Below are 243,793 nucleotides of genomic sequence, written 5' to 3' on the forward strand. Positions count from 1 at the left end.
GCGTGTCGCGCTCATCGAGCATCTCAATGGTTGCTTGTCAGTGGATGAACGCTTACCAGCAACAAGTGACTTGAAGTAGTGGATGTACAAAAGATATCTATATTTCAGACAGACGTTTCGAATTTGTATGAAAAGGGCTCAGATTGGCGGAATGTGCATGTTTGATGTCTCAAGATTAGACGGACAATTAATTAAATGGATTCAATTTTACTTTAGACTTTACCTATCATTATTAATTGGTGACACAGCTGTGATTGGTGATACACCATGACAAAATTGAAATTTACTTTTTAATAATATCAGAGCTAACGACTATTAATATAACATTTCTCAATAATAACTTCATGATCTTTGATACTACGTTTGTTAGGCTATTTAACTGAAATATATTGCTTCTACTTTGATTGTTCAAATCCCGCGTTAAATTCTGGATTTTATTGGGTCCAGTTCCTGTTTTGAGACTCACCGAGTAGTTCAGCAAGGCGCGCGATAAACCGCGGCGAGTCGTGGAGGTCGAGGGAGCTACCTAAGGTGAGTCTAGGGCCGCAGCCATTTTTCCACAGCCTCGCGCGGAGCGGTCCAGTCGGAGACCGGTGCTCCCTTCTCTCTCTACCCTCTTCCTCCTTCCAACTCTGCTCGGCAGATATCCTGGACCCCGACGTGCTCGTGGTGCCTTCCACCTAACTACCTAAAGACAGGTAAGCTTCGCGGCTCTGGTTTGCTGGAGTTACAGTGAAGGCACTTTAGAAGAAATAAGGCCCAGGTACGGAGGTGGGTCCCGGCCAACAATGACGCCCAGTTGAACGCGACGGCTCGGCACTCCTCGCGTGTTCAAAAGTGCATATCTGTTTAACGAAGTTCGCGCTCGTTGAAAATCGCGTCAATGCGAGTACGTTGATCCGAATCGATTACGGAACTTCATCTGTACGTCTTGGATATCGTATTGTTGCTTGCTCGAGCATTCCGCAGCGTTAAAAATTCAGTTTGTAGCGCGCCTTGTTCGAGATTTCTCGACAAAATCGGTGGTCGAAACAGTTGTTTCAATTCTTTAGCTCTAGTGTGCAAACCCAGCTCATCGAATGGTCAACGTTTTGTGGTACAATGTGATGCAAACTTGAGTGTTCTCAACTTTTGCGAGAATTGCAAGTGGAGAATGTGCGAGTGCAGTGACGAATGCGCCGACGACACGAAGACGCGGGAACCCAGAGATGTCATGTGAACGTCTCGCTGGGCCCGCTAAAACGTTCGATTGATCGAATTCATAGAAGGAAGTTCCAGTGAGGAAAATTCTGGACGAGTTCGAGTCCCGTACATCTGAGATGGCTACCCTCGGCCTCTCCAAAGTCTTCATATTGGACAAATATTTTACGGAACTGCAAAAGTTCTGGGAGACCGAAAAAAAGCTGCAAGGTATAAAGCTGCAAAACTGTCAATTCTTCGATCGATCTTTGCAATTCAGGATGAATCTTCTCTGGTCTAAAAGAAAAATTTAGTTTTCAAATTGTGAAATTAATTTTATTGTATTCTTAGAGTACATAAACAACTGTTGCTTTTGGATTCTCAAATTTAATTATTTCTGAAATATATTAAAGTTTATAATATATCAATCCGTGAAACTTTCAACTTTTAATTTTTCATATTTTTGTTTCTTGATCCATGATCTTTAAATGTATATATTTAGAGCTTCGCTAAAACTGTAGAATTTAAATATGTTAAGTTTTGAATTAATAAAACATTTCTTTTTTTCAAATTTATAATGTTTTTATCACATCTGTTTCTTTAGCATCTTTATTGAAAATTGTTAGTTCCGTCGAATATTTCAGTTTTAAAAAACTTATAATTTATTAAGTTTATAAATATTAACTTATTTGTAATTATTTATAAATATTAATATTCAAATTTTCGATATTATAAAACCAGTAAAGTTCAAAATCGAAAAATTATTTTTATGAATATAAATATATTGTTATACTCATTATAATAACTTATTAATTCTGTTTTATTCATAAACAAATGTAGAAAAGCCATTCTTATAAAGTGTAGGTAAACCGTTAGATTTTAACGATACTAACGATAGATTTCCGCGGAATTCTTATTACGGTCCTGCCACACTGAAAATGAAAAGATGCGATTGTTATAAAAGTTGCTTACTTTACAGTTAAAGTAATATAGTTTCTTCATATCTTCGCGGCTCTTCCTCCTTGATTACCTCTCAGCATTCTTAACTGTACCCAAGAGATTAAAGTCCTTCGTAAAAAATTTACGTTGAAATCCGAAATTTGCAATGTTTACGTTAAGTGACCATAAACATTCATATTTACGTAACCTCGCTTATGGATACTTTCTTAAAATTAATTTGTTGTTAATTTTTCATAATTGATATTCACCTTTTTATAGCTTTTGATTTTAAATCTAAAATAAAGGTTGTAGAATCAAGCTTCGATATAAAACAAATGCAAAATGCAAAATTTATTTAAATAATGTCACAAATTTTCGTAAATCTCGGTGCAAGAAAATTTTAATTTAAAGTCTGACTTAACATAACGTTTAATATACATATTGATAAATATAATTTATCAGGAGCTCTTTATAATATTTAATCATTTATATTGTGCAAAAATTATCAATCAATAACAACAAATAAATTATTTCTGGAGACCTTCGTACATTCTTAAGTACCTTAAATAAGTTTTAATTTTTCTTGAATGTTCAATCTAGCTTGAGTTGTCTCTCTTAAAAACTGTTTCTCACAAACGTGAACATCATCCACGCGCAAATACGAAGTCCGCTGAACTTTTAGACTCTGAAAGTGCACTAAACACATCAGCAAGGGTTTTAAAGAAATGGGACGCGCCGCGAATCAAGATAACTTTTTCACTTGCTTGTTTCCCAACTCGGAAGCGTCATTATTCCACCGTCTAGGACATCCTTACAGCTATTGTTTCATTATAGTACGTCCTTTACAATTACGGTCTTTCCGAGTCGTAGTAATTAGGTGAAGGGGGTGAGGGAGCGAAATATAATTAAAATACCTTCTACTTCTTCACCATCATTAATCGCGTTGCGTAAGGAAAATAACAAGAAAATAATAAACAATTTAATTAACTGTGTATAATATAATTATGATTAATTACGTGCGCGCTCACAATATTGTAAAAAATAATTAAAAACTAACTAAAAAAAGCATTCAAGAATACATTTATAGCTTCCTGAAAATTTAGTTTTATTGTACGAATTTAGAAATTCCAAAATCTTAATTAAAATTAAAAAAAATAATGGCCTTGACGTTGTACTTATAAATCAAGCGCGCTTTTACTTATTGCATTATTATCTTATTTATCTCTTATCGAGGTTTCAGAGGAAAGTTGTCACGTTTCCACGTCAGAGAAATCGAACATTAGCACTCAAGTATACCAATCTTAAAAACTATCCCCGCATAAGGATGATGCCTTAAGGTTATAAGAACACATGCGGTAGACCGGTTACCAGAAGCAATCGTTAACGATCTCAAGGTTGTACGAGGTGCTAGGGACCCCGACCAGATAAGAGGAAGAGCGGAGGATTCGTATGCGTTCTGGAAATTAAATGAACAGAAACTGAAAAATTATACAGCAACTTGCTTGTAATTTCAGGATCTTATTTCGATGAAAAGAAGCAATATTATTTTTGCTGTTACAACACGTGAGAGAGAATCCCAACATTCTTCGCAATCATTTAAAAATTATTTTTAACAAACGTGATTATTTTCATCGTCTCGAAGTAGCTTGGATTTGAGATAGCGAGAGTTTAATTATAACACTTGGCCTCTTGAAAACTTCATAATCTTGAAAAACAAGAACTTCTTGCGATCCGCACGACGAGAAAAAGATCTTTTCTTGCTGAGGTTTGTGCGGAGCAACGGCCTAAACTGATGCATCTCGCTGTAACTGCTCGGTCCCACATGCTGTGAGCGCTCGTGTGCGTGAATAGCACGGTAGTAAATGATACCCACGTACACATCTCATACTCGTAAACCGCGCACGTGCGCGCCTTTGCCACAGGCTTAAAAACCACACGAATGCGGTTCGATGCCGTAAGGAACGAAGAAAATTTCGAATATTCCGAATATTTCCGGTTTTTATCCTCTGGACGCGCATGCACACGCGCGAACACGCACACGCACGGAAATGACAAAATTGCGAAATTACGTGATGGCGATTGGCCGATTAATTAAATGACACTTAACTGAAGCTCATCAGTACAGAGATTAGATGCGAACTCGTAGTTATCCTAGTTGGGGCTTCCTGTTTTGATAATGTGCGGGGTTGCTACGCTTATTGCCGCTTCGTTAGTGACGTTACACTTGCAAAGTTCTGCGTCAAATTGGCACCGTGGGAAATTAGCATTTTATTAAGACCCAACGTGTGGATCCAACAGTCGCTTATTTATCCCATATATCTTGTCCTCCCCGTCCATCCCGCGGAGACACCATACGCGAGACTTGTAAACCCTTCACCCTGTTTCCTTCCAACCTTTGCCTGTTTTCCAATTGATGTTTCATAGAGCACTGCACGAAAATGTAATTTACTTCAATACGCGTACAGGAATCTCAAATTATTTATGCATCCTCGCTCATTTTGTAGGATATTTCAATATAGAGATATATATCAATTAAACGTAAAACATTTAAACTCTCTGGACAACTTAGTATATATTTCTTATTTAATATATAAATCGAACTGTGAAGTCAAAACTCTCGAAGTTAATTGCAAAGTTAGCTTTTTGAAATGAGGTTTGTATCGTTTTATGGATTAGAAAACTATATTAATTTTTATTTAAATATTAAACTATAACATTATATTAAATTATAAAATATTTCATTTTAAAAAATTAGAAAAAATTAGAGAAATTAGAAAATCAATTAATTTTTTCCTTATTGTATTATATATATAACTTATAAAAAGTATAATTTAACAATATGAAAAGTTATATTTCGATATTTATAATAAATCTACAACAAAAATAATAAATAAAGAGTAGGAAAGATCATGATTTATGGAATGATTGCTACACATTGAACAACCTTCAACGTGTTGGCAAAAAAGCAAACTAGGCGAGATTAACTGTACTTTCATGCTTCACGTGACTAAAGTTCCATCGCAGAAACAACGATGAGCGATTGTGAATTTTCCGGCGAAGTATTCGCGGACCAAATTCGTAAATGGATCACGCGTTAAGATAAGCCCGCGCGCCTAATTACGAATTAAGTTTCGACATACGTGCGGGCGTCGCCATTAATTTCGCCACGATTTGGTAATCTGCGCGCACAAGGGAGGAATGCAGAATACCTGCCGCGATTAATTTGCCTCTTTCGTTATCTGGATACCTGTGCCGAAGCATAACGGTGCACTTAAAGTAATCTCTGCTCCGTTTTTTCGCCCCTTTATCCTATTCTCGTTCTTTCGAGATTTCTCGCTTCCCTTCTTCAGGTTCTTTCAAAACCTCTATCTTTGTTTCGTTTAATTAAATTTTTTAAAAGAAGAATGAAAATCTAAATGGAAAGTGCACGGAAGAAACGAATCTGAGAATTTATGTTAATTGCCAAACGAGAAATTGAAACCTAAAAATTGTTTCACCATTTAAAATCGGAGTTAAATTTATGTTTTAATCAAGGATCTTCTTTGGATTAGCAGCAGAATTAATAATAAATTTTTGAAATAGCAAACAGCATAGAAATTAAATGTTTCGTTTCATCCATGGAACAATTTATACATTTCAGAATAACTAATAGGTGGAATAAATAACATTAGACGTGTGTATAATTTATATAATAATAGCGTAATAATTTATATGAATTATGGAAGTAATAATTTATGCGAGCAATCGCAACCGAAATTTACATAATTTATATAACATGCGTAATTCATGCACAAAATAGTTGCATAGCGTTCTGATGATTCGACTTTTGGAACATTCAAATGCACGCTATTTCAGGGGTTCAAAGAATTGTAGATTGGTAAGGGGAGGCGGCGGAAACTCGGGGAATTTCGCGCGTTTCGGCCATTTATAGATTCAAGGAGAGCCGCGAGTCCGCAGAATTAGAAAGAATAAAGCAGAGATTAATATCTGAGGGAAGGTCAACGACGACATATAAACCGAAGAACATTAGTCGGGAAGGAGTTATGACGAACGGGATGTAGACGCGCGGTGCCGTGAGAAGAACAAGACGAAAAAGAACCTGTTTTCTTCGAAGGAGCGTTCAGCCCCCGAGAAGGTACCTGCGCAGTTTAATTCCTGCACAGTAGGACCTGCCCGCTATATTATAGGGGGTCTGGAAAATCATGAAAGTAAGATTCGAAGGCACTCATCGTTTATGCCCTTCGTCGATCGGCATTTATTTATTTATCGTTGTTATTCCGCGGTTAGTGCATTTGCCATTCTTGCCATCGTATTACAATTCCTTCTTACAATCGCTGGCTTTATTGTTCTTTACTGTGACTTTTTAGTTATTATTGCTACATTTATCGCATGGCTTGTCGCTTAGATTTATCAGAACCACTTTATCAATATCATCGAGATGCTAGTAGCATCGTCAGCTGTAACTTCTATTCCGTTATTGTGTTTAAAAAATTTCCTCTTACGTTTATTTATGATTTATTTTTCTCAGAAAATAATTTTGGGTATTATAATTATTAGAATCACGTGTTCATAGTCGAACTCTTTGACTCACATTTGATTACATGGCGCGCATGTTCTTACGGACTGAATATTCTTAAAGTCCTTCGGATGCACATCGATGTGCGTCTTCGTCCGGTTCAACATCGGCGAGCATTATCGTAACGTACAAAGTTGCTGAATGTTGAAACGATCCCACATCGAATCGGCTCGCTCGCGAGAACAGGGCGGTAAATAAGGCGCCGTGCGCGTTAAACAACTTACTCTGTCCGAGAACCGGTTATGTAACTAATCTCGTATCCGGAAGTCGGCTGTGTCGAGCAACGAGACCAGTTCCCGGCGCGAATCAAACGCCGGGTATCGCATTATTATCCGGCCGCGGGAGTTTAGCGTCTTCGTCCGGAAAAAGAAAGCGGGGAAACGTGTCCCGGACGCGCGACGAGCGCGACGCTGCGAGAGAAACACTTTCGATCGCGCTCAGAATCTGGCCGATCGGCCAGAAGGAAACGCTGACGGAAATGTCGCTTCACGTCGCTGATAATCGGCGTCGTCCGACATGTCGATCTGCATAATCTGTCCGTGCGCGATTGATCGATAGAGAAGGCGAGATTTGCGATCATGATGGATGATCGGGGAGAGGGGGGCAATTTTAACTGGCAAATTTAACTTGGTTAATCAGAAGCACCTCGGAGTGTCGACGTTGCGATTAACTGGGAATTTTAATTGGCCGACGTAAAATGAAATTTAATAAAGTCGCAAGAAGATGCAATCTGACTCTTGTTAACTCGAACTCGAAAGAAGAACAATACATAATAACCTTTCTGTCTGTCTCTTATTTTTAAATAAACTTAAATGACTTTAAATAATTAAAAAATGTATGTTATTAATTTATTTCATTTTTTATGATAATTAACAGCATACTAATGGTGAGTTAATAGCGAGTGGAATAAATGATGCAAATAATAATTATATTTGCTATTAAAGTGCTCACGTAATACGCCATAATTTACTTTGTATACATAGCTAATACATTTATGCACTGCACGTTAGTAGATCCGCGCATCGATAAGCTACTAAGATCCATAGATAACTAAATCGTTACATTGTTGATTCTCTGAATTGATGAAAAGATTGCCAGAACTAGTCGCCCGCAGCTCTGTAAATAGTTGATTGCATTATTCCGTTGAGTGAAGCGGTGGAAAATGACGGTACTTTCCGTCTTTACATTTCCACATATCTGTGTTTGGCTGAAGCAGAAAGTCACAAAATTATTCAAGTTAGGTTTCTAACACAAAGCGATCCAAGTAAACGTGTTGTTTAATTTAGCGCCCAAGATGTCTCTCCGAAATCCGTTAAGGCGGAATGGCAGCTTCTCTTTTAGCTTTATCGCAACTCTTCTTGGATATTTTCCCATTTAGCTTAAGCCGGCGGACTCGCGCCCTTTAAAGTCTCCTCATCTTCCCGAGAAGTTAATATCTGAAGGCACTCATCGACAATACCTCGGCGGGGTCATACTCAGCGACCATAACGCACTTGGTCGGTTGCGTGGTACGTGATTACAATCCAGCGCGGCAGCTTCCCTCAGGTGACGGAGAGAAATCTCGAAGTCCATTGAGAGCGCGGTCTCCTCCATTTCGACTTATCCGCTATTGTATCTTAGATTAACGGTACTCGAGAAGCTGCGCACGGTCAGCTCGAAAGGCGCGCACACGCGCGACGGATAAAGAGGATAATGAGAGATGAAGTCGAGAGCACGTTGAAGCGAGACCCGAAACAATCATAAGTGCGAGGACGTGTCCGGTCTTTATCTTTGTAACTGCACGTGTATTTTCTCGCTTGTACCAGGGGGAATGGGTATTCTTTTTGTATGAGCGAGAAATCCCTTTTCAGACAGTTCGCACGTGATTATCACGTCGAATGGGATTATAAATGAGAATATCGCAAACCAGCGAGTAGAAATGCATTACTGTTATTAATCTAAAGATTTTTAATTCAATATGGATTATCCAACACAAAAATGATATCGTGATTTCTTTATTTTCAAAAACAGACGATTTGCAGAAGCATTTGCTGTCAAGTTCATTTATTTCATTACGATAATTCGATTCACTAAACTTTGTATTAAATTATTTCAGTTTAGTTTTACATTAAATTATTTTTACATCAAATTGGATACTTAACATAAAGTCCACGTATTTAATCATGACAATTTTCTATCTATTTTACACGAAATCATGAATTACAGTTATAATGTACATTCCTCTAAAGTGTAATCACCATTGCGTGCAATCACATTGGCAATTGCGTGCAGTTACACCAACAATGTCTCAAAGAGACCTCCTGTCCGGTTCTTGCAGATGCTTCCTCATCGAACGAAGCGGTGCACCTACAGCAGCGCCTGCGGAGTCTGAGCACGGAATTGGTGACCCTGAGGAACCGGCTGCACGTAAGCCAACCGGCGAACGCGTCAGGGCCGGCGAGCGCCACTTCCGGGCCCCTATCGAAGAGTTCGGAAAAAGGTGGTGCGCCCGCATCACCCGCACCGGCGGTACCGCCAAGAACAACCCTGCCCCCCGGTGGTGCGGTATCTCATGGGATCGGTCACCCTGCAGGTCACACATTGACAGCTTCCGCGATTGTCCATCCACATGTCAATCACGCAGGCGCAAACGCGCTCAACCATAACTCAACTGCAACGAATAATTTAATATCTGGTTAGTGTGTAGATATTTGAACCCCACATCAGTATCAATCTCATAGGCAATAAACAAAATTTGGTTACACGAAATGCACAATTTTCTAAATCAACATTTTTTATTAAATTCTGATATTAAGGAAAAATATTTCCATTTATTAAAAAATGATTGTATATAATTATGATAGTCGACAAAACATTGCTTTCTACATTAAAGTGGTAGAGGCAATTTTCATCAATATTTAGAGGTGTTAAATAAATAGAAAAGTTTGTGGAACCCACATGTATATGAAAAATATGGCAATGTGTCGCACATGAGACAGTGAACACTATTCTTGAAATTTTTCGACGTGTTCAGAGCTGGATCCATCAAAGCAGCGGCACAACGGGGTGTCCGATGACGGGATAGTATCTTGCGTGACAGCGTTAGGGTGCCTTCGGTCGCCACCCATCTCCAGCATCATCGCCGACGTGAAGAATGCGAGGAGTAACCAGAGCCAGCATCGATGCCTCCCAAAAGTCACCGCGCCTTCAGCCGGCCCTGCAACCTCCACGGCCTTCGACGACCTCATTCATCTACCCGGACCTCTCACAGAAGACGCAGTGCTTAAGTGCCTTCAAGCTCGCTTCTGCGCCAAGCAGTATCATGTAAGATCAATGCTCTCGTGTAAAATGCATAAGCGATAGTTCTCAGAAACTCACAAGAATTCGGTAATCCATGCAACCAGTATATCAAAGTGCCAGATTCTAAAGATCTCCCAAGTTTGGCAGCCAAGTATCGCGTTTTAAAGACTGCGTAGACTCCATAAGAGAAATCCAAAAATAAAAGACGGAGAAGGACTTACAAATTTAAAAGACGCTAAACGGTACGAGGATATACGTGTGAGACGGCGTTAAGGGGGGAGCCTGCTTTAGAACGTTGAAAATAAGGTATAATTTTACGAATGTTTTTGGAGAAACTATACAGCGGATCATTATAAAACTTTGATGCATTTATTAGTACATGTTTAAAGATAAAAAAATTATTTTTTGATTTGAATATATCGCCTGTAGAGGTCGTCCTGGAGGCATTGTAAATTGGTGAGCATTCTCCTGCCTCCAAATTTCATCCAAACTGAAAAATTGAAATATTTTCTCGTTATTTATGAATTCCCATCGTCGATGAACCTTTAATATTCATAAAAACATTAAGTTAAACAATTACTTTTGCATGAAAAAGTTCAACAACTTTGCCTAAAAATCGTACTTTTGTGTTCTAAGCTCCACCATTTTGGCACTTTTCAACTTTTTTCTTCTCTCTTTGGTTCATCGACGATGGGAATTCATAAATAACGAGAACATATTTCAATTTTTCAGTTTAGACGAAATTTGGAGGCAGGAGAATGCTCACCAATTTGCAATGCCGGCGACGCGGCTGCACTAAGATTTCTCCAGGACGACCTCTACAAGCGATATATTCAAATCAAAAAATAATTTTTTTTATCTTAACATGTACTAATAAATGCATAAAAGTTTTATAATGATCCGCTGTATAGTTTCTCCAAAAACAATTCGTAAAATATACCTTATTTTCAGCGTTCTAAAGCAGGCTCCCCCCTTAAACTTGATTGCAAAGGCCGCAGCTTTCTACTTCGCGATCTGGAGACCCAAGAATTCCAGAAATCTAACGTTCGTGAAAAGTGTGCGTGCGCAACACACGCGCACATCCATGTGCGAATAACGCGACCGTGCCGAAGCGGAATGCAAAGAGGCGGTCTCAAGTTGTATTCATAAGTACACGGCAGCGATGTTGTCGGTGCTGGTGCCCGCAATAACGCAAACACTGCACAGCGCAGCCGATCCGCCGCCATTAAGAATTCACCCTGTCTCTCGACTGGTCCGCACATACCACCCTGCCGCGGGAAACCCACGCACAGGTGGCATGCATGCACGCATTCCGACGCGTGTGATCGGTCAAGCCGGTTTTAATATGCATTTGTTAATATGTTGCGCACATGATTGATTAGGATCTTCAGGACCACCTCCTGACCAATCATACTTGATAACAATTACTGTCATAAGCTTGGTTAAGTTTTATCTATGTAGTTGTTATAATGACAATTAACGATTGGAAGAAAGTTCAAAGAATTATTAATATTAAACAGGATTATAATAAAATGAGGCAAATACATTTTCAACAAAATTCTCTAATCAATAAATTTGAATTTAAATATCACTTTATTAACAATGTATCTATTGATTTAAATTTTATTAAAGCTTTCTAAACACGTTCAAATCACCTAATTACGACTGAATTGTCGCATTTATTACGGTAATTTGTCTTATGTCCCTTTCATGATGATGACTGACTCTTCGCAGCAGGCTATTGACTTTTTATACGAGTCGTTCTTCGAGTTGGTTCGCCGTTTAAGCGGTCTATTGAGAAACCCCTGATTTCTCCGCGATCTCGAGTTCCCCAGGCAAGCGAGGACCTTTTTCCTTACCGATTGCGGTTGATTGGATACCTTCTCTCGACCACAAGAAGCAAGCTGATCATATCTGCTTACGCATTTTCATTACGCAATGCGCGTTCGATATAAATTTGACATTTTTAAATGGGACTGGAGAAATCTATCGCAATTGATCCTCAAACAGATTAGATTCAGATTAGATTCAGATCCAGTTTGTAAATCACAAATTGTTCGAAAACTACGCATCTCCCTAAGTTAGAAACGTAAATCGAAGAGCAATTGTATGCTGAGATATTTGGAATTCATTGAGTAATGATCACAATTACAATGAGAGAATTCCAACATATTATGAGTCTCGAACGCGTATTATCTGAGAATTTCAATTAGCTGGGGCCGCTAATTTATGCGCAATTTCCTCGTGTTAAACGACAGTTTGCACTTCAGAAGTTAATAGCTGGGACGGCAATAGTTTTCTTCGCCATTGATGACGCTCCCACGTATTATCGGTATGCACGCAGGTGCGCGATCTGTTTACAGCTTGCACACGCAGATTCCGACACCGCCTACTTTCCTCCACCTGTAGGTCCTATGGCACCCGACGAGAGACTGGTTCTACCCCCTTTCTCCCGCCGAGCTTCACCATATTTTGGACAACCTTTTGTGCCCTTCTTCATTCATTCTTAATTTTTTAATGATATTCTAACGATAATAAACATATAATGTAAATTAAGTTACTGACTTGTATATTAGAAAATTAGATGGGTTTTAATGATGGTTTGTGGAAATGATTTGTTATAAATTTTTTAAAGTTTTCTGTGATATTATTTACAGAATATACAAAAATTATCGTAAAAAGAGTAGATTAGGAACCAATTCAAAATTAATTGTTGTCTAATAAAAATAATTCAATGTTTTGGGGATACAAAGAGAGAGACATCTCAAGAATTAGAAATATTTAGATATCTTAAAGTTATTTTACAATAGAATATATGCTAAAGATAATAATTATTATAATAATAATATGATAATATTAACGACATAGTGAAAAATTCGATTTAATAAAAAGTAAATCTCTGTTTAAGAGAAAATGGAAATACTGTTTCAGACAAACGTAGGTCCGATATTGGTCTGCGTGAACCCTTATACGGATGTCGGGAATCCGTTAACCTTAACGAGCACCAGGTCGGTACCATTAGCACCTCAGCTAAACAAGGTCGTGCAGGAAGCCGTGCGACAGCAATCGGAGACCGGCTATCCTCAGGCAATTATCCTTTCCGGTAAGATCTGCGCGACGCGAATCTCTCTTCTCCTTTCACCTCCCTTTTCTCTTCAGGAATAAAAATTTCCGGAACTTTTTCCACAGGGACAAGCGGTTCTGGAAAAACGTACGCCTCAATGCTGTTACTCAGGCAACTCTTCGACGTGGCCGGCGGCGGACCGGAAACGGACGCTTTCAAACACCTAGCGGCAGCTTTCACGGTCCTTAGATCCTTGGGCTCAGCGAAAACCGCCACAAACTCGGAGAGCTCAAGGATAGTAAGTACTTCACTTCAAAATGCATGAAATAGAAGCGGATAGATAGATAGAGAGAGATGAGGGAGTGAGGAAGAGAGAAAGAGGGAAGGGGAGGAAAAAAGAAGAAATGAAAAGAGAGATTACGGAAAAGGTAACATCATTAAAACTAGAAGAATTGCAACGTAGTACAAAAGCAAACTTTGCAACGATAATTACACGCTACTTTAATTAATTAACATATTAACGTTAAAGTAACTTATACACGCTGCACTTTCAGGGTCATTTCATTGAGGTTCAGGTGACGGATGGTGCTTTGTACAGGACAAAAATTCATTGTTACTTCTTAGACCAAACGAGGGTGATTAGACCGTTGTCAGACGAAAAGAACTATCACATCTTTTATCAGATGCTAGCTGGGCTGTCTCACGATGAGAGAGGTAATGAAATTAATCACACGATTATTAACATGATTATTGACAAATCAATAACGATTTATTTCTTGAGAAATCAATTATCTCAATAATTTTTACAGTCAAGCTAAGTTTGGAGGGATACAATCTCAAAAATTTGAGGTATCTTCAACATGGAGACACGCGGCAGGACGAAGCTGAGGACGCCGTTCGATTTCAAGCGTGGAAAGCTTGTTTAGGTATGTTCCACTGTATAAAAAAATATAGAACTTAGTTCTCCCGAAAATAAAATTTAGCAAAACAGTAAATGATAACAAACTCTTTTCTAAAATAATTATATACATAGATCAGTGTGGAATCTGCCAGCCTTTTTTACATTTTAATATTTAACTAAATTCTTTGCAAAAAGACATTACATGTTAATTCTTTTCATATTTTAAAACTAATTTACTAATTTATAATAAATAATTTTCTATGTTTATTTTTCTCTAGGTGTCCTGGGTATTCCGTTTCTGGATGTCGTAAGGGTGCTAGCAGCGGTGCTCATCCTCGGAAACGTTGGTTTCACAGACGGTCCAGGCGTAGAAGTGGGCGTGCTCGGTGAGAACGAGTTATCCTCCGTAGCTACACTCTTGGGAGTTCCGCCGCCAGCCTTGTTACGTGGACTCACCTCGAGGACTCACAACGCGCGCGGCCAGCTCGTTAAATCCGTCTGCGACGCCAACATGGTATTACCATCAGACTTTGTTGATGAGACGAAGCAGTGACGAGCAACTTCCTATCTTGTTGCGCTGGGATTCGCGAATTAAGGAACTCTTTGATGCAGGAATCCCTAAAGCATTACGAATTTTGACGTCTGAGACCGTAAATGCTTGAATTCTTTGCATGCTAAAGAATCTGGTTTACCTAGATTCGTAGATATGGTATTTCCGCTCAAGTTATTAATTGCATACTCTTTCAACATTGATGATACCAACGAGATTTTAGATTTATTTTATTTTATTCAGTTTCTTTCTTTCTTTTATTACAATTTTCTCTTATTATAAATTTAAAACTTAAAAAATTAAGAATAAGATTATTAGGAATTGTTTTGCATTTTTATCGTTTCATATTTTCTCAAATACATGTAATTTCTTCTGTAATAATTTATTCGTGAAAAGTGTTTTTAGATGATAAATCTTTAATTTATTATTATTTCAATATCGATATTCTTTTGTGAATTAAAATAAATAGATAAGAATGTATATCATATCATGGTTTCTGTTATTCTAAGGCTTGTATGAAATATATAAAAATTGCTCGTCACTGCAATCAAGTAGGATCTTATAACATTGAAACTATTGAAGAATGTCTGTCTATACAGTCTAACATGACCAGGGATTCACTGGCAAAAGCACTCTATTGCCGCACTGTAGCCACGATAGTAAGACGCGCTAACAGCTTAAAGAGACTCGGTTCGACTCTCGGCACTCTCTCATCGGATTCCAACGAGTCCGTTCATAATCAAGCAGAAGTTACTAGCCAACATGCTTCTACTATTGGCAGTTCAGCAGGTAAATTTTCATTACGCTAATTGTAATTTATTACTGTAGCAAGCAATATTAATTTATCGCTACGTTGCTAGCTAAATAATTGTTGTTGCGTAAAGTTAAAGTTAAAAGTTAACTTATTATTTTAATCAAAGATAAAGCAGTTAATTCAAGAGATATAACAGTAGTACAGTACTTTTCATATAAAATTCTCTAAAAACATTAAATTTAAGTACATGTATTTTTCTCAAAGCAAATAACACTTTCGAAAGAAAGCACTTTATAATTATTTTCGTAAGGATTTTTATTTTCCAACGCAACAGAGGGAGAAAGTAAAGAGAAAATTTTTTCCTGAAAACTGTTTCAGGAGGAACAGGATCCCGAAGCATGACTGCCCTGAATAACGCTGTGCGACACGCCACAGACGGTTTCATCGGCATCCTGGACATGTTCGGGTTCGAGGACCCTAAGCCGAGTCAGCTGGAGCACCTCTGCATCAACCTTTGCGCAGAGACCATGCAACACTTCTACAACACTCACATATTCAAAAGCTCCATCGAGAGTTGCCGCGACGAAGGTATTCGATGCGATGTCGAAGTTGACTACGTTGACAACGTGCCATGCATTGATCTCATTTCTTCTCTGGTAAGTTCTCTCGCGTGTCACAAACGCAACAATTCAAAAGTTACGAACTAATTAGTTAAGTTTCTTGTTTATACTCGCGCGTCGATCCTTAATAATAAAATTATTATGATAATCGTACAATAATATTTAAGCAATCACTCTTTTTAATACTTTTTTAAATTCTTTTTGTAAAAACACTCTTGATTGCATCTTCAAGAGAAATAATTATGCTAATCACTTTTAAAGAATTCCAGACGTTTTAAAACTTATCTTAATAATTTAATATGAATCAAAATTATTTTTGTTATTTAATTAGTAAATTATTTTATGGATGAATGTGTGTGCGTGTTTGAATGTATAGTGCTTATAAAGTTAATATGCATGTTGATTTCAATTTACAGCGTACCGGATTGTTGAGTATGTTAGATGTAGAAGGTTCTATACACGGAACCGCAGAAAGTTACGTTTCAAAAGTGAAGGTACAGCATAAGCAGAATCCTCGACTATTCGAGCCAAGGACCGTTGATTGCAGATCCTTCGGTATTCAACACTTCGCAGGAAGAGTCACTTATGATGCTTCAGACTTCTTAGGTACGTAGGGTTTCTTTTATTATATTATATTGTATTAAGAATATAACGAAATCTATGTAAATTACTATGCAATTTACTAATTATATGGTGAATTAATATTAACGAAATATATTTTGTCAAGAGTATTACGAACTTTATTAGTAAATTACTGTGTAACTTACTAATTACGGTATAATAAATTAATATTTATAAAATATAAATATTAATTTATACAGACGCAACAAATTATATGTACATATTTAAACACACTGTGTATTTAGATCTCTATATATCAATTATCGCAATAATTAATATGTATGTCAGTGAATATTAATTACTGCGTTAACTGATACACAGAGATCTATTACACTAAGATCTACTACACATTCGCATTTGTCACAATTCGATAATTCCGTCTTTCAAGACACAAACAAGGATGTTGTTCCCGACGACTTGGTGGCGGTCTTCTACAAGCATACGTGCAGTTTCGGCTTCGCCACGCATCTGTTCGGTAGCGAGCTGAAAGCGTTATACGCGAGTGATACCGTGCCGAGGGGCGTCAGTTTCCGGATTTCGCCCACGTCTCACACCGATCTGTAAGTGATCAACAATTCGATATTATGAAGAACATTAAGAATATTGGCATATATTAAATATTCGTAAAAATTATTAAAGTTTTACTTCAACACGTTTGTTAAAAAGAAATCTTTTATTTCATAATAAACGTACAAACGATGCCAACACTTTGATTAATAATTGATCGCTTGTGACGATAAGCTGATCTTTGAGCGAAACTTGAAGAGGACCGAGACGAAAGTAAAAGTTGTTCCTTGCAGTTTGAACGGAGACGAGCCGATCTCGACGTTGACGCAGGACTTTCATACAAGATTAGATAATCTCCTGAGGACCTTGGTCCACGCTAGACCGCACTTCGTTAGATGCATCCGAAGCAACAGCACCGAGACGCCGATGCACCTCGACAGGGGAGTTACGATGCGCCAGATACGCTCGCTACAAGTCCTGGAGACAGTGAATCTTATGGCGGGAGGTAAAACGACGAAATTTGGCTTTAATTGATTAATCCTTTTGCGCTAAAACAGTGTCGGCTGAACAGCAATTATAAAATACGGCAATATAGATTATTAGTGTTACGCATCCAAGCAATAGAATCATGTTCTTTACTGATACGCCTTCGTTATAACTCATTCATTAAAGATATTTCCAGATATCATTATCATACATTAAAATATCATTAAAGACATTTAGACATAAAAACAAAACAGAATTTACATAAAAATAAGAGCGAATGGGTTAAAGGATTAGAAATTTATTAATAGAATCTTCAATCAGTGAGCCTGAGTTGATGAGGAAGAATTTATACGATAATTTTCATGATGTATAGACGAAACATTGCCACTTAATTTTACGATTGTTTTTTTAAGATCAGGGAACTTACATTTAATGGTGGTTTTCTGCAGGATACCCGCACAGGATGAGATTTAAAGCGTTCAACGCGAGGTACAGGCTGATCGCGCCGTTTAAGCAACTGCGTCGCGCCGAGGAGCAAGCTGTCGAGGACACGAAATTGATTTTGCAGAACGCGCAGCAGCTGAAGAGTAAATTCGGCGCCAGCACTAGCTGGGCTCTCGGAAAGCGGCACATTTTTCTCAGTGAAGGTATCAGGCAGCAGCTCGAAAATCTACGAGCGGAAACACGGAGAAGAGCCGCCACCGTAATACAGGTGGGCATTTTCTTTCTGCTTAATAATCCCGTTTACATTTAAAAACAGTTTATCACAAAATCTATTCAAAAAATCTTCTCAAAAGTTTTCTTTTGGCTATATAAATTACTCTTTTATATACGTAAAATAAGAAAAGAATGGTTTAGATAAAGAAAACTTTATTTAACCTGTATTCAAAATTTTGTGCTATTTATTATAACCATTTTTACATTTCTGGGCTAAATAAACAAATGAAAATGGAGAACCAAGAATTTAAAACTTATATTATTTATTTAATTTATCTCCAGGCTAGATGGAGAGGATGGCGAGTGCGGAAAAGGTGGTCCCTGAGAAGAACAACCTTAGGAGTGACATCCGGCATTGGTCAGAAGAAATCTCAACAACCACCTACTAGAGCCAATACCGGAACTGTTCAGAGGAATGTCACTGCTGGCACAGGAACTGGAACTGGCACGCGTCCAAGACCGCAACCAATCGCCGGCACGCCACCTCCCGATCCTTCCGAAAAATGCGCCGATCAGAAGATGATCCAACAAACTTGCACGCTTTTTGGACTAGATCTGGTGAGCATCTGAACGCTACTTTTCCTTAAAGGAAAAGATTCATGGCCCCAAATAATAGAAAAAGATGTAAAAAGTCAATGGGGAATCAAGCTCTTACAAGAAAGCATGTAGATTCTTACTTTTCCTGCTTGCTACTTTTCCTTTTTATATTTCCAGATTTAGAAAATCGGATAAAATGTCATAATGTTTAGCATTTTACTATTTTAACTTGCAAAGGATGACTTTTTACTTTAATGTAAATCTTTTTATCATACAGGAGCGACCGCCACCTGTCCCTCCCAGCAGATCATACACCGTGACCGGAAACACGAAACTTGGTTATCCGCAAACCAGGATTATGAAAATGCCTTTCCCAGGTAAGAGATGTAATTTAAAACAATTGTTTGCAAGTATAATATAAAACAGAAGCGGCACAAATATAAATACGTAATTAAAATAACACATGAAGGAATAATTATGAAAATTTATTTCTTCTTAATTAAAAAACTTGTTCTTAAAGTATTCAATACAAATCTATTTTCGATATAAAATACTTTTTAAATTTCTAAGATATGTAATAAATGTAGAACTCTTGAAAGATTTCCTCTTCTTCCCAAATTTTAGAGATTTTATCTTAAATTAATTAATGCCTCAAATCAATTATTATTAACGTTACCAGAAATCATTTAATGAATATCTTTCTAAATATGATTTGATATATATTTTTTAGAAGAGGGCGAAGGCGAAGTGGTGCTATTAAAAGGAGAGACAGTTTTAGTCGTAGGTGCGTCACCTAGACGAGGCCATCTTCTCGTAGAACATAACAATACTACGTTACATGTGCCGTATCAGTTCATGGAGTTGAAACCTTGTAATATTAATGTCTAACGATATATATAATGAGACTATTTATTCACTATCATTCTTATAAGATTATGATGTTGTCTTCCCCATTCAACTTTGGGGAAAATTTACATTTGAAAGTAAATTTCCCCATAAGAAGAAGATATTTGTACAAAACCATTACAGAAAGATATTAAGAAGTAGAATTGTAACATTGCTATTTCTGATATGGATTGTAGTACTTTTAGATTTATTCTTTAGCGTTTCAAAATTTATTAACTCTCTATGGACTAACATGACATTGAACATAACATTATCAGCAAAACAACTTACAAAATGGCTGTACATATCCGCTTACGTATCAATTAATTTGTTCTTTGAAAAAGAAATAAAAATCAAAGAATCAAACAGCAAAACAAATTCTCGTAGTCTATTTTCCACAAGTGAATCTACTTTTGCCTTCAAAAAGATAAAATTTCGCCACGGAGGGTTGATAAAGCAACAGGGTTGCTGAGCTCTTGCAGAAGTTCCACATTGGAACTCAACGTTATACTCTTTACGCGCGCGAGGTTGTCTTACAAGTCTCGATCATCTCCGTGTCGTCTCCCGTCTGCCAATTAATTGCCATAAGACCGTCCTCAAGTACGCCGGGCAAAAGTTAGGGTAGGTGATTAGTATTAAGAGAGCGCCGGCGGCGTTACTCGCGGTAGAGTCAGCTCTAAAGGACAGTGAACTTCGTCCTCTAATTAATTACACCTGCCGTTAAACGAGCTTAACGCGGAAGTCACCGCGGCCGTGCTTATCGCTCATTTCAGACACGGTGCATCCTAAACCACGTTCGTCTTCCATATAGATAAAATACCCGCGAAGAAGTCGGAGATGCCTGATAGCAGGAGCGTAAGCCAAAAATGCAACGCTAATTGGTTCAAGTGAAGTAAAAATGTTTCGAGTTGACTGCGATGTAAATCGAGTGTGTACGATTGATAGGAGATAATTGATCTTAATAGGGATAAATCGATATTTGTGGTCAGCCGAGATATTTTTACGTGAACTAATAAGAATTTTCCAAAGTCCGTCAGACAGATCAATACTGAATTGGTCTCCCCAGCGATATTTCTAGCACGAATTGTAATAACGCGAGTTTAAGTTTAAGAAGTTTAAGTGGAACTTTTTTCACATTCTTAATTATTCGAAGCTATTATTCTATCTATGATATTCACAAATGACCTCAAAATAAATGAGTTATTACTCAAAAGATATTATATAAGCGTTGCTGAAGATGACAAATATATCGCGCACTTGAAAAATGTTACGAAAGATTGCGCATTTAACTCATAGTAGAATACGCACACCATGGGAGAGAACATGATTCTCTGACTGTAATACTTCTCTTACCAACAGTATTTGCTTGTTTATCACGAACTCTTAGTAGTGATTAGAGAACACTGCCACAATAATATATCTGTATTATAAGATGTATAAGATTTATATATATTTTATAATTTCTGAATTATATATATTGTAATCATATATATAGAGAGAGAGAAGCGAGCACTGGACGTTATCTACCATAAGAGATCCGCTTTGTAGATATACACGATACCCGTTTTGCTGATCGATTCTGGAAGTCCGAGGGAATGAAACAAATCCACGTCAGATATTAATTTTAACTTGTCATATTTCAGATTTAGATTTGATCCCTGTTGCTCGGAAAAATGCACGAAACTGTGTATGTATGTATGTGTGTAGTCTGTGCATGTGTAAGGAATTTTAACGGAAATGTAGTCTTAGATAATAGAAAGCAACGTAATGCATATGTACATATATATATATGTACGGATAATTGTCAGCGCTATGAAATATAAAGCGCGCACCTTTGAGAAAAGGGGCAATCATAGAAGCCGTTATTGGATTTTTTTTTTCTCCAATTTCTCTCTGCCATTATCTTCTCGATCCAATTAAAATAGGAACATTTCCATTTCAATATTCCTCATTTTTCCCACATACCTCTCCGATACATGTGCAATACGATGGCATTCAATCTATGATAAAATGAAGCTTCGTTCAGCCAATTTCAGCAGGAAAAAGATGCAACAAGGATGTGCGTTTAATGAAATTCAGAGATTAAAAAAATTATTAATTCCGGAAAGATAAGTTACACAAGGAAGTTTCTCCCTCTTTTGCTTACATAAAGGATTTAAATGCGTAAATTTCAGGCAAGTTGCCTCCGCATAACGGTAAAGAGATTTTTAGGTAATTACTTAAGTTTGCAAACATGCATAAAGAAAAATAGCGTTTCTGTTAGTGCAAAAGAGTTGGGAGTACGCGGAAAAGTGGAAATTCAAGAAAATGGAAATGCCAGAATCTCGTGTGCGTTTCGAGCTTACCTGCATGTCGGAATGCACCCGGCTTTGATGCACAACACTAAACGCGCACCGCGGAATTCATCTCACGAGAGCTTTATGGGGAGACGCGAGATAGAGAAGAAGCGTCGCGTTTCTCTTCTGCGAGCAGCGTTCTTACGTAAACAGATCTTTAAGCTGGCCTTGCGGCGCCGACGTTGACGTGCGCCAACCATTTACAGAAACTGGTAAAATCTCAGCTCGCGACAATCGTGCCCGCATACCTACAGCACACATTTGTTAGAGTTTCGAGACGTGCAAAAAGAAAAAGAACTCTGTGACAAAAATGCAGAATTACCTAAGTGCATAAAGTGTACTTCTTCAAAATACTCTGGCTATGAATTACAAAATTAAAAACTTTTTATATATTCCCAATTCTTTAACGGATTTTTTATATATTACTAATTCTTTAACGGCGAACGTGTTTGTGTCGAAATATTATAGAACTTTATTTCAATTTTTTAAATGATCGTATTTCTAACTTGTTTTACAGAAATACTTAAAGAAGCGATTGTGATGTATTAATATTATATAAAAATGACATTCTCATAATAGAGATAACACAAACAACGCAAAACTATATTTTATATTCTACTCAAATATTTCTCGATTTCAAATTTCGGTGAAATTCAAAGTAACAATTTCAATAAAATACCAATAGCTATAAATAAAGAAAATAAAATGTATCTTGGATTAATTATACATGCATAAAGATTTGCAATTTCAGAGTTTAGCGTTGCAATTTAATTACTTTTTTCGATTTCACACAAATGGAAACCGCAAGGAATTTTCTTTAAAAGGTATTGTAGATCAACGAAACGTGACATTTTCCCGGGTGAGAAAGAAAGACGGAAATCTCGCGGAAAGCGGGCAGAGGCGAGCAATATTACGAGGATGAGGAACGACATCGTGTATTCTACGTCGGGGACGGCTAAGCGCCGAACACGTACGCGGATATGTGTTCCTCGCTCTGTGAAAGCTATGGAGATAACGATATTGAATCGCAATGCCTTGGACGTCGTCGTTCGACCGTCGCAATCCACTCGAATGCGCCCGACTGACCCGTTTCCAGCATCGCCAAGGGAATCCCGAAGAATCTTGCCAGACGGAGAGAACTGCCGTGATCTACCTTGACACTCTTTAGACGTGCTGTAGAACGGGAAATCAATCGAAGACAAAGTGGCGCAAGGAAACGAAAGTGAATAAAATTAATAAAGAATGTTATTGTTTCTATCGAGTGGAGTGAAGTTGTGGAAGGGCCCTTTTTGATATGCGACGATGTAGCGCGCGAAATTTTAACAAACTGATTGATGAACTTTAAACATTTCCCTTTTTAAAAACTATAGCAGCCTCGACATTTTGGTATTAGGAGTTTTATCTACAAATAAACTCCAAAGGAATCATTAACGGATTACACGGTCTGGGACACCCTGTATATGTACATATGTGTATTTGTGTATATGCATTAATTTATAGTAAAATAATATAATAAAATTAATTAACTTTTAAATTACGAAGTTAAAATTCCTGATCTGCATGCAGATTAAATTAACAGCACAATTTAATAAACATTAAATTACGTAAATTTGATGAAGCATCCTGATCCTGATGTATTCTTGCGTCTCTCGCAGACCCAGATGTGATGAATAAAAAATAACGTTTCTCCGCTTTAATCTATTTCACCAACTCCCGCATACCTCGCATTCCGATTGTCTTTTTTTGGCTTGTTACAACTATTATTGCAACTGTAACGGATAGTTTAAATTGCACAGCGAATGCTGCAGCCACAGGTGCGTCATCGTTCGCCTTTAATAATAACCAATCCGTGCAGCTGTCAGAGCTTTAGAACTTGCCATAAAAGCTCGATTGTTCTGCAGAACGTAAGAGCAACGTAAGAACGAATTCGGAGATCGATAACCGACCGCGATTCTCTCATGAGATGCCGCCAATCGAGAACCATGATGCATAATATCGTGAATATTAAATTTGTCTTCTATTCCCATATCTCTCTTCATCCTCTTCTTCAGCCCGCTGATGTTTTCGTCTGAGAGAACTGCTTTTTTAATATAGAACATTGCAAAGCGTGTGAATCATACACGCGCTATTTGTTCCATTACATAGTAATTTAATATATTATTATGTCTCTCGGACATCCTGCGCTTCAACAATCGGCATCCTATTTTATCTCGCGTAATACAAGCTGCATTGAGAAATTAAATAAATTAGTAAACAGTTAAGAATCAATCGACCATTTCAAGCAGATCAAAAATCCATTGTGTAAAAAGCTAGTAAATAAACAAAACGTGGTCTTCAAGACAAAAGCAACATCTCATTTTCTACGATAATTGGAAATTTTCTTTCTTACTCTTTAAATTAGCGATTAAACACTCTAATTTAATTGAAATTGCTGAGCCGTGCAGTACGACGCTTTTTATATGTACATAAAAGCTGGCTGAGAAAAGAGATTAATTTCTCGTGCAACAAACAGCTGGTGAATGCAACGAATGCGTCGAGACCCCGAGTGTCCTGCAAAGCGATTGCGTCGGGATGCCAGAGGACGATAGACGGCCGATTGAAATGCAAATGGTGGCGGTCGATGTTATTTCGGTCCCGGCCACGTGTACGTGCCCCGGCACGAGCACGCTTATTTCAAATTCGATCGCGTCCTTTCCCCCGGGTATCGCAACACGCAAACAAGCAGTGTCGTTACAAAAATCTCACCATCAAGTCGCGACCAACACCAACGTCCTCGTTCAACGTCGTTGTCGCGCTTGGATAAGCGGTAATCTCAATTCTGTCGAAATCGCGTAAAAAAGCGCGCGGGCGCCGTCATTTTCGCGCTCGCGACAACTCGATCTCGCACAGCGAAAGCTAATGGCGAGCGGAATTAAAAATCTTGCCTCGGAAAGTATGCGTGAAAGAGGGAAACTATATTATATATACTAGCCGGCTAGATTGGGTGATTCTGCTTTTTTATTCCGCGGTGAACGAAATTCGCAGATGGCCAGATAAAGCTTTGTAACACAAGGTGCACTGCCAATATTGCAACCCCCATAACGCGAGCAATTGATAAAGCTATTGTTCGAAAATTCGCCGCCATATTTAACGTTAAGTCTCCGATCGATTTTATCGGCTCCGATTTTTTTTTGTGAGGGCAGAACGTGTGCACAATTGTTGGAGCACAATGACGATTTACGTTACTCGGTGATGTACAGTGATGGCGGAAGATCAACAGCTGGTGTGAAGTACGATTTTGTAATAGTGCATTGGTCACTAATCGCAAAAAGTGCTTTTTGAAAATCCTTTTCAAAGCCGCGTCTATAAAATCGTATTATTCAGATCAATTCGTTTTACAGGCTTATATATGAAATAAATCTATAAATAAGAAGTCTTTTTGTACGTGAACATAGAAATATTTATTCCTGTGAATTGTCATTATTCCTTATATGTTTAATTATTTCTTTATTTATTATCTTCTGTTATAACTAACATTTTCTATGTCAATTATTATGCATATATTATTATCGTACATATATTTTGATAAATATTATTTCCGCGTGTTTTGGAGACACATTCTTCCGACTAAAAATTCTATCTTGAATTAAACGCATAAAACAGTAAAAAGCGCTATTCCAATACCGATTTTGTTGACAATAGGTACGATTTTAAGGCATTTTCTTTTCCGTGTGTTTCGGTACATAATTTATAACGGTGCGATTGGAGTTCGAGAGAAATTCAAAAGAATCGCGTGTAGCTTCGTGACTGGAAACGACAAAAATAAGTTTTTCACAAAGGGGGGGAAAAGAGAGAGACAGAAAGAGCGTAGGGCGAACCAAAAAGTTTCGAGACTTTGTCATTTTTATCGGCAGTCCCAATATCCACGCCTCTTGTGATTGCCTCGCGAAACTTTTCTGATCTGTCTTCCGGTCGAGAATCTCCCCCGTTTCACTCGCTGGGCTCACCACACGTAAATCACGAGCAACGCTCTGGACGCCGATTATACGGAATACGTTCAGATTAATGATCCAAACTTCGAACGCGCACGATATAATATTCATCAAACAAGCACCTCGATATTTTTATTCTCATCTGCGAAATAATGAAAAGCCTTAATGATAATTGCATGATGAAGCAGCCTTGGGAAATGGATTAATAAATAACAATCCGTTCGTTGTTCTAACCATTCTTGTTTATTTGGTAACTCATTGATATACAAATTGTCGTAAACTTAGAGAAAATAAGCGGCAGGACTTCGTCACATCCTGGCGACGAATCGCTCTAAATCATTAGAAAAATACGCATTCCACGCGCGAACAAATCCATCAAGAAAGTTCTCGATGTTCAACTTAGTTCGTTAATTAATAATCGTGTTAATGACTCGTTAATAGCCGCTTACGCGTACTTATGCGAGTCACACTCCGTCGAGTCGAAGCGAAATCATTCATCATCCTCGCCGCCACATTCCGTCTGATACCAAAGATTAAATCGCATTCTACATAATATACAAAAAATATTTATTAATATATTTATATAAACTATTTAATGTCGTGCAAATAAGTTAATATTGGATTCTGTTAATTTTTAATCATTCTCAAGTCAATCATAATCTACTCCTAACTTTCCCAAATAGAGTCAATAATACTATTGAAATAATAATTTGTAATAAATGCAACGAGTAAAAGAAAAACGATTATTAACCGCAGCTATGACGACAATATCGCCAGATAATTTATACGATTTGCGGAACACAATTGCAAGATGATGAAAGAAACGGTTCGATGCGAGGAGCGCAGGAAACGCTCGAAATGACAAACGGATACAATCAATAGTACATAACATTTTCGTTGATATGTCTACTTAATCTTGAAATCTTATTATTGTACGTCCACCCTATACAACACTCAACAATCTCGATGGGAGACACTCGTATTTATACAGAAAAAGAAAATCACAGGCTTTTACAACATACCAGTACCACCGTGCGACAGCGAAATGTGCAGCGATACAAAAGTTTATTAATAGTCAAAGTATCATTATTATCGTCATTATTGTTATTTGAAGGTTCGTCCATTAGCGCGTCCTATAACGGCTGAAACTACAGGGCGAACAAGTGGGCGTTACCCTATAACAAGAATCCTCAACACGACGGTTACCCGTTACAGAGATCATCATCTGGCATAGACGTTTTATTATCATTGCTATTATTATCATTATTATTAACATTATTACTATTATTAGTATTATTATCATTATCGATAGAATGACAAAAATGGAATTAAAAAATATTAGGATCAAAGAATTCTGGTACTTTTAGTCGTGCAAATATTTCAAAATGCAGATACCAGAAACAAATATCTGTGTGTTAAGAAAGCATTTATCGTTTCGTAATACAAGTGATCCATTCTCTAATTAATGGATGAGAGTTCGTGCGGCTGGAAGTTACTTACACAGACAGGTAAAGTATAATTAGTACGCTCGTTAATGTACTTCGATATGCCATAAAAGCCTGTAAAGCCTCCATTCTTACACTCTTCCACAACTCTGTGTCAGGATAACTTCTTACACCGCCTGATTTCCTCGTTTCGACATAATTGAAGGACTCCGAACGTTGCTACCTGCCGATAAATCTTTGATCGCGATGCACTGGAATTTTAATGAGCTTCGAAACCGCCTTCTTGAGAGATTAGAGATTCTCAGCTAGAAACAATCAGAAATTCTAGATCCCTATACCTTTTTTAAACTAGAGACGGAGAATAGGAGATTCTCGGGTTAGGCATCAAGAATTACGGATGTTGTGAGGAGTCTCCATGTGTCTTCAAAAAGAAATTAAATTTATGAATCCCTGCATATGCCCTTAATTCCAGGACTTATACTTTATCTCGACGTATAAATTGCTGAGTCCTTACATTTCTCAAAGTTCGGATCGCTAACGTCAGAGATTCCCGTGAATTATATTAAAATTCACTCAAGAAGATAAACAACAATTTATTCAAACTGATCGTGAAATTTACACGTGAGTTCCGAGATTCTGGAAGATCGTGGCTATAGATTCTTTGATTATTAGATCATCTAATAGTTCTCACTCTACTTTCTTTCTTTGTGTAAACCTAGATTCTTGAGAGCAAGAATCTCGCAAGATTATCGTCTCTCCTTTTCCTCGCACATGGCTCTTTAAAATTTTTACATTCCTCTACACTCAGCAATGACAACAAATGATCGTTCACATATATTGCTTTCGAGAAACAAAAAAATCAGGCTTCACATCGACGCTTCTTGCTACCTTAAGTTTATTTGCGTTAAAGGATACGAATCGTACAAAACAGCTAGAATGGCCGCCCATTGATTCATCAAGGAACCTGCATCTACTTCACGCGTTCTTCTTCTCTGACAGTTTTGTCACAAGCAACGCCGAAGTGGTTCATAATGATATTTCTGGCGATCCATGTACCACCTCAAAGTTCATCCAGCATTTGTGCGAATCTATCGAGAACGTGTGAAGTATAGCTTGATACACTTTGTATTTGCGCGTGTATCAAGTCTAGAAATCACATGCAAAATCAAACTCTTCGAGAAATTTGGTACAACAGTTTACGCGATTTTTCGGACTGTGCGCACAATGGATCGCCTATTCGCTTCTTCTAATTTAACATACTCGGTTCCCTCGACCCTGCGCGACGAATTTATCCCTTTTATGTGTTCCCGAAAGAAAGACAAACGCCTATTTACTTTTCACATAGATTAATTCTTGCCAACGCTGTACATGTCCTCATGTAGGATCAATTTTCGCTTTCAAGGAGAAACGCACGTAATTGCATTACCAGGCGAGAGAGCTTTGCAAATCTTGACACCGTCGAATTTTGAAATTCAGGAGCGCCGAAATCCTCTTTTAACAAGAGGATGTGAAGATGGAGGATCCCGGACGTAAGTCAGCCTCGATTCTCGCCTCGCCTCGCTTCGCCAACGGAACAGCCACCGGGAGGATATTTCCATTTTGTCTGGCTGAGATCGATGGCGATCGCCTCGCGGCTCTCGAGTACAATTTCGAGAAGGCATTTTGGCCGAGAAACGCGCAGGATATTCCAACTTCCGCGAACTCACTCGAGGCGCTTTGACTGTTGGCAGGAAAGGGAAAGGGGAGTGACATAAATATCGCCTTACCGAAACGAAACACGTTATCTCGCAGAAAGTTCCCGTCGGAAGATCAAGGGAGTAAACTCCTTAAGTCTTTTCCAGGTGTCTCGCGGACTTTGGTGCGACAGTGTGACGCGCGTGAATTTCTTTTTTAGCAAAAAAATGAGAAGAGGCGAAACTGAACGGAGCTGACCAGAAACCTCCGAGTGGAATTCAAGTACGCGATATTTCATCCCGATCGCAGTTGGAATCGCGTGTCCTCCTTGTCACGGAACCTCTCTCGCCAATTTGCTTGCACGATCGCGGCACTTTAAGATTGCAATTTGCACTTGGAAATGTTGTATTGAAACATGAAACAAATGACACGCGCCGGCTCTTTTTATTCACGTTTGTAGTATATTACATTTCGATAAAACTTTTTTATTCAAGATAACAACTCATAAAGATTCATTATCCTTATTATTATCTTTTGCTACGTGATTCTTCAGACGAAGCTAAAACAGATGAGATGTTCTGCGAAGCTTCGAGGGAACTGGATGAGTGAGTATCAATGGGCGGTACACTGTCGGATAATAATTCCCGTGTTTTCACCGCGCATTTAACGCTTCGCGTCTCGTTTTTGCGTTACATTGACGGAAGTGCGGCGTCACAATGTTGTAGCGAGACGTAGTTACTTTTAAATATAGGTATTACGACATTGTGACATCTACAGTAAATTCTATCGTAAGTATGGTCGCTTAATTCTGTCGTAATACAACGCCACATTTAATCTTAGATGTGATTACACAATTGATGATCTATATTAACGTCGAATGCGTACCAGTAAGCCGGAACTCACCACTAGCCGCATTAGTTTCACGTTAGACGCACGGTGAAAACATTAGAACTTATTATAATTAGCGTCTACCTTCGTAACGAGTACGTTACACGCTTCGCCTCGACTTCGACTCGGCTATGCGTAATGCGATCAGATGTCATCGCAATATTTAAACGACGAAGAGAAATCCTGGGACTTTGCGAGTAGTGTCGTAGACCACATAGTTTACTTAATTAAGAGATTTTGAGAAAACAATGGGCAAAAACAGTGTCTGTAGAAATGCTGAAAATGGATTCTAACTAATTGACCGGCACGACAGACAATTAACTCGAATATTGATCAAATGTAACGTGTCGATATTTGACGAGTCTGTCAAATTATAAAAGATTTCTGGCACATTCGCTACGTCAATTTGCAATTAATGAAGGTAATAAAACGGGAATTGATAAAATTAAAAGTGACATTTTAATCACTTGTGCTGAAATGTCGTAATTTAATTGCAGCACTTTAATTAAATTAATTAAATTAAAATTAAATCAAAATGTTTATGCAATCAATGAAATTGGAGGATTAATTCGGGTCGTTATCGTTCGCCATAAAATATTTGTTTCACAAATTCTATTATAGTAAAGAAATTATTTTAAATGGAAGTCTATTGAGATAAAATTTAATTTGGTAAAATGTTCCCCCTATAAATTAGAAATCCCTTTTATCGAATTATCAATAAAACATGCTTGCACTATCGTGCCATTATAATTTCCAAACAATATTCTCTTTGTGGATACAATAGCCGAAATAAATCATCGTCATATCGTTTAAACATTCATGCACGTCTGATTCGCTCGTTACAACAATCGCAACTCGATCAACTGGATCAGTAAATATTTATTGATAATCTGCCGAGTCGGCATTTTTGCGATTAGTCTTACGGTTAGGTAAATAGTTTAGTAATTAGTTATTTATTAGGCGCGTTGATTAGCGGCGTGGGTGTCCTTCACCTCCCCGCCTCTCCGTTCTTGCCGTATGTCGTACTTTCTTCGATATATCGTCTCGTGGATGGCTTCGTATCGATTATCGTTGGAGTAAAAAGGAGAAAAGGGGTCGCCGCTCGATTCTTAACGTTCACCTCGAGTCGACGGATACGATTTGTCGCAATCGAGCTGCTCTTGAAGATCCCACACGTATTATCAAACTTATACGCGTACAGTCTTCTTTTCACCCTGCTGTACTTCTGTGACGAGGTATTAAGACCCTTGGACTGTGTCCGAGAATTCGAAAATGCCATTTGGATTTTCGCATCATCGATAAGAAAAAGCAAAGTTTTAAGACGCGAAATTTTTAAAGATGATATGGATTCCTGGATTTCATTTTGATCGTTTAAAATCCTTGATATGTTAAATAGCGAAACGCGCAAGCCAGGAAAATTTGAAACTGTACTGAATTCTTGGGGATTCTAAAATCTCAATTTTTCGTATTTTTAAAGCTGGCTCTGAGAATCTTATATTGTAAGGTTTCCTCGAGTTTCGAAATTTGAAAGGATTGAAAATAGTACACACTAGAACACACTAAAAGAAAGACTCAAATGGAGTTTTGTTAAATTTCGAGTATCTGCTAATCATAGAATTCTCGGACTCTTATTATTGGATTCTTCATTCTACCCTTCATTATTCCCACACTGTTTCATTATTATCCTCTCACTCCAAATAGTTCTTCTTTTCTACATTTCAGCGCCTCAGAATCGGAACGGAATGCACGCGACATGGAAACTTTTACAAGAGTAGTGCTTGTATTTCTTATCCGTCAGAATGTTCCGTGCCTTATCAAGTCTCGTTACTGTCGAATCTTCGAAGAGGGAAGAGCCCTTTTCTCTTTTGCGCCTTGATTCTTTCCGGCTCAATGAAGAAAGACGCTGGTAATAGACCTGGTGGTATGAGGGGGCAGATCGGGGGCCTCCATGAGGGCCCCCTCGTGTCCCTATGCGCTCAGACCGAGTCGATGTATCTTCGCCGAAAGAAAGTTGTGCAGGACGAACACGATCGGTTTTGGACAGCTCTCCAAGTCGAGCTCCTACAATAGGACCAATCGATACGTTTTATTTGCTGATAACGAAACTGGTGGCATACATAAGTTTCCGGATTTCTAAATGTCTACAATTTCAGAAAACAAGAAAACCAGTTTCTGAAGAAATTTTTGAGAATTGGAATCAACCAACTGTATATCAAACCATTAATGAAAAAGCTAATTATACGCGGTGGAATTTTATTTTTCAAACGATCCTGTTGAACGTTGGAGAATTTAATTTAATAGAAATTTTATTAATTATAATAAACGTTGTTCATTGCGCGCAGATGTATTCATGAATTTATATAAAATTAGCATCCATTTCTCAGGATATTAAATTCTTCGACTTCTTTGAGCGCGTGTCGTTCTGAAAACCGTGTGTCTATCAAGTTACTCACAATTTCACCATCTTCGCCCCCGAAATCGAGCCAGAGGAGACGGGCGCCATCGTCCGCGGACATTTTCAATTTGTCGAAGGATCTTCTCCAGAGCGGCGTGGGCGGCGATCCAGGACTCACGCCGTTTCCGGCGCTACCCCGTGTTCCTGCGGAGTAAAGCGCGAATCCTTCTTCGTGGTTGACAACCAACTGACAGGCTTTGCCTTGCCATGTGCAACCTACAACCGCGGAATATTTATTGTTAAGTTAAATAACAGTTGTAACTCAATCAAATCTCTTATTCAGTCTAATGAATTTTATCCAAATTATTATATCCAATATCTTTTTATACCATTTTTATTTATTATATTTAATTATTTTCTCGTTTTTTAAATATATTTTGCATTATTGGAAATTTTATTTCTCTTCATAAGTGATAAATTATAAAATAATTCATATTTATAAAACTGCATGTATATTTATTTTATAAATCTATCAATCTTTCGATGAGTTTCTTCTTGCTTAATAAAAACTTGGCTGAACAGTATATATAAAATGGTAGACTTTATAACTACATAAGTTCCGTTAAATTTAATATAAACAAAGATCGTAAAGAGTCAATATTTTATTGAAATTATCATGGACGTAATATCATAATTTCCATATTTATTAATTTTCCCTTTATTAGCTCATAAATTTGCTTCTTTAATTCGCACGTAGTACTTTTTATGAAGCAACCTGTATGTATATATACACATATTTTTTGTCTCTCCTCGTGCATTTCTGTCGCATCGATATCTACGGTTCTTTACCATTGATGAGTTCGATGAGAGATGCGAGCAAAAAGATGCGTATGAAACGAGCGAGGCATTCATCTCGATTTATTATTGTCGTTCGTCGTCGTTGAAAAGAAATTAAAATTCATCGAACCGAACACAAAGAACGACGAGAGTGTAGATGTCGACTATCATTCGCTGCTATGCGATTCACATAAAAAGAACTCGAGCTCACTATTTCTTGGAATATTTTATATCATGCGTTTCTCCCTCTCTCTCTCTCTCTTTATCTCTTTCTCTCTATTTTTAACTGCACAATTTAGATGTCCAATTTTGAAAAAGTATCAAGGGAAATAACGGTAAAAGTCCGAATGACGTAAGAGCTTCGCAATGAAATAATTTCAGAAAATAAACCGTTAAAATGGAATTCACTCAAATATCACTGTCTCTTATACTGCTCTTTTTTTGTTTTGCCAATATTACACAATTATTCCTGCACAAATAACAATCGCGCACGATGAAAAAAATAATATAATCCAAAAAATAACGTAACATGTCAAAATCCTATTTCCGGCGGCAGTCGCACCACCATTTCGCCCAGCGATCCATTTATAACGACCTCCTTCCGGTTAATTTGCCGTCGAGCGTTCCGTCGCGTGTATCCGATCCTTCATCCCCCATATTAGAATGAGAAAGGGATTAGCTTTTTCCGACCATTCGGCTTTCCTTCTTCGTTCGAAAACCGAACGGTCAATCATAGTTAACGTGTCAGATTACTTACGGACAGTATACTCCCGCAAGGAGTGAGCGACCGCGTGACATCCCTGAACGATCGCCCGTGCCCAGGCCGCCAGATCTCTTCGTGTTTCAGCTCGCAAATGATGCGTGACCACCCCGTCCATCGTGCCGACCCGGACCGCGAATGTCGCCCCGTGTTGAGTCGAGCCGCTGCTGCTGCTCGCCGCCTCGTTCTGTCGCGTCGGCGAGGATACCAGTCTGAAAGCATTCAATTCGAGTCGCATTTGAGCCACCCGGATCTCTTCGCGGGAAATTGATCGAGCTCCATGAGCCCGCGGATTCTTCTTATTATCGTACTGCGACCGCGCTGAGCGCGCGCGGATCGTCGCATTGTACATCGATCGACGCCAAAGGTTTGCTAGATCTTCGCCTGGAGGATCGAGAGATTTTGTGAGAAATTTTTCCGGGAGAGAGAGAGAGAAAGAGAGAGGCGCGAAAATCACGGGACACCGTTGTCGGGCTCTCGACCTGGTAAAAAGCGACGACCTTTGTCGAAAACGATCGAAGCGCCTTGTAGCGAGTCACGGCATGGATTCATTCCCATCGTCTCTTCATCCCTCTCCCAGCGGGTAGGTAAATTACCTCGTCATCCGGCTCGCCTCGCTCGTAAAATCGTCGCGGCTTTATTGCATGTGGGACGAAGCTGCAGCGTTCACCTGACACGGGTTCGGCCGCGTATCCACCCCCGCCCTGGCCACCTCGAATCCATTCCCTCCCACCAATCTGCCCGCTGACGAATGGTCCTGACGTTCGCGAGCCCGCACGCTAGATTTATAGATTTTTCCGAGGGACACTGGCGAGCCAAAAAAAGGGAAAGAAACGTGGGGAAAAAGGAGAAAAACAAAGAATGATAGAAAGAACACCCTGTGCAATAGAGGACGACCCGAACGCAAAAACAGCGCACTTGGACTCAAAAAAATGCCTGTCCCCGGCATCATTCGACGTGTCTAATCGCTCTCGCCCCCGGTCTTTTTCGCACCGATGCTAATGGCTCTGCTGTCGTACCGTGAAATGCAGTTGAGTTCTGCGGGATATATATTGACCGAGAGAGAATGATATCCGCAATGCTAAATTAGCTGTTCAAAGCGGCCAAAAGGTTTAGAGAGAAAGATGTATATTTCTCAGCGAATAAATATATATTATATTATATTTAACATATTGTTTTATAGGTCAAAGAAACTATTTTCTAAATTTTTAATTTATTATCGAGTTTCCAGTCGACTTACAGTGTCAGTCTGCTCTTTAAGTAAGTTTCTTCGCTGTAAGTTACTTGAATATAATTAATCGTTCAGTAATTTATGGATCATGCGACCATCAACGAATTCTTCGTTATTCGCACCGTTAAAGTCCGAAACAATTCAGACATAGACTCAGCGAGATAGATATTCATTGGTGATTATCGTGGCCGCTTCGCGGGGACAGTGGAAGAATAGAGCAATGGCAAAAAACAACCGGAGAAAATTCCGATAAGCGAGAGGAAGCTGAGGAGATAGCCGCAAACGGTAAATAAAAGCGTTAAACGAGAATGGATGTTCGTCGGCGGCCGTAATCCGACGAAAAAGCCCGCAGGAAGGAAAGAAAGTTTCCCTAGGGATAGCCGAATCACTTCCGGTTTGTCTCGCAGTAAAACTTCCTTAAGTCGGCCATTTCGCGTTCTCGCGTCGGGCCCGATACGGACCCCTTCGACCGGAAATAGAGCTGCCTGACGCGTTCCGCTCTCCTCACGTGTCTTCGTCGTTTGCTTTCGGTTTCCGCGTCTTTTGCCTTTCGAGAGAAAATCTCGAGGAAACGATGTCTAAAACCGGCTAACAGCGACAATGCGGAACTCGAAGGAGGATATCTTCTTGTTAAAATGTTAGCATTTCCGGCTTTCCGGCTTATAAAAGCGACTTGTATAAATATTTATATAAATAAATATAAAATGATACAACACTTATATAAATAAATGTAATTAATGATAGTCATTTTAGATTAAAAATTATCGATTAATTATAACTAAAGTTTCCACAATGTAGAGAAGCTAATGGTTAAACTTTCAAACAAGTCTCGTGATTAGATCGAGCAAGAACTCTGAGACATGGATGAATAAACGATCAGATCATATTGAATAAGAATCGTAGGTTTGCTTGGTAACGTGAATATTGACCTGCACCATCGCCAGCATCGCGAGCAAGTTTGTTTCTATTGTGAACAACTTAGTACCATCTGTATTGCTTTGGCTATTGACCAGATCTAGTAGCCAAGTTTAGCTAGTGACTGACATTCGATTCACTAGCTATTGGCCAAGCGAATGTAGGAACAAGCAAATTTGCCTTAAATTGGGTAAACAAGACAATAATACGATTTGGCATAATCTAACACTTTATATAGTGAAAATAAAGATTTTTTACTGTCTTATTTTACTTGCGACGCTGTAATCAATAAAATTGATTACTTCCAAGAACTTCTTTAGCAGATTTTATCAAATCTATTTATTATATTTATTCAAATCTTCGTATAAAGAATGCGTCGCAACAATGACGAAAACATTTTCAGTCCTCTTTTATCTTCTTCCAGAAGAAAATAATACCCGGAGAGATGTCGTATATATCCGCTCTATATATCGGACACGATAAAAACAGAGGCGCGGGCTCGTAAGCTGCCACGAACGATCGATGCCCGTTCCGTCCAGCCTTTTTCACTTAAAATTTAAACGAGGCTTACCTGGATCACCGATCATTCAAACGGCGTGACTGCCTGACACCGCATTTAAGCCGCTCGAAAACGCCAGGCTTATAGTTAAAAATGAACCCGACGTTAATTCGCAACAACGACGCGCGCGGGGCAAGTTTAACGCGATATAAAACAATGCAACGAGACATTTTCGGCGTGTATGCAATACACATAACATTCGCTTTGTGTATTTTATTTTTTTTATGGACTTACAAAAGGATACTTTTGTGACGTGTATTAAAGAGTAATAGTTTTTACGCATGTACACGTTACGATAAATTTCACGTGATTTCGAACGCACGTAAATTTAAAAAAGGAATATAATATTTTGTTTATTACTCGACAAGTTTAAAGATAATTTTTCTTTACTGTCAAATATTTTATTAAACGTACAGCAGATGGTACAGAATACAGAGAAAATATTATATTTGAAAGACAAAAAAGAATAAATGTGTATATAAAAATATGGAATTAATCGAATACACATATTCGATTAATTTCACCTTTTTTATATTTATATCAAGATTAGCTTAACGTTTATAACTGAATGTCATTCACCTCGATTTCGATCTCGAAACGATGTAATCAGCAATAGAAATAGAACAGGATATTTCGTCAAATCGTTGAAATTCCACGATAAAATAGGATTAAGAATCAAGATCTCGCCACGACAACGAGTATTGACTTTCGATGCGATCCATTAAGTTACACCAACTATATTTGTCGAGCATCGACGTTCAAAATTCACTGTGAATTATCAATGATTCAATTTGCACCATCGACGTCGTTCACGTGCACGCGCATAACCCCCATATTTAACCCCAACATTGAATTATATTTGCAATTTATCCACGTGACTGCAAATCGAAGTTGATTGACGTAAGACGACGCGAAATCCGATAGCTATATATATACACACACCAGTGAAATGTCATGCAGCTAATTATTTGACTGTTGCATTCTTCTTTTATTTTTAGGACGTTATAATCTAGTCTTAAATCTTTTTATTGAGTCAGTACTGTTATACAACGTAATCCTGATATGTAAAAAATTTTTAAATGTTGATTTCTCTTCATTGATATTTTTCTGGTGTTACATTACATTTTTGGAACGACTTGCATTGACAATTAATTCATAACGGAAGTAGAAGTTGTAAGAAGCTGCCTTACAAGTGGTCAAATGAAAGATTATATCGGAGAATAAGAATGAGGAGGTAAAGAAACGATATAATATAGAATAGATAGAATATAGATAGAACTTGACGGAGATACGAAGGTGGCGGGGGATGCGCTGCGGGCAAAATCCTGAACTCGTTCCGAATATCGTACTTTGATTGCATGCGCGATCGGAAACTGTCGACGACACCTTTGATAATTAATGCCTACCCCGAAGGATTTAATTGATCCAGTTCGCCGTTCGATTATCGGGACGCTATCTTTCATGTCCCGCGTTCTGCCCTTTCTTCCGTGCCCCATCCCTATCCCTCTTTCCGCTCGTACCTAGGCCCTTATCCACTTAGTCGACTCTATCTCTATGACCTTTAATCTACCGTGACAGACAATTATGAATCTTATTAAGCCGACGCGAAAAGCAGGGCAAAATGTTACGTTCCACGGTATAAAGGATCTGAGAGACGCCTTAGAAAAGGAGAGAGATTTAAATATAATAACTTATTTAATATCATAATTTAATTAATTGTGATATAAGATCATGTATAATATAAAATCATGTATAATCTAAGACACATGAATAATATAATTCAAGATAATCTAAATCTTGTCATGGAAAGATTTATATGCTTTTGAAGTTTTAATATTTGAATAACAAATTAAATCAGTTAAATTTTCTTTGAAATTGAATTAGTTAAGTTATATCCTTTATCAGAGTTATATCCTTTAAAAATTCATCTTTTTAATTACTGAAACCAAAAAATAAAGATTTTTCTAAGAGTTTTCAAGTATCACAAAAGCTAAACTTGGAAACCGAAATAATACAACAGTTTGTTTACTTAAATGCTGATTTGAAAAAGATCACTTTCGATGGTGATCAAAATGCAAATGATCATTTTAGTTATTAATAAATTTTGTAGGCTACAAGAAAAACTGAAAGCTTATTATAAGTTAGATGTTATTTAAAATATTCAAGGTAAGTTTTGTAATAGATATATATATGTAATTGTGACTTTGTGATATTTAAATAATATTAAAGTAACATAAAAATTACTCGAATCTTTTATGAGAAGAAATAAATGGTGAGATAAGCGAAATAGAAGCGAGTGGTAAGTGATAAATGCTTAAATAAATTAAAAGTCAATTCGCCGCTAGTGGATTTTCCTTGCAGTGAGAGTCCTGTGACGCGGAAGATTCGATGAGTTACGAACGCTAGAAAATATTTCTCCCTGCGGAATGTCCGCTGCTTTTTTTCCAACGTTCGTTTTCCCTGCTCTTTGAACCGGCTTTTCTTCCGGCTGCCGTGGAAAGGCGACCGTTTGTCACCGGACATCGTGAAGAAGAGAAACGGATGGGGGGAATGTTGGGGAAAAACAGAATTTGTGTGCCACCGAGAAAGTTGAATGAGGGAAGCAGAGAGGAAGACGTAAAATAGAAGTTGAACGGAGAAATAGACAGAAAAATTAGATTATATTATATTACAGCAGATTTTTCAAGTTTTTCGAAAGAAATAAGAAGTCTTGTAACAAAGATAAGAGACATTATAAATAACAAATTTGTGAAAATGCAGTACACAAAACACATAGAAGCTATATATATATATATATATATATATATATATAAAATATTTTATTACAATATAAAAAGGAAATAATAAAATATTCAAAGTTACAAGAATTGAGAATTTACGAGCTCTGAAAATTCGAAAGATTCGGAGATCTAGGATTTCAAAGTTCCAGGTTGACGAAACGGTCTGAGAACGAAAAAGAATGAACAAAAGAGTACGATGCGAATCCGCAAATGGAACAGACCGCTTTTCGCTCCACGGCTTTCTTTCTTTATTGGAAAAAGGAAAAACAATTGAAGTCTGCCAACGTCCTATCCCGATCGACATATGCTCAAGTTTTCTTTGCACCAACCTCAGTATTCATTTCCTTCGGTAGATCCTGTGCTTATAAATAAAAATGCGAATCAGCATTTTTCCCAATAGTTATCAGTTCCGAGAACATTTATTTCTACAATTATAATGAAAGAAAGTTTATTTATTGCATTGATTTTATGACTTCGCCTAAAACTTATTTCCAATAATCATCTAAAACTCATCCTTCATCTAAAAATTATCTCCAATTTTTACAGGTGCTTGTGACACTATTCTTTCTCTAAATTTTTCAGAAGAATTCTCGCAGTGACTCCTACATTCTTGAGTAAATACACGTTTGTGATTTAATAAGTAATGCAACACTCCATTTCCAACCCCGATCAGATATTCTGTTTACCTACAATCTCCATAATTGTGCCGGAAACTGGGATGAAAAAACACCGCGGCGAGTCCTTGCTCAGTTAATTGAAGAATTAAAAATGAGAATGGCTGGCTGTCATTCTTTGTAGCGACTAATTAGATCTGAATTACTTGGTGATGAGACAAGGTGGACGGGAGGAAGGAAATTAAAAATTATCTAGGTAGTTTAAGAGATGAATGCACAGCGCTCCTTGCATCGTCAGGTATTCCTTTAGTCGTCGCTCATCAAACTCACCGACGGAAAACTTTCAGAGCTAATTGATTTCCCCGCTGAAACGCCTGCATGTTGAATCACCTCGCAACAATCGAGCACTTAGCGGCAAATGGCGCTGTCGATCCGCCTCGCTGGTCTTCTTAACTGTTCACAAGGAACGTTAGAATAAGGACGTTGTACAGCAAAATTGCTTAGCTCATTGCCATGAAAAACCTGCCTGTCTAGAAAATGTCATCGTCGATGACGCACTATACCATTTTCGGGAGAGCTTGGAGAGATTGACGGTCATGATCATACTGTTAAACGGAGAAGGAAACGGGCTTTTCATTTGCATATATTGCACATATCATCGATTCCCAACGATATTAATATCACGGTGTGTGTTTCAGCTTTATCGCATTCGCGGTATTCGCGGATCATAAATGCGACACAAAATACTTGCACTCGCGATCTACATGCATGATACGTTGCATTCATGAATCATAGAAGCAGACTAAAACACTTACACTGACGGATAACATACAGTTACACTCGCGGATCATAGGTGCAATACAAAATACTTGCACTTGTGAATAATATACATGGTACACGTACGCGGCGCAAACGTCTTGTACTCACTAGTAAATGAAACATGTACCATTTTTCTCAATATTTTTATCGCTTTAAAAACGTTCAATAACCGATAACTAATAATAATAAGAATAATAAATAATAATAATAGGAATAATAAAGGAGAATAAACACAAAAGACGAACATACGACTCACAAATCTAATTCCGTCTTCGTTTATCGATAATTCGTTATCCCCAAGAATAATGTTTAATGTCATCCTTACGCAATTTTGTATCGATTTTGTGCTGCAGTAAACTGTTTACTGAAGTATTGAAGTCATTGATACATCGAAGCGCAGATGCAACGGCATGCATACGTACGGCTGAGTACCGTAGAGGTATCATAAATCTGCAACGGTGCGCAGAAAAAAGTGACAGTGGTTCGAAAACTCCTGTTGAGCTGCAAGCTAATCCGGATTGATGGCCACGCACCACGCCAATAATAAATGAACGCATGCGTTATAAAGGAAAAAAGTCTTGCCATACACACAGCAGCACATATCTACTTTGCATAGCGAATGTAGAATCCATTAACTTGTGAACCCTTCGAGTGCATCATGTCGCCGAATATTATATAATATACTATATGAGAATACTTAGTGTTCTCTTGATGCTAACAAACGTAAATTGTACGAAATCAATTTGAAAATAATAAAACATGCATTCGAGTAAATTAATAAATAAATTTCATTGATCTTTCAAGTTTATAAATTTTTAATTAGAGCAATCCTGCAAAATTTCTACTACACACAATTAAATTTTGCACGAGTTTCCATTTTTTCAATTACTAGTACAAGACAGGCGCGCGCTATTTTATTTTTCAATGTTAATAATGTTTTCGAATAATAATATTCATCTATTATTTATTATGTGCACAATTATCACACTCTACCAAATTGTTAACCTCCACGCGAAGACATTTAACACGGCTTTTTAAAGAGTGGATTTGGCATATTGCGAAGAGTTTTCGACGATTGAAAATCCTTTAGATTAGAAATGAAAAAGTTCTAGCCATTAAAATTTTTTTCTTTTTCCGAGGAATTCTGAGATGTTTATATTGTTAATTGGCATATTGCCTAGAGTTCTCTGCTATTAAAAATACCGTAAACTCAGAAATGAAAAAGTTCTACCCTTAGAAATTTTTTCTTTTTCCGAGCAGTTCTGAGTTGTTGATATCATTATTTTTTATATTGCCTAGAGTTCTCTGCTATTGAAAATACCGTAAACTCGGAAATGAAAAAGTTCTAGCCCGTAGAAATTTTTTCTTTTCCGAGAAGTTCTGAGTTGTTGAAATCGTTATTTTTTATATTGCCTAGAGTTCTTTGCTATTGAAAATACCGTAAATTCAGAAATGAAAAAGTTCTAGCCCTTAGAAATTTTTTCTTTTCCGAGAAATTCTGAGTTGTTGAAATCATTATTTTTTATATTGCCTAGAGTTCTCTGCTATTGAAAATACCGTAAACTCGGAAATGAAAAAGTTCTAGCCCGTAGAAATTTTTTCTTTTCCGAGAAGTTCTGAGTTGTTGAAATCATTATTTTTTATATTGCCTAGAGTTCTCTGCTATTGAAAATACCGTAACGTTCTAGCGCTATGCGCGCGCTATTTTATTTTTCAATTTTCTTTATTATTTCTTAGGAACGTGACACGATGAAATAAATAACACAAATTTATCAATATAACTGCACTGACAGCCACTATGACATTCTGACATTCGCAACACGAAGTTCAAGTCACACGAAGTTCGAGCCAAGCGAGAGAACCAATCAGCATCGCGAAAAGGAGGCCTCAACTATTCGATAAAAAAGAACTTCACGAACACGCCTCTTTTAGAATAGGATTCACACGGACTTAGCATTTTATTATCTCCAGAAAATGTTTATAATTTCCGCGACTGCGATAAAAACAATATTCGCAAGACAATTTTTTTGACAATCATTCTTTTTCAATCATTCTAAACGTATTACGAAATGAATATTGCAAAGTTTAGAATCGCGCAATCAAATTATTGAAGAGACGCGCAACAGTTTGCTTTTAACCGATAAAGAGGTCCCAGCAAATATTCTTAGCCAGAGTGCTGAATGGAAGATTAGACGAAGTCTCGTTCTCGACATAATGTATCGATTACAAGATCACTCTTCCACAGGAAAAATTTCAAATCGAATCTCGCTGCTCCGTGTATCGATCGCTCGCATGTATTACCCTGTAGACATTTATTTCGCGGAGCTTTTCGGATTTGACGGATTAGAGCTGAGCTTCTTCTAGAAGATATTAATGCAGGCAACGGTGAGGAGGGAAGGGATAGAGGAAAAAAAAGCAGCGAGGATGAAACGGAAGGAAGGGGAGGAGAGGCTAAGCGTAAAAATTGCAGATAGATAAGGGTGCTAAGGGCGCCATTCGTCTACCTCGTGGCTGACAGGAACGATAAAGTTTCTTTTACACTGAACTAACACTGGCTTAACGCACTTCTTCCAGGACGAGCAGTCTCGGTGAGAATATCGCGAAAAAGCACCCTCAGCTGGTTCTAAACGCGACTTACAATTAGTCTCACCGCTTACACCTTATCAATAAAATATTCAGTCGAATTGATTAAAAATCTATAATAGATAAACAAACATGAATAAAAGAATTTGAAATATAATCAACATGTAAAGTATTGTATGTGCGATAAGGCTTTTCTATGAAATGTCATAAAAAAGAATGATTTCACAGATTTGGCATGTTTTGCACTCCATTTTTAAATAGTTAAAATATCGTATAGAAAAATATTCTTTTATAAATCTCTGTAAACGAACGGATGGGCACGAACGAATGTACAACACAAATCCTATACACCTGAATTTTCCCAATGTTTTTTCTGGATTTTTATTCTTTTCATTACAGCTATTGTCTAACTGCTTCCTATATCGATTGTTCGATTGCACTGTATGCTTAATATCACATTTATCGGAACTTACACCGGTAATCATCTTAAATGAAACGTATCAACTGCGGAAAGAGCTTTAGAGAGTACGTATGATGGTCGTAAGAGGATTGAATAAGCGGTAACGATGGCACGAGAGGAAATAGGGCGACCCGATTCCCGGTTAATTAATAGCGAGTGATTAATCATCGGAACCTGGCAACCCTTGTCAAAGAAACCGTCCAGCCGGGCACATATGTTATCTACAAATACGAGCGCGCAGTGAAAAATGTAGAGTATACAGAGATGAGGAGGGTGCCAGATGAATGAGATATGTATGAAAGAAGAAAGAGATATGCTATATGATTTTATATTGTCTTTCCTACCAGGGTAAGAGAAGCATTTTAATATCAGAAAATTAAAAAAAAAGAAGATTAATGTTTCTTATTTGTCTACGTGTTGCGATCATCATTAGCCACCCCTCCTGCGTTTGCTGTGTTCCTGCGTTTGTGACGTCAAAATCAGGAGCGATCTAAAGCAATCTTTCCAAGATCGAAAAGCAGATCTAAGGAAAATCAAATTTTGATGGAAAACCAAAGATCAAAGAAAATACATGCCTACTTTTTTCCTTTTCATCGCTATGATTAAAAAGCCGATTAATCAACGAGGGACTGGATGTGAATGCGGATAAGCACTTAGTACATTCTCGAAATAAGCCCCGGCGGTCGCTTGTGGTGCGCTTCGTGATCCGAGAAGATTGCACGGTCACGGTCCTTAAGTTTCGTAGGCGCCGTGCCGGGCCGTTAATTACGATCACCCGCTCGGTTAATCACCGCGTTGGACGCGGCGACAGTTTAAATGGCGGGCGACGGCGCGCACCGTGTAAGCAAGACCGCGAAGCGAAGTTCTGTGGATGTAAATAATGAAGCGCCGCGTTTCCTCGCGGATTAATGGACGCGGCTTTTGAGCGGCGCTCTTGAGAAAACGTCGCTATGAAAATTTTCATGTTGTCCCGCGATAATAGATGCTCACGTGACTGTTTATTTTTTATCAGCCTCAGGCTAAAAGCGATCTAGCGACGTTTTATGCAAAAACGGGCCATTTTTCGATATTTTTTATTAACACTGCGACACGACAACATTAATATATCACTCCACGAATGGAAAGTATGAGTAATATATTTAGTTGCTTGTGTATGAGTGCTGAAAGAGGTAAATGAATATTGCTGATGGTACGAAGAATTTTCCTCATTTCCGTTCTTGATATTCTTGATATAAATAGGGATAATTAAATAATTATGAGCAACGTGCAACAATATTTTTCGTTTATTTTCTCTTTTATTAAGTTTACTTCCATATTTTTCAAAGCGCGGGAAATGTATGTAGCGACATTATATGGGTTGTTTACTAAAATCAATAATTATTTTTCGAGCATTGTTTCGGACGACGTAAAAATATCGTGGAATGAGGAGTCATTAGTGGATCCATTAATTATTCCATACGATTAATTATTCTATCGCAACACGGCGACGGTTTAAAGAAGCAAGAGATAATTCCCGAACGGCGACGCGGAAACGGTTTTGCTCGAGGAATTTCAAGTTAGTCGAGATTTAAAGTGGACTTTAACGTGTAGTTCGCGACACAAATTATCTCGAAGTCAGCTTTAAAACTAAAGCTCCTTTAAATTTTTTGTAAGCCGCTTTCCGCGATGCTGAGTCCCGTAAATGAGATTCACGATTGAGGCAGTAAATTGAAGCGGCGTTTCTGCAGAAAAGCAGTAACAGCGAAATATCCGGCTCGCGCGAAACATTTTGACGAAGGTAGCAAATACTTGACGACCCTATTTTCGAGAAATACATTTTTCATTATGGCCGCGGTTGCGCGCTAACTAACATTCGTACCACGCGACACTCACGTGCGAGTAAGTTACTAATTTTTAACATCGTGTAAGCGACATCACGTCGTTCAAGTCGACGCTTCAATTATGAATGTTACAAGCCAGGTTTTTCAGTTTTATACGCGTCATTCCGTTGATGATACCCGAGAGCATCTCGGAATGATTGCAGCTGAAATTGATCATAGTATAACAACACTGATCTCGACCACTTGCGTATATCGCAACGCGAAGTTGACTGAATAAACATCCGCACGCGAATAAATAAACAAGGTCTAAATAAATCGATCGCTCCAACGTATATTAATACGACTACGTAGCAGTGATCGCAATCCGTTCCAATGTGCAAATAAACAAATAAAGAGGACAGGCAGGTGAATGAACGGCTAGACAGCGAGACATTGAAATCGATTGTGCGTCCTGATACAGAGATAGGGGAAGAACGGAAATGAGTCGCGGAACGTCGTTGCAATAAATACATCGGCAAAAATATGACGGAAGTGACGCCATCGCTCCCATCCGGATAATATAATATTGTGCCGCATCAAGCGGCACTGCTGATGGGTTCGAGAATCGCTCCTCCAGATAAACAAACAGACGTTTAATTAAATTTATGCTTATCGCCTTTAGGCTACGACGCGACCGAGTACCGAGTTTTGCCCTGATATTTTTTGAACGTAAACCGTAACGTAAATGTAGTGGTAGAAATGAAAGATTTTGCGTCTGCGTTTCGTACGTTACGATTGAAGTATGGAATGAAGTAAGATCGAGACATCTCGATTCAACGTGTCTCTCTTATCAGTCTTATCATTTCGTCGCAAAGATGTCATATCTTAAAACTTTGCAGTTCTTTCCAAAATCCTCGCGAAGCGTTCCCGTGGACTCGGAACTTTTCGAGGCTCCTGAGGACACTTTGAAGCGACTTCTCTTGCTGCGGGAATCCCATTGAAAAAATAATTTATATTTGATACTACACATTCCGGCGATATATTAATATCTCTAATAGGATCTAAAATCTACATCGCCGTTCTATTAATTTCAACCCGTTATTGACATATGCTCTGTTGCGATATTTGTTCGCTCGGTTATTTACCAACCCGGCAATCCGCCATGAAAACCGAAACCAATCGTAATTAGTGCGTGTAGCACGGCCACAATGATTGCGAAAGGACGTTACGTGGAATTAATAAACGTTCAATCGATGTATTTGTTTAAACACCGGTTTATTCATCCGTACGAAATCTCGTTATCTGCATTCCGATAGAATTCTTGCACATATTGCGTATTGACATTACCAACATGTGAATGTAACTATCGATCTTCCCTAAAAACTGATCTCCAAATTTTATAACTATTTACAATAATCCCGAAATATGTACACCCATAACAGCTTTTAAATTAGACCTTCAGTCTATTTATAAATCTCAAAAAAGGGAGAGAATCTTTACTTAAAAATATAAATCTTTATAAGTAAATGAAGATATAACAATATTTATTTTGCCTAAATCAGAATTAATTTTATATTTCAAGTTTCAAACACGAAAACAACGTACATATAAATTTCGATTCCAGAGATTGACTATCTGAAAGTAGCGCTCCCTAATCCACCAAACGTTTCAGTTTACAGAACAATCCAGCATATAAATGTATCTTGAGACATCTTCTATGCAATCTCGAAGAAATGCAAGAAAATTCTCAAAGTGTATTCAGTACTGCTTCCGATCGCGCATGCATGTCGCATCTTCCTCTACGCTGCGTCACTTTCGGCGAAGTTGGCAAGTACTTTCATTGTTCCATGGATTTCCCTATGGTTCCGTTCACCGCACACCGAACCATTTAGAGTGACGCAATAAATAATTAGATGCGTCTGTCGAAAGCTCGGGTTCGCGTGGTTAAACGATACCGTCGTGATTAGTATCGGTATAATGTCGCATCATACGATGATTACAAAACGAATCGCCAGCCGGGCGGACCGGGCTGAAAACGATTTCGCGAGCGGTGCACGTAACGAGCATCACAATGGCATCATGCGAGCAGTCGACCGCACGTATAATAGTCTTAATTAAAATGGCGGTCTAACGAACATCGCTAACTGCTGTAATCCGACGTGCCTCATTGATAATCCCCCAACCGTATCCGCCAAACACGACTGCGTAGCGATAGAGGCGATCTGCATACTGCGCTAGAATACGCGCCGTTGTGTCTCGTCCTGCGCCATCTTTCCCGCGTATGTCCAAATTACGCAGGATTCGTCGGGATTAAGTCCAGAAATAACGAGCAAAAATCACCCGTTATTTCATTGCATGTAGCTTTTTATAAAATCCCAGTTAAGATCCAAAGTTCATCCGTGACTCCTTGACAAAAGGACGATTGGACGTTGTATTTTTCAGAACTCTTGGATATTCACACAATTCTGCTTTTATAAAAATATATTAAATTAAAATTAATAGTGTAGTAGAGATTTCTTGAATAACTAATATTATGTAAATATTATAAGTAGGTTAATTATACGTTCGTTACATATTATTTCTTTGTTATATAACTTCTACACTCTATGTTAATTAATGCAATCGACTTTAGTGCATAAAGAAATTTGCTGTCGCAAATGAACTGCTTCTCTGCCATTCTTCGGATGCAGATATGACGCGTTTAAGCCGAACACACTAAATCGAAATAGGCATTAATGGCGTCATGCGACGAAGTGTCGGGAATTCTGTATTAAGTAGCCGTAGCATCGCGCCTTTCATGGGGAGGCGCTCGTCATGCGATGTCATGCACTTCCTCGCATGTGACCTGGTGAATTTTTTACACTTAATTTCCCAGCAACCTGTACGTTAGTAGTCTTGCCCCACGGCGGCGTGAAATCGACGAGACGTACGTGCCACACAACATGACGCGGTCGTAGCGCTCGTTGCCGGCGCGATACGTGGCTCGTTTCCTTCGCAAGCACGTTCGTGTTCTGTATCTCCCCCTTTCTCTCTTCCTTTCTCTCTCTCTCTCTCTCTCTCTCTCTCTCTCTTTCTCTGTCTCTCTCCCGATTGCAGTCGAAGAGAATTCGCGCGAAACGTGAATCGTCGCGTTAATAACACCGATGGCGGATTGTTACGCGACTTTGGCTCATAAATGGGCGAGCGTCGATCTGAATTAAAGTCATGTCGTTACGGCGTGTGAGCGGCACTTATGTGCAGTGAACATGCAAATGCTGAGAAAGATATTCAGAATAACGTCACGCTTATCGAGAACAACAAACGCGTTAAGATATTCCGAGCTTTGTCTCCGATGAAGGCGTGAAAGGCGAAAAGGAAAATTAACTTATTAATTTAAACAAATTTTTAAAGAAGGCGGTCATTCTAAGTCCTGAAACGCCTTTATCAAGAAAGCTAGTATAATCTGAAATTTAATAAAAGTATACTTTAAAAAAGTTTCCTCCATCTTTAAATGTACTTTAACTTTCGAACTTTAGAACTCTGTTCTGTTTTACAATAGAAAAAGAAAAAAGTAAAATAATATAATGTACAAAATACTTAAAAAAGTGCAAGTTTCTTTTTCTCTCTGTTGATTTCTGTAATTATCATAAATAAAATATTTGTTGCGAGAGGAAGATGTGTTTTATGCAGAATTGTAAATATGATATTATAAAATATTTACCGTGTTGCGATAAGGGGGCAGGTAATACTGGGCGAAGCCCAGGCTTCCGGGCTCCAGGGCGCACATTCGTAGAGTCTGAGTTCCCGGCCTGAAACTGCGCCAAAGACACTGCGCCATCCGCCGGTGCATCCACCGGCAAGACCGAATCCGCTCCCGGCTCCTCGCGAAGTACTTGCGCTGCTTCCGGCGCCGTCTTCGCTGCTTTCGCTACTAGCTCGTCCATTCTGCAAATATACGCGACGTATCTATGATATCAATATTCAATTTTCAATCTCTAACAGAAAACTTGAAGGAAACTTCCGCAAGGACATAAATATGCTGCAGATTTTTATTGTTTTCACGAAAATATTTAAAGTTAAGAATTTGAGATTTGGAAAACCTACAACTCAATATTCGTTGAAACTCGAAAAGCTTCAAGCTCAATGCAATTGCAAGAAGATGAAAGAAAGATCGAACAAGAAAGATGATTAAGAAATAATTAAATTGAAGAAAAAAGGTAATTAAAAAGAAATAATTTAATTGAATGGTGAGAAAGAAAATGATAAAGGAAATAAAGGAAATGCTTAATATTTACTTCATCGTTTCTATGGACGGCATTTATGAGGACACTTTGATAAGCGATGAAAAAAAGCTGGAGGTAACTAGAAGAGGAAAATCAATATTATATAGAAAAGACGTCGTGCTCGACCGTTTCTCCGTTCTATATCTATATACAGCACAATATATATCTGTATATAGCACAACGTCAAGCGAAACGTGACGTGGCCGCAATTATGTTATTGTACAATGTCTTGACGTTGATCCTGTTTATGACGTATATTAGAAAAGCGCAATGTCTTTACGTCCTGGATGATAGCATGTAAAAATGGAAAAAAAAGAGAGATTCACGGTTTCAGCAAAATTTCTCAAATATCACGCTAATGATAACAGAATTAAGGAAGAAGAGAGACGTCGTTGCTTCAAGTAAACCGCAACGAAAATTATTGCGATATCATGAACGACGGAATGGGATTTAAATGTGTCATGATGTCGTGACTTGGCATTGTCACTTTCTTTTTCTACTAACAAGCTACATATTTCCAAAGTTTCATTAAAATCGAAAACTTCGTGGTTTGTTCTCTTGTTAGTAGGATCGTAATCGCGTTCAAGTCATAAAGGAGCAACCTAAGAAGAGCACATTAATCTTAAACGACTTCCTGTGCCCCTTTCTCTTGGTGAAGGCAGGATCAAACTTCGTCCTCGGCCTTCCTAAAGCTCCGCGGAAAAGTTCGTGTAAGTAGCGGCGTAAGGAGATACATCCCATGTACAAGCAGAGACCGGAAGTTCTGACGAAGTCGCTCTCGGCCGACGAACGACGTCAGATCGGAAAGTTTATCCGGCAGATTAAAAAACTCCACGCGGCCACCCCCGTCGAGCTAGTTCAACGTATTTTATATAAAAACGGAAATGTCGTCTCCCCGAAGCTCACAATTCTTTTTATCAGATCAGAGAGAGTTCCATGGATTGCAGCGTCTTTTAATATTTGAATTATCGGAAGGAAAGCAAGGAGCTGTAGCTTTTGCTTTTGATAGCTAAACGCTTTTATACCGTAAGTATTCCTGGATCATATGATGAAGTTATCTCGGAGTTATCGGAGAGATAATTCCAACACTTAAAACTATGAACTGTGAAAAGCATCTAAGAAGAATCGACAATCTTTCGAATTAAAGGATTCGAAAAAAACGCACATTAATCTTAATTCTCGAGACTCGAAGAATTCAATGTCCCAGTATCTCGAAATCGGAGAATCGTTGTTTGCTTCTTTTTCGTTCGGTCCATCTCAGTGCACCGCAGACATCACAATCGTCGTTGGCGTCTTATCGGCGCGCGCCGCAACGCCGATTTTCTTCCGTGTCGCGGCAACCGTGAAATCGAGCGAAAAGAGCGGAACAGGGCGAGACGTCGCGCAATCTACGACGAGGGTACCAATGTGGAATCAGGCGAAAAGGGAGAAATATTAAACGACCGAGAGCAAATGTCTAACTGCGTGGGAGAAGGGAAAGGTCGATCGACCAGGTCGGAAAAGTTCGGAAACCACGAGAACGAACCGAGGGAAGGGTTATCAGGTGAGAAGGAATGGCGACACCACGTGTCTCTTCTTATTGTGTATCCGCAAGAGGAGCATCCTCGATTCGCATCGGCGACAACTTTAAAATAATAAAGAAGCGTGCGAGGAGAGGGAAATTATTGGCAAGCAGAAATGGATGTCCCGTCTTCTGAACAAAGACAGGTATTTAAATGTTTACTGATGATTTTTAATTTTAATTTTTAAATTTAGTTAAATGATACTTGACTCTTTAGGTATTTAAATTCCAGGATTTTGCTGCTCTTTTTAGTTAATTTCAAGTTTTTGCCTGCACTTATACTTAATAAAACGCTTAAATTCAATTTTTTACATAAACATGCACTTGCTCGTACATGCATGCCCATGTGTAGATGGAAATATACGTCCAAATTAGAAGTCCGTTTTTTAAAAACGTTTTTCCAAACCCACAACAAAATAGCGTAATCCAATAAGTCACTAGTATCGGGTTGGCCGCTTTTCGGAGCTCCACAGTACGGTGTAGACTCCAGGTTTACGTAAATCTCGTAAAAAAGTGCATATAATATAGTACAATCCGATAGTACCGAAATATAATAAACCGAATGTATAGTAAAATTTTTGGAAATGGCTGGATGGAACAGGTGCCAGAAGTGAAAGCAGCTAAAGAGGATAAACTTATCCTATAAGCGTGTCCAGCGCCGCGTCGGCGTATAAATCGAACCTAACGGTTTTGATTTGCGTCTGGCTTCGGGCTTCTAAAGCAAACCGATAACGCATGATGTACGAGTTTTTACATCCTGCCGTGCGTGCATTCTCGCACGTGGATATCTCACGTACATTAGTCCGTATCTTGCCGCGTGTCTTTGTTCTGTGTTCCGGCGAACCTACGCGCGGCATCTATCTCGGCCTCAAACTACCCAACCCCCATCGCCCTCCCTTATCGCGCGCGCTGATCGTTCCCCTTTTGTTCCCCGTTTTATTGTCGCCCCTCTTTTTTAATCTCTGCACCCTCACCCCGACGAATAACTGTCTCTGTCGGTTTATCGCGACGTCGTTTTCCTCCGCGAATCGTGGAGGAGCAACACGATTTCGCTTCCTCTCCTCTCCTCGCCCCCGGCGATCTTCGAGTTCGAATGTCCTAAACTCCGCGGGTATCGAGCGCCATACCTCTGTTTACGAGGCACCCGTAATACGAACGTAATCACGGCGATATTTTCGCAGGCATTAATCCCAACTGTACATTCATCGGAAAGCCAAGGATTAAAAGAAGATTAAACGCAGGATATCTCTATCTACTCGCAGCTGTTGCGGGAAAGAGCTCAGTGCGAGATGGAAGAGATCTCGCGATCGCATCCTAAATCATCTCGGCTAATTTCGTCTAATCTTTATGCCGGCAGTAAAATAACAATTCCCGGTAAGCGCGCGCGAGCAAGTAAGCGAGCGTACGCGGCAAATTAATAACGAACTGCAAAAGGCATCGGGGCGGAGAGAAGCCACCGCGGCAGAGAGTACTCCGCAAACGCCGTTCTTGTATTTTGCTTGAGATAACGAGCTTGAAATACGGGAAAACCTTAATCAGCCATATTTGCTTTTCGCTGAGACATTCTCGATACAAGTAAGACAGCTTCGTCAATATTGTCCCAGCAGAAATTTCATGGGAGGGGGTGGGTATAATAATCCCTAGACAGCCGACAAAAATCCTCTAATAGTACTAAAGCGGGATTAATGTCAAAAGCCCGTCCCTTCCTCTCCCGATGCTATTACTGCGGGCACCATTCGAGAATATGTAGCCGTATTAAGCACGTGCATTCGTGCCTGCAATGAAGCGCTCTTGTAATACAAGGTGGATCTGCACTCCTAGTGATATATCCTTGTTAGAACCTATCCTCGATAGCGTAACATCGTGGTTTTAACTACCGGATGGACGCAGCCGTGTACATTTTCGTATATACGCGCAAGAATCCTCGAATCGCTGATAATTTTGCAAACAAGTTAATCCTCCCTCATCACGCCTGCATAATTCCTTGTCTACCCTCCGATAATAATTTAAGTCGCTTGCAAATTTCATCATATTTTAAGGTCTTCCTATGTTTTATAAAATTAATTTCTCCTGTTTAGTCGAATTCAAATATTAAAACGAGGCTCTGTGATTTAATCGTACTTACTAACATTAAATTATATACATCCTGCGAAAACTTCAGAATCTTCCATTCCAATTTCATGTATGTAAAATATATTTACAACGCGCGAGACTTTCAGAAGAAAGATCTCTTTCTCATTTAGTTTGTCGTTTTTGAAATATGCGTAGAAATGTTTCTCTTCCTCCCATTTCATACTCGAAACGTCTACACACGCGTATTTCAAAGGGATTATAAGTTCAACATAAAAAACGACATGTAAAATATCTGCAACAATTGATATTGCGTAACGCCCGTAATAACGCATTTTCCTCCGTTTCCATCCGGGGAGACGCGCGAAACGTGGCCTATCCCGCATCACGGAAAATAACGGAATCATAAACACGCTTAAATGAGCGCAGACAGCGAAACTCAAGCGCGTGTTTAAGCTCAAATTGCACGCCAACTGTAAGCGGGAAAAGGCGGAGTGCGGAGATGCGGAGGAACGGCAAAGTACACGGTTGTCGGGGTTTACGCATTTCTAAATGTTGCGATCCCCTGAAATCGACTTAAAACACGTTACCCAGACGGTTACGATTTTCTTGCGGAGTTACTCGCAGCTGTTACATGAACTGGATCCGCTCTTCTACAGAAAAACACTCATTAGACAAACATTTATTTTCGCGTTTCAGCGCCAGCGTTAAACCAACCTGCGTGCATGTGTTTTGACTATTATTTTTATTGTTATGTAATATATATTCTCTGTTTTATAACATTTTACACAAATGTGCGGGATTGTGTGACAAGCAATTACGGATTTCCCAATAAATTTTTCAAATCATAGCATTAACTCGAGAAATAGTGAACTGAAAATATCAAATAAAACCGTTGCATTGCATTTCGAAACTTGGTTACGTAAACCAGCCTCACTCCTTTGAAAAATCCGTGATTATTATTTAACCCAATATTTTGCTATTATACATAATACATTATATTTTTATATTATGCCGTATATTCAGTATTGTCATATACCTACTATCCCTTCGTGAAATATTAACAATTATAACCGCGTTTGCTCCCTTCGCGAGAATCCCTCGTGAAGCATACGTGTGTTTCTTCATAAAACAGTACAGTGAATGAAATCAAAACGCGAGGAAAGATAAAGCGAGCGCGCTCGCAGTTTTATCCCGACGTAACTGCGAAGAATACCGGCCTTTACTGTAGTGCTGCTCGTAGTTATAACCATTATCCTGCGATGATGCGATCATCCTGTGTATCCGCCGTTACATCCTTGTGTCGCCGACCCTAATGGAAAGCACATTAGGAGGTATATCTCTCACCTCGTACGAGGGGTGGCGAACGCGAGGGCGGGGGAGAAGCCAGTGTTAGCCGGCTCGGCAAGCACTTCCGTGCAAGCGAGTGGAAACGTTACGATATCGTTCTTAAAGTCGCCTGTCCGCGTATTTACGGCGCCACCGGAATAGACCGGAGGTATCTTTAAAGGGGAACCCGCACGCTTGAAATAACAGAAACGAGTTCCCGTTCACGTTCGACGTGGAATTATAAGGCTCGCAATATTCACTTATTAACCTCCTCCCCCCTTCGCGGAGCCAATTTACCTTGCCTTTGTGACTGAAATTTCGCTGTCATAAAGAAGCTTGAATCAGAAGTTATTTTAAGAAGGCATTGCATTTCTTTAAACCCGTCGTTCGTTACAATTCTCAAAAGTATGCAGTAACTTATTCACGGTTTGAGTATTTACGTTGTAGTTTAGATTGAGTCAGGAAGAGAGGATTGAGAGTTAGAAGGCGGAAATCCTCGGGATCGGGGGCCTCGCGCTGCTCACAACGAGGACGCTTAACGGAATAAATTATAGGGGAGGATAAAAATGAATCGATTTCATCGGAACTTGGCGTCGCATCATCCGGAAGGAAATCGCTCACAATTGATAACTACTTGATAACATGGCTGCAATTATTCACGCATAATTGCTCAAAGGAGGTACGACGTTAAGACCAGTAACCCGGCGGACTCCATCGCCCGGACATAACCGGCGAATTAATTAATTAATTTTCCTTGGCAATTCAATTACGCCTTAATTGGGTACGACGGAAACGAGACCGTATTAAAATTGCAGGCACCCAGACGGAGCCTGGAGATTTTCCTGGGAATTTGCCCCGTTCACATTTCCGACTCGACCGACGAATTTGATTTCCGAATGCCTCGTCGGCGTGTTTTCCGTCAAATTTGCGAGCACGAATGCTCTGGGAAAAATCTTTAATTCATTTTGTTTCTTCCTTTTCTTTTTCGTCCGCGGTCCAGTCAGTCTCGGGCCAATTTATGATCGATTGGATCGCATTCCGCATCTGCTGTATATCCTTATCGACAACGTAAAGTAAGGTAAAGAGGGACACAGCGCCGATTCCCGCCGAATCATCTGGACTGTCTTTATCCTGACGTATCATCTTGAAACTTGGCGGGCCATGGCGGCAGGTATCCATCCGTCCGTCCGTCCGTCCGTCCGCAGTTCCGCACAAGTGCAAGAGTGCCAATCCCCGCATCCCCTATCCACCTACGCCGTCGATGTGGATACATCTGCGCGGATATTGACACACATGTGCACGTGCACACGTCGGCGAGCGCACACGTACACGATCGTCTCTTGATCCGTCGTTCCAGCCGCAGTTTGCTTAGCATTGCTGATGTACTATCCACTTCCGCGCGGGGAGTGAGACGGATATCACTGCAGAAGAGTGAATACGGAGGGAAAGAGAGAGAGAGAGAGAGAGAAGGAGGATGAGAGGAAGGTCCGAGGGAAGATTATAGATGGAGAACGTCGGTGTCTGTGTTTGAAGACTGATAGTGGATCGCGTTCTAATTAATAACGAGCTCCTCGATGCAATCCGCAGGTTTGCAGGGTGCGCCGTGTGTGAAAGAGCTTTCGAACCGAGTAATCGAAGGGCGAAGAGTCATTACTACGGTGGAAGTAGCGCCTGCGTTAAAACGCGAAAGAATCTCGAGCGGGGAATCTGCCTGTCGCTTCGCTACTCACTGGGGTTTATTGGAGTACCTAATTTATATCCAGCTGCCGATAAGGGTTGAAAGACGTTGCGGTAATAGCGCGATAATTTGGAACGTATTGTTTTCCCAAATAGATCTCTGGAATTCATTAACGTTTAATCTTTAATAGGATCATCTTGTGGCGACGATTTACATCAATGCATTAATGAAACACCGCGCGAATCGCAGTCTACGTTAGAGATTTTACATTCTAAGATATCTTGATTATAAGATAATTTGTTTTTACGTATTAATTCTTCAAACACATTTTTCATTACACGTTGGCATTGTGATACCAATAACTTGTACGTTGATTATGAATTAATTATAAACCGCGCACTATAAAATAAATCACATTTATACATTTTACGGTTTTTTTATACTTTCCAACCGAGTTTAATCGATGCCAGATCCTCATTCCGAATCGTTTTCAGAATCGGACAAATATGTCCCGTTTGTATGCGTGCGCATACAAGATGTGGATATTTGAACACGTAGACGATTCAGCCGTGCCTCTTTCAATCGTGAGAAACACGAGGATTATGGGTGAGGGTAGGGATTGTGGGGGTTGAGAGGGTTAAAATAGCGGTTACCGGTGAGCTCCCCCGAGAAAGGCACGCCGAATAAATACCGGCGGACGGACCGAACCGCCGATTGGCGGGCTTGAGCGATCGGAAAAGCCTGGGCCACTCAAAGTACCCTTACTCTACTATCTCTTCGCCGATGCTGATTCTGCATTCCTCCCTAAGTCCTATTCTTCTTGACCCCTGAAACTGTTTCCGGTTAGTCGGGACGAGGGACTGTCGGTGGTAAAACGGAGAGAGCCAGAAGGGTGCGAAGAAAGATGACAGGAAAAGGCGGCGACAGAAGCGAGATTATTGTCGCTCTTTACAATGCTATTATCAAGCGCGTTTAGACACGGAAAATAAACTTAAATGGACATTGCAAAAATTCCCTTAGTTTTGCTTCAAATGATTACGTGGTAGTCATGCGAATTTGAGATTAAAGAGGAAGGAGGAGATAACATACCACGTGTACGGCGATACCGTCGTTCTGAATTATCGTCGCGTATCACGATTAAAGTTTCAAAGTTGCGCACATCCGTCGTCGTAAAACGGACGGTGTAAAACTGTAAATATGGCGAATCGCGCACCTCCGGGGATTTATCGCGAATTTTCTCGTGGATTTCCGCGGGATCGCCGTGATTTCCGGGATAACGAATGGCGGCTTCGATATCTCTCGCTGCTCTACACGTGCCGGTAAAGCTTTTATTTATCCCCAGGCGCTTAATTTCACATCTGACTAGGAATGGAAAGGCATTGCAACAAAGCGACGCTTTATTGTCCGGCGGGTTAATTGAGAGACGCTTTAAGTTTTGTCCAATTACATTAACTCCGGGTTAGTGAAAAAATATGCGATGCTCTGCGCGGGCGAGTCTGTACTATGCTCGGATTAATTAAAATATACTTAAATAGCGTACCGTTCATTTTCAACGGCTAATTTAATGCCCGCCCGGCCTCAGATTTAATCCAACGGCAACGTACTCGCCGGGAATGCGAAAACAAATTATTATACATACTTCCATGCTCATCGGCATGATCACATTCTACATTCGACAAAGATCTGGCAATGACAAAAGCAATGACAATAACAGTACGAAACAACAGAACGAAAACGGTAGAAACGTTAGTAACACTAAAACAGAAGAAACATAACGTAGAAAAAATGAAAGTTAACAATTTCTTTTTTTTAATTAAAATGGTCTTTAGACGCCAGGCCTAGCACAGATCATAAGCCTAATCACCAGAATCTTTTTAAACGTATCTAAATTGAAATCTCTATCGATTTTTAATAACATTGTCAAAAAATATCAATTATAATGAGAGAGGAGATTAATGTAGTAAATTTGCCAACTATGTATGAACGAATTTAATGTCTCTTCTGAGAAAGATGGAGATCAGTTTCTCATACACAAATCTCGGTACATGAAGTGTGCAACTTAGAATAAAATTTCTGTGATCAAGTGGAATTTAATTTCTCGTCGTTATGAGTCTATTAGTAAACCACGCTGCCACACCAGAAAATTAACAATAATATTGTCATGGCCTGTTTTGGAGAAAAATCCGACGAACAATATAATAACAGCAACAATGAATGATGTAGAAGAGACAGAAGTTAACAATCACAGACACATAAGAGTTTCATTTAGTTTTTTTACGCGTAAGAGATGGCCATTCGCCATCTTGAATTATGATTTTATTGCTTATCGTAATAATAACTCCACAAACAGTTATCTTTGTCTTTGTGACAAAATTACTGCGTGAAATTTCCTGCAACGTCTAGCATCAATATTTGTTTTAAATTCATCATCGTTATCATTATTTGTGTCTGTGCGGGCCATTGAGAGCCGTTGAATTTCAATAAAAACGCGACAGTTAAATACCTACGTTTCTGTCAATGTGGCGGACACGGAACAGTGTAAGACTGGGTAAACAGAAATTGCAGTATGACTGGGGACGAATTATATCCGGGCTAGAGTTGTGTGCGCGAAATAAAGCGATCGACCCCGCGTCTGTTCGATTTTCATGGAAATTATAATGGCTCGTCGCCCTTCTTCCGAAAGTACCGTACACCGAAATTCCATGAAAATTCGTTTATCGCGAGCGGACAGACACAGCATGACAAAATTAATCGATGCCATCGGCGCACTTTGATGTGGAATTTTAACGCTTTTTGCGCTCGATGTATTCCCGCTATTTGTTCCTCACCGATTGACCTTTTTTTCCGCCTGAACGACTGTTAAACTGTAAAGAGGAAGTCAATACGAGTGACAAGCTAATTACGTAGTTCAACGAGGATTTTGTTTGTCGCGCATAAATCGATTCTCCAGACGTCTGTTCATTTTATTCCTATAATAAGCTTGTTCTCTATCTAACGCATACATATCGTTCGCAGAATATAAACGAAAGGATGACGAGACGCGATGATTTATTCTGTGATACACATAGACTGAACATAATAGAGAGAGGATCGATTAACTAATTGCGAAACTAAATCAGCTAGATCACAGCTGAGTTTCATGCTGAAGAAGTTGGCGAGTCTCATATCTTCTTGTTGCGATTTCAATCTCGTTTAATCTTCATTGGTTTCGGTTCAGTGTCCGCCATGAATCACGATTCGGGAAAAAACACGTCGGTCAAGATCGTGGTCCCAAACGTATCTCTCGCGGGATTGACACTTTATTGCGGTCCTATATACGAGATTAGGGGAGACGACATTCCGCCATCCACCTATGCTCGGACTTCCGGGCGTTACTTCGGGTAGCGTCGCCGTTTCAATATGTGAACTTGTTGGATTTATCGGCTTGCCCTTACCCTCCAACCTCCGTCGCCGTGACTCGTATTTGCGTCACGCCTCTTCTACAAATCGCCGACCCGGGCAGGATGTCGCATTTCGTTTCCCTCCCGTACCGGGAACCACTTGCGACAATGTGTTTACACGCGCGCCAATCGCCAAACAATCGATTCCGGACAATGTTCTCAAATTGTAAAACATGGGAAAACGCGCTAAAATGAGGAGCCTTCGCTCCGATATCGGGAACCAGTAATTAAAGAGAATGCACGCGTGTTAGATATGTAAATGCACTTTGCGGAATTGCGGAATTGCAGAAAGCGTAAAAAAGTGTCTAACACACATCGCCGAATATGGCAGCGTTATTGTAAGTTGATATAATGAATTAATAAAGAAATGATATAAAAAGCTCTCTATTAATCAAGACAGTAATGTGTAAATTTGTAATAATTAAAATACAATAAAAACGACATAATAATAAATTTGCACGTTATACAAAATTAAATTAATCAGTGACGTGAGTAGACTATTATTTGGTACTCGCATATGATTTCCAAAGCATTATTAAAAAAGGAATAATTTACGAATTACGCTTATTCTTGTTTTTTATTCGTTACAAGAGACATGTGCAGTGGCTACTAAAAACAAAGACCGCTAGCAAAAATTCTGTTGGTACATGTATGCGCAAGCGAACAATTATTAAGTTAATATCAAAGTCCAAGTAACTTTCGGGTGAAAAAAAGAACTGTTGAAACGATTGAATCGTCGTAGCGCAACTACGCAGTCCAACAGGTAGGGATAACTACTATAATCGGCTAACATGGCGGACTAGCACGAAAATCGAAACTGTCGACGGTGGAACTGGCCGGAAATCGATTACATCCAGCGGCAAATAAAATAAATCGACGATTTAAGCGTGCGTAACGGTGTAACTGCGGACGACATTAAACAGGATGACAGGACGTACAGTGCAGGCACTAAATACATACGCGGGACACACAGCACGCGCGCGCGCTCACGATGGCAGCGCGCGACTCGTATGGGTGGTATTTTTCACGGCGGTTTCAAGTATTTTTCACAGCGTTTGTGCCCCAGTTATGAAAACGCCGCGCGCGCATTTCCCGCGTTCGTTTTCAGGCTAGTATCGCGACGTTATTCATAAAACGCAATATCTGGCTTTACGAGGTGCTCGACGCGCGAACCAATGCACTTCTAAATAATGATACAACTCGTTCGGCCTCGTTCGTCCGGTTGATCATTGCCCTCCTCCCTTCCGCCCCCCGTTTGAAATCCATAAATGTTGCCTCGCACCGCTCTCGATCGCCGACAGCGGCGCTTATCCCATCGAATCGTTAATTAAATGACACGCGCCGATCATCAGGTCATGGATCACCGGTCAATAAATTATGGCCGATCGCCGCCGCGCGCGAGCGGAGGCCCGAGCGGGCAAGCGAGCATTCCGTTTCGCAGACAGATTTCGATAGCGCGCGATTTATGTGAATGTAAATATCGGGGATACAATGGGGAGCCAATATTTGTCCAGGCTGCGATATGAAACACACGCGGTAACATCGATATGTTATGATTTCGCGCGGATGTAAATAAAATGCCAATTAGAGGGAATAAATATTTCTCCAAGGTACGAGTAGGATATTTACGCTGATAGTTACCGCCCTCGCATTGTACTCCTCATACTCTCCCGGCCTCCCTCGTCGCCATCATTTTATTTCACATCTCTAAGAATTATTTAACTTTTCTATTTCCGATTGTCCGATTAAAAATTAGCTCTCTCGTCACACTTTCGCGCTGCATCGGGTGAAAATTCATTCCGCCCGCAATTTCCAGTTTGCAACAAATAACTCGCATTCACTCGGTATAAACTCGAACACAATGAAAACGCCTGATAACGAACAGCTGTTAACAATAATTAGATAAATAACTGATTTCACTGAATTCTACTACATCCATTATCAACTGCGCATTCTCCTCATGATTACCCTCGTCTTGTGAATAGCGGAGACAGAGTGCACTTGTGCAATCTGAAATTTAGTACGCAAGAAACACGCGAGAATCATGATTGATTCCTCACATCTAGCATCTCAAGAACACAGATCAGTCATATTTATCGCACACGCTTAGTCAAACCAAACAATTAGTCGCGATGAAATTGCAATTTCCATAGTCTCGTCGGCAGTTGTTTACCGCCGAAAGCACGGCTCCGTCGCGCGGAAATCCGTTCTGCCCACGGTTTCCAATTAAATATCGCCACTAGGGATATCCGAGGTGCGACAGTTGATCTTTCCATCTGCGCGTCGTCCGTTCGGCTCCGTGGACGTGTCACTTGCAGGGATCGCAGCGGGTAAACGTGGCAGTGGTAAGACCGGGCGTCGTACGCGGCATCGACGTGGGACCGGCGATGCTATCGATCTACCGATCGTATAACCGGTGGGAATCGATAACTAATATGCGAGGCCCCGCCGCCGGATGTTGCCTTGTTGATAAAGGACCGTCCTACCGAGCACCGACGGCATCAAGGACGCCACAGGAGGGCCGTAGGGCGCGCGGGCTACCGGCACATAATTGATTGGCATTAGCGCGCCTGATTGCCGGTCGCCCTCCTCCGAAATCGTCCCATGGGCTGCTTAAATACTGGCCGACATCTCTGTGAACCGACCGAACGGTACCTGTTTGAGCGGTTGCGACAGTAATCAGGCAATATGGTGCCGCGCGACCAAGGAAGGTCGATCGACAGGGTGGGATCGACGGGCCGAGATCCGGGCTCGTCCTGCCGCTTTCCTACAACGTTGACGTGGAATAATCCCACATCTGCGGGCGCGTCTATCGTCACAAGGCGTCTCACCCAACGTTGGCACGTGCGTGCGCGCGTGTGTCGCGTATCCCCATTTTCCCACAAACACAGATCTGATCATAAAGTTTAACGACCGTGAAATCCCCCGTTTCGCCGGCGTCGCGACGGTATAAAAATCGGCACCGCGACCGTGCAAACGGCACAGAGACCGACGAGGAATTCCCCTCCCGCCCCGCGTAGAGACGCCTTTCGACGGTAAATTGCAATTGCGCTCATGCGGGTGCTCCTTATCGAGGCTCGTGTCAACCCTTTGTCAGACTGTCGAAACGATCAAACTCTACGCCTACGCCAATGCCAATGCCAGTGAGAACAAGAACCGGGGATCAGTCGGGAGCGAAACGTGAAATAGGAAGACCGAAGAACGATACGAATACTGATTCTCTTTTTTTTTTAATACGTAATTTTTCAGCGAGAAAAAACCGCAACGCCGATGGTCGATTGTGTTTGTGGCTGACTCGCAAATCATGCGTCTGGCATGAGAGTGACACTCGTGCTCGCCGGTGAATGGAGCCGATACTTATTTATCTATTTATTTAGTAACGAACTGAATGCTCAATTGTAAATTCCTTGCAATCGTAAAATGGAAGCCGTTAATTATTGCATATTCGTATCTGGATATTGTGGCGGAATTGTTCATGATGCACGAGTCTGCCCGAGAATCGTATCGGATTTTTTTTCTTCATTCATTGTCCAACCGTTGTCTCGGAGATGTCATTCCACTTGTTTGATGTCATCGTCATGCAGCTGGATATTGATTTTGTACAGTAAACTCTTTACAAAGAGAATAGCACTACCGACACATCTATCTGGAGTATCAAGCGAACGCAACAGTATTAAACAAATGGGTCGGAGCGAAATGCACGTATCGCGGGACACAAGTTGAAGTAAAATAGCCACTAAACGGGAAAGCTTTAATCTAAAACTTTATTTCATACGCTTCATTAGGTATCTACAGGTCGGGAATCTATTATCCTATTCGAAGTAGTTTGAGACGTTCAGCTTTCGTCAGCAGTGTAAGCTGCTTAAACTCAAATTTGCCACTCAGGTTGCTTCTATTCAAAAATACCTACGGATATTTTAGTCACAACGATGTTGTAAGAAAATTGAAACCGGAAAAGTGTCACTGTTATAATTCTTTTGCAATTAACAAAAATTTATGTCGCTTCGATGTCGAAGATCATAATTGCGAATTATCAATGCAAATAGGATTATTACGTTGAATGTCATTTACGGAATATTTTCGACTGAATTATCGCAAGTCATTATATGGGGAAGTTGCCCCATGTTAGGCACGCTTCCTCCAGTAGATGTTGGGGAACTTCCTTTACCTGAAGGCAGTGTCTCCTCGCAAGCCAACCAATGTGCTGAAGCTGCTGCGGATCCGGAAGTGCTGAGGCCAGTCGTAATGCTTTCAAGGTGAGGGCTGCCAGCGCCGAGTGCAAAGCATTGAACCAGACGTTCGCCTCCGTATTATCAGTGGCTCTCAACCAACACTCGTGGACACCATCGGGCGAGTGTAGCTCTAAAATGCGACCTTCTGCAACAAGATAAGAAAAGAAAACGATAAATGCAATGTTCAATCTAAAGAATACTGTTAAAGATACCGAGAAACTATTATTTTCAATATTTTACAGAGAAAACGCAAGTTATTATATATAATTCGTGCATAATATATTCTCATTTCTCTATTTCTCTCTCTCTCTTGATAAATTAAAAATCGTAATATGAAATAATCACGACAATAATGATAGTTGCTTTCCTGATACAATCCATGCTATCCATTAGACATTTTTTATTTGTTATAAAAAGTGCAAATTTTATTTACAACGTATTCAATCTTCATAATTATAGAACATCATGATGTTAAATATTAAATTCTATCGTAGAGAAGGTACCATATAATTCCATTCGCAGTCTATTTTTGAGGCACAAGCCTTATTACGAGAACTAGCGAAATATATTTTCTCATAATCAGGGATTAGCCTCTGCTAATCACGTAGTAGACGCGGAACGAGCGACGGCGCCAGAGAATTGAACTTGCCCGACGTCGTTCTCGAGTAGCTTATAAACCTTCTTCTACGTTAACACGAAAAGTTTAATGCATCTGACATAAATCGCGCGAGATCGGTCACGGAAAGGCCTGGAATAAGTTTATAATCGGACTATTGCCGGTTCTCGAGATTGTCTCGCCCGTCGACGATCCCGCAAAATCGTCTACGTGCGCCGGAGAGCCTGGTAGAACCGCGCAATTTCCTGTTTACTTGGATTTAGATTTATTATGCTAATACCAGACTCGCTTTTTCAGATAATTACGCCACTGCTACTGCAGCCCGTTATTGATCTGCGGAATCGCGATACATCGCGATACGTCGCACGATTTTTCATATTTTATTTCCATCAGTTTATAAAACAAGAACTTTCTGTAGTTTATTCACATTTCGTGATAATGCACACATCATTTATAATATATATATTTTTTTACGATGGCTATTTTAAACTGTAATAATCCCATAATTGCCTAGCGTGATGATAATCTCGATCACGTAAGCAAGATATAAATTATAACCATTGTTATTTTTACATTTCATATCTCTCTCTTTCTTTCTCTCTTTCGTTTGTAATAAAATTTTATCGTATTCCGTAACGGAAAGTTCGATGAGCACGATGCACTCGCAAGCCTGGAAACTACAGCCGTATCTTTCCGCCCAGCAAGTTTAGATTCACGTCAAACTCATCGGCATTTTGTACGGAAGCGTACGCGCGCGCACCATCCGACGTGCTCTTTTTTTCGATTCCGTGTACGCATTCTAATCGCTCTCTCTATCGAGAAACGGCGCGGAAAGTTCCGGAAGCGGCAAACTCGCGCTACGTGTGCGGAAAGGCGCGGCAACCGTAAGAAAATATTGAATTTCCGATCAAAAGGAAATTACGCTCGAGTTAAAAGCCCCTTTATGTCACTCCCGTCTGTACCCAGCCTTTTCTGCCTAAAAAGAGGCAAACGAGACGAACGTCGCTTCTGCTGCGAAAGGGGCAGAAACATCGGGAAATGTAGCGTGATGTCGAAATGATAGGATCACGTGATCGATACTTTCTCCTCGTCTATTTTATTGTTAGGGGAAATTTAATCGATCCGATAAACCCGGCTTGATTCTGTATCCATATGACGACTTTATTCGCACGCGGTATTTTTCTATTGGCCTATCAAACCTATCAGATTGAATCATTCAAATTTGACGCGAACCGCGTTTTCAACAATCGAGAAGTATCAACAGCATAATGCTGTCAATAATAATGTCATACGATGATTTTATATCGAATATCGTTTTTTTACACGAAGATACGTTTAATAGTTCAATTTTCAATTTCATTTTACTTTTTACATATTAGATTTCTTTCGCGGATTATACTATTATATTTTTATGGGTCTAATATCGCAAAAATAAAAGTAATGTTTCCGCAAAATTCTATTGCGATTTTTCTGTTGTAAGTAGAACAAAAAACATAGTTGGAGCTTTCTATCTAGACTATCACTAGATATGACATTTTCACTCATTTTCCACGCATAAGAAGACATCGTTCTGTTCTCCTTAAAACGCGTCCAAATGTTCTCTTGCAAACTGTATTCCCGGAAGTCGATGCTTCAGTCTCCAGCTCAATTTTCTGCGCTGCGATGCACGAGTATTCGCAGTAGCATTTTGAGCGGCCTCCAAAATTGCGCTCACAGGATATTCGTCGTTACGTGAAGTGTCGTAGCTCCATCAAATGGATTCTCACAATTTTAACAATTTTCCAATCCCGTTATAATGTTGGTTTTCGTCTTCAACGACTTCAAAGATAATATTTTACTCATCTTTCTTCACATTCTTTTATCGACGAAACAACCGTTTACTGGCGGTGTCCGGTTTTTCAGAATTTTTACAAAAATATTCTCTCGTGAATTCAATTCAATACGAAATTTAAAAAATTAATGCCGACTTACTCAAGGAGGAACGTGCCTTCGTGCTTTTTTGCTACCGCAAGATGAAATTTTCTCACCGTCTCCCGCATTTGCGTGCTTCCTTGCTAGACTGCACACTCTCATGAGATATACGGAAAATCGCATGATTTGCGTCAACCGCGAAGAACCCGTATGCTGGTTAGAAACCCAAAAGGGACGACGCAAAACGTAGAAAAAACACAATCGCAATTGTAGCGAAATGTGAAAGACCTTCCCTCGCGTGCTGCGCTTCCAACTAACGCTGATTCCGACGATGTCTCACGATATTATTTCAAATCTTATTGAAGCAAAAAAGGGATAATGAAATTTATAAAAAAGACCGAAAAATTTACATTTTTATGTTTGCCGATCTCTTCGGATTCTCCGCTTTTTAAAATTATTTTTAGCATCGTCTCTGGCTCAAACCGCCGGTAGAAACGCCGGCGTTATAGAAACGCATTTTCGCCCGTACATACACTTGCAGGGCTTGCTCGCCGGAAAGGCCCTTTTCTCGCGACGAACTGCTTCCTGTCGGCGAACAAGATTGCCAGGATCCGCGAAAAATCTGTGAGAATCTGATTCGCTCTAAAGAGCGGAAAAGGGAGGGTGGCGTTTGGGCAATAAAATGCCGAAGCGACAAAGGCAGCGAAAGGACGAAGAGCAGGAGCTGAGAAGGACGAGGATGCGCGCACAGTTCCGCACGACGGTGGCTCAAAGGAAATCGAAATGCGCTCGCGTCATTTCGTTACCTCGCTTTCCATCCCTTTCTTCCCTGCCCTTCCCCCGCTGTCTCGCATCGCGTTTCTCCCCTTAAGAGTGCGATTTCCCTTGAACGTAATTTTCCGGACATCCGATCGACCAGATTTCGCTTTCGTTTCTTGTTTTGCGCTCCGCCTGCTCCCGCGAGTCCTCCGGTTTGCTTATCAAGTCCTGAACGTACGAGCGTTACGTTACGAAAATGGCGAGCAATCCTGCGGGAGGACTCCCGTTTTATCATCCGCGTTCAAATATATAAAGAACAAATTTGCGTTCTTATGATCTCCTAAAATTAATTTTTCCGCCGCGAGCTGCTTCAGCATAAATAAATAAAATGACTAATCAAATAGTTTGGCGGAAATTTGCGGAAATAAAAACAATGCGCTACGACCGTGAAATGTAATATCGCGGTATTTTTCAGTTAGCGTGTTAACTATTTTTACGTAGTCTGCGGTGTACGAGATCGTATGAAAAGATAATGCGAGCGATAATGTACTTTGACGCGAATGGTTTATTACTGTTCATTTGATTTTATGCGGCGTTAATAACCATGCCGCTTATAACCTCGTAACGTCATCACGTGATACGAAGTAATATGCGCGACCATGCCTAGTTACATTCTATAACATTCAATCAACGAAATCCTACGTACTTATTAACGGCATTATTGCGGAATGGCACGTTCCTATTAATTATATTACGGCAGCAAATAATTATCAATGTAATCGCCGGGTGCGCGCCATAACACCCATAATATTACAAACCCCTATCGCGCCGCTGCTAATCATTCTATTTAACTATCTATTTATCCATCTACACACACACGTGATATTCATCTCACTCAGTGAGTTCCAACGGTGCTCGTTATCTTACGTTCTAAAAGCTGCGTGCGTTAAATGAAATTTAATTCGCTGGTGATGCGATTACCACGGACAAACGTAAATCTCAAGATAAGATAATCGTGGTAACATTATTACCACAAAAATTTATGCCGCGGTACAACTTACGATGTAATTATATAATTTATAACGTAACTCACATAATCTGAAAGATAACGTAGCAATTTCTCATAGTAATTTTCTCCATAATTGGTGGCAGCACGGAATTCAAACACGATCCCATGTTTGTACCCTCCTTGCTCCTCGCAATCAATTCGTCCAAAGTTTTTCCTCGTTTTAATAGAGATCGGAGTTCGAGAAGATTTAATTCATCAACCGTATTCCCAACATCATGATATTCTTTACTTCCGCGCGCACCCGTTATCAAAAATTTACTCCTCCGCGTCTAGAGAGACACAATTTTGCTCGGTACGACCAGAGCAGCAGCAGCTTCGATTCTTCATGAAAGAAAAAAAGAACATCCACCGCTTTAAAGTTTGATGGGCCATCCGAGAGCAGCAGGGGACCACCGACACCGAAGCAACAACAACGAAGACGAAGATGACGTACCTCTACGCAGGCTGTTCCGAGTCGTTTTAAGCGCGCTTAATGCATTTTTGAACATCGGAATATCATAAAGACGATCCCGTAATAAACTGTGACGGTGGCGCAAACTCATTCCCCCCCTTCTCTCCCCCTATCACCCCACCCCCCGATAAATAGCCCGTTCCGTCCAGCGTGTGGCTCTTCAGCGTCGCATGTTCAGTGTCTACGTGCCGAGGAGGGCTTCGAAGACAAAGGGGGTTGACTGTAGAGGGTGGCTGAGTTATAAAGGAGAGCGAACCCAGAAGGGGATTTTTTAAGAGGGTGAGCGAGATGTTAACAGCCAGACAGTATTGTCGCCAAACCATACCCGCGTTTTCTAATCAGAGGTACTCGTTTCCTCGCGAGTCTTTCTGCTGATCCCCTCACGACGCCAACGAATAAGTAATTAAAAATATTAAAGTGCTCCGCGGTACCTGCTGGATTTTTTGAGAGGACCGAAAAGTGCGACTACAAGTATTTTGATACAAGTTTGTGGTGACAACGTACATTCGTATACACGCTGGGCGCATATTGTGATACTTGCACCGTTTTTATTCTCAAGAATCGAGAATCTTGTAATAATTAATATATTGGGTTGGCCAAAAAGTAATTGCGTTTTTTTTATATAAATAAAAGGCGAATTTTTCATGGGAAACAAAAACTTTATTAAACAATATATTGTTCATTTTGTTTGATTATCTTTTGCCATTTTTCAGGCAACTTCATGATTCCGCGCTCAAAAAAGTTCTTATCTTTTTCAGCAAAAAACAATTCCAACAACGATTTGATATCCTTATCAGCAGTAAAGGTTTTACCATTCAAGGCGTTTCGCAAAGAACGAAACAAATGGTAATTTGATGGTGCCAGGTCTGGCGAATATGGTGGATGTGGTAACACATCCCATCCAAGCTGCAACAATTTTTGACGAGTGACCAAACTTGTACGTGGTCTAGCGTTATCATGGTGAAACACAACACCTTTGCGATTCACCAATTCTCGACGTTTCTGTTGATGGCATCATTTACTTTATCCAGTTGACGACAGTATACGTCTGAATTAATGGTTTGATTCCTTGCAAGCAGCTCAAAATACACAGTCCCACCAGACTGACAGCATAATCTTTCTTTGGTGAATATCTGCTTTTCAAGTGCTTTGAGCAGGTTCATCACGCTTGCTCCACGATCTTTTTCGTTTGACGTTGTTGTAGACGATTCATTTTTCGTTGCCTGTTATCATACGTTTCAAAAATGGATCATTTTCCTCACGTTTCAAAAGAGAATCGCAGATGTCAATACGCTTAGTGAGATGAATTTCTTTGAGCCCATGTGGTACCCAAATATCGAGCTTACTAATGTATCCAAGTCGTTTTAAATGGTTTTCAACACTCGATTTCGATACGTTAAGATTCTCAGCAATCTCTCGTGTCGTTAAACGCCGATTGGAATCGATCAGTGCCTTTATTTTGTCATCATCAATTTCGATTGGCCTTCCTGAGCGTGGTGCATCTTTCACATTAAAATCTCCAAATCGAAATTTAGTAAACCAATTTTGACACTGCCGCAGTTTTAAAGCATCTTCGCCATATACATCAGATAACTTTTTATGAGCTTGCACAGCGTTTTTCCCTTTTCGGAAGTAATAAAACAAAATATGAGGAAAATGTTCTTTTTGATTTTCCATTTTGAAATCGACGGCAAACAAACAATTGTTAACGTAATCGTGTACTTTCTTTTTGTAAAACAAGCTTGAACTGTGAGTTGTTAACCTACATAATGAATTTGCGGTTTAGAATGAAGTTAGTTACATTTCAAGACATGTATGTCCATCTATTGGAAAAAACGCAATTACTTTTTGGCCAACCCAATAGTAATTAATTATTACTGTTAATAAAACTGGTTTATAATTACTTTTATTTTAGCAGATATAAAAATTCGCATATTATTAGATTACATACTTAAGCGTTAACATACATTGAGGTATTCCCAAAGATCACCTTCTCCCTCTCGAATTAATTCGCTCCCCGTGTTTGCAATGAAACACATTCAGAATATTTCATCAGGGCATCATGTTTGCGGTGCGAACGGAATAGGATCCTATAACGTGAATCAAGTCTAAGATCCTTACATCTTAACGCCCTCGCGTCGCGAACTATTTTCCTGGGGCGATTATTCATTAAGAGAGACAACGGCGGCGTATTACACGCTCGTGTAATGCCGGAACGACACAACGTGAGCGAGTTACAGCGCGAACCCAGCCACGACGTCGGCACCGGCTGGCATTTCCTTCCCTCACGGTTGAAGTGCCGCGCCGCGCCGCGCCGGTGCAATGGCGGCTTCTTCAGGGTGAAACTGCGTCAGACAAGCTACACACGATTCTTCATGCCGTTTGCATTTAGGGCGACACAAACGATCCCTGAAAGGCGGAATGACGACGTCGACGACGACGACGACCATGATGATTCGCTTCCGAAGTTCCCGCTGCGGGAACAATCGGCCTGAACGACGGAACTTAGATTGCGAGAGTAAGCTGATGTCACGGAAATTGAACTCTTGAAGAAGGACGCGTATCGTGAGAGCGCCGCGACCATGTAATCGGCATCACGGCGCTGATTCCTCGTTAATTAGAAAAGAGCTGATAGTGTTTTGCAACAAACGGGGAATTAATTATGAAAGAGAGTTGGCGCGTGCAATAACATCAGAAGCGATTACTTTTAGAGGCATAAGTATATCGGAAAAACTGTAATTAACATTACGTAATTCGAATACGTGTGATATAAGGAATCATGAGAATATAAAAAGATGAATCGCATTTAGCTGTCGAAGCTGATAACTATATAATTTTTAAAAACAAATATTGTGTATAGGAAATTAATAATTTCTGAGGAAAGAATCATTCCTTTTCAAATTCTGATAATAATATTAAAATTATTTGAAAAATACTGTGGCTCTAATGCTTTGCAAAGATGACTAAGCTCCTTTGCCAATCTGCTATTGGAGCATCGGGATAGCGCTATTGAATAGTCTGAAAGGATTAAGACAGCTCTTCCCCAATAAGTCTCCGCGAGGTTTGTTTAATCCTCGAGCGGGGGTCGTTCCTGGTAAACCTTCTCACCTTTCTGGCGATGATGACGTCGTTTAATTAGAATAGTCTGGAGTAATTAAGAGGATTACCAACGTCCGACGGAAAAGGACCGGAATACGCCGCGAGCGGCACTCTCCACTTCCGGTTTCGGATCACGACTTTCCTCCCTTCTCTTGCAAGCGTCCTAGAACTCTCTGCGCAAACATTTCAGTCCTTCTTTCTTTCAACGGAATTAAGAAAGGATCTGAGAAACTAAAGCCTCTTTAATTTACCATTTACGTTAACTATTTTTGGAAAATATATGCAGAGAAAAAGGCAGGAAAAGTGTTGTTAATTTTTCTCTGCAATGCAGATTACACGTTGCACTGGAAGGAATATAAACTTGACATATCTGAATTTCTACGGGATTAAAATAGAATTATTCGCCCGGAAATATGTTGAAACGAAATAACAAGAATATATTATAATATAACAATTGTGTGAGCATAACAAAATTTTTGAAACGCGTCCGTTATTTTTTCATAGTCTCAACCTTTCCTGTTGATCGTACCAAGAGTGTACTTCGAAACAAACATCAAAATGTTGCAAAACTCATCTTCGCGCATTACGCGATGCTAAACTTGACAAGACTTGACTTTTTCCAGTGGATTAATTTTGGGTAATGCCGGCATTCACAACTTCCCAGACGAAAATGCGCATTAACATAACTCCGCGAATCTCCGCTGCACCGTGAAGTGTGTTCGCAGTCCGGTAAACCAACCGGAGGATAGCGGTCTTTGTCTTGCCTCCGCAATCTCCTTAATTCTCGCAGCGATCTACTCGTAAACTTCTAATTAACTTAAGTTGATAAAATAATGGAGTTGTATATCGATGCGCGATGCTGATCGTCAGAGGTGCCTGGAGATGCCTTTGATGACACGCGGGATAATGATGAGGCCGACCGCGGTGGTAATTAATTTTCCGCTGTTTCCTGCCAACGCAGACTGCTTTTATGGACCATGCAGTATCCGGAATTAACTGCAACATGCCCGAAGAGAGGATGAAGCCATTGCAGGGAGACTCAGATTAGACAATCGCGAAAATTGCCGGTCTATGGGAAATCCGTTATAAGGAATCCGTGCAAGCTTTACACGCAGAGATCTATCTTACTTGCACTGAAATTTACGTGTAGTATAATTGTCAATTTGTCTACTGGGATGTGCGCCAGAGGTTTCGTTTCATGTTAATTATAATTTATTCGCCGGGCACTCTCGTACTAATTAATTTACTTCCGTACCTCTAAATCCCCCTGCTTCAGTGATATCACAGAAAACTAGACACAAAAATATTACTGTGCAACGACGCAAAAACACGAAATAAAATACGATGCGTCCCAGGACGCGAGGAGTAAGAACGAACAACTGCGGAAAAGGGACAAAACGCGCGAGGAGGCAAGAAGAGAAGGAGAGAGGATTGAGGGTTGGGAGTCCGCGGAACGGGAAACAGTAAAAATTTGCATCACAATCGTGGATAGAAATAATTACGCGAGAAGCGGACCCGCGCGCGCGCGTGCTCGCGCGCAAATGGAAGGGATGGCGCAGATGCGAATGCAGATGCAAGAAGGGCCGGGAGGGCAGGGAAAGATAGAGAAACGACTAGCTGGGAACACGACTAGAAATTCAGATACGAGGTGTGCATCAAGGAGGGAAAAAAGGACGAGCAAGAAGGATTCAAAAGGGGGAGAAGCTGAATCTCCTGTTTGCACAAGAGGGATGCGTTCAAACCGCACCGAAAGTGGACACCCTGAGGCTACTACGGCAGGATAAATAGCCGCTGCCCGACAAGGATAATAAATCAAACAAAAAATGGATGCCGCCGAACGTACGTAAGTTAAATTACAGCTTTGGCGCGGAACGGGAACAGTTGTAATCTACTACATTAAACGGTTGTTTTAGCGATGTGTAATTCTTCTTGGAAAACAGCGAGCCACCCCCGTATACACATTTGAAGTCGTACGTGTGTACACGGGAGGGATTTAAGCGCGAGTGCGACATGTTTGTTCCATTGCTAGGCAAAGTAGAAAAGCGAACGCCTTTGTAGCTACTTGGCTTGCGGGACTTAGGATGAGTTCCGGGATTGAAGACATTGCTTAAACCAAGGCGGGCCGAGCGGTTTGGCAGACGGTTGCTTGCTATTGACGTTCGGCTGTGTGCTTTTATGAGAGCCTTCGAATTCTACTAACGTGACCTGCGTTCCGAAGGTAGCGCCCAGACGCTTTCTTGCGATCCACCTGGGAGTGTTCTCGGAATTTCGTGTCTTTAAGTACGGTCAAAGGTCGATATTAAAAGAGATACTTTTCGCGCCTAGTGTTTTATTATACGTGAAGTATTTTATTATATATGTGTGATAATAAATGATGAATATACAAATATGAAAATAGTGCATTCGAAAATAACTGGTAATTATTTGGCTAATCTAATAATATACAGGGTGAGGCACCTAAAACAGACCACCTGAATATCTCGGCTGTTATTGGTATAGAAAAAAATGTGCCAGACCAAACTTGCATGGTTTCGAGGGACACATAATTTGTTCTAAATAGTTTTTTATTAGGTGCACGCGTAGAGGTCATAGGAAGGTCAACTTCGTTTTTTTAAATGGTATGATATGTTTTTTTACGTACCATCTAGTAGAGCGTTTGAAGATGCGCACATCGATCTACGGGTCAAAATCATTCACGGTCACTGAAAGCCAACTGCAAGGGAAAATAATTTACTTTATATTGCCTAGAGTTCTCTGCTATTAAAAATACTGTAAACTCAGAAATAAAAAAGTTCTAGCACTTAGAAATTTTAGCCTTCAGTGACCTTGAATGATTTTGACCCGTAGATCAATGTGCGCATCTTCAAACGCTCTACTAGATGGTACGTAAAAAAACATATCATACCATTTAAAAAAACGAAGTTGACCTTCCTATGACCTCTACGCGTGCACCTAATAAAAAATTATTTAGAACAAATTATGTGTCCCTCGAAACCATGCAAGTTTGTTCTGACACATTTTTTTCTATCACCAATAACAGCCGAGATATTCAGGTGGCCTGTTTTAGGTGCCTCACCCTGTATAATGATTTCTGATTACCATAAAGATTTCATTATTTTATTAACTTTATTAAATTTTTATTAATATTATTAATTTTATTAATTCAGAAGAGATTTTTGAAGCTTCGAGATAAATCAATTTATATAGCGACTTAAATCATTTTCTTATTTTCTATTTTCCTTGTATTAGTATGTGATTATCAGTTCACGAATAATATTAATCTTATTGTATATTCAAAATTAATTCCACAAACATAATGTAGTAATGTATTCTATTAATATTTCATAGCAGAATACGTTTATGCAGTTAAATCTGAACTTATGTGTCTCCATTCGAGAGCTATTATCCCCGAGATCTGCAGTGTGCTGCGAGATAATGGCGACAGAACGGGACAATTTAAGCCAACCAAATTCATTTTGTCGTAGAATTATAATATGATTTTAGGGTGACAAGAAATTAATTCCGCTTTATTTTTATGTTCATCGGTGAAAATTATAAGAAATTGCATCGCATGTGCATACGAATGCACATGAACCAATAAGAGTAAATCTTTATAATAATAATTTAAAATAATTTAAAATAATTTGAAATAATTTTACATACTTTTATATAATAATGTCCATTGAAATCAACCAGGAACAAAATACATTTATTCTTACCTACTAATTCAACTTTTTACTTATAAAAATGCTAAAAATTCCTTTTTATTCTTAATTCACATCTTTGCTTTTCGTGAACCCTTTTTTAATTAAAGATACCTAATACCTGCTGAAGTTTTGATAGCTTCTTCCGGACTACATTCTAGTGTTCATTCCAATATCCGGCCGTGCGAAAATTCGAACCACCCGCCAACAGTATGGCAACGATAACGTGCAAAAGCCGATATCGCTCTGCGGCGGACCGTTCGCAGACCAGGCCGATATTATCATTGGTGCATCACGGTGCACATGAAGTTTGTTTGATTTGTTTCGCGTGGGTGAAATTATCGGAATGCGTATGACTCTGCGAACTGGTCCGAACGTATCGATAAAGCGACTGCGGAACGTGACCGGTTTTGTTTTGCCAGAATGGAAAATTGATCAAAAAATTCCAATACTCCCGATATCTCACAAAAACAAAAAAATTATACTTATCACCATTCAAAAAACACTTTGTGTCAGTCTCTAGATTATGAGTAAAGAAATTAATGACTATTCGGAATTGTTAGAATATTTCTCATATTCTTAGCAGAGAAAACATGTTAACAAATTGTAAATTTTATTGAACTTTTAGAAACTTTAAAAACTACATTTTGTCGTATTAAGCGAGACAATCGCACATCCAAATTTTGAGTAATGCAAGAAATTCGAGACTTTCATTTATAAGTGACATGACAAAATGTATCTCGCATATGAGCATCATTTATGTTATACAAAGCAATAATATATAAAGAATTATGAAGAGACATAATTTACTTTCATGTGCTGTATGAACAGTTTAAAACACTTTTTCCAATACTAGTTTTACAGATATCCTCTGCGCGATCCAATTTGCCCAGTTGACAGAATAGCAATTTGCTGTGATATATCTATTTCATAATATTCACGACATGGTTTTTTCGCGGCTGCGATAATTTAGTTTTGCACCGTCGGACTACAAAAAAGCCATTTCCGGCCGGCAAATAAAGCGCGCGAGCGTAGAATACAACAATGGCTACGCTTCACACAATGAAAACTGCGCTTCCCTTTCCCTTCGTTTCCAAAACGTGCGACTTACAAGAAACTCAGATCACAATTGCTTTCTGCAAATCTTTTGCATATTCGTTAAGCAACCAACGCTACTTAGGACCATTGTTTTTCAAGTATAATGCAGTAACATAATCCTTCTTATATTAAAATATGAGAAATTAAAATATTGAATGAAATTTGACATTAGATAAGTAATAAGAAGTTATATACGATTAAATAAACTATATATAGTAAAATTATCACATACGGCGATTATAGACACGTCGGTTTATTTAGATCGAGAATGCCGATATGTATCATCGTGATAAAACGACGCAACAGCGTGAGATACATTTCTTCATATTGTAAACTAGCGTGCAATTCGCCTTTATAGTTACGTTACAAGCAGAATGCACTTTACAGGCACTTACGGCACCGCTTTATTCACACGCGAGGACATCGCGTGGAATTAACTGCACGGAGAAATCTTATTAAAATCTATATAGGAAGCGCGAGCTCTCGCCGGCACTTTCGGCGTCACCAGAAAATGGCGGGTGTGGATGACCATAGGTGTTTTAATCGAATTACAGTAAGTGGGACGGTACGGCATTACGCAGTCATGTGCGACTCGTCGCGCTAATGGAGACCAAGCTTAGGATGGCCCTAGAGAATAACGATGGCCGAGAGCCATCGGATGAGCTTGGTGATTATTAGAATATATGACGCATTTCTTCTACTTTAAATCGCAAAATTAAATTACTCGTTACCAATGTTAGCCGGCAGTCGCCGCAATCGGAAAAAGTATTTCCCATGCGAAATTTTCGATCTCATAACTTCAGACCCGAGCGAATAACCGATGACGAGTATAATTGCGGATCGCCATGATTGAATTTTGACCTGACAATCGCATTAACAATATTTAAAGAATTTTATTTCGAAACCCGACTCATCCTAAAATGTCTCTAATATCTACACCAATCTCTTTATTTAAATGCGCTTTTATGTCACCTGAACATCTAAGTTCAAGATCAGGAAACGCATAGTTCCTGAGCGTCTCTCTTTCTTCAGTTCGTTGACTTAATTCGTGAATATTTTCAAGTGGCGAAATTAAAGACGCGCATTTGAGAAACTACATACAAGTTAGTTCTCAAAGAGGACAGCGAGATACTTTGAGCTTCGCTCGTCGCAAGTAGACGCTGGTAGACGCGACCTGATCCGAGCAGACAGGAGCGGGTAACGAGTGCATTGGCAAAATATTTACCCTCGCCCTAGTGACGGGGGAGCGAACGAAGGTGCGCGAAAAAAAGCATCGCGATGCTCCGCTCGTATTTCAACGTAAACCGCCAGCGCGTTTGATACGCAAATTCGCGTACTTTCAAATGCTCAGCGTATCGATCGGCGCCCTATCGAACTCCTTTGAGGGCGAACGGGGGTAAACGTCGGAAACTTTACGGGAATACGTTACTCCCCTTTTCCTCGCGCGAGCTTCCGCCGATAAAACCGGCTTACGCTAAACATTTCCGTCGAGGAATCATTTCGTTCTTCCGCCCTTTTTACGATCACAGGAGAAAGAGGGGGGAGGGGAGGCGGAGGAGGAGAAACGAAGGGAGGAAGAAATTGAAATCGCGGACAATAAGGAATGCAAGCCTTCTACGAGAATATTAATATTAGGAGAAAATTCAAATACAACTTTTAAACAAAGAGATTTAATCGTATAATAAATAAATACATTTAACGCGTCTCTCGTTGCACGAAATTACATATTATGTAGGCAGAATATTCTAACTTTGAGTCAATCTATTAAACTCCGAGTCTTTGCGACCTCGTTACTGGATAATATCAAATTCTTAAACGTGTTTGACAATGTATCAGCTTGTCAAATTGAACCGCCAACTTACCGAAATAATCCATTAAAACTGACCGTGAAAGACACATTATTAAAATCGCGTCAAAAAATACTGTTTGGAACATCGAGTTATCATTCGATTTTAACTAAATTAAATCGATGGAGCCTCGCTTAAAGACTTTCGGGCCTCTTTATTCCATTATTGCTGTCTCTCTCCTTTTCTGATCGATGCACTCGATCCCTTTTCCTTTTTCAACCTCGGTAGCAGTATGATGGTCAAAAAAATCCGATCAATCTCTGTTGAAACCCCATTCCACCGATCGCACAAGCCACATGGTCGTCAGAACATCGATTACATTTCCTCGCAAACAATTCTCGCTGCAATAACGTCGTCTTTCGAAAACTCGCGTTAGCATTTCCGATCGAGTTTCCACACCAGATGTCAAAGGAAGGCTGGAAACCACCGTTCAGCCCCCGTTTTCCCTCTCTCCCAATCCCGGAGGAAGTCAATTGGAATCGGCCCCGGGGGTGCACGTGGCGTCGGGGGTTGGCATTTCGAAGATAATTAGGCGCGCCAGCTAATAACGGGACGCGAGCGAGCGCGGAAAACAATACCGGATGTCGTCGTGTTTATGGAAATTCATGTTAGGTCGGATGGCGCGTTAGGGTCGAGATAACGCTTGCAAATCGCATTACATCGAACCCTACACCAGCCATCCCCGTGCCTGCCCTCGTGTGTATGTACGCGCGCGGTGTCTGCATGGTCGTGACCCCGCGAATGCCAGAGCGTCGTAACTAAGCTATAACATGTCATCGGCAATGCGCGTTTACACACGTACAGATTTCTCGATACGCCGAAGAGATAGATGAATGCGCAAATAGATGCGGGAATTTAATGACATTGGATAATTCGACGAAATTCGAAAATGTGAGAGGAACTTGTGAATTTATAATTTATGTAATCTAACGAAATTCAACAATTTAAGGAGCTCGTGAATCTTTAAATTTACATTTAAATTTGTCTAGCAAACTTTTAATTTGTGGATTTATATGTATCTAATAATTAATGACTTGCATAGTTTTAGCAATAATGATGATATGAGAACTTATGAAACGTACAGCTGTGGTAATAATCCACAAATACTATAAAAATTTATTGCAATCACTTAATGTTAACAATAGGATCGCTTACAGGAGAGAGAAATAGAATTTCTCATTCTTAAAAATATTGAATGAAGCTAATAGAGAGTAACATCTCCAGCATGATTTTACGATCTCTTTTCTGTCTGACTTCTTTCCTATTTTCTGCGCATTCATATTTAACTTGAAATAGCAAAGTGGGTCTGCTTCCGCATCTCCGTATTATGTTAATGCTTAAACCAACACGGTTCTGTCACACCGCTAGGTACATATCATTGTGCAGCTAAACAAGTAATGGAGAGCAATGTAACGTGACCGAAGTGCGAACAATCCGGAAGAACAGACTGCTCGCTCTCGAAACGTGATCTGATGTTCAAATTCAAAAACGGCGAACACGAAATGCAATCCTGACGGTCTCCTCCCTCTTCCCTCCTCTCTCTCTTTCTCTTCCTCCACACAGGATCCACAAGGATGTCTCCTTGAATAATAATCATAGGTGACGATCGGTGCGACGGCTCCGTATACACGGACAGTCTCGACGGAGTTCTATGGGACCTGGCGACGACTAACCACCATCGCGCATCCGAGGAAGGTTTACTGTGTAAACAGCACGCCGAGGCCGACATGGTGCGTCATTAGTGGTCGCGTACAAACGCGATCCTCTCACTGGACTCCTTCCAGTCTTGTTCCCCTGAGAAAGATCCTATTCCCTGGCGCAAACGTGGGCGAGCTTATCTTTATTCGTCAATTCGAGCGAGAATGCGAGACAAAGGATGCAAATCTACTTGTTCTTGAATATCGGGTAGAAGAAAAGAAAGAGAAATAGATAAATAAAAAAAGGAGAGAAAGAGAGAGAAAATATTCTCTAATCTATTTTTAGCGAAACAAGATTATATATACATATATACATATATACATATATATACATATATATATATATATGCAATGATGTGCTAGTTAATTAGTATTAATATTAGAGAACATTTTCACCAATATGGTCAAGCCAACGTACCAATATAGTCAAGCCAATGTACATGAATTTGTAACATCATTTGTAATAATGTGTAATAATGCGTAATATTGTTGAAATTGATCGTGGGTGTATAGAATATTCTCGGTGTGCAACCATGCAACCTTTCGATCACACATAATAGATTGCGAATTGAGAAAACTGAGTTTTGATTTGAATGATATAGTTTTGAAGTATCGACTAAAAAAGAAAAAATAGATTAGGCTGTTCGAATGTATGTAAGCTTCGTTACATTTGCCATACATTGGGTTGATCGAAAAGTCCGTGACGATTTTTTTTAATAAAATTCAAATGCAAATTCATGTATATAGCCCACACACGCCCGTGCGCGCATACGCACGCACACTAAAGCTTGTACTAGAATGCACTTTTGAGAAGGTATTTAAAATCGAAGCAAATTGTTTATTATTTCTTGTAATTTTTGTATAATAACTTTAGATTGTCAAAGCAAAAGTTATTTTATTGAAAAATACTAGAAATACTCGGCATTTTTGGTAGGAATAACTAAATATAATATAATATAATAAATATAATATAGTATTCAGCCTCTTGATACTTCTCTGATGTCATTGTATGACGTACGTAATCCAGTACGCGCAACGTACAGCACGCTATTGTTTGTAACAATATGTTATCATTTGCGTGTGGTGACAATGGGTGGTGACCAGCGAATAGACAATAGCTCTCGAGCTTCTCAATGTTTTGTTGCATTATCTCTTGGAAAACATTGACAAACATTTTAAAAAATGCCACATGCTATCACAGCTTATAATTAATACATTTAACGATTTATAATTTTCATAATTTATTAACTCCCGCAGTTAATCCGAAAATAGTCATGATAATTTTTACAACTTTATTATTAAAAATAATTGTTACTAATGCACGCATATTATTAATAATATAAATTATTGTGCGATTGGTTAAGGATATTAATATTCAAATTTATTTATCACTTTTTTGAAAAGAAAAAAAGAGCTAATAATACAAAAGAAAACATTAAATAAGAATATTAAAAACTTTATAATATTTCGATATTTTTAGAAAAATAAGATATAAAGTAAACGAAACGCTTTTCTATCATGTTTCATCAATTGAATCGCATATTACAGGTTTATAAAGAATTATTAATATACTAAAAAAGAAAATAAATCAATCTTTTATGTGAAAAAAACCACATAACTACAACTTAATAATTCACATCGGATATTTATCGAAATACATATTGTGCACGATATTTGTTCATTAAAAATAGAAGAGCGAGAGATTCGGTTCATTCAGAGATAGAATTTATCAATTATCGTTTCATAACATCATATTATATAATATATTTATAATATAATTATTTCTTCGATAATTTTCGATGATCTTGAATATACTGGATCAGTCAAAAAGTTCGATTCGATTTATACATATATATACATATATATAACTCGCTTTATAACAGACACTGAAGTTTTTTCCGATCAGCAACCTCCACGTGGTGCACACTGGGTAACGCTAATGCTGACGGTAAACAGTAAAAAAACTTCAGTGTCTGTTATAAAGCGAGTTATTATCATTGGTCCACCAAAGGTTGAACCTGAGTTTTCGGGATGAGTAGGGCATTTAAAAAAAAATGTTTCCAACAAAAGTTACTTACTTTTCGACGTAGAATCAGAATCTGCAATACAAAGTATGGGTTTCTGTTTAAAAAATTGGACTTGACCTTTAAATGACCTTGAAAATGACCATGAATGACCAATCTGTTACCTCCACTGAGTGGCCCCCTTCCAACCCTGCAACTTTTGTCTGAAACATTTTTCTCTAAAATGCTTCGTTTCTGAGATATAAGTCTGTAACACTTTAACTGCCCCACCCTGTATATATATTCATACATATATATTTACAATTTTATACATATACATAAAATGCTTTATCCTTTCACGATTTATAAGCCATTAATAAATTATAATACAAGCAAAAGTCTAGTATAAAAAGGAATGCTGAAAATTATTATTTTATCGTAAATATCATTAAAGCAATTAAATAAATTTTATTCCGGTATAAACATTCGTTATATTTATCGTTGAGAAAGAGCTGTAATATCCAGTGCAGCTGTGAGTATTCGTGTGAAGTGTGATCGAAGAGAGAACTATAACGATGAATCGAAGCTTCTGTGGTTCCGAGTATGAAAGGCTGTCAATTCTGTCGGTGGACTGTGATGGACTCCGATTGACTCTAAAGGATCCATCGCGCACTGGGGAATGCTCAATTTCAATGGTTGTAAAGAAAAGTAGCAATATTACGTGTACAGTTTATGAATCGCACTGATCCTTTCTATAACACGAGCGCATACATATTGCACATTTATGCGCGTGTTTTCCAGGGATGTCATTTTTAAAAATAAGCTGCGCGAAAGAATAACTGCCGCCATCATAGAATATTGATCGGTTCTCGGGACCAGGGGATTAATTTTAATTAATATTAATCAAGGGTTTCTTTATATAGCAAACCTTAAGAAACATCTCGTCTTATTTTCTCTTTTTAGCAACTTTCTACAAATAATCCCCATTCAAAGTGTCCAGAAACTTTTTCCGACGTACGTAACATCAGCTCCGGTGAACAGATCGATCGAGGTGAGCGTGAAAGAGAGAGAGAAAGAAAGGGAAAGAAGCAAAGAGAAAGAGAGAAACGGAGAGGGGAGAGAAAGAGGAAGAAGAGGAGGTACGGGAGGGTCGCAGGGGGTTTATATTGGAATAATTTATCGTTCGACAGCCTTTATCGGGAACGGCCGAATTGACGTGAAAAGCAGCAGCGATTTGCGGCGGTGGTTCGCCAAAGCGACCGCCTCTCTTCGCCCGCGAAATTTCAACGCGGGGGGATGGTTAGTAACCCCCGCGCGTGTGTCCGCGCTACTGGCCCCCTCCCTCCCCTGTCCCGTGCGATGTGTACCGACGTTTCGACGAATTTTCGAATTTTCCAACGAAATTCGAGCAAATTCGGCCGAACGAGCACAACGTTGGTCGGCCAAAATTTATGCGTGGTATAAATAGTTTACGGTGCGCTCTCTCCGGCGCGGTTTGAGGGCGCATTTACGTACGTCGGTCGGGGTGCCGGGTAAGCCGGGGATGAAGAGGGGAACGAGCGGGGGGAAGAGGGGACGGGGGTGATTGGGCGCCGTTGCTAGCGCGTGCGTTTGTGTACTGGACCCGGGCGGTGAGAGTTAGGTGGATCCAATCGTCAGTTAATTGCTTAGCCGCGCGGCCCGCAATATTGTCGGAATTGGATTATAAAGTTTTCCATTCGGAATTAATTGCGCCGCGACACCTGCGCGCCGTGGGAGGAGTCGCCGCAACCTCAGGCTTCGTGAGTGGCGAAAGAGGAAGGAGAGAAAGAGGGGGAGGAGAGGGTGGTATCCGCCCGTACCGCTCGCAATCTTCCCGGATAAGCTTCCGGCAGCTTCCTCGTTTCTTATGGTGCGGTATTGAAACGCTCTTCGCCTCGAAGATGGGCCGGGAAAAAAGCGCAACGCCCGCAACGTTAAATTAAACCGCCGGTTTTCGAGAAAGCGCGGCAGAATGCGGATACCTGTTTTTACGCACTTAGCATTTGGATTCCCCGTCTCGCTGTCTCTTCTTCGTTGTCTGCCAAGTTTACGGTGTGCCCCAGGATTTGCATTCATGCTTAATGTAGCGAAATTCGTTAATCAATTTGAAACATCTTTTTCCACCTTCCTTTTCTTCCCTAGCAGACGTAATGAAGCTGCCATAGAGTCCTTCTACTGAAACATCAAGCGATTTTCATTGACCTTGTATGCTCCACTTTCGCACGAACCTGTTACCAAATTAATATCGAAGTCAATGCTTCAGAACATGAAAATGAAAATTAATAAAAAGTCTGCCGCGGTAAATGTGGCAAACCTCGATTAAATTTTTTCCCATGAAAAGTCTACCCAGAAAACGTCGAAAAAACTTCGTCAGTTAACACTATTCATAACCGTATTCATGGACGCGCTGCACCCTCTGCACGGGCATTATGAAGCAGGCCGTACGAGTTTTATTTCTACGGCGATTCCTAACTTCCTTTGAGCGAAGAGTAAACGCGATGATGAAATGGCCGTGCATTCACCGCGCTTACGTTTCCGTTGATTTTACCGTAAGAAAATTCCGGGGGCGCAAACAGCAAGCGGCACGTATACACATTTTTTGATCCCGCTCACACTCGCAACAAGCGTCTCCGCGCTCGGCAAACGAGCGTTTTTAAACGTCCTTTTGCTTCATCCCACGCCGCTCGTATGCAGCCTATCGTGAAATAGATTGAAGTCACCGGAGCGTGAGGTACGTACGCGGGCGTATACGCTTCTCCACGCATTTGCGTGTGCATATGTTGGATACGCGGGATACGCGAGTATTCGTATCATGGTGGGGTTGGCGAGAAAATTGCGCTTGTTCGTTTCGCCCCAGACTGTCTCACCCCTTCGCCCTGCCTTCGCTCGTTCTCCCTCTCGCCAACTAATCTTTTTCTACCTCTTTCCATCTTCCTTTCAACTTGCCGACACCCTCTCTACACGATTTTATCCCACTTTCTCAACTTCTCTTACGTGAGCACTCCCTCGTTGTTTATTTCGCGCAAAAAATAGATGAAGAAGCAAATAAGGAATCTTTTACGAGAATGAGAAAGGGTGGATAAGAGCCACACGTCCGACGAGGACTCGGAGCAGTGGACACCGCTCCGAGGATCATGAGGAAACGAAAATTCAATTTAAAATTTATTCTAGAAACATCGTTTGATGATGAACAGATAGCTCAGCGAAAACTCAAGTAAGGCGACTGGCTTAACGTTGAATGTGTCCCAATGTTATCCTGCAGATTTTCGAACCGCAGATAATGCAGCTACTGTTCGGAAAAGGCCACAACATCCGCCTGTTCACCCCTCGTTTAACGAATCACGCGGCTGTACGAGTACAACGACGAATCGTTAATCATTGCGCGTGAATTTCGAGTTTCCATTTGTCACCGGCAAACATCCGTTTTTCCTTTTTCGATCGTCGCACTCGCCTCTCGCTCCGCCCGTCAGCTGGCGATTATTAACTCGTTATTCGTACTGCAGTGTCGCCCGGTACATTCATACCGGCGCGATGCCGCGTCGTGTGCACGAAGAATCGCCAAAATGTTGCGCCATAGATTCCGATAAATCCTATTCTCGCCTCGCTACACGCGCGATCCCCATTGTGACGATGGAAAATGAATCAGCGGCGTAATACATTGCCATCTCTCTCTTTGTTTCGCGGATATAGTGTCGGAATCGCGCCGCGAGGCTTCATTCGCTCTCGATAGTTCGCGATCCGGAAGTATCGCCGAGAACTTCAGAAGCGCGAGGGAGCGCGGGCGTAAATAAAAATTGTCGGCTTCAGTCGATTCGGTGAATCCGCACTGAATTCGAGGACCCTAAATCACTCCGAGAATCGTCAAACGTTTTCAGATCGCGTCAACGATCTCGATTTATTGGAGACATTGACACGTGTATTGAAACGCTGTAGAGTCTTGCTTCTTCCCTCCTCAAAAAGAAAACGGATGGAATAAAACAGAAAGAAGAAACTCTATGTGTAATTAGCCTGAATTAAGCCCGATCAATTAAGATCACGATCGCGGGTTCATTATTCTTCGCGGACAAGCGAAAAACAACATCGTGCTCTGCCGGAACCGGTATTACGTGAGAATTAATCGAGATACCGCTTACAGTTCTCTAGCCCTCAACCCATCTCCCTTCCTCTGCCCCCTCGCCCAGTTAGAAAACTATCCCCGTCATTTTTCTGACAACTCCAGACGAATTAGCGCGTCAGATTCTTATTCGCTCGTTCTACTTTCTCGTCTTGAAGCACCGTAGAGGCGATCCATCATTCTTCAGCTTTGCAGGACGTGAGCGCAGGTGTGCAGGTACGGGCTGGATTCCGTGGAAGCAGGCCACACGTGTCCAGGAAGCGGAAGAGTTTCTCGAGGATCCTCAGGAATCCGTCTCGAAAGTCTCGAAAGTACTCGTTCCGTTCCCGCTATATCCAATATCGCACGGTCCACAGACGTATCCGGCTACCGTATGCGGTTATGCTCGGCATAATGGAAACGTCGATACTCTTGTGCGCAATATTGAATGCTTAAAGTTAGATTTATAAATGCCAAAGAGCAGCGGCTTTTCGGTAAATGTACGAAAAAAAAAAGGTTAACGGCCCAAGTACACGCCGTGCGTTAGCGGCGTTATTGCATACACACGCGCGTGCGATTCTATCTTTTCAGATCTGAATACCCCGGAATCCTCTCGCGACGGTTCACGATTATGGCTCGTGTACGCCGGAAATCTCATAACGCGGTACATCCCGCTTTCCGTGCTTCGGACACGCTTGACTTCTTATTTCCGCTTGTCAAAAGAAATAAAGGGAGGAAAAGGAGGAAGAAACCGAGGGAAGAAGCGCGGAGGCGATGGTCGTTTCCTGCCGTTCGTGGAGCCGGTCGTGCATCCTTAAACCGCGCAACAAATGCTTCAGCTTCGCCGATACGTCGTTAGCAAGAAGTCGAACGTAGTTTCCTGTCGCTCTTCCGAGTCCGCGCGCATCATTAATCTTCCTTCCCCTTTTCGTGCTTCACGCGTGCTAAAGGGACATGCGAATCGATCCACATGTTCGACACACTGACTGGCACATAGTTGATTGACACAGTTAATTCACGATATGGGGATGGGTGCCGGCAACAGCACGGGCAACGTCAAGCAAGATCAAAATGTCCGCGACAGAACTGTGCGCGACGCAATAACGATGAAAGTACGACGACGGTGACGTAGCTATTAATAAATGCTTCACCGCATCCGGGCGCACGATTCTAAAGTGAAGTCTGTCTTATTGGAGACCAGAGTGCTGCGTGACAGAAAAATCATATCTTGGAGCGATTGCATAATTATCGCGCCTATTGTATTTATATATACACACCGGTCACGCAATTGGATTATTACGTGGCGGCGATTGAAGGAGCTGGTGGATTCCGGCAGGAGAGAAGGAAAGCGGAGCTCTAAGACAAGTTGCAGGAAGAAATAGTGAAATGGCCTTTTTATTGCGACGCAAACGAGAGAGATTTTAACCCGCGCAAGAAACATCGCGAGCTCGATAATTTTTACACTTCAAGAGATTCCGTCTTCGCCTCTCGAGAATCTCGGGAGAGAATAATTACGTCTTTCCTAATTCGCACTTCAAACATGTGTGAAATGTGCCGACTAAGCGAATTTAGAATAATGCTAGAAGAATTTGCTAGAGAATTTTGTCGAGTTTTCAAATTTTTTAGTCCAATCTACATTAAGATGAGAAGCAATATATTAAATGAATAATAATTGAAATTACAAGTATCTTCAGAATTTATTCATTTATTCACTACAACGTTATCGATGACCGGCACTGAGCTTCCCGCCATAATGGTCACCGGTGACCGATATGTAATAAGTGTTAAAACATTTGAATAATATTATAATGCAATTACATTTGCAAGATGACATAATAGTAGAAAAGTATAACAAACAACTTGTGCTTGAGAAAATACCTAAAAACATTAATTATTAAAATTATAGAAAATGTTATGAACATATCACGGTAAATTGAAATAATCCATTAGCATGAACGGAAAGTTAGCTAAATTATGCGTCGCGGTGAATGTGTAAATAGCGATAGATGCTTGAACAATTTCAGTTTCAAGAAGTCGAGACTATCAATCCAATATAAACTGATCGAAACAATAACAGCAAATTATCTTGCGATATCTCGTAGGATTCATTCTGATCCCTTATGATCACACGAACCAAAGGGAATCTCCTCGCTACTCCTCCCTTCGTCGCCGGATTCGGCAAAACTGCTTGCGGCTGCTGTCAAATGTAGAATATCGCGCTAGGAATTGGCGGTGCACGAACTTTTTACGGTTGCGGGCGAAGCATCCCTCGCGTGCACACACACGAGCATACACGTGGATACACACAGACAGACCCACACGCATGCACTGTGATATCCTCTCATTCTTACGCGCCCTAGCGCGGAGCTACCGACGGACCTGTCGACGATACATGAACGCTCGAAAACTTTTCCACGATGTGCAACGTCCGTCGAATTCGCACGAACTTTGTTGTCCCTATTGTCATCTATTTCTGTCTGCGAAACTGCACTATCCAGCACGCCCTATCACCCGTCTCCCATTTCTCCGCTGCGCGTTTCGTTCACCCTATTTCGTAGCCTTTTCTCGCTTTCCCGCACATAGAACCAACCGAGTTTCTGCAGAGTACATACACTCTAATCAGCCACAAATTAACATTTATTCCGTTGATTACAATTCCACTCTCCTGTTTATAGCTTTGGCTTAACGTATAGCTTGATGAAACTGTGGAAAAAAGTTCCAAATAAGCGAGAAGTTTGAACATCCTGCGAAGGAATTTGAAAGATACTTGAATAATACTTCGTCTGTGACGTCAGAAGCAACCCCGTATAAACAAAATCATATCTCCGTGAATCAACAATGAAACAGTTTAACAAAATAGTAATGTAGGAACAAAGAGCAAGGAAAGCCATAATTTATTAATTTACAAAACGATAAGAACTGAAGATCCAGGACATGATCTTCTAAGGATCTATGAATCAAGCAATTTACGACAGTACGAACTGGCAAAAGCAACTGTGTGCGTAATGAACGATTACACGAACTGATCGATTAACGATTACTACGGGTCACCAAAAAAGTTGATTTGAATTTCAGCACACGGCAGAATTACGATACTAGGAATATCGATCCCATCACTACGCGCACCGGGGTGCTTTCCTTACTCCTCTCTCCGACAGAGAAAAGCGCAGCCGAATAAAATACGATTGGGCTTTTCGCGCGTAACTCGGCGCGAGTGAGCGCGAGCGGAGGGCCGACATTAATGGGGCGAACGCGAAATGGGAAAACTCGGTGCAGTGAAATTTTCGCGCGGGCTGTTCGCCACTGACTAGCATCCGACCCCGTCTTTCTCCGCCTCCTCGTTCACCGTCATCGCTTGTCACTCTCCTTTTTTTCTCATCCACTGTTTTCATTGCTCTTGCCTATGTGTGATGCGATCTGGCCCCTCGTAATTTCTTTTAGTGCGAGCGAAATCAATTTGTGATATCCTTTCGAGATGTGTTCACGCATACCCCCCAAGTTTCTTTTTTTTTTTAAATAAAATCTATATAATATTAAATAAAAATATTATATAAATATATTATACATAATATTTTATATTTGCTATCGAAAAATATATTTATATGAAGTAAAAACACTAATTATAAAATAATGAAAATGACGAATAATTGTGAAATATAGAAGTAAATAAAATATAGCGTACCGGTTGTTTGAGAAACCGTGTACTAATTAGCCTCGCTTATCAAAGAATCAGTGGAAAACAAAAATGTCCGTTTCACGTGCCTTGAGACGTTTCGTTACATTTTTCTCGCAACACTCTTCGCCTCGAGAGACTTCCTTTGTAATGGTCATCAAACTAAGCAGATACAGCATAAAGTGGCGTGTACAGGTGTGCCGGATACGAAATGTAATAACGCTGACATTAACGCCCGCGCATGTACGCAAACGAGAACGCCTGCGTGATCCTAAGTGGCTGATACAGGCGACTTTAATATACGTAGAAAGTAATAAACGGGCCAAGTCGAGCAAACGAAAAAGCGCCGGAGAACGGTGTGGCATAAAACGACCCCTCGCACCGTGACAAATGGTCGTTTTAATTTCACGGGTGAATCTGTTACGAGTTTTATCCTTTTGTGACTGCGCCATCGGATCAGATTCCTCAAATGTCTCATCCTTCTGCGAGATTAAGGAAAAGCTTTACAAGACCGATGTCGATCACTGTACCGAAAAATCGCGAGTAACGTGTTGATAATAATGATCGGTAATAACGGATGCAAAGCATTCCGGAAGAAAACATTTTGAGTTCTCGAATATTGAGATATCGGAGTTTTCGAATTTTTGGATCGAAGAGTGAAAAGAGGACTCAATTCAAATAACGCGAAAGGTAGAGATTGTACTCTGTGCCCAGCGTTAATTTTCTTTGACAAGCCCGGCGATTCTCTGCACCGGCTGCCGGCTCCACGAACTAGTTAGTAGTTGGACAAACAATTCCGTATTAGACGCGGGCCGTTCGCTATGCAAGATACGCAGAAAAACAAGTAAAAAGGAACAAAACGATAAAGAAGTAAGAAAATGAAAAGACCAAGTTTTCAAAGATTAAACAGATGCGAGAACTTAGTTCTAACGATCTAAGACTCAAGCCTACGCGAATATAAATTGTTAGATATCAGAGGCATTCGCTTCGTGAATAAAGAAAATCTGAGACATTAACATTTCCAGAAATGCAAAACTTCAAGGCGAGGAAAATAAGGAAAATCCTTAAAAATGCAAGGTTGATCCGAGACAAAAGAATTCAAAATTCAAAACGTGAATATGAGACAACTCTGAAATTAAAAACTTAAAAGTATTATCATTGTGAAAAATGCCAATATTTCGATACATCCTGCTGTATTGCAATCGGATTACTGTTTGAAAGGATCAAGGATTAAATCCACCACGGAAAAAAAAAAAGACAGATTGTATGGATTGCGAGGCGGATGATGCGTAAAAATAGGACAAGGCGGGAGCCAACAACGGCGAATGCAATATTGCGACTAGCGAACGAGACGGGCCGTAATACCTCGTTTATAAGCGACATTTAGTTCGCATATGCGTATAAAGCGAATTCGGCAACAAGTATTCGGCATTTTCAACAGTATTCATTGGTAGGGCTCAAAACATTATCTCCGCTAGGCTCACCCTCTCGTACGCCCCAATTCCCTCTCAAAAGTCAAAAATCCTGCAACGTATTCGCACAGTCAATAGTTCACAGTTTTTTTTTAATGTATAAAGAAACGGCGACAAAAATATCGTAAAATTAAACTGTCAGGAAACAAAAACCGATCATTTTTATTAAAGCCGATGTAAAATAATAAATACCGATTTAAAAGTATAATTTTCAGTCGATGGAAAATGCATGTGCAAAACAGGAAATCATTTGCACACATAAATTAGATAATATTTTTCACAAAACCGGAACATCAATCATTACTCTTTCAACGAATCCGACGCGAGGATTCACGCAGGCGAAACGTGTCCCGGCGAAATTCATTGAGCAGAATTGGCTTACACAGATTGATCCCGTGGATGAACCGCGAACTTTTCGTGGTCAATAACGATCATAGGAAAAATTCCGATAGTTCAGACTCAACGACGTGAAATAACATCAACCGGGGGATAATTTATGGAAGTTTTCGCGTGGAAACCAAAATGAAACATCGCGGCGAACGCGCAAAGTGGGAAGCGTGATTCTGTGTTATCCGTAAGAAACGGATATTCATAAAAAAGAAGAGAAGGAGAAGAAAAAGGAGGAAGAGGAGAAGGAGGAAAAGGAAGAAAAAGAAGACGTTCGCGCGCCGGAACTCGTCGCGAGAACGTCGGGGCTCGTAATACGCTTAAAATATACATCGCGTGCTGAAAGGTCAGGCCGGGTCGCGAGCCACGCGACTGCAAACGTGTATATAGCAGCCGCAGATTGAAATCTAGTCACACCCGGCGTCCACCCTTCGCGCCAGCCCTTCGATTCCGTCCCCGCGGCGGGTGGCATACAGGATGTACGCCGTGTATACACTTCGTACGATATTACGATCCGATCAGATCACCGATTGGCCCACCGCTGCGATTCAATTGTCCGCCAGAAGCTGATACGAGGAGCCAGCCGAGCGTGAGTTCCTCCACGTCATTACACCTGATTCACTCTGACGTGTACACAACGGTATCTCACAATACATTTGGACAAGAACCTTTCAGACGAGACATTCCCGCCCCCTCTACCTCGCGATTGCAAGGAAAAATTGAAAAGAATCAATCAGAGAGCTTGATGCAACGATGAAGAATTGATGAATTGAAAGTTTTCCATTTCAATTCAAGATGGACTTTCGTGATATATTCCGAATAAAGAGAGAAAGAAAATGAAGAGAGAAAATTGTGAGTTTTATTATCATCATAAGAGTCACGAGGTTTATTTTATATTAAAATGTTTGCAACAATTGCTATGTGATGTTCGTTTAAATAATCGCAATCCAAACCTAAATGTGAATAGAATTTGTTATCTTGGGCACTTATTGTTAGCATGGAAAATGCCTCAACAAACACAGTTGCATCAAGTTTAATCGAAACATTTCATTGTGCCTCACTTTCCTCCTTGTCCAAACTCGACGCGATTCCGCGATCATGAAGTTGCAGACTATTTACTAAGCGTAAACATCATCGCGAGATTGCACGGTTTTTTAAAGTCGAGTCGATGTCACGCTCGTTCTGATCGACTTTGCAATACAACTTTCCAGCTATTCGTTTCCACATTGACGGTCGCAGTACGAAGTGCCGAGCTTTATTCTGCGGCAGCAGCGCGCGATTTATTCGGCTAGGCGGATCTTCGTTTGTATGTACCAGCCGACCAGCGCTGAACCATTTGTACGAAGCGATGTAGGTCCGTGGCATCCGTGATTCGGGTCGGATTGGTCGGAAGGCGAATGGTAAAGTAGACTACGGTTGTCGAACGTGCCGCTGTTAACAGTTTCCGGGGAGTTAACAAGGTTCCGGATCCGCGACGCCGCACAGGACAATAGGGCGGCATTACGGCCAGCCTTCTCTGGACACCTAAAACCCTGTCCCCATTCGACATCGAATTCCTACTGTCCTTCCAGACACGGAGACAACTCTTCTCTTCCCTTTATAGCCAATACCCACGTTGTACCTCATTCAACGTAGCCTGACTGTGATAGACCCAATTGCAGCGGTAGTGGTGTAAATAAATTGTGAATTCTTGCAACATTCGTACGAGAAAGTGCAAAAGAAAAAATTGCAAGTACAATGTGCCTGCGCGTGTAAGGAGCAAGATATAATAGGAAGTATAATATGATACTCGCCTGCAATCAGCTTGGTGTTTGATAATCGAGAATATATTTAATATACTTAAAAATAGAATAATATATTAAATATATTTAAAAATAGAAAGCGGCGCGCGATGAACTGAAACATTTGCGCTTAAAATATTCTCGCAAGTTTTAGTTATGCGATAATAGTTTGTCTAAATTTATCAATTCTTTGCAAACTGGATTATGTCACGATCACGTAGGTAAGAAATTACATAGCGCTAAATACGTGTAGGCCCTTGAGGAATAAGGACTATTAAGGGCTGAAGTTTAGCTACTGGTCTTCTTTAGCTACCCTGAGGCATCTCTCACGTCATGGCAAACCGCATCATCTTCCTTCCCGCTACCTAATTGTCGGTAAACCCGTGTGACTCGACTGCCAGTGAGCCAACTTCATTTTCAACGTCTTTCCTGAACGTCCTCTTCCGACACACGTCCGCTAATACATCGTGGAGATAGACGCCAGAAAAGTGCGAATCCTCGCGGCAAAATTCGACGAAAACATACTGCGCTCCGCGTGCAAGTGTACGATATCTCTCAAAGGACTGCGTTTTCACTGGAGAAGCATTCTCCGCCAGAGAATAAGGATACCACAATGCATAAAGATGATACATGCTACGATACATCGATTTTCGATTCAATTTTATATTTTACAGATATTGCCTTTGATAAAAAGAAATTTGTTTGCTTGTGTTCGGCACAACCAAACTGAGAAAAATAGCTTCGCGAATAGTGTCTTGTTATTGAATTATTGCTACTGTCTTTAGTAACCCGCTGTAAAGTACACAATCATGTGCATCAACAAACACATGCTTTTAGCTCAAATGTTGTCTCAACTCCTTCGTTGAATCTCAAAATTGTCAATCATACTTTACATGAAAAAGTTTTTATCTTAAAATAACATTTTTCTCAACAATAAACGCGTATTAATAAAAATTCTAAACAATTAAAGCCAAAGTTAGATAAGAAAGTAACTTAATTACATTTATTTGATTCCAATATTCGCTTTATTTAATTCCTGTTAACAGTTTTATAGCATTATGTATTAAAGTAACATTTTTCAAGTTTCTCCAAGTATTTCTAGGCATTTTTGATAAAAATACTATTCCATCCATGTAGCAGGTCAAAGCCTTGATAACGTCATACAATAGCCCTACGCTAAAAAAGCATCTACAACGTTTGAGATTTAGAAATACGAACTTGTTCGTTTCCACAAAATGTCAACAAAATGACGTTGATTGTGTCTTTAAAGGGACAATGAATTATCATGGCAGCCGCATCGTTATTAACTTACGCTCTTTATCGATTTATTCGATTATTCGAGATATCGAATTCCTCTTTTACGGCCCCAACTCGTTACTCATAAATTGAACTAAACGAATGTATGTGAACATCGCTTACCGCACGCTCGGCCACGTTGCTCATGTATAGAATATACGAAAACCGCGTAACAATGGGGCGTGTCTTACAGCGCGCCGCAAACTTTAACGATTATTAAACGTGCCACCGTACCTTGCAGGACACGGCGCTTCAACTATTTGTTGCACCGAAACAGACTGTGCACCTATACCACAAGGTCTTTCGGCATGCAAGCAATATCTTTCTCTACTTGCAAACGTGCGGCCAACGTCAAAATAGAGCTCACCTAATGTGCAATTGCAAGAACGTTTTGCTAGAAATATACCGGTTTGCCGGATTTGTCGATTGCCGGAAATTGGGGTGAATCGAGGAGAACGTGGGACAGGCCGATATCGATCGGTGTGCTTTAGCGAGAAAACGATGCTGCGATGAGAAACTTTTTTCTTCGTTCAAGTAGACGCGATATGATCCTGGGGATGGTACCGAATTGCCGTTGACTATACGGGATTGCGATACAATGTCTTGTTACCCCATGTGGAAACTGTTACCTTGCTTTACGTCGCGTTAGGTAAGACGAGACACTGATGGAAAATTATTTCCCATAAAGCTGCAATTCTCTTTGACACATATTAAGGTTTATGTTGTCCGTTGGCTGCATTTACGCCCCGCCGTGGCTCGTGACGTCGGAATAATTCCGGTCGTGTCCCGTGAGAAATTTTTGCGGCGACACGACGACTGAAAACAAGTCTCGGCGGTTGGTGCACGTCGTCCATAATTACGTGGCGTACGTATCGCGTATCCTTCTTCTTCTTTTATCAAAAAGACCGGGTGCCGCTACCCCGGGTGCAGCCGCGTAATCAACGTCTCGGGGTATCTAAATTAACGCAGACCCGTTTTATCCCGCGCGGTGGTATCCCGCACGGATATTCACGAGCGAAACCAAAATTACATCTTGTTCCGCGGAAGAGGGATAAGTTTCCGGGCGGTCCATTTGTTCTCTCATCCTTCTTCACCCTCGTGCGCGCGCCCCTCGCGCAGAAGCCGGGCGGGCCCGGGGTGGCGAATGCCGCAGGTCAGCACCTTAAAGACTCATCCTCATCGACAGCTTTTAGGCGGTGAGAGCACGAACTAGCTAGCGAGAGGAAGCAAGGAGAGAGGAAGAACTGTGCCCTGGCAGAAAGAGGGAGGAAGGGGTAACTCGGTAATTGTGTTTTCTCACACTGAAACACGAAGGCGCGGACGAGCCCTGTTGGCGTGCCGTGGCGCCCCATCGAGCGAGATAAAACGTTTATAGTCTCGTGCCTTGTCTCCTTTTATTTCGCGGAATCACGCCTCCTTCTTCTTCCAAATTACCTCCCCTCGCACGTCTGTCTCTTAAATATCCTTTCTCTCTCTCTCTCTCTCTTTCTCTTTCTTTCTCTTCTCGCCGACATCAGCCACCACCAACCTGTCCGTGGAGCATCCGAACTTTACATTGTAAAAGCTGCAGAGTTGCACGTTCGCGAATAACTGCACCGTAATAAAATTCTCCGTTACGTTCGAAAACGAACGTCGAGTCCATTCCTCGTGATGATTCTGATCCAAGTTGCAAAACGACTATGAGAATAAACCATTTCATCTTTTATGATCGTCGTTGAAATCCGGCAGATTTCTTCGTATGCCTCACGATTGATTTATTATGATTTATTAAAATTATATGAACGATTACGTACTGTGAACATCGTTCGGAAGGCCTTTTCAGAACATTGCTTTTAATAACATTGTTGTTTTTCATGATTTCTCGCTTGAACTGCAAGCATTATTTAGCAAAGATCATGAGTACAGTTAATCGAGAACGCATCTGATTTAATTAATAGCCCGGCAGGCGTTAATCCTGTAGATTAAAATCTTGTACCGTGACAGGAAACCGCGTAATTAATGACTTGGATAGACCATAAAATACTAGAAGGCGCTTGGCATTTATCATCTCGCAAAACTACGCTGAAACGAAAGAAAAATATTTTTAAGTCATGTCCAGATATATGTAATTGATAGAAATAGTTAAGAAATCCGTTTTACTGACACTGTCAGTTCTACTGACACTGGTAACTACACTTTATGAACTTTAATTTGACGTAAATGTGATGCACCGCTTCGAGTGCATTTATTCACATCTCCAATATTCATATGACTAAATATAACTTATAAATGTTACATGATGTCAGAGATGACAGTCCATCGACTTAATAGAAGGCACAGTGATAGACGTTGCATCTATTTAACGTCTACTTTAATACAGTAAATATGGCAAATAATGGGATTCGAGAGAGCAACTCCTGATGGCAGAAATATGGAGAAACGTATTTTTACTTTCGCGCATTTTTTCGTTTCCCTCTTTAACTGACTATGTCTCTTATATCTTTACACCTCTTGCTTGGCAGAACTAAAAAAAAACGCTTATATCGATAGTGCCTGTGATTTGATTCAGAATATATCATTTTCTTTCTGCTCTGCCAATATAGAGATAGTGATTAATATGGAAGAGGATTAAATTAAGATCGGAAGGGATCGGGGAGCGAAGGAAAGGGCAAAGGTGCACCAGAAAAAACGCAGCCCGTTTGCGCCCGTTATCGGGCTGAATTGCGGATCATTCGTATGTTAATCCGCACTGGTCGCATCGATCGAAAGTCCACGCGGGAATACCGAGGAACGAGTAACGACGATCGTAGAAGCCAAGCATATCGGGCCCGCAATTTTATTAATTCATCGCACGTATTCGCCCGATATGAATTCGGCCCGAATCAAGGTAGATTCGCGACGCATGATAGGAGAATAGATGATAGATGAAGTACGGATCGCGACGAGACATTTGACACGCACGTCAACGCGGCAAGATCGAATTCACCACTACATTCGGTATTCATAGAAAAATATTTCGCTGGCGCGAGCGCATCCTGCGAGGCGAAGAGGCGAGAGCGACATGAAGGCCGATTTACGCAAAATCGGTAGAGAGACCTGTTCAGCTCGTTGCTCGTTTCGACGTTCTTGATAATTGTGAGCAAAGTTGGGAAACGTTAGCCATGCAACTTGCTTATAGGTACTTATTAGGGGCGAAAGTTCACCGGGTCGCATAACTTTATTGGCGCAAAAAGATGAGTCGTTTCACGCGGAATCAAATAATTATCTGAAAGATGACGGAAAGTAGGTAACGAAGATGAATACTTTAACGTATCTATTAATATAAGTTATTTAATGTTTTAATAATAACCAAATATATAATGAGGAACTATGAGGACTTAAGATGTTCCAAATTTAAATAATTAAAAACATTTAACATTCGTGTTATATGTGCTATTTAAAATTGACATTAATCACAAGCGGCAGAAATATCTAAATATTCATGCATAATGTCCTATTAGTCATAGTCAAAGTTATGTAAATCATATTCAAAGACATCCAAAACCAATTCAGGTGCGGCATCCTAGTCATGCGAGTCCACATCGAGCCTGCAGTTGCCGGAAATACGGACGTAAATCTCTATGTGCAAACCGCGGTTGTCTGATATTTGCTTAAAAAAAAGAAAAAAGGAAAAAAGCTGTGGCAAGGATCCCGCGTTTGCTGGCTTGTTTCGCCGACGGTGGCCAGCGTATAAACCGGCCTTAACTTGCGAAAACAAGTGTGGTATCATGATCCCGACGTCGATGCTGAAGTTCGGACAACACTCGACCTCAATGGCGAAGCACTCGCCGGGGCAAGTTTTCTATGGACGGATAAACTCCGATCTCCTGAGAACGAGCATTGCGAAATGGGTTCCCGTCGGAGATACTCTTCGCTTCTCGACATTATCCGCTCGTGCAGAATTCAGGAGGAATAATGCATCGCGTTCAATCGCGGGGGCGGGGGAGGGGGCTCGGACGACGGACGGTATTGTACGATTGCGTACGTAGTAGGTACAATTTGTGAAAAGATAACGGGGCGAATCCTTAAACATGGAGTGGGTAAGGAGGAGAGAGCAAACAGCAGCTTGGAGACCCGAAGAACAGTTCGGAGACCGAGTGGTTCTTAATAATCGAACAGGAAAGACTCCCCGTTGTCGTGGATGCTCGATAAATAATACAAAATGAGAAAGGGAAAAGAATCGGAGCGCAATAATCTCCAGATATTCAAATTCCAGGCATCACGATCGATTGGAGCACGAGCTGTACGTAAGTAGATTCCGACCGAGATCGACTGTTTCGAAACTTTCCCCCTCTCCTCGAGTTTCTGCTTAACCCAGGAAATTTCATTTCCTCGAGACTAGTAAATTCGCGCGTTGAGCGGCAGTAAACTAAAGAGCCCAATTGTAAAATCCTAGGGGGTGAATCGGAAACACGAAGCGCCAGCAGCATGGGTAATACATACACGCCACTCCGCGCAGTTAATACAGCTCGCGCCGATCGTTATCGAAGTTGAATGCAAATCCTACCATAACGGGCACTCGTATACCAGCTAGAATATTCCCGACCGACTTTAATGGCACGCGCTCTTCGCTCTTTTCCAGCGGCACGGCGGGGGTGGTAGAGCGGAGAGGGATGCACTAAGCAGAAGGAGTGCAGAGGGGCTCTGCGTTATATTCGCAACGGTCCGATATTGTATATTTCTCTTCCTTTATCCTCTCGTCGGCGACGTCGCAGCCGCAAAGTTTTCCGACTCGAAAACCCCCGCCGAATAAAGTGAATCGCGCTAAATGAAAACACATTTTATTCCCAATGGCGAGGAGGCGAGGAGCGGAAAACTTAACGAAACATTAAAGGGGAGGAGGAAGGACGGCGGCCGCGTTTCGTGGTCATTTTTCATTCTTATCCATCCGTCACCCCGTTAACGGTACTAACTAGGAGGAGAATTTAAACGTTGGGAAAATTTCAACGGGATACTATAAATTATTAATCGACGACCAGCGACCGCTTTTACACTCGTTCTTCCTTCGTCTTTTCTCATCTTCAGCGTGGAACGAAGAACTGCGGCAGAGAAAAGAGATGCTGACGTCACGCTATGTCGTGATTGATTTTTTTTCTCAGTAAACAACATCGCATATTTATACAAAATTACAAACAGCTAAAAATAAAATCAAATAAAAAGCAATTCAATTATTTGGTACCAATAATAGCTTTAATTCCTGTTAACAAATTTGAAAACACCATTAGTTGGATTTTCGCCGATCGATATTTTTTTTTAATTAAAGTGGTTCTTTAGACGACAAGCCTGACACAGTCCATAAGCTTAATCACCCCAACTTTTCAAACATCGGACTGAAATCTCTATGGATTTTTTAGTAACGTTGTCAGGAAATACCATCTAATGGAGAAGGGGTTGACACAGCGGTTTACCGGCTGTGTGTGGACCAACGGCTTAACGTCTCTTCCGAAAGACGGAGCCCAGTTTTCCATACACGAGTCCCCCATTTTACTCAGTATATGAAGTGTGCAGCTTGGAATAAAATTCCTGTGATGAAGTGGACTCGAATCCGGTTTTCCGTGGTTACGAGTCTGGCGTTCCACTAGACCACGCTCCCATCAATATTTATACTCACACCGATCTTTGTAATTAAATAAAACGTGTATAACGATATGTAACGATAACAAAATAATGATACACATTGAAGAGCGTGTTTCATATGTTCTTCAAATTAAATCTTTCGATTTATCGCGCTGGTATCAGGCTTGATCACGCTGTAATTGAATCGATGGTTAAAACTCCTCATTGCACCATTATTAGTGCTACAAAGCACCTGCTTAAATCTGCAACAAACACGTGTATCCGACCGTCTCAATCTCCGCGGGATAGCGAAGAAACTAAAGGTAACAAACGTCCGCCGTCTCTTATATAAAGTATCCACTTCCACGCTCGTTCTTCTTCCACACTTTTAAGCGATAACGAACATTACTAGACCTGAGGGATCGGATCGGCAGTGGAAGCGGTGATGAACAGCGCTAAGAAGGATACCGCGATGTATCGTCGGCTAGGATAGCTACGTGTTAAGCGTGAAAAATATTTCCCGTTAACGAATAGCGGCGATATTGAATCGTTGCGGATGAGAGAAGCCAAATTATCCTCTGGCAATATGCGTTTCTGTGATAATCAAACGCGCATCTATATATCTATACATTAGCTGTTATATTTATTAACACGTTCATGTGCCCGTATATTAATTACATTAATAATACAAATTAATTGCATTAATTAAAAGTGAAATTATATACCAAATGCTCGTTGATTCACTCTAGATTCCATTTGAACGGAATATTCAAAACTTCGACAAGGAAAATAAAATAAAATGAAACTCCGTTGTCCTTCTTTTGAAAAACAGAACTTTTTAAAAAACAACTTTGGTAGAAAGAGAACGCGTGGTCTAGTTTGCGAACGGAGAAAGAGCGTTTTCGAGCTCAGGCTCGAAGGGTTAATCTCCCCCTTCCTGACAGGGCTACCTAGCTTCGGACCTAATAGTTTCCGCGTTACAGTCGCCGGGAACATTATAAAGGCACCGTACAACTTCGCGAGTGGATGACAACTCAATTTCAAGTTGCGCGCCGACGTTGCTCGCGTGCACTTCAAACTCTGGCTGTAGAGGCGTGCCATCTCAACGCTGGACGGGCCCCCCAAGTGCATTCGGACGCGATAGTGTGGACGCACACGATGGTGATATGGGTCGGCAACGACGGGGCTAGGCTTTCTGTTTCGTCACTGAAATCTGGAAACGTCCGTGGTAAACGGAAGCGATGCCGGGAATTGGAAATGCAGCGAGCACAAAGCTTGGAAGAATGAAAAATATTTTCGGAAATCATATTGTTCCCCGTTCCTTCAGAGGAATTCCATTCAGCGCGAAGAAGGGTGTAGACGCGACGGTTTAGAGAAGCGGACGCTTGAAGAATAGAACTGCTCGGACATCAAGAATCTCGAGACGGGATTTCGGATTTTTATGCTGCCTCTATATCGCTACATGCATCTAGGCCGGTTATGATTCTTGAAGTTTTAATTGTGACAAATTACCGTAACGTGTTCTACTTTAGAAGCACTTTTCGAAAAAGTCTCCTGCATGTGTTATTCAATTGCGATATTTTCCGGTGGGTATTAGTGTTAGCAGACAATCCTATAAAGCGTATAATAATACATCAGGCACGTTTTGTCCATTAGAGGGTGAGAATTTGCATATAAAATGTTGCATCTTCTGGTAAAATCCGCATTGAATGTAACGTAATAACAATCACGCGCGAAGGCACCAGATCGGAACAATATTTTAATTACGTGGTCGTAAAAGAATCGATATGTTCATTCCATAAAGCGCCATTTTCCAGTCCATCGGATTTCATTCAATTATCCTAGTCGGAACTGGCATGATGATATTTAAAATCGAATCCTGTCGCAAGTTAATAAGCTATGTTTAACGACGCTATCACGTTTCCGCGTCGCAAAGTTCTTTGATGTGTTTTCGACTCGCTGGCTTGGTTTATATAAAACTCGCACGCGCGCGCGAAACGAGGTGTGTGCAGTAACAGCGTTCAACTGTAAATGGATTAGCGAAGTAATGATGTTGTTGAAGAAACCGAATTAATTCAATTCTTAAGTCAGAATCCAGAATCTTGCAATTACGCAGAAAAACATTTGAAGCAACTTTCAAAGTAATCAATTAGCAGAATACTGTGCTCCAATTTAGGATCGGAAAGCTCTTTGATGTGCGATGGTTTTGACTCGCTGGTATTTGCTTTATTTGAAACTCGCACGCGCACACGAAACGAGGTGTGATGCAGTGATAGTGTTCAACTGTAAATGAATTAACGAAGTAATGATGTTGTCGAAGAAACCGAATTAATTCAACTCTTAAGTCCAGAATCTTGCATAAACACATTTTAAAGTGATAAATTCGCAGAATACTACGATTCATTTAGGATTGTGTCATTTTGGATAAGACTCTGAATACATGTAATATCCCTTAAAATTAAGGGAGTTAACTAATTTCGATTTTAATTTCTTGCTTTTTGGAATTTATTAATTCAGAATTTAGAATCCTCTTATAACATATTATTAATTCAGAATTCCTTGTAATGCTTAAGAATGAAATTAATTCAAAATTTTAGTAAATTTACCTAACAATCTGTTTGTTGTAAACTAAATAAATCAATTAGGTAGGATGTACCGTCGACGAATAACTATTGTTGAAAATTCACGATTTATTCGTGGTCCAAAAAAGATCTACCATTTATTAATCAAGTTAATCTGCACCTTATTTACAATTATGTTCTTATGTTCGCGTAAAAAAATGAACAAACAATTAAAGTCAATTAATTATAAAGTTAAGAATTCAAGTTACTGCCAACACTATAAGCAGAGTCTGAGATAGCAACGGAGCTGATGAGGGACGGTAATAAAGTTAACGTTTAGTTCGCGCGCGCGAGGACGTTTAATTCCCGTCGGCGAATTTAAATTCAGCAGCGGCCCGCCGATTTACCGTCGTCTTTCACAGTTTAAAGCCAGGCGAAATGATGGCCAATAAAATCGGTGACAGGGAACGTCTCGTATCGACCCCATCCCTGCACGTCGTCCGGCCCTCGCGACCTCGAAAGACGATGCAGCCGGCTATTATCCAGCGACCGCCATCGCTGTTGGTCCGGCGGGAAATTTGAAAACGCCAGCAAAAATACCGTAACTGTCCGAGCGGACGTGCTTACGTGCCCTCGTGCGCGGAATTCGATATCGATCCCGCGGTAAGCACCACCGTCGGTATTTTCCATCATCTCGAATATCTCGAATCAAGAAGGTATGGTGCGGGAAAAAAGAAAACAGTGAGATAGCGATAAAAATACAGGCGTTAGAATGTCAGATGATCGATATATCCTTGGCTTTTAACCGATTATTGAAACGCGTGGATAATATCGTTGCGTGTATACATAGAATAGAAACTTGAAAAAGGCAAAGAGGCAAAAGAAAAGAAGCAGAGGGGAATAAAGAAATGATTATTCCGCGATCCCTTCCTTTCCCAAACCGTACTTTGTGGTCTATGCAGCAAGTACCGTAAACGCACAATCGTACAATCGAATATATTCTGCGAGGTGAAAATCTTATTGAGGATAAAACTCGAAATATTCTACATGGATATTATGCTTCAGCATAAATGTGGCATATGAAATTCTTGCATCCTAAAATTATTAGAAGTTTACAGCGGCATCTAGAGGCACTGAATTTCTCAAATTTTATCGCACTTCCCGTGTCGCTTTCCATTTTATCTTCCGCTTTCAAGAATTCGCTGCTGAGGGGATGTTTACGAACGGGGTAGTGTCCCTTCTGAAGTCGTTTCAGATACAATGAGCCAATCCGGCAGAACAAACACGACCACTCTTATTTCGCTTCAATTCTCGTCGCAGGCTGGTAAACACAGCTACACACCATCGGGAAGTGCAATGTCCATGTGTGTACAATGTTAAAGTGTGTCCAAATAAAGATATGTTATGCGTGCATACAGGCGTGAATGCAGAAATTAGGTGTAAAACTTTCCGAGTACGTTTTTGTTGAACGTTACACATTATAAATTATTATATATATGTATATAATCAACACGAGTACTCAGAATGGCCAAGAAATCATGACAAATTAGCCGTAAATAAATTATCAGACAGAAAAGTCTTTGACATTAATACCGAGACACGTTACGACAATTAAATCACTTAATCGACAATTAAGAAGAATTTGTGCGCGGCGCAATTTACACGAGATTCTTGAACCCGAAAAGTCCGGCATCGAAAGCTGCCGGAGTCCGTAGATTCCAATCAGAGAGGCCACTGAACTCGAGTTACAAGCACGTTTCAAATCCCGGCGTGTAGACAAAGTCTAAAGGTTGTAAGGATCGATCGTCGCTAGACTTGAAATAATTCCGCTCTACTACCGCACGCGCGCATTTATCGCCTTCCCCTTTTTCCTCGGGAGCAGAGGGATGCACCTTATTCTTGTACAACCCGTGTACATCCACCGGCGCGATCCGATGTAGGTTCGATTTATCGCTATACGCGTTCTAATGCAGCCGAGAAGTTCGCCCGTAAATCGCCAACTTTTCAATAAGTACTTCCATTCCCATCACTAGCCGGGGTGGGTCCAAAGATTGCGAGGTTCGCGGAGGCGAACAACGGATACGATTACACGAGTATCCACGTCCGTGCGAATCCATATTTCAACTTTATACACCCGAGATTCCCGCGTGTTCCGCCCTTGTTTTTAGCGCGACCGGGCAATCGAGATAACAGCTCGGCAAAAGTTGCCGAGCTTGTTTTATTGACTTGTTAAGGAACTTTCATCATCGTGTATATACGCGAGCTCGGATAAAAATCCATGCGAAGATCTATGCATTCAAATGAATGCATTCGTGCAAGCGGAGTCTCGTGTCCTCGTCAAAGAGCGAAGGGTACAGAATTGAAAATCAGGAACCAATCAGACGATCGACAGATTGGAAGAAAAAGAACGTTCATGGGATTTACGGGGAACAAAGGATTGTGAGCACCAAGAATCCACGAGAGCAAGCACGAATTTCTTTTTCCACTTTCCTTTAGGAGCGCGTAAAACAAAGAAGGACGTACGCTACCGTACGAGTGCAGGATCGAGGGGGCTTATAAAACACTTTAAAATAAGGAAGTTAAAAATCCGTGCAGGCTTGCGCGTTCTTTTTGATGGCCAGAGAAGAAACCCCCATAAAATATTCACAAACGCGTGGCCGCGAGCCTTTGAAGACGCGTCCTGGTATCAAAATAGAGAGCCCAGCAGCAATGGACGAAACTGCCGCATGCTCGTCCTCACCTCCCGCAAGCCCCCTTAAGCTACTTACCGACTCCCTCTTAAGCTGTCTATACTCTCTGACGTCGGTCAGACCCAAGGGGTAAACTTGCCATCTCCAATTCAAATAAGATTTGCAGCCGGTGGCTGATGTCTTCGTGAGGGGCTCAGGATGACCAATGGTGTGCAAGAACGTCACGTAATCTAGCCAACCGAATGATGTAATCGATCGCCTCCGAGCGAGCTTGTATTCTTTGATAACATCTCGCCGCGCCTCCGTCTACCATCTTTGTAATCGACTAAGTATCGAGTTCGCGCTTATAAGAGGATTATATCGGCGAGTCCTGCCACGCCACTTCTCTGAGAGTCCTGTCCTGCAGTATCTAGCAGGGTGATTCAAAATACCTCGGAACGTAGTGAACGATATTAAGTTTAGGTAGATTCTGACGGAATAGGATTCCGTTAAGGATATTGTAGGAATCATATCAAAAGAGGAGCTTTGAGGGGAGACCGCGTACAGGTAGAGACACGGACCCTTGACTTTGAGAATTATCGCTTGGGAAAATGTTTCGATTCGCGGACTCACGCATTACGATTTTGTATTTCCACAGATCGGTAAATGCGGTTACAATTTCAAAAACGTGTAATTCATTGTTTCTCTGAAATCTATTAAAATGGGAATCCAATTTGATACTCATCCAATTCCATTGATTCGATCGATTTCCACGGTTTACAGTTATATTATACATATTACGGTTACATTTATTCCTTGATATTCGGCATCGTTGTCTATGGTATTACATTTTACATCAAACTGATGCGAATTTGATTAAGTTATTCGATGAAGGATCAAGTCACATGTAAAGAAACAGATTACAATCTCTTGCGTTATTGCATGTCGCGATTTGAAAAGAGAGAACGGATTGATTGATTAAAGTCGCTAACGAAACGTATCACATGCAAGTAACGTATCTTCGGTGAATACGATATGAACTCTTGCTCGATAAATATTAACTTTATGTATATTAGTAGTACACGTGGCGCCAATTAGTGCATGCCACTTGATACGCGAACGCGGTGCGGGCGCCAACATCAAGTGCTACCAGCCAAATATTTACTTTCCTTGAGTTTCACAGCTCGTATAACTTTAACAACTAAAATTAATAGCGTTATTGTAAGCACGTCGAGTTATGTTGGTTTATCTACGCCGCACTAAATTGCCTTTAAGCAGGTTCCCGTTTGTCATCTCGCAGTGACAGGTCCACCATACTTTTCTAATGCGCCACCGGATTATCGCAGTTGCCGGAATATGCAGTGTAATCTAAAAGTCCAGTGAATTTCTAGATTACAGATTTCGCACATAGGTATTTCAAAATTTCTCGAATTTTAAACTCAAAAAAATTTAATCACAGAATTCTTCAGTACCGACAATTACACAAGCCACGTGCGCTTCATTCTCATTCAAAGGTATTCATGGAAGAATGGTGTAACAATATTAAGAAAAATATAGAAGTACTGCTGATGATAAAATTATGAGTGCAATTAAATTAAAACCGTTAAGTAAAACCATTTTAACCAATAAATCTTGTATCAAATCCCTTTGTGCACGATGTACCTCGCTGCTCTGTGCCGCATATAAATTACGGAGTTCTCCGAGACAGCAGTCTCTCGAATGAACGCGCGACGGCATTTGTCGGAATCTCTGTCGCAGATATCGCGCTCCGGCAAACATCCCGAAGAAAGCTTTCAGCCAATATAATTTTCTCCGGTGCCACCTTACGGTTAGAACAATGGTGGCGCGTCTACGCGGAGGTGTTACACGATTCTCTAATGCGACTCCGCAGTGTCGTTTAATATCGCGACAACCCGACGCCGTTCGCGTTGGCGGAATTTCCTCGATGACGACACATATTCTCGGACGTGGATCACGCTGGCAATCTATATCGCGGAAGCGGGCGCGGAAATTAGATTCGCACGAAACGGAATGAAAATGCGGAATAATTTATCAATACTCGAGATCTCGGGCTTCTCGGATGCACCTAGAACTCCGGCCCAACGCTAGAACGTCGTCCCTACTGATTCAGATTTTAATGACAGGCACTCTCTGTTATTAATCGAGCTTCATAAAGTTTGATTCGCCGAGACTCCTTTACTTTCGATTACGTTTTATCAGAAAATATTGCTGCTTCGACGTTGTTGCGTCGAAGGAAGTTCGAAATTTTCAAATCTTCCCTGATTGCTCGATTTTCCTCAATTTTCCTCAAATTACATAAAAGATACATAAATGAAGCAAGCGCTACTCCGCTGGATACACCTATCTAAAACAATCTTTAATGAATAGCCCGTACATAACAATATTGCGTCAAACTGCGCACATATTCCACGATGAACCTGCAAACCACCTTCGTTCTGGGAAATTAATTGTACGCTGTTTTTTAATTAATTAAGGTCAGGTATTACAGTAGAATCCACTTAATACTAATTGCAGAATATTTCATCCGCGATGCACTACGCTGAAGATAAGATCGTCGAAATCCTCTAATTTGATTATGTTCAGCTACATTAAGCGACTCTCTTAACGATAAGCAGCTCATCCGATAACATTTAAGCTCCATGCGTTGCACTGGATTTGCTAGAGGAACAAGCAACAACGTGAAGAGAAAATAAAAAGAATTCCCTTGAACAAGGAGAAGGGAAGAAAGGGGATGGATAATCTGGAGTTTTGACATCACGATAACGATTATGATCGCGACGTACACGACGCGTTACGACACCGCAAAATGGTCGCGCTGCTTTGCTTAACGTTCCGCGCGTTTATTTCACGAAGTTACAAAATTTTTACGCGGATATTCGTGCGTGGTCTCGGGGGGCGTAACAGCCCCCGCTCGCGCAAAATGATAAGGTCAAGTCGTAAAAACGTTATTTCCGGAATGCGTGGAGAATGGCTCCGCCGAACGACTGGCTGAGACATCAGAGATACACTGCCGGTTACACCGGGGCGAACACACCTCCTCCAGATCTGGGAAACTGTAATGCGACGTGATAGCTTGTCGCGTATGATCCTACGAGGGCCACTTTCTCCGCGAAAATGATCGTTTTTCGAAGCGGGAGAGCGAACGCCCAGGAATCGCAGTCAAGTAACGCCGTAAAAACTTCCGGGCTACGAAGTGAAGAGGTTTGCGCAATTCTGCGCAATATTTCACGAAAACGCGAATACTGATGAATATTGATATTGAATATCGATTTTTCGCCATTCTCCGCGAAACAGTTACTCTTCCTTGTTCAAAAGACGATTATTGGAGACCTTTTTTTTATCTTAGTTGCATTTCCTGCACCTTGCTCATTTTTTATCGCTTCCCTTTGAAGCCTGGTTGTCTCATCTGAAATGCAAAACGCGAAGAAGGGATTATAACAGTGCGTTTGAGAGTGCCTGCAAAACACGTGAAGCGTGTGATACACTTCATACGTATTCTTTGCTGAAGATGAGTCAAAGGAGTCCTTGCGACGGGCACGTCGTTAAGTAGCCGTAGCACTGACGTAAAACGTTGCGCCAGTGAATTGCTCAACTGTTGAACAACAGTTGTCTCTGCTAAACAACACGGTGCTGCTAACTTAACGGCCGCGTCAAACGCAGGTCTAACGCTGGAGCATCGCGATTGGCCCGGCCGTTCATTCCCGCTCGTTCGTTTTCGCCTCACACCACCGCCATCATTCGCTTTCATCGTCGGACATTTCATTTTATGGCATTTGATGGCACATCGACGCGAAACGCTTCGTCGATCGACGGCGGCGACGGCGACGCGACGGCGGGACAGAAAGGAGGAAGGAAAATAAAAAAAAGGATAACGCAGGAAATTGGGAACTCAACCTCGACGTTAACCGCTCTTGTAGTCGCGGACAGGCTCGATCGGGCCATTAATTTTTGGAGCAGAGGCCGCCAGTGGAAATTGCGCGGTTTTCATCGGTCGCAAGGCGCGCTTTCGATTCGTCCCATCGCCGATACGACTATAGTTTTGTCAGGTCGAGCTACACGTTGTCCGGTGAGAAGCTCGTTCTTTCGGATGCCACGATAATCGGATCGATCGGATAAAACCACAATGATACAACCAAACGTTTAATTTTGCATGTAGATTAGCATTTGCATTGCACGTCACTTCAATCTGTTATTCTTGATATCTAGATATAAAAACTTGATAATAAGAGAAAGATCGAAAATTATATATGACATGAAGAATATATGAATTCGCGGTTGATTCTGAAGATTGGGTGCAACAAAAAAAACTTAATTGCTTGGAACTGAAATCAAATATACCCGTTTAATCTTATTCTGAAATTAGCTTTTGTCTCTTATCAGCAGTTTCGCTAATTGTTCTCTAACGGGACGAATTATCTTTTACTAGTCCGACGAATAATCATTCCTTTAGCTAACGGCAAAACCATTGTGTTCTCCATGCTTTTAATTTGGCTTTTAATTTAATTTGATGTTCGCTATTTCAAGTTTTCGCGCCAAGAGAAATTCTTTACGGAATCGTCGGTTGGTTGATCAAAGCGGAAGCGCGCATCTGCGATGCCGGAAGTGCACGGATGAAGACGTCTAAAAGTCGGGAATACATTTAGCTATTGCCGCGTTTGTCATGGTTTGTCATTGTATTGCATTAATTAAATGTACTTTTGTTCCGTTCGTCGCCATTCGCAACTAAAAGCAAAAAAAGCTCATTTTACCGACTTTATTCTAACGTCATTTGTAGCTCTTTTCGTGCTTTCACATTTTTGACGCCACCTTTATAGCATTGTTTCATAATATCTTCTGTCACAGCTACTTTGTTCTTCTTTCAGTTAAATATTAAAATGTAATGAAAACTTTGACACATTCTCAAAATTCATATTTTAATTTATAATCGAGACGACTATTAGCAAAAAATTAGTTTTGCGAGAAATATAAAAAGCACTTTTGGAGACGTACATATTTGTAATAAATAAAATAATAAATCTTATATCTCCATATATAAGTCTGTAAACTAAAACTATCAACTAAACAATACCTCATATATCCAAATACATAAAACTGTCTCATGACGGATACAATGCAGAATTGAGTAAAATGGTTACTCCAAAGGTTTATGAGGAGGAATGCGTCGTTGAAAAGTTGAAAAATGGATTGTCGCCGTCGGAAAGCCACATAATTTCCCGGCACGTATCCTTTTTACGGAAAGAGAGAGTACGTACAACGGAAAGCTTTCGTATAGCCTTCTGATTTCAGCAGTAAATGCGAGTAACGCCAAGCGGACGTTAAATCGGTTAAAACTTAGGATTCCCTGATTAATTCCGTGTCCCGGATTGGCTGCTGCTGCGTGTAAACAGCTTCAAGTACATTAAGCAAGATTCCTCTGCTGCAAATATATTGCGTAATTTGCTAGGCCTTTCGCCCTATTTTTGTATTTTATAACTCTCACATACTGAAAAATATCACGTCAAAGATCCAAAAACCTCAAAAAGTTTTTAACTTAAATGTTAATTAACATACTCGCCAATATATTTAATAAAATAGTTTATGAAATATATGAGATATGAAAGAATGAAATAACTTAAAATAGACAAAAGCGTGAATATTCGTTCCTATGTAAATTACAGCTGATATCAGCAGTAGGACAATAAGATAACAAAGCGGTTTATTGCACTGCTTCACGACGTAGATCGCGTAAAATGCCATTATTCTCCGTTTGAAATAATAAAAACAATAGGTTTCTCTTGCAAAGCCCGCTTTCTCGCAAAGAAGGAGTCTGCCGCGGTAAATCTCCTTCTCGCCTTAGTAATCTTTTAAAAGGATGAAAAAGAAGCGGAAGTCGATTCGCTGTGTCTCGATGAAACTTCAAGGACGTACATCAGCCTTACGCTCAACTTCATCAAAATTTGAACTAGTCGATAATAGTAATGTACAGCTTTGACAAAGGAAATAAAAAGTAAATTTTTCAGACATCGGTGTAAAAACATACATGAAAAGATTAAAACAGAAATAAAGGATGTGAAGCAAATCTGTTTTCTATCAATCAAGAAAAAATAAACATTTAATAAAATATACAATTTTACATTAATATGATTTTTCTATAATTATATAAATATTAAATATATAAAGAAAACAGTTTCTAATTCTGTATTTTTAATCTTTATATATCTCATTATTTTTTAAATTTTATAATTACTACGTTGCTCTCTTTTGTAGTAATGCTGTTACAAAAACAAAAGTAACTTTTTATTTTAAATTATACAGATTTTTGTTTATATTTCGTTGTATGGTGAAACCGACCGTCACGTTAATGTCGAACGAATCGAGGAAACGCAACATATTTAAATAATACAAAAGTTTCCATTTGAAAACGTGGAAACGCGTTATGGCAATATAATAATGTAGCATTAAACTCGCGAGAACGCATAATGAAAAAAATTAATAGAAACATTTTAAAAAGTGCGGCGGTTTCGTCATTCCACACATAACGTTTTTACGTGCATCAGATTTTATGTTTTTTTCCTTTTTGGCAAACAGCTGCCGCGTAATCCAGAACAAACGACAGGATTACACAATTTTCCTAGCAGCTCGTAGCCCGAATCTCGACCGAAAAGTGTAACAATGTTTTTTGTCATTCAAAAGTCTAATTAAACTTCACCAGAAAGGATCTCTGATTTTTATATTAACATTAAATATTGATAATACAGAAACGGAAAATGTTTCAGAAAAAAATTCGTGTTCGTCATTATTTTATTGAATCTACCATTTTTTAAACACCTGAATCCCACAGAGACAAATTTATTTTGCATATTTTATTTTTTTAAAGTCGGGCAACTCGAATTTTCGTAATTTGGGATTTTCAAAGTTTTATTGTAATTGACAGATATTTCACCAAATTTTTACGATCCAATTTTTGAAAACTTTTTATTTTTTGAAATTTAATAAATAAATTAAAAATTTGATAACTAAAAAAATTTAATAAATAAATTAAAATGTTTTCACCCGAAAAAGAATAGGTTTTCGGATTTTTTTCTCGAGTTAGTTACTCGCATTTTCGCGAGTTTAATATATTATAATAATGTCACATTATTATAATATATTGCCATAACATTTCCACGTTTACAAACGGAAATTTTTGTTTTAAACATGTTGCATCTATCGATTCGTTCAGCATTAACGTAGAGATCAATATCACAACGAAACATGAACAAAAATCTGTATAATTTTAAAAAGTTACTATTGTTTTAGTAACAGTATTACACCAAAGAGGATAACACAGTAATTATAGAATTTTTTAAATATATAAGATATATAAATATTTTAAAGATAAAGATTAAAAATTCTAAAGGATTTAAATTCCATTATTGTACAAAATTAATATTCATGATAGTCTCATTATCAGTTACACTACGAGCTACTCACATATTTATCCGATTGAGAGTTGAAAAAATTCTCAAACTTAATAACATGGAAAACACCATCATGCATATTCGGGGTATCGAATGCCCTACAATTCCATCAGAGCTGTATGCTTGAACAGAATCGGAGAATCCCTGCCATTTTCGTTCCTCTCCTTCATTCTCATTCTTAAAAAAAATTGGGGGAGGAGATTGCGAAAATAAACCGCCCGGATCTTTCAATGGGAATGAAAACCAAATTTCACTCCCCTCTGCTTTCCTTATCGCCATCGTTTCCATAATGTAATCAATGGCAAATTTTTACGTCAGTCATATTTCTCGTGCGTCACGGTTTCTCTCCACGTGTATGTAATCGGAACTAACAACTAAATAATACTAATGTAACACTAACTTTGTCAATGAATAAGTATTTTAATCAAAATTGGCAAATTAGCGTAGGAAACAATCGGAGAACCAGATTGCCAAATGAAAACTGGAAGGATGTTATTAATCGAGTCCGACTATAACAGTTAATGTTTGCTCATTTTAATGATGAGAATCTGTTCAATCACATAGTTATTTGTGCATACACGATAATGAACTTATTCTTTCATCTAAAGCAAAGAACGATCGATTGGCAAAAAATGCAGCCGATATTTGCGTATTATTACTTTCGTTACGCGAAATGAAACTAGAAAGATACAAAGACTATTATTGGAGTCGAATAGCGACTGAATCAACAAAGATACATCGATAAACCGATACTACGTGTACGTAGTTCGTATCTTTAATACTCGAGTTTGAAGATCTTTAAATACTAATGCTCTCCAATTCCATGTCGAATTTTTTAGTGTCTACTATAATATTATAAATCAAGTAAACCAGATTTATTTCATTCGAAACATGAAAAACTATAAGTGTAAAACTGTACATGAGAAACGTGATGAATAATTAGATTTTCAGCTGAACGTTAAAGTTTATTTAATCTATGAATCTTTCTTTTTGTTGATTTTATCTGATAAAGCTAAACTGATTATCTTAACATTGTTAAAAAGTTTCCGGCGATAATTATAGCGACAGATCTACATTTCTTGGATCAGTGCAAGCAAAGTGAAAGATATTTCGTGAAAACGTAGTATTGCCAGCATAATTATTTCGCGTAATGATTATTGATAAGTAAAGCATCGCGACAAATTTCGTTAATGCATCGTGGATGCTGCTGCAGAGGACACGCTATTCCGTAAACGTGAGAGTCAATTCAATCAATTGGCCGGTAGCACGCCTATTTGCATTTACCATCGGTCTCCGACAGAAACGCCGCAACAGACGAGCCGGAAATTAATGTGTGTTGGCTTGCTAATTGCTAATTAAAAACACTACCACGGCCGCGGCGACGATTGCGCAGGCGTGCGTCCTCACGACGATCGCATCAAAGGCAATGCATTCGGTCACCCAGATTCAAAAGGACAAAATTATTCTTCGAAACGAATTTGTCAATGTAGCCAGAAAAGACGCAACAAAGTAGACAAATGAAAGCTTACTGGATTTTCGATGCAAGATTTGGATCGACCGCCTTAGATGTTAAATTTGGAAACGAGAAAAATCACAATGCGTTTTTCGGTAACTAACAGCCCGCAGTCAACGGTGCTCGACTAGCCAGACAATATTATTAAATATTACGAACTGACCACTGACTGCGTTATTGGATCAATCGAGTCTCATAAACTCGCGATCCGACGTGTAACCAAACTGTGGCAGATCCTTTTTCCGAATGTGCGAACGCACGCTGGACGTTTATATTCAGAACGATATGTTCCCATTATTTGTGCACGAAGGGTCTCCCAATTTACCGCAAATAAGGATCGCGCGCTTGCCAAGTCCAAACACGTTTCACACTCGCGCACTCGCTGCCCTCATACGATTGGATTGTCAAATATTAAAGTGGCGAATTCTGAATTAGTCGGCTTGCCGTGAAATTTTTATAAATCGTTTGAACGCTCCGTACTCTGACCCACGCGAGGAGAGTTGTCAGAAAATTGTTTAAGGATGTAGGAATGGTCGACAATCGGAGATTACCCGTTAAAGCAGAATTATGCATGTGACCGTCGTAAAATACCATAGAAAGCGAAATATTTGATTTAGCTAAACTTGAGGTAATTTAATTCCATTATTTATGTGTATTGGCTCACTGATTATTAATTAAAAACACTACATGGCTGAACGCACTTTACAAATACTCTAGAATTTCTTAGACTAACTTCTTGAAGGGAGAATTGGAGGGAGAAAATAAAAGAACTATCTACAGCGTAATTTTCTGTAAAATTATAATTTAAAATACATTTAAATGGACTTGCACAGCAATTTTCGGTTGATCACATCCAGCCAGCGCGAACGGATTCACCGTTATTACCGTATTTGTAAGAAAATTTATGCGGCGTAATTTGTTATGCTAAATAAAATGCGCGATTTGTGAAATTGCCGGATGCGGACCAATGGGAGTTTGGCGTCTGGTAGTTACACGATCTTATCTAATGTACTCGGTCAGCAATTCTACAGCATGTCTGACAGTATGACGATTTAAATTTATCTTGTACACCGGTTTAAATATATTTTATAAGCGAATGCGTATGGAAATTGATCAGCAATTCGTTGAAATGAAGCAAGAGGTGATTATTATAATATTAATACATTTTGCGATATATATATATACTTATTAAGAATATTGCAATAAAATTCCCAATTTCATGATAATTTCCATTAATATACACTTGATAAACAATTCTAATTAACAGATAATTTTTCTGACTTTTCGCAATATTAATGCGTAATATCTCATATGACGTAATATCTCTATAATGACTTCATCATATCCTCAAAAAATATTTTGATCGAGTATGCGAGAATTAATTGATGAAAAGCATTGATCGAGACACCGCGTTATATTATTGTAAAGAGTAGTCTCGCAAGACCATCGAAATTATTTTCACGCGATCCAATAGAGAAAATTCTTCATCCGTTTTCCTTTTCTTTTATTTGACCTCCGTGATACGTGAATATCTCAATTATGCAGTATTATCATTTTGCCATGAATGTGAAATTAATTTCCACTGTGAAACGATGAGTACGAATTTCACGTGGCGATGTTTTAATTATTTTTGCGATAGGACGCCGTGTTTTCTCCGAAAGTTGATGATTCAGCAGTCGAGGCGCACTCCTCCTCATTGAATCCTCATTTTCTTTCCTCTCGTGAGCTCATCCCATCGCCTCTCCTCACTTCCATTCTTTATTTCTAGGTACCAGGCCAATCGTCCTCGTCGATGGGAATTTTACGGTGTATATCGAGATTTGTGCTGTTGACGAAACTGACTGTCCCCGAAAGGAGATGACGAAGCGTATCTCTGAGTTTTATTATCCTTTTCTCTCCCTTCCTCCTTCTCCCAACCCCGTTCAGATCTCTTTCAGTAATTGTCTATTTGCCGATGAAAGCAGTCGGGCTAAGAAGAAAAAGATATTTCCGAGCAGTAGATGGGAAGAAAATGCACTCATCCGTCACACACTTTTTGTCTCTCACGAGAATTGCACGCACGACACGACGCGAGGATCCAATATTAACTCGCGATATTTAATGTGATTGAACGTGCGCGCGATCTATCGCAACTAACTTATGGCGGCAAACTTGCTGCTGAACAAAGCTGAGAGTACAACAGGCCTCGGTTAGACACATGAAAAATCTAAAACGGCTGCATCGCTCGAAGGATTGGCGGACGAAATGGAAACACAATGTTACGATCCGTTTTTTCTACAAAATGCATATTTCTCATACGTGCATGTGATGCGCAACGATCAGAAAGTACACACTCTCAGAGCGAGATACAAATAAATACATTTCATTCACGGTAGACATGTGTCCGCTTGTATCTTTATATATCTTTACGTGAACAATAAAAATAATGCCTTGAGATATAAATGGAAACATTGAACGCCAGGATAACTCCAAAACAAAGTTATTTTTTAAAATAATATCTCTAGTTGCTCGAGCACTCGCTTTTGCTTCAATTTTCAATTTTCAGCGATATTGAAATGTAGATTAGATTCGTTTCATGCACGTTAGGAAAACCATCTACAAATTCTCCTAACACGAAGAAAATTATAGACATAAATATTATAAATCATTATAATTATATTATCAGATATTACAAACCGAGATTGAGGGAACATAATCAATTTGCGATTACGAATCATGAAACGAAACTTAAGTCGTAACTCTGGTATCGTTATGCTCCTCGGCGGAATTTCAATTCTTGATGCGCAGTTACGACGAAGTCACAGTCTCCGATATCGTAGTATAATACAGCTTTAACACTGTCAAAGTGACGGAATCTCGCCGCAAAACGAGAATTGCGCAAGAGACCGTATCGTTGGCGCGCGAATTAATAATTCGTGACGCGAACGTACCAGCGTCGTAACCGCTTCGCATCTATCGCGCTTTGAGAGGCGCTTGTGTGAGCAGTACACATGTATGTATATACGGTATGCGTTACGTCGCACTGGCTTTTACTTTTGCCGCCAAGTAAACTCCTTGGCGAATTGTTTGCGCCATTATTTGACGCGTAAAATCTGCTTCATGCATGTTGAACTTTGTATTTTTAGTAAAGCTGCATTATGCTAAATAAGTAATTTAAGAAAGCAAATTTGAGCTTGGAGAGATTTATATTATTCTGTAATATTTATAATATATTTGTACTGTATTTTTGTTACACGATCTCGTGTGCCTAAAATGTAAAAGAAAAAATTTAAAAAACATTCCTGGATCTTTTTTCTTTTAGATGATACAATCTTTTAAATAATTCTTAGATATCTTTTATTGATATAAATCATTGGAGCATTTCATGCAATTTATTTAAAACTACTCAAGTCGTTCAGAACAATACACTAATTTTTATCATCACGTAAGTTACATTTTACAATGTAACGTTTCTTTACTCTGACGTCATTACGCAATAAATTTCAGCTAACAAATGAAAATCTCAGTTTTAGCATGGCTACATAGTGACAAAAAGATTGCGACGCTTTTTCTTTCGATGAATTTTAGAACACGCACGGATTGCGAGAACGATCACATGATTTTTGCGCGTTCCAGAACTCATCGACGGAAAAAGCATTGCAGTCTTTTTGCGATGAATTCTTGTGTACGCAGCCTCGCAGGATCGAAAAGTGTTATTAAATTCAGACTCGAGCGCAGCGCCTGCCAGTCGAAATATATGACATGACTGTACCTTTATCTCAAGTTTATTATACCGTGTTGATTTATGTAACCGGTGTAACGAACCTGCAATACAACGACGACATCCACATTCTAGCTAGCTGTGAAGAAAGTCGGACCATGTAAACACGAAGCTACCTGAAGACATGGAAAGAAATCAAACTCGACACGATCCTGAGAAATAACTTAATAACGAGTGTTTTCGCAGTAATCAGATGTGAAACTACTACGAACGCCCAAGAAAATGATAACGAATCGCACTTTGGGTTGTGTCCACTGACGAAAATGTCATCTGATATCAAAATGAAAGAAGCTAAATAAATATCGACTCAAGAAACAAGAGATTCCATGTAATAGCATATCATGTAAATAATTGGATATCAAACCACATAAAACAGGGGCTCGAGGGAAAGTAAGAATTGAAAGATGAAAATTGTCAATGGAGAATTTTGCATTAAAAATAAGAGGCTTTAGAGGGCAAGATATATTAGAAAATGATAGGGATCTCTTTACGAATTTTTCTGACGTTAAGTCGAAAAGAGAACTGAAGATTGGAGGAAGACATAAAATTTCACGATGATGATATGATTCAGCACGTCATGAAATATGCAAGAATACATAAATTCTAGAATTCCATAAATCAAGCCTCTCCGAACCATAAATCAGGAAATATCAGTGAGGCTGAAAATAATTGGATGTGCATCGCGATGCAACTGCATATGGATTCCCGGTATTATATTTTATCGGTTTAAAGTATCCATTTCGCTTAACAGATCGCGGCTGATGTATCGTACATTGTAAGTAACAACTCGGATAATTTCCTAATTAATTTGGACATAATGCGAGGTCGATCGAATGATAAATTGTTGCACAATTGCAAACTTTGCAGCGTGGTTAGCTGGAATCGCTACGAAAAGAGAAACTTTCCCGCGCTTTAATTTAACGCTTAACGGCATACATATGTGAACATGATGTCAAATAATCTTATTATTGAAGAAGCTCTGTCACAGAGCACATAATAAACATCGTTATGTTTTATAAGTTATATTCTGAATCTCGATATGAAGTAAGTACGTAGCTCTTATCAAGAGTTCACAACAGTTTGTTGTCAAATCGCATTGGTGAAAAAAATTAATCTTTTTACCGATACGAGGACAGAGGCTTTGATCCACATGTACTGTTTCAGTACTGTCAAAACAAAAAAAGCAACTAAAAATCTAACAAATTTTGTTCAAACCCCTAATGTTAGTTAAATGATCCAGCACGGTGCTATCAATTCTTTAGGCATGCAAATCCACGTGGACTCTAAAATCATCAACTCTTCTAATTTCTGTGAACGGCGAACTGTTGCGTCGGTGCGGCTAAGGTATCCGTGCATCCTTTGTGTCTCGCGGCACCCCTGGGTCTTCAATAATTAACCCTTTCATTGTGTACTCGATCTGCGCAGGGACGATCGCCGTAACAAAATCCTTGCCGTTAATGTTACGGCATTATCGCGGGACCATCACTTATACAAACCGCTCTACACGGCTCGCGCAACGATATCAGTGTATAATGGAGCCCTTGCAGCGACGACGTGTACACAACGCGATAATACTCGTACTTACACGACGCGTTACACGCATCCATGTTCATACGACTGCTGCATGGTCGTGTATCCGTTGTACACGCGCGCATGTGCGTGCACATACACGGAGAGAAGACGCGTGTGTGCGAGGGTTCTCTCGTTTGTATCGCTCGGGATTCACATGACGATGGTAATGAGACCTTTGCCAGAGGGCTTTTCGGCGCACAATGCAATTCCGCTCGTTACTGATAACGGGTCCCCGCAATTGCTCGTTACCTGGGCCTCGCCCTTTTTGGAGCTTCCACCATTTTTTTCTGTCCATCCCTGTGATTTTCACGGGGGGTAGTGTCCCGGCCGTTTCTTGTTACGCCGGATTGGAGGCCTTTGATGGGCAGCGTTGCGCTGGTACCGTCAAGGAGACCAGACAAACCTATGGTACGGAACAACATGGTGGCGATCCAATTCAATTCAATCTGGATTAATCTAACCATTAGTAAGGATAGATTGAATCGGAGTAAATGTATGGAATCAAGCTCAAGTTCCTTCATCCATTGTTAATAAGCTTTTAATTTTAAAACAAGAATAATTTTACAAAATTTATAAAAATCTTGTAAAACAAAGATATACATATATGTATTATATTATTAATTGCAGAATCCAGGTTTATTGCTTTAGACCTATTATTAACATAGGCAATTAGTGGTTCAAACGAATAGAGTCACAATTAATTAAGTCAATTAAGATTATTATCTGCAATCAAAATCCTCGTTGCATATCTCATTGTTCTAATCGAGAAATCACATTATACGGATATAATTCTTATTAGTTTCTCGTGTTTTCTGAAGAAATTACATAAACGGGGATACGAGAGCTATCTAAGCAAAGGGTGAATTGAGCGTTCTATGCTATGTGTAATTGCAATTACGTGCTGTTACTCGATACGCGCTTTGTATTGGCGAATCATGGCTGAATTCAACAATCCTGTTAATAGCTCGTAATAATGAATGCGATCGCCGTATTAACGACCGGTTTTATCAGGATGATATCGGGAAAATTTCTCTCTACAACATACTTTCCTTTTATGCAAAATCTCTCGCGAACAATAATCACCGTTTTTTGCCGCAATGTGCATACAACTTTCTAGTTTTTTAGTCTTCGTAAATATTTGTTGATATTGAATTGATATCGCTTGGAGTTGAAAAGAAGAGGGTCGAAGAATGTTTACGTGGGGTGATCTCTTTATTTCCATATTTCCCGATAAACTTGCTACTCGTTCGATCTTGTGGAAATTTGTTTTACCTTGCCGCTCATCCAATTATCGGTATAACGAACAAACATGCTGGACTTTTATTAGAATGCCGCAAGAACATCTCAAGTGCTTTCTTTGAAACACCAAACGGGAAATCCATCGATGAATCCGTATTAAAAGACTATATTATTTTGTATGTGTATCTTCACAGTTTTTGTTTTTACTTTACTTGCGTAATTCGACATTGCGTCCAGCACGGAAATAATATATGACATAATTTATTATTAAAATTTTAATAACAAACAATATTTTTGAATAGATGATCACACGAATCGATTTCCGCTATCAAAAATTAAACTCACTTCGAAACCAAATGCCGTTCATCCCCTAAGCGAGTCACGGAAATTGATCACTCCACGGTGTGTATTACATTCAGATCCGGACGATCGCACAAGTCGAAATCAGAAGCAGAAGAGGGGGGAGGGGGAGGGGGAGCAGAGGAAAGAGGAGCGAGATGAAGAAGGATATGATTAACGGGAGGAAGAAGGAGAGAGAGAGTGGAGGGTGGAGGATGCGAGAGTTAAATTAGTTTCCGGGGCAAAAGCTGGCTGCCGGCCGGTTTTCAGGACTAACCCGTGTATAATTCCAGAACAGCTCCATCAGGCCGGAACCCACGAAGAACCTTCCATCCAGACTATCCACCGTCTCCACCGTGCACCACACGAAGCATCCCCTAACATGTGTGCACCCACCACCTTCCCGGACTTCACAGGCGCTGCAGTTTGCGAAGTTAATTACCGTCGGATAATTGCACCCTATATGTCGTCCGTCTGATTAATGAGGCGCGGCTAGGCAAGGATCATCAAGGGATACTGCTGGAACCTTCGCTCGTCCCTCTTTCTTGTCGTCGGGGGACAGTTCGCAGTTTTCGCCTTAACGATTTATTAGTCCGTCCATGCCCGGCCACCGCCGCTTCATTACACCCTTTCGCGATCACTTTTTGCGTGAATTCTTTTTGAACGCGTTTTGCTTGAAACCGCGCTGAATTGAGTGTCTCATGGAGTTAACCATGATTTTGCGGTAAATACTTAAGCGCAATTTAAACCTTTAGTTTTACTCCTTCCATCTGAAGCTTTTAGTTAAATGCGAATAAAAAAGATCCCTGGACCAAAGACCAACTTTGCTTTCAGCGGAATAAGAGGCTGGGAGTTTTTCTTCATGGAAGTTTTGCGAGTTATTCATGAAAGGAATATTGAATTTTTTTTTCGTGCAAAATTTTACTTTTTATTTGCCGTCTTATAGCTGCTGTTGCATCCGGTTCAAGACCTGGACTCCTAATTTCCTTATACCTGCGGATCCTTGTATCCAAGATCCTACTACTGAAATGTGATTGCTTGTGGAGTTAGGAGAACCTAGATTAATTAATATTTGCGCAATCACGGTATTGCTCTCGGTTATCTCTGGAGGTTGTTCCGGAAACGATTCCTTCGAGGAATCCTCGAGAGGACACACAGGGTTCCACGGGAAGTGCCTTCGCGCGGCTTGCGGTTACCTTGCGCGAGCTTGCAAAGCAGCCGTTTTCCTCGACTAGAGCCCTTCTTGCTTGAAGAGGGAAACTCAACAGGATCTCAAAAGGCCGCCTGGAACGGCAGGAAAGCCTTGATTACCAACGTCGCGTCGCGATGTCAATTCCGTCCGATATGCACATCCTTAAGAGGACACTCTGTACACGCATAGCCGATCAAAGAGCGTCGATTGTTAATTAATTAACACCAAGAGACATACTTGATATCGTGGCGGGAAGCAAACTCGAGTTCGGGCGAATTATTGCGCTTCGACTCAACGTCGCAGATTGTATGTAAAATATGTGCAACTAATGTGTATGCGATTAACGTGACGGAAACCAAGGATAAAATAGAAAATGGAAAATTCTATAAATAGGTACAATTCAAGTGAATTTAATTAAATTAAACAAATCTGATCAAGTTTACTCTCTTGAAGAAAATTTATAAAATGTTGGAAGAAAAAAGGATTGAACAGAATCAAATGCGGCTTAAACTCATATTGCGCAACCTGGATGTTCTCATTCCTCTTGAATTGCGCCTGTTTAGACGAGCCAAATATGGGCCTCTGTAAACACCATATGCACTTTCATCTCGGCGATTTACGAAACCGTTATTGACAGCCGCTACCAGCGCTGGCTTTTGTAATTCATGATCCAGAAAAGCTCCAGCGAACTTTCGAAACGGCGACGGATAGAGGCCTGACTATTTGTTTCCAACGGGCACGACGAGTGTAACTGAACGTTTTCAACCGCAAAATGATGCTCGCGGCCGGGCATCGTGTAAACACGCGCATTCAACGCGGCAAGCCCCGTCTTCCTCTATTTTTTTATAGCCCTGCTCTGACATCCACGCTTTTGTTCTTCTTTTCCCGCAGGCCGCGTTTCCACTACATAAAGGCTCATTTTCACGTGACGTTGCGTCACAGTGTGTGATGTCGTACCTCGCTGCCACTATCTCACGAATCGTCACGATCGACAACGTCAAATACGTACGTGCGGGAACTGAAACGCGTATGGGTGCAAGAACAAATAAGAGATCTCTCTCTAAATCGACAAGGGACCAGCATCGCCGATCCAACTCGAATACAATATTATTACCACCCAAGTTTTATCCGCGCTTCACAAGGCATCACGGTGTTTCGCGCGCGCAGCGCATCTCCATTCATCGTCCCGTTATCATCCACACGCATCAGCCGAACTGATATCATACAGTCATCGTCTCGGCAACGACATAAAATTTACTGCACTGGCTGCAAAATTTACTGTTGACACAAGAGCGTTCTCACCCCCAGCCGGGAGATCTGTTATCCGCGAGATCGCGGCCATTAAGAGTGACCGTCACATGAAAACTGATTCGAGTTATGCTCCGAAGCAAGCGTCCACTTCTAATCTAAAAATAACAATGTATCGCGTTTTTAAGTTTTGAGCGGTACAAAGTATGTGATTTAAAATTGTAGTTGCACACTGCAACTTTATCTGCAGACGCGGATCTAATAATATTACGATTGATATTTCACGTAAAAGTTTACGTCGCAATGCAGATACCAGCATTGTGGATCGGTTTGAGGAATATCCGCACACGGAAATATCAGTAAGCGTTACTCTATGACACGGCTTAGGCGAGATGCCGGCAAGAGATACGGCACGTCTTTGATTGCGTTCCTTGGTTCGCAGCCACCACTTATTGTCCACCCCGTCTTCCCATCTTTGCCGCCACCCCTTTCGGCGCCAACCAACCGCGGGCTTGTCTCTCTTCCCTTCTGCTTTCTCTCCTTAACAGCGCAGCTATTTCTCTCTTGCGGTTTTTCTTTTGTCGACCCAGAAGAATCGCAGGGGTGGATTTAACCTTTTAAGAACTATCTTAACTAACTTTAGTCTTAGTCTCCGCGCAATAGTTTGTTCTGTTCTAAGTTCTAACAAGTTACTATTTGCGAATTATTTCATTAAAAATGAACATGACTGTTTACGTATTTAAACTAAATGTATTTATTTAAACTAAACATGTAATGGTTGATCAAATTATTAAACAAGGAATAATTAATTAAAATCACGTTAGAATATTAATTCTCAACTGTAATTTCATTTTTCTCAAGTTTGCACATTTCTAAATTTGAATATGTATAAAAACAATAATTATTCCAATTCTATGAGTTTTCTAATATTTTAATTTCTACGTTTATAAATGCGTTTATAAATAAAATGAAAGATAAAGAATGATAGTTGGGACGAGATTACGTAGAATTAAACAACAATAGTACGACTAAAGCAGCACGGAGGCACTTAGCTAATCTGCTCAAATAATGCAACCACTGCATACCACATATGGGACGCCGCTAACAACCCCCAAGAGGTGAAAATTTGCACGAGCGGCCCTGAGCGGAGACGGCGCGCTTAGAGTAAACGGAGGAGAGAAGAACGGAGAAGCTTTACAGAATTAAGGAGCCATTCGCCTTTCATTAACTCACTGCAAGCCCAAGGGAGGAGGGATATTCCCTTCGTGCTAACTCATCCCCGGTTTATCACTGCGCAGAGGAAAGCGACTGTCCCCGATAGAAGGACTGGACTTTTATCCTGCCACGAGGCCATTTACCGCCGTCGCTGCCGCTTGGCAAATAGGTAAACGAGATCCTTTCCGATTCCCCTGAGCTCTTCGGCCGCGATCTAGATTGCACTACTTCGTTAATCAAGACGATAGAACTCTCGCGACCTGCTCGCATTTTCCATCCCTTGCCCGCGTTTATTTTCCCCTCCGAACGTCTTCGAGTTTTAGATTAAATTTGAGGTAATCGGCAGCTCCTGAATCATTTTAATACTCCTTTAGAGAGAACTCCAATGAAGTAATTATAGTTGCTTAGTTAACGAGTCCTAATTTATTTTCTCGTCGAAGGAGGATTCATTGAGTAGAGCGTTTTACTGCTAAAGTTGCGTTCAAAAATAGACAAGTTTTACATACATAATAAATTGTCTCGGAAAATAACATTGAACGTACTTTTAATGATCTATTCTTAGAGAGACATTTTAAGAAATTGTTATACAAAAATGCCAAAATACAAAATGCAATAAACTACAGACAGACATAAAATACACAAATCACAAAACTAATATTTCCGTGCATATGAATAGCTAAACAAAAACAACAAGAATAAAATGTTCCATAAATTGAATAATTCTGAATATTGAGATTATCATATAAACATCTACATATAAACGTACATAAGATTTTTTTGACAGGTCGGCCATATACAGCGAGTTAATTTTTGCCGTCTCACCTGACAAGTCGCTTAAACCGCGCATCGATTTTTTGATGTTAAACTTACCGGGATCGGAAGAGGGATGCGACCTGGTGAGTCTGCAGAGTTGTAATGGCAGATAACGAGTATCCGCCCGCGGTGGTGACTTTGGTGGCGGCGGTGTCGCGCTGAGGAAACCACGCTGAAGTTCCCAGCCCACTTCCTGGATGATCGAAGCTTTCCTGAAGTACGGCGTCACCTCTCGCAGATACTTTACTGCAACAGGAGGACGTATCATTAGCGTCTTGTCGATCGGATCAGCAGAGAATAAACGTTTGTCATTAAGAAAACCAAGACCAATAGGAAAGATGGAATGGGGACAAATAAATATTTTTAAAAATTTAATTTTAATTACATATAACTAGTATTGCAAATTGCAGTTTATGTTTAAGATTTCAAAAAGAAATTATCAACTCTCCTCTTTACTTCTTTCCGAATTAAATTTTACTCTCGTTACAAAAAGAATGACTGTAGATTTGCTAATGGAGGAACATGAATCCTCGAACAAGGAAGAATAACACATATAATTTACATTATTTTACACTATTCGTATGGAGTCAAGTGTCCGCATGTTGAAGAACCTGTGAGAATTCGAGGCTTCGGGAATATTTCTTCTTGAGAAGCGCGCGGTACTGAAACGAAAGTCGTGTCGCGGAAATCGAGTATCGACCTTTTGAATTGCGAGGGCACCCCGCTTAGTCGACATCTTGTCGGTCCTATTACGCGAAATTTAATGGAGAACGCGCCGTCACGTGGCGACAGCAGCAAGACGGAGGTGGAATTCTGATGTATCGTATCCACGATGTGATCCAATATGTCCGCCATAACGCTTTACGTGGATAGTATGTACAACCCCGCATCTCTCCACCCATATTTACTTCCCTTTCGATCTCAAACGACATTTCCAGCTTAGGCTAACCCCCTTAATTGAATATATCAGCATTCATCAGCGTAGACACCCAATGTCTGATCCTCTGTTCTGATCGGTCTCAGTTTTATGAAAATTGTGAGGAATTTATCCGCCGATCAATCTGATATACATAATCTTCAATACATTTCTACGGTGCATAATATACACACCACAGATATTTTATAAATATTGTTAAGTAATATTTCGATCTCGCCTGGAATTATATAGCAAATATATATTTCGTGGTTTCAAAGGTATTTGTATTATGAAAATTGTCGGCAAACAGAAAAGTTCAAAAAATGGAGATATTCTTCACAATTATGATATTTTTTCTGCAAAATGTTAAATCTCCTGTTGCAGACACAACTAAAGCTCACCACAGACTAACTAATAACAGCCAGTCTAGTCAGTAGCAAAATTAGAGAAATCGGTCATCTCTTCCGTGTGCCCATCTATTCAATCACTCCACTAAATTACACGATAATGAATTTACGACACTTTACATTACGCCATGCCAAACGTTTCCATCGCGTTTGAAACCGAAGCAGAAGAATTTACTATTGACAAAGTCAGAAGAGTCATTAGAGAATTCGCTCGCGTTTATGGAATGAACGAGCAATCCCCGCATGTGCTAATCGAATATCCGCATATAATGTATGGCTTCAGAGTTGCGCATCGCTCGGGCATATTCTCCGGACGCGGGCAATTTCTGTTGCGGGATATCCCGCAGAACTAATTTCGCGCTGAAGCGGTTAACCCGGAGGATAGAACCGTGTCCACGGCCGAAGATCAAGCTCTCGTCCAACTTTTCATGCGCGCACGTAGCACCCCGCGACCACTGGCCGCCACCGTATGTCGATGCGCAACGTGTTTCTATTGAATTTATTTCGGTGCCCCTGGACGGTGCACATTGCTGATTGCGGCCGGCCAGGCAGACATTGGGACGCCGAAGCCGACGCAACGCGACGCTTCGCTTGCCAGTCACGTATTCCTGCATCATTTGCTATGGGTTTCATACCAGCCATAACTCTACGGATATATCCATTCCATGCTACCCCTTTCTACCCCGTTTCCTCCACTTCGGCCTCTCCTCTCTCCTTCTCCCCCGACGACCCCTCCTGCTCCTCCACCCTGAAATCCCGCGCCATAACTGTCGCGCTGAGGTTGCGTCCTCCCGGGCTCGCAGCTCTTAATCCGCCACGCATTCATCGAGCGAGGAAATGGCGTCGGAATTAATCAAGTCTCGCCTGTCGTCGTTAATTCGAGCAAAGGCCGCTAATTTTCATTCGCCAGCGAGCTGTTAATCGCGAAGCCGGCCTTTAACGAAACAGAATTCGCTACGAGATTGAATGGCATTGTGCCATGCCTCGGAAGCCGGTAAGCACGGCGCCACGGAGTGGCGTGACGGGATCGGTAAGCTTTGATTGAGCTTTCACGCAGATTTGTTCAATGACGATTGTAGCATCTACCAGACCCCTCGTAATTGCATTTAGATTCGGTATAATATATTCGGATGCCCGAAGTTCACGAGCGTTAGGTAACAGCCTGTTCAGCGCGTTCAACAGATTGCAAACTGAAGTGGCACACGCGTGTAATGTAACGTAATGTGAAAAATCCTTTGCCCTCATTACCCATGTTATTCCGCTGTCCACGTTTGCCTCTCACCGCACAAAAGCGAACTTTTCGTTCGCATACAGATGTATCAAACCGTAAACGCAAGGAACACGAAACTTGAGAGTAATATGCCGCAAGAACCCAATGTAAACCACGCGCGTAACGGCTTAAAGATGAAGACTCAAAGCCTGAGCGTTAAGCGTTCAGGATCCATAGTTGATCAAGCCAACTTTCCAACGCTGTAAAGAGCCGAGATTCGAACAAAACAATCATTGGTCCGCGAGGACCTGTGCTATTATGCGGCTCCGTCGGCGAGCATTCTGCTCGCATTCGCTGTCGAATCGAGCCGAAACGTTGGATAGCCGGTGCAGCGTTGCGAATCAATCGACCATAATCGCACCCGTTGAATCGCGTTCTCCCGTTTCCTGCGTCTGGAAAAAGCGTTTCGATGGTGGCCGCGCGCGCCGAATATAAATGGCCCATCTCACCCTTCCCTCCCTCCCCCTCGCCCTTCCCCGCCGAAAGCTGGCCTCCGCATCCAGGAAGGATGCCGTCGCGTCATCCTTGTTGCGGCCAGATAGAAAGCTAATAAACCGGAAGCCGGCTATCGCGCCCACTCGATAAATCGGCCATGGCTCGATCCCAAGATCGTAATTCGATCTTTATATAACGCGCCCTACCGAGGCACCGTAATGAAAAATTCAAGTACCCGTGTTGTGTTTACGAGGTGAGAGCCCAATTATTCTTAATACGATGTTAATGTAATTTCGAATCTTCCGAGTCTCATTTCCGCAGCTTTTCGTTAATGAAAAATGTCTGTCAAATTCAATTTCTGATCTCCCGTACTCTTCACACGAAAATTAGTAGGTATAAAAAGGACGTCAGAGTATATTTAAGCGCTTAAAATGTAGCTATAATATTATCACTTTATATTCTTGCATAACAAGAACTTTACCCTATCCTTTTCATTATTAATTCCATTTTAAGTAAAATCTGCATCGTATTTTTATTTTATTTAGACATCTCTTTATCTCTGTCTCTCCCCCTCTTTCTCTTTCCCAAAACGAATGTTGTAACTTGCACGGATAAAAGAGAAGACAATATCGCGGAGAACATGTCTAGCCGCTCGTCCTGGGACCAATACTCGTTTCGAATTCTCCCGTTGCGATTGGCAACAGGATCCTGCGAACTCTTACGAGGCGAGAACCCATTTCTTTCTCCACGACGCGCCCACCGTAAAGCCTCCAGGAATTTCTCTCAAAGGATCCCCCATGTACCGAAGCGTTCCCGATGCGAGGCAGATTTCTCGACAGATTTCTGGGTCCCGGTAAATCCTGACAGGACCGCCACATGAGCCACTTGGGAATAAAACATTAACTCGAAAGTCCTCTTTATGTTTTTCCTTTTCCTTTTCTTTTTGGTTTCGACGATAGATAGGTAGATAAAGTTCAGGAAAACGAATCTTTCCTCTCCTCTCAGCGAAAGCGTTCGCTTCCTCGCATTAATCCTTTGAGGATCCTAACAAGATAGGATTGAACGTGATATAATAATCTGAAAAAACGCATGTTAGATAATCTTTTTCCTCCCATCCACACACGATCAACGCATGTTATATAATCTTTCTTCTCCCGTCCACGCATGATCAAATATACATCCATTCGTGTTATTATATACACTACTGATATATCCGATATATCACGTGACAAGCAAGCATAAATACGCTAGTCGACGAAGCGTGCCATTTTTGCGCTTTTTATAATCGTATACCGCTTTCATGGACTTCTACCTGATGCGCCACTTTTCAGCTGCGTGTATGTACGTGTAGAGGAGAAAGGGAAGCGCGCTGGCAGCTGTGGTGCAAACGTTTTCAGAAAGAAATTCGCACACATTCTCCCGTTTTCCTCTCTTTCGTAAATCTTGGATCCTCATGATTTATTAGCGCGATATCTAACTCCTCACGTTACCGGAATAATCGCACTCTACGAGATGCGAGAACAGTTGTCGGCAAGAATTACGAATTTTCTAAGAATATAAATAAAGTCCAATGAAATAGCGAGCCGTCTCCGGACAGAAATAATTAAACTCCATCAAACTTAATTTCGATCAGCAATGAAACTTTTGATGCCAATTGTTCTCCAAACGAAAATTTTCCTCGCAGAATTGCGTTTACTTTACTTCGTTATTCGCAATTCGACGTTAATATAATGAAGAAGGTGTTACGAAGGAGATCGATAAACGCGATTCTCCGATAATCAGGAAGAGCAAGTTTTGTCTGGAAGCGCTCTAAGAAGATGCAAGGATCAGCCTTGATGCGAAAGCGTAGATACATTCGCGCATCTAAAGGATCTTTCGAGAATCTTTCTCATCTGAGTATCATACGACTACTTGATAGCTATGGCGAAAAGAGCAGATTTCTTGGGCGGTTTTTCGAACGTAACCGCTCGCCCGAGAGCAAAAATCTGATGGAATCAGCCGTTCTCCTTCGGGAGCGTTGCCGGGAGAACGTTTAATCTAGTAAAGGCGGGTCTGACGAATAATTCACCCAACCGGCGATACGAAGGAAACGAGGGAAAAATGCACGTCGGCGAAAATCGAGCAAATAAAGCTTAAACGGTGCAAGCTTTAAACGAAAGGATTGGTATGACGTGTCGTATTGTAGATTGAAGATAAAGCGTTACAAACTAGCCATTGTATTGCACGATAACTGCTGTAGCACTGAATCAAATACGAAATCTTTAGACTAATTGTTTTCAGTGTTTCAAGTAAGAAACAAATACAATTTAAAGTAATTTGATAGCAGTCTCGAATTTGTCGATGAATCTAAAATAAGCAAAAAGTAAATCTGCAAAATGTACCTTAATAAAATTATAAACTATTTCTTAATAGAAGTAACTGAATTCTATCAAGTTTAAATGCAATTAACGAAAATTTTATCGAGGTCAGTCGTACCGAATTTCGATAGCAAAATATTTATACACCGAAATATTAATATAAAATATTATGGTAGATATAGCTAATACTAATAAATAATACGTTATATTAGATAAGCTAAAACCAAAAGTAGAACTGCGTACATTTTCTGGCAGAAAAAAGCAACGTGCCTTTTTCATCCTTGGCTTGAAATATGGATTGGCATTCGATTTTAGGGTTTATCGGCAGGAATTTACGAGAGACTCGTTATCTTCTATCACCGAGAGTCATTGAAGACGAATGCAGAAGAACGATGAAAGTATTTGCGGAGCTTCCATGGATACACGTGATCTCAAGATTTTCTGAACCGTGAATAAAAAATGTAGGCTGCTTTATTTCAACGATCCGTCTCGCTATACACGCTCGATAAAACACTTGAATTTATGTGCCTCAATATTATCGACGCTCACGCGCATCTTCTCTCTATTTCTCTCTTTTTCTCCAAAAGCTGTAAAATCGCATGTTCATTTTGATGATAAATATTCGAAATTATCTTGCAAACTTTTGACAAAAGCCTGTTTCTCGAAGAATTAGAAGATTAGATTAACAAATTTCGTTTAAAAAAAGGACATTGTTTCTGATCATTAGGTTTCATTTAAAAATTGGTCAAAAAAAGTCTCTCGTAGTTCCTTGATTTTCTAAAAGTCCTGAAAGGAGTATTTTTACAAAGAGCGCGAAAAAAGGCTCGCACGATCTTTCACCCTTGTGCTTTATTCGAAGTATTATTTCGATGCTTGTTCGCGATCGAAAAAGCGCTTTCGAAAACGATATGATTTACGTCAAAGGATTCTGTCACGACGTACACGAAATGGCACCTTCGCGTGAAAAGGGTATTTTCTCGGCACACATGGCGGCGAGCGGCGGGTGTAGGAAGGACCGCTACCACCTGTCGATCCCACTGAAACGCCCGAGGGATACCACCCTCATGTGAGCGAGCGAGCTAGCGAACGGCGAGCGATCGACTTTATTCCCTTATTCCCGTAGAGAGACCCCGGGCCCTTCGTGCCAGCCCGGGCGTCACGTTATGCTCGGACGGACGTACGAATCCCGAGTATGTCGATATCCCGAATTTGATTGTCGATCCTGTTCTGTCAACAACCGGGCATTACTCGCGCATTCGCATTATTAGATGACGCCTGGGTATAAAGGCCGCGGAATGGAATATTCTCGCGTGTGACCGACCGAAGGGTGGCGCGAAGGGTCGCGCTTTGATACAGATCGGAAATTCCACGATGCCTGGTGCTGTAACTGCGTGGCTCGTTTTCGTCCGTTCGTGCCGAGACGAGACAGTGAAATAATACATTCGTTATATCAGATATATCAGAAATTTTTTTCGGGAAATCGGAAAAGCATGAAAAAATAAAATTTTTTGTACATATTGTATTTTGTTTCTAATTTGACATCTTGTCAATTTTGTAATTTATTCACTGTTTCCGCTGTCTCCGTGTCAAGAAAGAAAATATCATGTATGAATTGTAAATGTGTATTAATTATTGTTAACTACATTGACTATCACGCAACCAATCGATTTTTCAAGATGGTCTGAATGAAACGCACGATAATCGATCTCCGTCTGTTGCAGAAAATATTTTTAATATCCGGCAAATCCTTATTGCCTTCATTTCGCGCTAGAAATATACAGCGTGACCTGAGAAAAGTATAAGTTCGTATTCTTTCACAACAAATGCAGTCTCCACTCTACTATACAATATATTATACACTACATTATATAATTAACTTACTATTATTTGTTATTACATTAATAATAAAAACTAGAATTCTTTTTAGTATCTTTCTCTCGTATTTTTTATTTTCTGAGGGAATTTCTGTTACCTCGGAGACGGAGACCACGACCAAACGATATTATTATTTATTCAATATTCTTTCCTGACCGACTAATACATTTACATTCTCCATATATATTGTAACATATATCTTCTATTATTTTCCATCGAGTCTTTGATTAGCATATTTTTTTATATATGTGAACTAGAGCGTTTTTATAACAGGAAAACAGTCAAGCATATTTAATCCTTTTGTATATTTAAAAAATTTTTCCGGAGAGGAAGTTATCTTTAAATTTTGAATGCGACTTCAGCTAAAATAAAATTACGCTGATCATAAAATAGTCTTTTGGAAACGGACAAATTCCGTCTAAAATTACTAATGTTACTCACACAATACAACACGAGCGTAGATTATTAAAATGGTCGACCTAAAATAAAATTAATAAAATAAAAAATCAGATAACTTCAATATATCGTAGTTGTATCGTGTTATGTAATGTACATTAATCATGGATGCCTTTCTGGCGGCGCTTGTATCATCATGCAGACGCGACATAATTTCAGTTTATAGCTAAAACAAGGATGATTTTTGTTTACGGGACCATCTTGCTCCTTCTCTTTCCTCCGCTCATCCGCCGAAGAGGCTCTCAAAAGCCGAGTTTTCTCTTGGCGCCTTTGGGCCATCATCAACACTAACGCCGATGCTTTAGACTGCATCTCCTCGCCATTTTCCTCTTTCATCCTCTTCTTTCCTCACCTTTACCATCTTTTCCAGAGGCTTTTTTCTCCTCCATGAAGCTTTCTTGTCCGCCAAATTGTTCCGGTTGTAAAACTTTCCTTCATACCGCGACGGAACAATGCCAAACACACACGCGAGTAGAAGAGATAGGGGCAGCATTGAAATATTCAATATGATGGCTGTGCGGAAATGTTTGTGATCATTATTCTTCCGTGTTCAAACGGTTCTCTTCAATTTATTTCGTGTCCAATCATTGCATCAGAGACATGTCATTGCAATCATTAATATTTCATCAAACTTAAGTTCGGAATATTTAAAATTTTTCCAATTTTCAACAAAGGAAAAAAAATGGACAATACGAAATATTTTAAGTCTGGGTGTCGAGCAGAAGAATTGAAGAACTCATGAAGGAAAGCGTGTTTCTTAGCACGAGTCACTCACGTTAAGGATGTCGGGCGATCCATCAAAAGTTGAAAGAAAATCTTCCTGTGGCATGTGTATCCAATCCACTCGGCTCTCCGAGAGTTCAAAAGGCAAAGTTGACGGTAATAAAATTAACAAGCAGTCAGCTAGTCTACTCTCTCTCTCTCTCTCCTCGCGTCAACCCTCCTTCATTTTCATCCCTTCGCGTTTGCTCGAGTTCTTTCACAGTCTACATCGCTCACGAGCACCCCTCTACTTAGGAAGTGAGCGCGCGCCACCCTCGCTTCGACTTCATGGCGTTGCACGGTACTTAATGATCACCGTGTACGGAACGACGGGTAAAAAGAGACAGAGAGACGATTAAAGTCTGGAATACTGTGAGCTAAACGTTAGCCAGAGGCAATGTGTAAGAAAGAAGAATAAGAGTGAGGGTAAAAAACAAGAGTGAAGGGAAGGAGAGAGAGAGGCAGAGCGGAAGACGACTGAACAGACGTGGCAGAGAGGGATGATAAAATATGGGCCAGGTCGTGGATGGTGGATGCTAATAATCATAATAAAGGCGAAATAAGAGAAAATGGGACTCGGGAGAAATTCACAGGCTTGTAATAAATTCAGGACGGAACAGGCGTTCCATTTGCGGCTAAGGACTCGACAAAGGGCAGGGAGAAATAAAGAAACACGCGGCTGGCCATGAAGGACTAAAGTGACGCTTATATAGACCTGCAAACGTACGTTATATCATTAGCTAATAACACTCGTTCAAATACTCAGAATTAATTAACTAATATCACGGTTTCACGAACATTACAGCTGATTATTTTATTGAACTAAGAACAAAATCGATCAGGAGAATCGAAAATTACGGCTTACTGTCTTTCTAATAAAATCCCCTGCGAAATCGACATCTTGTAAGAACGTAGCACAGAAGTAGGCAGCTTTTAAGAAATCCTCACAATTTGTGGCGACAGGCAGCGTAGCATCGAGGGGAATAAAGCGCCGAAGATCGGAAGTTGGCTTTGCTGTAGCTACCACGCGATAACCAGCGCGCCAGGGAACGACAAAAGTGTGCGTGATGAGACACCGGAAAGCTAGAAATAATAGAATAATACTCAATGAAAGAGTAGAGCCATCAATCACGCTATATCGTTTTTACATGTGAAATGTGTCACGTTACACTTCTCATAAAGCGCTTTGATTTGAAAGTTTGATTGCTCCTACGACGCGATTCTCACGAATATATTGAGTATATTTTATTATATGTTATATTATACAATATATATTTTATTATAGCATTATTATAATATTGTATATATAATTATCCTTATAATTATACTATTACTATTATTACTTGATAATAATGCTATTGCATCTTGTCGCTCAACAAAAGCATCTTGTTAAAAAGGAGGCATTCAAATGCATATTTCTTTTATATAATTCTGTGCCACGATTGTGCCACATTTAATAAATTGAACGTAAAGAAATAACATAACTTGGACTTGGGCTTGCCACCTCATTCTTTCTATTTCACTCCCCTTACCTCTAAACAACTTACATCCTCTCCAATTATTTCTTACCTTTGCTGGGCCCGGGCGCGCAGCGAGGCGTGGGAGGGAATCGCTCAAGCGCGCGACGAAGCGCATGCAGGGTGCAGCCGAGAGCGGTTCTCTCCCTCCCTGGAAGGCAGGGATGTTCCTGGGAGCGCTAGGAGTTTCATGAAGCGCTCCGTGACGCTTCGCGGCGGAATTTATTAGAGCAGCGCACACAGAAAATCGCTCGAGTGCTCCTCCGCGCGCGCGATGGATTTCCTTTCCGCGTCACTACGCCGCTATAGGGATATATATACGCGGAGGCACTTTTGTTCTTGCAAGGCACCTGCCGCGAAGAGATGCTCGCACTACGCCGCGTTATCCCAGGATTCGAGAGAGACTTTAGTCCCCCCCTTGAGTCGGTCGAGCCTTTACGTTCTTGAGTGGCTGCATAAATAGCGGAATATGGACCATTTATTCTCAAAATATATCGGACACCCGAGTCGGTATATACAAATTTTCTTCACGAATGGAGCTTTATGTCATGTGTAGACAGCACGGACGGATTTTGAGCATCCCTCATATCTTGGAAACGCGCTATGCAAGTTTTGAGAATAATATATCGATACTTCAATGAACGCAATAATTGAAATCAATTGAAGCAATCGCATTAATTAATTCGAAACAATTGTAATTACTGTATCGCACGTGGTGAGATTGCCGACACTCATAATGGCAAGGATCGTTATGCGCGGATCCGTCTTGCTCATTAGCGCGTAGCGGCGCGACCGCAAAATGCGCGGCATAGTTTAACATCGATTGACTCTAAACGCGCCGTGCAAATTTCTTCTCACTAATTAAATGAAATCGCTTTTATCACGACCGCAACGTCACAACGATACGCGGCACCGCCCCGCAAAATAAATCGGGACAGGTTGTACACTTTGATAGCGTCGTTCCGCGCGCATATTCAGGCTCGATAGCTGCGTGCGGAATATCGACGAATTGTTACAGGGAAATTTACGCTCTAATTTAATTTAGAAGTATCCGCGTCATGAACGTCACATGCCAGAAGCGTCGAAAATTCCTCACTTTCGGGTTAATCGAATTGTCGAAGCCGAAGCAAGAACACGCGCGGAACAACAAATTACATCTCGTATCCATCGGTGTGTCCTGGGGATCAATAGAACGTATCTGTATATCCTTTGTATCTGAGGCGTCACAATAAAGAGAAACAATATCGCCGTCCACAAAGCGGCGCCGATAGCCGTAAAATTTCGATCGTCGCTACAACGATGGCGAGCATGATAAAGAGGGCGTACAGGCGGCAATAATAGCGGCGATTTGTAATCTCGTCCCCGGCGGCGGGGAAACACAAAATTATGAATTATGAATTATAAATTAGTAGACGGGACACTGGAGCGACTGTGCAAGATATAAATTGCCCGATAATTATTCGATAGCCGCGGTTCGAATTGTACGATCCGTTCGCGTTTGATATTTTCATCAATTCACCAAATATAAAACATTTCCATGTATGCAAAGCGCAGTTAAAAAAACAGTCAATTAAGATATTACTTCTCATCATGTTGCATCGCGTAACACAAAGTTAAATGTTGAATTTTTTAAAAAAACGAAATGTCGATTGACACCGTAATAATATATTTCATTAAAATAATGTATACACATTGCACATTTACCCGGTGGGAGAAACTAATTTCATTTTTAACTGCATAGAAACATATTAATTTTCTTAAAACTGCATTATACTCACAAAAATATAGGTAATATTTCTATTTTTTATTTTCTACAAATATTCCCCGGCTTTAATTATACCTGGAGGAAGAGAGGTTGTTGAAAATATTTTAATTATTGAAAAATATTTTGTTAGTTATTATTTCAAACATAAATAAATGGCATCAAAAGCGGCATCATGATTGCAAGCGTAACGAACGTTTCAGAATTCGTGGAAATCAGTCGAAATAAATACTGGTTTGTCGAAAGTGCTGAAAACGTCGCAAATATTTTCCTTTAATTATCCGAAAACATCTCATATGGCTGGTCGTATAACTGGTACGACATAATTAAAGGAGTGGCCATACCACTGGTGGCGCGCACGTGTCGAATTACACGAGCTCTCAATCCGATTATACATGATCCCGTACAAAAGAGATATCACCAACGAGAAGCGCGAGAAGCGAGAGCAGCTCTGCTGTTGCAGCTGCTGAAATTAGAAGCTTCTGTTTCGTTGCGGCTGTTACGTTGCCTCTGGGTATACCGCTGCTCCGGTAACGATTCCGTAGTCGAATAAAGTACTTTAGTGAATCATCCCCGGGGCATTTCACGGATTAACAGGGTGGCCGTTTTAACGAATGTCGATCATCCCAAGAGATAAAAAAATATCGATTGGCAAAAATTTTTAAAAGCTCCACGTGTCCACCAATTTTTCAAATCTCAATTGGGAGTGAACGAAGTTTTTTAATAATAAATTAGAAAACCGAGCGGAATTTCCGTCCGTTTGACCTCGATAGATTTCATTTAGAAAACTCAATTGATAGTCAAATGAGTACGAACACATCAACATTGATCTTTGATTAAAAAGCGAAGAAAGAAGTGTAACCATGCGGCAAACGTAATAGCTCGGTCCCTTTAAATTGAGAAAAATCTGCTTTTGCTAACAGATTTCCTGACAGATTTTTTGTCTGCGTTGAACTCTCTTCCAACTATAGAAAGCGTCGTAGACGAGTCGTAGACATACCATTTTCTACCTCCAGTGAGAACTCAGAGAAGTCCGTTTCTTTTTAGCTACACCTTTTACTTAACTTCTCCTTTTTGTAGAACGTAATTACATTTATTTTATTCTAAGTATTAACAAAAGTATAAATTGTGGAGAGTATAAAATAAGATTAAACGACGTATTAAAATAAGATTAAACCGAGATACATAAACGCAACCAGCACCCGTTTTAACGATTTCAGATAAATGAAGAGAAAGAGAGATCGAGGTTGGAGGATAAATGTGAAACAAAATTTTTCAGTCGCGAGTACATCACTTTATATGAATTTTCTGCGATTCACATCGCGACACCCCGTGTGCGAAGCCAACGTCCAGATAGTCACGGCACGGTTTGCACTGTCGCTGCATTTCCACCCCTCAACCCGTCCACAACCCGTTCCTCTTTGCTCCGGCTGGAGTTTTCCTTTTTTTCTCGCTTCCGGCGAAATTCACGACACCCGCGGGAACGGCGGTGGCGGCTACATTCAGAGAAATGGCCGCCTTTAAAGGGTGGCTGGGAGATTTAAGGGTTTGAGGTTTCTCCGACGGGGTTGGGGGTCAGAGGAAAAAGAGGGGAGAGTCTGCGGGCAGCTCGCAGACCCTAAATCTCGACGGAAATCGAGTCACCCTGGCGTAGTGTGAGCGAGAAGATGAAGATAACCGGAAACGCCTGCGGTAAATGGATAAAGAAGAAAAAACGCCGTCGCCGACGGAAGCCGCCAGAATTGAAAAGGGAATTTGGAGAATTGAATATAAGGCTGTGCATTATGACAAGAGTATCAAGTGAGAAGAAAAACGAAGGTGGAATCCTTACACCGATTGGCTTACGCACGGCAGGAAATATTGAGGGGACTTCACTCCCCTTACTTCAGGCTTCAGAAATGTATTAATCATCGGGAATTTTAGATCCTTTATTTTTTCACCCTCATTTTCATACGATACTTAGAATATGGAACAATTTAATGTAACGCGTAATTTTTTCGCGATATTTTTTATAATTATTATTATAATTATTCAAACAACCAAATTATTCCTTATTTAAAATAATTATAAAAGATCTAAATAACATTTAAAAAGATATAATTTCGTGAAAAAATACCATTATAAATATTATATTTTGTTTTTATGTCAGCACATATTAATAATTGTAAGACTTTTGTTTCGTCAACTCTACGTAGAAATTACGTGCATCTATAATTTTTGCAAAATTCTTATTTAAAACAAATCTCTTATTAGCGTTTTGTAATTGTCCCGAGATATCAAGCATTCCTGTGGTGCTTTAATAACGCAAGCACGTATTTCATTTAAGTGCACGCGACGCACTTTAATGAAACGATATTAATTTGACTATATGTGACTTTGAATGATATGAATTAGTTAAAATTAGTTTGGTATTTATTTGATTAATATTGTAGTATTAGTATTAATACTAATTTATATAACATGACATTAATATCATTATAATTCATAAATTATCCGATCATTTTTATCACAGATATTTATATTAGAAATTGGGTCACGACGTGCAATATTTTACCTGCATTTACATGATGTACTTCTTATTTTATGTTCATCATATATTCGAAATCTGATCTTAGTAATAGAACAGAAAATATCTAAGGATTAATATCGGAAAAAGGAACATTAATATTTCGGCCAATAGTATATATATCTCAGAGAATCAGCATCATTATCTTACATAAAAAACGATAACTTTGAATTACATTGATAATTGTGTACGCCAAATTAATAGGTACAGATCATAGTGATAATTGTAATTTATATCGATGACTGTTCACTGATGAAACCAACTATGAACTAATTGAAGAATGAAGCATTGCTGTTTACGGGTTGACATAAATTGGCAGTGTGTGGCCATTCGGAAATGGTCGTATTGCGCTTTCAATCAGCCATCGTGCCTCGGTATGTCGAAAATTTCTGCTTCATTACTGTTCCATGAAGCTGTCTCGTTGCGTCACGCAGTATCAATTTCGCGAAATTCCTCGCGGGTTTATGATCGTGACCGATGATAGCCAATTCGACGACATTGTCTAAATTTCTCGAGGAACAGTCGAGTCCAAAATCCCTGCAACGCGCCGCGCGATGAGACAATTGGAATATTTACGAGCGCATTAATCAAATGCGGTGGAATTAATCAGGAGCACGACTGTACAGCGTTTGCTTGTCACTAAAAAAACGCTGAGAGGATTGCACCGCAAACTGTTTGCTTACTATTTCAACGTGCTTTTGAATGTGCGACAAGTTACGCGCGACGATAAATACAACGACGATAGAGGTTTCATCGGGGAGCGTAAATCCTGTAACGGCAATTATTCGCTTTTATGGCGCGGCCCGCGTCACATTGCCGCACACAATATGGTGCCATCAATTTTTCTTTTATTCCCGCGTGATTTCGAAGCGGAACACAAAAAAGGCCCGGTGTGCGTTCGGAAGTGCGTTCCGATAAACTGTCGGGTTTCTTTCAATCGATCGATATCGCTCGTATGATATGTTTTTGATTATCTTTTCGAGTCCGCCGTTCATTAGACTGAGAACAAATTGCCGTAATTATATTATAATTAGTGTGCGTACACCTCGTGACAAGAATCGTTCGAACCGAACGAAGACTGGGCTGTGCGACTTTTTTCAATAGCGTCACGTAAGTGACCATTGTCCGCAATGAACCGCACGTGACCTAACCGAGATATATCGAAAAAAATCGAACGAGATAGAGGAGATATATATATCAGACGTCTGGAAATTCTCATAAAAAATTGTGACAATAAACAATTTCCAACTACATTGTGCCATGGTATTTCAATAGAAGAGTCAAAATAATTGAACATTTAAACAAAAGAGAGAACTGAATCTAACTTCATGAAAACCGTTCTTTACAACTTGATATTTTCCATTTCATATAAATAAATGAGATGCTTATACTCTCTTGTTATCTTTAAATGAGCAGTTTGAATTGTATAATAATATTGTGTTTATAATGAAAAGAATATCAAAATATTAATCATGTTTACTGGAAAAGATAGAAAATAAATAATTGGAAATGCTAATTTAATTGCTTTGCCATTCTTTATGATCGTGTAAATTACGAACAATAGAGAAATAAAGAATTAAAAACGTCCAACGATCTGAAACGCATCCTCAATATAATCAAATCCCAACTGTTTGCGCGAATCAACAGCTGTATCGTTACGTTTTCTTCCATTTTTCGCCACAATCATTCGTCTCTACGGCATTACGTAGCAGCGGCAGAGCTTTTGATTAAAGGGATGGCGGAAAAAAATTTTAATTAGAGACTCGAACGCGTACCTCTTCGTTGCACCTCGGTCAGAAAAGCAGAGAGTGTGGAGATAAGGATGGAGGGAGGAGAGAAGTGGAGGATGACACGTAGAGCTTAAAAGAGTCACGGCAAAAAGAGAGAGGTAGATGTAGGAGGAAAGGGCTTCGAGTAACGCCCTCATCGTGGATCAGTTAAAAGCATGTAATCTACACGCTCGATACCTTCAGCCCTTATCGGCTAAATACCATGCAAACATACCCCAATCTGGCCAGGAAAGTCAGTTCCTATCACTACCCTATCTGCATCCTCCCAACTGCGTTGTTAGAACACGTTTGAATTAACTTCTTTGCATAATTCATCAAAAAAATATGATACGCTATAAATTAGCAAAAATATACAACAACCTCAGAAATTTAAAATGGAAATGAAATTCTGCGAAACTCAAAAAGGCTCCTTTAATTAAAAGTCCTTTCTTCTCTTGACAGCTTTGAAGATTCTTGACATAGGTAGAGTAAACCATTTACACAATTGTTGCAATTTCTTGTACGTTCCATTTCAATAATAGAAATGTACTTTCGTGCACATTGATCGCTGTTCGAGGTCTCCTAGTCGACATTAAGAAAAGTAGATTCTCCGATAGTTCTAAAGGAAAACCATCGATCACGATAGCAACACAAGTGCCTCTGGGCTTCCTTGCTAACATTCTGCTGTTAGCTGTGTTACCGTATCGGTTGATTCAACTTTATGTCATCGGAATATGTGCCATCAGTTGTTCCGCATTCATCATCTACTGATTACAGCAACTGTTCATTAACTCGAGTGTGGGTGGTCGGAATCTTTTCTGATAACCGCGTGGTTCAGCGATTAGGGCGGTGGAGCTTATTCGGAGAAACAAGAGCCGCGAGAGTTAGCTGGAAGCTGTTGTACATTCAAATGCATGATATCGCGTGTGAAACAGCAGTTAGGGGGGTCAGATCTGCATAACTCTGCTGCGAACACCCCCCGAGGGTACCTTAGCTTCAGCCGCGCGCGCTCTCCTATCGAAATTCACCTCCTATGCGTTGTATATGCAACCCCCGCGCCAACCTGCCCCCTTGTTCTTGCCCGGTCGACGTAACCGCCACTTTACATATGTGTACAACGTGCTGCTACAAGCACAACCACCGCCCATTCTCCGTCTCTGACTGTGCAATCACACGATGATAAAAGTGATTCCTCGCCGACTTCCGATCCGCGATTTGTCTGCGGCGTCCGTAACACTTCTGTAAATCAATGAGCGCTGCTATTTCAGACGTTTGCAATCACTATCCTAGCGCAGACATGTGCATTTCGCGATTGCAAAAATTGGGAAAATAGCAAACAAATGGAGCGTATGGTGATACATTATAAAAATGTTGTATTCATAATTCAATAGTTTTATTTTTAATAATCGAGAAAGATGGACATGCAAGATATATTGCAATCACACGGTGTCCAATTATGCAGCAGTTATACATATATATATTAAATCAATAGTTGAATTTTGAATTAATAGTTATATTTGAAATTATAGTAATTACGCATAAAATTAGTAATTACATGTAAAATTCACAATTAATTCGAGAAGTTAATAGTTACATATTCGATGAGTAATTTAAATCACTAATTTACTTAATTGTTAAATTAGTTCTTAAATTACATGTAAAATTAATTTTACAGACCTCTACTGATATTACAATTAGAATATCGTTTATTTAATTAGTACATTTTTTTTCAATATCGATGTCACTTTAGAAAAATTTTTTAAATTATAGTTTTAATTATTAATATATTTAACGCTAGAAAAGACACAGATAAATTTTAAGACAGATTTTATTAGATAAGGATTAATAACGAATTTCAATTACGGAGATACAAAGTAAGTACGAACAGAGATTTAAGTTCCATAAATAAAAACGTTTTTCGTGAAGGCAATACGTGCTTGTTCAGACCTTAATCATTAAAGTTACCTTAGGATGTAAAAGATATTAGAGCAAAAAGTATACTCAGAATACACTGTTTCTGTACACTGTTCTCCAACTTGGTAGTCAAACAATTAAAGAGGATAGACACGTATCAACGTCAGTGTTGAAGCATCCCCATAACATGCAAACTATTTCTCTTGCTATGAAGTTAGTGACGCGTTAGACAGATTTAGAGGTACGCAAACAAACCTGCTCTTCAAGAACAACTTGCTACGATATTTCTCCTCGAATGGACTTCACCTCAGATTATGATTGAGAAAGAATATGTACCTAAACGAATGCACGTAATGTCGCTTGGTTTGGTAAAGCAAATAGAGGAAGGTGACGCAAAGAGCTATCAACACCTGCTCTAAAACATTTCCGCATTACGTGAGTAGAATTAGTTAACGGCATGTAAATGAGTGGAGGAAGTCGTCGTTTCGCACCTCCACGGCCCGAAAATTCCCGATCTGTAACGCAATTATCGTCGCCGCGTTCGCCGGTAACCACATGTAACTCGGGCGCCCTGACAAAGTTGTCTTAATTAGTTCGCTCGGCGTTCATAGCTGAATGTCGACGTTTGCCCAGCCACGCAAAAACTTTCCAACGTGCTATCGACTCAGTATCGAAAACGATTTACATCGTCAGGTTTTCTCTCACTTGTGGAAGAAGCTTTAGAGAAACTCCAAGTGACTTCCGTTAGCTGTGAATGGTGATTCAACTAACAACTCATTATTTGTTTTTTAATTGAATAAATTCCTGTAAAACTTATCGCGATAAAAATATAATATATGCAGGTCAAAGATCTCTCCCTCTCTTGTGAAATTCCCTTGAAAAGAAAGTTTTTATTTTTACGCGTAAGTAAATTGTTGCTAAAAATATTATATTGCATACTATAATAATTGATAGTAACTTTTTTTAGGAATGCAACCTCTAATTTCTGTCTTCGATCGAACAATTCTTTGATACGACAATTTCGACATTCTAATAGCAATATTTCAACGTTTTAATTCTGATCTCGTGAGTTTTATGAGCAATTCATGTACTTATAAAAGATGCATGTATTTCTGGCTGACCAGATCGATCCGATATTCAAATTTCGCACATACGCTTCTACATTGTGATGTACATCACTTACACCACGTGTAGGCACATGTAACATTTAACGTTGCGCAAATAGAAATTGTTGTTACATTTGTTGTTACACGTATCACTTGCCGCTTTTATGATAAACGCTTTCGCAGAAATATACATGTGCATTGACCGTTGGAACCGCACGCAAATACGTGGAGCATTCACGAATGTTAAGCGAAATAGGAATTCGATTCGTTTTTATGTATGGAAACGTTTAACACAACTCAATTTTGACCTGCGATTTTGTTTTAATCTGTTACATTCATTCATTTGTCTCGCGTAATCAATTCCAATTGACTCCATTCCAAGTTGTGATCGAAAATTACAATAATCGACTAGAGAAACGCGAAGCTTGCCTGATTTGGAACGATGGGGCTCTTAGATACTTGAATAATCTCTCCTGATTTTTCCGGTTCTCGTACAATGTCACGGTAAATACTTCCGAATTTCTTCATATTCCTATAATTCTTTCTGCGCGATATACAGAGGAATTTTGACTAGGCAGCCATTTTTCAGAGATAGCTCGCGCTTTATGAAACCGGAAGTCCTACCATTTTATGGCTGTCTTCTTTGGTGCACATGCGCATTTGTACGCGTGCGGGTGTATACGTGTGCGTGTGCGTATATATATATATATATATATATATATGTGTGTGTGTGTGTCCTGCCGCTGATAGCGCATACGTAATATAAGTCGCTCGATATTTTACCGGTTCGAAGGCATTCCGGATGCATAAAATGAACGTTAGCATCGCATGCTGTGCAGACCGCGTCGAGTATATTTTGCATACTCCTCCTCTTTCCACAGCTCTACCGGCACGATCTTACCGTTTGCGCTACGTGAGAGAGGGACTACGCAATAAAAGAATACGTAAGTACTTTTGCGACTAAAGGATGTGGCACCATCGGCTTCCCACATAAGAAGAATATTTTACAGCGAGATGCAGCGGCGATTTTTGATTGAGCATTCATTAAACTCTCGAAATAATTCATGCACTCGTGCTCTCAATGTCTAATTAGAATCTAATTAGAGAAGAGTGTATTTTGTTAGAATATAATTCTAGAAAAAAATTATACTTACAATTAGTCTAGCAAGTACTAACGAATATATCTCCAATTATTTTACAATAAATAGACATAAAAATAGATAAAATATGATTACATTTAAAACTACAAATTTTTATATCGTTTCATAGATAGTCTGTTCAGATTCTAGTGCGATTTGCATCGGAAAAAATACAAGATGTCAATTATTCTCTGCTTTTATTTTCTTTTTTATTCAATATACACTCCTTCTGAATCAATACAACGCTGGAAGCGATTAAAACAGTTTTCGAAGCAGTGATTGTATTCTGTTTTCGAAATCTCCTCTCAGAGGATGCATTATCCTGCAGAAGTGACCAATATTTTTGCTCTCAGTATTCAGGCGGAACGTGAAAAATCCTGTTCCAAACGAAACACCCAAATAACAATCAGCATTTACCGTGATCTTCCGGTACGAAGTTCTTGTGGACGATTCTTTTCGAATCGAAAAAAACGATGAACAATGATTGATTCAGTTATTTTGCATGCGCACTTTCTTCGGTTTTGGCTCTTCTGAGCTCTGCCATTTCGCATTCTGCCGCATTGTGAGTGGTTCATATTGCAAACATCATATTTCGTTACCAGTTACGATGTTTTTCGTGAAATCCGTATCAACATCGGCTGCTCTTAGCATGTCTTTGCAGTATCCACTCTGGTGTCTTTTTGATTTTCCGTCAGCGTGTGCAATACGAAGCGTGCACAAACCGTCCATTCACCCAAATCCTCGGACAGAATTTGATGTACAGTGCTTTTAGGTATGCCAGTGAACTCTTCGATGAATCTTGCTGACACACAGCGGTCCGATCGAAGGATTTCAAGCACGTTTTCGGAGATACGACTTGTTTTCGGCGGTGGTGCTCGTGAAGAGTCTGCAATGTCCTCCCTGCTGCTCGCGAAATCGAGCATATCTAAAAATTGGAACGATCCAAACAAAGAATCGTTATTATATCTACTTTTCCTTATTTCATACATTTCGCTAACTTAAAACTGTCCAACTTGAAACAAAATTTAATATTAGCTTTTTGTCACATTTAATGTCAAAACTAATGCAGATATGCTAGCGCTTTGAAACTTTGAGTCATAGATGAAATGTCAAGCTTCATAATGCAATTACTTATTAAGAAATGGCACTGCAGGAAAAAGTTTTTAAAAATCTGTTGTACCAGAGATTGAATGGACCCATGTATATTCATTGGAGCTCTTGAATTTTTGAAGATTGAAAGAGGCAATAAAAATGCGAGCTGGTAAATTAAGGGTAATCAAGTAAAAACAAAAAGAGAGTGCAAAAATAAAATTGAATTAATTTGCAACAGTGATTCAATATTAGATGTGATAGTAACGGACCACTTCTCTTTTTCACAGAGAGAGAGAGAGAAAGAGAAAGACAGACATTGGCAGAGACAGAGAGGTTTCATTATTGAACAGATTTCCAGGATGACTAATAATTTCTCCGCAAACTCTGGGATGAGGAGAACCACAGGGATGAACGTACAAGGGAACGAAGTCATGACATTCACAATTAACTTAATTATAGAGGAAATTCCAGAAAACAACGTACGCTACTAAAACTATAATTCCTCAACTTGAAAGCTCAAGGATGTAACTATTTGCGGAGAATATCGCGCGTTCATTATCGCTTTTATTTGCGACAAAAAATTGAGAATCTCAATGGAAGTCGCGCGTGCACGCCTATGTATTCCTCTATATAAACCGTGGGTGAGGAGACGAGGGAGAAGAGGGAGGGTCATCATATTTATCTATCACTCTTTTGTTCCTATCGACCATCGATGCAGGATAATGGATCGCAGCGGCACGAAATGGGTGTAATAATAGGGGAGAAATTGATTTCCCACGTCCATATACAGCATTCCGTAACAGGATCGAGTAGATTAATCGTGAAAGAAAAAAAATAAACGGTTTTGTTGTGCGTGCCGGATTATTATCGATACGCGGAGATGTCGAGCGTTCGGCGATCCAATTTGGGTAGAGCGCATATTCCTCCAAAAAATACGGACGTCGTATATCTCCTTCGGAACGCTGATAGAAATAGATATCATCGAACAAGGAACTTTGCATGCATGCGCCCCGCAAATCTTTACCCTTAATCTTCGCTTGCTGAAGATTCAAGATAATCTCCAAAGAAAGCGAATTGCCGAAAAGAAGCGTTGTTTTTTAGTAGATACATAATTTTAAAAAAGCATAAAAGGTGTATGAGACTTTATATTATATATCGGTTTATGTATCGGCTGTTCTCGAAAACCAGATGCAAAAGATTGTTACAAAGTGAACAGTTTTACTCGAAAATTAAATGACGACATTCGTTTTTTCTTGTTGTGTTTTCTATCTACTTTTTCAGAATAAAAAATTTCATATAAGTCATATTCAATATAAGTCTAATTTCAAAAAGAGAAACACTCAAAAAGTCGAGAGACAAAAATTTCGCGCGAAAGTTGACACATTTCAACATGGTTTACATCCATTTGGCATCGCAACATTTTAACAGACGCGGAGATAAAAATATCTTTTACACGATATTATGTTAAGTTTAAAGGCACCCCGGGAAGTGTAGGAGTTTTCCAAAGTGCACCCCGAGGGAAGAACCGTGGCTGAAGAGTAAGCAGCTGACCCGAAAAAGGAGAGAACATCGATAAAACTCTTTTACATTACATTTACGCTCGACGCGCGCGTATCACCTCGATCTCTCATAACATTAATGCGCGTTGCATATCGCTCGTCGTCATTCTGCGCGTCTTCGTATTTTGCGATATGCACGCGGCAAAATCTACCGAATATCGAGAAAAACATTTCGCGCTCGCAAACACCGTGGCGCATTTGTATGCGATTCTAAGTTATTTCTTTTTTTCACGCGAATAAACCGTTTTGCCTCTACATGCAAGGAGCAGAGACTTAATAACGAGTGTTGCTGCATCGTAAATATAATCAAAAAAAGTTTCACTAAAGTCAGAATATTATTCCCTTAAATTATGCAAATCTTTTAGAAATTTTACAATATTTCACGAAACATTGCTTAAATCAACGCCCTTCTTTAATTTCTTGTTATTATTCGAGTAAATAATGAATAAATTCGTTCGTGTGATCATAGTTTGCACTAAATAATATTTTTCTGCAGAAGAGAGTAGAAAACAAACCGGTAGTACTCGTCCATGTCAGGCAAATCCATCTTTCTCGATCGTCATTTCCTCGATGTGACTTAACCCAATGCGAGTGAGCTGCGCTAGAGAGACTGTTCCAAAGGTTGCGTCTCAAGGGAGCGTGCGGCAGGAAATGGGGTAGACAGCGTGTGGACGGCTTTAGGAAAATTACATTTTGACTGTACTCAATCCGGCACAACATATAATTCTGCTAACGTATCTCAATCATACAAAATAGATTAAGTTGAAAAAGATCAAATAAAAGTCATTAGTCATCATGATACATTCCACCAAAAGAGAGATAAATCAACAAGAATTTTGCTACTTTGCAAAATCTTTTAATAAATCAACAATAATCTGTACCACAATATATATACATAAATAGTGAAACAAAATTATAAAAGTTCGGGATCTGTATGGAAACGGTGAAATCAAGTCGGATTTCACCGTGGATGGTTGGATGGGAGGACGTCCAACGAAAACTCAGTAGCGATCGGTGCGATTCACATCGACGGATATAATTTTCGCCCGAAGGTTCGTAGATCCTCGCGACAACTCTTATTCTCAGCTCGTTAGCGTCGCTTCGGGTTCGTGTCGTTCGAAAAATAGAAAAGCCTGTTTGATCGACGTTTAATCAGCCGGAATTGCCGGTCGAGTATCCCAGACTGCACGCATCAGTCTCGTTAGAGAGAAAGAGAGAGACAGAGAGAATGAACGAGAGGAAAAGAGGCAATGGGGAAATGGGGTTGGGGGCAGGATAGGAAAGCGACGAGCGTCGTTACGGCACGTACGAGAGCTCGCCGTAATGAAACAACGACGAGCCGCGCGACAGAATTGGCGGGAATCCAGCGGCCGGTTCTCCTCGAACTTCCTGACGCCGCGGCTCTTAAATCCGATTAAAAAATGTCCTGGCTCCCGCGCAGATCTGTGACAAAAGTTCCTTGCTCGCGCTGATCCCGAGTACGCGGCATTAAATATTTTTTTTCTTCCCTCTTTCTGCCTTGGTTTCTAACTTCTCCACTCTCCGTTGCGTCCGTTTAGATCCGTTTAGTCGGTACTGGTACTTTTACTTTTTAATGAGTGGGGTTTTACTTGGTCGCCTGTTTATTTTTATGGAGGGAATATTAAAATGCGTTATTAAAGATAAATGCGTTAAGTGTGCACATGAGTTATGCTAAAATCAGTTAAGTATTAGTCGTCCATTTTCTTTTTTACTAAGCTTTAGCTTTTTACTCGTCCTGCTTTTTCCCATGTAAATGCATAGAACTATATCTTGTTTATCTTTCTTCTCTAGGAATCCTCCTGAGTTTAATATCCTCGTTCAGTCGCATGCGCAGGTTGCACTTGCCGCGTAAAAGTGATATGTCATCGCACTGTTTCGCATAAAACACGGAAGGCATATTAAGCGTATCGGCGCCAAATGTAACCTGCAGCAAAGTAAACGAGGCACTTAGAATATTACGACGATACGGATAGTTTGTTTCCGGGAACCGACGCCACCCTCAGAGTTCGATGACTTGACACACTATCTAGCAGGGTGGCTGACTACGGGAGTCAGAAGGAAGTTAATGCGACAACATTACGGTGACACGGACTAGAGAAGGGGATAGTTGTTGGAAGGAATTACCCTTGCAGAACTGTGAGATAATTTATCCATGGCATATTGAATGATGAAACGCGACGGCAATAACTCAAAGTGGCAAACGTGGGCAGATCAACTTGAACAATCAGATTAAGCAAAATAGTTGACAAGCAAAAGAATGAGAAATTGCGGAAGTACACAAAATTCCATTAGGAAATAGGAGACTCTCCAATATGACGAATTGTGCAAACTTTACAGCAAATATAATATAAGGAGGAAATTACGAGAATGTGATATAAAAAAATGATTTATATTTTCCGTTAGCTGTAGTTTGTATCAAATATAACAGCAACTTATAATTTAAATTAATATTTGCACTTGGTACCTCAGACAAAAAAAAGAGAAATGTCATTTTCTTTCAGATTTTACTCTGGAAGAAATAAGATTTGTATCTCTATATTTATATTATTACTAAAATTATTAACATAGATTGCAAAAACTCCTTTTTAAAGCACAAATTACAAGCTACATTTAAAAACAACGTGTTTTTCTCACATGCAAGAATGAGTTGGCAATAGCCAGTCAACGAGTTCGGAATTCGTAGTCCGGAAGATACCATTTCAACTAGTGAAACGGTCATAAAAGAAGTGGTGATAGGCGGTGCGAGACAGTAAAGTGTAGAATCATGCTAAGTGGTCGAAGTTTTCGCTTACTCGGCCATTTATTCGAGAGATCTGCTCGATGTGCTAATGTACCCTCTCCGATGTGCAATCCAGTTTACACAGTGTATCGACAAGCGTGAGGGAATTCTCTGTCTTGGATTAAGCCGGCTGAAAAGTCGTTTCGTTAATTAAAACTCTGCGGGCCATTTAAACGCGACGCCCCTTCACCTAAAGAGCATCACGAACCTCGCGAAACCGATTTGTTTTTTAAAGGAGATATTCCCGAACATAACGATGAACTACGAAGGGCTCTCGATGCCGGAAATGCTAAAGTTTTTAACACATGGTAAAAGAATTAATCTCTTTAATACACGTAGAAACGGTATTTCTACATACTCGCAGTTTTAGTGGATTATTATAAATGGAATTATTATATCTATTATATCGCACATTTAAAACTTGATTGTGCAATTGCAATTAATATGGTTGAATTTGAGAAGATTAATTCAATACAATTTTGAAAAGAGAGAAGTAAAGTTCAAAAGCTGCTAAAATAAGTCACGTTTAAAAAAAGAATAATTCCTAGAAATATCAAATTTTTATAACGATTCTATCAAATTTCAAATTTTTATAACGATTCTATGGTTTCTCCTGTTGCACCGCTTTGCATTCACTGCCATAACTTTTGCATATGTGGCGAAATCTCGGGCGAAACGTAATTTCATAAGTCCCAACGCGGGAAATTTTTACGTTTACACAAAATGAGAAATCCCCGCCGCAACCACTACCTCATTTTTTAAGCTCGAAACATTCGCAAGACGAAAGAGCCATATGTATCTCGCGCATGCCTATGCATATTCATATTGCGCGCCTTGCGCAAGCGCTTTCAACTAAATAAACGTCGTAATGAAAAATAGGATTCATGAAGAATACGTTTCAAACCTCTGTACCTTTATGGAGATAATGTAATTCATTGTTCATTTTCTCTGACGTTATTTATGAAGTCTGTTCTAATTCAATCCAACTAACATCTCACAAAAAGATAAAATCTTTCCGATTCTAGATTATTTCTAAAATTCAGAAAAAGGAAAGGGGAGAATGGAGAAGAAATTTCACTATATACTAACATTAGAAAAATGATTAAAAAAAAATATTTAATTATATTATTAGCGAAACTCCGTATAAATTAGATTGGATTGTCTATTCCTTTCCTGTTGAGCTCTGAACGATTCCTTCTTTATTTAATCTTGGTGTCTATTTCATCAAGATATCAACAACCAATTTTTTTCCTCGTTATAGTCGATCGATATCTTGCAGATTCCTCCATCAATAGACTTTGCAGGAAGTCTGCGTTCACCTTCAAACCGGCAGCGAATTTAAGCTGGCATAAAGAGCGAGATGAATGGACAAGAATCTTGCGAATCTCATTAAAAGTTACGCCAAGCCGCAGTGGCAGAGGAGACCTCATCGCGCGAGTGCTGTCATCTTGAATCGCGTTCATCCGTGAAACAAGCGTCACGTGACCCGGAACGCAATAACGGATACGTGTAAAACTCAATCATTTCTGATTGTTCGCGAGAGATCGTCGCGAATCGTAACTAATCCTCTCTGCACGAAAGACCTTTTCGAGTTTGTGGATTTTACTGTAAAATCGATTTAAACTGTCTGTGCTCACGCGCGTACGTATCTACACGTATAAACTTCCGCTCTAATGAATCGCGCGCTAATAACCAGCAGTGAGCCACTTCCGCGGGCAACATTGTTAATTTCCATACGATTATAACACAGCCCAGCCTTTGTGCCGGCACATTATTAGTCCGCATTACGTTGCCTCTTTGAAGACTGACCGCTTCTCACAAAATTGAAATCGTACGTTGATTGTAGAATGATTGTAGAACAATATGGCGAATGCACGAACTCTGCGCGATTGAAGTATAACTTAACTTTTAAGTCCTTAATAAGTCTTATCCTTAATCTTAATGATCATTGAAAAATTCAAGTGCACATCTTTTGAAACTTGTTCTATGTTCCAATTGTACTTAATCTAGCTCGTGTTTTTTTTTAATTCAATCTTAGTTTAATCATGTATTAATTAATGAACAAATGGCGCGGCGCAGTGACTCAAAAACTACACCGGAAATTTTTAATTGAATTGGACTTAGAAAGAATACGTTGAAGCGATATCTCGAATAACTCGGTGCTCGTCCGTTTCGATAGCCGCGCGCCAATTAAATTCTCTTTATTCGGTCGACGACGAGTTTTATTAAAGCCGCCGATAATTACCGCGAAGTAGGTCGCGACTCCATTGAACGAATAAAGCGTATAAAAAGAGTATCGACCGATCAGAGAAACATCGAGCTACCGGGTGTTCGTTATCAAGCGCAGTAGCGATTAACTTCTTAATTGGTGAACTTTTTTAATTTCTTTTGCGTTATCTGTTTTTCCCTTTGTTTTTTTCTTCTCATATCTGCCTTTTTTGCACGCCGATTGTACTGTCGAACAAACCTCTCGTTGATCTCGTTGATTACATGAGAATGCTAATTTTCTTTGTTAAACTTTCTTCCTACAGGAATCATCTCGCGATGATCATAAAAGGATATGTAAAATTTGCGATTTGCAAATAATAGTAATGCTAAGAAAAGAGGCATATCTTACAAGATATGTTTGACATATTATTTCTTTAACAACGAAGCTTAACAATCATCTAAAAGAATTTCTCACCTAATAAAACAAACAAGTTGAAATTGATTTTCGTATAGCTTCAATTAAAATTAAGATTATAGAAATACTTGTAATATAATGCACAAATTGTGAAAAGATGTCCAACGTAATGACCAGAAGAAAACTGAATGCAAAATTTCAGATTATTGAAAAATCAAACAAAAAGTTTGTAGGTATCTTTGTCTGTATGTTCTATTGAAGGCATAAATTGCAGCAACACAGGTCAGTCCGAAAACAAAATTCCAAAATTTGAATTTTTCTTGGAAAATAAAATGGATCGATGCCGATTCTTGGAATATTTCCATTCTAACATCCGCGGATCTTCGTCCTCCGGAGAACATCCGCTTGCCGAATCTCACCCTCCTCAGGATGGATTCAAAGCACTCGAATAAAATGCAAGAATGCACGGGCTTGCATCGCAGGAACGAGAAAGGACATTTTTTTGCTCGCCGTTCAACGGCGACGATCGCTTTACGCGCTTTCAAGCGCACCGCGTATTCTCGGGCGACGCTACAATGGCGTACCAATATGCAGAACGGCATCGAAATAAGCGTGCGACAGAGACGAGGGACGGAGGGGTAAGAAAGGGTAATGCTGCTCGCGATGTACGAAGCTTTCTTCGGACTCGAAAAGTGCCGTCGCTTTCTTCCATTTTCCACCATCCTTCTTATTTCCTTTCATGAAGCCAAAGTGGCTGTTTACGTACGCACCCGACAATCGTCGTTGTCATCCCCTTCTCGGAACATCCTCCTTCTGCTCTTCCTTCTCCTCCTTCTACCTAGGAATTCCATCCTTTTGCCGTTCCAATCCAAAAAATTCAAAGATTGAATAAATTTCAACAAAGTTAAATATCATGTGTAAACATGTATTATAACTAAAGTTCTTACTTTAGACTCTCTAATCAACATATTTACTTTCGCTAAATTTGAAATCTTCCAGTTTCTTCAATTTAAATTAAATCGGAAAATCCACCATTAATCATATTCTGATGTTAATTCAATAATATATTTATTGAATTAACTTTTAATCTTTACTATTAATTCCGTTTTCGGCTTAAACAGAATGAATCAAAGATAAGAATTTTTATCTCAGAATGCTGAAACTTTCTCCGTTATTAGTACAATCTGCAGATACTTGTATGTCTTTCTGAGACGCTGTCATCTCTGCCGACAGTTCGTATTGTTAAGAAACCAAAAGAACAAGTAAACGGAACGGAAGAGAGATGTAAAACTGAGTAAGACGCATAGTAACGGCCCGTTGCATAAAGACTGCACTGGAAGGATGGCGGAAGAGTGGTACGTGATCGTAATATCGAGCCGGCACTGGCGAAATAGCTCGGTGGAGCTTTTTACGCACTTCTCGGCTCGACTTAAGAATAGCAACACAGGAAGAAACGAACGCGGTAAAAGCAGCAGGAGGCGCACTCGTCTCTTACGTGAAGTAATTTTCCCTTATCAGTCGCACGCGCGCGCGCGCGCGGAACGTGACGTGGCATGCGGAAGCGACAGCGATTAGATCGAGCGATTGAAATGTGACTTACATCTCATCGCGCACTGTCATGTATCGTGGATGGGCAAATTTGCATCGCCCAAGTCTCCATTAACATTGCAGAACGACTCTAGGAAGAAATTCTTAAAGGAAGGATTAAAAGCGAGAATTTGTTCCATCAGAAACACACGCATATATTTATAAGATTTTTATGGAGCTATACTTGATTCACTGTTTATCAGCTATGTGTTAATATTAATATACGCATTGACGATGAAATGAAATACTACATGAAATTAAAAACCCTTATAATATTATGAGAAAAATTCAAATTTGCGTGTACATGCATTTGATGGGACTCGCCATTGTGGGGCTCGAATATAGCGCCTTATTTGGAGAGCGCATATTCTTCGTAAAATACATATTAAATATCTTAGTTTTACATTAAACATCAAATTAGAAAATGAACAAATTATTATCATTAATGCATTTAATTAATGTTTAAATAATCAGTAAAAATAGAGCTTTCGGCCTAACAGAACACATAAATATTGAATCCAATAAAATATGATACATGTATCTGATTGTAATCTAAAAATATCATGGATATGAAGACATCAGGGTCTGCTGTATGTCTGAGGTGCATGTGGCATCTCGTAAAACGTGAAAGAGAGCTTTAATTTCACGGCATTGTCCACCGCCTTCCGGCCGTATCTATCTGGATATGTCGACTCGTAAAAGCGACCTGGCAAGTGTCTCTAATGCGCCGTTACTACCGAATTTAACGGCGCCATCGTAAACGTGAGAGGCCGAGGACGGATCTCGCAAGACTATCGGAACGATGCTGGAAATTTCGCACTCTCTCAGTGACATTCGTTCCTCATCTCAGCGATACGTTTTCAACCCAATTTCGTCGAGGATGACGGGAGCGAGATAAGGCTGCAACCGGGAAAGTCCAGAAATTTCAAGATGATTAATCACGAACTGCTGAGAATGCAAGGCTTTGTGCGCGAGCTTTTCAGCGCGGAAAGCAATGCTTATAAAATGAGACGAGTCTCGTTCACGTTGATTATATTGAGAGAACTCAGAGAACTGAAGTTAAAAGGAAGAACTGAGTTACACACATGAGCTCTGTGTATCGTGCAAATGCATTTTCTTTTGTGCGGCTGAAAACATCCGGCAAAAAATCAGAGGCTAATCAATTCGACCGTATATTCATTTGCAAAATGCAGTGCGGTACGCAGACAGAGGCGGCACGAACGCGGCAACGCTGATTATAACTCATCGAGCTTCTCGCATATTCATAGAAAGCTTGTCGCGTGATTTACGCGCGTGTAATACATTTGTAGGACTCCCGTTGCGCACTTCCGCTCTACGACTGGACTCGGGCAAAAAGCCGGATACATCATTCGTAGATATGGTTAAATCATCTAGATAAGGCGTGACATTACAAATCAGGGTATTTGTGCAGAGCATTAGAAAAGAAAAATAACGCGCGCTTGTTGTAAGAAGAGATCATCTCGTACACATTTTGTTATATCCGACATTTACAAACTATTACTCAAAAGTCCCCGGGCTACAATCAAAAAATGGTAGGTTTACCCAAAGTCTTAATTACCGCTGTCGCCTTCGAGATAGTCCCCACGGGAGTTAACGCATCGATCTCGCGCCGTGACTCAGAGTTCCGTGGAAATTGTTTTTTGCGTTCAGCACCCTGCGGACTGTATCTTCTCCACAATTTCAAATATTTACTCCTTTAGCTTGGAGAACGAAAAAAAACTTCTAAGGAGTTCAATCAAACGAATAACGAGATGGAGGATCTGTGTTGTTCGTCGTTTTCGACCAAAACCTACTGCACAGAGAAAGCTACGTGAACCGGCACATTATCATGATGCAAGCAGAAGTTGGTGTTTGTGCGCCATTTGTTTAGGACTTTCCGCTTCTTGTCTTTCCTGAAACGTCTCAGGACTTCGCACAATGGAACCTCTCAATGACTGTTTGACCTGACGAACTGAAACGAACTCCTTACGGACAATTCCATCTGTGTCAAAGAAGGAGATGCACTGCTGCATCGCCAACAACAAACTGCTGAACACCCTGACAAGAAATGACTTCCGTAACAACTTTAAGTTATGATAAAGGCACCGGGATCGGTTTGGGACCTTCCGCCTCTTGTCTTTCTTCATAACGCTCATGGCATACTTCAAAGGCGATTAGTACTTTCAAGCCTATCGTGATTAAAAAGTTTAACTTTGTGATACTCTTATATCGATATTTCTCATAGATATATTTACTAAAGTATGTTTGAAATTCGATTAAAACTTATAAAATTATGAAATTTTTATATATGTAGGTATTAAAATATAAAATGCATTTTTATAATATTAAACGTCATCAATAAAACTAAATAAATTCAATTTGAATATAAAACGAATGTAAAAGCCAATCGAGATACGCTGCACACGACATATACGATAAGCACAACAAAGATACAATAAATCCCAAGTATCAACATGAATTAGTTGTGCCACGAATTGTTCAAACAATCAAGAGGAGCCATACTCTCTCAGCAAACGAAGGCCACCTTAACTTCCTTTACTTGGAGCAAACACAGAACCCTTGCACCTCTTAGCAGAGGCTTCTACGCCTGTCTGCATCTATAATCATCGGTTTAGATCAGACATCGCACCCCTGCGGAGTCTCCGCGAGGGTAGGTTCTTGGGCGTGAGAGAGCGAGAAGTATGGCCGCCGACTGGAGCGGCTTTGGAAGGGCTGTTTAAGTGGCCGGCGATAAGATAACGTCCGGAAGGCGGGTAACGGGCAATTAATTCGGGAGTAGCTTGGGTAAACAGTGCCGAGAAATTAAAAGCTATTTGTCACGGCGCGTAAGAAGGGTGACGCCGAGGAGAACAGCGCGAGTCCCCACACAAGCTGAGGAATTAAGATGGCCGCGATATGCGCACACCGTGTGCATAAAGCGCGTGAATTTCGACGGTTTAGTACCGCGCAAAAATGGATGCTAACCAAGTAAGTAGGCGAGAGATATACATCACGTCGTAAAAAGTCCTTACGGGGCGGTGATGCTACTTTTGAAATAAGACTCTTGGAAGAAAAACGTACTAGCGAACAAAGCCAGTTTTATAGATTTATTGCTGACAGATTTACGAATATCGTTTAACAAGAATGTTAAATCTTGCTATTAATTTCATTAATTTCGATTTTTTAAATATTAGACTGTATGTTTGCACCCTGCTTTCAAATATATGCAGTAATTAATAAAAATTAATATTAAATATCAGTAATTATGAGACAAATAATGTAATATATAAAAAGAGAATTTTATTTCTCTTGAAATAGCTAAAGCTATAGAAACGAAATACGCAATTAATGCAACAAATGCAACAAACGATTTAATATATGTTATCAAAAGGAATGAAATATTATCAGTAACGATAATATTGAAATATAATTTAATAATTGTAATTTTAAATGTAGAATAAAATTAATCAATATAAGTTAAAAAAGCTTCAAAATTCTTACATATTTAATCCGATATTGAAGGAATTAACTAAAATGTCGGTAGGCTGTTAACAAACAGACTTGAAATTATATCTTTCAACGCTATTAACGTACGGGCTATTAACGTTCGCAGAAGCTATACAAGAATTTATAGGAATGTTTACGTGCTAATTAAGCGCGGCATAGGATGCGTTTGTTCGAAGGTACTGAGCGCATTTCGCCTGGCAGATGCCGCTTTAATGATCATTAAGTAATTCAGATAACCAAACGCGATATGTGCTAAGCTTCTTAAATGTGATTCAAGGATTTCAAGAATTATAAAAATTGTTACTACATCTCTCTCTCTCTCTCTCTCTCTCTCTCTCTCTCATGGAACTATTGATCAATGGCTACGTACAGATTTGATATAGAAATATCATATTTAAAATATGATATTTGCGTTCGTCATATTTACATAGAAAGCAAACCACAAAATGCAATTTACCGTAACGTTTATAATCCTGCAAATATTCTCATTCAGATACATGATTTATTGCTTGATATTGAACACATGCGTATACATATATGTTTGATAAGAGAGAGAGAGAGTTTTGTTATTTTTCATAATATACCTAATGAGTCAATCAGAAATTCATAGTTATCCGTTATTTCAAAAATCTCCTTTTGTCTCAGGGAATTTATATGCTTGCTTACTATAAGCAGATATATAGGATGTTCCAAAACTACTAATTATAACTTTAAGAACAGATTCTATGGAATATTCTAATACGAAAATATCGATAAACAGTTTTATATTGGTAAAATAGTTTTCAAATGGGAATCGTCTCTCTCTTTCTCTCTCGCGGACGTTTATACGTACAGTAATATATAGCAATAACCAAAATGGCAGTATCGATATCATTAAAGCGCAAACAGAATATTTAATATATTGATCCATTTATCGATATTAATTTGTGCCATAGAGAACTAAAAGTCCCAAATATGTATATATAAACAGCTATATGCGTAGAAAGCAAATCTACGGCTGGCAACGCCGTTTACTGATCGAGATTCGAGGGCATACCGTGGACTGTGTCGGGGGAGTTCGCCGGAGAATAAATTGGAACTGTCTTTGGCGACGCGTCACGCCGTTTATTGTCATTTGTTCGATACCAACCACCAGCGCGTGCCTGTCTCTCTCCGGCAGAATCGACATGACCGTTCAACGATTTATTCGGTGGGATTTATACGAGTCGTTCATTTTGGGAGTAACATCACTCATTCGCAGTACTTTCAAAATTTCGCAAAAATATATACGACCCATCAATTTGTATCTTACCCAGATTCAATGTATTGGGTCGTTCAAACAGTATAGTTTCCCCACTTATCTCCTAAGTAAGGCAAGAAATAAACATATAATAAATTTTACTTTATTGATTGTTCCTTTTTTACATGATAAAATTTTCTTAATTAATCCTCTTTTTGCTACATATAATAAATTTCATTAATTTTTGTTCTACTTGGCTATAGATAGAAGAAACTTTCTATTGAATTCTTTCCGACTTATATTTCTGTGCTTAAAGAGAATATAAAAGTTATTAACTTAAATTAGAGCAAACGTTTCTTTATTATTGTAATTCTTTCTTATTATTTCCAATTATTATTATTCATTGTTATTACTAAATTCGTATATAAAAGATTTGTCACATAAGAAGCAGTGAGTATAACTTATCACTGCATTGTAACGAGGGTGATCGCCAAATTACAATTCCAATTAAAATGTATATATTTTTGTACCCAATATACAAGAAAGTTTACCGAATAAGAGAGTGTAATGAAATATTATCAGACACAGCGAAAGAAAAAGATGGAGAGCATAGTCGGACTGTATAGAGTGTTGAATTATATGTGCGTGAATACTAGGGGAACGAGGGGCGGAAGAGGAGTGAGGAATGAAGCTCAGAAGCTGGAGGGGTAATAACTCATAGAGTACCATACACAATACCATTGTGTTCGTTGTACAGATTCTGCTGAAAACAGGACTGCCTGTATATATAGGGTGTTCCTGAAATTGTCAAATTATAGTGCAGCACATTTTATTAGATAATACGTAATATAATTTTATATATGATATAATACGTTTAAAGTCTATCAAATATTTTGGGAACTTCCTGAATAATTGGAATCATAAACTTTATTTGTCCTCACTTTATCGCTATTTAAAAAATGTCAAATTAAATAAATTTTTCATAGCATAAAAATCGCTAAATTTTTGTGAACATAATTTAAATAAATAAATAAAAATATATGTGTATATACCAATATTTACAGAATATATAAAATAATAATTAATAATATTTATGAAAAGTATTTTATAATGTGCGTTTATATTTTTGTAAAATACTGTCAATAGAATCACTGTCGAAAAATTATAAAAATAAGAGAAAACCAACTTTTAACAGTTAACATATGAACATTTAACATTTAACGTATGAAATAATATGTTCAAATAGACTTGTTTCATTACAAAATTTAAAGTTAAAAAATATTAAAATGTTAAAGAGTCAACGATCCATATAGAGAAGTCATACAAGTATTAATATATACTACTACTTGTCTGTGTGCAAGTATATAACACATATTTAAGGGTGCAAGAACCTTACAGATCGATCAACGTTTTACCTATATTTCTACTTCTATTTTAATGCATGAACACTTATCTCACTCAATGAATTACTTCAAATTGTGCTAACTTCTGTCATGAATTAGAGGTAATTTTTGAAATTCTGAACAGCATACGTTTAATAGCATTCAGTAACGGTCTGCGGTTAATATTGAATTAATTTTACGAAAGTTATATAGCGTATAGAATTCTCTATGCTTCGTCTAGATAGAGTTATCCGTTAATTCTAGCTTCTCAAAAACTAATTATACAACATTATTCTCATTATTATCCTAACGATAAAACTTCTTTTGTATCCAGTAAAATTTCAGCGAACGTAAATAATTAAATATTGGGTTGACCGGAAAGTCCATGTGAATGTTTTTGAAAAAATTCATACGCTGAACTTTTAATTCTTAACACAAAGTTTAGCGTTTAAAAATTCTGCTAAAACTTTCACACGGATTTTTTCTGGCCACAAAACTCAATAATAAATAAATTTTAAAATAATAGAGAATAGAGATAAATAAGTAAAGACATTAGAAATATATGAATGCCGACACACAAATCATTCACTCTTAAATTATATAATATAATTATATATAATTATATATAATTATATATAATACTACAGATATCCAAATTCTTTCTATCATTCCAAATTGAACTGAAATTGACCTAATGTAAGTCGGAAGATAGCAACGACGATCCTCATATTTCCCCATGAAAAAATATACACCTTAATTTTTCACTTCCAAACTCACTTTTGATTTGGAGATTGGACGATTACTTACTCCCATTAACTTTCTTACTATATTTGTCTCTATGATCTTACAAATCTCGCAAATGCTGAAAATTACTAATTAATCGCAATAACACTCATAGAAATTATCAAGATCTTTCAAACTTTTATATTTGCGTTCAGGAAATTATCTAATAAGCATTTTAAGGATTAAGGAGAATTCCCAACTCTTTTGATAAATAAAGTACAATATAAATGAAATTAAAAGAGTGTTGGTATTGATGTGAATCGCTTTAAATCGAAACTGTGAAAATTCTGATACGCAGTGTTATTTGTCAGCCGCTGAAAATTAAACGGAGGCAATCCTGACCGCCGCAATCTGATGTATTGGCCACTTCTGGGAAATTGGAGTTTCGCCGAACTCTTGTCCACATTTCGCGAGGAATCAAAGATCGCTTTGACTGCGGTCCCGTGGTCCGATGATAGCCACCTTGGCCCGGAGAGTGGTTGCGTGCAATATCCGGAAGTCATGTGGTCGCCGGAAACGGAAATTAGCTACAGTTCACAGAAACAATGGCATCTAGAAGGCTCTCGGTAGAAACTCGATTATCACTATTTCTTGTTTTACGCGGTACGTTCAATTAAATGCGGTAAGGCAATCTTATTATAAGCGCTAATATATAAATGTCGTCAATAAATAATAAAATTGCATATCAGAACGAGTAAAAGTAAAAAATATGATAAAAAATATGAAAGAAGAATTAGAAGAAATGTGAAATTGCGCTAAATATTCGCAATTAGAATAAATTAATTACAATAAATTAATAAGATGTTAACTCTTGTCGCCAACATGCAAATTAAGCAATCTTATTACTTTTTCAGTTTTCAGCTGTCAAATAAATAAACAATGACTAACTGTGATTGCCCAGAAAGTTAATTCTGTATAATTATATGTACTAAAAAAAGTGGATCGATCAGAATAATACGAGAATTTCCAACAATGTTTAAACTCGAAAATGGGACTTATTTTCAGTAATCTCAGATCACACACATATTTCTAATCACCATGGAAGAAAAAAAAAAGAGGAAAATGAAGACGATAACAAAACGATTCCTCACCCGCTTCGTTTCCGGCGAAACAAGCCGAGTCAAATTACCAAGTATGATGCTTTGCGCGCGGTGGTTACTGAAATATGTATGAAAGCATAAGCGCGCCGTGTAGGCAGAACAACGAGCGTCGTCCTTGAGGGGGGGGGGGGGGGAGGGAGACCGCTCGTACGTATATTCGTCCCTGGTCCTTTGAGTTATTATTCAAAGTGAATCATAACCAGAGGTGGGGGAGCGGTCGCACGGGATTAAGCTTCCTTTTATATGCACGAAGGCCCGGTACAAGGAGACGATACCTGATCCTGTTCTCTTCATCACACATCGTCCACCTCGCGCGTACCACCTCTTTCGTGTTTCGCAGACACCCGGTGTTGTTCCTCGGTCATTACCAGAGATAGGCCTAATCCGGAACGTTGGCATAGTGAGAGGTGTGTTCTATATAGCACAGTTAGCCAATATTACACTACCATCCCATAAAATTCAAGTAAAAGGGATTAAAACGTAAAAGGAGTAAGAGGGATTAAAAGGAGTGCACGCAATCTAGATAATCTAAATGCTCTTAAAACGCCGCGACATCCAGTTAAAGTACTAATGCAACAGTTTCGGTGTCTTTCCTCTTCGTTGATGCAAACCAGCAGAGCAAGGAAAAGGATTGAAAAGAGAGAAGGAAGGAAGAGAGAGAGAGAGATTAGGAGCTGCGCTACCGCAACGAAAAGTTAGCCCAATCGCTGAACTCTGAGAACAGATCTTTCGACTGGCAGAGTACGGAGCGCTGACAAGGCTGTGCAAGAGCGTCAGGGGTGGAAAAAGAGGGTGGGGAAAGCTCGAGTTCCTAACGAGACACCCGTGCTTAGCCATGAAACGAACTCAACCACCCTCGAAGCAAGCACGAGGTCTTCTACGATGTGCAAGTGCTATGAAATACGAGTATGAATGAACCGGAGCAGTACGCCGACGCTGACTAATTATCAGTAGTCCAAAGGAATTTCGTTTTCAGCATGAACGTCGACCAGCTTTTGTTTAAAGCCGACGGCCCGTTGTCAAAGAACTTCTGTTGCCTTTTGTTGCAGCGGTCAGTCACTGTCAGGACAACAGAGATGCGCATAGTACCTCGTTGAAGAACAAAAAGTCGTTCAGGATGCTCTTCTTAATGAGAAGATGCTATTAGTATATAAGCAACAAATGGACCAAATATAATTATATAAGTTTATTAACTGTTTATTACTCGATAATTTAATTAAAAATTGTGACATATCATAAGTTTTGTTCATAATATTTTCATAAGAGCAATATGCCACGGTTATAAATATAGTAATAAATATTAATAATATTGTATACGTAACGGTAATATATAATATATATAATTCATGATATATAATAATAAATCATGTTAATAATAATAATACATATCATTAATGAAATAATTATACATCTTTAAAGTTAACAAATGTTGGACAAATCAGGCTTTCCACTCGTCCAAAAGATAAACAGAAAGATAAACGTAAAAAGGTAGCAATCTCTTTGAATTAAATTTCGATTTCCAAATGTACGAATATCTTATTTCTAAATGTATCGTGGAAATCCTGATTCACGCGTGACATATCCTAATGTCTATTTCTGGTGTCGGACAGAAGATCTTACATGGGATTTGATGGACAGCAGGATACTTCCTGTAATTGATAATCCGCCATGGCAACTGTTGCAGCCGTGAGATCATGAGAGAGCAGCCAAAGCTTAACCGCAAACGGACTGACTGAGTTTAGCGGGTCAACACTGAACTGCTCCTAAACTGGTGATCGATCTCTTGGAGATCCTACCGATGCTCGCGCTTATCTCGTCCATTGGTTTATTATTATAGAATAAACGATCGCGCGTGCCTTCAGTTATCACTTGATTGAGTAATTGGAGAATAATTAAAGAATAATGGACATAATTAAAAGTTAGAAACGCAGTTTAGTAAACATACACGAATCTAATCTACAAGATATTTCAAAATTATCAGTTCGCTTTTATCCATGATACTTTAACAAAAATACAATAAACATTTCTTTAATGAAAATTCAGAAAAAGTAAAATTATTCTTTAATTTTTAATTAGTTTAAAATTGATTATTTAACTTAATTAGTTTAACATTATTTTCTTGATATTCTTACTTTCTAACATTAAAATATCTTTGTAATCAATTTATTGTAAAAGACTTTGCTAAACTTAACAGAAAAATTTGGCTCTGGTTCCTAATTTCGATAAATGCGAAACAGTAATAATCCTAAATTTCATCCCCAACCACCACCTCTGTCGCTATCGACAGATCCCGTTGAAATTCCACCGTGATATCAGTAGGCGTTCCTGACAAAACAGACATCGCGCCGCTTCACGTCGCGCCAGTCGCTCTGCAGTCGACGGAGTTATGCAAACTTGTCGAGATTCGTTTGCCGAACGAGACGGCACGGATGTCCTCGTTATCAATGGAGCGTAACTCTTGTTAAGCCCGACAAAACACTCGAATCAACTCGACTCGACTCGACCTGACTCGACTCGACTCGACTCGACTCGACTCGACTCGACTCGACTCGACTATGGTATGGCGTGACATAGCGCACGCGGCTCGGACTTCCTCCGAAGTCCTGAATTCCGCGGACCGTGGCAAATGCTCTCACTTGTAAAAGCACAACAGTGTACAAAGCTTATGACTGTAACTCGGCACGTTTAAGTAATCAAACGTATGCTCAAGAGCCAAAGTTTGAGCGATGAGAGCTGGAATGATCCACTATGAAACATACAAAGACCTGCGATCAATCCTCAAATGCGAATCGCATCTACTGAAGATGTTTAAGCAATCAAACGTATGTTCAAAAGCCAACGTTCGAGCGACGATAGAATGTTCCACTACGATTAGGGGATCCTGAAAAGCTGAGTCGCATGAAGACCTGCGATCAACTCTCAAATGCGAATCGCGTCTATTAAAAACGCTACAAAAATAGCCGATGTTTCTTATCTGGCCAGCGGCTGGTGCGGCTGGTTCGTTGTGTGTGCAGCGTATATCTTATGTATGTTCTTTGTGATCTCTCTCTTGAACGCGCGTAATCTCTTCTATTTCTGTATCTGTTGCAACGCTGACGACTTTTGAGAGAGTCGAGACATTCCACAACTTTCAGATTACAACCCCAATATCGCGCTCGGTTATAGGATAATTATTATATCTCGAAAACGAGAGAGAAAGAGAGGAAGGAAAGCAGAAAAAGGAAGAAAAAGATATTACTGTAGTCGCGGTTGGTATTTGCGGCGAAGTACAAGAAGGGGCGTAACGCAAGTAGATAAAGCAAGTTACTCGCAACCCGACATCGTAATGTGGCCGCGTGCAACGCCCGCACTAAAGGTGAATTTGTGCACCTTGCTCTGTATTATTATACCAGATAAATCACCTAAAAACGAAAGAAGAGCGAATTGTGCACATGATGTCTCTATAAAAGACTGTAAAATGTAAAATATACAGGAAGTGGTGAAAGAATTCTATCATTGATTACGAAGAAAATATAAATATAGCTATAGTATAGCTGTAGAAAATACAAATTCTCAAAAAAAGAGGCGATGTACTATTTAAGACTCAAGTTTCCATACATTAAAAATCTTCATACAAGAACGAGACTGAAAAGAATAGCATTTTCAAAGATTTTTATCAACTCGCCCGCGTCTCCGAAGACAAACAATCAAGGAAGTTCGTCGTATGTTCGCTTGACAAATTCACCGGGAACTATGAAGAAATCAAATGTAAGTAAGAATCTCAAATGTAATCGGCGTTCCAGTTTTCGTCGGTTTGATGTCGCAGCTGCGGGCTCAGCAAATATCTATTGATTATCTACATCTAGCTTGTCATTGCAAATCTTTTAGACACAATAACACTAAAAATTTTCAATTGAAACCGAAATATCATTTAAACGTGTGTTGTTAATTATGTTTTGTATTCTTGAAGCTTTTAATTTAATTTTAAATGCGATTTGTTTTAAGGTAACCAAACTCATCTCCGCTTTCTGTTTTTCAATTCCAAAGTACATATGCAACAAAAGTTTATAATAAATTTTATATATATATATATATAGTAAAATATATAATATCCAATAATCACACCATCGCTGAATTAAAATATTGCACACAATTAAACTAAAAATTTCAATTGTATCTTATATTGCTTCAGGACTAACATAGTTTGAAATATTTTTACAAATAATTGTCCAATAAAATTATCGTCTGTATCAGTTTACCAAACCCGGTAGTAACCATTCCCGACCTACGCAACTTTTGATTAATAAAGTTAATTTGAACAGGCATGCGACCACCTATTAAAATTCATCAAGAAGATAACAAGCAATTGTAAAGTTCAGATAGTATCACGTAGCAAGCGTTACCAACGAGGAATCTTGCAAGACTTAACCAGTTAAGATTCTACCAATAGCAGACAAAAATTTCATAAATATCTAACAATCTAAGCAAAGATTTAAAATTCTATCAAAATGTGCCAACAAAATTAATTATACATTACGCAAGATTGATAATTAGAGTGGATGTTTTTTTGCAAGTTCTGTTTTTTTTTTTAGTTATACTACCGACAACAGCACAAATTGAAGAAAATTTCAACAGTAATTTTTAATTTTCTCCATAAAATATTAATGGCAAATTAAAGGAATTAAATTAATTGTGAATTATTTCATTTGCTGACCAAAATAAAAATTCTTTATTGAGTAAAGATAAATTTAAAGGATCACGAAATATATTGTATATAGGGCGCGCCAGTACACGTTGCGATATCTGCCGACTAAAATATCCGTTTTGTGCTTCCTCTTGCGGGATTTTCCCGGGGATATTCCACCGATCCTCCTCGTCCCAGCGCGTGATACATGTATGAAACAGAAAGTGGGTGACTTTCTCGTGGAAGCCATGAAGATAAAAGTTCGCACCGACTTGATCGACTCACAAGGGTGGCGATAGTGAACGTTGGGTAGCCACGTCCGAGGAGAAGCTGACCGTACGTTAGAACTCCCCTGGGTCGACCTCTTTCTCCTTTCTCACATCCTCCTTCTCCTTGCGGATCTTCTTTCTTTTTCGTCCCCTTGGACCATCCCGTAGTAAAAGTTACATCATTACGTGATAGGGCGGTAAAGTCTCGAAACTTGGGGTGGGATAGAAATGGGCTGACTCTTCACACCGTCGCTTTCAACCTACGTATATATTTCCTCTAAATATAAGGAGAACTTTTTTCAAGCTTTGTCACTTTGAACGGAAGAGACAGGTAAGCGAATAAAATATGTGGTGGCTATTACGGAAATGTTTATTTATTTGAAATAAACTAAGTGGCTTATCTCGTGGATCGCGTGAGTTCAGTTTCGGAGGCAAAGATTAAGCGCGTCTTCCTCCTCTGCAAACTGAGATCACTGTCTCCCCTCTTTCGGTTTCTCTCTATAAAAAAACGCTGGAACTCCGTTGAAAAACGGGTATGTTCCATACGCATCGCCCTGCGGATCGTTTCAACCCAAAGCCGGCAGGATCCGATCTTGGCGATATCAAGCGGAAGAGCAATTCGTCGTGAGATCCTTTGTCGTCTTGCAGACGAATTTCCGACAAAAGAGTCCTCAGGAGGCTTCGTGACCAAGCGTCTCTCTCTCTCTCTCTCTCTCTCTCCCTCCCCCATCCTCTCTTTCCAAATGCTTTCAAAGATACTCCGGCTTCCAGTCTGCCAGGAATTCGACGACTTCTCGCCATTAATGTGCCGCCATTCCACGCTTCATTGTGCGGCCGCTCTTCTCGGTTGCGGTGCTTTTATCATCACTCGCGTCGCCACACATGCGACGCCACTGTTTCCAACTTGGAAGAACTTCTAACAGATATCCATAAGTTAGGGCCAAGGGATCGATTTTCATTCCGTCCGAGAATTCAGGAATAATTCCGTATTTTCGATAGGGAGCATCGAAGAGCTTGTACAATCAAGGTTTTCATCCCCTAAAAGATTTATATTGTTTATATACTTATAATGTTGCAACTTGTTCGATCACAATTGTCGCTAAGCATCACACCGCAATTAACAACATACACTTTAGACAGATTGGAATACATAACGTATTTTAAACAGCTTAACTGTACATCTTGTTCAATACCGCTGTGTCTTGCTCGACGATGAGGCAAATTATCGTCATAAATAAACATAAATAAACAAATTTGCTCGTGTTCGATGTCGATGAAGTTTCCTTATTCGCAGTTGTTCACCCGTAAAAGCGGTTTATCGGCAAGCACGTAGACAAGTCGTTAATTTTCGTATTGCTCGTAAAAGCGGAAATGCGCATCGTTCAGGGCATGGAAACTCCGCCATTCGCCTCATGGTATCGATCCATAACACTCATATTAGTACTACGTCGCTACTTAAATATTACGTAATGTTCACTATTCATGAGAATAATATATTACATTATTCTCTGTAATCTGTGCAAGACAAATATTCCACTTTTCATAGTTTATAATTTAATTCCTTAAATCGCAAGTAAAATTAACTGCTGCTACATTCACTTGATTTCAATGTGAATTGAAAATTGCAAAACGAGATGTCCAACGCTCCTCCTCTCCACCCCAAGATCGCACCTCAAGATCGATGAATACGAGTGGAGTATAAAGCTACTTTGCGAAATTGCCGACTAGGAAAGTTTTCCACGGCTTTCCCGGTATCCCTCGCGTGCATGTACATGCTGGCTCTCCTATCCTGCCACAGGACTGTCACGTATCTTAAAACTAGTAATTTCTCACAGATCGGGAAATCCTCGTATAGATTCCCGCTTGAGCGATCTTTCAGAGCGACGGGACCACGAACTTACGAATTCTTCGAACCTGCGACTATTAGTTTCATGAATCCCTTAATGCTTCTTTCTATACAAAGTTTCCTTTGAAAAGAAGTCAATACGATTGGGTGAACTAATAATAATCCACGTGTGTATTTTCTTGATATGTTAATTCCGTTAGTCCGATTGCATTCCAAATTGGATCCGTTAGATTTGTGCCGGATTAAATCCAAATTAATCTAAATTAATTCTATTAAACTGTCATGTGAATTAAACAATTAAGACTTGGAGTACATTAATCGAATTTATCTCCTTAACTTATGTTACTGTGCAACTTATGTTACTGTGGTAGTTCAAAAAGAAGGTATTATACATCGCTTGCACGGCTCATAACGCGTTCCACCCTTGCTCTGTCTAATTTGAATTAACCCTGTGGTTGTAGCTGATACATTTGCAAAATCACTCGTATGAGAAGTCAGCGTAATATCGTTTATCATAGCGATAATTCGCTCCCTCCCCGTTCTCTCTCCTTCACATACACACACGCACACTCTCACATTCTTGCACTCTCTCTTTCTCTTATTACTTATAACATATAGTCCCACGATGAATATGTATGCATGCACGAGCGCGAATTGCGAATGTGCCGCTAACTTTAAAGGTAAGTTTCTACGTTGGCGCGCATAAATAATAACGAACCCCATCGTCCAAACGTTACGCACATTTTCAGGCTGTTGCGTGTGCAAGTGAACAACTTATCCACGTGATCCCAACAACTGTGTATATAATGTGATCTATTACAACCCTCAACCTCACGGATTCGCGCTATAGCATTTCCATGAGCAGCGACAAGGATATAAAGATTTTGAAACATTATCTTCACAATTTCTTCATCTCTACTGGACTGTTACATGAAGTTATATACTTTTGTGTTCCTTTAAAATCATATAACAAGTGCTACGTAGTATATTTGAAGAATAAGAAAATTGACACTTTATATCAATTCAAACTAATCGTATGTATAAATCGTTCAAAGTATGTTGGACACAGCGTTGGACAGAATCGATTAATAATATGTAGAGTGTCTTCTGGATTTTTTCTTTAGAATTCTTATCAAAGTTGTACGAATGATCGAAATACGATAGTATCATAGCGACTCTTTTTCATCAAAAACTGGAATTTAAAAAATAGAAAAATAAATAATTTAGTTGGTTTGGCAATTTGTGGCTACTTTCTGTTTCCAAAACTGAAAATTATAAGGATATTCGAGACGAGTCTGACAGCAGATCTCTAAATATCTATCCACGCGTTAGTTGACTTAATGGTATATTAATGCCGCAAAAACATATTTGGAATAAAATAAACGTTTTTTACTATTATTTTTTATTATTATTCCTTTTCATCATTAAATATTAAATTTTTAAATCGCTTTTCTGTTTCTTGCCTCTACGGATGTAATATTTACATTTTGTTCTGCTATTATTTAAAAACAAAGAAATAAAAAACGCAGAGCATTTTAAGCCGGCAAAAACACACCTGAATATATAGACAATCCGCTATTTCTAGGATAGGACACGTTCGAGTATATATATATGCTTTCATACTCGTATAATCTCACGTTGCATCTTTATGATTACCAACCATATTGTGATCCAGTGCGAGACAAAACTCGTTTCTATCGAATATCTAATATCGTTAAGTCTGATGATAGATATGGTTCGTTCCGTATATAGAGGCTCTGCAGAAGCTCCAAAATGAAAGAACAAGAGATTAATGTTATATAATTATTTTGAAATTATTATTTTGGTAAATTTACATATCTCTCGCGTCCACGATAAATCCTATTAGTACATTCCTTAAAATATATTGCAACAATTATGCGCGCGCGAAAACAGCAAATGCAACAAACGTTTTCCAACACTGGCGCATATTTTTACATGATCGTGATCGCAATCAAGTCAGCAGTAATTCATTATTGCATCTATCTAAATTCGGGCGCTCAAATGAAAGCGATGGCGGACAGATTACAAGTAGCATGGCTGGTCCAATGAGGTTGCAGCCCGGCGAACACCTCGTCAGCGAGGATTGCGCTAGGCGTTTCATTTGCACTGCTAGGATGATTCGGCAAGATGGAGTGGAACAGGCCGAAGGTAGAAGCGGATAACTCAGGACGTGACGTCACTGTAGCTCGTCTTAACAAGAGTTTCTGCAGCGCTTTTCTCAGCTAATCAGATTTAACTGCTTCTCGGAGGACCTGGACGCGCAGGACCAAACTACTACACCGTCAATTATTGTTGCTTCAGATAACGTCGCTCGAATTTATATCCGGCTCTCGAATTTTGATATCGTTAAATATTATGCAAATACAAAAGCAAATTGGAAATTCGGTCTAGGACAATTTCAGCTAATGGTAAATACGAAGCCTGATGTGATGGGTCCACTAATATTTTAAATAATTTATCTGATTTTATGCTTCGTTCCCTTCAAAGTGCGAGGTATTCTATATAGAATTCTCACGGCCCATTTTATTGAAAATATAAAAATTAATAAACATCTATCATTTCATATCTCGTCCGATTATTTTAAAAATTTCTCATCTCTCGGTTTTTGGCTTTCGCATACTTCGTCGAATAAACGCGCGATTCATCAATAAAATTGACGTAATCTATATTAAAAAAAAACATTTATAACGATGAATTATAATTTAATAAAAACAGAGCTATAATTTTACGAAAATAATTATTTAAATATTTTTCTATGAATTATAATTTAATAAAACCAGAGTTATAATTTAACTAAAAGAATTATTTAAATATTGTTCTATGGATATTGGAAATAAAGCTCTATCAGATATTAAAAATAACGCTTCGCATTATTTTTTTTCAAACGATCGTTGAATACGATTAATAAGTGTGTATAATAATATATATATATATATATATATATATATATATATATAAGTGTATAATAATATGTTAAGAAGATAAGAGAGTAGTGAAAGGATTAAGATGACATTGTTCATGTTCACATTGCGCGAGGTCGATGGAAATTCGCTATCGATTCCGGGTGGATGCTATAATTTTCTCATTAGTAGGTTGCGGAGGCATTGCCGGAAAGGATAGTCAGGCGTCCAATTCTCTGTGACAAGACTTCGCAATTATGTCCCCAGTTTCGAGAAAGCATAGGTGGCGGAATCGACGAAAGGAAACCGGGGAACGTTAACGGCTCGAAATGAGCACCTAACAACGCGACAGAGAAGATGTACGTACTTGAGAGCGATAATACCCTTCGCGCAGCCATTATCGTAAACTACCCCTTGTTCTGAAAGCGCGGGAACGGTGAAAGCTTGTAAAAAAAATAACGATAACACATCGTTAAAGCTGTTGCAAAAAAGGTATAAACTTTACTACAATATTTCATCATCAATACATATGTATATATAACAAATAACTTAAATAAAATGGTTAATATTTAAGTAATTTTTGTGTTAACATTTTTAATTTCTTCATTTTTATTCAAACTTTCATTTTTAGATATCTTGCTTCATTCAATGTAATTCTCGAGATTCCATTTTTGCTGCGTTCGCTTTATACACTGCACTCTCAGAACTCCCATTTACATCGGCTAATAAGCGAGTCATTTCCAGTCAGAAAGAAAATTTGGCAATCATTTCTGGATCGTCTCACATTTGCCGAGATCACCACTGCGCGAGTCGACTGAACTTTGCACCAGTATGCGGCGAGATGTTAAAATAATAGAGACGTGCAAAGTTTCGAGCTGAGTTCGGAAAAGAGCGGTTTCCCCCAGGAATATCACTTCTACTTTAGATAAATCAAATATTAACGCGTTAGAATGACTGATATCACGAGAGATCAGATTATTAGACTCCATAAAGCAGAATGCAAAACTGGTTTATAATTTGTTAACGTTGTTAAATAATAAAACAAACGCGGACGCTGCTGCCGACATTTTATTTTTCTCATAGAGTTCTTTTTCTTTCTTGGAGAAAAGAATGCTATCTGAGGACCACGCCCGTCCGGATAATTCAGATTTAAACGTGGCAACGTTGCGGCAGCGTAGCCACCCCCATATAGGGGGTGGCAATTTAATAAACGCGTGCTCACGGCGCTCACGTGACCCCAGGAATTCCTATGAGACTACTTTGCCTCATTTCCACCTCACTTTACCCCAGATTCTAATTCGTTAGGTCCTTCGTTCAATCGTCAGTCGTCGTCGTCGTCATCGGTGTAACTTCTTCTAAAGCTTCTGCGTACAGTATCTAAATTTATATAAAGAAGCCAAAAAGTTCCAAGAAGATCAATAAGACTGAGCGTACTAAGCCGTTGATAACAATACATTCTCATTAAAATAAAACAATTATTTTATATATTTCTTCTTTTCTATGAAAATTATATTATTTTTGTAAATGCATCGCTTTTACGAATTAATATTTCCTATTCGAGTTTCTCTATGTGTATATTTAAACAATAAGTTTTATTTTCGCTTTGTGCACGAATGTAGAAAACAATCTGGTTGCGTTACAGCTCAAAAATGATCATCTTTTTTTAAAAGAGATGTATTGCTAGAAGAACTCGGGAACAACATTATTGTTGACAGATGAAACTCGAAATCATGAATCATGTGCGCATTGTATATACTTGGCGCTAAAAACACGACGGAAATGCGAGACTTTACTTTTGCCAAAAATTCTAAGAGGTTTTTCACGAGCAATGTGCACATGCACGGAGATATGGGCACTTCCGGAGCTTCCCCTTGATGTATCCGTATACTCTTCGCAATGCGCGCGTAACCGGAAACGGGAATGTAGAGGCCAATATAGTTGCGAGGAGTTGCCTGTCGAGAGACGCGAGTTAATTTCGTTGTGTACATATTTACACGAAGGATGAGAGTCCGCGGATGGATAGCGCTCGAAGTTGCATGTGGTCGTACCTCTTAGAATATTTCGTCACAGAAATATATTTCAGGGAAAGCATTGGAAGAATTGCAATTTTTCTCTTGGGGATAAACGTAACGTGGATATCTCCCATACATCGATTTATAAATAAAAGGAAAGAATATAAAATTTCAGTAAGCTTATAAAATTCCGGTATAAAGGCTAAATATTTGTGAAAAACAACATTAAAATTCTTCATTAACGAGAGAGAGAGAAAGGAAATTCATAAAAAGTATATTAATATTTTATATTAACATACAATTCAACATCACCATCATGCTACAAAATAAATTTAATATTGAATTTTTTCCGAGATTACACTACATTATTATTAATCCGTATTACTCCAAACTAGATATATATATATATATATATATATATATATATATATCCAACCAGATCGATTCGCGGTTTAAAAGAGCATTGTTGAACCAAGAATTTTCTATTGTCTTGTCCTTCGTTCCTGTTGCGGTCTTCTCGAAATTTAAAAATCGGCATCTCCTTTACCGTTTTATTTCCGTCCACCGAAGGATACTCGCCTATCAACGACATTTATACACACGTCGGCATGTCAAGTATCCTGGCAGCACGAATATTTCGCGAAATGCCAGGAACGTACTTCGCGTACCGGAACCTCTTCTCCTCTTTCCTAACCCGCTCCTCCCCTCCACCCCTTTGCCATTCGCAGTGTTGCCGTTTTCCCCCAGTGAACAATTTCGCACGTACCGTCGAGTGTACTAGCCCCTGAACGTTTTACGGCACTTGCTTTATACGTGTCCGTGCGTTTTTATCGCCGGCCATTTTTATGCTTTCATGCCCGCGCGCGCCCGAGTTCGAGATCAAAGTTTTCCTCCCGACAACGGACATAAAAAAGAAAATCAAGATACAGTCCGCAACGAGAGTAAAAGGCGCGCTCAAACGTAGCAGTTTTTGCCTCTTCTATTCGTCTTTTCATCTTTCCCGCGTTCTCCACTCTTATTTGAGCAGTAAATTAATAGATTGATAGATCAAGGAACCCTGGGTACAGAGTTTACAGACTTCTTAAATCTTAATTAATCTTCGGCAATTGCAAATATATGCATACAAACTTATCTCGAGAATTCGTTGGGCAAACGAAAAAGTGATATAATATTTATAATGGATTAAAAAGCCATGTTTATATTTAAGCCAAAGAATTAAACCAAATATTGAACTTAATCGTCTTGTAATAAATAAAAACCGATAAAGAGAAAAAATACATAATATTTTTATCATCCATGCAGAATATCAGGCGTTCTCCCTAGATGACTGGATCGCGTGAATATCACGTGAACGCCTACTGTTATTTCGCGAAAAATGATTTCTTACGTTTCCCTAGAAGCGTATTTTTTCGGTGACCTCCTCCCTTCATTATGGAAAGATCGACAAAAAGCGGAGGCGGCTTACGAAATAGAAGGAAGAAACATTCAACGGCGAGTAGTCAGGTCTCTGGCTATATTGCTGGTACACGTGCGCGACACAAAACTGCGGTGCCGGAAAACCAGCGAGCCGAAAGTGGCCATAAATTTTGAACGGTTAATATACCGAAGCTACATCGCGTCTTGGAAGTTCTTTTACGTTGTCTTTTTTCCGCGCTGCCTGCTTGGACCGATAGCGATAAGGGAGGTCAAGAGAATTACGAGGTACGAATAAGGCAGGTGATCATGATTGCGTTTTACAATATTTGCCGCTGGACCGTTATTTGGCAGCTCCGCTTGAATTTCCGCGACAATCTGGAAAATTGCATTAATCGTCGGTATACTGTTGGACTTTGAATGTTCTGGTTTTCTCCAAAGCTTCCATGTTATGAAATTTTCGTTTGAATATTCTGATTTAATAAATACCAAAAAGAATACCGAAAATTACTTTCTATGAAAGCTAATTTTACAGAAAATATACAAATTTTAGTGATATGTAGCAATATATAATATAAATCTTGTTCATCCAAAACAAAAAGAAATTGTTCTTTCACACTCACACTTCTTCCATACTACTTTTTTATACTTATTGTTACTTGAAATTACCCTTTCATTGCATCCCGCATGCTGACTCTTAACTAGGGACGCCGTAAATTTCACGAAATAGAGTTTCCACTATTCTTACGTCACGAGAACGCTGGAGATCGTACTCTCATGCTACTCTCTTCTTGCGGATCTTGGAAATCTCGCTTTACGTTTATTTCGCCGGGCGAGGCTGGCCGTTCGGTCAGCGTGGTTTTCCGCGTCGGTGAGGAAATTTCATTCCAGCATCGAAATAACACAGTGTCTCCGAATACGAGTTCACTATCAAGGGGTGCCAGGTTGAGGTTTTTGCAACGCAATCGTAACCGCTTGTCTTCTTCGCCTTGTAATCCGCTTTACCTGCGCTGATTTTTCGACCGGCGAGAAGACAGCGAGAAACCGCCTGAGACTCGTTACAAGAAATGTTGCGAAGCTCTTAATGTATAGTAATCTAGTTAGTAGTTAATGGCCGTCCGATAGCACCCCCGGATCCCTTTGAGAAATTCAAAGTCGACTTTTCCTCAATAAAAAGTTAAAGGGCTTCTGCGTAGTTTCCGCGGGAGTTAGTTAACGACGAAAAAAACGGCAGGAACAAAAAATAAATGTTATCTTTCAATTAACGCAACGTAACGGTAGGAAAACTCGAGGTCTCATTTTCCGGCCATCGATCGGACTATTTGTACCTAACAAAGAAATTTCGATTCGGGACTCGTTAACTCAAGAGTTTAATGCAACGCCATCCAAGGGTTGTTACACCACTCCCTCTCCAATACCCGCTCGCGCATTCCTCATATATAATAAATCTAGCATATAATCAAACATTAGGAGCGCTAATCCCGCGTTTTCGCGAGCTACTGCTTTGCAGCTCCTCCGGGGGAGGCTGCGGTGATTACAGCGACTGTAATTAATTTAGCGGAGCATAATGAAGCGCAAGGCGTAGGTAGTAGTAGCGAGCCGAAAACAGGCGCGTTAAGCCGGCGGGATTTAATCACGTGATTATGTAACGTGACGAAAGCATCCTCATGTTGCATCGTCGAAGTTTGCGAATTGCCGTTTGCGAGAGACTCCCATGCCTGCCACAAACGGAATCCTATTTGGATTCTGTCGATGTAGACTTATTCCCAAGACCGGGAACGTCGTTACGAGGACACCTGACGTGACACCCTTAATGACTTCTGAGGGAACTCTTCAACAATCCGTAGCCGCGTTGCGACGTGCATACGTATCTCGACTGTGTAAGTGTAAATCGCCACCGTGCTGAAACCTCCCGCCGACTGTACGACGAGAATTCTGAAGATTACGAAAATATCTGGAATGCGAAACTGCGATCTGCGAGTCCCTCGCGCTCACGTTCATGCATTTATAATCAAATGTCAATAAACGAGTTGCGATAAGAATCCTCGAGTAAAATACCGTCCACAATGTTTCATTAACGTTACTAAAGTTATAGAAGTTCATTTTGTAATAATTTCGAAGTTGGAAATTTAACTTTCTCTTAATAATGCATCGATCATATAATATAAGATTATAATTCGTAGAGCGTGGCCGTATCAAAATGTAACTTTGTTATCCTCATTGCTTTTCCGAATCTTAAGTTCCTTGAACTTTAATTTTGTTAGATTACCTTTCTCAAATCTTTAGGTATTTTTGGGCTGGAGGATTCTTTCGGAAATTATCCATCCTGAAAATTTCGAATTTGCGAAATCCTTGAAAACGCAGGATTTTCAAAATTTCTCAAATTGTCTCGCACGTCTAGGTTATTCTTGCATTCAAAACCATTTTCGCTAACTTTGGGTTATCGCATCCCCGATTCCCGTGTTCCTCGCGCGGTCCTTTCCTTATTCAAGAAGAGACACTGGATTTCCACTCCCGAAGACATTCGTCGATCTCCATTGGAAGCGACTCACTTCTTCGCATATTCCTCCGGGGATATTAGCCGATAAATTTTCAAGGGACCTCCAGATATGCCACACGGTAATTTAAAAGCAATCGGACGGCTTCATCTGTCGGGAAGGATGCCGAGACGCCGGTAGAGCCCGGTAACTGCCACAAAGATGGTGGCGGAGGCGAGAGATAGGGGTGGCTGAGAAGAAAAGGGAAAAATCGGCCGCGGGAACGACGCGCTTCCATCGCGCTAATGGAGCCGCGGCTGTCCTCACACTGCTGAAAGGAACTCCCGATTCTCGCGCGCTGGAAATCTTTACGACGAAGGCATCTCTTTAAAGGAAGATTCAATGCCGTCGCTCAAGATTTACGTGCTAGTTACGTATTAGTCTGTTGGAAAATATACAGAATTCATGCGATATAGTTGAATCAGGTCAACTGTATACGATTCAAATGACGAATTAGATCGTGCCGGATTTATTTATTCTAACTGCACACTCTACAAATCTCTTGCAGCTCTCGCAGTTATTTACAATTTCAAAACCATCGATGTTTCGTTATTCGAATAACCATAACTTTCCTCGCGCGAGATTGAATCGATATCGATTGGGAGTATGCTAAACAACATTTCTTTTAAAAAGTGATAAAGATTAGATGCTTCTATTAATAATAATAAAGCACAGATTATAGTATAAGTTATCAATTAATATATTTTTATGCACATTTATCTGATACATAAATAGCGCATTTATCGAGAACGGTTAAAACAATATCGTGAGAGAGAGAGAGAGAGAGATATCTGCAAGAAGAGTGCCAATGCTTAAATGCAACCATCGGATTTATTATTTCAAAGTGCATAAAAGCGTTTCATGTTCCAACCCCGTCGTAGGAACAATGGCGTCCTGCCGATATAAGTGAGAAGCCCCAGTGAATTTCTCCTCCGCAATGGCGGCACGTGCACTTTTCATTCCTCTTCCCACCGTCATTACTGATGTTCTCTACTTCGGGAAATACTCTTCTCGATTATTCTCGGGAGCATGCTACCGCTTTTAAAAACACCCACATTAAATCCATATTTCCCGCATATGATGACAGATACCAAGACGCTGAATTTATCAAGTTTATTATATATACAGGGTGTCCCGGGTTTTAACCGACAAACTGCGGGAGCATATTCTACTAGTGGAAATAAGAAAAAACTCTTATATCGAGTTTGCTTAGAAATGCTTTATTACAAAGTTATAAACCAATATTGAAAAGAAATATGAGATCAGTAACAACGGATTTTTTCACAAAAATAAAAATTATCTACGCAATGATTTAGTGACGCATTTCAAAATGTTGTCCTTGCACATCGATACAAGCTAGCCATCGACGTAGTACAGAATTTGTTACAGTACGACATTCCTGAAAATTTTGTTGCATCTTAGTAACTGAATTAGTAATTCGTTGCTTTAAATCTTCAAGCGAGATTACTTCTGTACTGTAAACTTTATTTTTTAAAGTTCCCCATAAATAAAAATCAAGAGACGTTAAATCGGGCGATCTTGGAGGCCAGAAAACCGGTCCTCCTCGATCAATCCACCTATGAGCATAATGTTCATCTAACCAGTTTCTAACTTGTCTAGCATAGTGCGATGGACAACCGTCTAACTGTATCCAGCTGTTTTGGCGAAACTGCAGTGGCACATTTTCCATCAAAATTGGTAAATAGTTTGATAGGAATCTTCGAAAAGATTCTTCGTTCAATCGGTCAGGTAAAAAGAACGGACCAATAAGCCGGTCATGAAGCATACCCATCCAAACATTTAATCGAAATTCGTGTTGAAAGTTTCTTTGTCTGGTAGTATGTGGATTATTATGAGCCCATACATGGCTATTATGAGAATTGAATATGCCTCGTCTTGTAAAGGTCGCTTCATCTGTCCATAATATCATTGATGAGAAAAGATTGTCCCTTTCTACTGCATTCACATACCAGTTACAAAATTCGACTCGTTTCTGATAATCGATTGGAAGTCATTCTTGTACAGGTGTGTAATGATATGCGAATCTGTCATCAGCACGCAATGTTCTCCAAATAGTGTTTCGTGATATCTGCAGTTGAGCTGAAGCACGTCGAACACTTTGTGTAGGAGTATTATCAAAAAGATTTAAGATTCTTTCCGAGCGTCGTCGGTGTCTTAGAGCTGAACGAACATCATCATATTCATTCATAGGTCGAAATGAACCCAAATTACGTAATTGCAAATGGGTATTACTAAACACAGAACTATCTGGTATTCTCCTGTTAGGAAATCTACGTTGATACTCTCGTACGGCAGCTCGTGCATTTCCGTCACAGAATCCGTACACGAAATCAATATCAGTGTATTCCTCATTTGAAAACACTTTTGGCATTCTGATAGTAATTGCTAGTTGACACGACGATTGAAATCTAACAGCTACTGTTGTGAAAGTAACAATCATACTGAATCGTTTCAACATAGTGAACATGAATACATGTGAATACACGTAACATAAACATCTTGGACCTTCCAAATTCTACACTATGTTCCGTTGTTACTTATCTGATATTTCTTTTCAATATTGGTTTATAACTTTGTAATAAAGCATTTCTAAGCAAACTCGATATAAGAATTTTTTCTTATTTCCACTAGTAGAATATGCTCCCGCAGTTTGTCGGTTAAAACCCGGGACACCCTGTATAGATGTATAGTAACATATATTATCATAATAATTAATTATTAATAAGCTATCAATATATGTGCCTCCCTATTACATATGTTTACATATTTATTTGCATTATATCACACAGTTTAGACGTTATTACTACTAAAAGAAGTTTTTATCACTTTTTAACATTTTTGACATTTTCTCGGAACATGCACTTTTCTACGTCGGCTATGTAATTCGTCCACGTGATGTCCTACAGTTGCAATAAAAAGTTAAACAAATGTTTCGAACTATTGCACTGTGCATTTTTTGTCAGCTTGTCAAAGGAACGCGGAATAATTAATAAAACGCGAGACACGATAGAGCGCAAACAAAACAACGTTATAACAGCTACGAGGATTCGAGCTACAAATTGCATTGTGCGTACAGGAAACCGGCGAGTATAACGGAAAAAAAAAAACAGAATCAGTCGGAGGAAGAAGATGAAAGGCACGCGGGTAAAACCGCGTAGAACGCCGCGTGGAGCGCGCGCGGCACATTGAAAAGTTTCGGACAGGCCGGTTAAAATTTCGGGGGTGGCAATAAATCCTCCCAACGACCATCGCGTATATCAATTTAGGTGAGTAAGTGAGTTACAACGAATACACCGTTACATATCCATTACGTCTCGTTACGTCGTTACGTGGATTAATCGTGCCATCGGCTCACTGATAGTAAAGATTTGCGATTAGTTTCCTCTGAGAATTCCAAATTCAATTCTGATATTTCGTCGACATCCTGACGTTGTGGCACAATCGACTTTCTCGATACTATCAGGAAACTTTTTGAATTTAACGGTCCTTGGATCTACATACACACACATTTTCTAACTTCTTCTTTTAATTTTAAAAAGAGCGGAAAAGGATCTCGATCAGAATTGATTGCTCGCGTGTGATTAAAAATCTAATTTTTTTAAATTTAATACGTTTACCTCTCTTTTTAGACATTGAAAAATATTTAATAACAATTATTATTTCTATTGTCACACTCTTTGGCAACAGATATAATGAACTATTTCAAAACAGGTAACTAAATAATAATTATTACTGCCATACTCTCCTCGCCAGGGACAAATATAGTTAAAAGTTTCAAGACAAATAACCAAATAATAATTATTTCTGTTGCCACACTTCTCGCCAGCGACAGATATAGTTAAATGTTTCATGACAGGTAACCAAATAATAATTATTTCTGTTGCTACACTCCTCGGCAATGACAGATTTAGTTAAATGTTTCAAGTAATTTTCATAATTTGCTTAAAATTATTTTTATTCAAGAAATTTCTTAAACTGGATCTGGAACAATGTTTTAAATACAAGATTTCACTCAAGATTTAAGTGAAAAGTGTGTCTGATAATGCCAAATATGTAGGTCGAAAATATAAAGATCGAGAGTATAAATTCGACTAAAAGATCTATAATAAACTGAGCTGAGATCAAGAGCTAATGAGCTAAATGGCTGAATAACTATCGCGACGTTCCTTCACGTTAATTTATATCCAAGTAATCAAAACACTCGCACACACACGAGTTTCTAACTTCGTACCTATTCTAGAGGAGGAAGAAGGTGAGGGAGGAGGGTTTTATCTCAGGGTATAATTCTATGCCCATCCAGCCCGCAGCTAGCAACATTTATCGCCTAGTACTATTAGAAATTGGATCAATAATCGATACAACTCTATATGATAATTGCGTTTTTTTATCTGATCAATAATCGATACAATTCTACTAATAGCTGCGTTCCTTTACTTCAATGTATTATTTAAATTACTTTAAATTTAAATTTGGTCCAGTGACAGTATATACACATATACATATGTAGCCGCAAGGATTATATAAAGGATATCAAACATTAAATCAATTGCTTGGACTGATTAGAAAGAGAAGCATACTAGTTTTGTATGTAAAAAAGCATATAAAGTTAACATTTGACATCTGCAGCTCTCTATTTTTGGTGTGTAATTTTGAAACGTATCGGATATTTTAAGATTTGACGAAAAGCCTCAACGTCTATTATTTTAAAATTCTGAAAATGAGATGGTAGAGCTTTACTGAAATCCCGAGCGCTTCAAATCCTTCCTCTTCCAATTCTTTTCCCATTACTCCCAATCAACCTTTTCTGCCGCACGCTTTCCACCAGAAAACTTCAAAGATGATCGTTATTTGTATCCAAACCTGGATCATGAAGCATTTCTACACTACATTTCTCATTGGGCTTGAAACAAGTCCTCGTTTCTGTCTACTTAATATTGTCGCAACGCCGATTTAAATTTCATAATCGCTTCAAAAAAGGTACAGCGATTTAAAAGTCCAGATTGTTGCAAGTGCCAATAAAGTACAGTAGACGTTTCGTAATTACTGCAACAGCAAGATTGCGACATCACAAGTACACGGGATATTCAAGAAAATGCGGGTAAAATCTTATGAAAATCTCAAGCTACGTGAATCTCTTTAAGCGGCTTCTTAAACCGGATTCTTTTCAAGCTAATACAATGTACACATTAATGCATTAAGATATATCTCAAGGTGTGCACAGTGTGCTATCCAAGCACTTTCCAGTTACTGCGTGTCTGAGTTCCAGCTTCATGCACCCGTCAATTATTAATTATTAATTGAACAATAACATAAACCCGTTGCTAATCGCGGAAAGAAAATTCCGAGGCGCTAACGTCGGGATACACATGGTACGGCAAGGTGTTGGTGGCCGGTGGTGAGGAAACTACTAAGTTTGCAAGATGGACTAAAGTACCTCGGTGGTTGCGCGAAAGCCGACGAGCCAAGAATACGAAGCGTGGTAATAAAAGTAAAATAAAACGGGCTTATCCGTGCTCGCGTAGCTTTAAATTATACGAGAGCGGCAAGAGCGCTGGGTAAACGTGGACGCTCTCGCCGCTCGTTTTCATATTCTCTTGAGTGCTTACAACGGTTCCCGGGATTGCTGGTTTGAATTCGCGCTTTCCATGGACCTCAAGGCATAAGATAGTATCTTGAGATCCAAGATTCCGTAAAATCAGACCTCGAATTGGATTACATATGATTACACGAGATCATCGGGTGTTTAAAACGGTTAGATTGAATTACACGTCCGTAATCGTCGATAATTATGTAATAGATCATACAACACCCTGTACATATTCACATCAACGCAAACGTTTAGAAGATTATATTGTAAAAATATGAAAAAGATGCAATTTTCTCACTGAGATTCGCCAATTAGCGCACCTATTGCATTTATTACGAATTATACAGGAAAATATTTGTTTAAAACTTTTCACGAAACTTTTCGCGCGCAAAATGTGATAAGGAAGAAAGAAGTCGAAGAAATCTGTTAAATCAAATTCGCATTATCGCATTTTACAGAATCAGCCGTTAACGCACCGCCGGCAAGAGAAAATAAGCAATCGCTCGGGCAAATGGAATTGCTTGATTATCGCAGCTGTGACTTTGTCAGCCGGACGAGAGGCGGGCGGCGAGCAGTCTCTTGAAAGGAAAGGAGCTTTCCTCGCGGAACAAAGTGCAAAAGCGCTAAATACATTTGGGTCCGTGAAAAGGAACATTCTGGAGTTTTCTCGTGCGGCGCCTGGTGCCGTGGGACGCGCGACAGGCGCCGGAGAAAAATTGAGGATTAAAATGTTTACTCGAGAAACAACGCGAGAACGTATAAAACATCGGGACAAATTTATTACGGCCACTTCCGACCCTTCCGGGTAACGAAGCGCAATCCCATCACACCGAGAATCTCCTTATTTCGTAAGCGCGAAACGATATTAAATAATGTTCTAGGACTAAACCATTTTATTCTCCGAGATTTTTTTACGAATGCCGTAATTAGAATTCTATTAATTAAACATCTCTTTTCTTCTCCAAGATCTTTGAAACAGGAACGTAAAATAAATGAATGTTTACTTTAAACTTTACATTAATTGAATCAATATTAAAGGAACGTAGTACCATTTGTTACATAAACGGTTATAAATTTCCGATAAAACAGCTCTGAGAATATAATTGACACAATAATTTGCATTGTTGTATTTATCTTCTGCTTGCGTTGCTTGAAAGCAGAAAACAATGAGTAAACCTATTTATACGTAATCTGATTACAAAGTAATAATGCATAGTAAGTATATTGTTTGTATAATCTTGCTGTGTGAGCTACGGTCCGCATTCCTATTTATCGACTATAATGCACTCATCAAGTCACTTGAGAACACCGTCATTGTCGCGTTTGCTTCGTTCAGAAGCCTTCAGGCCACCTGTCCAATTATTCGCCAGGCTCTAATGGGACTTTCTTAAAGATCGCGAGTTTCATTTCGTTCTTATCACCGTTAATGCATAAAGCCGCGGACAAGCCCTCACTAACTCGGCCGTGTGGCCACTTCTAATTGTGTAACGCGCTTAAGGCGGGATTCACCCCGGATAGTTACCAACGCCGGTAATCCCACCTCAATGGTCAAATCCCGGCGCTAGCGACAGCCTTCGCTAATCTGCTCCCAAGCTGCGAAACGCCTTCACATGAACGCCAAATGACAATGGTGCAGGTGGCTAATGAAGCAAGAATGCATCCATGCTCTGCATTCATATCTCTACACCGTGTTTCACCGTGTTTATTTAAATCTTTATTCGAAAAACTTGATCTATACCCTTGTTGAATTTCGATATGATCATAAAGAGTTTAAGAGTCTATGAAATGTTGGCTTTATCGAAAATCTTTTTCTAAATCTGTTTATAAATAATTTAAAAGAGAACATTCAATTTAAAAAAAGATACATTTTTTCTCGTTTTTTATGTTAACAATATATGCAGTTCGACATGTTATTATTTGGTTGCAATTTTTATTTGTATTTCTTATCTGAAAATCGCATTCTGACAGATATGCGTAATATTGCGAACTGGATATAGAAATGTTATTTAGTGTCACAATGAATATTCCAACTTTCTTGTACGAATATAATGTTATTATATTCCGATACATATCGTACATGAGCGCATTATTTTTGAACATTTTGGTCAATTTTATAACTATACTAATATTTTATACCTATACTAATTATAACTTTGGTACTCTTTCATAATATCATTTTTGTCTTGCATTTTCTCAAAACTTTTCAAGAATCTTTTACATATACTTTTACGTCACAGAAAATCTGTGAGACATCTAGAGATTTTAGAAATAATAATTTCTAATAATGGAGATATTAGAAATAATCAAATAATCTTATATACCTGTATCATTACTAATATCAAAACCGATTAATATCAAGAATTTATCTTCTTCTATTACTTATTTCTTTTCATAATTATTTTTATAATTGTAGAAAAAGTTTTTAAATAAAGTTGATATATTTTTATAGATAGATTTTTTAATTATAATTAAGATTGTTTATAATTGTTTATAATTATATATCAAGATATTTATAGAAGAAAGAGTCAAATCTACTATATTTTATTTTCTTCATAATTAGGGCAATATTTCAAATACAAAAAATAAAGCATAAACTCACATTGCAGGCGTTATCTGACAGGTTTAATTTAATCGATCCACTTCCTTACCTGAAAAATAAAATAGAAAGTTAGAAGAGAGAATTTCGAAAAAAATATATATATATTTATTTATTTCAAGATTAAAATGCAAACCAAATCACTAAAATTAGTATCTATAAGTTTGACGTTGCAAGATTTACATTTTTAAATAAAATAACATTCGCTATTCGCTACACATTCAACGTCAACGAACAACGTCACGTTCTTCCTTTCTTCCTCTCTTTTATGCAATTTTCTGCGCTAGATCTTCTTGTCAGAGTGTCGGACAATACTCCCCAAAACTAAACATGACTCGCGCGTGAATAGAACATGGCCGTCCTATTCTCGCCACCTTAAACTTGATTCGCGCCACGGAAAACAGTCGGCAAACTTGGGCTTATATCTCGAATGGACTAGAGAAGATCCACAAGAAGTTAATCCAGCGTCGTCGCTCAATAATAAGTGCACTTCCGCAGTACTGAATTCGTAAAGCGGGACGCGCCAACGGGGCTCCAGGACTTTCGTCCCGGGGAGAAAGGGAACAAGAAAAACAGAGGGAGGACTCGGATAAATTGTAGCTACCGGCCCCGCACCGGCGCTACTATCGAATATGCAATTAAAAAGTTCCGCAACTAATTTCAATTTAATCGTACGACTCTTGCGCCAACCATTACGCCTTCTTCCCTCTTCTATTTCTTCTATCCTCCCGCGTCTCGTTCTCCCCGTCGAGCCCGCCCCTTGTTTTCCCGATGTCTCTTTTCATCAGGAAAAATAAGAACCCATCTGGCTCAGCGATTCGTTCGTTCTTCAGAAATCTTCTGTGACACGTGAAACACCCCCGGGAGGATTGAATGGAGAAATGCCATGCTGATTCGCAGGAATAATTATCTTCGATCGCTTTCAAAACAGCACAGGTCTTTATCCTGATTATGCAAGAGAATTTCTTATCGTTACAATTATTTAAAACGTGAGGAAAGCAAGCTTACGTGAAAAAATAATTCGTTGTTCGTCGTTGCTCGTTTCATTGCCCTCCCGTAAACGGGAGCAATCTATTTCACGTAGGTTCTTCGTTCGGCCCGGGTTAACGCTGCACAGTTTAGATGCCTAAGCCTCCGACACGAACGAGGTTTCCATAACGGCTAAGATTAGGCTCGCTCATGCAGAAAGTTTCTGCGAGCAGTGAGTGCCGCGGATAAGCTGTATTAATAACGACAATAACGCTAATCGTCGTCGTAAACCGTAATCGCCCACGGTAACGCGGACTTTCCCTTTCTCTCTCCTCAAGTGCGAACTAACAAGAAGGAATATTTGCGCAAAAGTGGAAATTTGCAAGACGAGGTGTGGTAATTACTTTTTAAGAATTTCCACCGTTTAAGAGAGTCAAGATGGTTTGTTTAAGCTGATTTTTGCTAGTAGATCAGTTAAATTTAATAAAATGTGAGATGTTATAAAAGAAAGACACATGGGAAAGACTGAACGTGAAATTCTTGTAGTTTTACATTAGGTTTCCGAAGTGGGTTGTTAAAATTAATATCTTCAAATAGTTTTATTTTTATTTATTTATTTATTATATGTTTAGAATTATATTGTATCTAAAGAATTAAGGTAAATATAATTATTATTAGAATGTTTAAGACATCATATTCTAAAATTTCAAGAAACTTAATCATATTTTGAGATGCAACATTAACAATAAATCAATCTAGCTTATTTATTTTTATCTTATTTATATATCTTATTTTCGTAAGACGAATAATTCGTTTCATGCTAAATGTAGCATTAAATAGAATAATTAACGATTTGAGACAAGTGTAACTAATCGAAAGTCGGGGGAAATCCCATTTGCATGGATTACGTATACAATCATTAATCAACGATACATTACGTTTTCATAACACTTGTTCCGAACACCACTTATGGCCGTGGGATTATTATGCAAATTCGACGCATATGATAATTTTGGTGGATGACATTTTCCACGATACTTGGTGGAAGAAAGAAAAATGAGAATTTCAATTTGCAACGCGAAATTTATGCGCGACATTTCCTGATTACGTGTCGCGCTGATTTTCTGTTGTACGATTTTGATTTACAGCTGGATTGAACCGCACACCTATACACTACCACACACACACAAAATATCTCTAATAATTTAATAAACAAGGTTAATTGAATCCAATCATAATCAGTGAAATATTAATTGACCTTAGCGATTTATAATAAGTCTGTTTTAAGCTAATTTAACTTAATCCCTATTCAAGATTGCATGTGCAGTATAATGTGGAGCATTACCCTTAATACTATTCATTCAATATAATGAGATATATTGCGAACAAAGAATGCGAAAATATTTATTATTTCTTTCTAATTTATTTCGGGGAGAGAGATATTATCTAGGTGCGAATTAATAAAAAAAATAGTCCTTTCATCCTAAGAACTTTCCATGGCGAAATCGATGGATCTCGGCAACTGCCGCCTGTACCATCTCTCCTTTTAAAAGTGTTACACTTTCAAACAGGGTCCCACTACTCTAGCCAGCGTCACCTCTATAAACACAAAGTGCCAGGTGCGCGGACTTTTGTAGGGAGTATCCTTTCGCCCGGTACTCCTAAGAAAGGGTTATAAGACGCAACGGTAAGGGCAGAAAACGGGCAGAGAGGGACGGACGAAGAGAAAAAGGATACCGCGCGTCCCGCGTTGACACTCTTTAAAAACTTTCAGACCCAACTTTGTTGAAAAGCTTCTCGCCTCTCTTCCGACCTCTGTCCGTTCCTCGTCCTTTCTTCCTTGCGAGGCGACAATCAACCTCTTGCCCACCCCTCCGCCCTTCCGCTCTTCCCTTCTCGCCAGCGTCCCTTATTCCGGCGTGGCGAGTGCATACAGCGAGAATGGGCTCGCGACAATGCAGCGCTTTAAATTAGAGCACAGCGCCGGCGAGAGAGTAGAAAGAAAAGATGGTATACCGGAGCAAGAGAGCTAGGCAGAAGAGCGAGGACGAGGGAATGGAGCGAGGAAGGGGGCACGCCAGAGGTGTTGAACAAAATTGCGGGCTTTCGCAAACCGCGGAAGACAAGGTTGAGCGATCGAGAATGGTCCCGGGGGAGGGAATGGAAACGATTAAACTCACAGGCAAGCACGACGCAGCGCTGAAAGGAATTCCTGGTTTGGCCGTTCTCGTCTCACACCTCTCATTCGCTCGCCCCCTTTATCGTAGGGCTCCAGCAAATGCTCTATTCGCGAACCCTAACAAATCTCCCGCTTCTAAAAATCGGTTATGAATATTTGACTTTAACTGTATTTTTTTCTTTCAATCAAATGTCTCGGAAGTCTCTTATTTTTTGAATTGCAAGTATCAGAGGAAATTGTATAAGGGATAAACTATTAATTTCAAGATTCGAAAGTATTCTAAAAGCGAACCACAGCCAAATTGTCATTGATGAGAAAAATCTTTCTTATTAATTATATCGCGATTTGTTGAAATCTTATAAATATATGTGGAAACATTTTGACGTTATCAAAAACCTTTCTTTATGTTCTAAAATTAACAAATGTCAAATATTTTGTGAACAATAAATCTATATAATGTTTTTTGTACACTCACGATCATATTTATTTTATCTATTTTATGAACTGTGCGAGCACACCTATGTGTAGAATATATTTCACCCCTTTTAAACGCTTTCGCACATTCATGCGACACGTTGGTGCACATGAGAAAAAAAACAGAAAAATAACCAGCGTCCTTTAGAATACCTCCAATAGACCATTCAGAAAGTGGCAACACGGACGCAAAGGACCGCCCTTTCCAGACCATTTTGTCACCGGATGTTATAGGGCCTCGCAAGTGAAGTAACTTTCCATGCATAGGTTAGCAGCCGTGTTACATACAAAAAGAAGGCCAGAGGGGTGAGTGGAAAGAAAGAAAAAGAGAAGAAGAGAGCAGGAAAGTTGTTTCGTCGAAGGCAAACATGATCGTGTCGACCGGCGACAAATCGGAAGCGACCAGACCAAGAAATGTAGAAACCTTTTCCTCTAACATTATTTCTTATTGATACTTGCTTACAAAGTCTTTGTAAAATTGAATTTTTAAATAATAATATTTGAATTTCACGTTTTTGAAAAGTTATTTGCACCACGACTATTCTCTAATCTGAGGAGTTCTAATAAAAAATAATCAAAAGTTTTAATTCTATTACAAATAATAAAAATATATCTCGGTATATTTCAATACGTTTGCTTTCTGAATGATGATCAACGATTGTATACACTCAACTTCAAACTGTTAAATCTCGTCTGTATCATCGTTCAACAAGAATGCAAAAAACGTTTATGTTGCGCCAACAAAGACGTGACATGGAACTTCCTTTGATGCATGTGGATCCCGCATTCCGTATGCATCCTATTGTCGGAAGGAAGGAAGGAGCGCGCACTCCCTTTTCCTCTAACTTTTCCAATATTCTCGAGTCTTTCTACTCTCTGTAAAATTACCTTTACCTCTGCCTGCACCTCGTACCCTATGTACGAGGGGTGTGTGCACGCCGGTAATGATTTCACCCTCGCTCTCGTTCCCATCGGCAACTCTGCGCGCCCGTATAGCAACTACCAGCGACTTACACGACATAAGATCGTAAAAAAAGGGAAGGAATATGGAAGCATACCCCTCCGCTACTAAAGTGAAGGGTAGCTGCCGCTGTTGCCCCGTTTTCCGGGGGCGCCACTAAACGCTCGCTGTTTGAGCTTTTATGGGGTTCCGACGATGAAAAATTTGAGTAACAAGTTTCGCTGATGCAGTGTGTTGTGTACTGCATTATCTGCGTTCTAGGAAATAGCCAATTTGTAATGAAACATTACGTCTGCTATGTTATCCCCTGTGATTTTAGCTGCCATAAATATTACAGCTTTTTAATGGAACATTAATGCATAGATGACATTTTCCTATACTTTTCCTATATTAAATATCACAAATACGATAGCTAAGTTTTACATAAAAAGAAAATATATTATACTTTCTTTTTTGGGAATTAACCGGAATGTTCACCTCGTCCTTCACTTGGTTCGCCTAATATTGTTTACTCGTCTCCTCTATCGGTTAAGTAACGGTGCACTCGGAAAAATCCATTTATCATAATAGCGTTCCGATTCAACCCGAGGACCGTCATTATCCTCGCCAAAAGGTGTCGAACTTAGGGGAAAGATGAGAAAAAAACCCGGAAAGAACGTTACTCCGGAATAGAAAAAGAGAGAAAGAAGCTGTTAAAAAGAGGGCGACAGAGATGACGGAAAGAGCCACCCTCTTTCCGAAGCAGACTGCCCGTGGATCATGAGAGGGATTTGTCATCCGGATGTGACGTCCGCGAAAAAGCATCCCACCTAACACCGATCCCCCTTCGCCTACCGTGTATCCGCGTAAACACTTCCACACGCTATTAACTGAAGCATTTCAATTTGAAATCGCAGTAACTGCCTGAGCGCATTGAAACGCGAATGGACGGGCGAGTTTAGCTCGTTCGTTATAAACGATGTCGGAAGTTTCGCCATACGCGAGAATAAAATTCACTGTGCAAGGCAGACGAGAGAATTTCTCGCGCACTGCCCAACATTTTGGGAAACAACCAGTTCATCAGAGAAGACACGCTATCATTGTTATGTAAATTAATTCAAGAGAAATTTAATGGATGTTGGAGAAGCCGTGCTCGATTTTAATCCTCGAGTTCCAGACGCGCTTGCCCAATCTGAGATTTATACAATACACATATAATATAGATACATACAATACAAATTCTATTAAGGGGGGAGCCTGCTTTAGAACGTTGAAAATAAGGTATAATTTTACGAATTTTTTTTGGAGAAACTATACAGCGGATCATTATAAAACTTTGATGCATTTATTAGTACATGTTTAAAGATAAAAAAAATTATTTTTTTATTTGAATATATCGCCTGTAGAGGTCGTCCTGGAGGCATCTTAGTGCAGCCGGCATTGTAAATTGGTGAGCATTCTCCTGCCTCCAAATTTCATCCAAACTGAAAAATTGAAATATTTTCTTGTTATTTATGAATTCCCATCGTCGATGAACCTTTAATATTCATAAAAACATTAAGTTAAACAATTATTTTTGCATGAAAAAGTTCAAAAACTTTGCCTAAAAATCGTACTTTTGTGTTCTAAGCTCCACCATTTTGGCACTTTTCAACTTTTTTCTTCTCTCTTTGGTTCATCGACGATGGGAATTCATAAATAACGAGAACATATTTCAATTTTTCAGTTTAGACGAAATTTGGAGGCAGGAGAATGTTCACCAATTTGCAATGCCGGCGACGCGGCTGTATTAAGATTTCTCCAGGACGACCTCTACAAGCGATATATTCAAATCAAAAAATAATTTTTTTTATCTTTAAACATGTACTAATAAATGCATCAAAGTTTTATAATGATCCACTGTATAGTTTCTCCAAAAACAATTCGTAAAATATACCTTATTTTCAGCGTTCTAAAGCAGGCTCCCCCCTTAATTATTGATCAACGGAAGCTTGCACTAGTCTGCAATCGATAGCAATCAGGAATAAAAGTCGACGTATGTGCCCTTAATCTTAGAAAGCGAAAGGGCAAAAAAATATCCGCCGTAATGAGTATCAGGGAGACCTCTGTAATTTCGTTCCTTCAGCTTCTGCTTCGTAATCATCTAGCCGCCGCCTTTTTGTTCCATTGTATTTTCCGGTCTCGAACTCACCCTTACTCGGACTACTGATTGATGAATTGGGTCGAGTATCACCTGCGGGAATTCGCCGTTACATTTTCGATGAACTACCCTTCGTATCACTCTAACTGGAACACACGTTTCTGGTTCCATGATACTCGAAAATGGCAGCTTTGCCCCGGGATTAGGAAGTGAATGATATAAGAATCCTACCAGCTTAATGATCTCGAAATTCACGTGCAGAATATCTTTTAAAAAAAGAATAAAATAAAATTATTAAGCAATGATTCTCTCTTGAATTCGATCGGTAAATCAACGTAGATTTCCAGTGATTTTTAAAAGTGACGTTTAAATGTCGGCAATATAAAAGTATCCGTTAATGGATGAAAATTAAAAACTTTTTACGAGGTCGAAATATTACAATTTTTCGTGGCAAAGTCATCTCGCAGAGGACCGCGTTTTTCCTCGGTCCCTCTGCACGAAACAAACGATATGTATAAAAGCTTTTTCGAAACTTTTCAGTTTGTGTCCCCTGGAAGATAATCAGTAATTCGAAAACATCTCTTGGGTGATATTAACCCGTTCAACCCTCCTTCTTTTCTTATCCCAGCTTTTTGTTCCTTGACTTTTCGGCGTAAATGTTTCGCCCCACGAGATTTTCAGCTCGTTCAGTCGCATCGAGAAGTGGCTCGCACTTTTTGATACATATTACTCTTTCCATACTTTCGTGTCTCTAAAGAGCGAGTTAAAGTTTTGCGTGTTCCTATTAATCTTCCAGAACCGCAACTACTTTTGCACAAGCCTTGTAATTTTTTTGCACGAATCCTCTATGTTACCGCAACTTTTCAGTTTTAATTCTCCATCGCAGTCAAGAGCCATTATTTCTCGTTTTTCGATGTTTCTTGTTTCTCGATAGCTAGAATACAAAGGACATCTGGTAAAGAAGTTGGGAAAGTCCATCAAGCGACTTCTATTTAGAAGTTCATCCGTCAAACGGTCGAGGCTATACACTATGTGGCCTTAAAACGCGACCTGTCTAGGTCAACCAGTCTTTCTCGGCCAGACGTTTTCACATGGAAAAAGCAATGGCAGCAACAAATTACTCGTCATCATTTGCATTACTTTTATGCATCCTACGTACAAAAATAAAAAAATCCGTTAAAGCTTCTTGTTATAAAGACTGACATTACGCTAATATGAGGAAAGCTGTAAAACCTGACCTGCTGCGAGCGTGAGCAGTATACTTTGCTTAGAAAAATTCATTCTTTGAAAAGATGCAAGTTAATATAAAATATTATGCACTATTAAAATATTACATCTGGATAATTCATTAACGAGAGAAGGTATTGCCTAAAGCAATGCACGATGAAGATTAGACTCACACTAGATATGTCGTATAAAGTTTTTAATAAAAAATGTTAAGGAAATATACTGCGCTCAAATTATTACAAATTATTATTAACTGAATGATACAAAAAATTGAAATTCTTGTTATTATTCTTCTCTTTCTCAATTGTCGATTCTTAATTAAGTAATTACATGTCATCAAGATGTATATTATTACAGCATAAGTCAATTTAATTCCGCAGTTGATTGCAGTCGTGACAGACAGCGATTAAGACAAAGAAAGACGTAAATAAACTTCTCATAGTCATTAGTTCGTCGCCTCCGCAAATTGAGGCTTCTTTCCTCAAACTTCCATAAAATTCTAGCTACTTGCATAGAAGAAAACCGTCCTCTCTGTCTTTCTGGTGTCAGTCTCGAAAAGTGACGAGTGACGAGTGATGGATGAAAGATGGAGATTAAGAGAGGAAGCTGGGACACGAAAGGTGGCCCCGATTTGCATCGAGAAATTCTTGAGAACGTTACTTCACGGGAAGCCTCAACGAATTTCCTCTCCTCAGTCCCCCTTCTTTTCCGATGATGACTCGATTAGGTAGATACGAGATTCTTACTGTGCTTAATGATATTCTTGATATTCTCATTGAGATTTTAACATCTAGAATATTAAAATTGCAAACATCTTAATGTTTTAAACAGATTTTCAAGCTCATATTCTTTAATTGCAATTAGTATAATTGCAAAAGATATAAATTATAAAACCATTTGCAATAATAAGATAATAACTTTAACTTAATTTAAGCTTTTAATTAAATTTTAATAATAATCCGATCTATAAGAATTAAATAATGACTGATTCCTCTAATGTTCTTTTTCCAATGAAAATCTGGTAAATGCAGAAATCTTCACAAAAGCGGAAGAGAAGTTTGACAATGCGAGATACGATTCCATCGAGCGTAACGCGTTCGGAGAATCGAATAATAATTGTTTAATCGTCCATGTTCCTGCAAACTTTACTAATAATTGAAGGTATGGAATTCTGTAAATTTTGCCTTTCGGATAAGAGGATTTTCGAACAGTAAAGGCATAGTAAATTAAATTGTAGACATTAAAAAATACATCATTAGTTCCACGTATTTTCTTATACACAAATCCAAAATTACAAATATGAGTTGTTTTGCGTTGAATAACATTTCACGTTCGAAATGAGAAATTCAATATAGGGAAGATTGAATACATCGATTTTTCAAGCTTGACTCACCCTTTCTACCTTGGCCTAAACTCCGCCTTCATAACGGAGCTGCTTATCATTACGCAACCTTGAGTCCAACTCGAAATTACCGTCGCGTGAACGAAAGCTCTCCTTGCTTCGACTTTCTCGTTGACTTCCTGCGAGCGCAATCGGCTGTGCAAGAGAAGGGTAGAGACGCTAGCAGAATAAAGAGGGAAGAGAACGAAACTTCGCCGATAGTAATTCGTGACTCGACTTGGCGCAAAGTTCGCGAGTGTCCCAATTAACCGTGCATGGTCGCCCGGGGTCCTGCCAAGTACCTCCGTTCGGCGACGACCCAGCGCTTCCATTCGGCGGAATAACGAAAATTTTCCCGAATGCCGTCGGACGCGTGAGAGCGTTTAGTGTACTTTAAAGGAAGAGAAATAGCGCCGGGAAAATGGAAGAAAGCGCGGAGAGCCCATTGCTGTGCGCCGGTCTCAATTCGGCTCTTAAGGGGTCACTTCCGGTCCTCGCGGAGGGAAACAAAGGAACACCGCGTGCTTTCTTGGTCTTTTTGCGCTGTTTTGTGTATGCAAGGCATGCGAGGCTCTCTCGTAGAGAAAATTCCAACAGAAAGGCGAATGAGAACTTACGGCAAATATTGCCCGTTCCTTCAGTCAATTTCTCTCACGAGTCAATTCGTTGTCGTACGAAAACGTAAAATCGTGAATCAGAAGTTTTAAATCTCTAAATTTAATTTTTAAATATAATATATATCGTATCGTACATGTTTTAATGTCGTTGATTTTAAGATTGTTGAGACTCAATATAATACGGTGATTACGCAATATTTAAAAACAACTTTTTTCCTATAAAAACATCGATTTTTGAAAAGAATTATTACTTGATATTCCTACTAAAAAGTTAAATGTAAAAACAGTAACAATCGACTTTTCAAAACTAGAAAACATCTGAAGCTATTCATGGCAAACCGCGGAGTTGCACGCAACTCGCTTTCCTGATAAGTTAGGAATATTCCGGCGGACGGTCATTTTGTCGGATGGCGAGCCTATGTCGCACCATAAATAATCGCGAGAGGACATTATCGCGGGGCAGCGCAAAGGGAGAGTGTACGGACAGGGGTACGGATTTATCATGCGGCTCTTCTTGTAAGCTTTCGCGCGGGTCGAGGTCACTGTCATATTTTACCGAGAGAAGCCGGAATCTTTTGTCTTCATAATATTTATCCTGCCGCGCGCGAATGCCGAGAGTAATGGACCGCTGGTCCCCGGAGAAACGAACGAGATCGGAACTAAAACCACCTCTCTATCGTGAGTGAGCTTAAGGCATACAGACGATGCTGGGGATGGGTATCACGATAAATTGCAACGGAACGGGAAGATTGTCCGATTCGCGCAAACATAGGTACACCACCGGGGTGAGAAAGGAAAAAGGATAAAAAACGTACAAAAAGTGGAGGAGAATGCAAAGGGGTGTTATTTGCTCACAATAAAAAGCAACGTTTATTTTGTTGCATGGCTTGGGGGAAAGCACATGAATTCGGACAAGAATTGATTATATTAAATCATCTAAAATGTTTCTACCTTTTTTCAATTGCCCCCCCCCCCCCCTAAATATGTATGTACCGTAATATGGCTTGAAAATCTTTAACGTGCTGTAATTAATTAATTTATTATATAATTTATTATATCATATAATAATTATATCGATATACATTGTATCATACATATACATATATGTTTTACTATTTTAGATTATATATAATTAATTATAATTCATTAAATTATATGTAATTAATTAATTATAATTCATAAATTAATCTTTTATAATTAAGTTTTGGTTTCATAAATTCCACATTGAAAATTTATTTCTTCCCATAGCGTACAAATTTTAACCTCGACATTTAGAACAATTGTTTGTCCGGTAAAGTAACCTCATTCATCATGTTCACACTCGCGTGCTTCTCGCTTTCCAAAGTAATAAAAACTCCAATGTCCTGAGCGCCCAGAGACATGATTTAGCTGATGCTGCCACGATTATCAAAGACATACGCTGACGTGTGTACGATTATGACCATGATTGCTGGAAGATCGATGTAAATCTTTTTAGGTATCATTAAGCTGTTATCTGTTAACACATGGCCAAACGCATGAAGGATATTGAAGGGATCTCTTTGTCGCGAGAGGGATGGTCAGTAAATCGGTCAATAGCTTTATTCTCGCACCCTCATCTTTTTCAGAACATCCTTCGTCAGGTACAGATAACGCCAACGAGTGATTCGGGCCATTTCCCGATTAGAACCATGGCAATCATTCCTACATTTTTCATGGAACCGAGACATTAAAAACCTTCTCTGGATTAATCAGAAAACATCCTGGCTTGAATTAATTCAAGCTCAAATTAATTCGAGATTACATACATTACGCTAACTACAATTTGACTTTAAAACAATCTTTCGAAATTTTCCTTTAACATCTCCATAGAATTAGTATCCAAATTTGAACTTAGAGATTCTAATTAGGATAATATAATGTATGACAGAATGTATACGCACAGTGTGAAATCTGCGATAACGATGCAGAATAATCCGGAATCTCAGAAATCTACGGGTCTTTGAAAGGTCGCCACTTAATAGAAACCAAGAAAATAGCTTTAGAGGTTTCTTCGAGAAATCGCAGTATCTTTAATCGTGGATTCTCCCCTTCTGGTTCCAATCGACACCTCGGTGTCCGCCCCACCTATCCGATGCTGCGAATCCTGCTATTTCAATTCCCTTCATCTTGCTTTTATTCTGCTGCCACTAAATCACAAATGGTTTGATATCCACCCGCCGGCGCCGATAACCGCCGAAGATAGCAGCTGGTTGCCTCTACTTTCCACCAATTTCCTAATTTTCTTCTTTCCCCTGCTCGTCCTACCTCCATCTTGCTACAACCGGCCTTGCCCTCAGGAAAGCGTAGAATTTTTATTCCAGCGGCGAAAAGGGGCGAAAACTCATCCGCGTCATATTCGCCTACCCCCAGCGCTGCTATCTACATTGCAACTGCTCACTTCCTAGATAACGGTACCTACGCAAGGCGAAAAGACAAAAAAGCTACGAGAGACGCCGACGAAACTCATGATCGATGGGTTTTTTCTCCGCTTTCTATTTCCTCCCGCGCGTTATAGTACACTCTAGTCTAGCCCTTTTTCTCCGACGATGGCAACGTCACCTTTTCCTCTAGCCGCAGCATCCCCCTAACCACCCTTTCCCTTCGTCCCTTCCCAAGCTTCTACGTCGCGTACCGGCGTTGGGCTGACAGCGTCGCGCACGCTGGAAGTAACAGTCGCGTTGTCGTTTGTCACGCGACGTCACGACGCGCCAACGCAGCGTATCAGGGGGTGCGACGCCGCGCTCGGTTGATACGACGTACAGCGACGATAAATTCGCGGATTTCAGCACCCGCGAGATTTCATGTGCGTCCGAGCTGTCGGAAGTCTTCCCGAGTGACGAGTGGGCCACGGTCGCGACGTTTGAGAAGCGTCCCTTCATTGGTAAATCCTCTCGAGCATCTCGAAAATTCAGTTTACGTTTGTCACGTTAGCGGTAGTCGAAGGGGGAAAATCTCAAGATGGAATTACGCCGGCGGGTGTAGCCAATCGAGCGAATCATCACGCCATTTGAATTCGCCTTCACTTGCTGTTCGTCTCTCCCCTTGCCCGAAAAGGAACTCTACGACCGATTATTTTTTATCTTCCTGTCTACTTTTTATAAGAAATTCTAAAGATTAAAGGATTTTTTGATCAGCGGGATTAATGTGAGAAACTGATTATGGAGACATAAAAGAATGAATGTAATAACTGCCACAATAATGTAACATTATCATAAAGTGATCGGAGGTACCAATAGTTAATCATGATTGACATGATACTGGTTCAGCAACCATTGCAAATTTATTGCCACGTATATCAAAAACAATAACAATAGTTATTAAAACGAACCACTGTTAAATGAATCGTGCGTACATGTGTGTACCCGTATACTGCAGCTATTAAATATGTAATATTGTTACGCCCGAGGTTGTCCGTCACATTTACATTCACACATTTCCATATAGCGGCGCTCACGCATTCGCGCGATGAAATGAAGACATTCGAATAAACGGCGAACGAAACAAAACATTTAATAATTAATCCAGCGCGAAGCGCACACGGTAAACTATGACGCAAAATATGTGTATCGAAATACAATAATGCCGCCGATCTCGATACCTCGCAGGATCGAGGCCGATTGTATGTTCATCTGTTGTTGACTGATCGCGCCACAGGCATGATATTTCTCTTGTTTGATGTTACCTTCATAGAGCTGTATTGATTTTTACACGGTAAACTCTTGTCAGAGTCGAACTATCGATATGGCGGTGCAGTAATATCCGTGTTGCCTACATTTTTCCCCCATAAAAATATCGTAGTAGTTATATGTGCGCGCGCACTTACGATTCCATTCCCAAATCCGCAGTGAAAACGGTTGTAATGATTACGTATGATAACTATTGTAATTTTAATTTCGCAGGTTCGTTCTTTTACGGTTGTCAGATTAGCAGTTCGTTCATTGCGAGAGCACGGGAGCTCTGCTCATTTTCAATTCCGAAGGTGCATTACGCGCGACCTAAAAAGCAAGCCCTCTCGCCAACTCTCGCAGCGAAGTACATCGGCGCCGTTTCATTAGATATCATTATAATTGCACGAGGGAGTAATTATTGTTGTCCGCCGCGGCGGCGGCGACGGTGGCGGTAGCGGAGAACGAGTTGGGGCGAATGAAAAAAGGCCGTAATAAAAATTAATGTCCCCCCGGTGTGCAGTCGGGGATGAGGAGGCAAAGGCGGTAAAAGGAGCGAAACGGGGTTGGAAAAAAGGGAGGGAGAGAGAGAGTGCCCGGAATGCTATGTTGGCGGAACACACTCGATTCGGTCCCCCGGACTAAATAATGAGAAAAATTTTGGCGTGTACTCACACACTGAAGTGCACCGGAGTTGACCAAAACGACGCACGTGGGAGTGACTCGAAAATTTGTACAAGCATTGTAGTAAGCATCAAAAAAATTTATGCAATGTGACACGAACAATCCTTGCTATATTGAGATGCACAAAACAGGCATATTGTAGATTTATTATCTTTTTTATACAAAATTTTTATTAAGATTCGAATTAAATGCAGAGTAGAGAAAAGTTTCCAAGGGATAAAAATTATTTTCGTGAGGCTCTCTCTCCGTCGCGAAAGTTCCTCGGTTCCAGCAATGGCTTAAGTAAAAACAGATATCTCTCAAAGCACTTTGAAAATACTTTGAATTATGAAACACAAAGACAACTTTTCTTGTCCTTTCTTCTATAATTAATATACATATAAATGAAGTTTCTTCCATTGTCTTAGTTTGCATTATTAAAAGTCCTCCGACTCGAACATAACATTCGCGAGGATGTTTTCAGATCACAATGTAAATATATGAAGGTGCGCGAGCATATAAAAAAATGTCTGTGTTATTAAAGGCGTATTCATTGCGGAGTACTATTAGTAGTTAGAAAGCGCCTCGTATTTTTGCCGGTAAAACTGTTCCATGGGTGTCCGTAATTTACGATCCTCTACTTTCACTTAACTCACCCTCTCGCGAGGAACACTCTCATTGCGGTTTTACAGATGATAATATGTGGGGTGTGTCATAATACAAAAATACGAGCAGCAGCAACAGGACAATACACGCTATTTCAAATTAATGGCCGGCTGCTAATTAAACAATCACAAAAGTAACTTTATCCTTAATAATTTTATTAGAAGACCGTTATATCAAACCGACAACGTCGCATCTACTACATAATTTGCAAAAAGTGTATGTTTTTAACCTTGCTCACGGCAGCAGTAATAAAAGTATCAAGTTTGTGATTTGTAAGCCGTAAACAATATATTATCAACATATTAACAATATGTTATCCCATCCGAGATGGTAGAAGTTGCAGCGACTTTAGATTGCGCGATTTACGCGAGGAGGACGATGCAAACGCAGTTCTTGCATACTTCCTCGCACGGTCACACACAACGAGCGGCCGGCTCCAAAATAAATAGTACGGGAAACGCGGTGGGAAACCACGCGAATGGGAAAACTTTAGGGCCTTTTCCGATTGTTGGCAACGCTCGCGAGCGAACGGATAACGAGTCGGCTCTTTCCGACTTCGTTTGAGCGCGTTGCTCATTAAGCGGAAGCGATTACCGGCTCACGATTGCTGATTCCACACGAGAGCGCGAGTGGCCCTCAACTAAAGCCTGGGTTGGGGAGTCGGCCACTTACAATAATTGCCCGTGCAACTGATTGGCGCGAGCCATCCGTCAATTAGCGCCGTGTAATTTTGACCGCACGTTGAGTTTAATCAACTTCGTGCATTAGCCAGTCGACCGGCTTTCGAAATGCACGCCGTGCCACGGGGAAATTCCTGTCTGTGTACGCGCGTGTGTCCGATAATCCTCTCTTTATTATAACACACGCTGATCACGATGATCCTATTTTTCATTTTATTGCAATTTTCATGTCACGTATCGAGATAATTTGATAACCTGGAACAGCGTTTCCTGATAAAGGAATACATGACGTAAAACAATTTTAAGAATATTGAAAAAAACTATGTCAAAATTGTCTTAAAAACTGCAGCGGTTTCTCAAGCATTGTAATCAGATAACCAATGACAGTACAATATTGAATATATATTGGGTCGTCCGGAAAGTTCGTGCCGATTTTGAAGGAAAATTCAAAGGCAACATTTTTTTATGTCGATAAATATTTATTGACTTATGTATGCACCGTTTTGTTTCACAACCTTTGTCCATCTTTCACGCAACTGGAAGATTCCATTCTCCCAGAACTTCTTAGGTTTCTCGGCGAAAAACTCCTCAAGGTGGTTTTTTATGTCGATCAAAGAGTCGAAGTTCTTGCCGCTAAGAGAATTTTGCAAAGACCTAAATAAGTGAAAGTCTGAAGGTGCAATGTCTGATGAATACGGTGGGTGAGGTAGCACATCCCAGCCAAACTCCAACAATTTTTGTCGGGTAGTCAAAGAAACATGAGGTCTGGCATTGTCCTGATGGAACACGACGCCCTTCCTATTAGCTAATTCTGGACGTTTTTCCTGAATCGCTGTCTTTAATTCGTCCAGTTGCGAGCAGTACTTATCTGCATTTATCGTTTGGTTGTGTGGTAGGAGCTCATAATATAGGATTCCTTTCCAATCCCACCAGACACAGAGCATGCCTTTTTTTTTGGATGAAGGCCGGCTTTCGGAGTGGTTAATGCTGGTTTATTTCGCTTACCCCAGGATCTTTTTCGTTCTACATTGTTGTAAATGATCCATTTTTCGTCACCCGTCACTAATTGCTTCAAAAATGGTACGTTTTCGTTGCGCTTGTACAGCGAGTCGCAGATGGAAATGCGATCCATTAAATATTTTTCGGCCAAATTATGCGAAACCCATACATCATAGCGACTTACGTAACCAAGCTTCACTACATGATCGTGGACAGTGGTTTTTGATATTTTTAGTATCTCTGCTAATTCACGTGTCGTGTAGCGCGGGTTATTCTCGATCAGTGTCTTGATTTGGTCATCATCAGTAGTAGAGGGTCTGCCCGAGCGTTCTTGGTCTTTAAGGTTAAACTCACCAGCTCTAAACTTAGCGAACCACTTACGTACGGTTCTTTCAGCTAAAGCGCCTTCTCCGTAAACAGAACATATCGAATTTGTTGCTTGTGAGGCATTTTTGCCTTTCCGGTAATAGAAAAGCATCAAGTGTCTAAAATGTTCTTTGTTTTCTTCCATCTTGAAAAGAGTACAAAACTGACACGAATCAATTTATCTGAAACAACTTTTTTCCTAAAGATGCGTTGAAATGTCACCTTTAAGCATATGTATATAAATCGTATGTTTTCAATAACATTGATATATTCAGACATGTTCCAACGCCATCTATTAAAAATCGGCACGAACTTTCCGGACGACCCAATATTACAAAATATATATTCGAAAGCAAAACATAATCATTTTAAACTGTCAGCGGGACGAGTCATTTATCGATTTCAGTTGTTTTTCGGAATAAGTACGATATTGATTCAACAAAGTTATTCATACACAATTCCTTCGGTGATTAATTGTAAGATCAATTATAAGATCGATATCATACTTAGTAGAATTTATGGATTATATACATATTAATAGCATATTACATAATCTATGATTGCGAAAGATGACCATTAAAAATTTTATAACTTTGGCCAGCGAAATTTTCCGGCAAAAACGTTCCACATGCGCGCGCGCGCACTCGTGCTGCCTCGTCGATGTTGTATATGCAAAGGGTGGATCCGAAAGTTTTTCATTAATAAAAAATTCGTGCTTCCGGAACTTCAAAAGCTTTTTAATTCTTTAGAGTCGTCTTAATTCACTCCACTGGATTAAATGGCTAAAGTAGTCAGTGTATCATGAGCGAAAAAGAAAAATTGCACAGAGTATATAATGTAAAGATAACGTAACAAAAATTGTTAGAATGCTGTTGCAATATCGAGCAATATGCAATAATGTTTTGATTTCTTCGAACCAACAACTTAAAATTGGACATGTTCACAATTTCTAATATTTTTATTTCTGATCTGCAACCATATAGTCCTCTGAAGAGCTATTTAATTAACGGAAATTAAAGTAATTAATAAAATACTATCAAGAAAATTACATCCGCAGAGGAGAAAAATGGATACGTGGAATTCTATGCGATCAGTCTATCAACTTAACCGTTGATCGCATTTCTGGAGTTAACACGGGAGTTAACACGAACGCACCATACGAAGAAGCAATCAGTCAGGATAACTAGATAGGCGATAACTTTAAACAAGATATATAGGTCGCTGGCTGTTGGTGGTGAAGAAACAGGCCAGCATGAGATAGCACAGCAGAAAAGGAGGCAAAGGGGAAAGGTGGAAAAGGGAGTAGTGAAAAAGTGCAGAAAAAGTTCGCGCCGCTCCAGTCCCATTTCCTTTCCATTTGTATTTATGGCCTCGTTATTCGTAACTCTCGAGCTATGCCATGTTGAAAATTGGCAGGAAGAACGATTATCGGATGCGTAGGTATATTACTTACGCGATCATCCGCCATTTTTCTCGCTCACGCGTCTTGACTTCCGTAAATCAGTTTCGGTAAAACTGATGAAAAAAATTGACACAAGTTTCGGATATCGTAGAATTCAACGTTTTCATTAAAAAAGTTAAATAACTTTTGTTACAATCCATTAACTTATACATGTAATCTATTTTATAAAAAAAATTACAAATTTCACGTAAAATCTAATGTCATATAAATATTGTATACTGACTTAAAAGATCTTCAGGGATGAGAAGCATAAGTCGCTAGATGTCACAATTTATTTAATGACGTAATACTCACGTCAAATGTTAATGCTAATTCCAGGCCAGTCGCGCGGCGGAATTTAATCGTGTAACTTTGATCGATATAGCCATGTGCCACGTGCTGTTTTGCGGAACAATTTCCCAACTAAGCGATTACAGCGAAGTTGGAAGCCTCGACTATTCAATTATACAGATCGCTTATATGTAGAAATAGCTTTGCTACTCGTCGCGGTACAGCCTTCAAAGTGACGGTGATCAGGCTTCAAAGTGACGTTGATCAAAGGCCAGGATCAATTTGTTACACGAGCACGACGCGATTACTTACGACTTTGCGAATCCTAGCTTGGGTTATCCTTTAGCGGAGGATACAGTAGAAGATAGACATACTTCAATATTTCCTGTTGTAAAGATTAAAATATCAGCGTAACCTAAGACATTCTGATGATCCAAGCGCACATTACGAGTTTATAAAAAGATTAAGAAACTTCAGTATTCTTACTCTTTAATCCCCCTCAAGCTTAAAATGCTCTTTTAAAATTTAAATATAAAAAATTCTACATAAGAAAATCCCTCAAATTTGATTATTTTAAATACTTTAATCCAAGATATGAAATAATAAAAGTTTCATCTCCAAATATTCTTTAATTAGTAAATTTTAATTAAAAGTAGTGGAGAATAATATGATCCTATTTTGGAGAATAATATGATCCCTAATAATTTGCACGCAACACGGATTACGAATTATGTGTCTCATTTGACAAAGTGTCAACAATATTTGTTAAGTTGGAAAGGATCAGTGCGCTTCCGCGCCACAAAATTGCAGTTTGAAAATGGGGGTGATGAATCTCTCTAGTTCCCGGAAACCAGCTGGATTCCAGCACTTTCCAACTGAGCTTATGCGATTATTATGCGCTGCCTGTGCCTCCTTCTTCTCGGTTGGTAAGATAGCAGCGGTTGGGGAAGAGGAAACGCCTCACGCGCGGCGATCAGCATTGCCTCAAATTGAATCCTTCGCTCTCAGGGGCGAACGATCCGCAGGAGAGATGGTGCAATATCCACGAACTGCATATCTACATTTTGAAGGCGGCGCAAAAATTTAGTGCGCCCCATTGAGTGAAGGATCTGAAATCTAAAGACTCTAGAGCATGCAAAAACATAAACAATACGAGAATTTGGAACTCCTTACTACTCGAAATGTATGTAAAAGAAATGTAAAATCGCACCCTATCTAGAAGTTAAGAATTAAAGCACATATGTATGCGTTATAATATTTAAGCAACTTGTGGATTTAGCATGCACAACTTTTCCTTAAATGATGCAAGTCCCAATGACATCTCTTTCAATATGCTTGTTAAAGGTCAGAGACTCATTGGACGCTAATGGATTAAGACAATTACCTTTCCAGTTCTAATTATTATGTCTAATGAGATTCGCAAGTGCACTATGGCTATCAGAATATATATGTAACATTTGAGGCGGATTTCCTCACGTCTGATTTATCGGGCGTTAATGGGTTAAGAAGACAACTCCGGTTCGATGAGCCATCACGGTGACGGCACGGTGATGGCCCGGTGGGTCAATTGGATTGCAGCAACTTTGGTCTGAGGTAGCTAGAGAAGAGAGAAAGAAAGAGGAGGAGGGAGAGAGACAGGAGGAAGAGAAGGAATAGGAAGAGGGGAGAGAGAGGAGAGGAGAGACGAAAGTCTCGGATCGCGAAAACGTCGAATTAACGACATTATACTCCCTAACCCCAGTAATGGCTGTAAGAAGGTTAGCTCGTCTTTTCCTCCCTTCCCTCGTACAAGGTCTTCGTCTCCTCTTTCTCCGTCCCCTTTCAGAAAATCGCAGAAGCTCCTCGTGACGCTTCTCTCTCTTCTTTTTCTTCTCCGTCTTCGCCGTCTCTCTCCTCTTCTCTTTAGTCCTCTAACGAGAGAACTTTAAGAGCTTCAAGGGCCGGCTTTCCCCTCCCCCCTTCCTGCCACACATTCTCTGCCTTCGACACTTCCATTTCCTACAGACGAAGGACCTCCGTCGTCCGCTGATCCTGAGATCCTTATCAGCTGCCCCGAGTAATTAACTTTCTAGGATATAAAGATCACGAGATGAGATCAGATTTGTGGCCCAGTACATCGCAGTTTCGCTTGTTGCAGAGACGAGACGAGTTATCGAATCTTTTCAATTTCTTCTGTATGAACAGCTCTATAATAACACGTAACGCGTTCCATGTAACGTAAATAACATGACATCCAAGAAAAATGGATTCTTTTTTTCGACTTATTTTTTCTCTGTTACTCATACATCCATTCTATTATTCTTGATTAAATGGATCTATTTTCTATTGCTTTATTCTACCATATTCGAAAGGGTTTACACACTGACTAATTAATTGGACATTACTGTCACACTATATCGAATATGATCGAAGATATCGGAAGACCGGTAACTGCAAGGGCGTCGGTAGAGCTGTTTAATATTTTACGGCAGTCGTAATTTCCGCGGATCGATATCGCTCGGCGCTTTACGCCTGATACACATTTTCATCTCTAAATTTTCGCGCTCATTCCGGAAAGTTGACGCAAATCGTGTATAAAACGACCGGACCGATATAAAATACATATGTTTACGATCACGAATATACGAGGTAGTTTTAAAACATAGGCGATAGCAATACACGAAATTTACTAGAAATTTACTAACGGCGGAAATAATACATCATTTCATTCCTTTGTTATCTTAATGCACTTCAAATGCAGTGCACCATATTTGTGCCAAGTTGTTTACGAAGAAGAAAAAATCATTTTTTTATATAAAAAGACCGAATGCAGTTCAAGGTGGAAAAGGGGACACAAAGGTCGCTTTCATTTTACCAAGTACTAGAAGAAGAAGAAGAAGTCTGTCATGCTCTGAACCCCTTCTTATCTCCTCTTAAAAGTCCCGTGAGAATCCGCGAACATGGATCGTTCTTGAAATAGTTCGAACTTTCCGGTTGAGCCAAACTATCGAAAAACTCGTCTACGTGTTCCAGAGAGCCCTTTGGTCAATTAATCAGAGCCCTCCGGCTGATTCGTCGTCGCTAATTAGCACGTCCAACGAGCAGCTCCGATGGAATTCGCCTCCGGAGGATTCCGGGAACAGACACTTGTCATTGTGAGAGTCTCGAAATATGCGTATACACAATGTGCGTTTAATATCGCACAAAATTTATGATTATCCGTCAATTATCAGCGTTTCACCGAATTCTGCACTTTTTCGAGTGCATAAATGATAAAATATTCATAATTTATAAATGAATTTAACAAACTCATTCATAAATTAATAACGGAAATATAACGAGAACAGTGAAACGCTTAGGAGAAAACTCGTGTTCGCGACACATGCAATACTCTTCGATCCCGATCGTTCTTACGCGTTATTTAACGAATCAGCTAACCGGTGTGTCTGTGTAAACAGCAATCGGGCGCGCGCGCCCAAACGCGTCCCGCTAAATGGAAATGCAATGCTTCATAGGAAACAGCAACGAAAGATTGTAAATCCACCACTGCGCGCAATTTGTCGACCCCTCGATCGCTCGTTTTCCGTCTCTCTCGTGTTCCCCATCCCTCTTGCCCCTTCAGCGTACAACGGGGGCGTTCACTTAACCGTACTCGGACACAAACACGGGCACAAATATTTCGTTGCCGATTTAACTCCGCATGCATGACCAACCGTGAATTTTTCCGCACTCCCTTCCATTTCCCCGTCCATTTCTTTCCCATCTTTCCCCTCCTCCGTCCCGACCTCAACCCCGCTCTACTCTTTCGACCGGCATTCGAAAAAAGCTTTTACGAGTCAACCCATTCGCGAGAGCGACCGCAACCACAGTCACGATCATTCCTACCGAAAGATACTATCATATTCACTATCGAAGTATCGATACCATCCTCTTGTTCCGATACTGTCATACCGCGACATCAGTTTTATGCTTCGGAATTATCGGTGGTAAAAAGCATCGATAATATTAATATATAATCTCTGAATTAGTATATTATTTGAATTATTGCATCTATATTTATGTACAAGAGAGTACTTGTCTATGAAGAGCAATGTTAGGTTCCCCGTAATTCTGCTTAATCGATTTCCGCTCGCGTCAATGTGTATGAAATAGGTGTAAATGATAAGTGCTGTTTATCAATGCGCATGTTCAATAATACGTCCCTAATGGGAAGCATTTCATACCATCGAAATAAAAGCCGCCCCCGAGACCATCATGATTATTACAAAATGGTCCGCGAGAATCTATCCTATTTGATGATACAGCAGGCAACCATATTGATCACATCCGTTTTTCCCTTCCTTTCGTGCTTTTCTCGCATAAGAGGGAACTAATGGAGATCGACTCCTGGGATTACGATTCTGATCGGATCGAACGGCGGAAGGGTAACGAGTCGAGGGGTGAGTACCAGCATTTTCGGCTTCTTGATAGCTCCACTTCATCGGCGAAAAAACGAGAAGGCCGGAAAGACAAGAGTTGATAAATAGATAAACAGAGAGCTGCGAAATCGCTGTTTTGGCACTCGTCCAATCGGCGTGCATTAACGTCCGCGAGATCGAAGGGCTCATTTCTTATAGAGCACCCTTCTTAAGCACCGCTTACCACTTGCCCTCGATCCTCTCTCTCATGCCAGAAGTGCAGTTATTTACAACACTTCGACAGCATCGTATTATTTATCAGATATACTACGCTTGGTCAAAAGGCGAGAAATTTGTGTTCATGAAAAAATGTGCCGAAATAGATTTTAATTTTTAATCGATCAAGTCGTCTCAATAAATCCCTCCCCAACCGCCGTAATTAATTAATGGACGTAATTCACTTTTATAATATTATTCATCGTGGCGGTAAAGTCGAACTTCCGCCTATTTTGTAATTCGTTTAGGTAAGCTTATAGTCCTAACGCGTGTGTAGGAGGCAGTAGTGAATGAAAAGCTAGTGCTGCATTATAAATGGGAATGAATTATGTCGCCCCTCGGAAGGGCGAAGGGCGGGAGTAGGCAGAGGGTTGAATTATTGCCGAGCAATGCCGGGCCGCCTCTACCGGATTTAAATTGCTGCTTCATTCGTTTTGTTAATTTTTCACTTTACATTGTTACCTCTCTGAATTTTTTCTTTTGTCTCCTTCTAGCCTCTCGATGTATCCGCGTCACGCAACGTGAAACAGATTGATCATGCGATCATATGTTTCCCAAATAGCCTTGCGATTTTCCAAGTTGTTAGATTGCATCAGCAATAAAAGAAAATTTACGATATTTGCAAACTAAGAAATTTGATACACAATATTAGAAAAATGAACAACTCTGGATAAATGACAATGCACGTTTCATGAAATTGGAGCATTATTATCTCCGTTATGAATCGAAAAATTAGTTTTCAAGTGTTTCATTAATCCTTGATAAAGAATTTAATATTACTTACTTTACTGAATTACTTTAGCTTCCATATATATATATATATATATTTTTCATCGAGCCTGGTTAATGGCAACATATTGACGATCAAAGACTGCTATGTATTATAAAATATCGGAAAAAGAGAACGGCGAGACTGTTAGAACTGCTGAGATCATCTGCAGATGTTCCCGATCGCGAAATAAAAGAGAATCAAGAAGAAAACGAAGGTAGGAAGGAGAATTCAATTAAAGCGTCCTAATAGATGTGCTCTTATGACTTTATCGATTTAATTGCTGCTCTCACGCTTCGATTGCGTGGATGAGAATCGATTCATTCTAAAATAGAATCGGACGTTCGTTACTTCCGTACTTCACTTAGTCCGACGCCGAAAATACAACACGATAGCTGATCGGAAAGTCGTTATCGGAAATACTCGAGCAAAATCCAACACGGATGTACGCGTATATCGCATTGTTCACTGTTGCTCGCCCGTCTCGAGGATATGTTCGAGGTTCTTGTATCCTGTAGTCACCGCTCGGACGATGTGCACCAGTTTGACTATCTTCCTGTGATGTGCAGCAGATATAACAACCATCGATGCAGATTAGTTTGCGCAACTATCCGGCAAACCTGCTCTATTCTGTAACCAGCATATTTGTTCGCTTTCGGTAACCAAGCATGATGGTCAAGGAAAATAAGCTTTGATTTGAGCGTAGCGTTTATAATGCCGCTCGCAGGTTATTGCGAGAAAGGAAAAGCAAGAGAGAGAGAGAGAAAGATTGTATTCGCGGATCGTAATAAAGTTTACTTCGGGCGAAATCGAGCACACGATTTATTTTTCGCCGACGCACGCCCTTTAACCGATGCATCTCCCGATCCAGAAGAAGACGGTAATCGGAAATCACCGGAACAACGTGATTAGTCCATCCGACACACACCGCAAGAGCTACGGTCGGGGGAGATACGATAAAAAATCGACACACGTGACTCGAAAGGATGGTAGCGCGGTTGGTTTTAACTCCACTTGGAGAACGGTCATTTCACACCGACTTAAGTTTTATTGAAAAAAAGACGAGCGTCGCTGAAGTAATTTTCACACGGATTAGTCTCCCGTAACTTCCGAATGACCGCGTTAGTCATAGATTTTATAATGAGTTTGGAAGGCGTGGTCCGGTAAAACTTTCACGTCCGCTCGGTAGCTTCTCTTCCACGTAACAAAGACTTAACGAAAAAAAAGATTATACAATTATGTGCTGCTGAAAATTCAAAAATTTCCTGCTGCCTTCGTTGAGCGAAAAGAAATCTTCCAGGCGGTAAGAAGTTTGCCATAATGATTATTATTGAAATTGATGTACTACACGCGGACACTATTATGGTTCAATTACGAAAGTCTAACGCTATTATACAAACTCGACTGAGCGATGCTATTTTTTTGCAAATACGTGCATGTGTTCATACGTGCAGCACGTTTCCATTTGATCATATCCGTTACAACGTTATGCATTCATGGACTTGTTGACGTCGAACTCATTGACTTGTCGACTATTCAATTTTAATTCAATCCTAACACGCTGTTTGTCTTGCTTTCTGGTCGTTAACCGTGTGCACAAATTTGATCGATTCTTGTGCAAAAAAAGATATCGAATCCGAAAACGGAAGAAGGGCGTAAAATGAAAAATTTTTAAAACTGAGAGCAAAGCGTAACTATTCAATTTTGATGGCGCTCACTCAGTTTGCCAGCTTTGCGGAAACAATTCTTCGTGCTGTTTTATATACAATTCTCATTTACATCAAATCCAGATTTTTCTTTAAAAAGTTCGATAAAATGCTTAACTTTACGATGTTTAACACTTATATTTTAGTGCTCACATTTCCAAATATATCAATCTTGGAAATCTGTAAATTGTGCAATAAAAATATTCTACAAAGAAGAGAAAAAATTATTAATGTAAGTTACGATACATGTAAAATTCGAATATACAGCCAAACGAATCCACACTTTTAAGACGCCCAGTATTGTTCCAGTTATTTCGGATCTCGATTAATTTCCCGATCGAGATTAATAGCGAAAACAGCGAGGACTTCCGTAAAATTCACCTCGAGGAACTCTCGGCGGGAGCAAAGAAAGACTTATTGGCTTGAGAGAGGCGTAAAGGAAGTACAAAAACGCGACCCACAAAGAGTTACACGCTCGAGCTAAGGAAGGAAGAATGAGAAGGAAGGGGGAGTAAGAGAAACGGACTGGAAAAAGTGGCTGGGAAAGGAGAGAGCGGATTGGAAAACGGGTAAAGTCGCCGGTAAAATGTCGGTAATGCTCGAGATACGGGTATTAATTAGCGTGCACAAGTTTACAGGCTACGAAAGGCGGATTCGAGACGTGGCAGGGGAAGACTGTGGTGGAAGCAGAAAAGCTGTGCTCGCGAGGAATAATAAACCGCTGCTGAAAAGATAATGCCGGTGTGGGTGTCCACAAGAGACTGCCTTCATTAGCTAGTCTGTGCATCCTACTGTCCCACATAACGTTCGACATCACTGCTTTAACAATCCGACCTACGTTGCTATGCGTGTGTAACTGCGCTGCATTAAGCACTAGTCACTACTGATCACGTCTTTCGAATAATTCAATATCAGTTACACAGAGAGACATAGCATCTTTATCGGTTCTTCATCGAGCGAGGCAGCATGTTTACTTCACTTGCAAATTGTCATGCGAAAAACGTATCCAATTTATTAACAGCACATAGTTAATTAATTTTTCATAGCCTTAATTGGATTTTTTATTTTGACTCTTCGTATATACTTTTTTTAATGTACACATATGAAAATTATTTTTAATGTTAGAAAAATATCGAATCCTTTCGTATGTAGTTACGTCGACGAATCCGGGATTTTCCACGATGAAAATAAACACTCCGCACGCGCAGAATTATGATAGAAATAATCTAAAAATAATCTAACCGAAAAATTCCCACCGCCAGAATACAATCATGATATCCTTTTTTGCGACCGCCGCATCCTCACTAATATCATGCGACGGTTTTTACACGCGTTTCGTCGCGCGATAAAAAAGAGAAAATGCGCAGGTATCTCCGATCATTCGCGTTGCTGCTGTCGCTCTGAATCCGCGGAAAGACACGTACCATCTGAACGACAGCAAAACGCGATGCGAGTTGTTACAGAAGATAAAAGCACGCGCTCCGCGTGCGATTTCACCAACGATTTGGAAGGCGTACAGCGGCGATAAAGGGCTAGGCAAAATGCGGGAAGTAAGAGAATGGGAAAGAGAGTGGCAAAGGAGGAGGAAGGGAGCAGACCAAACAGCTGCTATCCCTCCATGGGGATGCGGACCGCATTTAAGGTCTTTTATTTCAAACGCGACGACCGCGGGTGGAAAACAAAAGGCATGGGATGGCAGATCAAAGAGTCGAGAGAAGACTCCACTCGGCATGCCAAGGATCTCTTTATCCCCCTTCATCTTTTCCTCGCTTTTCCATTTCTCTCTCCTCCTCTTTCTCACGCTTTCCCCTTGACAGAAATGTCCATCTCAGTCGCCCCCTTTATCTGTGTCACTTCCGAAATTTCCTCTAAGTGCTGTTCCTCGTTTGCAATCGTTCGAAGTTGCGTCCGACTTTCGACATTTTGCGGGAAAAACATCTGTTCCAGAGGAAAAAAGGAAAGATAAAAAATATGTAATACACATATATGTCACAACTTATACTATGATACTTGATTGCAATCATATATCAGTATTGGACATCATAAAAAGTTGGGACTGGCCGAAATCCGTTCGGCATTCCTCATATTTTACATGTTTATTTCCTGACTCATTAATATTTGCATGTTTACAACTGCGCTGGAATTCCAACTGGCATTCCTACAATCCCGTGGAACAGTAGGAATTCCTATATTTTTACATGTATTATATCCTACATATTCTATAGTCGGTTTTAACGCACAGGAATTGACACGACAATTTAACAACGTGGGCAACACGAAACACGACTGCAGGCAAGATTGCGAAAATAGATTTCGCCTTCGCGGCCTAAGCGCCGCTATTAACTTATGCACAAGGTTTCGAAAGCGGAGCGGGTATGAATTCTTCATAGCGACCCACCTGTCGTTCTTCTTTCGTTTCAAGTCCGTGTGCGTGGGATCCCAAGGCATGAAAGCACCACTTACGTCCTGTTGAATGATGCATCGGTCAATCAATCGGTCGTGCTACTTATATATGCACCTCCGTTTGCGGCTAGAGCGACTCTGCATACGAACAAAAACTCCCATCCGGATAGAGCCGTCACGCGGTTATGCAGTAACGGGGTTATCGATTTCGTGGCATCGCGATGGCACGCGACCCTTATTTTAATGGGGGGAGAAGCGTACGGTCACCCAGGGTAAAAGTAGCCGCAAAATTCAGCAATTAAACTTTAGATCCTTGGTAATAGAATTACGCCGTCACCAACGAGACGCTCGCGTCCGACCTGTCATAAAATGCATTCAATTATTGGATTTTGTCGTGTTGCGTCATGGCAACTGCATTTTGCTCGCATATCTGCAGCGCCCGTCATCGGTTTCGTGTTAATTAAATCAACTGATTAATTAATTCATTACGTAAAGGCCGACGCTGCTAACAGCGGACGTGATAACAAATATTATTATCCGTTCAATGCATTCGGGATAGTACTTGTGTCACAGCTTTAACAGATTTAATCCTTCACAACTCCTGGAAAGTCAAAATATTTTATTTCTTAAACAAAAGAAATACACTAACAAGTAAACCTACGGAAGTGTCACTCTCCGATTTTTCTGAAATTTGGATATGTTATAATACATGAAAAACTAAGGGACACGTATTTTTTTTTAGCGGCGGAAAAACATATTTAGGGTGTGAAACGACCCCCCCAAAATGGGGGGTAAAATGGAAAAATTGCGATATCTTTGGGACCAGTGAAGCGATTTTAATGATTTTTGGTATGAAAGTATCTTTCGATAGAAGAAGAAAATCGGCCTAGGTATGTTGGAAGGGGAGTGAAAATTAGGGGGTGAACTACCCCTAAAGTGACCAATTTCTTGCTGCAAAAAATCAGTTTTGATCTGATCGAAGTAAAATCTATTAAAACTTCAAGAGGAAAGCTAATTAAGGAACACGTATTTTTTTGTTTTGTTTTATATAAATATTCAGGGGGTAAACAATCCCTAAATTGCCGCGTTCGTTTGGCATTGCGCATGAAACACCTTGTGAAACTATATTTTTTAACTGTTCGATCTTTTTAATATATTGGTTTTTTAAGTCGCTGAATCCGAATCTGAAATCAGATTTTCAAAATTCAATATGGCGGACGAAAACTCGAAAAATTACTTGAATAGACAGTAACTCGACATGCGACTTTCAAAATACAATAAAATCAACTTTTGACATTTATTGTTAGTTATGTGAAGTGAATTAAACATGTTAAAAATATTAATCGTTTATAACAAAATTGTTTAAACAATGTAGCTAAAAAATGAAATGAAAAATGATTAGAGTGAGTCCCCTTGCCTCTCACTATTTTCTGTAAGGGGACTACAATACAACTAAGGGATACAACTAAGTATCGAAGAATGCTGTAAGAACTTGAGTTTTAAGAAATTTAAGGAATAGATAAATTTAAAAAATCGTAATTATAAGCTTCCTTACACACTTCGAAAGCATTGCTGGCATTAGCTGTACAGTTACACTCTATATCATCAGCATTTCTCCGAAAAATCATATGCATCACAAAATAAAGCAAAAGAAACTCTGTTCGATGAGACAGTACGTTTCTATCAACTATTATACATGAGTGAACGTTTGTCAGAGTTAGTTGTCGTAAGTCCATAGCTTAGACCGATAGCGCAAAGTCAACCTGGCCTTTGCCGAAACTTACATCCGCTCGCTTGATTACGACACAATTTCGTCGGACTATCCAAAGCTACTCCATGATCTTCCGAGCTTTGGTTCGCTTTTGAATTTCCGGATCCTCACGCTCTTAAGCGCTTTAAGCCCTACAGGGAACGACCTAACCGAAACCTTCGCTTAATCCTTCAACTGATCTGATAAGACAATATCATCGAGCTCATTAATAACATTAGTAATAAATGTTAACGTTCAGCATCTATAAATACTTTCTAAAAAGGTACGAAAAGATACGCAATCCAGTTGCTTTTTGAAGATATTCCGATTTTTTTTTAAACATTCACTATTATTCTAGTTTATCCTACTCTATGCCGGGTGTTTTCGTGCTAATTTAGACCATTGAATTTTCGGTTTCGCACCATTAACAAGCTAAGCTGCAAAATTGTTGGTTGTAGAGCATTCTCGAAAGCTGGCGGCAACGATGATGGAAGTAGGGATGGGATGGGAGTAGGAAACGAGCCTGCAACGTCGCTGAAGTTTGTTTTTCATCCCTCCAACCTGGCGGGAGTTCTCTAATTAAAGCGGGAGCGTTTGGCGTTCGGCAATTAAAAAGCGCGAACTTCAAGGGCCAATTGAAACGCGGGTCGATTTTACATCACCTGTCGCATGCAATCGTCAGAATGCAAGACAAGTTATGAATGCGACTGTCGCGACGCATCGAAATCGTTGTTTCCTCCTAAATTACACCTTCCTATTACGTGCAGAGAAATCTCTACTACCAACGCAAATACATGCATAAAATAAATATGAAAAATATAAAATAATAATAATAAAACATTGACAACTATATAAATCGTGGATTTTTCGCATTTGAATAAAATTTTCAACCTGCACAATTTAAAAATTAATAAAACAGTAGTGCGTATGATCTTTTATATGGACACGTTTCACATATCACATGAGCAAATAAAAATAAATGATCAGTTATATATTACCACAAAAAATAGAAATTAATAAAATTTTTATCGATAAACTGATAAAAGAAACATACATAAAATTCTAAATATCATATTTAAAAATTAAAAAGTATTCAAATAAAAAAAAACAAAGTAAAACCAATGACTGATGATAATGATTATGTACAGCAGAATTCTCTCTGTGGAGTTATTTACAGATTATTTTATCACTTCATGTTACAAGTAAAAAAGAAACATATATTTAACCAGAGAACAAAGTTATTTTAAATTTCCTTCTTGACTATATATTAATAAAATGTACGAAATATTATTCAAAACATGTTGAAAGCATCGGAACCAGCATGCACAAAAACAGAAAAGCTACATAAATTGAGAAATCTTGTTGAACTTTTTTTATTAATTTAAAATAATTTGTTCATTAGCACATGAAAGAGCCAAAAGGTTTGCAATCAGTTATATAATTAATATCGCAATCAATATTTCGCCGATTAGCATATATGAAAAGTTCAATAATTAGGCGAATTTACATTACTTGTATCTCATCGGGTAGTCTTGCAAAAATAACAAACCCCTCAGCCAAGTTCAGTTAATTTAATGGGATATTTTTCCGCAATAAATAAAACAATACATTGTCGTGTATAATATTACTAACACGTATCAATTTTTCAGACATGTTTCAATGCCGCTAAATAGCTGTGCATCTTAATAAGGAAATCATCGCTTCTCTAAGTTTCTTTTCATTTTTCCGTCGTTGCTTTCGTACGTAGCGTGTACAAAATAAAAAAATACTCAGCTTTATTTTTTGTCCATTCCTGTTCCTTTGAGCGGCCGCAAACATCCATCTAATCGTTCTACCGACCGCGAAGCGCTTTACTTTTCGTACGAGGCGCGGTCGGGGAATATGAATATTAAAAGCGGCTTTTCGCGCTCTGATGAATATTGATATCGAAGTATAGTGCAACACACAACAGCCAAAATGATCGTCGGAGGAACGAGGAGCCAGAGGTCTTTAAAGGCTCGCACTTTTCCCCGAATACTCGTGCAGTCGAGTACGCTGATTGTGTCCGATGTACCAATATATTCATCATTAATAATTTCGCTTTAATACTTAAGAAGTATTTCTCTCCTTGTCCCTTTTCATTGCATAATTCAATTGTTTCAGAAACGAGAAAGATCGATGTTTTGCGTTAAATAAAGAATTCATGAAAAGACAGATGCATTTTCAAGTATTTTTGAACTTGGTTAAGTAAGTCAAATGCTTATTTGATCAATACTCGTATGTTGCGTGTTTCTTGTATAACATGCATCGTGCATCAAATATACCAAGAAATATTTCGCTATTATATACATATATACTTTACCAATGTCTTCTATTCTATTAAAATAATATAATAAAAAATAATAAAAAATATAAATAATAATAAAAAAGATGTGTTTTGAAAAAAAATATATACATCCAACACACACAAATTTAATTAAAAAATGTTTGACCTGCAAATTGAGACATGGTTCTATAAATTTCTTAAGAACCCCGTAATTATGTTACATGCGACGTATAGCTTGACAGACTATCTGATTATATAAAGAAAACAAAATATACAATGAAAAAAATCCACATGATGGATAGGGTAGCTCATTACGGTGAGAACCGCTTCTTTTGAACGGACGTCCCTGGCTGGTCGATCGCGCCGAAGCCAAACGCTCTTTGTTCCAGCGGAGCCGCCATTGTGTGTCGCCCAGTTATCAGGCGCACGAGATAATTCGGTGCTCAGACACAATGGAGTCGCGGGCCGCTGCTGGAAAATCGTCTGCAATTCTACAGCGCATTTCGTGCTTTCGAGATGCCGGATCGCTGATGCTGATTAATTAGGTGCCTTCCTCCGCGCGCTCGCCGTCCGCATTAATCACACGATCATTAGCCCGAAACATCGACGGCGGACGTCTCGCTATTTCGCGCGTAATTATTGTATCCCTTCACGGCGCCGGTTAACCCTTCGGGTTCGTTGATTTAACCCCATTACGCAGATCGTACGTCCCTCTGCTGGCAAGAATGATGGAAAGGTGAAAGCGATGGGTTTAATGCGGTTAAATTTAGGCAGAAATCGCGCGGCTGATTAGAATTACTTTGGATCTACTATATTTTGTAACGAAAATACTTGCGGCAACGTGTTCAATTGTTGCCCAGAATTCTTTCGCTAAATAGATGCAATATCATGTATTCCAATTATATTAGATTTTTTATATTATATATTTATATTATTTATGTACATTACATCAGATATTTTTCAACATCTACGCGTAGATTCAACGTACATAATGATGATAAATATTATTAAAAATATACTATTAGGTTGGCAAATAAGTTCGTTCGGTTTTTGCTTCGGTGCAACTTCTTTCCAATTCACTCTTGTTTTTCTCGACACTATCGCGCAACTTCAGAGTGCATTTGAAAGTACATGTTTCACATAACCTTTCTGTAAATTTTGGTTTAACTAACATCAATATTGTGTGTGCTGCGTAGCTGTAAAAATGGAAGTAAATAACGTGCATTATCGTCATATTTTGCTCTATTATTTCAAGAAGAGCAAACGAGCTGCAAAGGCTCATGAAAAGATATGCCGTGTTTATGGAGATAATGCCTTAACAGAACGCGTATGTCAAAAGTGGTTCGCCAAATTCCGTTCTGGAGATTTCGACGTCAATGATGCGCCTCGCTCCGGTCGCCCGATCGAGATTGATTCAAGTAATGTCAAAGCTATCATCGATAAAAATCCATCCCAATCGGTGCGAGAGATTGCTACAGCACTTAATATATCTCATACAAGCGTAGAAAACAATTTGCGCCAACTGGGATACGTTTCTCGGCTCAATGTGTGGGTGCCGCACGAATTAACCGAGGCCAACTTGGCCACTCGCATATCCATCTGCGATTTGCTGCGGAAACGTCAAGAAAACGATCCATTTTTGAAGCGGTTAGTGACAGGAGATGAAAAATGGGTAGTCTATGAGAATGTAACGCGGAAAGGATCATGGGGACACAGCAGCGAGCCACCACAAACAACCTCGAAGGCAGGATTGCATCCGAAGAAGATCATGCTCTCCGTGTGGTGGGACTTCAAAGGTGTCATTTACTACGAGCTGTTACCGTCAAGCAAAACGATTGATTCAACCACATACTGCTCGCAGTTAACAAAATTGGACCAAGCACTCCGCAAAAACCGTCCAGAATTGATAAATCGAAAAGGTGTTGTCTTCCACCACAATAACGCCAGACCTCACACATCATTGACAACTCGGAACAAATTACTCAGTCTTGGCTGGGATGTTTTGCCTCATCCTGCGTATTCACCGGACCTGGCCCCTTCCGATTATCATTTATTCCGGTCGTTGCAGAACTCTTTGAACGGAAAAATCTTCAAGGATGAAGAGAACGTCAAAAGACACCTGGATTGGTTTTTCGCCGATAAGCCTCAGATGTTTTACGAACGCGGCATAATGAAGTTGGTGGAAAGATGGCAAGAAGTCATCAATAAAAATGGTCAATATATAATTGATTAAAATTTATTTCGTGTATCAAAAAAATTGTATTTTATTCCACCTTAAAAAACCGAACCAACTTATTTGCCAATCCAATATATTCGATGGAAAAGAGTTAATTCTTTTCTGCCGTTTTCCCTACCGTTGTTCATTTAATCCTAACTGAAGGAAATCACAGCAATTTTCTTTACATATGTCGACATTAGAGCGGTCGTTGCGTTAAATATTAGAACGATTATTATCGTGTTATCGTGTGTGTGGCAGATTCGAAAATTTTATGACAGTCCTTCGTGGAACAACGTGGCCGAAAGGGGTTGAACGAGACGCGATCCACTGTATTACATCGCGGAGATAGAGAATCTCCGGCGATATATCACATATCGTGACGCAGAGCTCGTGCACGAGCTGCTTTTGCTAGTGATGGCCTCTGAGCTAATAACCACAGCGCGGAACAAAATGATCGAACTTTATGAAACTCGAAATTATTATTAAACTTTTCGTATCCCAAATGAGGTTAACAGCAATATCAAAATTTAACGCGTTGCTAAAAGCAATAGCTGTGTAATTCGCGCCAAAGCATAGTTGAGACACTTTTATGTTGCGGACAACTCATTTGTTACATAATAATACGTGTGACAATAATGTTTCATCCATCTTCGATAATAGCATTCCGAACGCAATATTGGCATACACGCAAATCACAGACAAAGTGTTACTTGGCTATAATTAACAAATTTTAAATTCTAGTTAAAGAATTATAGACCAGAAATAAAAAGAAATATTACATGCATATGCATCTAAAAGTCATTGCATGCATATGCATCGACCTTATCTTTCGTGCAAAGCATCAGCTATTTTTTACGTCGTTAATTATCCAAAGAAACAAAAATAACATAAATTATTTTTATGATCTGTTACAGTCTCTTTAAGTCTTCTTTAATTCAATACAATTAACCTAGGGGAGGTTTACTGCCATCACTAGCTACGCCACTTTGCATGTAATGGCGAACATGCGGCCCCACAGTGGTAATTACAAAAACGTGATATCTTCCGGCCAAACAGCGGCCGTTATATATTACAATTACGGCCGCCTAACAGTAATTACGTACGAAACGAACAAGGCTTTGCCTGACTAACCGATCACTGTCGTCACAGATTACACGCTTGTATTATAAAATGCTGAATAATTTTTATAATCTGATTTTCGATAATGTAATTTTCGTAATTTGACGACCGCTTTACAAGCTGAAAATTTAAAAAGGCCTACGATTGCGATTCGTCAACATTTAAGATTATTAATTAATTTACACGTCATTGGAAACAAAATTAAAATTTTGGATTCTAAATTTCGAGAATGCTAAAGAAAATTGAGTCAAGTTACTGAAAGGTAGGTTCATAAAAGTCATAAATGCCTGAGTATGGCGGCGGAACTTCCGGCGGCTGACACGGCTTGTACGCATCCTCAGAGCGGCTCGAGTACAACACTTACTATACTGACACGCTATACTGACTCGGATATAAGGCATGAGCCGCGCGCTCTCGTCCTCGCGAGTCTTATATATCGCCCCGCAGTGTCTCGCATACCTTTCATTTCGTCCTTTACGGTACTTCGTCATGATTTACGGCGTATCCGCATGAGGAACGACGGCATCGCGCGCACCTCACTCGCTCGTCCGCTCTCGCGTCTCCTTCCTTCCTTCCTTCCTCTCGCTACGGTTTCCGTCGCGTGAGTGTACCTCGCCTGTAATTTTCTCGTCGACAGTCGCAAGATGCCGAGAAAGGATGCTCCGCCAAAGGTCGCCTTTGACCCGGCTCCGGCGGAAGTCGCCATGTCGTGGTTGCTTCGGGGTCTCTCTCTCTCTCTGTCTGTCTCTGTCTCTCTGTCTGTCTCTCTCTGTCTCTGTCTCTCTCTCTCTGTCTCTCTCTCACTCCTTCTTTCTCTTTTAACGCGATACGTCATGCTAGTGATAAAATAGGACGGATCGCATAAGCGTAGTAGACATTCTTGCAATGCTCAATCTTTGGAGTCTCGATTCCGTTATGTCAGAGTCGTTGTATATATCGAGATACAAACATCTGCAGAATGCTGAAAAACTACAATTCTCCAATCTGCTCAGCAACCCACTCAGCAAAGAATTCCTATGCACTTTTGTCAGATCGTAGGAAAATTCTAGTAAATCTGAGATTAATCTCGCCTTAATACAAATTTTATTGTATGTACTATGTGTTATAATACTCAAATACCTCGATTATGTTTATTCGTATAAATTATTAAATTTAAGAAATACGCGTAGAAAAATAAATACGATACCTATATTAAATTCTGATATGTCAATTTCAATGCCTAAATACGTTTTCACTCGCAATTCAAATCTATATGAATAGCAGTAAAAGAATTGTAAAATAGTAGTCAAAATAGTAAAAAAATTGAACTCGTATAAGAATAAACAATTATAAACAATTGGAAATTTTTGTATGTCGCATGGGATTTTAAATCTAAACAATTCTCACAAGATTTTGGCATAATACGCAAGTAATGAACGTAGGATGTTATTTTGCAGCAAATTACTGAATTATCATAACGATGTAACGTTCTCCTCGTTTGTGCTATAAACATGTATGCGCGTAACCTCATTAACTTCGCACAAACGCGCTATCAAAGTTTTGAAACAATTGCGAATATACTGTCATTACATAATCGTTCTATAATCACTTTTTCGACAGCTACAATCGAGTTCGGTATGTTGCTACACGAATCGCCGTTTGTTTGTCACGCAATTAATGACGAGGAAGAGAGCTAATTATCAGTATGCGTTGTAAAACGATCGCCCTCTAATTTGCATCAGTTGCTAATTGGTTCCTAGTGAGTAATTATTTGAATTTTGCTAATCAACATCGCGTGTGAGTGTTAGGAGTTTCGGTCAATTTTCGGATTATTACTATACGATATGTTCCAATGCACACAGCAACACGTATTAACAACGTGTTCACGTTATCCTTCTTTTCGCTAAATTTACAGTATTGCCTACAGGATATAAATAAACGGTTAAATAAATATTTATAGCATAAATTCAAGAGAAAGCAAAATTACACTTCCTAACACTTAAATGTAAACGGATTTGTTATATATTATATTATGCGTAAAATCATATACTTACTAAAATATCGATATTTATACTGATTGCAGACAGTATTAAAAGAAAAATACAATATACAAATAATTAACATTTAATTCAAACGTCAAAGTAATATTTTTGTATCTCTCTTCCTCTGTTGTAATTCGTATTTAAATATTTTGTATATTAGTAATCTCTTATTAATTTCTATTTAAATATTTTGTATATTATAGCTGACTGTGTGTGTGTGAGAGTGTACATTACGTTTCACGTAATGTAATGGAAGACAAAACGCCATACTTCTTTTTTACTCCTTTTTTGAGCAGCAGAAATATCTTTTTTTCCACGCATCATAAAATGGAATGTTGCATTCACAGTTTATAGAAGAAAGCCATAAGGTAAATACGTTTCACGGGGACCATAAAACGAAGAGAATAAATGCTTGGTGCCACTTTTACATCAGGAAACAACTCGTCTTCCTGGGTATTCTGCACAATATTCTCGTGCAATATCAATAATCTTTATTAAGTTAACTTATGTACTTCCCACTATATTTAACAAACTTATCTCTTGATCTTTCTTTTACAATTAGTTTAACAAAACTTGTGTATAATGTTTGTTTAATATAAATTCAAATTAAATTTCGAAATTCGTTGGACAACCTTCATGATTCGTCCATGTGTTTCGGTAATTGGAATGCGTAATTTTCAGCGGGCATTGTTCTCCGAAGAATATTGCATGACGAATGACGTGCGACATCGTCAAGGAAATTGCGTCTTAAATCTTACAGACCGGAATTCCTTTCGCTCAACACGCCAAGTAACTTACTCATCCTTTCTCTCTCCCCTAATCTCTCTTCCTTTCTCTTTTCAACTCACTATCGTAATTCTAGTGATATTTCAACTGTTTCGAGAATTACAATCGTATCGGATTTCCCACAAAGCTATTCATAATTTCGAAAGTTTGTTAAACTGCAGTTCTACCCAATATACGAGTACGTGTACAAATCCTCCAGCTGCAAAAACATGTAGCTCTTATATATTTATTTTCAAACAGCTCTCGCGAATTTCATGAAAATCACAAATGCGAAAATGTTGCTTCGCCGACTACGGTGAATAACCGTGCGCACTTCCGGCTATAACGTGTTGCATGCGCCATTAGTTAATGCGTTAAAAAGCGTTACGAGAAAATGTCTATTGTAGTAATTCATACATAAAACATAGATGCATTATTTCATCCCCTATAGCCGTGCATGCCGTGCATAATTCCCGCGTATGTGCACGACGATTACACATTCGTGTAAACACACTGGAACACACGTGCAGGACGCGCGTGCATGCTTAAGCGACTCGTTCGCGGTGATCCATAATCAAGGACACGCGATATCTCACAGACAGAATTTCCTAGATCCGACAGGGAGATTACCGGGCAGCGAATAGATAACCGTTGCGGAAAAGTCACGCGAAGTTGGGCATTGCGCTCCGCGAGGATAGTATCTAAAGGGCGTCATCACGACTTTCGCGCCTAGCTGCGAATTTCTCGTAATCGCGCGACCGAACTCGCTATTTAACTGCCATAACTTCGTAGGGGAATAACCACCCTTCCGCCTTCAACGGAAATATTGACATATTATTTTCATTGTGTTGCTCTGTTATCGAATTAAGTTATCGTATGAGGAATTGACTGGGCAATAAACTTTAAGTTACGAATAATTCTTGTATTTTATCCTCAACTGTGCTAACTTATCTATGTACGTATATATGCGTTTCAGTTTATTCCTACATTTACACGTATTTAAAAAATCACCACATGTTCACATTTTATCTATTAGGTTGTTCATTAAGTTTTGCGGTTTTCTCGATAGATAGCGTTTGTCCATTGAAAAAGATAGCATGCATCGCCTGAACCGCGGATTGCCGCATACTCCGTGACAGGTTAGACAACGCTTGACATTTCGCCAGAGTCTTTGTTGTGTTTTGACGTGTTGTGTGTACGCGCTATTCATTGAAAATGGAGGATCAAAAGGTGCATTTTCGGCACATTTTGCTATTTTTCTTCCGCAAAGGAGTAAAAGCGACGGACGCACAACGTGAGATATGTGGCGTGTACGGGGACTCGGCCATAAGCGCTGACACTTGTCAGCGTTGGTTTGCGCGCTTTCGTTCCGGAGATGTGAACGTCTCCGATGCTGCTCGCTCCGGTCGTCCATCCACCACTGACGACGACCAAATCGTGGCCGCAATCAAAGCAGACCGACACCTGACAACGCGGGAGATCGCGGAGCGCTTCGACATCGCCCATACAACGGTTGCGCAGCGATTAAAACGGCTTGGGATGTCGAAAAAAGCAGATGTTTGGGTCCCTCACGAGCTCACCGAAAAGAACATTTTGGACCGCGTCATGATCTGTGAATCCCTGTTGAAATGAAACTCGCTGGAGGCCTTTCTCAAACGGGTGGTCACGGGAGATGAAAAATGGGTGGTATGTAACAACATTCGACGCAAGCGGTCATCGTGCGGTCCGGATGAGTCGTTACAATCAGTTGCCAAAGCGGATTTGCATCCGAAGAAAGTGATGCTGAGTGTGTGGTGGGATTGGCGAGGCGTCCTGTACTTCGAGCTGCTTCCGCGCGGTCAGACCATCGACGCCGAGAAGTATTGCGCTCAGTTAGAAAAATTGAAGCAGGCAGTGGCGGAGAAGCGGCCGGAATTGGCGAGCAGGAAGGGCGTTGTCTTCCACTACGACAACGCCAAACCACACACTGCTTTGGTGACCAAGAAGAAGTTGAAGTGCTTTGGCTGGGAAGTCATGCAGCACCCACCGTACTCCCCAGACCTTGCGCCGTCGGATTACCATCTGTTCCGGTCACTCCAAAACAATCTCGACGGGCAGCGCTTTAATTCAGTGGACGATATTCAAACGTACTTGGAGGACTTTTTCGCGCAGAAGTCGCGCGACTTCTACAAACGCGGCATTATGTCCCTTCCAGAACGTTGGCAGAAGGTGGTCGATCAAGATGGACAATACATTCTAGATTGAATAAATGTATAAGTACAATAGATTTATGTTTTAATTTAGGGCAAAAAAACCGCAGAACTTAATGAACAACCTAATATTTAATTAAGTCATTAACTGAATAATCCGAGTCGCATCTATAGATGACAATGATTCAAATTAAACACACATACTTGTAACAGCATAATATAGCTTGTCGTATACTGATTAGGAACCTTTAAAAAACAAAAAAAAAACAAAATTCTCCAAAATATTGCTACATTGTATCGCCATCTAAACGCGACCTGGATTACTTAGTTAATATAAATCTCTTATTGAACTTTGTTCTACCTTTTAGATTGAACTTCCTTATGAGTAAGATTAGACATTTCGTTTGTTAATTAGCTCGTAATGCTGAATTTTTAGCGATATCTTTAATAAGCTTTCCCAACATAAACAACTCCATAGAACTGCCAAAGTAATTTTCATTAAATATTCCGTGTAAAGCGAAAAGTGCCTCTCCATAGAGTCGATTCAAGATTCAGCGGGATTGAAAGCGCTTCATTATTTGCTGCGCCCGATAAGTGGTCTTTCGATCGGGACGTATACGCCGCTGACGATCCCTATTCGTTGAAGCGGAATTCCTTTTGTCGCGCCCTTTCGCGAGTCGAGCGCGCGGGAAGGACGACGGAGAAGAGAGCTTCGGAATAGTTCGGATTGGAATACTCGGTAACAACCCCGTCGTTGCATTTTCTACTTTTGGGAAAAAGTGAGAAAATAACGATGCAGCAGTACATCACACGTGGCAAGATATGATGGCCTCCCATGCTGAAGGGCCCGAGGTGTAGTGACGCGACGCGTCGCATCAGGAGAAAAATGTTAAATGCGAAATGCGGGGAAATGCTTGTCCCTATCCCAGACCTATAGGGACGAAAGGTAGTTGTAGACAAAGACAGCAAAGTAATGACGTATCCAGCGAAAAATTGGGAAAAGAAAGTGCATCAAGATGAGCATTTGAAGCATCGAGTATTGCATATGTTTCAATGACAGTTTTACGCTTACTTTCCGGTTACCTTTTATATAATCGATATAAAATGATAACTGAAAAGAAAGAAATAGGAATTTTGTTTCTGAAAAAGAAAACAGAAATCAAGTGTTTTGCGATGGAAAAAGATTAAAAATCAAAACTTTACAGAAATTATGTACATAATTTATTACATAAAATCTATAAAAGAAATCAAACATCTTATCAGATTTCAGATTTTGTCTCATATAACAAAATAATTCTGTTTTTTAACACCTAAATCAATTAAAATCAAATTTATTTAGTATCTCAAGTCTCCATGGTACTGCCAATTTTCACTTATATTTTCAAAACGGTATCTTTGTACATCTTCAAATTTCTTGATTTCTGCAAAGGATAGTGAAAATAGTGATCCACTGAATACAAAAAAAAACTAGTCGACTTTTTCTAGCCGGCTGCACACACTCAATGTATCAATCTAGCTAAAAGCCCTGGATAGCGCTTGCAAGTATATGCTCTCCCTTCAGTCCTCTTTTTCTCTAACCCTTTCTGGTACTTTCTGGGGGATGACAAACGGCGTAAATAGTGTACGGATAAAGACGTAGAATTTAATGTCGCATACGCGCGTCGGAAATGTTTTGTGTCGCTTAGTACATCTATCTTCCGAGGAGCGGATCCATGAAACTTCTGCGCAAGTTGTCGAGGAACAATACGTCACAAGTGAAATTGATATCTTGCATGTTTCTCTTAGAACGCAACCGTTGTGCGATACAAATTGCACATGTTCCTCATGTAGTACAGGTGATAATGTTACATTATAAACCGATAAGAAGTTTCCCGATAATTCAGTTTTACAACAGTTTATATGACTGCTTCTTGCACTTACCTTCTAATTCGACGACCTTGCCGGCCCTCTTCAGCGCCTTCACCGCTTCGTCGTGTGTAGCTTCGCGTAGATCTTCGCCATTCACTGCCAAAATGGCATCGCCGACGTAAAGCTGCTCAGTAGCGTCCGCTGCCATGCCTTTGAAGATCTTCGAAATGAGAATCGGCATTTTGTTCTCCTTGCCGCCCTTAATCGATATTCCGAGGCCATTGTTGTCGCTCTTGATCACGCGGACAATACGTTTCTGATTGGCCACCGAGTCGGGCACGTCCGGGTCATTCAAACTGTCCACGTTGTTGTTGTTGATGTTACCATTGTTCAAGGCGTTGTTACCGGTCTCGCAGCTCTCGTCAAGCGAGATGCTAAGGTAATCGTCTTCCAAGGAAACAAACACGCGATACCACTGACCACGCACCTGAGTTTCGAGGACGCCGGCGCGTCCCGATGCCGAGGACGAGGCGCCCGTGGTCGTGGTAGTCGAGGAAGAGGAGGATGATGTCGCCGCGGACACCATCGAGCCGATGCCCATCACCCCCATGGCCGAAGAAGCCTGACCGCTACCGCACAACTCCACCATTTCGATTTCTTCGCAAGGTGCACGCTACAACATAAGCAATAACAAACATAATTCCTATTTTTACTTCTAACATTAACGGTTGTTTATGAATATGTCTGTACTATCTACAATACCAAGTATATTTTTACGAAGAAATATTGGAATACGCAATTTATCTTCTCTGTGCGTCGTGCAATTTCCGTGCGAGACTTGAGAAAAATGGCGCGCAAAATGGCGACTATAGTGCATCGCGAATAAATGGTACCGGTACTCGACGACGTGAATAAATCAATTGTTACTATACGTCGGCGAAATTCGTAATTTGAAAATAATTGATAGCAGTCGACAGTGACAGTCGAGCTCTCTTTGTTTTCCTCCTACGCCATTATTTCCATCAATCCAGTTTCGTACCGCAACAATAGCGTTACCACTGCCCGCGTAAAATGGCATGTGGGCACAGCGGAAAGCAAATAATTAGAAGAAAATTACGTGCGCTTAGGATAATGGTTTTCGACTAATTCGCATTTTGCACATCACGTTTCTAATTAATTCTGTAAATCATAATTAATCCAGTTTGTGGAAAATGTTTATCATTATATCATTAGTTCAAGGAAACAAGAATTTTTTAAATAAAATGTCCGACAACTAATTAAATCGAAAATCTAAAATAATTTATAATTTTACCAAACCGTGGCAGTAGAATATATTATTTTTACCACAAAAAACAATTATTTTTATTATGTTTTAAATGCAGGAAGATGGGCTATGTTACGAGTTTTTAAATAAATTTTAAGACGTCACTGAATAAATAATTTATTTACTATTATTGGATACTTTGCAGGGAAAGTGCTATATTTGCCAAATAAAATTTCGTCAGAAGGTCTTACAGTTTCCTGAATGCAGAGTTTTACTGAGGAAGAGTAATGGAATAACTGGGTGCGGCAAACGACAGCGACCACATTTAATGAATGTGACGATATGACGACACGTAGGTAAGGTTATAATTAAAGTGTTTGTCTTTGGGAATTAGTCCTGTGCCAGTTTTGTCTTTGCATCGCTCATGTGAAAATACTCGGAGTGCTTTTATGACTAATATAATTATGTGTACGTGTAGCCTGTTTCTATACAATGTTCCAATTAATTAAAACATATGTGATATCTTTTGGCATCATAAATTTACAGTACGGATTGAAACAATTCGGCAATCATATCTATGCGGCGATAAACAATTCAAAGATTGAAATTTCATCTGTTGTAAATGAAAATTTGCTATTTTTACTAACGATTCTTCTAATCTAAAATTAAAATACACCTCGAGATAATCCATTCTGTACAGAATTAAATGTTCAACTTAACAAAATAATACAAGTATTGGGTCGTCCGGAAAGTTCGTGCCGATTTTGAAGGAAAATTCAAAGGCAACATTTTTTTATGTCGATAAATATTTATTGACTTATGTATGCACCGTTTTGTTTCACAACCTTTGTCCATCTTTCACGCAACTGGAAGATTCCATTCTCCCAGAACTTCTTAGGTTTCTCGGCGAAAAACTCCTCAAGGTGGTTTTTTATGTCGATCAAAGAGTCGAAGTTCTTGCCGCTAAGAGAATTTTGCAAAGACCTAAATAAGTGAAAGTCTGAAGGTGCAATGTCTGATGAATACGGTGGGTGAGGTAGCACATCCCAGCCAAACTCCAACAATTTTTGTCGGGTAGTCAAAGAAACATGAGGTCTGGCATTGTCCTGATGAAACACGACGCCCTTCCTATTAGCTAATTCTGGACATTTTTCCTGAATCGCTGTCTAATTCGTCCAGTTGCGAGCAGTACTTATCTGCATTTATCGTTTGGTTGTGTGGTAGGAGCTCATAATATAGGATTCCTTTCCAATCCCACCAGACACAGAGCATGACTTTTTTTGGATGAAGGCCGGCTTTCGGAGTGGTTAATGCTGGTTCATTTCGCTTACCCCAGGATCTTTTTCGTTCTACATTGTTGTAAATGATCCATTTTTCGTCACCCGTCACTAATTGCTTCAAAAATGGTACGTTTGCGTTGCGCTTGTACAGCGAGTCGTAGATGGAAATGCGATCCATTAAATTTTTTCGGCCAAATTATGCGGAACCCATACATCATAGCGACTTACGTAACCAAGCTTCACTACATGATCGTGGACAGTGGTTTTCGATATTTTCAGTATCTCTGCTAATTCACGTGTCGTGTAGCGCGGGTTATTCTCGATCAGTGTCTTGATTTGGTCATCATCAGTAGTAGAGGGTCTGCCCGAGCGTTCTTGGTCTTTAAGGTTAAAACCACCAGCTCTAAACTTAGCGAACCACTTACGTACGGTTCTTTCAGCTAAAGCGCCTTCTCCGTAAACAGAACATATCGAATTTGTTGCTTGTGAGGCATTTTTGCCTTTCCGGTAATAGAAAAGCATCAAGTGTCTAAAATGTTCTTTGTTTTCTTCCATCTTCAAAAGAGTACAAAACTGACACGAATCAATTTATCTGAAACAACTTTTTTCCTAAAGATGCGTTGAAATGTCACCTTTAAGCATATGTATATAAATCGTATGTTTTCAATAACATTGATATATTCAGACATGTTCCAACGCCATCTATTAAAAATCGGCACGAACTTTCCGGACGACCCAATACATAGATGTTTTTAATTTATTTAAACGTAATCTATTTGTATAGCCTCTTCCTAGCGTAATGTAAAACTAAAAACTTAATGAAAGAATTACTTAATTATGCTATGTTAAATTTTCATTGTGTTGCTGCCGATTGCTGGATAGACTAATGTGTGCAGTCCACTATCGACCAAGTTAAGAACAGAATCCAACCGAACGGATTGTCGAACCGGGATCGAGTTTCGATCATTCAATTCGCAGATCAGAGCATAGAAATGTACCTGGTCGTCGCGAAAGGGTCGCTGCAGCGAATCAACAAGTATCGTATTAACACTTTGCACGCATTGAGCAAGCGGGCGAGCGAGTTGCAGCGTTCACACGCGGATATAAATTTAAGTCGTTACAGTCTCGCGATGCCTGTGGCGCGATAAACTCACCTCGGCTACGAATGATCCTTTTACGCAAGGACACAGGAAGCGAAAACGGATATATTCCGCAACTCTGATCTCACGGCGAGGATTTCATGTCGCATTATCGGGCAAAATAATATTTCAAATAACTTCCTATCGAAAAAATTACTGCACTTTCTCAGGTCAAGATAAATAATTGTTTATTAAAATTATGAGTAGTCAAATATCTTTATTTTGCCCGAATTTCTGGCGCGCACACGCGCGCGCGTGTGTGTGCTTATATGTGTGTAAGTTACGCTAAATATTACAATACTGTATTTCATGAGCGAAAGCTTTTACATGATGAAATTGATTCAACATGTTAAAATTTCTATATATTATTAAAGTTGTAAATTAATAATGATTATCTTCTTTTCTTTAATATGCTTTAACATACACGTGTTATTTTAAATGACTTAATAATGTTATCAGAGAGTTTACATGTATCGTTATAATTATCTAAAATAATAAATTATTTAATGACTGCTGTATTTTCTAAATATTATATTAAATAGAAATTGAATAAACAAGAATTAAAGAAGGAAATTCGAGCATTTTAGAATCTCTATTCAAAGATTTTAATTATCAAAGAATTTAAAAGCATTAAAATTTTGATATGTAGAATTTGAAATGGCCACTAAATCTGACTTTACAAAATAATCTAGTTGCACTAATTTAATTCATCATACAAGCGGTTGAAAAAACATTTGACAGCATAACGTAAATAGGCTTTCAACAGTGCGAATAAAAATGTGAAAAACATCGCACAACGAGCGGGCGACGCCATTTTAAACAAATTGATCCGCGCGTAGAGTATTAAAATGCGGAAACAGACGTCCGTGCGTTTCACGATATACGTGCACGCGGGCGCGCGTGTGCATCGAATTGCGTATCCATGCGTGTGGAAAGAGCAGGATAACGTGAGGAACGAGGGAACAAGATGGGAGGATTGAGAAATTTCGGCTGAATAATCGAAAAAATGTACTGATAATAATACTGCGTAAATAAACCACAACGCACAATATTTAAACGTAAAAATGCTCATTCATTTCTTCGAACTATTTTAGAAATAGCTTTAGAAACCATCCAAAATCATACAGAAAATAAGATTTTCTTATTTTTAATATCTTAACAGATACAAAAAAATTCGGTAAATCGATAAGAAAATCTCATTTTCTTCAATTCGCAGAAAATCTTTCTACACATTTTCAATGCTAATTTTTTAATTAAATGAGTATTTTTCCTTTTTTTAAATCACTGAGCAACTCGGTCCGTTTTATTTTAACATGATCTTCGATCACTTGACGATCGTTACGTGAAACAAGCTCAAAGGTTAAACGATGTTACCACCCACGTTTTTCGAACAGTGCTTTCTGTTTTTTTTTCCGTCCACCTCTCACTCGCGCTTTTAACTACACCTTCCAATCTACCCCTCCTTTTCTCTTGCTTCTTCTCTTTTTCTTGTTCTCTCGCACGCGCGCACTCAGTGGCTATAAACTACTAGTACCCGACGTACGCCGAGGTTATTGGTTTTTGCAAGGGGCTTGACAGTGCCGTATACATGCTGCCATGTATGTACCTCCACCTCGCACGGCTGGATTTTATTTTCCAAGAATAATCGATGAACTGATTTTTTTTCAATATTTGAACAAGTTTTTGTTAATGCATACTACATCAATAAAGCGAACAGCACATTTTGGAAGTGACATAAAGAAGGAAAGAGGAGAATCAAGAATTTATATAATATAAAGTTCTGAGTTTTCGCGTTGTCGAATTACATAATTGTATGATGACAATGTCTATAATGTGAAGGCAATTGACCCTTTTAGCGATGCAGATCTAATTCCTAATTTAGTTATTTCAGCAATATAAATATGTAAATGCATGTATAAATAAATACATGTATAGCAACTTGTGCGCACGCATATATAATACTTTATTTGCATTTGTGTTTGCATCATTTTTAAAATTTCTGATTCGTTTGCTTTCATTAATCACGAAGAATAGAAAAATACAGTGACAAAAGACAACAAAATGCCTACGGTTAAAAAATAATCCAGCTTCATACTATTCGGAAAAATATAATGTGAAAAAATAAAACGTAATTCTATTCATAGAAAGGATGAGTAACTATTCATAGACAGGATGTCTATCATGTACAAGACAACACACTTTCTTCACTCTCTAGAAATAGAAAGCATAATCATCAAGTCTATGAAAACATTTAAACAAGCCTTTCCGTGTTGTCATTGTGCCTGGTATGTCCTACTTTCGTAGTAGCTAATACAGTCTCAACAATGTACGCCTCCGAAAAGAACTATTCCCAGATCTCATATTTATGTAAATTCCACTCTTTTGTCACGTACCAGTTCCGATGCGCGTATTTCAACCGCAGGTTACTTTAAAAATAACACCAATAAAACTAACAAACGCTCAACGTTTGAACATTGAATCATCGCATTCCCTGTATCTATCAAACTCGACCGTTGAATCTCGTTTAGTTATAAAAATGCAAACATACACAATTTCAAATAATAAAATAAACGTGCAAGTATGTTCCATGTTGTTCGCAAAGCAGATCAAATGCTGGAGGACGCAGTTTGCAGCATAAAAACTCTCATTTAAAGAAAACAAAAACGTAAAGTTTTTCACAATTTTTCTAACGTTTCCGTTGCGGATTTTCCGGTGCGGCGTACATTACTCCCCTTGACGAGCATTCGACGCCATCGCTACTTCCAACGGCGAATGAAGAGCCGCGAATGCCGGCTGATTTTACGCGCTCGTCTCCGTTCTAATTCAATTACGCCATCCGGTACAATCTCCGTCTACCCGGTGGCGTATTTATAGCCACGCGAATAATCCCTCTCTACACTTTTCCGCCCTCGGGCGTGTCAGTTCCTCCCTGCAACCCCCTTACCCTCATCCTCGCACCGCGTGTCACCCACGTAACCCGCGTGGGATCCGGAATACCGTGTTTCGCGAATGATTCCGCCGGATTGACTGTCGTCGATTCGTTTTTAACCAATTTCACGCATCGCTAGCTCTGTCACGCGGGGCCAAAGCTATTCTTTTCTATCAAGCAAAATGTAGGTTAACCATTGCGAGGCACCAGTGTTGGTGCTCCCAGCGTATTATTAAAATGTCTAGTGTCCGGTTAATTTATTCGCCAATTGCTTTGCCACAAATCCGATTATTTGTATATTATCTCCCGACACTTACCTTTATCTTTGCAGATTGCCATATTAATTTTTATTTCCTATATAGTTTATTTCGTATGCTCCTTTCTTTGGACTTTTGAAAGGTCTTTAGCCCTTTCATTATTTAATTTTATGTACATAATTACATTTTATTATCGTCTTTCTATATTAAAATTAATACCTTCGTTTGTGTACAGTTTTTAAATAGTTTCTAAGATGTTAATAACTTAGAAATTTTCCTTACAAATTTTTTATTTTTCATTTTTTATTAACATTTAACACATTCGCGACCGGCAACGTGATTCTGCGTCATTTTACAATTTTTAGCTGGTTACCGGCGACGTAGTACTACGTCATTTCAAAATCTAGATAATATAAAATATAGCTGGTTGCCCTTGATGTAGTTTTACGATATCTTTTTTCATATTTACGAGTCATGTGCATTTTGCAATGACTAGGACTGTATTATTACATCTTTACATCTTTAGCTCTTTCAATTTTAATATTTCCATATTTACGAGTTTATAAATTTATAAATTTTCAATTCTTTCAACTTGCATTTCTAACATTTAAATTGTTTAAATTTTAAACGACAAGTGGTTAAGCATGATATGATAAAGCAATATTTTTACATTCACTCCCATTTAATAGCAGAACCTTGCGGCGTCAGCTATAGATTTTTAGAAATTGTAGGCGGCGTCCAGCTAAGACTCTCGTCAGAAGTCAGAATGGTCGACTGCGAATATCAAATTGTTAATAACAAAAAATCCAACATACCAAGACTCGTTACGAAATTTCATATAATAGAGAAGTAAATATTTTACACTCAGTACGAAATGCCGAAAGTACATTATTTATATTTGTTTCTTTTTAAATTCACAATTAAAGAATTAGATATAAAATGATTTTTGGAAGGGAAGCTTATGGGAAGAATAGAAATTAACTCCAATTTTATTGTGTTGATTGCATGAATTCAATAATTTATTAAAACTCCTGTTTATTCAAAATCTCGTTCGCTTACTTTGTACTATTCATCAATCTCTCGTATATAATTTTTTCAACATCCCTGCAGTAACTTACAGAAGTACGAAATACAAGTTCCGCAAACTATTATATTTCTTTTATATTCTCCTTCATCGTCCCGATGTATCAAAGTCGAAAGCTGATAAGAAAGACACAAGGCGCTCTACAACCAACGAACAAAAATTTCAACTGCAACATCAAAAGAAAAAATCCTAAAAAATAAATCTCGAAATTAAAATTCAAGGTATTTGCGAGCTGAGAGCTCGGTTTAAAACGAAAATATCTGAAATCCGTGATATCCTGGCCGAAGTATCGTAGGATAGCGAACACGTATAGAGGAGGGATCTGCAATTATTTACCGTTTTACGCGTGTGTACGGGCATATATGACTTCTGGTAGGCAATGAAAGGCTTGTCGCCTGGCCCGTTTCTCGCCCGGATTAGTCCTATTGCGGCTCTTTTCCCTTTCTCTCTCACTCTCGCTCTCTCTTGGTGAATCCGCTCCTGCGTGCCGTCCACCCGTCGTATCTCTGTCGCTCACGTGGCTTGCGACATGCGTCACTGCCAGTCCGGCTAATACGATCCCCGATCCGCGCGCGAACCAATCACACAACCGCCCGTCGGTTCTCCTTTCAGCAGCCTCGACATGTTTTATTGCTTCTTCAGCTATCGGTTCTACCGTGATCACCCTATCCGTCTTCCAGCGAGATCAACGTGATTGCCTGATCTACGAGCGTCCCCGGGTTGACGTACGCATCGAGGCTCGGGATACCCAAGTGTCACCCGTCCTCGCTCGCTATTAGCGCGGAAAGTAACGAGCCGAATGCTCGATACGAACCAGTCAGCTCGTTGCGTCGCCCTCGAATGGACCTACTCTCGTTGGAGACCCGTTCCACTCTCGATCGCACTGTAGTTTCCCCTCCGTTCACTTTCGCTCGCGAGAACGTATTCCTTTTGTACGAGAACGTACGAGTACGTCGAACTAGCAAAAGGTCCCACTTTTGATTTTAAACGCTCTGCTAAATAGACCTTCCGTGCTGCGCACTCGCGGATATTAAAATATTCAACTTTTTTCATCTATTTCGATATCGAATCACCGAATTGTTGATCCTCGACTTTAGGAATGGTTTGCTTTTTCTTTTTCAAGACATCGATATTATTCAAATCCCAGCAAGCTTTGGAACTTTGGAATTAGATAATTCATTTTCCGATCCTAAAATATTCTACCAAAATTACCGAGTCTTAAAAATTCTTTGGAATGTGTTAAATTCTCCATCCCCGATACGTGAACATGATTGGGTCTCTGAAGTGTTAGCTCTTCTAAATTTTAAACACTTTTAACACTATATATTAGTTGGATATGTCTAGAGCTTCGAGCCTTTTGAAGGATAAAATTATCTGAATGTTCCAACTAATAACTTTTAAATTTACGATGTTCTCGAATGTTTTTTCAAACTTGGATATTTAGATCTTCAGGTTGGCATATCTAATCTGGACATTAACCTAATCCTTAAATCTTCCAATCCATAGGTGAAACTTCTGGTTTTTAATATCGGAATGTTTAAATCTTCAATTTTCTTATTCCAAGTAGTCGATAAAATCCTGCTTTCCACAATATAATCTATATGTATATGTATTCAACACCTGGATAAAATTGCACAATTTATTATTATATTATCATTATTACTAATTTTTCGAGTTCCCTAACTTTCCAGAATTTCCAGCAATCTTTATAAATCACAAGCGATTCCTCGAAAAAAGTAATTCTCTCGAAGGTATGTTGCGATTGGGTGAATGGGAACGCACACGTCGATTGTCGTGCTTGAGCGTTTCGCCGGAAAGCGACGAGCACGACGAACCAAATTTCGACACACGCACTGTAGCACGAGAAACTTTACGATGCAAATTCACGAAATTTCGCGTTTGAAATTCGCACGCCGTCAATATCCGGGTAATCGACACGAAGTAAGACGCACGTTTGCGACGGGAATCACATCGCTGGCACGAGTCACGTAGACTGACGATACCGCCTAACCTCACTCCGCGACGGCACCGAACGTACTGAAGTGCAACACAGCTCGTTCGCCGTGGTTAACCTGCCGTAGGTGGCGATGGCGGACGATGAGAGAAGCTGTGCATCCGCCGCCAATAATGTACCACACTTCCGCTTTAAATATTTTTTTTTTCGATTGAACGCGGAGTGTCTGCACACTCGCTCATCATAATTGCCAGTTAAAAAATCCAAAGCCATATTTAAATAATTTATTATTATATTATTATTTTTTATTTTTTAATCTTTATCTTCAATCTTTTACAACTGTTCGATATTTGGAAATGTTAAGTTTAAAAGATATACTTCTCTGTATCATGATGTTTAAATATCCTGGCACTATACATTTATTTCAAAAATACCTAATACGGAAGTGTAGACATTAATAACGTTTACTGTAAGATGACAGGATGGGGAAGTGGAGGGACAGCTCGATAACGCGCTTCGCGAGGAAAACGTAAAAACGTACTCTACCTTATCGACGCATACTATACGAGTGAATCGAAATAGAGTTAATATCAGAGGAGCCGTTTCATATCGAAATTATATTTTCCGTAGTAGAGCCCGTTTCAGCCAAATGTGGATGTCATCAGTTTCTTTTACAATTTTATAATATATTCATAAATTATTTGCAACTGTGACTAATTATCGATTGCAATTATAAAATACTATAAATTACACATGCATTATATGTGACTTTTTTTTATAAAATCACCGGTTCAGGGTAGACTCCTGACGTCATTCCAAGATGAAAGTCCTTGTACAGACTTTTCCCGCGTTGACGGTGGGTCGAAGGAGCTCCACGCATCGCGCACTGATCAATATATTCGATCTTAATTTTACTCGACTTCACTGTTTCACATGTTTCAATTCGCTGTTCTATGTCCTGCACAATGTCCTGTAAGCACTGTTCACGGACCAGACCCAGGCAGCACATGTTAGCCTAATATATGTTTCTTAGACGTATCTAATGTCTAAGAAACATAAAGTACCATTTAAGAAACGGTTTAAATAGAAACCGTTTTTAGACCTCAATTTTAAAAACGTATTTTTCACGTTTCCACAGAAACGAAAAATGTGTTTTATTAAATTGATTTGAAATTATATAATTAATATAGAAAAAATAGTAATTTCTACTTACTTTGCGAGTATTAATTATTTTTACATCATACGTTTCAATGTACTCGATTATGGAACGAGAGACAAAAATCAACACGAGTGTGTGTGATTCCCACCTCTGATTCACCAAGCGACCGATAGATGGCCAGGCCAGACGTGACGTTCTCGCAAGTAACATTTGTGTTATCACCTTATAAATAACCATCCGGAAAACCGGTCCAATACCCTTTTCTTCTTCTTTTCTTTTGAAACTTTTGAGATCACTATTACTTGAAGTGATATTTCAAAAGAGTGAGATTCCACTTACACGAAATTTAGAGAGTAATTCATAAAATATAAAAATCTAGTTTTTTACAAAAATGTGACTTAACTCTGTCTATCTTTGAGGCACTGATATATAGAATTGATAAATATTTTTCTGATGGTTTCTGAAAGGTTTTTTTGCCGAAAAAGAAACGTTTCTCCTAACGTTTTTTCGTTGGACATTTTTCTCCTAAATAAACGTTTCAATAAAATGGTTATGAAACGTTACGGCAAAACGTTTATGAAACGGTTTTGAAACCAATATGTGCCGTCTGGGGAGTCTGAAGACCTCGCTGGCTAGTTCGCACGCTTCTCCGCGTTCGCGATCCATTTGTTCGCGTATGTCGTTAAACGCACTTCCGCGTACGTGTGCGCCGGCATTTTCGCGTGTCACCGTTCGACTTTCCGCGACATCGGCAGTACAATCAACGAGAAAAGACGGACCGATCACTTACCACATTGCACGAAATCGCGTTACACGAAGAACTGTCGTGACATACGTGAAATGCGGCGCGCTCCCGCGATACGAAAATCGATACTATCGATGCGAAATGCGCTGCACTGATATCGATAATATGTAATTCATAAAGACGATACAATTTACAATTTTATTAAATAATTACAATAATTACTGTCGACGCGTAATTATTTAATAAAATTGTAAATTGTATCGTCTTTATGAATTACATATTATCGATATCAGTGCAGCGCATTTCGCATCGATAGTATCGATTTTCGTATCGCGGGAGGAACTTTCATCTTGGAATGACGTCTATCCTGAACCGGTGATACGGTAAGGGACACCCTGTATTGCTAATTACATTTTTAATTTCATATATTGTATACTTAATTTTTATGAAAATAATAAAAACTTATGTAATAAAATCTTAAAAAGAGAAAAGATTACTGACAAGTTACGAAACTGAAGAAAGTGAAATAGTTGTTAATTAAATTATGTACAAATCTCGAATACCGACAATTACGCGAAATATATAATGTACATACGATTATCTCAGATAGATCTCATTCGATATACCGATAGACAACGATTAGTTACACAATACAGAGTATTAATTGTCGATGTAGTTACGATGTGGTTAGAATGTAGTACTCACCATTATCTAGTATACAACTGCACCTGCAACCACAAGATAGATACTCCTTTGTTAACTGTACTTAATTTGATTAAGAAATATTTCAATTCTATATACATATATCTTAGCAACATTTAATCAATCAAACAATTAAATCAGAAACAAAACCTTTATTGTGAAATTTTGAAGCTATATAAATAAAATTATAACAATAACATTATATAAAATGTAAATTAAAATATATGTATGTAATAAAAAGTAGTTAAATTACAAAAAAATATACAGAATATACAGATAAATTATATCTAATGTAATCGAAAATAGATTAAAATACAATATAATGAAAATTAGATTAAAATGTAATAAAATAATTTCTAATTTATTTCTTATACATGTTAAATAATGTTTCATAATTATTAATTAGTACAATATTATTGTATTATACCTTCATCCAAGTTAACTGTAACTTAAAATTAGTGTTTTTTTATATTTTAATTATTAGTATTTAATATTGTGTAATATATTAATCATTAATTTTGGATAAAATGTAATTGTAATTTATAATAAAAATTTATAATGATGAAATATTCTTCAATTATATCTCTATATATTGGGTCGTCCGGAAAATTCGTGCCGATTTTGAAGGAAAATTCAAAGGCAACATTTTTTTATGTCGATAAA

General features: G+C 39.4%; 2 protein-coding genes across 2 annotated transcripts; one reads left to right on the top strand and one right to left on the bottom strand.

The window, feature by feature from the left end:
- Window positions 1-1,176: 1,176 nt before the first annotated feature.
- LOC105279889 (unconventional myosin-IXb) lies at window positions 1,177-21,478 on the top strand. Its single transcript, XM_020031764.2, has 17 exons — window positions 1,177-1,410; window positions 9,012-9,368; window positions 9,702-9,997; window positions 12,905-13,076; window positions 13,163-13,335; window positions 13,592-13,751; window positions 13,847-13,963; window positions 14,217-14,452; window positions 15,088-15,277; window positions 15,621-15,898; window positions 16,279-16,468; window positions 16,872-17,043; window positions 17,284-17,495; window positions 17,926-18,188; window positions 18,476-18,751; window positions 19,008-19,107; window positions 19,461-21,478. Exons 1-17 carry the CDS (start codon window positions 1,320-1,322, stop codon window positions 19,616-19,618), a joined length of 3,441 nt encoding a protein of 1,146 aa, XP_019887323.2. The 5' UTR covers window positions 1,177-1,319; the 3' UTR covers window positions 19,619-21,478.
- Window positions 21,479-26,142: 4,664 nt separating this feature from the next.
- Window positions 26,143-240,629, bottom strand: LOC105279890 (beta-1-syntrophin). Its single transcript, XM_011339993.3, has 8 exons — window positions 238,907-240,629; window positions 230,690-231,290; window positions 126,443-126,631; window positions 64,190-64,398; window positions 49,382-49,605; window positions 33,919-34,133; window positions 32,383-32,600; window positions 26,143-31,990 (listed from the first exon to the last, which is right to left on the bottom strand). The coding sequence occupies exons 1-8, from the start codon at window positions 238,928-238,930 to the stop codon at window positions 31,898-31,900; spliced, it is 1,773 nt and encodes a 590-aa protein (XP_011338295.1). The 5' UTR covers window positions 238,931-240,629; the 3' UTR covers window positions 26,143-31,897.
- Window positions 240,630-243,793: the final 3,164 nt, after the last annotated feature.

The sequence above is a fragment of the Ooceraea biroi genome, chromosome 7 (genome assembly GCF_003672135.1).
Source record: "Ooceraea biroi isolate clonal line C1 chromosome 7, Obir_v5.4, whole genome shotgun sequence".
NCBI lineage: Eukaryota > Metazoa > Arthropoda > Insecta > Hymenoptera > Formicidae > Ooceraea > Ooceraea biroi.

Bases quoted from the DNA above. Each gene is read 5' to 3' on its own strand.
- LOC105279890 (XM_011339993.3), bottom strand. From the start codon at position 238,930: ATGCCCGTACACACGCGTAAAACG. The intron at 126,632-230,689 runs GTAAGTGCAAGA...CTCCTGTTGCAG, and splicing joins CAAGGTCGTCGAATTAGAAG to TAAAGTATCTGCGAGAGGTG. The intron at 64,399-126,442 runs GTAAGTTTAACA...ATCTTGTTGCAG, and splicing joins GCATCCCTCTTCCGATCCCG to AAGGTCGCATTTTAGAGCTA.
- LOC105279889 (XM_020031764.2), top strand. From the start codon at position 1,320: ATGGCTACCCTCGGCCTCTCCAAAGTCTTCATATTGGACAAATATTTT. The intron at 1,411-9,011 runs GTATAAAGCTGC...CGGTTCTTGCAG, and splicing joins GACCGAAAAAAAGCTGCAAG to ATGCTTCCTCATCGAACGAA. The intron at 13,336-13,591 runs GTAAGTACTTCA...CTGCACTTTCAG, and splicing joins ACTCGGAGAGCTCAAGGATA to GGTCATTTCATTGAGGTTCA.